Source organism: Dryobates pubescens, chromosome 5 (genome assembly GCF_014839835.1).
Source record: "Dryobates pubescens isolate bDryPub1 chromosome 5, bDryPub1.pri, whole genome shotgun sequence".
In the NCBI taxonomy this organism is placed as follows: domain Eukaryota; kingdom Metazoa; phylum Chordata; class Aves; order Piciformes; family Picidae; genus Dryobates; species Dryobates pubescens.
The window spans coordinates 12,764,262-13,047,336 of record NC_071616.1 but is presented as its reverse complement, the minus strand read 5'-3'; the positions used below and the strand labels follow the sequence as shown (position 1 = coordinate 13,047,336).

The 283,075-nt window shown below is 48.9% G+C and overlaps 7 protein-coding genes and 1 non-coding gene across 9 annotated transcripts; 4 read left to right on the top strand and 4 right to left on the bottom strand.

The window, feature by feature from the left end:
• The first annotated feature begins 43,225 nt into the window (after positions 1 to 43,225).
• On the top strand, positions 43,226 to 63,530 carry MIS18BP1 (MIS18 binding protein 1). The gene is made up of 16 exons (XM_054162156.1): positions 43,226 to 43,822; positions 44,858 to 44,998; positions 46,218 to 46,711; positions 49,184 to 49,260; positions 50,898 to 51,028; positions 52,651 to 52,741; positions 53,098 to 53,252; positions 54,906 to 55,072; positions 55,652 to 55,760; positions 56,784 to 57,624; positions 59,014 to 59,204; positions 60,169 to 60,311; positions 60,771 to 60,925; positions 61,503 to 61,584; positions 63,003 to 63,074; positions 63,372 to 63,530. The coding sequence occupies exons 1-16, from the start codon at positions 43,231 to 43,233 to the stop codon at positions 63,471 to 63,473; spliced, it is 3,543 nt and encodes a 1,180-aa protein (XP_054018131.1). The 5' UTR covers positions 43,226 to 43,230; the 3' UTR covers positions 63,474 to 63,530.
• Positions 63,531 to 65,472: 1,942 nt separating this feature from the next.
• On the bottom strand, positions 65,473 to 138,649 carry FANCM (FA complementation group M). The gene is made up of 23 exons (XM_054162155.1): positions 138,157 to 138,649; positions 136,752 to 136,924; positions 133,960 to 134,037; positions 132,078 to 132,236; positions 111,436 to 111,567; positions 110,146 to 110,278; positions 108,400 to 108,528; positions 107,910 to 108,011; positions 104,870 to 105,063; positions 103,459 to 103,665; positions 98,183 to 98,414; positions 92,529 to 92,686; positions 90,096 to 90,248; positions 76,735 to 78,646; positions 74,187 to 74,266; positions 74,015 to 74,083; positions 72,894 to 73,034; positions 71,987 to 72,143; positions 70,847 to 70,953; positions 69,124 to 69,681; positions 67,889 to 68,273; positions 66,717 to 67,008; positions 65,473 to 65,814 (listed from the first exon to the last, which is right to left on the bottom strand). The coding sequence occupies exons 1-23, from the start codon at positions 138,647 to 138,649 to the stop codon at positions 65,673 to 65,675; spliced, it is 6,186 nt and encodes a 2,061-aa protein (XP_054018130.1). The 3' UTR covers positions 65,473 to 65,672.
• On the top strand, positions 115,996 to 125,263 carry LOC104297279 (heme-binding protein 2). The gene is made up of 5 exons (XM_009897187.2): positions 115,996 to 116,221; positions 120,275 to 120,366; positions 121,817 to 121,958; positions 123,054 to 123,237; positions 124,061 to 125,263. The coding sequence occupies exons 1-5, from the start codon at positions 115,996 to 115,998 to the stop codon at positions 124,230 to 124,232; spliced, it is 816 nt and encodes a 271-aa protein (XP_009895489.2). The 3' UTR covers positions 124,233 to 125,263.
• Positions 138,650 to 138,868: 219 nt separating the features above from the next.
• Positions 138,869 to 144,303, top strand: FKBP3 (FKBP prolyl isomerase 3). Its single transcript, XM_054161624.1, has 7 exons — positions 138,869 to 139,026; positions 139,104 to 139,205; positions 139,298 to 139,405; positions 140,238 to 140,373; positions 141,027 to 141,094; positions 143,262 to 143,359; positions 144,066 to 144,303. Exons 1-7 carry the CDS (start codon positions 138,913 to 138,915, stop codon positions 144,118 to 144,120), a joined length of 681 nt encoding a protein of 226 aa, XP_054017599.1. The 5' UTR covers positions 138,869 to 138,912; the 3' UTR covers positions 144,121 to 144,303.
• A 469-nt stretch (positions 144,304 to 144,772) lies between these two features.
• On the bottom strand, positions 144,773 to 160,027 carry PRPF39 (pre-mRNA processing factor 39). Of its 2 annotated transcripts, XM_009897188.2 has the most exons (13): positions 159,675 to 160,027; positions 158,334 to 158,459; positions 157,532 to 157,650; positions 155,899 to 156,066; positions 155,155 to 155,320; positions 153,639 to 153,746; positions 150,589 to 150,753; positions 150,136 to 150,262; positions 149,772 to 150,040; positions 149,045 to 149,229; positions 148,221 to 148,295; positions 146,940 to 147,060; positions 144,773 to 145,497 (listed from the first exon to the last, which is right to left on the bottom strand). In XM_009897188.2, exons 1-13 carry the CDS (start codon positions 160,002 to 160,004, stop codon positions 145,447 to 145,449), a joined length of 2,010 nt encoding a protein of 669 aa, XP_009895490.2. In that variant the 5' UTR covers positions 160,005 to 160,027; the 3' UTR covers positions 144,773 to 145,446. The 2 variants fall into 2 exon arrangements, with proteins under 2 accessions (XP_009895490.2, XP_054017597.1); XM_054161622.1 differs by lacking the exon at positions 159,675 to 160,027 and having other exon boundaries at positions 157,778 to 158,452.
• Positions 149,597 to 149,678, bottom strand: LOC128897272 (small nucleolar RNA SNORD127). Its single transcript, XR_008462287.1, has one exon. It is a non-coding gene; the product is annotated as a small nucleolar RNA SNORD127 (small nucleolar RNA).
• Positions 160,028 to 164,285: 4,258 nt separating the features above from the next.
• On the bottom strand, positions 164,286 to 200,326 carry TOGARAM1 (TOG array regulator of axonemal microtubules 1). The gene is made up of 21 exons (XM_054161621.1): positions 198,823 to 200,326; positions 195,201 to 195,357; positions 193,523 to 193,651; positions 191,962 to 192,258; positions 190,732 to 190,997; positions 188,603 to 188,820; positions 185,498 to 185,592; positions 183,666 to 183,755; positions 183,087 to 183,256; positions 182,684 to 182,789; positions 181,579 to 181,713; positions 179,584 to 179,737; positions 178,313 to 178,418; positions 177,085 to 177,320; positions 173,447 to 173,605; positions 171,948 to 172,074; positions 171,587 to 171,702; positions 170,542 to 170,731; positions 169,440 to 169,659; positions 166,997 to 167,083; positions 164,286 to 164,820 (listed from the first exon to the last, which is right to left on the bottom strand). Exons 1-21 carry the CDS (start codon positions 200,275 to 200,277, stop codon positions 164,567 to 164,569), a joined length of 4,767 nt encoding a protein of 1,588 aa, XP_054017596.1. The 5' UTR covers positions 200,278 to 200,326; the 3' UTR covers positions 164,286 to 164,566.
• A 329-nt stretch (positions 200,327 to 200,655) lies between these two features.
• Positions 200,656 to 216,601, top strand: KLHL28 (kelch like family member 28). The gene is made up of 5 exons (XM_009897189.2): positions 200,656 to 200,727; positions 204,307 to 205,205; positions 208,510 to 208,953; positions 212,461 to 212,669; positions 213,872 to 216,601. Exons 2-5 carry the CDS (start codon positions 204,307 to 204,309, stop codon positions 214,033 to 214,035), a joined length of 1,716 nt encoding a protein of 571 aa, XP_009895491.1. The 5' UTR covers positions 200,656 to 200,727; the 3' UTR covers positions 214,036 to 216,601.
• The last annotated feature ends 66,474 nt before the right edge of the window (positions 216,602 to 283,075 follow it).

Sequence of the window (283,075 nt, the reverse complement as noted above, 5' to 3'; positions counted from 1 at the left end):
CCTCTACTCAGCCACAATCCTTCTAATCTCCTTTCCTCCCAAGCCCCAAAGCTGATTATTTAGTTACAAGACATTGGAAGCCCCACACAAGAAAGGCAAGAAAGAAAATCCCAGACTCATGGAGGCAGCTCTGGCCAGTAGCTTCCACCTTCAGCACCCAGTTCCACAGCTTAACTTTTACCTTCCACTGGGAATTTGCAGACCATGTCTTCTACAAGGGCTTTCATGAGGTTTTCTACAGCTATTTGTTAGATGGTAGCTTGGACTCAATGATCTCAAAGGTCTTTTCCAACTTGGTTAATTCAATTCAACTCAACTCAATTCAATTCAATTCAATTCAACTCTATTCTATTGAATTCCATTCCATTCTATTCTATTCTATAACCCAGCCACTGTTGGTGGAACAAAACCACAAGTGAAGCACATCCAGAAGAAGAAGCCAGCCCAACTGAGAACAGAAAGAAAGAGAGACAGAAAGAGGTTTTAAAACCAAGCTTCTTCTACAGCATGGAAACACAATTAATAAAATCAACTCTGAGATGGACTGGTGGTGAAGAGAGACAACTCACTGTGTCAGTGAGGTCAGGGAAATAAATCTGCTGGTTGTGCTTGTGGCTGGAATTGTGTGAAGGTCAGGGCCCTTGCTGCAAGAGCAGCTGTGACACTGAAACACTTGAAGCACACACCAATATTTGCTTTAATTCATCAGCACTGGGCCATCAAATGCTTTTGGGTGATGGACTCAGCTGAGCTGTGACTGCCAAAGGACATTCATAGAGCCAACCACTAGCACCAAGGTCCAGAAGTAACACAGGGTTTGGAAACATATTCAGAACCACAGAATCATTTTGGTTGGAAAAGACTTTGAAGATCGTGAAGCCCAACCATTAACCCAACACTGCCAGGTCACCACAAGAACAAGGTAACACAAGATACTTAGCACAACATCTCCACTGCTGTTCCTCATGCTTCTCTTTCATGGGTGAAAGAGAAGCCACAAGAGGAAGGAGGACTTTGTAGCATCGATTTTAGGGTGCTCCACCGGCACTTTTACATCCCTTTGAGGGTTTTACACACCAAACAGGGCAAGGCAGCTCCAGGGTGTCACGGCAAGGGGGTTGGTGCAGGTTCAAGAATGGCATAAGACCATTTTAGGTACCTTCAGTCTTTCGAGGTTTGAATTCAATCAAAGCTGGGACATTGGAATAAAGGTTTAGGAATAAATTCTTCCCCATGAGGGTGTTGAGGCACTGGAAAAGATTGCTCAGAGAGGTTGTGGAGGCTCCAAGCTTGGAAGTGTGGAAGGCCAGGCTGGATGGGACCTTAAGCAAGCTGGTCTGCTGGAAGGTAGCCCTGCCTTCAGCAGAAGAATTGGAACTAGACGATCTTTAGGGTTGTTTCTAACTCCAATCATTCTGTGACTCTGTGATTTGACTTCTGATAAAAGACATGCACCACTTACCTGTTCAACTGTGAAGAATGAGGAAGGTGACTCCTTGGTGTTCCGTTACAGACCAGCTTCAAACCACCAACAGCAAAATGACTCTTCCTTGGGGTGTGATCACTGCAGCAGCACTTGGGAAGCATTAACAGATTCAGAACACAGCTCCTACAGTCTCCTGTGTCACTGAAACTCGGAAGCAGCCCTGTGAAGCAATCTGAGTCACTCATTGCCACCTCCCTCCTCAAACTGATATGTCATTGGAAGAAAACGCGGGCCCCATAGGTCAGAAATGGGAAGACAAGGGTGGTTGTATCAGCCTCCACCATGCTCTTGTGCTGAGCAGTGATTGAGTGGAGAGGACAGAAGCAGCAGGTGTGACAGCTAGCATCAAGCTCTGAGCTAGCATCAAGCTCTTGCAGCTTAAGGTGGGCAGCTGTAAACCAGATGGACCACATTCTCACCACCACATGGTAGCACTCATAGAGCACTTGGAGATTCTTTGGTCCCAGCCCTATTTGGGAGGGTTGTTTTTACCTGGAGGATAATCAGAGAAGGCTGATCTTGTTTTTCACCTTAACAACGGTAGGTAGAGTGTCCACCTTTCACTGGTCTACCCATTTCTTTTGCAGGGTCAGGAATTTTGTGCAGACCTGTAGGACCATACTCAAAGACATACTGAGCACACACATTGTGCAACCTGTGTGTTCTCAGGAGCTCTTAGCAGAAGGGACAAACCAGGGTTGTAGAGCTGTTGTGAAATGCAAGATTTCAAATGTACTGCTCAGTCAAAAGTAAAGCTATGGTCTGAGAGGAGACTTCATACTGGGGTTTGACTATTGGGGATTCGAATGGTAAAAGTGACCAAAGACACTTACTGATCCAAATTCATCTTGCTCCATCACAGAATCCAAACAGATGGGGTTGGAAGGATCCTCTGGAAATCATTAAGTCCAATCCCCCTGATAAAGCAGGGGCATCCACAACAGCTTGTCCAGGATCACAACGGCCATGGTGGGTTTGAATCTCTTGAGAGATTCCTCTCCTCTCTGTGCAGTCTCCTACAGGGCTTCAGCACCCTCACACCAAACAAGTTTCTCCTCACATTCAGATGGAACCTCCTGGGTACCACTTTGTACCTGTTGCCCTTTATCCTGTTGCTGGGCACCACTGACAAGAGTCTGGTCCCATCCTCTTGCTCCCTACCCTTTAGATCTTGCTGAGCATTGAGAAGAGACCCTTAATGGGAAGGTCGTGAGTTCAAGCCTGCAGTGGGCAGTAGTGTCTACTCTAGTCATGAGGTCTGTGGTGACAGGTTGGACTTGATGATCTTTGAGGTCGCTTCCAACCTTAGTGATACTGAATACTGATACAGAGGGATCAGAATACCACACAGATGTAATCCTGCCATCCTGCCAAATGCATGTAAGATGTGTGTCTGCTCTTCTCCAGGCTCAACAGTCCCAAGTCCTCCTCACAGAGATGCTCCAGGCCCCTCATTTTTCGAGCTTCTGGTGGAATCTCTCAGGTAGTTCCCTGTCTCTCTTGAGCTAGGGAGCCTAGCACTAGTCACAAAGTCCAAACCCTAGCCTGCAAGCATCAGTGATTTCCAGGAGCAATGTGCTGTAAGGAGAACCCAAACAGCTAGCAATGTTTAATTTATTAACCCTGCTTCCACTGGGAGCAGATATGAGACACATCATGATTTGATTCATTTTGTCTCTTCCTATCAGGCCACCACCATGTGGTGACAAATTCCAGGTAGTGTAAGAGGTGACACTAATGACTTGGCAGCCTGATGCTGCAATCTGTCCTGTCCTACAGCCTTCCCCAGTGGCTCAGCCCAGCCCAGCCCCAGCAGTGACCCAGAGACATCATCTCCTGTCAAAACCTCCTCAGAGCAAGGCTGGAGGTTTTACAGGAATGTTGTGTGGATCGATTCCCTCCAGCTACACAGCCTGCTCTGGTGGTTAATCTCTAAGTGGCCTTTGCCTACCCTCATGCATGGTTTCATAGGAAGGAGAAAGAAAAAGATGCACGCCAGCTAACTCCAGATGCATTCTGCTGCTGTGGGCACCAGAAGGGTTTCACAGAATCCCAGCATGGTGTGGGCTGGAAGGGGCCTCTGGAGATCATCCAGTCCAACCCCCCTGCAAAAGCAGGGGCACCCACAGAAGTTTTCTCAGGATGACAATGTCTAGGCTGCAGTGAGCTTGGTCTTCTACCTGGTCTTCTAGCTTTCACAACTGATTAGTCCTCCTGCAGGCATGCACCAGCCACTCTGCCATGGACATCAGCACAGAAGCATCCCCTGAAAAGATCAAGCAAGGTGAGAGATAGAGAATCACAGAATCATTTAGGTTGTAAAAGATCTTTCATTGAGTCCAACCATGAACTCAGCATGATCAGGCCACCACTAAACTATGTCCCTCAGCACCACACCTACACGGATTTGAAACCCTTCCAGGGATGGGGATTCTACCACTGCCATAGGTAGCCAGGGCCAGGCCTTGACAACCCTTTTAATGAAGAAATTGTTCCTCTTGTCCAACCTAAACCCTAACTGGTGCAACTTGAGGCCATTTCCCCTTGTCCTATCACTTGTTCCTTGGGAGAAGAGACCAGTCCCCACCTCATCCTGACCTTTGGTCACAACAACCCCATGCTGCACTACAGGCTGGGGTCAGAGTGGTTGGAGAGCAGCCAGGCAGAAAGGGACCTGGGGGTACTGGTTGATAGTAGGCTGAACATGAGTGACCAGTGTGCCCAGGTGGCCAAGAAGACCAGTGGCATCCTGGCCTGGATCAGGAACAGTGTGGCCAGCAGGTGCAGGGAGGTTATTCTGCCCCTGTACACTGCACTGCTTAGGTCACACCTTGAGTCCTGTGTCCAGTTCTGGGCCCCTCAGTTTAGGAAAGATGTTGACTTGCTGGAACGTGTCCAGAGAAGGGCAACAAAGCTGGGGAGGGGTTTGGAGCACAAGCCCTATGAGGAGAGGCTGAGGGAGCTGGGGTTGCTTAGCCTGCAGGAGAGGAGGCTCAGGGGAGACCTTACTGCTCTCTACAACTACCTGGAAGGAGGTTATAGCCAGGTGGGGGTTGGTCTCTTCTCCCAGGCAACCAGCACCAGAACAAGAGGACACAGTCTCAAGCTGTGCCAGGGGAGGTTTAGGCTGGATGTTAGGAAGAAGTTCTTCATAGAGAGAGTGATTGCCCATTGGAATGGGCTGTCCAGGGAGGTGGTGGAGTCACCATCACTGGAGGTGTTTAGGAAGAGACTGGATGGGGTGCTTGGTGCCATGGTTTAGTTGATCAGATGGTGTTGGATGATAGGTTGGACTTGATGATCTCAAAGGTCTCTTCCAAGCTGGTTAATTCTATTCTATTCTATTCTATTCTATTCTATTCTAGTCTCCTTTTAGGCCTTTTTTCAGCCTCCTTTATTCCAGACCAAACAACCCCAGTTCTCTCAGCTGCACCTCATCAGACCTCTTCTCCAGACCCTTCACCAGCTTCATTGCCCTTCTCTGGACACACTCCAACCCCTCAATGTCCTTCTTGGAGTGAGTGGCCTAAAACTAAACCCAGGATTTAAGATGCAGCCTCTCCATTGCAGAGCAGTGGGGACAATCTTCTATTTCAGCACATCTTGGCACCAGAGCAAAGCCATTGAGAGCAAGATGACACATTGCAAAAGGCAGAGTTGAAATTCCCCCTCCTATCTAAGCAGGATTTGCTGGAAAAAAAAAACAAAAAACAAAACATCTTCCAGCATTTTTTTCCCCTCTCCCATTTCTGGGTAGAAGCCACAATATAAATGTTTAATGAGAGCAGTAACTTCCCTGTGCCCCTCTTGCCACAGGAGATGTTTATTTGCTATGACAGAAACTCTGACATCATCTTCTAAAGGCAAATATTAGCAAGCCACCAATTATGTGAAGCTGCTAATGCCACCTCCTATGATCATCTCTCTTCACGCTCAAAGAGCCATTTTCTCTCTACAGCAATTAAATTCCAAGTGTTACAGGTTAGCATAAATATTCATAGATTCATTGAATGGTTTGGGTTGGAAGGGACCTTAAGGATCATCTAGTTCCAACCCCCCTGTCACAGGCAGGGATACCTTCTGCTATACCAGGCTGCTCAAGGCCTCATCCAACCTGGCCTTGAACACCTGCAGCATGGGGGCATCCACAACCTCCCTGGGCAACCTGTTCCAGTGTCTCACCACCCTCACTCTAAAGAATTTCTTCCTAGCCTCCAGTCTCCATCTCCCCTCTTCCAGCGTCAATTCATTCCCCCCTCATCCTATCACTACAAGCCCTTGTAAAAAGTCCCTCCCCAGCTCTCCTGTAATGTCTTCAGGTACTGGAAGGCTGCTATAAGATTTCCCTGGAGCCTTCTCTCCTCTGAACAGCCCCAGCTCTCTCAGCCTGTCCCCATAGCAGGGGTGCTCCAGCCCTCTGATCATCGTCATGGCCTCCTCTGAACCCACTGCAGCAGTTCCATGTCCTTCTTGTGTTTGGGGCACCAGAACTGGATGCAGTACTGCTGGTGGGGTCTCACTGGAACAGAGGGGCAGAATCACCTCCCTCAACCTGCTGGTCACACCACTTTTGATGCAGCCTAGGACACAGCTGCTTTCTGGACTGCCAAATGACCATTGACAGCTCATGTTGAGTTTTTCATCAATGCAGGCAACTTCAGAAGTTGTGAGAAGACTCACAAGTTAGCTAGCATCAGGATGTCACCCTGTAGACCCAGAAAACCCACTTTTTCTCCACAATTGGTCAGCAAACAAAATGAAATGTTGCAGAGCCAAGTGTCAGACAAAGATCAAGGCTTTCTGCCCAGACTATTCCAACTGGAAATTGAAGCTTTCTTTCCAAATCCAGTTTCACTGCTGAGCTCTACTAGTAACCAACCTTTTCTCAAGACCTCTCCTGTGAAGCTTTCCACTGTCACACGGATGTCATGAATAAAAGATGCTATAGAAACAGTCAAGTGACAGGCTGATTTGGAATCAGAGCACTCACACACCATTTTGCAGTGCTTGACCTCCAAATCCCATGTTGTACCACCAAATCACCTATTCAAGACACGAAACCTCAGCATTCCAGCATGGTGGGGGTTGGAAGGGACCTCTGGAGATCATCCAGTCCAATCCCACTGCTAAATCAGGGGCACCCACAGTCAACTTGCCCAGGATCAAAATATCCAAGAGGCTTTGGAATCTCTCCAGAGAAGGAGACTCCACACCAGCTGCCAAACAGAAAGGGACCTGGGGGTACTGATTGACAGCTGCCTAAACATGAGCCAGCAGTGTGCCCAGGTGGCCAAGAAGGCCAATGGCATCCTGGCCTGCATCAAGAATTATGTGGCCAGCAGGAGCAGGGAGGTCATTCTGTCCCTGTACTCTGCACTGGTTAGGCCACACCTTGAGTCCTGTGTCCAGTTCTGGGCCCCTCAGTTTAAGAAGGACATCAAGACACTTGAACATGTCCAGAGAAGGGCAATGAGGCTGGGAAGAGGCCTTGAGCACAAGCCCTATGAGGAGAGGCTGAGGGAGCTGGGGTTGTTTAGCCTGGAGAATGGAGGCTCAGGGGAGACCTCATTGCTCTCTACAACTACCTGAAGGGAGGTTGTAGCCAGGAAGGAGTTGGTCTCTTCTCTCTAGCAACCAGCACCAGAACAAGAGGACACAGTCTCAAGCTGCACCAGGGGAAGTTTAGGCTGGAAGTGAGGAGAAAGTTCTTCACAGAGAGAGTCATTCGCCATTGGAATGTGCTGCCCAGGGAGGTGGGGGAGTCACCATCACTGGAGGTGTTCAAGAGGGGATTGGACATGGCACTTGGTGCCATGGTTTAGTCATGAGGTCTGTGGTGACAGGTTGGACTTGATGATCTTTGAGGTCTCTTCCAACCTTGGTGATACTGTGATACATCTTTGGGCAGCCTGCTCCAGGGCCACAGCACCCTCACACCAAACAAGTTTCCTATTCAGACAGAACCTCCTGGCTTCCACTTTTTGCCTGCTGCCCCTTGTTCTGTGGCTTGGCACCACTGAAGTCTGGTCTTTCTTCAGGTAAGGCTGTGCCATATCATGTAGCATTTGTGGAGTGTTTTTTCTACTGTCCAGAAGACCACACTAAGGTGGTACCACAGGTTCTGGACCCTCTCCGAGCTCTGACAGCAGATTTCTCTGCTGCCTGGTTGGGATCCCATGAGTAGGGCTCTTACCTCTCTGTGGTCAGATTGGGAATGGAACTTCTGCATCATTTCCTTCAAGGTTTACATGTGCTGAAGGGGATCAGGGCTGCTGGGCCTGAGAAGTTAGTGAAGCCAGCCAGGTCACAGGACTGTTGCTTCAGAGAATGGATTAGAAGCTGAGCAGATCCCTTGGTTAGGTGCTTGTGAAGAGCCGATCCTGGATCTAAACCCAGATCTGTGTCCTTGCCTGGTGAGCACTGCTCCTGGTCTGGCCAGAGGCTCTGTGTAGCCACCCATAGCAAAAGGCCCAGGGACCCCTTGAGGTAGCATGGTGGGAGGGGGGGGTCCTTGCAGCCTGTAGTAGGTGGAAGGGTGGAGAGCTTGAAACTCTGAGCAACCACAAATCAGAGCAGTTTGCAGAAATAGGACACACATTTTTATAGAATACAGAATCCTTGTGGTTGGGACAGACCTTTAAGATCATTCAGTCCAACCATTAACCCAGCATTGCCTGGTTATCACTAAACCACGTCCTCTGCACCACGTCTCCATGACTTTGAAACCCTAAGTAGAGTTAGTTCTGGTCAGGACAAAGGATAATTAAGCCAGGCTCTTGTGGCCACTGCTTGTGATGACATAAGGAAGAAGATAACATCAGAAAGTAGATGACATCAGGAAGCAGATGAATTTCCAGTGCCTGTGCAGACGTCCTGAAGAGCTCTGCTGATAACAAATCTGGTTTCTCTTCTCCCTTTGCTCCTCCAGAAAAAATTATCTTGGAGCTAATCAGTGCCACAGGTGATATGGAAACCAGACAGAATTATCATCATAGAACTACAGAATAGTTTGCATTGGAAGGGACCTTAAAGATCATTGAGTTCCAACTGCCCTGCCATGGGCAGGGACACCTTCCACTAGACCAGGCTGCTCAAGGTTCTGTCCAACCTGGACTTGAACACCTCCAGGGCTGAGGCATCCACAACCTCCCTGGACAACCTGTTCCAGTGTCTCACCACCCTCACACTGAAGAACTTCTTCCTAATGTCCAATCTAAATCTCCCCTGCTCCAGTTTCAAACCACTGCCCCTCATCCTATCACTACAAGCTGTTGTAAAAAGTCCCATCCCAGCTCTCCTGCAGCTTCCTTCAGGTACTGGAAGGCTGCTATAAGATCTCCCCAGAGTCTTCTCTTTTCTAGGCTGGCTAAACCAAATTCCCACAGCCTGTCCTTATAGGAGAGGTTTTCCAGCCTTCTTTGTGGCCTCCTCTGGACCCTCTCCTGGTATCACAGTTTTAGGCTGATGCCTTGATTAAATCAGACTGCAATTTTCTCAGGTTCATTTTTGCACCATATCCTGCCTGTCTGACTTCCTCCTGGAGGCTGGAAGCCGGGAGAGGTACTGAAGAACTCGTGTTATCCAACACTTCTCTTGAAGGTCAGTAATAGGTTAGTGACTGCAAATAGGCTCTAATTTTCCCCTTCCAACCTTTTGATTGGCTTGACATTTAACAGGGTAGGAGGTAATTGGGAGGTTTATGATATTTCTGTTAAGCAGAAGATGAGAACATTTGAATACCTCAGGTAGAAAATGCATGAAAGGTGTGGAGAAGGAGACAGCAGCCTCTTTCCCTAGCTGAGATGAAGAGAAGCTCTAAATGATTGACAACACACCAGTCAACAAAGGAAGAAGTGAATCATAACCTATGAGGGTTGGTTTTTTTTTCTCTGGTTTGCTGTCAATCTCTTATTGCTTCTTCTCCTTTGAGGCTTGGGAAGAGATGATGGGATTTCTTACTACACCATCTGTCCACCTTCCACAGCACTTCTGTAACCCCAGGATTTTGTGTTGTTGTTTTGATCCCATACTTGAAAGAAATCTTCATCTGATGTCCTGAACCTCTGAATATCCATAAACTGATGAGTTTGAAAGAGACAATGGAGGGCTTCGATTTCATTATTTCTGCCTGCATGTTTCAATAGTTAACATTCAGTTCTAATTACACCTGGATGAGAAAATCTCTGAAGAACTGTCCTTGAGCTTCAATGAATAAAGGGGAGTTACTTGATCTATAAAGTGAAGAGGTCCTGGGTTGCTAAAGGGGAGTGAGCAAGTCACATCACTTTGACATGTTGACAGCACAGACCCCATGAATTGGGACGTGGGAAGTATCAAGGGGGAAGACACTTGTGACTGGCTGCCCAGAGAGGTTGTGGAGTCTCCTCTGGAGGCAATCCAAACCTCCCTGGACATCTTGATCCTGGACAAGTTGCTGTGGGTCACCTGCTTTAGCATGGGGCTTGGACTGGATGATCTCCAGAAGTCCCCTCCAACCCCCACCATGCTGGGATTCTGTGAAAAGATGATGAAAGTCAAGAAAGTGCCATATGCAGGTGAACCTCATGCGAACAATGAGGTGGTGACCTACTCCCAGAAGATGCTTCAACTTAGAACAGGCTATTTCAGAGGTCCGTCCCTCACAGCTACTCACCTCCTGGGGGATCAAACTTGGGCAGTTGTCTTCTCAAAGAAGCATGTCTTGTTTCAGAAAAAAACCAAGGCAGCCACATGAAGCCCTTGTCTTGGTCTACACACATTCTGAGGTGGGGATGGACATTATTCACCTGAAAGGGAAGTTCTGTGCTAACTCAAGGAGGGCTCCTGCAGCACCCAGAGCAGGATTGGAGCTCCATGCAGCATGAATTGTCCCCTGTCCTTGAGGACTACAGATGCTAGCAACCACAGAGACCATCATATAACTCTGTAACTTTATAGAAACTCCAGAGATTTTGTTTTCTTTGCTGTCTTGGTTCCTGTAATTTATGAATGTGGCACTGGATGTCCCCAAGAAGAGTGCCTGCCAAGTCCATTCCCTTTCTAAATGCAGGTCATAAATCATAGGCCAGGGGAACATCCCGAGCGCCGATGTCTGGAGGTTATGGCAGTGATGAGAGCTGTCAGGAAGAAAAATGGGTTTTCCTCCTCCAGTCCAAGAACAAGGGTCCAAACAGGCTGCAGCCACTACACAGTTGGGCTCCAGCTCCAAACAAACTGAATGCTTACAGAAGTGATCAACAGATAATGAAAGGATGGTTCAGTGGTTTATAGTTCAAGGTCTGACAGTAGTGGTAACAGGAAGGACCTTCATTAGAGCAGTTTCTGTTGTAAGCAGTTTAGCTTCTCAAGACCACAAGTCTGTTAATTAACCTCATCACAGGGAAGCACTTCTAAGATCAGGATAGATGGAGAGCAGCTAACATGGGCTGCACGTAGAGGATCCATCCGTCCTGTTCCATCATGTCACCCCTGGGCAGCCTACACCCATCCAGCAGGTCACTATCAGTGCAAGCATCTTCCAAAGGAGATGGACACCAGCCATCTGATTCCTTCCAAGGCAGATGAACATCAGCCATCTCACCTGAGCAGAGGCTCTCAGACAAGTGTGTTTAAGGCATCACTGGTGTGTTACTAAGAGCTGTCCACTGTGCATCAAGTAAGAAAGAGTGAGGAGGGCTACAAAGATGATGAGAGGCTTGGAACACCTCTATGAGGAGGAAAGGCTGAGAGACCTGGGGCTGTTGACCCTGCAGAAGAGCAGCCCCAGAGAGCATCTGATCAATGTTTAGCAAGAGCTAAAGGACCTGTGAGGGGCAAGAGAATGGGGCCAGACTCTCATCAGTGGTGTCCAGGGACAGGACAAGGGGAACAAACTGGAACCCAGGAGGTTCCATCTGAAGATGAGGAGAAACTTGTTTGGTGTGAGACTGTTGGAGCCAAGGAGCAGGCTGTCCAAAATGATTGCAGAGCCTCTTTCCCTGGAGAGATACCAGTCCCCCCTGGACACTGTGATCCTGGGCAAGCTGCTGTGGGTAGCACAGGGAGTCAGACTGGATGATCTCCAGAAGTGCCTTCCAACCACCACCATGCTGGGATTCTGGGATTATCCCAGTTTGATTTGTGTTTTCTAATGAAATGGCTGGGAATAAGCTGGATGAGTTTCTGTGATGGAAGACAGAGTAAGGAAGCACTTAGGAAAAAGGGAAAATTACAACACCAGGAAAAACCTGTTGTGGATGTGCATTAGCCATGAATTAATTTAGACTGGAAATGACAAAAAAAGCCTCCAGGTCTTGCAGAAGAGGACGAGCTCTGTGTTTCTGAACACTCTGTGGAGCCTGGGCATCACCCTGCTGGGAGGCAGAGGCCAACAAGCTCACATCCACAGCCCTGCTGTGGGACAGCAGAGATGCTGAAGCAAAGAATGAAAGCTTCTGTCATAAGCCTTAAGCTGTCCCACAGATTGAGGAACCTGGAAGAGTTTGGAAGGTGTCTTAATTGTCATGTCTTTGCACAATGTTATATGAATCCCATGCTGCAGGGTTTCTGTCTGCTGCCAAGAGGAGCCTGGGACATCTTTAGGAATAAATTCCTGGCTATTTTTTTTTTTTTCCATCTTCCAGTTTAGAAGGTGGACAGAACTTGAGGTAGGATGAAACACGTCTGCTCAGGACTAGGAAAGCTTCCATTACTAGAAGCCTGCTGTCTTGCTTAGTTGATCATCACCAGAGTTCACCAGGAGAGTTTCTGTTGGGTAAATACCCTCCTAGAAGAAAAAGCAGCCCATCTTCATGCCTGACTTTCATCAGTCTACTGTATCTGCAACAGGCTGGACACTGGAGCAGGTTTCCCAGGGAGGTTGTGGATGTCCCCTTCCTGGAGGTGTTCAAAGCCACGTTAGATTGAGGCCTTGAGTAACCTGCTGTAGTGGAAGGTGTCCCTGCCCACGGCAGTGGGGTTGGAGCTAGATGTTCTTTATGGTCCCTTCCAACCCAAACCATTCTATAAATCCATGAATCATCTCAAGATGTTGAACTCTCAAGAGCTAGAATTCCTGACTTGAGTTCTATGTAGCTATGTCCTGCACCAGGTTAGGACTGGTTGACTTTCAGCCATACATTAGCAGGCATCATAGAATCATAGAATGGTTTGTGTTGTAAGGGACTTTAAAGATTATCTACATTCAAGTCCCTGCCTCTAGACCAGGCTGCTCAAAGTCCTGTCCAGCCTGGCCTTGAACACCTCCAGGGATGGGATGTTTGTGCCAATGAGCTCAAGAGAGGTTCCTCACACTGCTGGTGGCTGAGCCACCAGTGACTGCAACACTTACAGACCTTCCTGTTCATTCTCTCTGTAGTCACAAAGCTAACCAGACACCTGCCAGGAGCATGCTCAGGAGTAGTCTCAGCTCCTGCTTCCAGGACAGAAGCCAGAGGACAAGAGCTTGAGGCATAGAACAGAGTATCACTGTCATTTAGACAACAGAAGCAACACCAGGATCTGTCTCCCAGTGGAGCTGGGTGCACAGATATATAACTGCAGCCTCAGATGGACTCAGCTCATTTCACCTGTACCCTTTCTACCCACTTCACACACCCAGAGTTCCTATCTGTCCTGTGCTGCAAGGCTTCAGACTGGAAACAGCAGGAAGGGCTGGGGAGAATCAGGGAATGGTTTGGGTGGGAAGGGACCTTTCAAGGTCATCCAGTTCAATGCCTCTGCACTCAGCAGGGACACCTGCTACTAGAACAGGTTGCTCAGAGCCCCAAACAGTCTGATCTGGAATGCTTCCAGGGATGGGGCATCTACCACTTCTCTGGGCAACCTGGTACAGGATCTCACCACCTTCAGCAGAAAAATAACTCTTCCTTAGATGTAGTCTGAATAAACAGAGCCAGAAGTATCTCTATTCCTTAGATGTAGTCTGAATAAACAGAGCCAGAAGTATCTCTATTCCTTCCCAGAAGGCCAGGTTCCTTCACAAAAGGCACAGACCAAGAAGTGAAGAGAGCTGGAGGACAAAGCAAGGAACAAAAGGTGAAGGAGAACCTGTTTGCTAGGAGAGGATAGAAAGTTCAGCATTTCTCCATCCACCTCTTGGAGTAGAAGGCAGAACCAAGGCAGAATCTCCACTGTGGAGCAGGCATCAACTGGTGATGCCTCCACTGGTGAGCAAATCCTTCCTGGTTCTGTGATCCAGGAGCACATGGTGACAGCCAGAAGAGCAGAAAGCAGATCCCTGTGCCCATGCTGAGACTGAGGTGGGGAAGAACAAGCTGCAGATATGCAAAACGCTCAGTGCCAAGGGGAGTTTAGGCTCAAGGTGAGGAGAAAGTTCTTCACAGAAAGAGTTGGGTGATAGGTCGGACTTGATGATCTCTGAGGTCTTTTCCAACCTTATTGATTCTATGATTCTATGACTCTATGAAAGAAGGAGCTGTGTGGTGACAGCAGGAGGGAAGGACAAGCCAGCATCACAACAGCTTGCTGAGGTGATGTACAAAACACAACTGCCAATTAAAGAGTTAAACCTACTTGCAGCACACGAGGAAGGGCTCCCAGCAATTTGGGCAGGCAGGCACAAGGTGCTCATGCAGGTGAAGGTATTCTGCAGCATGCAGATGACCAGGGCAGGCCAGGTCTCTGCAGTTTCTATGGCAATCCCTCACCTCCTCAGCCTGTTTCTTCCAGTACAAGCCCTGCAGGAATGTCCTGCATTCATTTTAATGCTTGGTTATTTTTTGGTAGCAAAACTGTCAGTAATGGAAAAATTCAAAACAGAGCAAAACCACAAAGAAATGCCTTCAAAACAGCAGCAGTGACAGCAGCTAGGGCTTCTGTCCACCCCTGGGAGCAGCTTCTGAGCGGACCTCTATGGCCCCAGCACTCCCACATGCAAGCCCAAGGGTGCCAAAGCTTATGTGCAGACTCGGGTTGTGTCAGCTAAGACAACTTCCCTATCCATGATGATAGCTGCTATCAGAGGACCACGAGTGCCACCTGCAGCACAGCTCTGAGCCACAGGCAGCATCCTCATGCCACCAACCCTGCCCTGATCTCTGGTGATCAGCTTCTAACCAGTCTGGGCTTGGAATGGGTAGGGGAATACACTTGTTCCTCTTCCCATCCTTCTTTCTTTTACAGTGACACAAAAATACAAACCCTGCATTAGCAGATCTGGGACATCCAGCAGTCCTGAAGGACCCAGTTTGGGTTAATTCAACCATTAGCCTAACCCCAGAAACAAGGAGAAAAGGATGCAGAGCCATGTGGATTTCCTTCGAGTGAGGAGATCTGATGCACCCCTCAAGCATCACAGTGATGCCTCAGTGAAGCTGGTCCACATGCTTTCCATAAACCCCTTTGTAACACTCAGCCATTGCAAGCCTCATTAGACCTATCTGCTGACAGCTTAAACTCAAACTTGTCTGTCCAGGCATGAGCTGGGTGGCTTCTGAGGAGCATCACTATGATGGAGGACCATGAAAACTCCCTTAGTGTATTTGTCAGGCTCATCCCTCCTGTCCAGACTATGCTGGCAGGTTGAATACAATCTGTGGATGAAGTTTTCAGAAGTGATGGGGGGGGGGGGAGGGCTAATCCCCATCGATTTGTTATGAAACAGGAAGCATCAGAAGAGCTTCCGTGGAGAAGTGGATTATTTCCCCAAATCTCTCCTGCCCTTCAGTTTAATCTTTTCCTGGAGAAAATGAATTAAAAGAATAAAAGACAAAATCATTCAGGATTTTTAGGTTTTTGTTTTGAAGGACTGCAAGATTTCAACTCATAAAGCTTTGAAACAGTTTCTGTCTTCACTTTTTCTGAGGTGAAGGTGGGGACTCATCACTGCATGGCTGGGCAGGAGAAGAGGGAAAGGGATTCAGCCCTGCAAGTCCTTCCAAGCTTGGCTTGGGCAGGTTCAAGAGAAGGTTTCATAAGGACAGAGCAGAACAAGCTGGAGAGAGAACTGGGAGCAAGCTCCTCAGTTAGGCGGCAGCGCTTTGGTCTCTCCTTACTGGGGAGGTCACACCTGGAACCCTGGGATCAGTTTTGTGGCACTCGCTCTGAGAAGGACATTTAGGGGCTGGAGCAGGTGCAGAGAAGGACAATGAAGCCGGAGAAGAGTCTGGAGAACAGGTCCAGTGAGGAGCAGATGAGGGACCTGGATTTACTTAGCCTACAGAAAAGGAGGCTGAAGGGGAAACTTTCTGACTCTCTACAACTCCCTGACAGGAGGTTGGAGCCAGGTGGAGGCTGGTCTGTTATCTCCAACAAACAAATGACAGGAAGAGGAGAAATGGCCTTAAGTTGCACCAGAGGAGGTTTAGGTTGAACAGGTTTCTCAAGCACTGAAACAGGCTGCCTAGGGAGGTGGTCAAGAAACGCGTGGACATGGCACTTTGGGATGCAGTATAATGGCCGTGGTGGTGCTATGCTGATGGCTGGACTTGATGATCTTGGAGGTTGTTTCCAACCATAACAATTCTATGATTCTTTGACCTTTTGTGCCTCAGTTTCCCCATTTGTCAGCACACTTGATGAGCCTGGCATCACATGTGTCAACCAACACTTAAAAATAACAATAGCATCAGCACAAACAAACCCTATTTCCACTAGAACAGGTTGCCCAGCTTGGTCATGGATGCCCCCTCCCTGAAGCTGTTCAAGGCCAAGCTGGATAGGCCCTTGAGCAACCTGGTCTAGTGGAAGGTGTCCCTGCTCATGGCAGTGGGGTTGGAACTAGATGATCTTTAAGGTCCCTTCCAAACCAAACCATTCTATGACTTTATGATTCTATGACAAATCCTTTTCCAACCTCCCAAGCAATATTTATCAGTTTGGTAAAATATTTAGTAATGACTAAGGTGAATAAAATCAATTTGTGACAATTGCTTACCTCCTGCCACTTTTGGAATTAAAACTTCTCTGTTCTGCTTTATTTTCAATCAAAGAATTGATCCTCCCAGGAATCAGAATGAGACCAGCTCACAAAATCCAGGGGCTAATTGAATAGTTAACCAAGTGTTCAATAAACTTCACCCCTTCCTATCATACTTGTTAAAACTGCTTAATTAGATTTTGCTCCTGGTATTAATGGAGACCATGTGGTTCCACTTCTCATTGAACTTTCTCTTCCTCTCCACACTAACCAAATAACGAAGAACTTTGCACATTTTCTCACATTTTTCACAACACAGGGCAGATTGTAACAGCTAAGGTTGTTAAGGATTTTTCACAGCATCCCAGCATGGTGGGGACTGGAAGGAACCTCTGTGAGATCACCCAGTCCCACACCCCTGCTAAAACAGGGTCAACCACAGCAGCTTGCCCAGGGTCACAATGTCCAGGTGGGCTTGGAATCTCTCCAGAGAAGGGACTCCACAACCTCTTTGGGCAGCCTGCTCCATGGCTCCAGTGCCTTCACATCATGGCTTGGATCAGCAAAGAAGTGGCAAGAGGGAGCAGATTGTCCCCCTGGACTGAGCACTGGTGAGGCTGTACCTCGAATCCTGGGCTCAGTTTTTTGCCTGTCACTCAAAGAAGGACATTGTGGGGCTGGAGTGGGTCTAGAAAAGGGCAACAAAGTTGATGAAGGGTCTGGAGAACAGGTCTGGTGAGAGGCAGCTGAGGGACCTGGGGTTGTTCAGCATGGAGAAGAGGAGTCTGTCAGGAGACCTTCTGGCTCTCTACAACTCCATGAAAGGAGGCTGGAGTGAGATGGAGGTTGGTTCTTCTCCCTAGTAACAAGTGACAGGATAAGAAGAAAGAGCATGAAGTTGCATGAGGGGAGGTTTAGGCGAGATCTGAAGAGCAACTTCTTTCCCAGAAGGGTTGTCAAGGCCTGGCCCAGGCTGCCCAGAGCAGTGGTGAAGTCCCCCATCCCTGGTAAGGTTTTACAGCTGTGACGGTGTGGTGCTGAGGGACATGGTTTAGTGGTGACCTGGCAGTGCTGGGTTCATGGTTGGACTCCATAATCACAGGATGTTAGGAGTTGAAAGGGAGCTCTTCGGGTCCAACCTCTGTGCCAGAGCAGGGCCATAGAATCTAGCATAGGTTGCACAGGACTGCATCCAGATGGGTCTTAGAAGTCTCCAGAGAAGGAGACTCCACAACCTCTCTGGGGAGCCTGCTCCAGGGCTCCATGACCATTACAGCAAAGAAGTTATTCCTCATGTTGAGGTGGAACCTCCTGTGCTGTAATTTACATCCACCGCCCCTTATCCTATCACAGGGCACAAGTGAGAAGAGGCTGCCCCTTCCCTCTCAATACCCAGCCCTCATTTATTTGGATGTATTTATTAGATCTTCTCTTGAAGGTGTATTCCAACCAAAATGATTCTATAATTTCTATGATCCACCTGTACATCCACATGCCTGTCACAGCCAGAGGTTCTGTGTCCTGCCCCAGGCTAGAGATAGGGTCTCAGCAAAGTCTTTCTCCTGCTTTCCTCCTGCTGCACTGACAGAGTCATTATCCGGGTCAAGAACTTCATGCAATGCTGGTTAATTAGCACTGCAGTGAGCCAGTGGAGACAAAGATTTTAAAGGGAGGGTGATGAATCATAAACGCAGCTCACCTTGAGAGAGTTATCTGCAGGCTTCACACAATCCCCCTCTACTCTGCCCTGCTGAGGCCAAAGCTGCAGTACTGGGCCCAGTGCTGGGATCCTCAGTTCAAGAGAGACAGGAATTGCTGGGGAGAGTCCAGTGGAGGCTGGGAAGATGCTGAGGGGCCTGGAGCATCTCTGTGAGGAGGAAAGGCTGAGAGACCTGGGGCTGTAGAGTCTGGAGAAGAGCAACCTGAGTGGGCATCTTCTCAATGCCCAGCAAGAGCTGAAGGAGAGATTCCAAACCCAGCTGGCCATTGTGATCCTTGGCAAGCTACTTTGGGTGCCCCTGCTTCAGCAAGGGAGCTTGGACTGGATAATCTCCAGAGGTCCCTTCCAACCCCCACCATGCTGGGATTCAGGGATAATGTGGAGGCCCATGGGTAGCTGTTCAGCTCTTCAAACACTGCTGCAAATGCCCTGACACTGAATCTGTCTGCAGCAGCACATTGAGGGAAACGTGCAGCAGGCAGCTCAAGGGATGCTCCTTTTGAGTGTTTTGTAGCCATCAGGAGGACTTTGTTTAAATTCTTCTTGCTATTGATGCCTGAAATTAGACACAATCCCCCAGGGGTTTGATATGTTTATTTGAAGCCTTTTTCTTCCATTTCTGGGAGATGGCAACTGAAGAATTAAGTGAACAATTTTGTAATCTGTTTAAACAGAGCAACAGATGCACAAAGAGAGGGCTGGGAAGTCCTCAGGTAGGCATTTTGGAAGATATCACAAGAAGATGTGAGGAAGCAGATCCTGCCAGCACTGGGAGCACCCATGCTTGCAGCCCTGAAGGGATTGTCACCTGCAGATGTGCAAAGCATCTCATGCTCCCTCCAAAGAATCTGAAGTCAAACTTGGTTTATAATCATAATTTGTTAGCACACTGGCTTCCTAAATACCCTGCCCTCCACAGGAGAACTGCAGGTCTGTGAAGTGTTTCCTAGAAACTCAGAAATGGTTGAAGAGGAAGAGCTTCAGAAGCCTGCCTTATCTTCAGTAAAAGCTCCAGACACTTCACTCATACAACTTGGATGCAAAGCAGGACTTTGAAGCTCACTGGAGACTTTGCTCAGGGAATAGACAGCAGAAAAATGAGTGAAGTCTGTTCTGAGATGAAATTCCCAGAGAGCTGCAGAGAAGTTTTTCCTTCATCCAGGACAGAGCTATCCTGCAAAACTCAGAGGTGTCAAGGGTCAGGGCAGGGCATGGCATGCCACCAGAGGAGTGCCAGAGGCTCTCCATGAAGCACTCTGCCTTTGCAAAGGGGCAAGAAAGGGAAGAAAGGAGAGAGACTGATGGGCTGGGAAAGAAGAACAATGCCATGGGATAGAGACATAAACCAAGAGCCAACCTAACCCATCATCAGTAGTCATTGATGGTGACAGCCTCACAGCCTGCTCCAAGGCGGGGTGCACTCTGCTCCTCTCTCTGCTTCTGTGCTTTCAGCCCTAACTCCAGCAGAACAGAGCAGCCCTGAGAATCACAGAATGGCTTCAGCTGAAAAAGACCTTTAAGACCATCAAGTCCAACCATTCTCTAACTCTGGCAAGGTTGGTGCTGAACCATGTCCCATATCCTTGCTTGTAGGGAAAGGGTGGCCACTGCCTGAGATTTTCTCTCGGAGAAATGTTCTACAGTACCTGCTCCAACACAACAAGCACTTACTCGAACATCAGAGTCCCAAGAGTTGAAATTCAAGCAGTTTTTATTTGAGCTCTTCCCTTGTTTGAGATTTGAATCTGTGAATCCTTGTGGACAAAACTCCATTTTCTATTCTTTTGGCTTGGGTAGGAAACCACATCAGCAGGTTCCTCCACAAGGGAGACACAACAAAGTGAACTGTGGCTATTTCTGTCTGACCTCAAGGAACATACAGCCAATATGAAGTTGTGAATTAACTCTCAAGTCTTGAAAACATTTCTTCTTGGATCATTCCCCAGCTTTTGCCTCAAGGAACAAAGTGCCCAGCAGAAAACCACAGAGCCCAGTGCACTATCCTGCCTTTCATGTTCCTTCAGCCTTCACAGAAAGTGATGTCCTGCAAGATTTATAGAAATCAGAAGATGGATTTCTTGCTGCTCATAAGCAGTAATGAACAGAGTCATCCCAACAAGGTTCTATGGTGTAACTGCACTGCCAAGGTGCTGCTGCACACACCTGAAGTGAATGTGGTTTTCCTCCCCCTCTACTCTGCTCTATGAGGCCACAGATGGAGTCCTGGGTCCAGTTCTGGGCTCCCCAGTTCAGGAAAGACAGGGAGAGAGTCCAGGGGGGGCTGCACAGATGCTGAGGGGCCTGGAGCATCTCTATGAGGAGGAAGGGCTGAGAGACCTGGGGCTGTTGCGCCTGGAGAAGAGCAGCCTAAGAGGGCATCTTCTCAATGCTAAGCAAGAGCTAAAAGACTTGTTGGGGTCAAGAGGAATGAGCCACTCTGTCAGTGGTGCCAAGAGGCAGGACAAGGAGCAACGGGTACAAACTGGAACCCAGTAGGTTCCATCAGAATGAGAGAAACTTTGCTGTGAGAGTGCTGGAGACCTGGAGCAGGATGCCCAGGGAGGCTGTGGATTTTCCTTCTGCAGAGACTTTCAGGACCCATAGAGATGTATTCCTATGAGACCTGCCCTAGGTGACCCTGCTCTTGCTGGCAGGTTGGACTAGATGATCTCCAAAGGGCCCTTCCAATCCCTACCATTCCATGATTCTGTGATTGTATGGATCTGCATGTTCACAGACTTTGCTGCTCAGTTAATGAACTGACTTTTAATGCTGAGAAAGGCTGGAAGAAGCTCTGCTTGATCCCATCAATGCTGCTTTATGCATGCTCTTAAAGACCCAGCAGAGATGAGGATGAGATCTTACTCTACTCAAATCTCCTGTGTCCCCTCCACATCTTGATGCTTTTGCTGTAAAACAAACCCAAAGCTTTTACATGCCCTTTAAAAATGGTCATGAAGTTCCTCTGGAAGCAGGTCAGCCTTGGCAAAGTTCTGAGGGCTTTCTAGGATTTGACTTTGCTGCTATTCATTTCAGAAGAGACTCAGTGGCATCTTCCTCCTCTTCTAGGGTCAAGCTAGGATAACATCCTATCACCATTGATAAATCACCCTGCATTAGGATGGCTCATCCCCTTCACACATAATGACTTGGTGACGTGGAGAAGCAGGGTATTAAAGCAGGGGGAAAGACAGCAAAGCAGAAGAAAGATTAAGTGCCTGCCAATTAATTTCTTTCTTTTTGTTTTTGTCTTTAAAGTGGTCATTTTTTAACTTCAGGTGAAGCAAAACCGGGGCTGAGTGACAGTTCTCTCCGATGATTAATTATTTATGTTGCCCTGCAAGCAGCAATCAAGAGAATCACAACAGAAATGAAATTTAGAGCTCAATTGATTGTGGAATAAAAAAAGAAACCTGCTTGTGAGTGTAGAGATGGTGCCACCCCCAGGCTGTGTCTCCCTGACTGTTGAGTAGCACAAGTAGCTGTTTCTTCTCCTGCCAGCACAGAGAGATGCCAGGTGGGACTGCCAAAGGTCAGGGTTGGGACAGCCACCAGAGGAGAGCCAGAGGCTCTCCATGAAGCCCTCTGCCTTCCCAAAGGGAAGGGAAAAGGGAGAATGGAGAGAATCTGATGGGTTGGGAAAGAAACTCAATCAGCTGAGATGGAAAGAAGAACAATCCCTGGGAATAGAGACACAAACACAAAACAAGAGCCAACCCCTGATGGCAATGATGGCATGACTGATGCTGGGGGCAGGCACCAGGCAAGTCCCAGACTGGACTCAGCAGCAGATGAAAACCAGATGGAACTGGATTCAGGAAAACAGGGATCAGCATGGAAGGCAGAAGTGACAGAGTCCTCCTGGGATAGTAGCCAGGGAAGAAGAGGCTTGGCCCTTAAGATCCCTCAGCTTGCTTCTGAAGATGCCACCCATGGGATGCAATCCCTTTTTGGGCAGTTGAGGGTCAGCTGTCCTGGCTGCTCCTCCCTGCCCGTGTCACCTCTGCCTTTCTGACTCCCAAGGCAGGGCACAATCTGTGGCAGTGCCCTTGGTGTGCAGAGGAGCAAGTCTCAAACACAGCCTTTCTGCAACCCAGCCCTTGGCAGCAGCTCTCCTCATTAGCTTCTACATGCTAGAAGCAGCCCCTAGGTGTGCAAACCTGCCCTGAACTTCAGAAAGGGCCTCACTGAGCAAAGACTGAGCTGAGAATCACAGAATCCTAGAACTGTGTTGGTTGGAAAAGCCCTCTGAGATCATCAAGTCCAACCATCAACCCAACACCACCATGGCCATCAAACCATGTCCCCAAATGCCATGTCCACACATTTCTTGAACACCTCCAGGGACAGTGACTCCACCACTTCCCTGGCAGTAGCCTCTTCCAATGCCTAACCAAAATTAGAGAAGTCACAGCACTGACCAGAACCATTTCTGCTCCAGATCAAACCAGGACACTCCCTTACATGCACTAAGCAGATCAATTGATCTACATTGGAGTTACTTCTTCATTATATTGAGTTTGTTTTGAGGATAACATCTACAGATACTGGTTCTGGAAGGACCCTAAGCTTATTCCAAGATGAGGATGTGATTACAAGATAAAGGATAATTAATATATTGTCTGGAAGGAAGTGAAATGGTACCTCCATCACAAGAATCAACCAGATGCCTTAAAGCAGTGTCATCTTAGGACAATGTGCCAAAGACATTCTATCCAGGATGGCAGCACGTTTCCTGTCTGACCTGATGAATGCATCTCCTGCTTCTAATCTGCAGGGAAACTGAAGTCTTCAGACTATCTGCACTGCCACAAATAAATCACACATTTGTTTTAATGACTCTGAAATTTCCCTCTGACAAATTCAGAAGGTATCAATCACCTCAGAAGTCCTGCAGGAAGATAAACAGTGGTGTCTTCACAATCATAACTCAGAAAGCAAACAAGGCATGGGTAGAAGCCCAAACACAGCATCATTCTGCCAAAGAGGGGAAGACTGAGAATGAGAAACCTTGTGTTGATTGTCTCCTGAGCAACTCAGGTTCAGACGGATGTTCAGGTGTGCAGCACGCACTCTGAGATATCTGCCCCCTCCTTTGAGGTGTTCAAGGGTAGGTTGGGTAACACCCTCAGCAACCTGGTCTGGTGAAGGTGCCCCTGCCCATGGCAGGTGATTGGAACTAGATGATGCTAAGTTTCCCTTCCAACCCAAAGCATTCTATGAAAGTCCCAGGGGAGGATTTCTAGGCAGCTCCCCTTTGTGCCAAAGCCTTCGCACTCTGGATCAAGGAGCAGAGCAACATGGGATGGATTGCACCACCTCATATCAGGGCCATCTTGCCAAGAACTCACTTCTCACCAACATGATGTGAAGGACTAACTCAGAAGGCATTTCTCTAACTCATCTCTTGGGAAATGAACCCCACGAAAGAGTGGCCATTCTGTCTTTATAAATCCACAAAAGGCAAATCTATCAAGAATTGCTAAGCACAAAGACACCACAGCTGTTTCAGAAGGTGCCTAAGCCATAACCATTACCATTATAAACTTCTCCTGTCAACCATAGAATCCTGAGATGGCTTGGGTTGAAAAGGACCTTAAAAATTATCTAGTTCCAACCCCCTGCCATGGGCATGGACACTTTCCACTAGATCAGGTTGCTCAAGTCCTCATCCAACCTGGCTTTGAACAGCACTGGGAAAGGAGCATCTAAACCTCCCTGGGCAACCTGTTCTGGTATCTCATCATCCTCACTGTCAAGAATGTCTTCCTAATCTCCAATCTAAATCTCCCCTTTGTCATTATACTCTTCCTCAAAGACCTTTTACCATTGTCCCTGGCCAGAGGTGGGATACTGGGCTGCCTGGACATTTGCCCTGGAGGTAAAGGCCAGCCCAGTGCTTGCCTGGACCTTGTGACAGCAGCTCTGAGGTGCTGGTAGTCCAGGGAATGGGAATGTCACACTGTCTGTCCCACACTGCAAAACCAGAGCTGTAAGTCTTGTTACATGGCTGGAAGATTAACAACCAATTGAAACATCTAATGACATTGCCATGGTCTGGTGATCCATACAAAAGCTGGTTTATGAACCAGTTAAGAGTCATCAAAAGCCATACTGATCATAAACCATGTCACTCTGGAGTATTAAAGTCTCACAGCACTTTAATCCCAGATAAATTTGGGGGTGCCACTCAGAAGTAGAATCCTTATCTCCTCCTGCAGGGCTGGGACATCATTTTAGTGTGATAGATGTGAAATGCTCTGTGCTTTCTTCTGATGACAGTGGGTTTGTGGCTAGACACATTGGTTCCTTCAGATGTTACTGAGAATTATGCAGGAAACATTTGGATTCACGTTCTGTCACTGAAAATATCCCCTGCCTACAAACGGCAAGCTTCATGTCAGGCTTTGAACCTCCACAGATATTGTCAGACACTTCCACGACTCAGGACTTGATCAGGATGGGGATAACTAAAGGTCAACAGCATCCTGGCTTGGATCAGCAACAGTGTGACCAGCAGGACACAGGCAGTGGTCATACAAATGTTCTTCAGTCACAACAACCCCATGAATGCTCCAGGCTTAGGGCAGAGTGGCTGGAAACTGCCAGGTGGAAAAGGACATGGGGGTGTTGGTCAACAGCAGCTGAAGATGAGACAGTGTGTGCCCAGATGGCCAAGAGCATCCTGGCTTGGATCAGTAATAGTGTGGCTGGTAGGACCACAGCAGGGATTGTCCCCCTGTACTGGGCACTGGTGAGGACATACCTTGAGTACTGGCTTCAATTTTGGACCCCTAACTCCAGGAAGGACATTGAGGGGCTGGAGTGTGTCCAGAGGAAGGCAATGAAGCTGGTGAAGAGTCTGGAGAATAGGTCTGGTGAAGAGCAGCTTAGGGAACTGGGGGTTGTTCAACCTGGAGAAGAGGAGGCTGAGGGGAGGTCTTCTGGGTCTCTACAGCTCCCTGAAGGGAGGTTTGAGCAAGATGGGGGTTGGTCTCTTTTCCCAAGGAACAAATGACAGGACAAGAGGAAGTGGCCCCAAGTTCCACCGGGGGAGGATTTAGGTTGGACATTAGGAAGAAGTTCTTTACTCTGAGGGTGTGAGACATTGGAATAGGTTGCCCAGGGAGGTTGTAGATGCCTAGGGAGGATGTGGAAGTGTTTAAGACCAGGCTGGATGAGGTCTTGAGCAGCTTGGTCTAGCAGGAGATATCCATGGCAGGAGGGTTGAATTAGATGATCATTGAGCTCCCTTCCAACTCAAGCCATTCTAAGATGATACCATGGTTACAGATAAACCCCCTGAACATGTTCTCCATTTCAGACACATGTTCTGGGGAGGAAAAGAAACTCCTCTGTATTTTAACAGCAAAACTTACCAAGAACTCCTGTTTTCAAGCAAGCTGCTGCTGGGCTGCTGAGCAGCATCAAAAAGACCTTCAAAGAGACTTTTTAGCAAATAGCCTGGCCTAGGAGAGCTAGAAGATTGGCCAACACTCAGGAATTGATGTCCTGGTTTGTTTAGGGGTAGGTAATAAATCAAAGTAGGTGCTTTGGCTGAAGATAAGGAGAGAGAGAAGGTGCTCCCTGCTCTACACCTTCATTATCTGTCTTCAGCTTCAAAGCAAAGAGCTGAAAGCTCCAAAAGGCACGCATAAAGCTACCCTGTAATCAGCAGAGTAATCATGAGATAGCTGTTGCATTGCTTTCTCCAGTGAGGACATCACACTGATGTGCACCAAGGGTTTAAGGTCCTTCCAAATGGTTCCTTAGCTCATCATTGCACAGAAACACAGTGTCTGCAAACAGAGAATCACAGAATGCACTGGGTTGGGAGGGACCTGTAGCAGTCATCTAATCCAAACCCCCAGCAGTAACCATGGACATCCTCAACCAGATCGGGTTGCTCAGACCCCGCCCTTAGGCCTGGCCTTAAATGTCTCCAGGGATGGGGCATCAACCACCTCCCTGGGCAACCTGTTCTGGTGTTCCACCACCTTCAGAGCAAATAACTTCTTCCTGATGTTCAACCTAAGTCTACCCTGCTCTAATTTCAAACCATTACCCCTCATCCTATCACTACAAGCCCTTGTACAAAGTCCCTCTCCAGCTCTCCTGGAGGCCCCTTTCAGGTACTGGGAGGGCACTAGGTCTCCTAGGAGCCTTGTCTTCTTCAGGCTGAACAATGTGCAGGTTATCCATAGGGGTCTCCTCTCCACAGGGGTCTCTGCAGACAAATCAGTCACCAGCAGAATGGTCCAAAACCAGTGCAGGGAGCAGAGCCGATAGAGAACCTTTCCCCACTGCTAATACCAGTACGGGATTTGATGGGAAAGGAAAGCAGCAGATAGTTGAGAGGCAGCAGTCAGCCTCTGGAGCCACTTAATTTGAAACTAATGAATAAGATCAGTAGGCAGACAGCATGACCACAACCTGTGCCTCAGGCACACTCTTGCTCTGCAGTATCTCCCCATCACCATACACAGGACCTGGTGTACTTGGCCACTGAAATAGTTCAATGTTCAGACAAAGGTGGATGGAGCTCTACAGCATTAGCTCCTACCTCGTAAGTAAAGCTCCTGCCAGAGCACCCAATAGCACCTCCCTGGAGGTGTTCAAGGCCAGGTTGGATGATACCTTGAGCAACCTGGTCCAGTAGCTGGTATCCCTGCCCATAGCAGGGGGTTGGAACTAGATGATCTTAAAGATCCTTTCCAACCCAAACCATTCCATGGTTCTATGACTCCATGACACCAAGAACGTAAGTACCAGTCACAGCAGAGCTCAAAGCTCAACATGAGGCAAGCATCACCTTGAGCTGCTTCTGGAGAGAACCAGTGAGCTGACAGAAGCAGCCAAGTGGAAAGCTGAAACCATCATTTCCCAAAGTAAAGAGCCTCAGGGACAATGTTTTGGCAGCTTCTGAGACTTGATTATTTGCCTTAACTGCACAGGATTAATGTTTTTCCAATCCCAAGAGACCCAAATCAGATCTCTGCACACATCCTGTAACTGAAAACTCTTTAACAAAGTCACTCCCAAAGGTGAAGAGGCTTTCACCTTAGCCAAGAAGGCCAATGGTCTCCTAGGGTTCATGAAGAAGACTGTGGCCAGCAGATCAAGAGAGGTTATCTCCGCCCTCTACTTTGTCCTACTGAGGCCATATCTGCAGCCCTAGGTCCAGTTCTGGGCTCCCCAGTGTAAGAGAGAAAAGGAACTACTGGAGAGAGGCCAGTGGAGGCTGGGAAGATGCTGAAAGTCCTGGAGCATCTCTGTGAGGAGGAAAGGCTGAAAGACCTGGGGCTTGTTGAGCCTGGAGAAGAGCAGCCCCAGAGGGGATCTTCTCAATGCTCAGCAAGAGCTAAAGGACCTGCAGGGGGTAAGAGATGGGGACAAACCCTAGTCAGTGATCACCAGTGACAGGAGAAGTGGCACCAGGCACAAACGGGAACTCAGGAGGTTCCATCTGAAGAGGAGGAGAAACTTGTTTGTTGTGAGTGTGCTGGAGCTCTGGAGCAGGCTGCCCAGAGAGGTTGTGGAGTCTCCTTCTCTGGAGATTCCAAACCCAGATGGCTACTGTGACCCTGGGCAAGCTGCTGCAAGTGTCTTTGCTTTAGCAGGGGTGTTGGGCTGGATGATCTCCAGAGGCCTCTTCCAGCCCCCACCTTGCTGGGATTCTGTGAAAAGGTACAAATAAGTAACAAGCTCAAGAGCTGTTTCCACAGAGCCAGGTTTGTGTTCAGCTCTGAGAACACAAACTCTATTGATCCATTTTCTGTTGAAATATAAATAAACAAAGATCAGAACCCAGTCCATGTCTAACTCAGCTGATGTGAGCTCCACTCTGACTTCCCACAACACAAATGAGCAAACTGCAGCTCTGCTGTACTTTTCCTGCCATAACCTCTCTCATAAGCCCACCTCAGGAGAGCACCACCAAGCCATATGCATTCTCTTCACATCAACCTCTCAAGGTCACTGCCTGCCAGAGCAACTCTTTTATGCAATTTCCTACCATTAAGTGCAGTTGGAACAAGTCAGCCTTGGTAGTTTATTTATAGATCCTGTAGATGCTCACTTCTGGCATCCTATTAACAAGGGCAGCGACGGGATGAATTTTTTATCCATGATGGACCTTGTGCTGCATAAAACACAGCACATTTCTACTGGAGCCTCTTCTCTTTTAACCTTTGACAAGTGATTAATGATTCAGCTACCAGTGTTTTACTGTTGCTTTGTATGGTTGCATCTATACTTAACCACCTCATGCTCAGGCGACATAGCAACTGCATGTCGTCTGGCAGAAGGAGCCCAAATGTTCAACATCCCCACATTAACCAGCAGCTGTGAAACGGCATCATTCACGTGAAGAACACATGCTCATGGGAAAAGTTGGATGAGGTGAAAAGACCAATGCTTCACTCCTTCCCTTCCCAGACTCTTCTCTTTCCCTGTTCATTCTGGCCACTGAAACACACCCCTGGGCTTCCCATCCCTGGTGACCCCTTGAGAACATCTGCTATTGACCACTAAAGGCAATGAAAATGTTTTTGATGATCCTTGCATGCCTGGACACCAGTCTCAATCATCAGGTGTTTGCCAGCTCTTCAGTAGAATGTTGGTAAGTTTTCTTTCCACCATTTGTTCTGCTGTTTGTCACAGATCCCAGAATCTCAGCACGGTGGGGGTTTGGAAGGGAGCTCTGGGGATCAACCAGTCCAATCCCCCTGCTAAAGCAGGGGCGCCCAAGGTAGCTTGTCAGGGATCACAATGGCCAACTGGTTTTGGAATCTCTCCAGAGAAGGAGACTCCACAGGGCTCCGGCACTCTTACACTGAACAAGTTTCTCCTCACATTCAGCTGGAACCTCCTGGGTACCAGTTTGTGCCTGTTGCACCTTGCCCTGTCACTGGGAACCACTGACAAGAATCTGACCCCATTCTTCTGCCTCCCACAAATCCTTCAGCTCTTGATGAGCATTGAGAAAATGCCCTCAGGGGCTGCTCTTCTCCAGGCTCAACAGCCCCAGGTCTCTCAGCCTTTCCTCCTCACACAGATGCTCCAGGCCCCTCAGCATCTTTGGAGCCTCCACTGGACTCTTTCCAGTAGTTCCCTGTCTCTCTTGAACCGGGGAGCCCAGAACTGGACCCAGTCCTCCAGATAGAGTCTCATAGTGGTAAAATGGAGGGGGAGCAAAATCTCTCTCGAACTGCTGGCTACACTGCATGCACCCCAGGAGACCACCCTGATGAGACTCAGCAAAGGGTTAACATTTGTTTTGCAAAAGGTTGATATTTGGTAACCAAGGTTTAACTTTTGTCTTGTTGGTGGAGAATAGGTGTTGTATCAGCATCTTATGATGTCTCCAAAGGCTGATGTGAGACTGATTGTGAAACAGAGCAGAATCTGACTTGCGGTCCTGATTCCCTGCAGCTCTATGAGTCAACGAAACCTCACTTCAGTTGCAAACCCCAGGCAAAGTCTGAGACAGCAGAGAGGAAGTGCAGTTGTTAATCTCATCTCTGGATTCCATCAGCCAGTGGCATTTTAAACTTCACACACTTTCATCTCTGATTTGTGTTGTTCTGACTTTCTGGTTTGCTTTAAGCAGAAGTCAATCCCTAGATCTTGCAATAGACACAACCTAATAGCATTCATCACTCTCCACTCCTGCTTAGAACCTACCAAAACATAGAGATGGGTGTTGGTCTCTGCTTTGAAGGACAAGTGATAAGACGAGAGGCAATAGCCTCAAGTTGCACGTTTGGCAGGGGGGACGTTTAGGTTAGACATGACAAACAATTTCTTCCCCAAAAGGGTTGTCAAGGCCTGGCCCAGGCTGCCCAGGGCAGTGATGTAGTCCCCATCCCTGGAGGGGTTTCAAAGCCATGTAGACGTGGTGCTGAGTGACATGGTTTAGTGATGACCTGGCAGTACTGGACTAATGGTTGAATTTCATGCACTCCACGAGACCCTTGGCCCTCTTGGCTACGAGGGCACATTGTTGGCTCATGGGAAACTCCTTGTCCACCAGGACTCCAAGGTCTAATAGAACAAAGCATGCACCACAAAGTTGCAGTGTTTGGAATTGTTCAGAGCTCTGAAGGAAGGGAGCTGCTTGGCAAATTTACCTGATAACCCCTGAGGAAAGAGATCTTACAAGAGATCATAGTAGTAAAACAGAGGTAGGACCTGTCAGCATCTGTAGCAATCAAAGGAGAGCTCATGCCTTAATTTCACCAGAAGGGATGACTCTGAGGAACTGAAAGGGCACCACCAGGCATGTTTGAAGCATCTCTGAAAATGAAGGTCTTCTCTTTATTGCAAAAGACACCTCTGAAGAACAAAACCACTTCCAAAAGATTAGATCATTCATCACTTCCTAAAATAGCAACCTTCAGCTCTGAGGCATCTAAAAGACTGCAGCTTCAGGATCTCTTTTTAGACCTTTTGCTAATTCTCCCCAAAGAAGTCAGGGAATAATTCACTCACTTTCCACACTCCCAATGTGCTGCAGAGCATTATGGGTTTGAAGTTCAACAAGGTCCAGTGCCAGGTTCTGCACTTGGGTCACAACAACCCCATCAGCACTCCAGGCTTGGGGCAAAGTGGATGGAAACTGCCCAGCAGAGAAACACCTGGAGGCACTAATGCCCTGCCCTGAACCAACAACAGTGTGGCCAGCAGGAGTAGGGAAGTCATTGTCCCCTGTCCTGGGCACTGGTAAGGCCACAGCTTGAATCCTGGGTTCAGTTTTGGACCCCTCACTTCCAGAAGGATATTGAGGGGCTTGAGAAGGTGCAGAGAAGGGCAATGAAGCTGGTGAGGGGTCTGGAGAATAGGTCTGGTGGAGAACAGCTGAGGGAACTGGGGTTATTTAGTCTGGAAAAGAGGCTAAGGGGAGTACTCCCTGAAAGGAGGTTGGAGTGAAACAGGGGTTGGTCTCTTCTCCCAAGCAGAAAGTGATAGAACAAGACGAAATGGCCTGAAATTGTGCCAAGGGAGGTTTAGGTTGGACATGAGGAATAATTTCTTCCCCAAAAGGGTTGCAAAGGCCTGGCTCAAGCTGCCAGGGCACTGGTGGAATCCGCATCCCTGGAGGGATTTCAAAGCCATGGAGATGTACTGAAGGACAGAGTCTAGTGGTGATTTGGTAGTACTGGGTTAATGGCTGGCCTGGATGATCAAAAGAATTCTGTGATTCTACACAGCCAGTGACACCAACTTAGAGTCACCAGAGCTCAGACCCTGCTGATAGTGCTTTCCTAAGTGAAGGCTATGGGCTAAGTGGGGAGAGGTAGGCAAAGGAAGGAGAAGACAGCCTCAAGAAAGAAATCTCACCAGGGAAGTCCCAGTTTGCCCAAATACATGGCTCTCTGTGCACAGTGTTTACCTCTAACCAAAGAAGGGAAGTTCTTCACCACCAGGAGCAAGCTGTCTAGAAGAGCAGCCTCTGACAGTCATGGTTAAATGTAACTTGGGTCTATCAAACATGAATGTTTGAAGGACCTGCCCAGTTTCACTCATCCTGCCCTAGGGAAGGATGTCACTGCCCAGCAGCAGCTCTGATTCTGAGATCTTCACATCCTCACTGCCCAGCAGTGAGCTCTTCTCATCTCCATGAGAAACCAGCACATGGAAACTAGTACATTGTCCAGGTGGAAAACACCACCAGCTCCAGCTGACCTGCTACATCCCTGCAGCCTGTGATGGGTGTCCCTGGGGGCATCAAGCTATACCTGGAATTGGTCATCTCATGGACACAATGAATCATAAAATGGCTTGGGCTGGAAGGGACCTTAAAGATCATCCATTTCTGACCTCTCTGCCATGGGCAGGGACACCTTCCACTAGACTATGTTGCTCAATTCCTCATCCAGCCTAGGCTTGAATACCTACTTCCAGGGATGAGGAATCCACAACTTTCCCTGGGGGACCTGTTCCAGCATCTCACCACCCTCACAGTGAAGAAGTTTTTCCTAAAGTCCAATCCTAAGCTACCTTGCACTGGTGTAAAACACTGCTACCAGTGACCACAGCTCTGGAGAAGAAATGAAGACATCCAAAAGGACAGGGGAGCAAGACGTACCTCGTAGCCATAGCAACCCACAGTGGACATCAATTTTCCTTCCTTCTGCATTAGAGCTTTTCTCCCATGCTACTGATTTTCCATCATACTGCATAAGCTGAAGGCCCCACTGATCTCCAGCCAGCTGAGATGTTAACCATCTTGGAAAATCATTTTATTAACAGCTTTTCTTCTTGTCAACTTGAAGGGGCTGCAGAGAGAAGGAAAAGGAAAAGATGCCATTGGTGTTCAGCATCACTAGACTGGTGTAACTATTTCTGTGTCGTAGAATGGCTTGGGCTGGTGGAGATCAAGTCCAACTGTTAACCAAGCACTCAGCAGCCCCAGGGCTCTCAGCCTTTCCTCTTCACAGAGATGCTCCAGGCCCCTCAGCATCTTTGTAGCCACCACTGGACCCTCTCCAGTAGTTCCCAGTCTCTCTTGAACAGGGGAGCCCAGAACTGGACCCAGGACTCCAGATGTGGCCTCACTAGGACAGAGCAGAGGGGGAAGAGAACCTCCCTCAACCTGCTGGCCACACTTCTTCATGTACCCTAGGAGACCATTGGCCTTCTTGGACAACAGGACACATTACTGGTGCATGGGGAACTTGTCCACCAGCATTCTCAAGTCAGTTGAGGGTCACTTGTCCTGGCTGCTCCCTGCAGCTACCAACTCTGCACAAGCTGTGGCAGCGCTCTTGGTCTGCAGGAGAGTAAGTCTCAGGCAGACCTTCTCTGCAGCACAACCCTTGGCAGGAACTCTCCCCACCAGCTTATCCCTGCTATGCAAACCTGCCCTGAACTTCAGAAAGTGCCTCACTGAGCAAACTGAGCTACAAACTCACAGCACTAACCAGAATAAATTCTTTTTTTTTTTACACAAACCTGGACAAATGTGGACAAACCCAACCCCTTTCACAGAATGTATTAGCTTGGGGAGCAGTGCCAATCCACATCTGTCATCAGGCCAAAAAGAGCTCTGCTGGATGAGAGATCTCTGCACCATGCTCACAGTGTGACCCAAACAGCCCCTGGAAGAACTTGGCTGATTTCATCCAGGAGAAAAACAAAACAAACCAAAGGCTGTAAGGGGACATTTTTCTTCAGTGTGTTCAGGGATGCAAACATCAGCAAGGGAAAAGGACTGGTAGAACTAAAAGGTAAAATGCTGCCACAATAGTAAAGGGTATAAAAGAGTCATAAATCATAGAACTGTTTGGGTCAGAAAAGACCTCTAAGATCATTGAGTCCAACCATCAATCTAACATCACCATGACCATTAAACCACACCCCCAAGTCCCATATCCATGTTTCTTGAACACCTTGAGGGATGGTAACTCCACCACCTCCCTGGGCAGCCTGTTTCAGTGCCTGATCACTCTTGCAGGAAAGAAATAATTCCATATGTTTGGCCAGAAGTTCCCCTGACACAACTTCAGGCCATTTTCTCTTGTTCTATCACCTGCTATCCAGATGGGACCTCTCTGATAGTAGCACTGATGTGAGCTAGATCTAGTTTGCACCTCTTGGCCAGCCACTTCAAAAAGCCCTTCTCATATCATTAGCCTCACAGGCCGACCAAACTGCATCATGAAGCAAGGGAGAGGGTTGTGCCTCCACCACCACTACTGAGTGGTCACCTCAGAGCCATCAGGATTATAAATCTTTTTCTCTTCAGCTCTGCAGATGACAGTAAAATGAGTGGGAGTGTTGATCTGCTGAAGATTAGAAAGGCTCTGCAAAGAGATCTGGACAGCCAGGATCCCTGGGCTGCAGTCAATGGCATGAGGTTCAACAAGGCCAAGTACTGTGTGCTGCACTTGGGTCACAACAACCCCATCAACATTCCAGGCTTGGGGCAAAGTGGATAGAAACTGCCCAGCAGAGAAACACCTGGGAGTGCTGGTCAACAGCAGCAGAAGATGAGACAGTATGTGCCCAGGTGGCTAAGAAGGGCACTAACACCCTGCCCTGAACCAACAATAGTGTGGGCAGCAGGAGCAGGGAAGTGACTGTGCCCTGATGGGGCATTGGTGAGGCCACATCTTGAATATTTGGTTTAGTTTTGGACCCCTCACTCCCAGAAGGTGCTAGAGCAAGTCCAGAGAAGGGCAACAAAGATGGTGAGGGGTCTAGAGAACAGGTCTGGTGAGGAGAAGCTGAGAGACCGGGGGTTGTTTAGCTTGGAGGGGAGATCCCCTGGCTCTCTACTACTCCCTGAAAGGAGTCACCATCACTGGACATGCTCAAGAAATGTGTGAACTTGGGGACATGGCCTAATGGCCACAGTGGTCTTAGGTTGAAGATTGGACTTTGGAGGTTGATCTTAGATGCCTTTTCCAACCCAAACAATTCTCTGATTCTGAGTCAACACCTGCTCGCTTACTGGCAGCCCCAGCACAGCACAAATTGTTCATCCACTCACCCAGCAAAGCCAGATTTATGCCACCACTCATAACTCAAGGGGTAATTGAGGAGGTTGAGGCCAGGAGGTTGGCTGCTTTTTTGTCTGCAGCCAGCTCGCTGCTCTTCTGCTACAGTTTTATGCTCCAGAGTTATCAACTGGAAAGGTTTCTCCACCGACTGCCACTTCCATGCCAAGCAAACTCAAACACTGATCAGCAATTTTATTCTGGAAAAGGCATGAAAGAACTAGAATTTAACAGAGGATCTGTTACATGGGAAAAAGGGAATCAGGAGAGACACCTTCTATGCCTGGCCTTGCTGTTAACCTGCTAGAAGACTCCAAGCATATTTTTCCACTGCTCCTCAGGGAGCTGACCATACCCCAAGAAGTGAATATTCAGGCCAAATCTTGACCTGGATGGTGGCAGAAAACACAGCATCAGCAGCAAGCTAAACAAAAGGGTTGTCAAAGCCTGGCCCAGGGTGGCCAGAGCAGTAGTTGAGTTGCCATCCCTGAAGGGGTTTCAAAACCATGTAGTGCTGAGGGACCAGCACTGCGCCAGGTTTAGCGGTGGACTTGGCAGCATTGGGTTCATGGTTGGACTTGGTGATCTTAAAGGTCTTTTCCAGCCTAAATGACTCTGTGATTCTATGAGATACAGCTAGGGAATGTAATTGATAGAGCACAAGGCTGTGCTGCCACTCAGGACCTGGATAGGCTGAAGAAATGGACTGAGAAGCAGCACATGGAGGTCAGTAAAGGGAAAAAGCTAAGTCCTGCAGCTGAGGAGGAGTAACTCCCTGAACCAGTACATGCTGGTGGCCAACGGGCTGGAGAGCACTTGGCAGAGAAGACCTCAGGGTCCTGGTGTACAAAAGCTTGAACATGAGCCAGTAGCATGGTAGACAGCCACCAGCCTCCTGGGCAGCATCTAGGGATGAAGGTAACTTATGAGTCCAGAGAAGACCCACAAAGATGAAGGGATGGGAGCATCTCTTGCACACAGCCTGGAGATCTCATCAGTTCCTAAAGGCAGTGTGTAAAGCAGACAGACCTATGTTCTTCTCAGTGACCCCCAGGGAGAGGACAAGAGACAACAGGCACAGATGTAAATACATGAGATGTCATCTAAACTTAAGAATAAAAAAAGCAAGGGTGATTGAACCCTGGAAGATGTTGCCTGGATAAACTTTGGAATGTCCACCCTCAGAGACAGGGAAAACCCATATGGACACAGCCCAGAGCAACCTGGACACTAAATAAGTGACAGAGACTATCTAGCAGCCCCTCTCCCTTACCAAAGTGACCCTGCTTTGAGCAGGCAGCATCTGCAGACATCCCTCCCACCTCAACCCCTCTGGGGTCTGCCCAGAGCATGGCTCTAATGCAGGCTAGAAGCTGCACCAGGCTGGATTGTCCCAGGAGCACACTGTAGCTCCTCAGCAAAGTTCCTCTTCCTGCATGCAAATGAAAAAGTGGGAAACATGGAAACCTCGAGTATGAACTGGACTTAAGAAAGCACTCTCAGGTTGCCCCAGGGGAGGTTTAGGTTGGACACAAGAAGAAACTTCTTCCCTGAAAGGGTTCTCAAAGACTTGAAAAGGCTGTCCAGGGAGCTGCTTGAACACCCCCACCCCCCCATCCCTGGAGGGGTTTCAAAGAGCCAGAGATGTGGTGCTGAGGGACATGGGAGCTCTCAAACCTGAAAGATGTCCATGCCCAGGCAAGTGCCTGAGCAAGACATCTGGCAAGCATCCAAGAGTCTGAGAAAGTGATGGGCTTAAAAAATGGCAACACCAATTCCTGACTGTTTGCAGTGCTCACCAAAGAGTAATCTGCAGGTAGCCAACATCCACTCTGCTAATGGCTTTGAAATCTGTGTTGTGTTAAGAAAAAGCATTAGCAGCCTGCAGGCTGCTAGACCACAATGTCTCCTAAGTGACAGGAATGGGAAGCAGCAGTGAAGGTGTCCCTCAGACCAGATGTGGCTCTCCCTCTGCTAACGCACAGTGCATACCTAATGCAGCGTCCACCAACAGGGGCTGGAGAACAGGTCCTGTGAGGAGCAGCTGAGGGACCTGGGTTTGGTCAGCCTAGAGAAAAGGAGGCTGAGGGGAGACCTGGTTCGCTACAGCTCCATGGAAAGAGTAGGAACACAGGACAAGAGGAAATGGCCTCAGGTTGCACCAGGGGAATTTAGGTTGGATATTAGAAGCTTCTTCACTGAAAGGAGTTCTCAAAGACTGAAACAGGCTGCCCAGGCAGGTGGTTGAATCCCCATCTAGGGAAGTGTTTCAAAGCTGAGGTGTGCTGCTGAGGAACATGGTTTAGCACCAGCCTTGGCAGAGGTAGAGAATGGTTGGACTGGATGATCTTAAAGCTCTTTTCTAACACTACTGCAATGGGGTATTTCAAAGCAACTGTTCAGACTTTACAGGCACTAGACTGGCCAAGCACTTTGCCTTTAAATTGGTTAAATTTGTTCAAATTGTTCAGCACATGCCTTTGGCTGAAGTCTCTCAGTTTCAGATGTCCCTAGTCTAACTCATGCCCTGTCCTACAGGAGTAACAAGAATAGAAAGGCTCTTCGGGACTGGTTCTGGGCAAGTAAACAAAGAGGCATCACTGCACGCCCCTCTTGGTGTGTTCTACACCCGAGTACCCACTAACAGCTACAGGCAGAGCAAGGGCACTGCCCTGTATGGGCCTCTGCCCTGACCCACAATGAGCCCTTTGTGTCCCTCTTAAAACACTGGCTTAAATGCTCCAGCTCAGGCACAGACCCAGATCACTCACTCAACCTAACCTGTATGATGGGGTCTGGATGTTTCTTCTCTTTGATTTGAGAAGGCTGGAAACCCTTTGGACCAGAGATTGACCGAGTGAGCTTTGTTTGTGATTTTGGACAAATCACTGACTACAGAAGAGCAGGAGAATCAAAGTGTTGTGTAGCTCAGCACCCTGCCTCTGGCACTGGCCTAAGCAGATGTGTTGAGGGGAAAAAAGACAAAAGCAGTATAAACACAGATGCCTCTGCCCAAAGCACTGCCCTAGTTTGCACGTTTTAGGTCAGGAATGTCTTCAAGCACCTAACCTCTGATGTATGTTACTTCTGAGGTGGTTTCCTGCCCATGAAATACTGCAAAATAACACTGCTAGGAAAGGACCATCACAGCAACATCCAGCCTGACTGTGAGCCACCAGAATTTGTAAACGGCTGTTATTTCTGCAGAACTGCCCACAAAATCCCAGGACAGGTTCTGACCTGTCCCACTACCTGAGAGAGGGATTCTGCCCCTCTGCTCCACTCTGCTGAGACCCCATCTGCACAGCTGAGGCCAGCTCTGGAGTCCTTAGCACAGCAGAGACATGGACTTGCTGGAGCAGAACCAGAGGAAGCCACACCAATGATGGGAGGGCTGGAAGCCCTCTGCTGTGAGTTCCGGTTTAAATAGTTGAGGTTGTTCACTCTGGAGAAGGCTCCAGGGAGACCCTTGGGTGGCCTTTCAGTCCTTAAAGGGACAATCAGAAAGCTGAGGACAGACTTCTGAGCAGGGTCTGTTGTGACAGGACAAGGGATGATAAAAGAGGGAGAAGGGAAAAATGTTTGACACTGAGGGTGTTGAGAGCCTGTCCCAAGTTGCCCAGAGAAGTGGTAGATGTCCTATCCCTGGAACCATTCTAGGTCAGATTGTTTGGGGCTCTGAGCAACCTGCTCTAGTTGGGGATGTCCCTGTTGACTGCAGGAGGGTAGACTGGATGACCTTCAGAGGTCCCTTCCCACCCAAATCAGTGTGGGATTCTATGACACTGTGAAGCCATCTCACTTGTCAGGGAAATAATGTCAAATTCTGTATCCAGGTGGTGCTGTTCCCTAACAACAGGGTTAATAAACCCACCTCTCCCACAGAAACCCCAGACATGTTTGCTGGAATCAATCAGCTGCAGTGACCACTTAAAGAGATACACAGCAACGAGAGGGAAGGCGACAGACACAAGCTAAAATAAACCCTCACCAACAAAGAGCAAAGCAGTCATAAATCAGCCACAACCAGAGCCAAACCCAGACAACTCTCAGATAACTTCAAATCCATTGTTGTGTCAGCTTTGAAAAGCAATTCCTTGGCTAATTCCATCAATGGTTTTGAAGCCTTGGCTCTATGAGGAGCTGAGAAAGGAAGCCTCTAGAAACTGAACAGAAAGCATTTCAGGTGGGAGATAGAGCACTCAGTTTTAACACCGAGGTGAGAGTCCTTGCAAGGACTTCCAACCTTGGTGATTCTGTGACTTAACAAGGTTTGCCATCACTGCAGGGAGGACATTATGAGGCTGGAGCAGGCTCAGGAAAAGGTAACAAAGGTAGTGAATAAGTCTGGTGAGGAGCAGCTGAGGGACCTGTTTTTTTTTTCAGTCTGGAGAAAAGGAAGTGGGTGGAAGACCCTCTGAAACAAGCATGGCATGTAAGACAACAAAATCCAGCCTGCAGAGCCTCCTCTCCTGCCTGAGGACCTGTGAATGAAGCTGTAAGCAGCAGTGGAGCATCCAGAAGAGGCACAGCTTTTTCAACTCAGGACAAGCTTAGCTGTATACCAGAGTACATGTTTCCAAGCCCTCCCTCATTCTTGTCTGGAAGAATCACAGAAAGGGGCACCGAATTGCTAAACATTGTCAGGGTTATAAATAACTTTGTAGCAGGAGGACTTCCAGGCAGAGCTGGGTGTGCTAGCCAGAAGCAGGCAAAGCACAGCAGGCAGCTCCTGCCATCTCGTGGACATGAGCTCCTCACCATGCTGCTGCAGCATCCCACATCACGCCAGCACTAACAGAATCCGGCGTTTTTCCTTACTCCGTGTTTCCCATCTGGAAATGCTTGTTGAGCCTTTACACCTGGATGCAGCATCCTGGCCTGGATCAGCAACGATGCGGCCTGCAGGACCAGGGTGGAAATTGCCTCCCTATACACAGCACTAGTGAGGCCGCACCATGAATAGTGGGTTCAGTTTTGTGACCCCACTCCAAGACTGACAGTGAAGGGCTGGAGCGTGTCCAGAGAATGGCAACTAAACTGGTAAAGGATCTGGAGAACAGGTCTGGTGAGGAGCAGCTGAGGGAACTGCGATTGTATAGTCTGGAAAAGAGGCGGCTGTGGGGAGACCTGCCTCTCTACAGCTCCCTGAAAGGAGGTTGGAGCCAGGTTGGTCTCTTCTCCCACAGAACGAGTGATAGGACAAGAGGAAGTGGCCTCAAGTTGCAACAAGCTACGGCCATCATGCCAAGCAGAACTAGAACCTGACACCACCGTGGAAATTGCTGTGTTACCAGTTAGACTCCATGGGTGGGCTTTCAAAGACTCAAACACTGATCTGATGAGTATTTAAGGAACTGTGATAGCAACAAGATGCCATGGGAGATACAGAATAAACTGTGAGCTGAACGGGGTGTTTTTTTTTCAGCGTTGTTTGGGTTTTGTTTGTTTCCTTTTAAGATTTGTTGTACCATTACAATGCAACACACATCATAACAAAGTGATAACGGGGAATGGGATACACCTGGCACCAGCCTGGGGCAGCTGTCCCGGCTGATTACAAACTGCTAACAGCCTCCATCCAAGTGAAACCAGGACACCACACCAGCTCTGTGGACAGCCAGCTGTATACAAACCACCGTCAGACATCCAGCAACTCATGTGAAATGCAAACACAGCCCGTATTTGCCATTCCTGTTTTGACTTTTTCATGCTTTTATTTCATATTCCCCACCTGTTCTCCCCACCAACCTTATGACAAACAGCCTCAGAAGGAACCGTGCATGAAGCCAAGGCCAGCAGCCGGAACCAGCTATTCTGGAGATCTCTTCTGTGACTGAACACCTCTGAAAGCCTTGCTCTTGGCTCCAAAGAGTCCATACACCACTGCATAACTGCAGCATTTGCCCAGCTCACTCACTCAGATTTTAACCAGAGAATCAATAAGGTTGGAAAATACCTCAAAGATCATCAAGTCCAACCTGTCACCCAACATCTCATGACTACTAAACCATGGCACCAAGTGCCATGTCCAATCCCCTCCTGAACACCTCCAGGGATGGTGACTCCACCACCTCCCTGGGCAGCCCACTCCAACAGCCAACAACCCTCCCTGTGAAGAACCCTCTCCTCACCTCGAACCCAAATGTAGCAGGGACTTCTTCCTTAACAGCTCATAAACACATGAAGCTTCTACCAAGGGGCTTCAAGACCACAGAACCTGTTCTCACAACATTCCTGTTCCACATAACCTGCTCTCACATACTTCTCCTTGAATTATTTTCTTTACAGCTCATGACCCACCTCCCCAAATACACACCTACCTTGGATTCCTCACACTGTGTACCTCCATTTTCCTCCTCCACACAGGAATTCCCAGAAATTTTGGGTTGCAGCAAGTACAAAATCACTGTGCAACATATAACCTGAGCCATGAATTAGCTCATGCGTTTCCTGTAAGAAGCCCCAAGACTTTAATTATATATATATATATAAAAATCCAACCTAAACACTAACCAGAAGCCAAAACCATCCAGTATAAGAATGTTTTTGCTCCTTTTTATTTACAGGCATTTGGTCAATTACAGGAAAAACTGAGGTCATTTCTTGGCTGAACCTCAGTTTCTAAGCCTAATTACTTGGGCTAATCTAACTATTGGGCACACCTGACTCCACAAGCTGTGCCTCTCATTAGCAGGCAGCTGCTTAAAGCAGCTCGTTTGTTACCTGCATTATGCAAGTAACTTCCCCCCTTTCCTGCCTCAAATAGGAAACTCTACCACTTAATCTTCTGTCCAAGAGACACAACAGCCTGCCTATGCTTTCAGAGCTCTAATTAAAACCCCTATTTAAGTCAGTGGTTATAAAAAAAGGAGTTATTTTTGTCTTTCTTATGTTACACAGAATCATAAAATCATTTTGGTTGGGAAAGACCTTAAGGACCATCCTGTCCAACCACTCTCTTAACCACCAAGGCTGATGCTAAACCATGTCCCACAGCACCACACCTCTGCCTTTCAAATGCTTCCAGGGATGGGGATTCAACCACCTCCTGGGGCAGCCTGTTCCACAGCTTGAGAACACTTTCAGTGAGGAAATTTCTGCTAATGTCCAACCTAAATGTCCCCTGGCACAATTTCAGGCCATTTCCTCTTGTCTTGTCACTTGTTTCTTGGGAGAAGAGACCAACCCCCTCCTGGCTCCAGCCTTCTCTCAGGGAGTTGCAGAGGTCTCCCCTCAGCCTCCTTTTCTCCAGGCTGACTCCCAGTTCCCTCAACTGCTTCATCGCCCTCTGGACAGTTACAGCTTGGGGTCACTCTGCAGGCCAGGTCCTACAGGCCACAAAGAGAGGCCTCAAACACAAGCCCTACGAGGAGAGGCTGAGGGAGCTGGGATTGTTTAGCCTGGAGAAGAGGAGGCTCAGGGAAGACCTTATTGCTCTCTACAACTACCTGAAGGGAGGTCGTAGCCAGGAGGGGGTTGGTCTCTTCTCCCAGGCAACCAGCACCAGAACAAGGGGACACAGTCTCAAGCTGTGCCAGGGGAAGTTTAGGCTGGAGGTGAGGAGAAAGTTCTTTGCCGTTGGAATGGGCTGCCCAGGGAGGTGGTGGAGTCACCATCCCTGGAGGTGTTCAAGAGGGGATTGGATGTGGCACTTGGTGCCATGGTTTAGTAGTCATGAGGTCTTGGGTGACAGGTTAGACTTGATGAGCTCTCTTTTCCAACCTTATTGATTCTATGATTCTACCTTCCTTTTCCCTGCCGTGTCCGTACCTGAAAGGCAGTAGCACGGCGCAGAGGCAGGTCTCTGGCTGCGCTGCGCTCGCTCCCAGCTTCCCCCTCCTCTGAGAGCCTGCAGCGCTCTATCCATCCCTGTGCCCTATTCCCAGCCCAGAGTGCTGTTCCACGCTCGTTTAATGGGGTTAACGGGTGCAAAACGTTTGCTACCGAGCTCTCCCTTCCTTCACCAACAACTCAACCCAACTGGAGGCTCCCCTACAGAAACAAAATCGCCGTTGCTCTGAGGACAGCGCTCGCTGCTAGGCAGACCAGCCCCTCGCTGGCGCCGCTTCAGCCACTAACGGTCGCCAGCGCGAGGATAGAGCCACAGGCCAGTGAACCACCGCTCAGAGGAGAGAGGGGTGCCGCAGGAGAACATGCCCCTTCCACCTCCCTAAAAAAGGCTCCACCATTTCCGGTTTGCGCTCGTTCCCCTTTCTCGCCCTGAATGGCGCCGTCCAAGATGGCAGTGATGTCACAGGTTCTCTCCACCAATGGGAGCGCGGCGGCTGCGCTCAAATCATTCTGACTGCGATGGCGGGCTCGGTGACTGCGCGCGCGGAGGTTGGTACCGTAGCCCTCTGAGGGGAAGGACCGAGCGGAACCGAACGCTGTCGGGGACCGGCTCGGCCCTCACCGGGGCGGGGCGATACCGCCGGTGAGAGGCCTGACTGGGCCGACACGACACCGCTGTGAGGGGTCGAGCTGTGGGGAGACCGCCGTGTAAAGCCGGGCGGGGCCGAGCCCAGCCCAGCCCGCCATGAGGGGCCTAACCAGGCTGGGGCGGGAATATTGTGAAGGGCCAGGTAGAGCCGAGGACAGGTCACCGAGAGAGGCTGAACCGCGTCTGGTAGAGACTGGTACCATGAGGGGCCGAGCCGCGGCCGATCTGTGCGCAGACACGATCGTGACGCCCGCCCGCCGGCCGGGAGAGCTGCCCTTCCGCTCGGTGCCCTTCAGCTGCATCCCCGAGGGGACGCTGACCCCGCTGAAGGAACTCCTGAGGTCTCACGGTACCGCCAGGATCTGTCCAGCTAGCGGGAGAGAGCCGGCGGGCCCTGCGGGAAGCCGCCCCGGAGGGCCGGAGCCTGACACTGCTCTCCAGTCCACGGCGCTGGCAGGGAGCACGACCTGCAAGGAACTGCTAGATGTCAGCAAGGTCCTGGACAGACTGCTCCCCAGCCCGCAGCGCTGCCTAAAGCGACGGGCGAGTGAGCGACCTGCCAGCGACAGCCATCTCAAAGTCTTCCAGCGGATGAAAACCAAGGCCTCGCAGAAGCAGCAGGACCCCGGGCAGCCGACGAGCGAGGAACCACCGAGGAGCTGCAGCACGGACTTTATCCTGACCCCCAACCCAAAACCGGGGGAGCAGGGAAGAAGGCTTGAGAAAACAGTCATAGCAGAAGATCAGGAGAGAGGAGCCAAGGGGCCTGCTGAGTGTGTCCAGCCAACAGAAGGTTTGTTCATGGCTTCTCTAAAACAGACGTTTTGCCCTAGACTTTGAGCTTGATGTGGCTTTTGCTTGTGGCTCTTCCTGGCTCTAAGAAAAGCAGAGCAAGGTGTCTATACTGGTACCAGTACTACCTTTCCCTGTATGGTTAGGAGTTTTTCATAGAATGGTTTGGAAGGGATCTTTAAAGGACTCCAACCCCTCTTCAGTCAGCAGGGACATCTGCAACTGAATCAGGTTGCTCAGAGCCCCAGTGTGACCTGGAATGGTTCCAGGGATGGGGCATCTCCCATGTCTCTGGGCAAACTGGGGCAGGATCTCCTTACCCTCAGTGTCAAACACTTCTTTATGATCTTTTAAAATAATTTGTTCTGAAGTCACTCTACATATACAAAGGAGTACTGGAGGCAAAGAAGGGAGTTGCTGTCTCTTGTCTTTGTCATCGTCAGTGCTGGGTCCAGCTCTGGAGCCCTGTACACAGCAGTGACATGGACCTGTTGGAACAGGACCAGAGGTGGCCACAGTAATGACAGGAGGGCTGGAAGCCTTCTGCTGTGAGGACAGACTGAAAGAGTTGGAGTTGTTCAGCCTGGAGAAGAGAAGGCTCCAGCGAGACCTTCAAGGTGCTGATCAGAAAGCTGGGGACAGACTTTTGAGCAGGGGCTGTTGCAACAGGACAAGGGGTGATAGTTTGAGACCGGAGAGAAGGGGGAAATGTTTGACAGTGAGGGTGGTGAGATCCTGTTCCAGATTGCCCAGAGAGATGGGAGATGCCCCATCTCTGAACCCATTGTTTGGGGCTCTGACCAACCTGCTGTAGTTGTAGGTGTCCCTGCTGACTGCAGGGGGGTTGAAGTGGATGACCTTTATATGTTGCTTCTAACCCAAACCTGACACACACCTGGGGGTGTTTCTCAGGTGCAGCTGAGGCTACAGACCACCTAACCCGTGATGAAAAGAGAAAGCTCTTGTTGCTCACCCATCTTGGCAAAGAAAACATTGTTCTTCCCCAAATTCCAAGATTATTTGTGTTCTTTTCCAGGTTTAAATGGCTCTCTGTTTCCTGATAAGCGACCCATGAGAGCTCTAGCCAAAGGCCCTCTTGTCTCAGAGTCCCCTCAGAAGTTCTTCCTGCGTGTCAAGAAAAAATTGCAGCAGCAGCAGCAAAAAGGTACCTCTTGGTGTTGCTCCTAAGAATACCTCCAAAGCTTCCTTGGCCTCAGGATGTCTGTTTTGCTTGTGAACTCTTTGGAGATCATTATTCTCTTTCTCTGCATGCAGTGAAAATCTGCAGATCTGCCTTTTCAAACCTGGAGGTGGCCTTTAGAGTTGGTTTAAACATGGTGTAGGGGTGTGGGCTGCTGACCTCGAAGCTTGAGGTTGTCAGTCTGTTAGAGTGCATTCTAACAATGAAAGTCACCTTTCTCCAGGCATCCTGATTCCTTCTCTAGAGAGATTCTAAAGCCCCCTGGCCATTGTCTTCCTGGGCAAGCTGCTGTGGGTGCATTAGCAGGGGGGTTGGACTGGATGATCTCCAGAGGACCCTTCCAACCTCCACCCTGTTGGCATTCTGATGTGGTTGAGTCCTCTGTGTAACACCTCACCATTTCAATGTGAAACTTAGTGGGAAAATCCTTAACCTCACTTGCTGAATGTTTTTGTTCCTTGGCTTTTAATACATAAAAAGAAAATGTTTGCTTCTGCAATATCATCTATCTTTGGTTTTTCTTCTCCCTCTATTCTTTCTTGATGGTGACCCCATGTGAGCTTCTGTCCTGTAGTCTACATTTGGAAATGCAGATGAAGAACACAGAATCATAGAACTGTTGTTGTTGGAAAAGCACTTTAAGATCATGCAGTCCAACCGTTCTCTACCTCTGCCAAGGCTGGTGCTAAACCGTGTTCCTCAGCAGCACACCTCAGCTTTGCAACACCTCCATGGATGGGGATTCAGCCACTGCCCTGGCCAGCCTGTTCCAGTCTTTGACAACCCTTTCAGTGAAGAAATTGTTCCTCATGTCCATTCTAGAGTTCCCCTGGGGCAAGCTGAGGCCATTTCTTCTCATCCTGTCAGTTGGTCTCTTCTCCCAGTGAACAACCCCACCTGGCTCCAACCACCTTTCAGGGAGCTGTAGCAAACCAGGTCTCCCCTCAGCCTCCTTTTCTGCAGGCTGAACAACCTCAGGTCCCTCAGCTGCTCCTCACCATTCCTGTTCTCCAGGTCCTTCACTACCAGCTTCATTGCTGCGTTTTGGAAATGCTGCAGTACCTCAATGTCTTTCTTTTAGTGAAGGCCATCATGATGCATTCCAGAGTCTTGGGAGGTAATTTTCTGGATGTAATCCTTGTTACTTCTCAAAATCACTCATCTCTTTCTTATTCCTTTTATTTTTCTTGGGCAGATCCTTCAAACCCAATCAAGCAGAACCTTCCTCCTTCCACCCTTACAGAAAAGTCATCAGTGCAGACTGTGCTGGCTGAGGAGCTGAGGAATGACCCTGCAGAGAGCGTGGCCACCAATATGGATGATCACGATACGTTTGTTGTGGAACCCATCGATGCTGATGGTGAATCCTCTGATGACACAGATGTTGTTTCTGGCAATATAATCTCTTCTCCTTTCAAAAATGGGGATCAGTTGGGAGAAAAGTGGCAAAACAGAGAAGCCAAGCAAACTGAACTTCATCAAGACAGAAGACAGTTGCAGCCAAATAACAAGGAGCCTGCTCAAGAAGTAGACAAGATCTCAGAGGCAAATGCCAGAAAGTGCTTTTGTAGTATCATGCTGGCTTCTCCCAATGTCCACATTCCCAGGAAGCAAAAGAAGAGAGAAGAGTTTAATGTCCCATCAAATAAACCTCCTACAGATCAAGCTGCTGGCAGAGCAGAGAAAGAGGTGGGAGAACTTAATTCTTCAGGGCAGCTGCTGCATTCCTGTGGGCTGGTTTCAGATCATTCTGGAGAGTTAGTTAATTTTTTCTTGTCAAGAACAATGAGCACTGGGAGGAGAATGAACTGGGATTTTAGATCTTGCTGGTAAACATCTGGAGAAGAGCAGCCTGAGAGGGGATCTTCTCAATCTTCAGCAAGAGCTAAAGGACCTGTTGGGGGAAAGAGGATGGGGCCAGAGTCTTGTCAGTGTCTCCCAGTGACATGACAAGGGACAATGGGCACAAAATGGTACCCAGGAGGGTATAAAGATGGGGAGAAACTTACTTGGTGTGAGGGTGCTGAACCTCTGGAGCAGGCTGCCCAGAGAGGTGGTAGAGACTCCAGGATGTTGTGATCCTGGGCAAGCTGCTGTGGGTGCCCCTGCTTTAGCAGGAGGGTTGGACTGGATGATGTCCAGTGTTCCCTTCCAACTCCCACCATCCTGGGATTCTGGAATTTTGAAACCTGCTGCATTACTCAGTGATTCCCCTCATAAGCTGCCATGTTTCAGTTACCTTTGTTCCCTGGCAAAATCCATGGGTTTGCAGTCCTCTTTTAGTTCAGCAAGTTGTTTCACAGAAACCTTCAGGTTGGAAAAGACCCTCAGGATCACCAAGTCCAACCCATACCCTCTCCCTACGAGGAGAGGCTGAGGGAGCTGGGGTTGCTTAGCCTGGAGAAGAGGAGACTCAGGGGTGACCTTATTACTCTCTACAACTACCTGAAGGGAGGTTGTAGACAGACGGATGTTGGTCTCTTCTCCCAGGCAAGCAGTACCAGAACAAGAGGACACAGTCTCAGGCTGCGCCAGGGGAGGGTCAGGCTGGATGTTAGAAAAAAGTTCTATACAGAAAGAGTGATTGCACATTGGAATGGGCTGCCTGGGGAGGTGGTGGAGTCACCATCACTGGAGGTTTTTAGGAGGAGACTTGACGGGGTGCTTGGTGCCGTGGGTTAGTTGTTTGGGCGGTGTTGGATTGGTTGATGGGTTGGATGCGATGATCTTGAAGGTCTCTTCCAACCTGGTTTATTCTATGTATTCTATTCTATGTATAGCCATACTGTACAAAGTTCACCCCTAAACCATATTACCTAGCACCACAGGCAAATGACCTTTAAACACATCCAGGTTGGTGACTCAACCACCTCCCTGGGCAGCACTGACCAGTGCCTGACCACTCTTTCCCTGAAAAAATGTTTCCTAATGTCCAGTCTAAATCTACCCACTCACAGCTTGAGGCCTTTTCCTCTTGTTCTATCACTAATTACCTGGGAGAAGAGACCAGCACCAGCCTCTCTACAATGTCCTTTCAGCTAGTTGAAGACAGTAATGAGGTCTCTCCTCAGCCTTCTCTTTTTTTAAACCTTCAGCCCCAGCTCCTTCAGTTGCTCTTCATAAGATTTCTTCTTCAGGCCCTTTACCAGCTTCATTGCCCTCCTCTGCATTCAGTCCATTCTCCCTCACACTTAAGTACATTTGATGTTAAAAAGTTGGCCCAGATAGCTCTTGGTGTTAAAGACTTGTGCCTGAACAGAAGGTGCTGGAAGAGATCATAGAATGGTGGGGGTTGGAAGGGACCTCCAGAGATCATCCAGTCCAACTAGTTTTCCCAGGATCAAAATACCCATGTGGCTTTAGAATCTCTCCAGAGATGGAGGCTTCACAGTCTTTCTGGCCGGCCTGCTCCAGGGTTCCAGCACCTTCACAACCAAGCAAGTTTCTTCTCCTGTTCAGATGGAACCTCCTGTGTTCCAGTTTGTGCCTGTTGCTCCTTGTCCTGCCCCACTGAAAAGAGCCTGGCCTCCTCTTCCTGACACCCACCTTTCAGATATTTGTAAACATTGATCAGATCCCCTCTCAGGCTGCTCTTCTCCATGCTCAACAGCCTCAGGTCTCTCAGGTTTTCCTCCTCACAGAGATGCTCCAGGCCGCTCAGCATCTTCCCAGCCTTCACTGGACCCTGTCCAGCAGTTCCCTGTCTCTCTTCAACTGGGAAGCCCAGAACTGGACCCAGAGCTCCAGATGTGGCCTCACTAGGGCTGAATAGAGGGGAGGAGAACCTCCCTTGATACTCTTTCTTTATGCTGCACAGAGTACATTCCTGGTCACTAGAGATCTGAGCAGGCGCTGGCTACAGGTGTCAGGTACCTTTCCTTTTGTGAGGAGCTTTTTAGATGTGCTTGAGTTCCAAGACAATACCTCTGTTTTAGATCTCAAAGCCAACATCAAATGTCTCAAAATGTGTCTAATTCCTGGCAGTTTTGTGCTTTAGAGTCCAGCTTGAAGATGCTTCAGCACGGATGTGTGGAATGGTTAGTTTTAGTTTTCTCTGATGCCTAAACACCTTGAGTTGCACAGGAATTCATGTCCATCTTCCTCACACCTTTCATACCTTCAGTCTCAGCTAAAAATTAATTGTTTTTTCCCTTTGAGCAGAAAAATATCTGCCTCACCAGCTGGAGAATTAAAGTGATGGATGGCAACTCTGCAATCTTTCTGGAGGGAAAACGCAAGTAAGGAGAAGTTTTCTGATTTCAGTGGGGTGAGAAAGATGTTGGTGGGATTTCAGTTTCTGAGATGGAAAGGCTATGCCATCTTCATCTGCAGTTTTGAGTCATGTCTTCTGGGAACATCTGGGTAACTTCTGGAAGCAGCTTCTCATACTTCTGCTGCTGATTTTGCCTCCCCAGCTGAGGACAGGTCCCTTGGCTGCATCCCTACCCTTGAGACACTGCTTGCAGCTCTTGCCATGCTTTCTAAAGGTCTCTGTCTCCAGGCTTAGCCCACTGAGTCTGTCTGCTCCAAAGCCTGTAGCACAGCACAGCTGGGGCATGTGGGGATGAGGCTGAGGCTTGAGGAGAAGAAGGACCCATGTTAGCCCATGGCTTAGGTTGCCCATGACTTAGGCTGAGCTGCACCTTCAAGGAAGGTATTCTTGGTAAGTACAAAGTGATGTTAGAGTTTAAACTTCTCAAGAAAGAGGTGAATTCCTTCAGCTGTGCAGGAGCTGGAGTTTCTACACACAGGAGAGTACCAGTTAAAGAGCGTGAGTTCCAGCCCTGAGCTGACGAAAGAGGAATAGACACACGTTTGTCTAGTAGATCCCTGACAGTTGTGCCACGATGGACTTTCTACATCATTTCTGGTTTGTGGCAGCTTGAAGTGCAGACTGTCCTCAGCCATATCTTCCTGCCATAGTATCTGAGGTGGCACCATTACTCCTACAGCTACGTGGTGAACCATGGCAGCATCTGATCCACCTGAAAACTGACTCTGAGGGGCTCTTGGTGATGTTTATGGTCAGGTCATGTTCACATAGCTGCAAGATCAAGAAAACAAGGGTCAGATTTAACTTGCAGTGAAGTGGTTTGAGGAGCCTGTGGGAAGTAGACCCTTGGAGAGGAGTAATCATAGGATGTTAGGGGTTGTAAGGGACCTTTGAAGATCATCAAGTCCAACCCTCCTGCCAGAGCAGGGCCGTAGAATCTAGCACAGGTTGCACAGGAACACATCCAGATGGGTCTTGAAAGGCTCCAGAGAAGGAGACTCCACAGTCCCTCTGGGGAGCCTGTTCCAGTGCTCTGTGACCCTCACAGTGAAGAAGTTCCTCCTCATTTTGAAGTGGAACCTCCTGTGCTGTAGTTGATATCCATTGCCCCTTGTCCTATCACAGGGTGCAACTGAGCAGAGCCTGTTCCCTCCCTCTTGACACTCAGCCCTCAGATATTTATAAACATTTATTAAATCCCCTCTCAGTCTTCTCCAGACTAAAAAGCCCCAGGGCTCTCAGCCCCTCCTCATAGGGCAGTGCTCCAGTCCCTTAATCATCCTGGTAGCTCTCCACTGGACTCTATCCAGCAGCTCCTTGTCCCTCTTGAACTGGAGAGTCCAAAACTGGACGCAGTATTCCAGGCAAAGTCTCACCAGGGCAGACTAGAGGGGAAGGAGAACCTCCCTTGATCTGCTGGACACACTCCTAATCTACTCTTCCTGTAGTTAGTAACCACCTAACGTAGTTACTTGTCTAGTGGACACCTCTCAACTAAGAGAAGCCCCCACCGCCTCTGGCCACCTTTCGGGGAATACCAACATTCCAGTTTTACCTTCCTTTTCTGAAACCAGTGTGTTGTTTCTCTTCATGCTCTCTCAGGGACAGGAAAGATCAGCTTTGGCACAGTAACGCCGTGACGGAACGCATCACCTCCAACCAAGTGAGAACCTCTTCCGGCAGTGTCTACTTGCTGCAGGGAAGGATTGATGTGGCCTCCATGAGAAAAGAAGGTAAGAAGGTTCTTAATGCAACATCAAACACCTGAGGAGTGTGGCCAGCAGGTCGAGGGAGGTTCTCCTCTGCTTCTGTTCTGCCCTTCTGAGGCCAAAGCTGTAGTACTGGGCCCAGTGCTGGGATCCTCAGCTCAAGAGAGACAGGAAACTACAGGAAAGAGTCCAGTGGAGCCTCCAAAGATGCTGAGGGGCCTGGACCATCTCTGTGAGGAGGAAAGGCTGAGAGACCAGGGGCTGTTGAGCCTAGAAGAGCAGCCACAAAGGGGATATTCTCAATGTTCAGCAAGAGCTAAAGGACTTGTTAGGGGCAGAGGATGGGGCCAGACTCTTCTCAGTGGCAGGACAAGGGGCAATGGGAACAAACTGGAACCCAGGAGGTTCCACCTGGACAGGAGGAGCAATGTGTTTGTTGTGAGGGTGCTGGAGCCCTGGAGCAGGCTGCCCAGAGAGGTTGTGAAGTCTCCCTCTCTGGAGAGATTCCAAACCCACCTGGACATTGTGATCCTGGGCAAGCTGCTGTGGGTGCCCCTGCTTTAGCAGGGAGGTTAGACTGGATGATCCTAGAGTTCCCTTCCAACCCCACCATGCTGGGATTCTGGGATGTTCAAGCTGTTTAAATGCTAGTGAGTATGAAGCTGACCCCTTGAACAGAATCACTTGCCAAGCCAGCCAAACCATATTCTTCAGTTTTCACACTGAGAAATAAGTTTTTAATCCTGTATCAGCACATACTCTCATGTGGGGGTTGGACTAGATGGTCTTCAAAGATCCCTTCTAAACTAAACTGTGATGTCATTGTGTGATCTATGGAAATAATGAGGTTGGAAGAGACTTTGATATCATCAACTCCAACTGTCTGCTTAGAGCTTACAATCCCACCACTACTGCTACAACAGTACCTAACAGTAACTCGTAACCACACCTGCTCCCCTGCCACCACAGGCATCATTTTCCTCTTCTCAAGACTGAATTTCCCCATTTCATGTGCATTCTGTAGCTCTTCTCTTGTGCTTTCTGGCCAGCATTTTCTATCCACAGTACCATCAGACTGCAGCTATCCTCACCAGTATGCATAATTTTCTCCAAAGTTGGAATGGTTGGAACTAGATGATCTTTAAGGTCCCTTCCAACCCAGACCATTCTATGGATCTATGAAGTTTAGGAATCTCCTTGAGAGCCCACATCATGATGGGATTCATTTTATTCCTCATTTTCCATTTAAACCCACTGAGGTTCTTCCTTATTATACTTGCTCTCTTTTAGGAACACCTCCCTCAACCTTCTGGCTTCACTCTTCTTCATGCACCCCAGGAGACCATTTGCCTTCTTGGCCACAAGAGCCCTTTGCTGGCTCATGGGGACCTTGATGTCCACCAGCACTCCCAGGACCTTGTCTGTGGAGCTGCTTCCCAGCAGGTCACCCTTAGCCTCTACTGGTGCAGGGGGTTGTTGCTCCCCAGGGGCAGGACTGGTCCTTTAGGGTGGGGAAAGTTGTCTGTCTGTAGTGTTTCAAGATGTGGTGGGCTTCAAAGATACTCAGCACCCCACCCTGCTTCAGGCTGTGATTTCTGCCCTGTGTTGAGAAGTGTTGATGTTAACCCCACTGCTGTTCCCAACAGGCTTTCCCTACCAATTCATCAAAAGATTCAGGTTTGGCTTTTCCACGAATTGGAAGAAATATGTTGAGGAGTTCCTTGAGGAAAGGAGGAGGTAACTGCTCTGGAGATTGTTTCATTGCAACATCTTGTAATTACTGATTAAGATTTTGCTGTTTAAATATGTTAGAGAAGTAGAAAAGATTGTAGATGTCTGCATACAGAGAATGTTCCAGGTCCTTACTGCTCAGTTCTTCAGGAGGATCTCTTAAGCTTTCTCCACTGTACTGGTTTGGTTTTATTCCTCTCTTTATCTAGCATGATAGTGACCATACACAAGGGGCTTTGATTTGGTGTTTCATGTGGTGTCTGTGTGGGTTCAGCTGCACTATGCTGGTGACCTTTGGCCAAGGTGAGAAGAAGGCCTTGAGCTTACCTTGGGTTTTTTGCTGTTAAAATCTACATTGTTAGGAAAGAACAAAAGCAAACCACTGATGAGAATGAAGATGCTGACCCATTGACCATGGACATGCTGAACACTGGAGCAGGCACAGCAAGCAATGGAGAAAGACCTGATCTCAGAAACACCGTTTATGAAGTACTGCCAAAGGTTGATGAGAACACTTGTGAGTATTTAATTATCCTGTCCTTCAGAAAAGAAGAAAAAGTGGCTTTTTTCCTTCTGTTGGTCTTAGTTTGAACTCACATCAAGTCCTTGAGCAGCTTGATGGCATCTTAATGGTTTTCACACAGGGAAGGCAGCTGGGGCTGGAGAGAAGTGATTGTGGGACAATTCATTACCAAAGGAATTGGTTGCTCCTGGATTTGTTAGGAAGGAGTAGAGATACAGAACTACTGGAGAGAGTCCAGGGGAGGCTCTAAAGATGCTGAAAGTCCTGGAGCATCTCTGTGAGGAGGAAAAGCTGAGAGACCTGGGGCTGTTGAGCCTGGAGAAGAGCAGTCATGCAGGGGATCTGATCAATGCTCAGCAAGAGCTAAAGGGCCTGTAGGGGGGCAAGCTGATGGGGCCAGGCTCTTGTCAGCGGTGCCCAGTGACAGGACAAGGGGCAACAGACACAAACTGGAACCCAGGAGGTTCCACTTGAAGATGAGGAGAAACTTGTTTGGTGTGAGGGTGCTGGAGCCCTGGAGCAGGCTGGAGAGAGGTTGTGGAGTCTCCTCTGGAGAGATGCCAAACCCAGTCATTGTGATCCTGGGCAAATTGCTGCGGGTGCTTCTGCCTTAGCAGGGAGGTTGGACTGGATGATCTCCAGAGGTCTCTTCCAACCTCCCACCATACTGTATTACTCTATGAGAACTTTTGGCTTTAACTTTGAATTTTTAATATCTTATTGTAAATTCCAAACTTCATTATACTGTTAGATAAAGGTTTGATCAGATTCCTCCCTCCAGAGAGGTGTTCAAGGCCAGGCTGGATGAAGCCTTGAGCACCTGGTCTAGTGGGAGGTGTTCCTGCCTATGGCAGGGAGGATGGAACTCGATGATCTTTAAGGTCCCTTCCAACTTAAACTATTCCATGATTACTTCCCAATGTGACAAAAGCTGTTTGGTTTTGGTTTTTTTCCCCTCTCATTTCATAGAATCAGTCAGGGTTGGAAGGGACCACAAGGGTCATCTAGTTCCAACCCCCCTGCTATGGGCAGGGACACCCCACACTAGATCAGGCTGGCCAGAGCCTCATCCAGCCTGGTCTTAAACACCTCCAGGGATGGGGCCTCAACCACCTCCCTGGACAACCCATTCCAGGGCTTCACCACTCTCATGGGGAAGAACTTCCTCCTCACCTCCAGCCTGAATCTCCCCACCTCCAGCTTCGTTCCATTCCCCCTAGTCCTATCCCTACCTGATATCCTGAGAAGTCCCTCCCCAGCCTTCTTGTAGCCCCCTTCAGATACTGGAAGGCCACAATTAGGTCACCTCTGAGCCTTCTCTTCTCCAGATTGAACAGCTCATTTGTTAAAGGCTTTCCACTGTGACAACTTCTCTTCCTTATTCTATTGCCCTGTCTGACTCTTACTGTGCTTAGAAGTTTATATATCCTGTAAAAAGCTGTAAACTGTAGAACCTTTGGGTCATACTAAGGTGTGGGCTTTCATTTCTAACTGATTGCTTTTCAAAGAAGAAAATCAAACTTGGTGGCGTGGTCTACATTTTCCACATGGTCAGTGAAAAGGAGCTGCTTGGTGAAGTCTGCCCAGGGGAATTTTCACTACAGCATTTTGGACTATTTGGGTTTTGTTTGTTTTCTTTCCTCACAGATAAAACCCCAAAACAGAGTCGGGTAGGGAGTGACTCAGAGAAGGTTTACACCCGTAGCGGTCGTCTTGTGAAGCCACCCCTCAGCTTCTGGTGTGGGCAAAGGCAGTTTGTGGATAGGGATCTGAATGTTACCTTAGAAGAAGGTGGAACAGATTATCTGAGCCTGGTAAGGGTCTTCTGCTTATGGCTGCTTCAGTCTGTCATAAATCTACTTAAATTCAAAGGGAGCCTGGCTCTGTTGCTTCAGCTTTAGGCATGTGTATGGCTGCTCCTTGAAAGGAGGTTAGAACCAGGTGGGGGTTGGTCTCTTTTTCCCAAGGAACAAGGGAAAGGACAAGATGAAATGGCCTCACGTTGCAGCAGGGGAGGTTTAAAGTTGGACATAAGAAGAAAATACATCATTGAAAGGTTTCTCAAAGATTGGCCCAGGCTACCCAGGGAAGTGGCTGAATCCCTATCCCTGGAAGTGTTTCAAAGCTGCAGAGATAAGATGCTGAGGGAGATGGTTTAGCACCAGCCTGGGTAGTTAAGAGAATGGTTGGACTTGATGGTCTTAAAGGTCTTTTCCAACCCAAACCATTCTGTGATTCCATAACCACCTGTGCTCATCACAGGGTGTTTAGCAGGCACTGATGACAGTGTGACTCAGAATCTTTGTCCTGCATGTTTGGCTTTTTCAGGGCTGCTGTCCTTAGGTCTGGTGTCTAATCCCTATTGGTTGAGCTGAAATTGTTTTGTTTTGAAGCTGTCAAGTACTGAAAAATCTCAAAGAAAGACCAGTTCTGTCTCTAAGGAGAGAAAACGAAAGGAAGTCACGAAGGCATTGGAAGAAACACCCAAAATCCAAAGTAAAGGTAAAAAAAACAGTTGTGGGTTTGGTTTTCTTTCCTTTTCTTTCAGAAATACTGATCAGAATCAGTGGCCTTACGAGGTGTGTGCTGAAACAGTATGGTGATCTTTTAATGGTTGATTGGTTTGTTTTCTATAAGAGTAGCATTAACTCCATGTGGACAGCTCCAAATGTAAACTCTGTGTAAATGCCATTTTCACATGCATAAAGGGAACACTTTCTTTCTGGACATTGGAATGGAAAGGATTGTGGGTTTTGTGAGGTTTCTCCTCCTGTCACTTTGGCCACAAAGATGTTGCATGTCACTGGAGAGAGGCTGAAAAAGGGTGGAGTTCAGCACTCTAGTGAGCTGCAGTCTGGCTTTGCTTCCCAAGATGTAGGAATTAAATGCAGTGTGCTCTTGTGGCCAAGGAGGCCAGTGGTCTCCTGGGGGGTGTGAAGAAGAGTGTGGCCAGCAGATCAAGGGAGTATTCCCTCCCCCTCTACTTTGTCCCGGTGAGGTCACATCTAGAGTCCTGAGTTCAGGGCTCAAGAGAGACAGGAAGCTACTGGAGAGAGTCTAGTGGAGGCACCAGAGCTGCTGATGGGCCTAGAACATTTCTGTCAGCAGCCTGAGAGGGGATCTTCTCAATGCTCAGCAGGAGCATTGGGAACCTGTGGGTGTGCCAGAGGATGGGGCCAGACTCCTGTCAGTGGTGTTCAGGGACAGGCAAGGGGCAATGGGCACAAACTGGAACCCAGGAGGTTCCACCTGAACAGGAGGAGAAACTTGTTTGGTGTGAGGGTTCTGGAGCCCTGGAGCAGGCTGCCCAGAGGGTTGAACTGGATGATCTCCAGAGGTCCCTTCCAACCCCTACCCTGCTTGGAGTCTCTAAATGCTTATGTAGGAAAAGTGTTTTAATACTTTTTACTTGTAATGCAAAGTGGGGAATATCAGAGCTCTGACAACAACATAAAATATGCAGCAAAAGATTCTCTGTGATGTTGCACTCCACGATGTGACGTTCTCCAACATAAACTCTTTCAGGGAAGAGCAATGACACAGGAGCGAGTTCCAGGGGAGATCTCAAGCCCACTGGGAGCAAGAAGGCCAGGCGCTTCGTTTCAGATGAGGAGGAGAGCGAGCAGGCAGGTTTTGCCACGAGAAGCAAAGCACAGCTTTCTGCTAGGCTGAACTCCTCCAGTGCTGAAGCACTCAGCAGACAGAACAGCCGAGCCCCACAAGTGAGGAAGGAGAAGAGAGAAGCAGGCCGGGGACAGCAGACTGTCCATCAGCACAGGTACAAGTCCTGCTTGAGGTCCAGCAAACGGCTTCAAGACCAACGGTTAAGAGCTGTATCATCAAGTACAGGTGAGGAAGAAGAATCTAGTGAAGATGGCACCCTGTCTGTCAAAAGAAAGAATGAACCTGTGTTCAATAAAAAGACTCCAACCTTTGAACTCTCCTCTTACTGTAGAGGTTCATGGGATGACAATAAGAAGGTACATAGTGAGCAGAGGACAGTGAAGCAGTCTGCTGCCTCCCATCACATGGTGTTGAGGCAAAGTGAGCCTGGATCCACTGATGGTGGTGATTCTCTTGGAGAAAAACCACCTTCTGATGAGTCCTCTTTCCTCCTGCCGGAGAAGGAAACAAGGGGAAGAAGGTTCAACCATCTGAGCTGTTTGGAGTCTGACACGGAGCCTGAAACTGGCACAGAAGAGCTTCAGGTGAAAGGGAAGAACTCAAAAGTTCCTAATAAAAGAAAAGCTTCTCAAGTTTCTAACCCTGCCAAGTCTTCAGCAGCCAAAGCAAGAGAACAGGAGAGGGAAAAGGTGCAGAGGGCAGCCGATGAGTGGTCTGAAAAGGAGCTACAGAAGCTTCACAGGCAAGTGGCTGTTCTGTCACAGGGCAGGGTTTCCCTCACCTGGGGAGGCAGAATATTCTCAGGGCTTAGGTTTCCCAGATTCAGGCACTGATGCTATTTTGAAGGAATCCTTTATGTTTAAACTCCCTCTTAAAGAATTCATGTTAACAAAGTAAAAATTGGTGAAACAAAGGAGATACTTGGGAGTTAGCTGAAGTAATTGCAGGCCACAGCTGCCACCATTCTATGCAGCTATGAAAGACAGTGACACCTCAAGCAACTTCTTTGTGGATGTACTATTCTATCACTATTCTAGTGATAAACATCCTCTGAGTAAACTACAAAACCACAAGCAGGTCAGGATAGGGTGAACTGCTCCTCTTTAGGGTACAAGTGTTGCTCTTCATGACTTAGAGGGGCAGAGGCAGCATTTTCTCTCCCTTGATGGAATAAACACAATGTGCTTACAGCTTTGAGTGCATTAAAGGGGAGATCTGCAAGATGGTTTATTAGTGCATTAATTACTTAATACTTAAAAGATTTAATATATTAAGTAATAAAATGAGCATGTTTGGGTTTGTTTCTCTTAGATTAGAAGCCTGAAAAGACATGAGGTGATCCTGCTTTAGCAGTGAGTTGGATTAAGTGGCCTTTAGAGTCCCTTCCAACCCAAACCATTTTACGAATCTCCAGAGATCCGTTCCAACCTCCATCACGCTGGGACTGGGTGAGCTCATGTCTCAGGGGTGAGGGGACCTGCTGCAGATGAATTTATCTTGTATCTGGATATGGACAAGGTATCAGAGACAATCGTAGAATGGTTTGGGTTGGAGGGGACCTTCAAGATCATCTTGTTCTAACCACCATGGGCAGGGACACCTTCCAGGTTGTTAAAGGCCTCATCCAACCTGGCCTCAAACACCTCTGGTGGGGGGCATCCAGAACCTTCCTGGACAACCTGTTCCCAATGTCTTCACCACTTTCACTGTAATGAATTTCCTCCTAATGTGCAGTCTAAATTTGCCCTTTTCCAGCTTATCTATCCTCTTTGAGCTTATCTCAGATTGTTCCAGCTGGAACAAGATCCTCTACAACCAAGGCATAGTGTTCTTCCCAGGACAGCCAGCAGGTTTCTGGGAGTTTGACCCAGCAAGGTTCTCCAGCATGACATATCATAGAGAAATTCCTTGCAGTGAGGGTGGTGAGACACTGGAATAGGTGGCCCGGGGAGATTGTGGATGGCCCCCTCCCTGGATGTGTTCAAGGCAATGAGGCCTTTAGCAGCCTGGTGTAGCAGAAGATGTTGCTGCCTGTGGCAAGGGGTTGGAACTAAATGATCTTTAAGGTCCCTTCCAAACCAAACCATTCTGTGATTCTATGGCACGAGCTGTGGCTTTGTTCTCTTGGCAGGGCTGTGGCATCCTTTCCCAAGCACAGAAGTGGCTTCTGGCTGGAGGTGGCCATGGCGGTGGGCTCGCGCTCGGCTGAGGAATGCCATCATAAGTACACGGAAGAGCAAGAGGCAAAAGGTTCCAAGCCCCACACCAACAAGAGCAACACTTCAGCAAAACCAGCAGAGAAGGGTACTGAGACCTTGCTCTGGGGGTGTTGCAGACTTCAAACCATTTCTGGTTCAGGATTTGTTGGGCAGTGAGAGATGGGGACAAAAACACGTGTTGTGGGAGGGTCAGGGTTTGGTGGAGCATCTCATGAAGGACTAAAGTACAAGAGGAAAAAGAATGTTTTTAGAGTTCTCTAGTTTGGGGCACGATGTGGAAGATTTAACCTGGCCTTACCAACTGAGGGCAAATAGTCACAGACTGGATTGGGTTAGGTTGGGAAGAAATTTAAAGGTTATCTAGGCAGTCATCAGGGACAACTGCAACTAGAAAAGGTTGCTCAGACCCCCGAACAAGCTGACCTCCAATGGTTCCAGGGATGAGGCATCTACCACTTCCCTGGTTTATATCCAGCCTGACTTGGACACTTGAAAAATAGCTGTGACCTATGGAACCATCATATACCAGCTGCTGTCTGGCACCTGCAGTGGCTGTGTGAAGTCTGCAGGAAGCTTCTGATGAATATGGGGACAGACTTCTGAGCAGAATCTGGTGTGACAGGAAGAAAAGGGTTGATGATCTGAACTAAGAGAGGGAGATGCAGACAGAAGAGAAGGGAGAAATGTTTGACACTAAGGGTGGTGAGAGCCTGGCCCAGGACATCCAGAGAGGTGGAAGTTGCCCCATCTCTGAAGCCATTGCAGGTCAGGTCGTTTGGGGCTCTGAGCAACCTGCTCCAGTTGCAGATGTCCCTGCTGACTGCAGGGGAGTTGGACTGGGAGACCTTTAATGTCCCTTCCAACCCAAACCAGTTTGATTCTGGAATAAGATGTAGCAGAGAGGTTTTATTTCAAGCCATCAGTTGTCTCAGAACTCAGAGGATCACAAGGAAGCTGTGAGAGATTCTCAAGGAGGAGGGACTGGGCTCTGTCAGTGGCATTGGGTAGTTGGTGAGTTGTCAAACCATGTCCCTGCTGCCTTAGAACAAGGGATGTTTTGATTCCTGTAGACAAGAAGGAGCCAGTCATAAGTGCCAAAGTGGGAACCTTCAAGAGGAAGCAGCAGATGAGGGACTTCCTGGACCATTTGCCAAAGGACAACCATGATGACATTTTCACTGCCACACCCTTTCAGAACAGAAGAGTAAAGGTAAATCTGAACCTTTCCAGTCTTCCTCTCTTCAAAGTGAACAGACCAGAAGTTCACTGAGTAACCCTCCTGTCCCCCTCCTGTGTATAGCCCTGCTCAGGTCCTTCTCCTGATCACTGATGGCCGACTTTGACCCTGTAGCTTTAATCAGAAATTCTTTTGGGGCTGTGTAGTAGGCCAGAAAATGTTTGCCATCCATGGAAGGAGCAGCAAGAGCAAGATTGAAGCATCGCTTAGCTGCTGTGTGGAGACCTTCCTACATATGTGCTGTGCGTCTGCCTAAGGGACATGGTGGAGTCAAGGCAGGGAATGGAGTGAGGTCTACACAGAGAGTCTGGGTCTCCTCCACATGGGGACAAGGGATACAGCAGTGGTTCACAAGAGTCTGTTTCCCACTGCCAGACCCATGAGAAGTCTCAGGAGCTGTGTTAAGAGGGTGGGTCTGATCTGCCTTTGCAGTTGCCAACGCTGTGTGAAACCCAAGATGATTACGAGGAGGAGGAGGTCTTTGCACTTAGGGACAACCCCATCACACCTTCCTCAGCCATCTTCCCTATGGTGAAAACCCCACAGTGTGAGCACATCAGCCCTGGCATGCTGGCACCCATCAACAGGTAGGAATTCATTCCAGTGTCCTCTGCTCACCTTTTCCTTTGGATTTTCTGCAAGGTTGTCTTTTGTGTTCTAAGCAGCATCACTTCTGGAACTGGGACACCAGGTCACTTCCATATTTAGTGTGCAGTCCTGGAGGGACTTGTTTAGGAAAAGCCCTTTCCTTTGGCAGTGTGAGCAATCAACTGACCAGAGGCCACAAAACCAGCGTCCATCTCCTGTCCAGTGTCCTCCTCCTCTTGGAGAAGGTAGTGGTTTGAGCTTCAGCCTCAGCAAAGCTTCCTCTGCTGCTTTTGAGTCTAACCTCCTAGCTCAGTTTCTTCAACTTAATTGAAACTGGAATGGAAACATTTTATCTGAAGGACAAGAAATGAGCTTCCTCTGAGAAATGGTGGGGCTTTGCCTGGTAACCATGTCCTCTGATTAACCCCTCCCACAGTTGCTGTCCCCTTGAGGTGACCAGCAGATGCTTTTGATGGCCATGCCCAGGGCCTTCCCACCTTAGAGTTCTCTAGTGCCTCTACCTGTGTGCAGCAGGCAGCAGGGTGGTGACACTAAGGTGCTGGGTTTCCTCTACAGGAAGAACTATGACAGGCATGTCTTCAGGATGCAGAAGCAGACACAGAGCAGCAGGGGCACCTGGGACAACATCAAGAAGTCGGTAATGCTGCATCCCCTCAGTGCTGCCCAGATCCACCTCGATCAGCCCAACCTCTGCTGCTTAGGCAGAGGAATCCTGGGACTGCAGACCAGGAACCACCCCCTATGTCCTCCCAGCCTGATGGGTTTTGGGTCTACACTTGGGCAACAAAGGGTCTGGAGAACAGGTCTGGTATTGGGCATAAGGAACAACTTATTCATGGAAAGGTTTGTCAAGGCCTGACCACAGAGGCAGTGGAGGAGTCCCCATCCATGGGAGGGTTTCAAAACTGTAGAACCATGCAATTATGATTCACTGGGTTGGAAGGGACCTTTAAAGATCATCTAGTCCAAACACCTGCAGTCAGCAGGGACATCTCCAACCAGATCAGGTTGCTCAGTGTCCCATTGAATGTCCTCAGGGATGGGGCCTCTTCCCACCTCCCTGGAGCACATTCAAGTGCTCCACCACCCTCACAGTGAAGAACTTCTTCCTAATGTCCAATCTAAACCTACCCTGCTCTAGTTTCAAACCACTGTCCCTTGTCCAAGTGCTGCCAGACCTTGGAAACAGCCCCTGCCCAGCTTTCTTGAGAGGTCCCATTCAGATACTGAAAAGTCATGGAGATGTGGTGCTGAGGGACATGCTGTACTGGTGACCTGGCAGTGCTGGGTTAAAGGTTGGACTCAATGGGCTTAAAGATCTCTCCCAACCAAAACAGTTCTGTGTTTTTTCTGCCCCTGGGTTCTCAGCTTTTCATGGAAAAAGCCAGAAGACTCAGCCCCTGGGAATGCATCTCTAAATGTAGGGACTCTGTAATACCAGGTAAAAATGACCTGTTCCTCTCTACAGAAGAACATAGCAGGAACTTCATGTCTCTGAAGGTCACAAAATTCTGAAGCATCTGCCAACCCAGGAGAAACCCGGTGCTTGTAATCCTGATGATAAATAGCTCTTCTCTAATTAGAACCTCCTCTAAGAAACCAGAATCACAGAGTCACTTAGGTTTGGAGAGACCTCTAAGATCATCCAGTCCAACCCTTAACCCAGCACTGCCAGGTCACCACTAAACCATGTCCCTCAGCACCACACCTACACAACTTTGGAAACTCTTCAGAGATGGACATTCCACCACTGCTCTGGGCAGCCTGGGCCAGGCCTTGACAACCCTTCTGGGGAAGAAATTGTTCCTCCTGTCCAACCTCAGCCTCTCCTCCAACTTGAGGCCATTTCCTCTTGCCCTATTGCTTGTTGCTCTAACACAAGTACAGGCTTTTTTGGGCAACTTGAGGCTATTTCATCTTGCCCACTAAAGTTTTTGTGGCAATGCAGCACAGGGCCTGGGCAGGTCCAGTACAGGACCCAGCCTATCCCAGTTTCCCTAGCTGTTCTGTGCTGGTGCAGGTGTCTAAGAAGACCCTCTCTGTCCTCTCCCTCAGGCTGCAGCAGGTCTGGACACGCCAACTTCATGTAGAACTAAGTTCAGCTATACTCAAAGTAAGTTCTCTTTGGCACTCCTCATTCATTTTAGCTTCCTTCACTTCCTTTTATAGCCTCATAGAATGGTTTGGGTTGGAAGGGACCTTGAAGTTCATCTCGTTCCAACCCTCCTGCCATAGGTAGGGACATCTCCCACTAGACCAGGTGGCTTGAGGCCTGGTTGAACCTTGCCTTGAATATCACCATGGAGGTGTTGGATGTTGGAGGTCTGCAGGCTGTTTCTCCTGAGCCTCTTGGCTTTTTGCACCTCCTGTAGGTGCTTTCCAAACCCACCACACACTAATAACCCCCCCCCCCCCCTTTTTCTCCTTGCAGAGGTGGCCCCAAGTGCTGACGTGGAGAACCTCTTTGTGATAGAGGCAGCAGCCTCCTCAGAGGAGGAGCAGGGTGATGACTACTTTTCTTTTTGAACTCTGTGGATTTTAGTAGCTCAACACTTCGGCACCTTTCTTCTGCAGCCAAGGGGTTGGGGGAGGTTGTGGACCTCCTGGCCTGTGCTGATGTTATGTGTTTTAACACCACTCAGCGTGCTGCCTCTCCTGCCACCTCTGCCCCTTTCTGTTAGTACCGAGTGGCACTTCCTTGCCCAGCTTCCTCCTTCCTCTTTCTCTCTTTCTCCTGAGGGATGGAGAAGTGAACAATGACAGCAAGTACAGAACAAGTTTGGCTTCAATTTCAGCTAAAAGCTGTCCTGGAGTTATGGCTATAAAATAAATAGGTAATGGTATAGCCTCTGCTGAAGGGCTCTGTTCTTACATTAAGGAAAGGTGGGGGGGGGGGAAAGGCTGCTTTTGGGGCCCCTGTGCTCTTTGCAGGGGAGAAAGTGTGCACAAGCTCTCCATCCCACCTCTCTCTTCTCAGCTGGGCCTGCAACTTTTCTGTCCTCCTTTTTTTCAATAAAGATAAATCCCAGAATCCCAGCATGGTGTAGGGGTTGGAAGGGACCCCTGGAGCTCATCCAGTCCAATCTCCCTCCTAACGGAGGGGAACCCACAGCAGCTTGCCCAGGATCACAATGGCCAAGTGGGTTTGGAATCTTTCCAGATAACACTCCACAGCCTCTCTGGGCAGCCTGCTCCAGGGCTCCTGCACACTCACACCAAACAAATTTCTCCTTGTCTTCAGATGGAACCTCCTGCACTCCAAGTTTTGCCCCTTGTTCTGCCCCTTGGCACCACTGACAAGGGTCTGGCCCGCTGCTCTTGTTCACCATGCTTCAGCTCTTGCTGAGCAGTGAGAAGATCCCCTGTGTGAGTACTCTTCTTTAGGCTAAGCAGTCCCAGGTCTCTTGGCCTTTCCTCCTACCAGAGATGCTGCAGGCCCCTCAGTATCTTTGTAGCCTCCCCTGGCCTCTCCAGTAGTTCCCTGTCTCTCTTGAATGGGAGAGCCCAGAAGTAGACCCAGGACTCCAGATGTGGCCTCACTGGGCCTGAATAAAGGAGGAGAACCTGGCTTGACCTGCTGGACACACTCTTTGTGTACCCCAGGAGACCATTGGCCTTTTTTGCCATGAGGGCACATTGCTGGCTCCTGGGGAACTTCCTGTCCACCAGCACATCCAGGTCTTTCACAGAGCTGCTGTCCAGCAGGTCACCCTTCACTTGTACTGGTGCAGGGGTTGTTCTTCCCCAGGGGCAGGACCCTACATTAGCCCTTATCTAACTTCATGAGGTTCTTCTCCCCCAGCCCTCCAGCTTGGCCAGGTCACATTGAATGCCAGAGCCTGATAGGTGTCAGCCACTCCTCCCAGTCTGATATCAGCAAACTGGCTGAAGGTTCACCTTGTCCCTCAAGTTGTTGAAGATGTTGAATGTCTGCCACCAGCCTGGTGCTGGTCCATGGTGGTCCCTCACTCAGGCCTCACTGAAGCAATTTCTCTCTGCTCCTTGCCCTCCCTTCTTCAGTAACATGCTCCAGGAAGGGATGGAATCAAAACCTCACAGAGTGTTTTGGGCTGGAGGGGGCCTTTGCAGGTCATCTCCTCAAACCCCTGATAGGACAATAAGGAATCCACACGGAGTGTTCTGTCAGACAACCACAGTGTGGCAGCAGCCGGCTGTGTGCTGAGGTCTCTGGGAGCAGGAGAGGGGGGAGGGCTTCTCACAAGGGATGGCTTCTCTGATGCCACCGAAGATCAAGAGAAGTTCATTGCCCTGGGCCCATACATCTCCACTGCACAGCTGGCCAACCCCTCAGTGCTATGGTCAGGAAAAAGGAGCAGGAACTGTGGGTACCCATCTTGGAGTAGCTGGCAAGTGACTAGGCTGGTTCTGTCCCCTCCTTTCTGGCTCCACCAAAACTCTTCAGCCGTAATTCTCCTTTTTAAGGGAATTTTGGGACGATCCTTCCCAGGAAACATCTGTCTGCCCAGAGAGTACACATGGTCAGCTCTGTAGTGACATGGGTCTGTGGGACACAGCAGCCACGACTGGGACCCTGCTGGGGTCAGAGCCATCCTTTGGGTGTGAGCTGGATGCAGCACCTCCAACCCCTGGTATTTCCACAAGGATTTATTTACAATATTTTACAGTGACCCACAACTCCATAAAGTGCAGTTAAAAGAAATCAGCTTTGGTGGGGGGAGAGTCCCTAAGCCCCCGTTCACCTCCTCAGCTCTTGGTGTTGCTTCTCCCCTTGGCACTGAGGTCGTCAGGCAGCATCTGCAGGTCAAAGCCGTAGTGGAGGTAGCGGAAGATCTCCTCTGCCTTCTGTGCACTGACCTGGGCACCAGCAGCAATCTCTGAGGGGGAGCTGTAAGAGACCACAGCAGGGGGACACCTCAGGGCATAACACCAACAAAAGAAGGCAAGTGTCCAATGCAAAGAGAGCAAGAGGAATACCAGGAGCTACTGCTGGTCACCTCTTGCCAGGTTCCTGAGGGCTGTGAGCACACCAGCCTAAGCAGGAGAGCTGCAGATGAAATGGAAAACCATGGAAGGGGAGAGGGAAAGGTGAGGCACAAAGGGAGGTGGTGGTGGAAATAGGGCCATGTCATGGCCTGGGTCTGCTCACGTTGGAGAGACTGAGAAATGCATGAAGAGCAGGAGTGATAAGGAGACAGGAAAGCTTCTGAGGAGCTCTGGGAGTAACTGGAGCAGGCCCGGAGAAGGGCAACCAAGCTGCTGAAGCACCCAGGGAAAAGGTGTGGTGAGGAGCAGCTGCAGGAACTGGGGTTGTTCAGCCAGGAGAAAAGGAGGCTGAGGAGAGACCTCATTGCTCTCTACAACTTTCTGAAAGAAGGCTGGAGCCAAGTGGGGATTGGTCTCCTCTCCCAGGGAACAAGTGATGGGACACGAGGAAATGGCCTCAGATTGCACCAGGGGAGGTTTAGGTTGGACATGAGCAACAATTTCTTCCCCAAAATGGTTGTCATGGCCTAGTCCAGGCTGCCCACAGCAGTGGCAGAGTCCCCATCCCTGGAAGGGTTTCAAAGCCATGGAAAGTGGTGCTGAGGGACATGGTTAGTGGTGAACTTGGCAATGGTGGACTTAATGGTCTTAAGGGTCTCTTCCAAACAAAACAACCCTGTGGTTCTAACAGCAAGGCAGAGAGAAGATCTCCCTAAGCAACTCCCCTGGCAGAAAGTCCTGGATGAGACAGAAGATCCAAAGCAGTCAGGCCTCAAAGCACCTTCTGGACACCTTTGCTGTTACCTGTTGGTCAGCTCCTTGATGGAGCTGAAGCAATGGCACATGTTGAGAGCAGCTGGGTAGCTGAGGTTGGGAATGGTCAAGTAGAAGTTGAGCATTTCCCTCTTGTGACCCTCCACCTCTGTTGGCACACGAATGGCAGCATTCTTCCTCTGTTCCACCAAAGCCAGGTCCTTCAGCAGAGCAGCACTTTCCTCTTGGCAAGAGCTGAAGAGAATTCGGACCCCAGCCTGGACCAAGGCTGCAAGGACCCCATCATAGTACTGTGTCCTCTGGAAGATGCGAGATGTTTCTCCTGCAGAGTGAAAACAAGAGATATGAGTGAGATCCAAGTGAGAAAGCACATCCAGCAGGAATCACTGCTGTCCAGGTGGTAACAAACATGGGCAAGGCACTTTAGGACACGGTTTTGATGGCCAGAGAAAGGCAACCATGCTGCTGAAGTGCCTGGAGAAAAGGTGTGGTGAGGAGTAGCTGTGGGAACTGGGGTTGTTCAGCCAGGAGAAAAGGAGGCTGGGTTGAAGGTTGGACTTGATGATCTTAGAAGTCTTCTCCAACCAAAACAATTCCATGATTCTATGAAAACAGCTCAAAGATCCCCTGCTTTGAGAGTCACAGACTTGCTTGAGTTGGAAGAGACCTTAAAGCCCATCCAGTCAAACCCCCCTGCAGTCACCAGGGACATCTGCAACTGGTTGCTCAGAGCCCCAAACAGCCTGGCCTTCAACACTTGTAGAACCATGAATGGATTTGTTTCATCCACAGGAGCTAAAAAGATGATGAGGGAAACATATGAAGGAGACAGGAGGGGTCAGAGGTGCTATGGGAGAGGTTGAGGAATTGAGTTGAGGAATATCAGTGGGAGAGAGGGTTGGGAGGAATACTTAAAGGCTGTACAACAGGAGACACCAAGCTACCAGAGGTTAGAATGTACTTGGATGCTGGCAAACAAGAAAGCAGCAGTGCTCAGGAAAGGGCCTAATGAGCAAAAAGGGAACAAAGTGGACACAAAGTGACCAATTCTGTCCTTGTTTCCATAGCTGGGCCATTACATTTGTGTCACCAAAGCAAAGCTGTGCCCACAAGATGGTTTTCCATCTATTTTCTGTCCTGTACCACACACCAAAGCAGTGTGCCCAGTGTGTCCCCATGTGCCCCCAGCTGGGAACACCTACCTGCTTTAGCCCTGTCCTTCTCCACAATCATACAGACCCTCTCAAAGGTGTTTTGCAGGCACTGGATCCTCTGGGTGACCTTGTTCCTGTTGGCTGGGCTCAGCAGCTCAGACAGAAACCTCCTCTCCACGGCCAGGCGGTTGCTGACCACATAATCACTGCTGCCCAGTGAGCAAATCTGCACCTTCATGCCATGCAGGGCCTTCAAGGAGGAGATCACCTCAGCTCCAGAGGAGATCTCCCTGCTGTCTGCCAGAATGCAGAGGGAAGGGGGCTTCTCCAGAGGAGCAGGTGGAAATGGAACTGGAGCTGCAGAGGTCTTTGTGGAAGAAGAGGGAGGTGGAACTGAAGGGTTTCTGCAGGCACTCTTCAAGGAACTTCCCACCTGTGGTAAAAATCAGGGTTTCTGAGAGATCACAGAAGGATGAGGCTGAACAATGTGCCAAGAAAATCAATACTGGCTTTTAACTGATGATGATTCCAAGGTTCCACCTTGGGTTTCACTCCAGTTAATAAAATCTTAAACAAACCCAAGGTATTTAGACTGGGGATTAGGAAGGATTAGTGAGGGTGGTGAGACACTGGAACAGGTTGCCCAGGGAGGTCTTGAATGCCCCCTCCCTGGAGGTATTCAAGGCCAGGTTGGATGAGGCCTTGAGCAACCTGGTCTAGAAGGTGTCCCTGCCCATGGCAGAGGGGTTGGAACTATACAATCTCTAATCAGGGTCCCTTCTAACCCAACCCACCCTGTGATTTTATGAATCAGTGGACACTGTGCTGTTTGAAATAGATTCACATTCCTCCAGAGCAGCAGACTCAGGACAGTTTCTCCTCTCCAAGACACTCTCCAATTTACACTGTGAGTGAAAAAAGCTCTACATCAAAGAAAAGGGAGACAATGTAAAGCAGAATGGACCCGCCAAAGGTTGTCACCTTTTGCTACTGTGCTCCTGATAGCCCCCAAAACAACAACACTAGGACAGGTCCCCATGGGTCAGATCATCTAGCCAAATGTGAGGTGAGAGGATCACAGAATGGTTTAGGTTGGAAGAGACCCTGAAGATCATCTAGTTCCACCCCCACTACCATAGGCAGGGACATCTTCCACTAGATCAGGATGCTCCAGATCCCATCCAATTTGGGTTTCAACACATTCAGGCTTGAAGCATCCACAGCTTCACATCATCTAGGAAAGAGTGAAGTGAGAATAAATATTGTACTGAGTTGACACCAACCTCAGAGGGAGCCTGGAGATCCTCCTTCCCCAGCTCAGGGACAGCTGGTGGAGAGCATGTCCTCCTGCCATGATGCTCTGGGTGAAAATCCAGCATTTCAGATACTGAAGCCTTCAACCCAAGAAGTAACTCATTCTTGTCCTTCACAGACTGCTGAGCAACAGTATCCCCAGCAGTTCCTTCATGCTGCACAGAGGAGGCCGAAGGCAATGCCTTGGGTGGCTTGTTTTTCTGTTCTGCCCTCAAACAGTCTGGCCTCACAGGCTTCTCACTGCTGCTAACGGCTTCATCCCCACTGGAGTCACTGAGGACAATAATCCGGGATGGTTTCTTCTTCTGCAGTGGGACAGAGCAGGTCTCCTCCACCCTGGCCTGGTTTAGCCTCCTCCTGCGGCGGGTCAGGTACTGTTTCCTCCCACCACTGAAGGCCTCATTGTGTAGGAGATCAAAATTCACACTCACTTCTTCCTCACTAGATTCATTTTTGGGGCAAGGCTCCTCTTCCTCCTCTCCCACACAGAAGCTGTCTTCTGCATAAGCCTGGTCTTGCTCAGGAATCTGTGGAGGAAACACCAAACCTGGTAAGTGTTGAAGCCCTGTGACGATCCTGCTCCTCCCCATACGTGCACTTTGCTGATCAAACCCATCCCATGCACCAACCTGTGCAATGTCTGAAGTAAAATGGAAGCTCAAACTTGGCTGCTTCTGCAGAACCTCAGGCGAAGCAACCACAAAACTGACATTGTGAGCTGAGGCTGTGGACATTGAGCCATAGATTCATAAAATGGTGTAGCTTGGAAAGGACCTAAAGATCATCTAGCTCCAACTCCCCTGCCATGGGCACAGACACCTTCCACTAGGCAAAACTGCTCAAGGCCCATGACTTCTTGTGACCTGCTGGCAAATGATCAGTAAGCACAACTGCAAGTTTGCTGTGTCTTAAAAAAACCCCAGTGCTTTGTCCTTGACATTAAATCTAGGGCTCTGCATTCACAGAATGCCAGCATGGTGAGGTTGGAAAGGATCTCTGGAGATCAACCAGTCCAACCCCCCTGCTAAAGCAGAGGCACCTACAGCAGCTTGCCCAGGATCACAATAGCCAGGTGGCTTTGAGATCTCTCCAGAGAAGGAGACCCCACAACCCCTCTGGGCAGCCTGCTCCAGGGCTCCAGCACCCTCACACCAAACAAGTTTCTCCTCATCTTCAAGTGGAACCTCCTGAGTTCCAGTTTGTGTCTGTTGCCCCTTGTCCTGTCACTGGGCACCACTGACAAGAGCCTGGCCCCATCAGCTTGCCCCCCTACAGACCTTTTAGCTCTTGCTGAACACTGAGAAGACGCCCTCTGGGACTGCTTTTCTCCAGGCTCAACTTCCCCAGGTCTCTCAGTCTTTCCTTCTGACAGAGACACTCCAGGCCCCTCAGCAGCTTTGTAGTCTCTGCTGGACTCTAGTCAGGGGTCAATCCCCAGTGACAGTGGACAGCAAGATGCACCCAGCCAAAGAGCTGAGGAGCAGTCAGAAGCACCGTTAGATAGCTGCCCTGTCATCTCCTAGATGTTTCAGGAACTAAATTTCTAACTGTTGGAGCAAATGTGATCTCTCAGCACTGATGCTTGCCCAGCGGCAAGAGCATGGCTGCAACCGGACTTCAGAGCAGGATTAAAACCTAAGCATGGTGAGAGGCCAGTGGAATTTCACCAGGAGAAGTCCTCTCCCTCCATACCTGTGAGAAAACGGCCATGCTGTCGAATGCACGATGGACCATTTTGTAACTGCTGCCCAGAGCTGGGCTGCGGACGGACTTCAGGTAAACTCCTTTCATCTCACACTCTGAAAGCAAGCAGGAAGAGAAAGGGAAGAGCTGTTGGGAAGGATTCATGTTTTCATTGATTACTCTTCTCCTTATCCAGCCATTCCTAACAGGAGATTGGAGCCAGGTGGGGTTGGGCTCTTCTCCCAAGGAACAAGACAAGAGGAAATGGCCTCAAGTTGCCCCAGGGGAGGTTTAGGTTGGACAGGAAGAACAACTTCTTCCCCTTGAGGGTTGTCATGGCCTGGCCCATGCTGCTTAGGGCAGTGGTGGAATCCATCTCTGGAGGGGTTTCAAAGCCATGGAAGTGTGGTGCTGAGGGACATGGTTTAATGGTGACCAGGCAGTTGGGCTCAATGACCTTGGAGGTCTCTTCCAACCACAGCTATTCTGTGATTCCATGAAGCTGTTCATTGCCATTTTCCAAAGCACTTTTTTTTGCCAAATTTGTGTGGATTTTCCCCAGTCCCACAAGGCCTTCTGCACCATGAACATAAGGCAGACAGACCAATGTTCTTGCTCTGCTGTCTTTCTTTAGAAAGCTCCTGCTGACTGAAGCAAAAATGGTCCAGAAAGATCACAGAATCAGCCAGGTTGGGGGAGACCTCCAAGATCATCAAAACAGTCCAACCAATCACCCAACCCTAGCTAATCAACTAGACCATGGCACCAAGTGCCTCATCCAGGCTCTTCTTAAACACCTCCAGGGATGTTGACCCCACCACCTCCCTAGGCAGCCCATTCCAATGGGCGATCACTCTTTCTGTGAAGAACTTCCTTCTAAGATCAAGCCTAAACTTCCCCTTGCACAGCTTGAGACTGTGTCCTCTTGTTCTGGTGCTGGTTGCCTGGGAGAAGAGACCAACCCCCACATAGCAACACCCTTCATCAGCTGGTGTCTGACCTAGCACAGCAAATGTGAACTGAGACTGTTGGACTTGATGTTCTTGGAGGACTTTTCCAGCCTTAATGATTCTCCATTAGCTGATCAAAAGGCCATGCTCAAACACAACATCCCTTAGTGTCTAACCAGACCCAAACCTCCTCACTCACCATTCAACACTTGTGTGACCTCTGCTTCATCATTCAGGAACTGAGCAAGGGAAGAGCTCAGCTCGCTCTCTATATCCTCATTCTCATCAGATGAGACAACCTCTGCATCTTGCTGGGACAGCTCAGCTTCTTCATCTAGAAACTGTCTTGCTTCATGCTAAAGGAGAAAAACAAAGAATTAAATTGTAGTTAGGAGCTGGCTGCTAATCAATTAACATTACACATGCCCAGGTCTGGGCTCCCCAGTTTAAGAGAGACAGAGCCTGCCAAAGGTTGATCTAACACTGAGAGACCTGGGGCTGTTGAGCCTGGAGAAGAGCAGCCTGACAGGGCATCTTCTCAGTCTCAGCAAGAGCTAAAGGACCTGTGGAGGGCAAGAGGATAGGGCCAGACTCTTGTGAGTTGTGCTCAGAGACAGGACAAGGGGCCATGGGCACAAACTGAAACCCAGGAGGTTCCATCTGAAGAGGAGGAGAAAGTTGTTTGGTGTGAGGGTGCTGGAGCCCTGGAGCAGGCTGCCCAGAGAGGTTGTGGAGTCTCCTGGTGAGATTCCAAACCTAGCTGGCCATTGTGATCCTGGACAATCTGCCCTGGGTGCCCCTGTGTGTTAGACTGGGTGACCCCCAGAGGTCCCTTCCAACCCACCACACTGAGATCCTGGGATTTTGTGAGAATGCACATCATTAGGGAGATGAGGCATCTGACATGAACTGTAGTCATGGACACATCTCAGATACATGCTCCAGGCCCCTCAGCATCTTTGTAGCCTCCACTGGAGTCTCTCCCTGCCTCTTCTGGATTAGGGAGTCAGTTACAAAGCAGAGCAGTTATCAACATTACCACTTCAATGCAAGCTGCTCCAGATGTGACATTCAAGGTGTGAAGAAAGCCACCTGACATCACATACCCTGTGTGAAAAATTGCTCTTGACCTTCTGCCTTTTGGTACTTCTCAGCTGGTTTTTGTTAGCAGCTGCTGAGCTGGTGTCTGTGATCCTCCTGGTGCTCTGCTGAAAATCCATGCTGCTGTCATCACTGGACATGTCAGACTAGAGGAACATTTCACAAACACAGTCAGCCAGGCAGTTCCCAGTTTTTCTTGAACTGGGGAGCCCAGAACCCAACCCAGGACTCTGGATATGACCTGAGCAGGGCAAAGCAGAGAGGGAGAACCTTCCTCCATCTGCTGGCCACACTCTTACTAATGCAGCCTTCTTCATACACCTTAGGCCACATGGCAGAAGATATTTGACATTGGAACAGGCTGCCCAACGAGGTGGTGGAGTCACCATCCCTGGAGGTGTTGAAGAAACCTGTAGTCACAGCACTTAGGGATGTGGTTTAATGGCCATGGTGGTGCTGGGTTGATGGTTGAACTTAGAATCATAGAATCAATAAGGTTGGAATTGACCTTAAAGATCATCAAGTCCAACCTGTCACCACAGACCTCATGACTAAACCATGGCACCAGTGCAGAGTACAGGGGCACAATGACCTCCCTGCTCCTGCTGGCCACACTATTCTTGATGCAGGCCAGGATACCATTGGCCTTCTTGGCCACCTGGGCATACTGCTGGCTCATGTTCACACTGCTGTCAGTCATCACCCCCAGGTCCTCTCTGCCTGGCTGCTCTCCAGCCACTCTGACCCCAGCCTGTAGCTCTGCATGGGGTTGTTGTGGCCAAAGTGCAGCACCCAGCACTTGGATTTGTTGAATGCCATCATGTTGGACTCTGCCCATCTGTCCAACCTGTCAAGGTCCCTCTGCAGAGCCCTTCTGCCCTCTAACAGATCAACATCTCCTCCCAGCTTGGTGTCATCTGCAAATTTACTGATGACTGACTCAATCCCCTCATCCAGATCATCAATAAAGATATTGAAGAGGAATAAAGATGACCTTAGAGGTCTTTTCCAACCCAAACAACACTGTGACTATATTTTCAATAAGAAGAGTCCTGCAGACCAGAGGAAGAGGTTGGAGTTCAAATATCCACTCCCCAATGAGCTGGTTTCCCTCTGTCCCACTCACCACGTTCAGAGGGCGCTGGCGTTTCCTGGTGGTGCGGACGGGTGACTCGGCATCGGAGTCGTTCCGAACCTGTGGAAACAGAAAGAATTGCAGGGAGGGCTTTTTCCCCTCTGCTCTTTCACTCATCGCTTTGCTTCTCTGGTCTTTGTTTGTCTCTTTTTCCAAGACTCACATCAGGAGACTTCAAAACATTCTTCTTTCTCCTGTTTTTTCTCTGGAAAACGATCTCTTCTTCGCTCTCACTGCTGGGTCCTGCCGAAAACATAAGAGTCAACAAGGCTGCGAAGGAGATGTCCTTGTTCCCAGCACAATGCTGCTGGAGCTCAGCAATCAAAACCTGTCTCTCTCAGCAAAGGACCCACAAAGGAGATGAATTATTGACCTGTGCAGCAAATATTGTTCCTTTTACCCTTCTTACTCAAAATAAATCATCTCCAGCTGAGATGGACAATACATCTTCCTCACCTGGAGAGGTGCTGAGAGGAAGTGATTATCCCAGGAGGCAGAGCCACAAAAAATGGGAGGTGAAGAATGACACCAGGGTAAGAAGCCCTTAAAAGTTGAGTAAGAGAAGTGTTCTGTGACACACATCACTTTGGGTGCACTGTAACAAAACCAGAGCTCACTAAAAAGTCTTCTTTCTAATTCCTTTTCATGGAATCGTGGAACCATCATGGTTGGAAAAGGCCTCCAAGATTATCAAGTCCAACCATTAACCACTGCCAGGTCACCACTAAACCATGTCCCTCAGCACCACATCTCCATGCCTTTGAAACCTCTCCAGGGATATGGATTCCACCACTGCCCTGGGCAGCCTGGGCCAAGCTTTGGCAACCCTTTTGAGGAAGAAATTGTTGCTCATGCCCAACCTAAACCTCCCCTGAAATGTTGAGGCCATTTCCTCTTGCCCTATTGCTTGTTGGTTCCATACAAGTACAGCCATATTTGGGGGTGCTGTTGTTTGGTTCTGGGGGTTTTGTTGTTTGGTTGGTTGTTTTTTGCTTGATTGGCTGTTTTGGGTTTTTCCTTGTTGTTTGTTTGGGGGTTTTTTTGTTTGTTTTGTTGTTTTTCATTGAGTGCATTGGGTTGGAAGGGACCCTCAAAGGTCATCTTGTCCAACTCCCCAGCAGAAAGCAGGGAGACTTCCAATTAGATCAGGTTGCCAAGGGCCACATCAAGTCTGACCTTGTTTGGCTCTTTGGGGTTTTTTTTTGGATTTGTTGTTTGTTTTTTTTTTTTAATCTTACTTGATATAGAATAGAATAGAATAGAATAGAATAGAATAGAATAGAATAGAATAGAATAGAATAGAATAGAATAGAATAGAATAGAATAGAATAGAATAGAATTAACCAGGTTGGAAGAGACCTTCGAGATCATCATGTCCAACCTATCATCCGACACCACCTAATCAACTAAACCATACAACCAAGCATCCTGTCAAGCCTCGCCCTGAACACCCCCAGCGACGGTGACCCCACCACCTCCTCAGGCAGCCCATTCCAGTGGGCAATCACTCTCTCTGTGTAAAACTTCCTCCTAACCTCCAGCCTAAACCTCCCCTGACGCAGCCTGAGACTGTGTCCTCTTGTTCTGGTACTGGTTGCCTGGGAGAAGAGACCAACCTCCGCCTCACTACAACCCCCCTTCAGGTAGTTGTAGAGAGCAACAAGGTCACCCCTGAGTCTCCTCCAGGCTAAGCAACCCCAGCTCCCTCAATCTCTCCTCATAGGGCTTGTGCTCCAAGCCCCTCACCAACCTTGTTGCCCTTTTCTGGACACGCTGCAGCAAGTCAACATCCTTCCTAAACTGAGGGGCCCAGAACTGGACACAGTACTCGAGGTGCGGCCTAACCAGTGCAGTGTACAGGGGCAGAATGACCTCCCTGCTCCTGCTGGCCACACTGTTCCTGATGCAGGCCAGGATGCCACTATTCTTCTTCATTAACCAGAGGGCAGGGTTTGAATTCAGCAAACCAAAATATCCCTTTGAAGGTGTAACGACACAGGAAGAAAGGTGATGTTCAACAATCAGTCATCTTCAGAAAGTATGAAGGCTATCAGACAAAGGCAAAGAGAAAGGAGGAAAAAAAAAGCCTGTTTTAGGCACCCAAAAGGAGGTGGTTAATGCTTTGATTCACTGCTTAGGGCAGTGAGAAGCAAGAAAAACTCAGAGTTCAGTGGAAACTCCAAAGATTGATTAGGGGTCTGGTCTCTCTGAGGAGGAAAGGCTAAGAGACCTGGGGCTGCTTGGCCTGGAGAAGAGCAGCCTGAGAAGGGATCTGATCAATGCTCAGTAATAGGTAAAGGACCTGTGGGGGACCAGAGGATGGGGCCAGACTCCTGTCAGTGGTGTTCAGGCACAGGCAAGGGGCAGTGAGCACAAACTGGAACCCAGGACGTTTCATCTGAACAGGAGGAGAAGCTTGTTTGGTGTGAGGGCGCTGGAGCTCTGGAGCAGGCTGCCCAGAGAGGCTGTGGAATCTCTCTGAAGAAATTCCAAACCCACCTGGCCATTGTGATCTTGGGCAACCTGCTATGGGTGCCCCTGCTTTAGCAGGGGGGTTTGGACTGGATGATCTCCAGAGGTCCTTTTCAACCCCCACGACTCTAGGACACTGTGATTCATCCTTCCTAAGTAAGCCATATAACCAAAGGATACAAAATTCTCTGGATTCTATTTATTTACACATGAACTGACTGCACCACTGCCATCCCTACCTGAAGCAGGAAACACACATGAGGGATGAAGGTTGATGTCTTCCAGGCTTTCAGTTCTTCCTAAAGGAGACTCAAGCCTATCTGTGGCTGAACTCCCACAGTCCTGCCTGTGTGGGCTTTTATTTACTTCTGCAAAAGTCACCTCTGCAATCTCCTTGGCACTAGAGAAGATATTCCTGGGAGTCTTTTTGATAGCCTTTCCACGTGTTGGCGTAGAAAGTGCCAAAGCTAAAGCTTCAGGTGATCCTCTGCCCTTTCTTCTGCCTCCTGACTCCAAGAAAGGCACTGCAGTGGTGGCATCCTCAGCCCCTTCTCTGTCCTCCATGTCCCTTCCCTGGAACAGCAATGGTGTGGAGATGTGTCTCCTCTCAAGACTTCTGCAATCCCATTTTGGTGATGTTTCAAGCCTGGAGCTATCCTCCAGCAATTTGGTTTCGGAGTTAACATCTCCATGACTCCCTGGGGCACTGGTTGACTTTCTGGTGTTACTGCTGTTTTCCTCAAGGATGTCATCCTCACATTCTTCAATGGAAAATCCCAGTTCAAAGTTGACAGAAAAGAGCTCCTGAGAGCAATCATGAAGATCATCATTGTCCAGAAGCTGCTTGGTCACACTGGTATCCCCTGACACCTCCATGGGGGTGGGTTTACTGCTGGTTGGTTGCCCCTTGCAGGTTTTGTCAGCATTCAGGCAGCCCACCTCTGAAGGAAGCCACTCAGACTCTTCCTCTGCCTCTGGCCTGCTGATCAAGCAGGGTTCATGGGAAGGTGTGAAACGCTTCTTGCTTGTAGAATAACTTTGGTTGTTTGTGTCAGGAATATGGTCATCTTCAAATAAATGGACACTCCTCTCCTCATCCATCATCACTTCTTGCTTATTAAATTCCAGAGCTTCATCCTCTTGGACAAAACTCTTCTTTGAAGGCTTATTTTTTGGAGTGTGATTTGCAGCTTTCCTTTGGGTTTCAGGGAATTCCTCATTGTCAAGCAGACCCTCAAAGCTGTCATCCCAAGGATGCTCCTCTTCAGCTCTACCAGCAGCAGCCTCAGGAGATGACAGAGGTTCTGGCAAACAGGCATGGACAGAAGCACACGATTCACTTGTGACTCTCAGCTCAGGATGCTCAAAGAGCAGCAGTGAAGCATCAGCTTCTGAAGCCACAGGCAAGACTTTGTCCTGCAGCCTGTCTGAAGAGCTACCACAAATCGCTCTTTGGAGGGGCCGTGGCGTTTCTTCATTGCTCAGTGTGCTTTCAAAGGCATCAAGGTGATTCAGGGAGGGAGGAGATTGTGCTAAAAGCCTTTTCACAAGAGAAAATGTGTTCTTTAGCCCAGAAGGCTCCTCAGATGGCCTCACAAGAGCAAAGGAATCCAGGTATGACTCAGGAAGATAAAATAAGTTAGAGGGCAGCGGTGACTTGTCACCTGTGAAGCTACCATAACCTGAATCTGTGTGGGGTGTCCCCAGTGACCTACAAGCTTTACCCACAGCTGTGCATCCCTTCATTGCCTCACTTGCATGAATTTCAAGACTTTCACTGTCATCACAAAGGTCAAAAGACTCATTCAAGTCAAAAGTCACCTCTAGTTCCTCATCCACTTGCCTGCCCTGGTCAGTGCTTTCAACAGGAAGAAGCTGTCTTGCTGAGGTATTGGTGTCTGAGTGCAACACAGGCATGTCCCCAGTTAACCCTGAAGTTCTTCTGAGAGCCTTTGTTACTTTGAATGTGGCAAAGAGTTCATTCCCATCATCATTTCTATCAGGGAACAATGGTTTTCCTCTTGATCCAGATGAGCATGCTTTCTGATCCATCATGGAGCTGGTGGTGGAAAGGTGGCTTTTTCTCCTTCTAACATGAACATCTTCAATCTGCAAGTGAGGCTGGATCTCCAGGTCATAGCTGCAGTCTCCCTGGTGACAAACACAGGACAGGATTTACTGCAAATATGTACAGGAGGACTTGGCTAGAGGAGATCTACAGTAAAAGGTTCTCACACTGCTAAGGGTGGTCAGAGGGGAGAGAAACAACAAGGGGGAGAGAAACAACAAGGGGGAGAGAAACAACAAGGGGGAGAGAAACAACAAGGGGGAGAGAAACAACAAGGGGGAGAGAAACAACAAGGGGGAGAGAAACAACAAGGGGGAGAGAAACAACAAGGGGGAGAGAAACAACAAGGGGGAGAGAAACAACAAGGGGGAGAGAAACAACAAGGGGGAGAGAAACAACAAGGGGGAGAGAAACAACAAGGGGGAGAGAAACAACAAGGGGGAGAGAAACAACAAGGGGGAGAGAAACAACAAGGGGGAGAGAAACAACAAGGGGGAGAGAAACAACAAGGGGGAGAGAAACAACAAGGGGGAGAGAAACAACAAGGGGGAGAGAAACAACAAGGGGGAGAGAAACAACAAGGGGGAGAGAAACAACAAGGGGGAGAGAAACAACAAGGGGGAGAGAAACAACAAGGGGGAGAAAAAGGGGGAGAAAACAACAAGGGGGAGAGAAACAACAAGGGGGAGAGAAACAACAAGGGGGAGAGAAACAACAAGGGGGAGAGAAACAACAAGGGGGAGAGAAACAACAAGGGGGAGAGAAACAAGGGGGAGAGAAACAAGGGGGAGAGAAACAAGGGGGAGAGAAACAAGGGGGAGAGAGCAATATGGTGCTGAGGAACATGGTTTAGCACCAGCCTTGGCAGAGTTAGAGAATGGTTGGACTTGACCTTAAAGGTCTTTTCTAACCCAAATGATGCTGTGGTTCTAAGGAGATCCCCAGACTGCAGAGGCTGATCTGTAAGATGTGGTGATACCAAACTAGTGAAGACAATGAAAGGGTTAAAGGATGGGTTTGACATGTGTAGGTTCTAAGTAATTACTTTCCCTCAAGCTCAATCAAAACACAACATCAAGATACAGAGAGGTTTGCAATAAATCAAAAGGGAGAAACAAACAAGCACCACTACACCCCAGGTCCAATTAACTCCCCACATGTCACCTGAGGAGATGACACACTTGGCTGACAAGCTAATGGTGTCGATAAGGATCTGTTTGAATTTGTCCAGGTAATGACTGAGCCTTGCATAATGTTTCAGCTGAAGGACCCAAGCATTTGAAGAACACAACTCACATTAAACAGAGTAAAAGTGGATTAGCTTCCAAACCCCTAAACCTCAGTGAAACAGGAGGAGGTGATACTCTGCCCATCCAATGCCATGTAAGAGATGCAGAGAAGATCACTCTTGGCCCTGTCTTGCTCTGCATTATTTAACTAACCCAAAACTAATCAAAATGGCAGGAAAAGATGAGGGGTGAGTAGGTCAAAGGATCATTTAAATTACAACTGCATCAGAGGTAGAGCAGACAACAGCAACTCCTTCTGGTTTTCATATGACCAAGTCCCCATCTCTGGAGGGGTTTCAAAGCCATGGAGATGTGGTGCTGAGGGATATGGTTTAGTGGTGACCTGGCAGTGCTGGGTTCACGGTTGGACTCAAAGATCTTAAAAGGTTTCTTCCAACCTTTGTGATTCTATGGTTCAGTGCTTGTCACCTTCCCTGCTTTCAGATAGGGTTCCAAAACCTCTTTATTAAACAAACAAGCAAAAAAATAGCAACCCAGGGACCTTTTGTTGGTGTTTTTGCATGGAAAACAGGATAGAGCACAGAAAACAGGAGGAGTAAGGAGCTGGTACACTGCAGAACTTCATTAGGTTGCTGCCAGTCATAGAATCATGCAATGCTAGGGGCTGGAAGCCACTTTCAGATAGCAATGATTATGCTCTAACTTGGGAAAATAATGAAGGAGAAAAAAAAGCCAGGTTAGGAGGAGTGCTGAGTGCCAGGACAAGAAGCCAGAGGACAAATTTAGCATCTAGGACAAACTTTAGTAACCCAATTTCAGGCTTATGTGGTGTTATATAACTGTTCTGCTTCAACTAGACACATTCCAAACACTTGCTCCCAAACAAAATGCTTCTCCCAGTGACTCCAGCTCCTGCTGATGGAGTGAAGGGGACAGAGTTGGAATTTGTATCTCATTTTTTCTTTTTAAGCCTAAATGTTTACAATTGGTAGAATCTTAAGTGAGCTGCTCAGCTCTTTTCTAACCCAGAAGGCTCCACTGTGTAGCAGCGATGCAGTAAATAGGTCATGGAGGAGTAGGAAGGAAGAGATTCCTGTTTGTTATTGCACTAAATTAATCACCCTGATTGATTCCTTTTGGAAAGCAAAAGGGTTTTAACATAGAAAAATCAAGAAGTAAGGTAACAAAGTTTCTTCACTATATAACTATGCACAAAACAGGCTCCCTTCCCAGTTTCTAGCATTTCAGCCGAAGTGCCCACTGCCCCCGTCAGAATTAACCTCTCTCCTCCTGACTTGCTTTGGATGGGCATTTTCTAATGAGCTTCAGGCAGCTGCCCAAAGCCTGCTGATTTTGCTATTGAAAAATAAAAAGCTCCAGTCTATAAACAGATTGTGGGGCTTTAACCCCAGCCACCAACTGGGCACCACACAAGCAGGACGCACACAACAACCAGCACTTCTCCTCTCCGCAGCTTGGTTGGAACAGAGGTGAAAGCAGCAGCTGCAGAGCATGAGGACTGCAGTGAGTCTTTTCTGACACAAACTAGAAGGTGTTTTCAAAACTGGCCTGAAGGGGAGAAACACTTCTGGATTGTGAGCTTCCATAAGTAGGTAGAGCAGATATCCAAGCTCCATGTTCTAATCTATCCAAATGACAACTGGTTACAAGCTCTTCCTTGTAAGTGACCACTTAGTGCCTTAATCCTGCAGGGAAAACCCTTCTGTTTGCCTTCACACATGATCCTCACCATTCTCAAGTGGATCCCTCCACCTGGCCAGGATAGCAAGTTGAGGGACAGGAACCTCATGAAGTTCAACCAGGGCAAGTGTAGGGATGTGCACCTGGGGAGGAACAACCCCCTGCATCAGTACAGGTGGGGCAGAGGCCTGTGGGGAAGCAGCTCCCTGGACAAGGACCTGGGAATGCTGGTACTCAATGAGTTCCCCATGAGCCATCAATCTGCCCTTGTGGCCAAGAAGTACCAATGGTCTCCTGGGGTGCACAAAGAATAATGTGGACAGAAGGATGAGGGAGGTTCTCATTTTCCTCTATTCTGCCCTGGTAAGACTGCATCTGGAGGACTGAGTCCAATGTTGGGCTCCCCAGTTCAGGAGAGACAGGGAACTACGGGAGAGGGTACAGCAAAGGGCTACAAAGATTCTGATGGGCCTGGAACTGTTTAGCCTGGAGAAGAGCAGCCCCAGAGGGCATCTTCTCAAGGCTCAACAAGAGCTAAGGATCTGTGGGGGTCAAGAGGATGGAGCCAGACTCTCACCAGTAGTGCTCAGGGACAGGACATGGTGCAGTGGGCACAAGATCGAACCCAGGAGGTTCCTTCTGAAGATATGGAAAAAATTCCTTGGTCTAATGGTGCTGGAGCCCTGGAGCAGGCTGCCCAGAGAAGTTGTGGAGTCTCCTTCTCTGGAGAGATTCCAAAGCCACCTGGACATTGTGATCCTGGGCAAGCTGCTGTGGGTAGCCCTGCTTTAGCAGGGGGGTTGCACTAGACAATCTCCAGAGGTCCCTTCCAACCTGCACTGCACTGGGATTGTGGGGGTAGAAAAAACATGTCTGGCTGGTATGGCTGAACCTGTGGCACAAGAGCTGCAGGAAGCTTTCCTGCAGCACTGTCCAGGAACCCTTCAACAAAAGAGATACACCAGCTCAGATTAACACAGCTAAGCCCTTCCAGGTGTCACACAGTCTTCTTGTCCTTTGCACATGGCTACCATGCCAAAAATCACTTTTACTTCTCTGTTCTCACTGTGAGCACAGCAAACCAGAAAGCACCTGCACTCCAGGGCCTGATCAATCTCAACCAGCTCTCAATTAGCCTTCAGACTCAAATCACTTGGCAACAAGATCAGAAGAATCAATGTGGCACAAAGCAACTGCTTAATTGGAGAAATGACATTTTGGTGTCTCAGGCTCTCCCTAGCAGCCTTACCCTCTAAGAACAGCAAAACCATCCTTCCACCTCCATGCTAGCAAGCATGGTACTGTTCCAGGGTTCTCCTGGAATAAAGTAGGAGCTGGGCCACCAGCTTTCTTTTGAGAACCCCAAGGCCTTCAACATTTCTTGTCTGCTGTTTCAGCCAGATTCAGTGCCCCACAGCTCCAGCCAGAAGCTCCACAATTGCTTTAGTCTACCTGTCATCAATATGCATCATTTGATGGCTTATTTGTTGCTTACTGGAGAACTCTCCAGAGTCATGGAGTGGTTTGTGTTGGAAAGGTATCTTAAAGATCATCTAGTTCCAACCTCTCTGCAGTGAGCACTGACATCTTCAACTAGATGAGGTTGCTCAGAGCCCTGTGCAAGCCAGCCTTGAACACCTGCCACATCTCAGAGCAGAATTGTAACCACAGACAACCTACTAGGTCTAAATGAGGGTCTACATCATGAGGTCACCTCATCATCTTTGTAGCCTTCCCTGCACTCTCTCCAGTAGTTCCCTATCCCTCTTGAACTGGAGAACCCAGAACTGGACCCAGGATTCCATATGTGTCCTCACCATGGCAGAGTAGAGGGGGAGGAGAACCTCCCTTGCCCTGCTGGACACACTCTGGAGAGCATTAGCCTCTGTGGCCACAAGGGCATATTGCTGGCTTGTGAGGGACTTGTTCACCAGCACTTCTAGACAGCTCTCTGTGGAGCTTCTTCCCAGCAGGTCACCCCTCCCCTGTACTGGTGCAGGCTGTTATTCCTCCCCAGGTGCAGGACCCTATACTTGTCCTTGTTGAACTTCATGAGGTTTTTCATCCACCCAACTCTCCAAACTGGCCAAAGCTTGCTGAATGTCTTTTGAGTTTTCTTTTGTCTTTCTATAGAGAAAAGACCTAATCTGAGTGGAACTCCACACTGCCAACTCTGAGGCGGGAAATGGACACCCATAGTCCATCCACAGCCTGCCCAAAATTCATCATCCTCCCACAGAAGACTTTTTAAAAGTCATAAAGATTTCCTAACTCCTAGGAAAAAAAGTGCAGCTTAGTATTTCCTGTTCCTTATCCACAGCAATTTGGCCAAATATCATCTCACTAAAAAATGATTACTCTGCCCTGACCTTGTACCCAAACAGCAGAGTTTAATGCTTAAAAGCTCTTCAATTATTTTGCAGGAGGCCAAGTTGATTTGTTACCATGTTACACACACATTAAAAAATCCCTCTTTGGAGCCAGCAGAAAATCCAATCCCATCTGCCTGCTTCTGGTTGCTGTAGTAATAAAGCCAGCCAGGCATTAAAGGCTTTTGTGCCCTGGATGTGCCTGTGGCAGGCTCACAGCTGGCATTTCTCCTACCTTTTGGGTTTCTTTTGGTTGTGCCAACTTCTTGTCTAAGAGCAAACACATGCAAGACAGTTCTGTCTTCCCCTCAAACATTTTCATCTCCTCTACCTAACAGCATCTAAGCCTTTTCCTGGACTTTGAAAAAACCTATTATGCAAACTAACCATTCTAGGAGTCTATGAATCATGGAAAAATGGAATTCTTGTAATCATGGAAGGAGAACAAGAATTCACACCAGTGAATTCCTGAGCTTTCCTCTTGAACAGCAAAGCAAACACCCACTAAGGACACACAAATACTTCCGGAGCTGCCTCCTCTGCAGTTGTTACTCATCTCTGAAGAAAATTCTTCCCAAGAAATCATAGAATGGTTTGGCTTGGATTTGGACAGAGGTAGTTCCAACAGAACCTTCCAGATCATTTCAGATGAATGCTGAGGCCAGAGTTCATGTGGACCACATGGGAGAAGGGAAATGCTGAACCAAGGGCATAAAGAAGCTGTGGGACTTCAGCTCTGGAGATCCTGAAGACTTGACTTGCCAAGGACTCAGCCATCTGATTTACACAGGTTCTGAACTGGACCAGAGATCCACAGGGTCAGACTGGTCTGCTCTCTGGTAGCAGTGATGACCTTCAAAGCAGCATTCACTAGCAGAAATGGCTTAGAGCTAACATGACACACTCAAAGGGTGCTCTAATGTACTGTGTAGCGGTGCCCAAATTTCACTCAATGCTCTGACCACGAGGACTCGACCTGGAGAAGACTGAATTAGGACAAGCTTGGTAGGAACAGCAAACCCAAACCACCTCTCAACATTGACTCATGGAATATGGCTCTCTTCCAAAACACAGGGGGATGAGATTTTGCTGGGGTTGTGTCCCTGGTAAGCAGGGACAGCCACGGTGCAGGGACTGCTCCAAGAGGGCTCCACTACAAAGACACCAACATTCCTTCCTTTGGGTGGACTCCTCCAGTGGCAGCACAGCCTGTCCTGGGAACACTATCAGTGCCTTGCAGAGGAATGGAATAGAATAGAATGGAACAGAATAGAATGGAATAGAATAGAATTAACCAGGTTGGAAGAGACCTTTGAGATCATCAAGTCCAACCTATCATCCAACACCATCTAATCAACTAAACCATGGCTCCAAGCACCCCATTAAGTCTCTTCCTAAACACCTCCAGTGATGGTGACTCCACCACCTCCCTGGGCAGCCCATTCCAATGGGCAATCACTCTCTATGAAGAACTTCTTCCTAACATCCAGCCTAAACCTCCCCTGGTGCGGCTTGAGACTGTGTCCTCTTGTTCTGGTGATGGTTGCCTGGGAGAAGAGACCAGCTCTCACCTGGCTACAACCTCCCTTCAGGTAGTCTCTCCTGAGTCTCCTCTTCTTCAGGCTAAGCAACCCCAGCTCCCTCAGCCTCTCCTCACAGGGCTGTGCTCCAAACCCCTCCCCAGCTTTGTTGCTCTTCTCTGGACACGTTCCAGCAAGTCAACATCCTTTCTAAACTGAGGGGCCCAGAACTGGACACAGGACTCAAGGTGTGGCCTAACCAGTGCTGAGTCCAGGGACAGAATGACCTCCCTGCTCCTGCTGGCCACACTGTTCCTGATCCAGGCCACGATGCCATTGGCTCTCTTGGCCTCCTGGGCACACTGCTGGCTCATGTTCAGCCTACCATCAACCAGTACCCCCAGGTCCTCTCTGCCTGGCTGCTCTCCAGCCACTCTGACCCCAGCCTGTAGCACTGCATGGGGTTGCTGTGGCCAATGTGCAGAACCTGGCACTAGGAGTCAAGGATGACTTTAGGAAAGAATATAAAATCCTGAAGAGGAAAGGCTGAAAGACCTTGAGTGTAGAGTAGAGCAGGCACACAGGGGATCTTCTCAATGCTCAGCAACAGCTAAAGGACCTGTGGGGGGCAAGAGGATAGGGCCAAACTCTTGTCAGTGGTGTCCAGGGACAGGACAAGGGGAAATGAACACAAATGGGAAGCCAGCAGGTTCCATCTGAACAAGACAAGAAACTTATTGGGTGTGAGGGTGCTGGAGCCCTGGAGCAGCTGCTCAGAGAGGCTGTGGAGTCTCCTTCGCTAGAGAGACTCCAAAGCCACCTGGCCACTGTGATCCTGGGCAAGCTGCTGTGGGAGCTTTAGCAGAGGGATTGGACTGGATGATCTCCAGAGGTCCCTTCCAACCCCTACCACACTGGGATTCTGGGCTTTGTGTCTATTAAAAACCAAAGAGGACAGAAAGTTGCAGGCCCAGCTGAGAAGACAGAATGCTTGTGCACACTTTCTCCTCTGCCAAGAGTCCAGCTCACAGGTGACCCAAAATCACCTTCTTTTTTATTTACATTAAGGAAATGTAAAAATTGAAATTTTCAGCAAAGAACTGAAAAAGCAATTCCAGAATTGCAGTTTGGCTGCACCAGTAGGGACACTTCTCAGGGGATTAAGATCTCAAGAGACCAAAAACAACAGCTGGAGATTAAAATCTGGGTGTCACTGCTGGTTCCAGACCTGCACTGCCAATCTTGTCAGACACAGCCAGAGCTCCTGCCCACGCTTTGTTTTTCCCTAGAAGACTTCAAAAGGGTGGAGTGATTTGTCATGGTGTCACCACTCACACTCTGTGTAGTCATTAGAAGGTGTTTGCAGCATGCCAGTGACATCTCATTGTGATTTCTCCTTCAGCTGATGAGAAAGTTCAGTGTCTCCACCTACGACTAGTTAAGACAGAACAGAGAAAGCTGGCTGGAAACCAATCCAGATAATACCTGAAACTGGGAGCTAGGAGGCAGCTGAAGGAGATAACACACAGGCCTAGTCCTTTGTGACTGCAAGACCCTTACCTATAATGTGCAACCTCTGCTGAAACCCCACCCACAGCACTGGGGCCACCTCTGGAGTCCTCAGCACAGGACAGAAATGGACCTCTTGGTCCAGCAGGGCCAGAGGAGGCCACATCAGTGATGGGAGGGCTGGAAGCTCTCTGCTGTGAGGCCAGGCTGAGAGAGTTGGGGTTATTCAGCCTGCAGAAAAGAAGACTCCAGGGAGACCTTCTGGTGGTCTTTTCAGTGCTTAAAGGGGCAATCAGAAAGCTGGGGACAGACTTCTGAGCAGGGCCTGTTGTGACAGGAAGACAAAAGATGATGGTTTGAACTAAAAGAGGGAGATTCAGACTGGAGAGAAGGGAGAAGTGTTTGACACTGAGGGTGGCGAGAGCCTGCCCTAGGTTGCTCAGAGAGGTGGTAGATGCCTATTCCTGAGACCATTGCAGGTCAGGCTGTGTGGGGCTCTGAGCAACCTGCTCTAGCTGAAGATGTCCCTAATGACTGCAATGGGGGTTGGAGTGGACATCTTTAAAGGTCCCTTCCCCTCAAACCAGTCTGGAATTCAATGATTAAGCAGACACTGAGCTGTTAAATTATTAGTGGTGAGAACGAGTTGAGTTGGGTTGTCCCACTGTCCAGAGGGAAGGAGGCAGGCCTGCTTCTCTGAAGACTCTGTGAAACTTGGCTCTTCTGCCTTACTCATATTTTTTGGAACCAGTTTTGACAGATTCTGAGGAAGAAGACTGAGGGCTTGCTGATGAGTAATAAATTTGCTATGCAATGATTTTAAGGCTGCCAATTGTTCATAGATTCATGGAATGGTTTGGGTTGGAAGGGACTGTGAAGATCTAATTCCAACCCTCTGGCACTGGCAGGGACACCTTCCTTCTACCCCTTTGAAGGCTCTTGGGAACCACACTTCTGGTATCAGTACACCTTCAAAAAATGAGACTAAGTCAGTCACACACAAATACTTCAAGTGCCTGAAGTGGGGGTGGTAAATCCACAGTTAGAAGAGCAATTTTCATTTTTTAACCACTCACAAAATCCCAGACTGCTCTGGGTAGGGACCTCTCAAGCTCATCTAGTCCAACCCCCCTGCAGTCAGCAGAGACATCTGCAACTAGAGCAAGTTGCTCAGAGCCCCAAACAACCTGACCTGGAATGGTTCCAGGGAAGAGAGACCTCCCAATTCCCTGAGCAACCTGGGCCAGGGTCAAGCCTGACCTTGAATGTCTCCAGAGTCATTCCTTTGCCTCTTGAATTGCTTCTGCTCTCTGTACCTGAACTCTCCCCAAGACCTCTCTCTCTGGCACGTGTTCCTGACCCTAGTCTGGGAACACATGCTCTGAAAGAAGTCAAGGACAGCATTGTTCTGTGGTGGAGAAGCTTAGCTTAGCTCTGAAGGTCTCTTTACAACTCTGCATTAATACCACTTCCCCATCATGAAGTACAACTACAATGTCTCCTTTCTCTTCCTTGGTAAGTCTCCTTACTCAGGAAGCTCTGGCAGCTTAGTGACAGGATTCTCATGACCTGGAAAAGTTCAGGACTCCAAAAAGCAATACATGGAACAAAGAAGAGCTAGGCTCTAAAAACAGAGTGGTGGACAACTGAAGTCTTCAGGTACTGTCAAGAGAGACACTGCTGCACACAGTTTCATGTGGGTGACTTTCATCTGCTATCCCCAACTGCTGGCAACCAAACCCCTCACCACCCAATGGCCTTGATTCATCTTTGTTTGGCTGCTTTCCCTTTATCCTTTAATTCTCAAGGGCAATTAGGTTTTTAACTAAAGCTTCTGCACAAAACAAACAAAAGGCCTCAAACCCAAACCACTTTAACAGCAGCAATCCATCCCTGCAACGTTTCTATGGGTTGTGTTTGAGAGCACATGTGATACACATCATCTACAGTGCCTTTCACACCCTGGAATGGTTCTGGTGGCACTGCTGGGGGCTTGAAATGAACAGTTCTTTTACTTTACAGGATCCCAGCATGGTGGAGTCGGAAGGGACCTCTGGAGATCATCCAGTCCAACACCCTTGCTAAAGCAGGGGCACCCATTGCAGGTTGCCCAGGATCACAATGGCCAGGTGGGTTTGGAATTTCTCCAGAGAAGGAGACTCCACAACCTCTCTGGGCAGCCTGCTCCAGGGCTCCAGCATCTTCATACCAAACAAGTTTCTCCTCATCTTCAGATGGAACCTCCTGGGTTCTAGTGTGTGCCCACTGCCCCTTGTCCTGTCACTGGGCACAATTGCAAGAGTCTGGCCTCATCTTCTCACCCCCACCTCCCAGGTCCTTGAGCTCTTGGCTGAGCATTGAGAAGATGCCCTCTGGGGCTGCTCTTCTCTAGGTGCCACAGCCCCAGGGCTCTCAGCTTTTCATCCTCACAGAAATGCTACAGGCCCCTCAACATTTTTTGAGCTTCCACTGGACTCTCTCCAGTAGTTTCCTGTCTCTCCTGAACTGAGGAGCCCAGAATTGGACCCAGGACTCCAGATGTGGCCTCACTAGAGCTGAGTAGAGAGGGAGGGGAACCTTCCTTGATCTGCTGGCCACACTCCATGCATCCCAGGAGACTGTTGGCCTTCTTGGCCACTTGAGCACACTGCTGCCTCATGGGGAACTTCTTTCCCACCAGCACTCCCAGGACCTTCTCCTTGGCATTGCTTCCCTGCAGGTCACCCCTCACCTGTACTGGTGCAGGGGGTTGTTTCTCTCCAGGGGCAGGACCCTACAGTTACCTTGGTTGAACTTCATGAGGTTCACCACTGCCCAACTCTCCACCTGTCCAGGCTTCCCTCAGTGACACCACTCCTCCCAGTCTGATATCATCACAAAATGGCTGAGGGCCCACAGTGTCCCTTCATCCAGGTTGTTGATTAAGATGTTGAACAAGAGTGGACCTAGTCCTGATCCCTGAGGACCACCATGTGCTCCAAGCCTCCAACTGAATTCTCACACTGGAGAATCAGTGTCACAGAACGGTTTGGGTTGGAAGGGGTGGCCCAACCCTAACCCCCACTGCCATGAGCAGGGATGCCTCCCACCAGACTACATTGTTCAAGGTCTCATCCAACCTAGCTTTGAACATTTGAATTACAACTCCTGCAGTCCTCCAGGCAGGCAGATGGCATCACTCACCTGTTCATGTCTCAGCAGCTCTATCATCTCCATAATGCTGATGAAATGGTAGCAGCGATCCGAGTGATCCACCATGGACGTAGGGAAGGGACGACTCTGCCAAATACTCCACTCAGACAAAGAAAGTTCCTGACAAGCCTCCTCTTGGTGCTTCTGCAGCTTGAAATGAAGATGGACAAAGAGATTTTACTGTAGGAAGTGGTTAGCAAAAGTGATGTCCACTTGTCTGAAATTCTTGACAGGGAAGATGGTGAGACACTGGAGCGGGTTGCCCAGGGTGGTCATAGATGCCCCCTGCCTGGAATGTTCAAGGCCAGGCTGGATGGGGCCTTGAGCAACCTGGTCTAGTGTGTCCCTGTCTTCAAGGTCTCTTCCAACCCAAACCATTCTATGAATCTATGAATGGTTTGTGTTGGAAGGCACCTTTCAAGGTCATCCAGTCCAACACCCCTGCAGTCAGAAGGGATATCTGCAACGACAGCAGGTTGCAGAGTCCCATAACACCTGATGCTGAATGTCACCTTGGATGGGGCATCCACGGCCTCCCTGGGCAACCTGTGCCTCACTAACCCTCACAGTGAAGAGCTTCTTCCTAATGTCCAGCCTAACTCTAACCTGCTCTAGTTTCAAACCACTACCCCTTGTCCCAGTTCTACAAGCCCTTGGACACAGCCTCTCCCCAGCTTTCTCCTTCATGCTTTGTGATATCACAGCCTTCCATGCAAGACAGATTGGGTTAAGTGGTGGTCAGATGACACAATAGCTTCCAAGTGTTTTTCTGAATCAGAAAAAAAGGCTTCTCCAAGTTAAGTTTTTCTTTCAGCAACATGTTTTATAGCTACAGAACCAAGGGAAAGAACAAGGACGAATACAACAGCCTTGTGAATTTATTACAAACAGCGACAGATGCTCATGGACACTGAGAGGCTCTCGGAATGCACCTCCCGGGGCAGCCTGATCCAGGGCTTGACAACCCTCTCTGTGAGGAAGCTGTTCCTCATGTCCAACCTGAATCGACCTTGGCACAACTTGAGGCCGTTTCCTCTAGTCATTTAGAATACAATAGAATAGACCAGGTTGGAAGAGACCTTCAAGGTCATTGTGCCCAACATATCAACCAGCACCACCTAATCAACTAAACCAAGGCACCAAGCACCCCATCCAGTCTCCCCCTAAACACCTCCAATGATGGTGACTCCACCACCTCCCCAGGCAGCCCATTCCAATAGGCAATCACTCTCTCTGTGTAGAATTTCTTCCTAACCTCCAGCCTAGACTTCCCCTGGCGCAGCTTGAGACTGTGTCCTCTTGTTCTGGTGCTGGTTGCCTGGGAGACGAGATCAACCCCCAGCTGGCTACAACCTCCCTTCAGATAGTTGTAGAGAGCAGTAAGGTCTCCCCTGAGCCTCCTCTTCTCCAGGCTAAGCAACCCCAGCTCCCTCAGCCTCTCCTCATAGGGCTTGTGCTCCAAACCCCTCCCCAGCTTTGTTGCCCTTCTCTGGACTCGTTCCAGCAAGTCAACATCCTTCCTAAACTGAGGGGCCCAGAACTGGACACAGGACTCGAGGTGTGGCCTAACCAGTGCAGTGTACAGGGGCAGAATGACCTCCCTGCTCCTGCTGGCCACACTGTTCCTGATACAGGCCAGAATGCCATTGGCCCTCTTGGCCTCTGGGCACACTGCTGGCTCATGTTCAGTCTACCATCTACCAGCACCCCAGGTCCCTCTCTGCCTGGCTGCTCTCCAGCCACTCTGACCCCAGCCTGTAGCACTGCATGGGGTTGCTGTGGACAATGTGCAGAACCTGGCACTTGGATGTGTTAAATCTCATGCTGTTGGATTCTGCCCATCTGTCTAGCCTGTCAAGGTCCCTCTGCAAAGCCACTCTACCCTCCAGCAGATCAACTCCTGCCCCCAGCTTGGTGGTCCTCCCACTTGCTCCTTCAGTGAGGAGGTCAACCCCTACTTGGCTCCAACCTCGCTTCAGGGGCTTGTAGAGAGAAATGAGGTCTCCCCTCAGCTACCTTCTCTCCAGGCTGAACACTGCCAGTTCCCTCAACTGCTCCTCACCAGACCTGTTGTCCAGACCCTTTACCATCTTTGTTTCCCTTCTCTGGACCTGCTCCAGCAGCTCAGTGTCCTTCTTGGAGTGAGGGGCTTGAAACTGAACCCAGAATTCAAGGTGTGGCCTCACCAGTATCCTGCCATGGTCCTGCTGGCCACACCATGGCTGATCCTTGCCAGGACACTGTTGGCTTTGTGGCCAACTTGGTACACTCCCAGCTCATGTCCAGCCAACCATCAATCAACATCCCCAGATCCCTTTTCCTCCAGCATCTCTCCAGCCACCCTGCCCCAAGTTTTCTTAGTTAACTTTGTCCCTCAGGGTCTCACTCAGGTCCAAGAGAACATTGCAGTTAGGTCAAACTCACTGGCATTTCTTCCAGGTTTTCTAAGGTCTCAAACCGACTTTGAGGCAGCACTGGTTCCTTCACTCCATCATCTTCCTTAATTCTGTACACTCTGTCCCACATTTCAAATTCCTCAGGTGACAGAGACCATTTCTCATGATGATGTGATTGTTTCTGGCCTGGGTAGGGAAAAAGAGCAGGAAACTGTTATCTGCTTGTGGAAAAGAGATGAAGAAAACTTTTTGTGGTACCAGCCAAGAGAAAAAATACCTTCTGTTTGTCACAAGCAAAGCCACAAAGCTCTCAGAACCAAGCCCCAAGCCAGGGGTGTGTTGTAACTATGGATACATCTATTACCTGATGGTTTGGGGGAAGGCATCATACAAACAAATACACAGACAGATACAAACAGGGATGTGGACATCAACCTATAGACAGCAACTACCTGTAGAGCCTACCTGAAGACACCAACATCTTCATCAACAACCTGGATGAAGGGACACTGTGGGCCCTCAGCCATTGTGCTGATGATATCAAACTGAGAGGAATGGCTGAGACCCAATCAGGCTGTGCTGCCATTCAGTGAGACCTGGCCAAGCTGAAGATTTGGGTGGAGGGAACCTTACCAAGTTCAACCAGGGTAAGTGGAAGGTCCTGCACCTGTGGAGGGACAACCCCCTGCACCATTACAGCTGAGGGGTGACCTGCTGGGAAGCAGCTCCACAGAGAAGCACCTGGAAGTGTTGGTGGACAAGTAGTTCCCCACGAGCCAGCAATGCATCCTTCATAGTCAAGAAGGCAAATGGTCTCCTGGGGTGCATGAAGAAGAGTGAAGCCAGAAGGTTGAGGGAGGATCTTCTCTCTCTCTTCTCTGTCCTAGTCAGGCCACATCTGGAGTACTAGGTCCAGTTCTGGCTCCCCAGCTCAAGAGAGAGCTACTGGAGGGAGTCCAGTGGAGGTTCTAAAGATGCTGAGGGGCCAGGAGCATCTAATTTCTGAGGAAAGACTGAGACAGCTGGGTCACAGCAGAGGGGCAGGAGAACCTCCCTCATCCTGCTGCACTCTTCTTGATGCACCCCAGGAGACCACTGTCCTTCTTGGCCACAAGAGCACATTGCTGGCTCATGGGGCACTTGTTGTCCATCAGGACTCCCAGGTCCTCTTCCCCAGAGCTGAACAATTATCAAAGCAAACCTCACAGCCCTTCCTGCTCTAAGAAAGTTAACTGTTAGTTCTCCTCTAACAATTAATATCCAGCCACACACAGGACAGAAGATGTCAATCTTGGATCAGCATGGAATTTTGGCAGCACTGGTTGGACAAGGCCAGAGTCTTCAGCTGTGACCAAAATTTGCTCAGTCCAAAGTTACATCTGCCCCACTTCAGACTTCTCTTCAAAACCAAGGAGCAAAAATGCCTCCTACCAAGGCAGTAGAATGAATGTTCCAACAGCAAGGTGGTAGACAGGAAAAAGTGGGAACCAGTAAAAATCTCATTAGACAAAGAGATCTGGTTTGGGTTCCCTCTTGCTCTTGGAGGTGATTACCCAGCCAGTACATCAGAACTTCCCCACACAGCTCAGGAGATGTAATGTTGCCATCCAGATATGTCCAAGGAACCAGCAACAACAGATGACTTCATCTGTCTGTGATACAGCTCCAAAGGACACCTTCTTTTGACAAAGACCAAGGGATCCAGTGATACCATCTGGCCAAGTAACAGATGGTGCAACATTCAACAGGCACAGAGGCTCCAGCAGCTGGCAAAATTCAGGAACAGATACTTCCCAAAGCTCTGAGCTTTCTGCTTCTGAGCAGAGCAAGTATCTTAGCTATCAGGAAGATGGACTGAACATGAATAAAGCACCACAGAGCTCCCTGAGAGAGGGGAAGGAGAAGAATCTGCTTGGCTGGCAGAGATGATGAGCAATATAGGTTAATGTCTAAAGTACCAGTTGCTCAGCTGCCTCCCTCACCAGAAACAATAATTTAACCTTAGAGTGTGGGGAAAGGTCTGGCCATCTGACCCATACACATGGGGATTTCTGGCTGAAGGAGGAGAGCAGCAGCTGAACTCTGCTTTCAAACTCACCTCATTGCAACTACACTATCACCTAGAAAGGTTGGACCAGATGATCTTTGGAGTCCCTTCCAACCTGGCCTTCTGCGATTCTATGAAAAAGAGCTCAGATGGAAGAATTACCTTAAAGCAAACTACTCTGAAAGTTATCACTTCCACAAGATAACCTTTTTTTTAACTCTCTCCATTGCTGTTTAACTCAGATGAATCCCAGAATCCCAGCATGGTGGAGTTGGAAGGAACCTCTGGAGATCAGCAAGTCCAACCCACCTGCCAAAGCAGAGGCACCCACAGCAGCTTGCCCACAATCACAATGGCCAGGTGGCTTTGGAATCTCTCCACAACCTCTCTGGGCAGCCTGCTCCAGGGCTCCAGCACCCTCACACCAAACAAGTTTCTCCTCCTCTTCAGGTGGAACCTCATGGGTTTCAGTTTGACTGTTGCCCCTTGTCCTGTCTCTGAGGACAGTCTGGCCCTATCCTCTTGCCCTCCACAGGTCCTTTAAGTCTTGCTGAACACTGAGAAGATGCCCTCTGAAGTTGCTCTTCTCCAGGCTCAACAGCTCCTGGTCTCTCAGCCTTTCCTCCTCACAGAGATGCTCCAGGCCCCTCAGCATCTTTTGAGGTTCCATTGGACTCTCTCCAGAAATTCCCTGTCTCTCTTGAACAGGACAGCCCAGAACTGGACCCAGTCCTCCAGCTGAGGCCTCAGCAAGGACACACAACCATAAGCTGTGTCAGGACTGATGTGTTACATCAAATGAACCCTAACTAAAATGTAAACAGGGAGCTCAGACAAATGACTGCTGCCAGCACAGTACAATGCCAGACTTACGGACTAGCAAAACCAATCCCAAAACATCCACTTCACATTTTCAGTGTTTAATTCAACTAAGAGATGAAGTCAGAGAATTCCAGTGAGACACAGGTACCAGGGAGATTGTGGATGCCCCCTCCCTGGAAGTGTTTAAGACCAGGCTGGTTGAGGCTTTCAGCAACCTGGTCTGGTGGGAAGTGCCCCTGCCCATGGCAGGGGGGTTTGGAACTAGATGATTTTGATGGTTCTTTCCAAACCAAACCAATCACTGCTTCTATGAATTTATCAGCCATCCAAAGCCTTGCCATGGTTATATTGTAAGGTGAGGGCAACTTAAGGTCTGCAGACTAGAGAAAGAATTGGTGTATTTTACAAAAAGGCAGTAAAGGAATGAAGATAAAAACAGCAATCGAAAGAATGATGTGAAAGCACAGCTCCAGATCACTCCAAAATGACACAGCCTGGAAATGGGGGAGCAAAGGAATTGTGAAGAGCCAGCAGAATTAAGAAAAGAAGGTTTCAGCCAGACAAATGCAATGCAAAAAGCAAAACAAAAGAATTATTGATAGATAAAGGACATTCAGCTACCAAGAACAACATTGAATGCCCCTGAGCTATTTTTTGCCCTGCCTGCTGTGGTTTCATACCTCTCCCAGCACTGGCAGATTGGCAGAGAACTTGTAAAGATCAAAGGTTGGAGATGATTATGCAGATCTTTCAGTGCTTTCACCTATTCAATTGCCTCATGGGATGGTGATTCTCCTTTTCCAAAGCAAAACCAGATGAGCATAAAACCCATGAGCTGCCTCTAAACACGGACTCATAGAATTGTTTTGGCTGGAAAAGACCTCTAAGGTCAAGTCCAACCTTCAACCCACCGCCACCATGGTCGTTAAACCACGCTGTGAAGTGCCACAGTGGTCAGGTGCCATCTGTGCAGAGATTCTTGCTCTGAGCCCAAGCCATTTTAAGCACAAAGCTCCTCTTTCTTTAACCTTTTGTGATTTTACTGCACTTATTAAGCTGCTGCTCAACGTCAGCAACTCATTAAAACCAAAACAAAATGAGAGAGAAAAGAGAATCTCAGCTGAGAAGAAACAACACAAGAGGAGTGCTGAGTAAGGAGATTTCTGCTCTTGTGGCTGAACAACACACTATGTTATGGGCCAGGTCAAGAATGTGTCTTTCTGGAGCAGACAGTCAGAAGAACTTTATGACAGAGAGTTGCATTGGATGAAGAGTGTGAAATTAACAGAAATGGAATCAAACTGACAGGATGAGGAGTGATGGCTTCAAACTGGAGGAAACTCAATTGAGATGAGACATTACAAAGGAATTCTTCCCAATGAAGAGAAACTGGAACAGGGTGCCCAGGGAGGCTGTGGATGTCCCTTCCCTGGAATTGTTCAAGGGTCAGGCTGGATGGGGCCTTCAGCACCCTGGTCTAGCATGAGGTGTCCCTGCCCATGGCAGGGGGTTGGAACTAGATAATCTTTAAGGTCCCTTTCAACCCAAACCAGTCTATGATTCCATGAAATATAGAACAGGAAATGGCTAATTCCAAGTAGAAAAGAAGAATGCTTGAAATTACTGGGATACTTCTGCTAATGATGCCTCCATGTCTATGCATATCTATTCTCCCGTGGCCAAACCTGAAGAACAGAGGGACCTCAAGAAGAAATGCAAAGAGAGCATAAAGAAGTATCATTCACTGCTGCTGGCTTTCATGTTTTCCCATGTGGAAGAGGCATTGAAATGAGGGGGAAAAAGAGGAAGGAAAGGAAAGGAGAAAGAAGTGGGGCAAAGAAGAAAGGGGAGGAAGGTGCAGAAAATGCAGTAATTTCTCTTCTATTTGAGATTCAGCTTGAATATCACAGCCAGGAACAGCCGCTGGCTTTGTACAGTGCTGAAGGCGACTGAACACAAAGGTGGTGCTCAATAACCTGCACTCATCTAAGTTGTTTTCAAGACAGGCCATCAGCACTGCTCACCTTCAGCAGCAGCAGACCTCCATGCACCCTGTGTGCTTCAACTGGGGCAGCTGCTAACCTATTTCACACAAAAGGCACCTTGCAATTATAGCCTCTGAAGTGCCAGTCCCTCAGCAGGAGATGTTCAGCACATTATCTTCTTCAAGCACTCAACAGCCTCTCTATTCTATTTTCTAGGACAGGCTTCCAAACATTCGCAAATGATTATTTTAATTCCATGCATTTGCTCTCTTTGTTCTCTTGCAAGTTGTCTCTGTTTACCTCATCCTTGCTTTTCTTCACTGGTTGCCATCTGGGCTGTTAACAAATCCCAGACTGAAGGGAGAGGAGGGAAGGAAGAAAGAAGGGAGAGGAGGGAAGGAAGAAAGAAGGGAGAGGAGGGAAGGAAGAAAGAAGGGAGAGGAGGGAAGGAAGAAAGAAGGGAGAGGAGGGAAGGAAGAAAGAAGGGAGAGGAGGGAAGGAAGAAAGAAGGGAGAGGAGGGAAGGAAGAAAGAAGGGAGAGGAGGGAAGGAAGAAAGAAGGGAGACGAGAAAAAGAAGCTCTATAGAGACAGATGAAGCAAATGTTTGTTTGAAGCATGGGTATTTAAGGACAGAGCTATGATCTGAGGATGTTAAAGATGAGGAAAGAAAGCAGCAGGCAGTGTCACAGCCCAAAGGCTGCAGCTGATGGAGATGACATTCAGGTAGCCCCCAAACTCATGTGAGTGCACTGCTTTGATGGGACTCAACACCATAACATGAGATAGCAGCTTAGGCAGTGCTTAGAGCAACATCATAATCCTCTTACCAGTGACACAGGAAAAGAGAGATTTGTGCTGGAGGGAGCTGGATCTTTTCTCTTTGGAAAGCATTCTGGAGCTGCTGGGTTCATGTTTTTCAGCAGTGATAAACATTTTGTGCAGCTTTGGATTTATGCCCTCTGGAATCATCCGTGGACTGTGCTGGTAGAAGTGAAGCATTTTGTTTCCTGAAATAGCTTTGTGGATGCTCCTCTTGTTCACCTGGCTTTGGTTGTATGTCTGCAAAGAAGAGAAATCAGATGTTGGGGGGTTGTTTTTTCACAGGACTTCATCAAAACAACACTTGAGGGTCTGAGTGGCTTCTCATTATTTTATGTTCTGTCATCAAGATGGTTTTTGTTTAGTTTAGTTGGTGGGGGTTTTGGTTCATTTTCCACAATGCTTTTCTACAAACAAAACTAAACCAAAATGTGATGCAAGGCCCACAGCCCCATCCATATTCCCTCTTCTGAGAATATCATCAGTGAGGTATACCTTACCTAGGGATCAACACAACCTGTTGAGGAGCCTGGAGCATCTCTGTGAGGAGGAAAAGCTGAGAGACCTGGGGCTGTTCAGCTTGGAGAAGAGCAGCCTGAGTGGGGATCTGACCAATGCTCATCAAGAGCTAAAAGACCTGTGGAGGGCAAGAGGATGGGGCCAGACTCTCTTGTCAGTGGTGCCCAGGGACAGGACAAGGGCACAAACTGGAACCCAGGAGGTTCCATCTGAAGAGAAGGAGAAACTTGTTTGGTGTGAGGCTGCTGGAGTCCTGGAGCAGGCTGCCCAGAGAGGTTGTGGAGTCTTTTTCTCTGGAGAGATTCCAAAGCCACCTGGCCATTGTGATCCTGGGCAACCTGCTCTGGGTGCCCCTGCTTTAGCAGGAGGCTTGGACTGGATGATCTCCAGAGCCCCTTCCCAACCCATGAGCTCAGGGACAGCTGCTTATTCTTGAACTGTAAGTTCATTATGCCAGAATGCAGAGAAGAGAAAGCAACAGAAGGACACAGATGAATACAGGGAAGCAGCAAGTTAGATTAGATATGTGATGATGAACAACAGAAAGCACAGCTACTAAATTATTTGTGCTTTCTTTTGCAAAGAGCTTCCATCTGAAAATACCTAAGTGAAGTTATGTTTGAATTAGCATGGGTTTGTGTGCAGGTAAAACATCCACAGGAAATGGAATGAGGATGAAGGGAAGGGAGGAAGACAAAGAGAAGAGGAGAAGAAAGGGGGAGGGCAAGGGGAAAAGGAAGGGGGAGGGCAAGGGGAAAAGGAAGGGGGAGGGCAAGGGGAAAAGGAAGGGGGAGGGCAAGGGGAGCCCAGTAAAAGGGGAGGTTAGGAAAAGGGAATTAGCCAACAGCAGTGATTGTTCTCTAAGCTGCAAACACCCCAGATGACAAACTCAAGTACAGCTTTGTGCACTCTCTAACCAGATTAGAAGTGGGCACAGCACCTGAGAGGCGGCACAGCCCTTGCCTGGGGCAGTTTGCAGTCTGCAATAGATACCAGGGTGATGTAAATTAGATTACAGCAGCAACAAAGAAAGGAGGTCAAGGGAAAAAATAAGGCCCAAGATTATTAGTGAATGCCATCCACGCTCCAAGTCCTTTTAATTATACTGCAGTTGGATTGCACAACTGAGAAACCAAGACAAAGATGGAGGGACTAAGGGAAGAAACTGGTGCCCCCTTCAAAGCTGCCCCCTCCTCAAGTAGCTCTTTTTCTAATAGAGGTCTGTGAGTCTGTGGGACAGATCATCCACAGAGACTGTGCTCTGTGTCTTGACAGCATGGCAGCCATCACCTTTGGAGAGAGATGGCCTTTGAAAGGCAGGATTAGAGAGAAGGGCACAAGAAGATGTTCTCTGAAGGAAATTGGAAGAGGTTAACAGCTCAAAGTGCCCCACAGATATCCCAAGAAATATCTTTTTAATTCCACCACAGGCCCAAAACCAAAAGCCTTTTTATGGGAAATAATTTGTATTACCAAGAGAGTTGTTAATCAGCTACTACAGAGACTGTGCCCTGCTCCTGTTTCCCAGAGGCTCAGCTGGCCTGAGAGGAGATGGAGGTTTTCAAGGCCAGGTTGGATGAGGCCTTGAGCAGCCTGGTCTAATGGAAGGTGTCTCTGCCCACAGCAGGGGGGTTGGAACTAGATGATCTTTATGGTCCCTTCAAACTGAAACCATTCTATGAATCTACAAGCTGAAGAGGCTCTGGGCAGCCTGTGCCCTTCCCATTGAGTTGGTTGAACTCCCCAGCCCACAGCTCCCCTACCAACACTTGTGGTTGGATTAGATGATCTCCAAAGGTCCCTTCCAAACCATTCCATGATTTTATGATCATTCTATGAGCAGTAAGCAGCTAGAGCTGAGCTAATTGTGACCTTCCAGTATCTGAAGGGGGCCTACAGGAAGGCTGGGGAGGGACTTCTCAGGATCTTAGGTAGTGATAGGACTAGGGGCACTGGAATGAAGCTGGAGGTAGGCAGATTCAGGCTGGATGTGAGGAGGAAGTTCTTCACCATGAGAGTGATGAAGCCCTGGAATGGGTTGTCCAGGGAGGTGGTTGAGGCCCCATCCCTGGAGGCGTTTAAGACCAGGCTGGATGAGGCTCTGGCCAGGCTGATCTAGTGTGGGGTGTCCCTGCCTGTGGCAGGGGGGTTGGAACTAGATGATCCTTCTGGTCCCTTCCAACCCTGACTGATACTATGATACTATGATCCCTTCTCCTGGCTCACAAATTCCTGCCAAACATCAAACTTTCCAGACCTCCATTTACCATTTCCTCCCCCCCCAGTAAAATGTCTTCTCAAAAGCTTTAGAATCAACTTGGACTGGTTTGATTTAAAAGAAAACCAACAATCAACCAACCAAATTTGCAGTCATTAATATGAGAGCATTAATTACTCAGCTTTGAGTTCTGTGATGGGGAAGACTCTGACATTAAGGACATTAGAAGGAAGTTCTTCCCAGTGAGGTTAATGAAACACAGGAACAGGTTGCTGAGAGATGTGCTGGAGGCCCCCTCCTCAGAGACAATCAAGGTCAGGCTTGATGGGGCTCTGAGCAACCTGATGTGGCTGGAGATGTCCCTGTTCACTGCAGGTGGGTTGGACTACATGAGCTCTAAAAGTCCCTTCCAGCCCAATGCATTCTGTGATTAACATTTTTTAGTCTCCATAAGCAGCATGAGAAAATATTTACAACTAGAACTGACTTCTAGCATTTCTAACTCTCAGCCCTTCACAGTAGCTTTTCCCACCCCAGGCAGGATTCTTTGGACTCTCATTCAGATCCCTGCTCCATAAAAATTTAGACCAGAGGCACAACAGTAATTTATTGATCAAGATAAATAGGAGGCAGACTCTGAAATCTTGGGTTTACAAACAACTCACAGAAATCTCAGGCTTCTCTCTCATGAAACCTGGTCCAGCTCAGAACCAACCTCACAAACACAGCTGCATGGTTTAGCACCAGGCTTGGCAGAGTTAGAGAATGGTTGGACTTAAAAGGGCTTTTCCAGCCAAAACGATCCTGTGATTTCCCCAAGTCTAAGTAATCTAACTCAGCAAAACAAAATCAATTTTCAGCCAGAACAGTGATGTGCCCCCTAAAAATGCCTCTCATTCAAAGAGGGGCTGCAGGATGAAACTGCACTGTGATGTCAGCCGGGACTGCCTCGCCTCCTCCCATCAAACTCCTGCCCTGCCAGATTCCTTGGATCAGCCTTTGGAATGGAGCTGCTGTGGGATGAAGTTGGGCATTTCAGTGCTTAAAGGGACTGAGAAGAGAGATAGAGACAGGCTTTTGAGCAGGGTTTGTCGTGACAGGACAAGAGGTAATGGTTTGAACTACAGGAGGGAGACTGAGACTGGAAAGAAGGGAGAAATGTTTGACACTGAGGGTGGTGAGACCCTGGCCCAGGCTGCCCAGAGAGGGGGGAGATGCCCATGCCTGGAACCATCCTAGGCTAGGTCACTTGTGGCTCTGGGCAACCTGCTCTAGTCACAGATGTCCCTGGGTGGACAACATGAGCTCTGTAGCCCCCTTCCAAACCACTCCATAATTCTATGCTCACTCTGAGCAGTAAGCAGGTACAGCTGAAGATCAGATCTCCTGGCTTACAGCTCAGGCTTTAGTTTTCCACTAGTAGATGAGTTTCCCAAGGGGCAGCCTGCACTCAGAGACGATTAATTATGCTCTCAGTTGAGTGCTGAGGTTCATGAATTTAGCAAAAGTAGATTTCCCCTTAAGCTGATCTCGTCAGGCCTCACACGCAAGCCAGCTACCACTAAGCACCGCTCTGAGCGCAGTGTCGTCAGCAGCTCAGAGCCAGAGGAGCTTCCAGCTCTCCTGCTCTCAGACACCCATCGCTGCTCTCCTCCACACCTTGCTCCTGGGAAAAATATTCTCCCAGGCCCTGTGCCTCATGTATCAAGGCAGTGTTATCAAGACAAAGGGCTGGGAGCTCTTCACATTGGGAAGGCACAGCTATTGTCAGATTATTGTCTGCTCCTCTCCTGTAGAGAATCCTAGAATGATTTCGGTTGGAAGGGACCTTAAAGATCACCTAGTTCCAACCATGGGCAGGGACATCTCCTACTAGAGTGGCCTTCTCAATGACCTGTCCAATTTGGCTTTGAACATCTCCAGGCTTGGAGCCTCCACAGTTTCTCTGGGAAATCTATTCCAGTGCCTCACCACACTCATAGGGAGGAATCCTAGAATGAATTGGGTTGGAAAAGACCTTTAAAGGACATCTTGTCCAAAGCCCCTGCAGTCAGCAGAGACATTTGCAAATAGAATAGAATAGAATAAACCAGGTTGGAAGAGACTTAGAGAAGACTGCTCAGAGCCCCATCAACCCCAAATGTCCCCAGAGACGGGGCCTCTACCACCTCCCTGGGCAACACATTCAAGTGTTCCACCACCCTCACAGCAAAGAACTTCTTCCTAATGTCCAACCTAAATCTACCCTGCTCTAGTTTCAAACTGTTGTCCCTTGTTCTACTGCTGCAAGCCCTTGTAGCAGTCCCTCCCCAGCTTTCTTGTAGCCCACTTCAGCTACTGGAAAGCCACCAGAAGCCTGAAGGCCACCTGGAGCCTTCTCTTTTCCAGGCTGAACAACCCCAACTCACAGCAGAGGTGCTGCAGGGATAGTTCAGACACAGTCAGGTATTCACGACTGCTCTGGTTTTAACTGCAGAGCACCTGGGTTGAAGGAACAGCCCAAGAAGGCCATTTTGCTTCCCCAGGCAGAAGCAGCCCCAGACTCACTCGTTCCTCGCGCCCCTCAGCCAGGATGACGACGATCCTGCCCTGCCGCCTGCGCCCCGTCCGCCCCATCCTCTGCACCAGGCGAATTGGGCTCTTCTGGGCATCAAAGCAGATGATGAGATCAACTTCTCCAATGTCTAAGCCTTCTTCTCCAACACAGGTAGAGACCAGGGTGTTATATCCACCCTCCCGGAAGCGTTTTACCACCTGAATAAACGATTAAAGGCAGAGTGAGCAGGGGAGCCAGCAGGCTCCTCAGACACACGGGGCAGCTTTCGAGACAGAACATGAGGAAATCCATGTATCTGGCCAGCCTGGATCCAGGGGCTGAGGACAATGGGGTGAGGCTGAACAAGGCCAATTACTGGGTCCTGCATTTGGGTCACAACCACCCCATGAATGCTCCAGGCTTGAGGCAGAGTAGATGGAAACTGCCCAGCAGAAAAGGACCTGGGGGTGTTGGTTACAGCACCTGAATGTGAACCAGTGTGTGCCCAGGTGGCAAAGGCCACAAGCATTCTGGCTTGGATCAGCAACACTGTGGCCAGCAGCAGTAGGGAAGTGATTGGCCCTCTGTACTGGGCACTGGGGAAGCCACAGTATTGGCTTCAGTTTAGGGCCCATTACTCCAAGATGGATATTGAGAGGCTAGAGCAGGTCTAGAGAAGTGCAATGAAGCTGGTGAGGGGTCTGGAGAACAGGTCTGGTGAGGAGCAGCTGAGGGAATTGGGGTTGGTCATCCTGGAGAAGATAAGGCTGAGAGAAGACCTTCTGACTCTTTACAATTCCCTGAAAGGAGGTTGGAGCCAGGTGGGGGTCAGTTTCTTCTCCCTGCTATCAGGTGATAGAATGAGAGGAAACAGCCTGAAATTGTACCAGGGTAGTTTTAGGTTGGACACAGGGAAGAATTCCTTCCCTGCAAGAGTGGCCAGGCATTGGAACAGGCTGCCCAGGGAGTTGGTGGAGTCACCATCTGTGGAGCTGTTCACAGAACATATGGACATGGTGGTGCTGGGTTGATGGTTGGACTTGATGATCTTTGAGGGCTGTTCCAACCCAAACAATTCTATGATTCTTTGATATTAAAAATACAAAATTTAATCTCTATGAATTTGTCAACTATTACCTCATGATCAAACACCACATCACTGGAGAGATTCCAAACCCAGCTGGACATTGTGATCCTGGGCAAGCTGCTGTGGGTGACCCTGCTTTAGCAGGGGGGGTTGGACTAGATGATCCCCAGCGGTCCCTTCTAACCCCCACCTTGCTGAGATGCTGTGAAAGCAACTGACCTGCAAGAGTTTACTGAAAACACTTCAAAGTTCAGTCACTGCCTCTCAGCTCTCCTGTGGTTATTTTCACAACTGATGCCCATCACCACTCCTCCCTAAGCCACATCTTTCTTTACCTCAAGTTGCTCCTTCTGTGTGAAGCCTTTTGTGCTCTTCCCTGTGGAGTGGCCCACAAACGTCATCACTCTGACGACGGGGCTGAGTCTGGAGAGCATTTCTGCAATCTCTTGTACACTGTCTCGAAAGGATGAGAAGATCATCACCCTGGTATCCACAGCAACCACAGACGTGCTTTCTGTCCTCACCTGATCTGATGTGAAAGAGCCAAGAAACATTTTTATTACCAACTGAGTACTTACTAATAAAACATAAGGAGAAGTCCACCCTGCAAGGTTCGCGCTCATAGATCTCATCTCATTTAATGGGATCACACTCTTGTCAATGGTGCCCAATGAGAGGACAAGGGGCACTGGGCACAAACTGGAACCCAGAAGGTTCCATGAGGAAGAAGTTCTTGAGGGTTCAGAGCCCTTGAGCAGGCTGCCCAGGGAGGGTGTGGAGTCTCTTCTCTGAAGACCCACTTGGACCTTGTGATCCTAGGCAAGCTGCTTTGGGTGACCCAAACTAGATCACAGAATCATTTCAGTCAGAACAGACCTTTAAGATCATCCAGTCCAACCATCCTCTAACTCTACCAAGGCTGATGTTAAACAATGGCCCTCAGCACCACATCTCTGCATCTTTTAAACACCTTCAGAGATGGTGATTCAGCCACCTCCCTGGCCAGCCCGTTCCAGTCTTTGAGAACCCTTTCAGTGAAGAAGCTTCTTCTAATGTCCAACCTAATCCTCCCCTGGGGCAATCTGAGACCATTTCCTCTTGTCCTGTCACTTGTTGCATGGACAAAGAAACCAAGCACCTGGCTCCAACCTCTTTTCAGGGAGTTGTAGAGAGCCAGAATGTCTCCCCTCAACCTCCTTTTCCCCAGGGTGAACAACCCCAATTCCCTCAGGCAAGAGGTCCTTTCTAACTCCTACCATGCTGGGATTCTGTGTAAGAGAAACTTGCAAAGCAGGGGCAATAGCTACGCAGTCAGGAAGCTCAGACCTAACCTGATTGATCAGCTGGTTAGAAATGGTTCAGAGTTTGCCTAGACAACTTAGCACAAGTCCTCAGACAATGGAGAAGAGCTGGTATTGCTCCTGAGGTAGCTTATGACTTAGGTTAGTCATCCTCTGTCTCAAATGTAGGGCTTTTTGAGGACAATGCTTTGCAGAAGCACTTGCTTGAACTTTAGATTGATCATCTAGTTCAGCTAGGCATGAACACAGCAAATGATGACTCAGAGTAGTTCAATACTGCAGAACTCAACAAAACAAAGTTCTGGAGGTTTGTTGGCTTCTGCTTGCTTTTATCCCCTAGAGATCCCTCTTGCATGAGACCTTGACACTAGCTGAACATATTCTCCACTGCTCACAGAATGGGTTAGGTTTTTATTTCAGAGCCTTCTGATGGAGCTCAGAATCTTAATAATTACTCAAGGTTTTATTGACAGATTCATGGCAAATCCTTATCTGGAGGAGGAATAAATCAGGACAAGGGTGTGTGCAGAGTCCAACCCCAAAATTCAGCATGTAGCTGCTTGTCCAGGTCTGAGTTTGAAGTCTACCTGCAAGAAAGAGGGATTAAGGATGGAAATACAGGTTCTGGGCTATGACTGGAAAGGTCCCATCACAGATGCTGTGTCACAGTGAATAATAATCAAATAAAGAAATTCATAGTGTCTTAATATTCCTGCCTACTGCTTGGTGTGATTGGGTTGGAGATACAAAGCTAGATCACAAGATGAGGACCAGGAAAGTAAGGTCCTCTTTCTGTAAGTAAAGATCAGCTTGGTGACCACCTAAGGAATTTGAACACACAGAAGTGGTGAAGGTGGTGGAAGAGGTTGCCCAGGGAGGCTGTCAATATTCCCTCCCTGGAGGTTGTCAAGGCCAAGTTAGATGGGGCCTTGAACAACCTGGTCTAGTGCAAAATGTCCCTGCCCATGGCAGCAGGGGGTTGGAATTAGATATCTCCAAGGTCCCTTCCAGCCCAAACCATTCTATGAATCTCTGAAGTCTACAGAACCTGTCCCTTCCAGCCCAAACCATTCTGTGAATCTCTGAAGTCTACAGAACCTGATGAGATGCATCCCAGAGTCCTGAAGGAAGTGGCTGCTGGAGTCACCAGGTCACTCTTTGTGATGTTTGAAACTCCTGGCAGACAGGGAAAATCTCTGGTGACTGAAAGAAGGGAAACACTGCACCCAGTTTCAAACAAGGTAGAGAAAGAAGGATCTGGGGAAGATCATGGAACAGATTCTCCTAGGCTGAGATAATTGGAGTTGTTCAGCCTGGAGAAGAGAAGGCTCCAGGGAGACCTTCTGGTGACCTTTCAGTTCTTCAGGTGGTGAGCAGAAAGCTCAGGATAGACTTTTGAGCAGGGCCTGTTGTGACAGGACAAGGGGTGATGGTTTGAATTTAAAGAGGGAGATTCAGATTGGAAAGAAGGGAGAAATGTTTGACATTGAGGACGGTGAGAGATAGGTGGTAGATTCCTCATCCCTGGAACCATACCAAGTCATGTTGTTTGTGTCTCTGAGGAACCTGCTCCAGTTGCAGATGTCCCTTCTGACTGCAGGAGTGTTGGACTGGATGAGCTTTTAAGGTCCCTTCCCACCCAAACCAGTCTGTGATAACCTCAGGAGATACAAGCTGGTGCTTACTACATCAATAATGATAACCTACAGAATGTTTTTTGCTTAAAGAGAAATGATGGTTTAGTTCTTCTAAAGAAGACCTTTCCATACAGAAGATGCACAGGCACACATGGAGGCTGCCCAGGGAGGGCATGGATTCCCCCTCACTGGAGGTGTTCCAGGTCAGGTTGGATGAGCTCTTGAACAATCTGGTCTAGTGCAAGGTATCCTTGCTCGTGGCAGGAGGGGTTGGAACTAGACAATCTTTAAGGTCCCTTCCAAACCAAATCATTTTATGAACCTATGAACAATAAAATAAAGACTTGAAGAGACTTGCAAATAATTCAGCTGAGTATTTCTTTTCATCCACAGGTTCAGCTGTTGAGACATTTTATCTCTCAGTTCTTGCTACTTACCAGAACATCTCTTGTTCCAGGATTTGAAGTGCTCTATTACAATTTCTTCCAATTTCCTTAATTTGGGATGGCTGTAGATAAATCCCTTTTTATTGTCAAACACTGAAAAGAAAATGAAGAGGTAAGGAAACCTACAACAAGGAAGAATATTTAGGGAATTGCCTTTCCTCCCTTTATAGTTCTGAGTCAAGACACACGAATTCCTGGCCCTAGTTCTAACTGCAGTCACCTCAACACAGTAACTAATTATTTGAAGTGGAAGAAAAAAAAAAACAATCAGGTTTTGAAGAAGTGGTGTTACTTTTGTTACAGCCACACTGTAAGAGACATCTACACTGTGGCTGTAATAGTTAGTTTGCAATCTTTTGATTAGAATTTCTACAGTCATTGTTCCTTTGACATCAAATTAACAACATCAAACACAGGAAACTTGAAGGCAGCTAAAGCCACTGAGAGAAGGTAGATACACAAAGAAGAAAGAAATACTGACCTGTTTTACCCCTGTGAACCCTTTCATCCCCTGAAGGCAGAGATGTGTCTGCAAACATGTCTGTGAGCTGCTGATAGAGCTTCATGAAGTCCTCGCTCCGACCAAGCTCATTCTTCGTACGGGTTAAACCTTTGCGAGAAGTTGAAATGCTTCAGTATTTCATCTCTGGAGTAAAAATCCTTCCCACTATCCAAACAGAAGCTTTTTTTAGTTTGTGACAGGACAAGGGGTGATGGTTTGAACTTAAAGAGGGAGATTTGACCATGAGGGTGGTGAGAGCCTGGCCCAGAGAGGTAGGAGATGCCTCACCCCCTTAGCGCTAGCTGAGCATTGATCAGATCCCCTCTAAGGCTGCTCTTCTCCAAGCTCAGCAGCCCCAGGGCTCTCAGCCTTTCCTCCTCACAGAGATGCTCCAGGCCCCTCAGCATCTTTGGAACCCCCATTGGACTCTTTCCAGTAGTTCCCCATCTTTCTTGAACTGTGGAGTCCAGAACCAGACCCAGTCCTCCAGCTGTGGCATCACCAGGCCACAGTAGAGGGGTAGGAGAACCTCCCTTGATCTGCTGGCCATAAGTCTTCTTCATGCACCCCAGGAGACCATTTGCCTTCTGGGCCACAAGGGTACATTGCTGGCTCCTGGGGAACTTGCTGTCTACAGTATCACAGTATCACCAAGGTTGGAAGAGACCTCAAAGATCATCAGGTCCAACCTGTCACCACAGACCTCATGACTAGACCATGGCACCAAGTGCCACGTCCAGTCCCCTCTTGAACACCTCCAGGGATGGTGACTCCACCACCTCCCTGGGCAGCACATTCCGCTGGCTAACAGCTCTCTCAGTGAAGAACTTTCTCCTCACCTCCAGCCTAAACTTCCCCTGGCACAGCTTGAGACTGTGTCCTCTTGCTCTGGTGCTTGTGGCTTGAGAGAAGAGACCAACTCCCAGCACTAGTAGGTCCTTCTCCCCAGAGCTCATTTCCAACAGGTCACTGCCTAACTGGTGCTTTTGAGAATGTGAGAACAAAGAAAAGCAACATGAACTTTCTGGTTTGTTTACTGCATGGAAGATATTGCACAGCTGGAATAGGAATACTAATGTGATGAGTCTAAACCTGTCATCTACTGGCAAAGAGCCCTAAAACTGTTGCATACATCAGCTTCAAACTCAAGAACACATCAGTTTGTCTGTAGGGGAAGGAACTGCTCTACAATTTCTCAGTCTAAATTGCTTAATGTTTATGATGATAGGATGAGAGGAAGTGGCCTCAAGTTACACCAAGAGAGGTTTAGGTTGAACATTAGAAGAAAATTCTTCACTGAAAGGGTTCTCAAAGACTGGAGCAGGCTGCCCAGGGAGGTGGTTGACTCCCCGTCCCTGGAGGGGTTTTGAAGAGGCAGAGATGCGGTGTTGAGGGACACGCTTTAGCACCATCCTTGGTAGACAGAGAATGGCTGGGCTGGATGATCTTAAAGGTCTTTTTCAACCCAAACCATTCCAGCACCTGTCTCTCCAGAGATATTAATGCCATTTACTCTAAGCTCTCCATGCATCTTAATCTTCTGAGAGCTGCTGCTGCACAACCACACTTGCTGTCCTAAATGCTTTAACATGATGGAAACACATTTCTCGTAGGGATGAAGAGGAAGAAAACATCATTTTTGTGCAGAACAAGCCATGCAGATGAGGAAAATGAAACAAGGTGTGGTGGAGACAGAAAGGAAAGGTGTTTCTGAAGGCATCTCACCTTTGGATCCGTCCATAATTCCACAGAGGTAGATAAACAATGACCGCAGTCCCATCTGCAGCAGCAGCTCGTAACCATGATACAAACTGATACACAGTGCAAAATCTCCCTCAATCACACCTTGGTGTATTCCCTGGGAAAACAGAATAGGCTCAGCTGGGCAGGAAGTCCAGCAGGAGTCACAATGCAACTCTTCTGACTGACACTGGAGAAGCTGAGCCAAAGCACAAACTAAGGTCTAGCAATGCAGTCTGGAATCAAGTTCATTCACAGAATGGTTTGGGTCGGAAGAGACCTTAAAAATCACCTAGTTCCAAAACCCTGTCATGGTCAGGGACACCTCCCATAAGACCAGGTTGCTCAAGGTCCCACCTGGCCTTGAACACCAACAGGGTGGGGACATCCACAGCCTCCCTGGGCAACTTGTTCCAGTGTCTCACTATTCTCACTGTAAAGAAGCTTCACTGGAGGGAATTTTTTTCACAAGGACAATCAGCCACTGGAGTAATTTCCCATGGGAAGTGGTGCAGTTCCCAGCGTTGGACACCTTGAAGATTCAGCTGGACAGAGTGCTGAACCATCTGTACTCTTCCCAAGAATGCTTGGGCCAGATGATCTTTGAGGTCCCTTCCAACCCAAGATGCTGTGACTTATTTTTTTTCCCCCACTTCCAAAAGGATCTCCAAACACCTGGATTATCTTCCAAGATCAGCTCATTACTTTCTGATGCAGCAAGATTCAACATCTGGCAGCTGAGCCATCCATCATGTGGCAAAACAGGAGATTTTTGGCACACTGAACCAGGCTACAAAATTAAAGCCAGAAATGTTGGCTTATCTTCTGTGAACTCTGTTTCCCAATGTTCTTTTAGAAGGTACACAGAGTTGTTTTCCTCTCAGTTTTTAGGTAATATTCTTTAAGGTTATGAAATGTGAAGAGTGAATGACAATTGACAGAGAAAGAGGAGCAGGCAAGGAGTTCTGAGGTGGAAAGTGTAAACTTGGCAGCCAGTAACTACAAGCTAAGTCCTCAAAACAACTTGAATCTGCAAAAGGGAGCCTGGAAAATCCCTTTCCAAAGATAAGGCTTTGTTAAGCTTAAGATGAAGTGAAGGCTTCATCTTTGCCTTAACTTTCTTATATTAGCATCAAAAATTGTAGAACAAGAAGGCTGAGTTTATTCCAGGGCTAAAAAGGGAACATTAGAAAGGAAGTCTCTCTTAAAATGAGTCAGGAAAATGTGCATGCTATGTGGGATTGTTGTTTGTCCACTCTGAAATGAAGGATTTACCAGGTTTTGAGAGGAAGGGTTCTTCCTGTACTGATCTCGGGCTAGAATGATCTGGTACTTTGTCAGGCTGGGAACATCTCGTCTTGCTAGAACTCCTATTTTAATGAGGCGTCCGGCGAAGCCCTCCAGCACCTACAAACCAAACACAAAATGTACAAGACAAGTCAAGGGCTTGCAATGCAGCTTTTTGAAGCGGTTTCCTCTTCAAAACATAAGCAGCTCCTTTATTTTATTGCAAATGTATCATTTTTCACATCAAACTGTATTGATTTCTCAGTAATTTGTGGCTGTACTGAAGGACAACCTGGTGCTCGGCCTCACCGTGAGGTTCTCTGCCATAGTGAGGCCACATCTGGAGTCCTGGGTGCAGTGCTGGGCCCCCCAGTTCAAGAGAGACAGGAAACTACTGGAGAGAATCCTGGAGAAGAGCTGCCTGAGAAGGGATCTTCTCAATGCTCAGCAAGAGCTAAAGGGTAGTGAACAAGAGGATGGGGCCAGATTTTTGTGTGCAGTGTCCAGGGACATGAAAAGGGGTGATGGGCACAAACTGGAACCCAGAAGGTTCTATCTGAACAGGAGGAGAAACTTGTTTGTTGTGAGGGTGCTGGAGCTCTGGAGCAGGCTGCCCAGAGAGGTTGTGGAGTCTCCTTCTCTGGAGAAATTCCAAACCCATCTGGAGGTTGTGACCCTGGAGAAGCTGCTGTGGGTGTCCCTGCTTCAGCAGAGGGGTTAAACTGGATGATCTCCAGGGGTCCCTTCCAACCTGCACCACGCTGGAATTCTGGGATTTCAGACTTGGGACAATTTGTATTCATCTTTGAGAAGCCAAAACAACCACAGGTAATTTCTGACAGTTTAGAAAGCTGTGTGGAAGGTGAGGAAACATAAGCAGAGAGCTACATGTGCCTAGGCTCTGGGCCCAGCACTGCACTGTGCCCCATTTCCTTGGGAAGCCAAAAGAAAATTTGTTTTTCTCTATCACATGTACCTGCTTTCCACATGGGCAAAACAAGGGAACTGACCTGCACTAATTCATCTTAATCCTGTTTTTCCTTGTTTTGCAGCCTTAGGTGGTCAGGGTTTTTTTCTTCCACAGACTTAGTTTTGCATGAGCGCTAAACTCTGCCATAATTGCAGTAAGCAGATTTGCTCCACAAAAAATTACTGAGAATCTGTTGGCCCACTTGGCTGGTGGCACCAAGACCACCTCAGGTCACAACAGCAAGCTCCTCCAAAGGCAGTCTTGACTTGCTTTGACAGTAGCTCCCAATTCTACTCATAACTGTGTGGTGTCACCCAGGCTTTCCAGCCACTTTCAGAGGAGTTCAGATGAACTGATGCGAGAAGGCTACAGCAGAACAAATCATCGTAGAATCACAGAATGGTTTGGGGTGGAAGGGACATTCAGGATCATGTAGTTCAAAGCCTCCATGACACGGGCAGGGACACCTCACCACTAGACCAGGTTGGTCAAGGCCTCATCCAGCCAGGTCTTTACATAGAATACATAGAATAAACCAGGTTGGAAGAGACCTTCAAGATCATCGCGTCCAACCCATCAACCAATCCAACACCGCCCAAACAACTAACCCACGGCACCAAGCACCCCATCAAGTCTTCTCCTGAAGACTTTACTTCCAGCAACGAGAAATTTCCATGACACGGACTTCGAGGTCTCATCTGTTGACCTAGTTTGTCAAAGGTAAGAGAATTGTGTTGTCCCTGCTCGCTCAGTGTACACCCCTGCCTGATTTAATCAATCTTCTGCAAAACAAACCAAGAAAGACTATTATGGGAGACAGCAGGAACCAGTCAGCTGGAGCTTCAGAGCTAATAAGGAACAGTAAACATAACCTACTTAGATACAGACCCAAGCACTGCTCAGGGTGATCACATTTATCTTCCCCCCATACCTTGATTTTTAATTAAAAGATAAAGCTGCTGGAAGGGCTGCTCAACCTTTCCAAAACATGCAAGTGTTGTGTTACCTGTTTACAAACTAGAGAATTAATTTAACATAATTGCTTACTAGGACACTCAGAGCTTTCTCTTCCTGCCTAAGCTGAGCTCCAAAGACTGACAGCTTTGTCATAGAATCAGACTTGTTTTGTTGGAAGGACCTTTAAGATCATCAAGACCAACCACTACTTAACATTGCCAAGTCCACCACTAAACCATGTCTCTCACCACCCCTCAAGGAATGGGGACTCCACCACTGCCCTGGGCTTCACAACCCTCAAGGGGAATAAATTGTTCCTCACGTCCAACCTAAATCTCCCCTGGTGCAATCTGAGGCCACATCCTCCTGACTTATTCGTTGAGAAAAGAGACTCACTCCCACCTGGCTCCAACCTCCTTTCAGGGAGTTGTAGAGAGCTAGGAGGACTCCCCTCAGTCACTTTCTCTGGGCTGAACAGCTGCTCCTCACTGGACCTGTTCTCCAGATCCTTCAGCAACTTCACTGCCCTTCTCTGGACCTGCTCCAGCACCTCAATGCCCTTCTTGGAGCGAGGGGCCCAAACCCAAACACAGCAATCCTCTAAACAGAAATCTTTTCATTTCATACAATCACAGACTTGTTTCAGTTGGAAGAGACCTTTAAGACCACTGAGTCTTACCTTTGAAAAGCTACTCTCCATTCTCATAACTAAGTCTTGAACAGAAGAGTTGGGACTGTTCTATGCGAGAATGTGCCAGAATTACTCATGCAGGATAGGAAGAGGAAGATCCTCTACACATTGTCTCCTAAAGTCAGTTACTCAATTACTGAAGCATGAGGCGGGGGTGAGGACATTTGACCCTACAGTAAGAGAAATTTTCATGTAGTATGACTTGAATTTTAAGTAGTAAATAAACACAATCCCCAAACACTGGATTTTGGTGAGCTAAGAATAAAGGCTGTTTCAGATTGCTCTGAATCTGGAACAGCTTGCCCAGAGAAGTTGTGGATGCCTCATCCCTGGAAGTGTTTAAAAGCAGGCCAGATGAGGCTTTGAGCAACCTAGATGATCTTTAAGGTCCTGTTCAACCCAGTCCATCCTGGGAGTCTGCAAATAAAATTTCAAACCCCTTTTTAGTATGCACAAACCATTTTAATAAGGTATTGATCAGAACTGATTTTAGAAGGTGTACATAGGGTGAAGGTGACAGAAATCCAACCATACACCCCAGTGTAGTCATTGGAGTGTTACTAATAAAGGACTAAGAGGAATCATAGAACTGTTGAGGTTGGAAGAGACCTTTGAGATGACCACATCTAAACACTCACCTAGAGCTCACAATCCCACCACTGCTGCTAAGCCACTGCCACTACAGCATGTCCCTCAGCACCACACCCACATGTCTTTTAAATCCCTCCAGGGACAGTGACTCCATCACCTCCCTGGGCAGTCTGATCCAGGGCTTGACAACACTTTCAGTGAAATTTTTTTTCCCAATATCCAACCTCAACCTCCCCTGGCACAACTTGAGGCCATTTCCTCTTGTCCTGTTGCTTGTTGCATGTGAAAAGAGACCAACCCCCAGGTGGCTCCATATGTGTTTGAGGCAGCTGTAGAAGTTGATGAGGTCTCCCCTCAGTCTCCTCTTCTCCAGTCTAAACAACCAGAGGTCCCTCAGCTGCTCCTCTTGTGTTCAAAATAAAGAGATGAAATGGAAAAAGATGAGAGACTCATAAAATGATGGATCAGCTAGGAAAGCATGAGTTCAAAATGAGAAGACACAAACCCCAAACTTCTTGAAGATCTCTAATGCTTGGAACCTTGTACAGCACATGAGCTGGCATGTGCACCTTTAAGAGGAGGCTGAGGGGAGACCTGCTGGCTCTCTACAGCTCCCTGAAAGGAGGTTGGAGCCAGGTGGGGCCTGGCTGCTTCTTCCAGGTAACAAGTGACAAAGTGACAGGAAATACCTTCAGCTTGCACCACTGGACATTTAGGCTGGACTTCAGGAAAAAACTTCTTCCCTGCAAGAGTGGTCAGACATTAGCACAGGCTAGCCAGGGAGGTGGCAAGTCACCATCCCTGGAAGAGTTCAAGAAATGTGTGGACATGGTGCTTTGGGACATGGTTTAATGGCCATTGTAGTGTTGAGTTGATGGTTGGTCTCAATGATATTGGAGGTCTCTTCCAGATGAAACAATTCTGTGACTCTGTGGTCTAAGAGTTGTGTACAGGGAGATGTTAGGCTCTGGCTGGATGCAACGATGTTATGGTCTTTCCCAAGCAAGTGGTCTAGGATTCTGTGAGGATAAATAGCAAGCCTGGGGGCAGAGGACACTTGTTGGAGCTACGGACCAGCCAGCCCACGAGCAGACACCACTTGTTGAAGCTCAGTTCAGCTCAGCTCATCTCTGTGCAGCTCATCTGAGCTGTATCAGCCCTACCCGGTGCCGACAGCTCAGTCAGGCACTGCCACACCTCCCTGCTCTCCGTCCCTCCCTCCTGGCCGGGCAGAGGCGGGGACCAGCCCCCTTCGCCTTCAAATCCCCGGGCAGGGCAGAGCCGGGTGAGCCCTTCATAAGGCAGAGGGAGCCGGCAGGGCCGGGCACAGCTCGGCAGGATGGAGACGGGCACGGGCGGGTGCCGCATGAGCGGGGCGGAGCCGGCGGCCATGATCACGCTGGAGGAGCTGGGCGGGCTGGCGGAGGAGAGCCCGGACTCCGCGTACCACAGCAACGGCAGCAGCCTGGAAGAGGAAGCCGAACGCATGGAGGATGAGGAGCAGGAGCGGCTGCTGAGCTACTGGCAGAACGTGGGCAGAGGGCACCAGGTGGACGTGCCCCGGGGTAAGGAGCGGGACGGGGCGGGCAGCGCTCAGGGCAGGGCTAAGCCGCTTTCCGCCCACGGCAGCCCGCTGGGATCGGGAGGATTACGCAGGGAGGCAGTTCCGAGCTTACCGGCACCTTCCCGGGGACTCCTGACCTTCAGCGCCACCGTGTCCCTTCTGGTGCTGCCCAGGTGGTAACTCGTGAGGGTTGCAGGGGGCACTGGGGTGGTGCTGGCAGGAGCCTGCGGTGCTACTCGCAAGCCATCCCTTCTCTAGAGAGCCCCGAGAGCCTGCCCGGGGGTCTGGCACCCGGAACATCCCCCGCAGGGGCTGCGGGGCAGAACGGCTCTCATCTGCCTCCTCGGCTTCCCCTTGGCCAGGCCAGCCGCAGGGTCCCACCAGCCAGCAGCGGTGAGGTTGGCTCAGGTACACCTGGTGCCTGCAGGAGCTGTGTGGTGATAGAGCAATGAACAGCCTCTGGACACTGCTGATACAAAAAGCCTGAGGTAAAGCTCTGCACAGGGTGATTCTAAAGCTTGTAGACAAGCAGCTGAGTAGCAGTGGCTTGACCTGTTTATACTGGTGGTTAAATCCTGATTAAATATTAAACTGACTGCCTGCAAAAGCAGCCTCCTTCAGAGTATCTCCTGTAGCTACCCAAAAGTTTGGCTCTTTAGAGAAGACACATAAAAGAGAGTACACCCTGCTTTCCAACCATGCCTAGACATCCCCATCTCATCTCCTCTGTGTTTTAACAATGAAAATTAACACCCCCTTCGGGTACTAAGAAAGGCAAGGTCCCTCTGAACAGAGTTCTCACCTGGCCTTGTCCTCCCTGTCCCCTTAGAAAGGGTCTTTGGCTGCCCTGTGCCAGCAGTGCCATCCTGTAATTTCAGTGCATCAGATCTAACAGCTTCAGGTTCCACGGGGGTGTACACAGGGGGAAGTGAGGCAGGAGAAGAGAAAGGGAGGTAGGAGAGAGAAGGGCCCAGTTTAACATACACAATAGTGAGGCATGAACATATTCCTCAGGAGTAGCTTAATGGAGCAGAAGACAAGATTCCTTCCCACAAAATGCTCAGGTATTCTGACCCCACTGAAACCCCTCTGACGAGGCAGGACATCAAGTCGAGGAAACTATTCCAAAAGAGCATTTTAGCACGTTTTAGTTACTCCATCATGAAAGGTTGACTTTGTAACACCAAGCAAAGGGTCCAAAACCCTAAAAAGTGTTTTTTCCCCTTCAGGGGGCTCTATGCCAGGAGCAAACTGCATCTCAGCTGTTACAGCCTAAGAGCAGCCCATGTGAGCTTGTATGGTCCATCCAAAGTTCAACATATCCAGTCCCCTTGAGCCTCAACACAGAGAGGTAGAAGGAACAGAGATGGCTTCCTGGGAGGAAGAACCCTTCCTGTAACAGGGAGCAGACCACATCTCTTGTCCAGTGTGCTCCATCCAACAGGCTGCTGTCACTGAAGCCATGATGAGAGAAAACAAGACCTTTACTTGGTCCAGATTAACTGTCAGCCTGGTAACTGCAGACAGAGAGCCCCTGAGATATGAACAACAGGACTTGTGTGCCCTGTAGCCTAGTGGTCTGCAAGAGAATGTTCCACAAGCAAGCTCAGGAAAGCTGCTAGCTTGCTAAAGCATAAGGTTGTCTAAGACAGTGTGCACAGCAGCATGATCTGAGCTCAAGTATCCTGGCTCCAGGTGAAGCTTTAGCTCTTGAATTACAGGGGGATTTCCATCAACTCCCATGTACCTCCCTTGCTGGAAGCAGCACCAGGCTTTGCTGGTACTGAGGCTGCTGGACAGCCAAAGCCACTGGGATCACATGGGCAAGGACCACAGAGCCTCTGTCACTGGGTCATCCCCTAGGTGCAGTCTCATGCTGAAGCCCACAGCTGCCCAGCACTAAAACTTCCTTCCAAAATGGTGCTTGTAGACACCTTGAGAGCTGCTGCTTCTTGGATCTCTCCAAAGGACACATCTAGTGGTTCTACTCAGCATGAAGACTTGGGGTAGAGCATCAAAGACTATTTTCTCTCCTTTAGAATAACAAAGCTCTGTGTGCATGCACTTACGGCCATAGCTGAGGAGTGCATCCCACTGGAGCAGCACTCCCAGCAGGTCTGGTCAGGCACAGATCAAGGATCAATTTAAATACTGCTCAGCCCTGAGCAAGTCTTGTCACGTGTCCCTTATTTACACAAACCCTCTTGTAAAGCTTTGTCTCTTCCATAACACCTACTCATACTAGCAACTCTAATCACTATTTTGACGTTTAATTAAATCAAGACTTCCCCTAGCTACAGTGCTACAGCTCCCAGAGAGGATTCCCAGATCCTGGAGATTGGAAGAGACCTCTGGAGATCATGCAGCACAGTGCCCCTGCCACAGCAGGGTCACCCACAGCAGCCTGCCCAGGATCACAATGTCCAGCTGGGTTTGGAATCTCTCCAGAGAAGGAGACTCCACAATCCTCTTCGGGCAGCCTGCTTCAGGGCTCCAGCCCCCTCACATCAAACAAGTTTCTCCTCATCTTTGGATGGAGTTCCTGTTTATGCCCATTGCCCCTTGTCCTATTACTGGGCACCACTGACAAGAGTCTGGCCCCATCCTTTTGCCCCCCACAAATCCTTTAGCTCTTGCTGATCATTGAGAAGATGCCCTCTGAGGCTGGTCTTCTCCAGGTTAAGCCACCACAGGTCTCTCAGCCTTTCCTCCTTACAGAGATGCTCCAGGCCCCTCAGCATCTTCCCAGCCTCCACTGGACTCTCTCCAGTGGTTTCCTATCTCTCTTGAACTGGAGAACCCAGAAGTGGACCCAGAACTCCAGATGTGGGTAGGGTAGAGCAGAGGGGGAGGAGAACTTCCCTTGACCTACTGGCCATGCTGTTCTTACCTCATCCTGCCTTGTGCTGTCACACCACTATTCAGGCCGGTAAGCCTGGACTGAGAGGTGGAACTCAGCTAATTCACTTGCTTTTGGGGGGGAAGTGATTTTAAGAGTTGTCCAGGTTAAAAGATTTACAATTCAAAATTTATATATTATAAACACATACTATAAAACAAACCAAATGTGCCTGACAGGCAGGCATTCACACACTGAAGAATAAACCTCCTTAAAAGGCATTAATTAATTGTAATTCCAACCCTGTGCATTAAGATGGAAGAAAGGCGTGGGGGGGTGAACAACCAAACAAAAAACCCAACAAACAAAAACCACCAGAAAACCACCACCCACATTTATCAAAGGAATCTAAAACCAGTAAACTTTTATAGAGTCCTGGAATGTTTCCAAGTTCTTGAATACTCCATGGAAAATTCACTGCTGAAGCCTTTTATTTCCCTCTCAGCCTCTAAAGAAATCTATTTTAATGGCAGTTATCACTTAGATTTTACATGCTTCCCAAGGATGTCTTTTCAAACCCATTTAAAATGCAGCCCAGAGCAGCTTTCTCCTCTTCATTAGAAGGATCTCCACCATGCTAAATAGCCTTAAATCTAAAGCTACTGGATGCCAGGAGATGGAGGTTTGATTCTCAGCTCAGCTCCAGATTTACTCAGTGACCTCGGCCAAGTTAATTCTCCTGCATCTTAATTCCCTGAAGCATGGATAATACTTCTCCTCCCACCCCCCATCCTGCATTTTCCACTCAAGATCCTGAGTCACTTAAAACATTCCAGAGGAAGACTTCTTTCAGCTGAAGCTTCAGCCCTTGCCATGCTTGTCTGATAAATATCACGAGGTAGCATCCAGCCTTTCAAACACAGCCCATGACAGTTCACTTGCTCATCCTCTCTCAAAGCCCTCCATCACTTCAGCTTTGGAAGCCAAGGGGTAAACTCTCCTGGAATAGAGTTTTTCCATCCCTAAGACCAACCTCATATCCAAAAGTTCTGAGCCTCTCCCTTAAGGGTCAACTTTTAAGCAGAACTTCTTTATGAATTGAAGGTGGAATTAAAGTGAAGGCAACCACAGCTGCAAAGGCACCCAATCCAACCATATTTAAATGGCCAATCTGAATGTCATGCTTATTTCTCCAGCCTGTGTTCTTTGTTGCAGACATGGCAGAGCCCATCCAGCAGCTGACTAGGAACAACAGTCCCCAGGAGAGACAGACCATCCCCTTCACTCTGATCCAGCGCAAAGAAAAGGTACTGCCTCCCATCCCTGTCGGGTTCTTGGGACCCACACCTAGCTTCCCAAAACAGCTTTCACTGGGAAAACATTTTCATCCTTCAGGATTTTTAATATCAGAATCATAGAGTTGTTTTGGTTGGAAAAGTCCTCTAAGATCATTGAGTCCAACCATCAACATAAAATCGTGGAATTACTATGGTTGGAAGAGACCTTTAAGATCATGGAGTCCAACCATGAACCCAGCACAGCCAGGTCACCACTGAACCATGTCTCTCAGCACCACATCTCCACGGCTTTGAAACCCCTCCAGGGATGGGGACTCCACCACTGCCCTGGGCAGCCTGGGCCAAGCCTTAACCCTTTTGGGGAAGAAACTGCTCCTCACATCCAACCTAAACCTTTCCTCCTGTCATAGAATCAACAAGGTTGTAATCACACACAGTATCACAGAATCACCAAGGTTGGAAGAGACCTCAAAGATCATGGAGTCCAACCTGTCACCACAGACCTCATGACTACTAGACCACGGCACCAAGTGCCACATCCAATCCCCTCTTGAACACCTCCAGGGATGGTGACTCCACCTCCTCCCTGGGCAGCCCATTCCAATGGCAAACAACTCTCTCTGTGAAGAACTTTCTCCTCACCTCAAGCCTAAACTTCCCCTGGTGCAGCTTGAGACTGTGTCCTCTTATTCTGGTGCTGGTTGCCTGGGAGAAGAACTACCCTTCAGGTAGTTGTAGACAGCAATAAAGTCTCCCCTGAGCCTCCTCTTCTCCAGGCTAAACAATCTCAGCTCCCTCAGCCTTTCCCTCTCACTTGTTCCTTTGGAGAAGAGACCAACCCCCACCTGGCTCCAGTCTCCTTTCAGGGAGTTGTAGAGCATCAGAAGGTCTCTCTTCAGGCTCAACTACCCCAGTTCCCTCAGCTGCTCCTCATTAGACCTGTTCTCTAGACCCTTCACCACCTTTTTTGCCCTTCTTTGTTCTTCTGGTTGTCCACCTGAAGTAGTTGATATCTTTATGCTAAAAGTAAAGCACCAAAATAGCACAGAATGCTTTGGGTTGGAAGGGGCCTTAAAGTCCACCCAGTTCCAGTCCCCCTGCCATGGGTAGGGGCACTTCCTGCTACACCATCTTGCTCAAGGCCCCATCCAACCTGGCTTCGAACAATTCTAGGGTTGAAGTCACCACATCTTCTCTGGGCAATCTGTTCCAGTGTTTCACCACCTTCATGGAGGAGAATTTCTCCCTAGTGTCTAAGCTCAGTTCAGCTTTTTCCAGTTTGGAGCCATCACCCCTTGTCCTGTCATTCCACACCTTTGTCAGAATTGCCTCTCCAGCTCTCCTAGAGTCCCTCTTCAAATCCTGGAAAGCTGTTCTAAGCTATTTGATAGTTTGACTTTCCTGGTTGCCTGTGTTTTCAGGCAGTTGAACTCCAAAGTCATTCTCCCCCTGTTTGCAGCTGGGAGATCTGCTGTACGAGAAGCGGCAGTACGGGAAAGCCAAGTGGGCTTGCATAAAGATGAAGGAGAAGCAGTATGAGCAGAGTATCTGCCTAGGCTTCATGAAGCTCATGAGGTACATTTGTGAGCAGAACTCCTCAGGTAAGTGGTGCCACCATTCTACAGTCTAATCAAAGTGTTAAATTTAATCATTAGCTCTTCCTTTTAGTAGCTCCCTCTCTGTAGGGACATGTTCCTGTAGTGCAGCCCTTCCAGCAGTGCCCTTCTGGCTCCAGCCTCATTTCAGGGAGTTGTAGAGAGCAAGGAGATCTCCCCTCAACCTCCTTTTCTCCAAATGAAACAACCCCAGGTCCCTCAGCAGCTTGTCACAAGACTTGTTCTCCAGACCCTTTACCAGCTTCATTGGCCTTTTCTAGACCTGCTTTAGCCCCTTAGTGTCCTCCTTGGAGTGAGAGGTCCAAAACTGAGCCTAGTACTCAAGGTGAGGCCTCACCAGTGCTCAGTACAGACAGTCCCTGCCCTGGTCCTGCTTTCCACACTATTACTGATTCAGGCCAGGATGCTGGTGGTCTTCACACTGGCTCATCAGCCTTCTGTCAACCATCACCCCCTGGTCCTTCCCCACCAGGCAGTTTCCAGCCACTAAGTACCACTGACACAAAGTCAGCTTACAAAATAAACACAAACCTCTTGAGAGAGGGAAAGAGGTGAAGGCAAACTCAAACTCCTTGCCCTACATGAAGACAGCACAGCTCACCAAATACCCTCTATTTTGGAGACACATCCACATCTATTCCCATGTGCAGGTTTTAGAGTGAGAGATATAGAGTCATAGAATTGTTTGGGTTAGAAAAGCCCTCTAAGCTCACTAAGAGCAACCATCAACCCAATACCACCACAGCCATTAAACCATGTCCCAGAGTGCCATGACCACATCTTTCTTGAACACCTCCAGGAAAGTGGCTCCAGCACCTCCTTGGGCAGCCTGTTCCAACCACTCTTTCAGGAAAGAAAGGTTTCCTTATGTCCAATCTAAACCTCTCCTGGCACAACTGCAAGCCATTTTCTCTCATTCCAGCACCTGATACCAGGGAGAAGACCAAACCCCACCTCACTCCAGCCTCCTTTCGGGGAGTTTTAAAGAGCAGTGAGGTCTCCCCATAGCTTAATCTCCTCTGAAAGGCATAACAAAATGCTGCTTGTAGTTGGATACACAAGTTCCATGTGTCTCCTCAGGCCTGTACTTGGGAATCACCATCCCCATTGTGACCATCGTGCACACAAATGAGTCTCAGTCAGAGATGACACAGTCAGTGACAGTAGCCTACTACCTACCTGAAGTGCTGCAGGATGAGCCACCTCATCCTTTTGACTCAGACATCATCATTGAAGAATGGCCTTCTACCATTGTTTATAGCAGGTAAGAAACTCTTTAGTTGTGTTGAGGGACAAACGGTGAGAAGATGGATTCTTCCATTTGGGTATGCTGCAGCTTCTAAGCCATGCTCTAAAGGTTTAAAGGATGTGAAGGTCTAAATGGTTTCATCTGAAGAGAAGAACTTGATTTTGACTACTTCTTAGAATGGTTTGGGTTGGAAGAGACCTCAAAGATCTAGTTCCAACATCTGGCCATGGGCAGGTATACCTCCTACTAGAATAGGCTGCTTAAGGCCCCAGCCAGCCTGGCCTTTTAACACCTCCAGGGCATCTATGACATCCCTGGACCTGTTTTATCAAAGTGGGATATTCAGGACATAATGGTACCAATCTACCTGCTACAGTGATGCACCCATGAATCATAGAACTGTTGAGGATGGAAGAGACCTTTGAGGTTGTCCAAGTCTACCCTCTTGCCTAGAGGTCACAATCCCACCACAAGGTCTAATACCACCTGAAAACAGACTGTATGGTTGGGAACAAGGCAAACATCAGTGGAAACACCGACGAAACCTGGTAGCTGTTTGAGATCAGTCACAATCATAGCATCCTAGAGAGGTTTGGGTTGGAAGGGACCTTAAAGATCATCTAGTTCCAACCCCTCTGCCATGTGCAGGGACATCTCCCAGCAGACCAGGTTGCTCAAGGCCCCATCCAACCTGGTCTTGAATACCTCCAGGCTTGGAGCCTCCAGAGCTTCTCTGGACAACCTGTTGCAGTGAATCAGGTTAGAGTTTAGAGTAATTTAGAAGCAAGTACTTGTAGGGTCTATTAAAAAGAATTTGATATGAAGTTGGTTGTTGCAGGAGCTTCAGAGGCATCACCAATGAAGACTCTATCATGAGAGAAATAAACCTGCTGGCAGCCATCCTGGAGAGCCCCGAGCTGTGTCTGCAGGACACGTTCATCATCGCAGGGTACACGAACCCAGCCGCCGCCAACCGACACAACGAGATCTGGTTCCTGCAGAGACCATGACCTCCTGCTCCTGCTGCTTGGCAGCCACACCAACCAGCTCTGCTTTGCTGGCACTCTCACAGGTGAATCACATGAGTCTACATGTCCAACCCTCCAAGATGTTAGCAGTGTGGCTCTGAGCCAGGAGGTGGCTCCAAGTTAAGTGTCTCACAGAGGTAACAGCTCACCCATACAGGTTCCTACGGTGACTTTGACAGGTTGTACAGAGTTTGTATGGAGATTTTTAGCACTTTAGGGCTTAGGTCGCATTTTGGTTTGTTTTTACAAGATAAGGGAGACAGAAACCTCTCTCCTCATCCACTTCTTAGCATCTCTAGACTGCTTGGAGCTGGGCGAAGTGGTAGGGGTGATCCTGCAGCCTCTGGCCTGACCTGTTCCGGGCACCCAGTGCTGCCCCAGGGACAGAAAGACCCGGTTGGGGCATTCAGTAGGACACAGACATTGAAACCACCTCACACATGCAGGCTAGGCTTTAAAAAATGAATAGTCAGGTCTTCATTTGTGAGGAGAACTACCAGATTTAGTCCACTGGGATTAACCCAAGGAGCAAGAGCAGGCCAGTGCTGACTGCTTTTAATGCCCATCTGTGGAGCAGAGATTCTTCATGCTTACCTCAAAAAGCATTCAACCAAAGTTCTTCTCACCTGCTTGCTTGGTCTCTTCTCGTGAGCAGTCCTAATACCCATTGAAATGTTGATAGCAGAAGACACAGGTCACCTTAACCACACTGACAGCAATCCCATCACTAAACTGGGCATTCCTAAGCAGAAAGTGGCTGCTCTCAACCATTCAGCTTTCTGAACTTTCTTCTCACAGCTTTGCCAGATGTCAAAAGCTGCAGCTGAAGTAATTTGTTAGGACTTTTTAGACCCTTCTGGTAGTACCACACTATTAATGTCATGATACAAATCTTTCACTGAAACAGAGAAAAAGAAACACAACAAATCAGCTAGAAGTGACCTGAGCCGGCCACTCAAGGCCTACCACAGTTGTGTTTTGAGCATCTCCAGGGATGAGGAGCCCATAACCCCTCTGGGTTGCCTTCTAGTATTTGACCACCCTCACTGTGAGAATTTTTCTTCCCCAGTTTGTTTCTTTTACCCTCCAGATACGTAAGTACACAACTGCCAGTCTAGGAGGCCATGACTGAAAGAGAAGCCCCCTGAGAAGGTCTGAAAACAGCCCATGCTTGGCTGTTCACCAGTTCAGGAGCACCTACTGCACTTCACAAGTGGGGTAGCACACAGGTTTGCTCTCAAAAATCCCTTCCCAAAGGTCCTTCTCACAGATATGACAGGAAAAATTAATGGAAGAAAATGTATTTTTATATAAAGCTTCCTTAAGTAGATCACCAGCATCATTTATTAATCAATCACAGGGTCTAGGCTTTAAATAGACTTGTAGAATGGTTTGGGTTGGAAGAGATCTTTAAAGGTCATCTGGTTCCAACCCCAAAATAAACACAAAACTAGAACTTGTGTTGTTCAGATACAAACCAGCAACCACAGGCAGCTGTCTGCTAGGTTACAGTAAAGCTAACTGGCCAACAAAGTGGATTTGTGGAACACCTCTGGCCAAGTAAACACGCAGGTCTCCTGAACTTAAAACCTAGTTGCACGAGGCTCCCTGCTCACAAAACTGACTTGATGCTCAATCTCTTGCCGAGCAGCACAGAGGGCACCAGCTGGTCCCGCTGAGCAGAACCAAGGTGCCCTCTGGTGGTTGCTGCCTGCAGGGATTCCAGGAAAGACATCAAGGGGAAGGAGGAAGGAAAAGACATAGAGAAAAGTTTGTGGGGAGGCAAAAAACCCCACAGTCCTCACGTTCTTCTTCTGAATCACACACAACCAAAGAATCACAGCATGGTAGGGGTTGGAAGGGGCCCCTGGAGATCATCAAATCCAACTCCCTTGCCAAGGCAGGGTCACCTAGAGAAGGTCACACAAAAAACACATCTGGGGGGGTTTTGAATGTCTTCAGAGATGGAGACTCCACCACCTCTCTGGGCAGCCTGTCCCAGTGCTCTGTCACCCACAAAATAAGTAAGTTCCTCCTCATGTTTAGATGGAACTTCCTATGTTCCAGTTTGTTCCCCCTGCCCTCTCATTGGGCACCACTGGTCCTGTCCTCCTGACACCCACCCTTTAACTATTGATCAGCACTGATGAGATTCCCCCCACCCCAGTCTGCTCTTTTTCAATCTAGAGAGCCTCAGTTCTTTCAATCTTCCCTCATGAGATGTTCTGGTCCACTCTATGATTCTATCCTGAGCTGGTCAGATACTCTGAGATGGTTCAGCACAGACAGCTTAACTGGTTGTTAAGCTGGGAGCCAGGAATCTCAGAGACTGTGGGTTGGGGGCTCTTGTTCCAACCAGGAGACCATCAAGCCTGGTCTGTGCCAGGCAACAGCACAGTGGCCGTATCTAGGAACCACTTTGATGAGCCAAGCTAAATACACATCAAAGTATTTAATAGAGGAAGTAATGAATGCACCTACTCATGTCTGATGTTGCTCTCTTTGGTCAAGATACAGGATCACAGGCAGAAGGGAAAAATAATCAATATGTTGAGTTACTTCCTGTCTGGTTTGTATTTATCTTGCTTGCTTTATTTACTGGCTGGAAATACCAGCCAGTAGTAAAGTGAAAGTTAATAAATGCACAGAAAATAACACAATAAAGGTTTGAAAATACAAAGTTGAAGAACCAGGGAAGCATCAAATAATAGGTTTGGGTTTGTCCTCAATCCCCCTGAAGGGTTTTTTAAGCACAAACAGAACCACAGAATGCATCACGTTGGAAGGGACCCTCAAGAGTCAGCTTGTGCTACCCTCCTGCAGTGAGCAGGGACATCTCCAACTAGATCAGATTGCTCAGGGTCCTATCCAGCTTGACCTTGAATGTCTCCAGAGATGGGGCTTCCACCAGAATTAGTGACCAGGGAGGGTAGAAGGTTGGGTAGAAGTTTGGACTTGATGATCTTAGAGGTCTTTTTACAAACCTTAATGATTCAATGATTCTATCTCTGGGGAGCCTGTTCCACTATTTCACTACCCTCATCATGAACTTCCTCCTGATGTCCAGTTGTCACCCTTGATAAGGTCTTGAGGCAAATTAAAGATGTTCCTGCAGTCTGATTGCTTTTGCTAGTCAGAGAAAACACTTAAGGCTTGGGCAACCACAAAAGTCCAGCAGTTCTTGAAGCAGTTAAATCCCCACACCACAAAGTCCCACTTTGTACATACTCCATGTTCTAAACCTCTGCTACATCTGATGTCTCCTTCTGTGACCCAGCTACTTGTGGGTATGTTAGAGAACCATCCTCATTATTGAAGTACAACAGTCAGGTCTTTATCTGAGTGTGCTGATAACTGCAGCAGTGTGTTTGGTGTTGTTTCATGTCAAACCATGACTTCCAGGCTAGTATTTATTTTGACTTCTGGTAGATGGCTTCTGCTGCTGAGAACCAAGAGTTTGAAGATACACTTTGTGGCTATGGATCATTGTATCAGCTTTTGTAAGTGGCCCTCAAAGCCTGGGCTTGAAGAATTGTGGCTTGGCACTGACACACAATAAAGTTTATTCACAGATTCATAGAACAGTTTGGGTTGGGAAGGACCTTAAAGATCATCTAGTTCCAACCCCTTGCCATGAGCAGGGATACCTCCCACTGGAGCAGGTTGCTTAAGGCCTCATCCAGCCTGGCCTTGAACACCTGCAGGGAGGGGGCATCCACAATCTCCCTGGGCAACCCCTTCCATAATCTCACCACCCCTCACCATTACTCAAGTTAGAGCAGGGAATGCCAAGGAAACATCAAAATTGCTCAAGGATGTCATCTCAGCAAGCTTGAAAGCATCACCTCAAGCATGCCTACCTTCTGTTCTTAGAGCAGGTATTTTGTTATCCAACTCTGGCTCATTAAGCCACTAACTCATGGATTTTCATTTTCTGAAGTAATTCCCACCATCCAAACAAGACAATAAATCAGAATTCACTCCTATTTCACAGATTCCCAGCATGGTGGGGGGTTGGAAGGGACCTCTGGAGATCATCCAGTCCAACCCCACTGCTACAGCAGGGGCACCCACAGCAGCTTGCCCACAGGATCACAATGTCCAGGTGGGTCTGGAATCTCTCCAAAGGAGAGCTTTCTGGGCAGCCTGCTGCAGGGCTCTGCACCCTCAGTTTGTGGAAGATGGAAGGCTGCAGGCTCAGCAGATGAGTGCTGTCCTGCATACTGTGTATCTTTCAAATCAGCATTAGTGCCTACAAAGTTGATTCCAGCTATTGTGATACTCAGGGCCTTGCTTATTGAAGACAGACATGTCCTGTGGCCTGCACCGTGCTGTTTGACACGGTCCCTCACTGTCCCCTGAGTGTTGTCTTGTTCAGTGGTGCTGTCTGTCAGAATTAAAGAGATTGTTTTATTGTGCAGAGTGCCCTGGCCTCTCCATTCTCTCATGGACACACAGCTCCTGGGCAAACAGCAGGACACACAGGTTGCTGTTCTGATCTTGCACAAGCCACTGGAAGTGGGAAATGGGACTGTAAGATCCCCAAACTTAAATCTAAGATCTGTAAGATGCCCAAAAGAACTCTGAGATCCCCCAAACTTAAACAGTTTTCACAGAATGCATCAGGTTGGAAGGGACCCTCAAAAGTCATCCAGTCTGACCCCCCCCACAATCAGGGCAGGGGACAACATCTGCAACTACTGCAGGTTGCTCTGAGCCATAAACAGCCTGACCTGCAATGGTTCCAGGGATGAGACATTTCCCACCTCTGCAGGCAACCTGGGACAGGCTCTCACCACCCTCTATGTCAAACATTTCTCCCTTCTCCCCAGTCTCTCCTTTTACTTCAAAGCATCACCCCTTGTCCTGTCACAACAGGTCCTGCTCAGAAGTCTGTCCTCAGCTTTCTGATTGGTTCTATAAGCACCAAAATGCCACCAAAACATCTCCCTGGAGCCTTCTGTTCTCCAGGCTCAAGAACCCCAACTCTATCAGCCTGGTCTCACAGCATTGCTTTGGCCTCCTCCAGCCCTACTCCAACAGAGTCATGGGTGTCTCCTGTGCTCAGGACATCTCCAACTAGATCAGGTTGCTCAGGGCTCCATCATGTTTGACCTTGAATGTCTCCAGGGATGGGGCCTCAACCACATCTCTGGGCAACCTGTTCCAGAGTCTCACCACCCTCACTGTGAAGAACTTCCTCCTAACATTCAACCTAAATCCACCCTGCTCCAGTTTCAAACCATTGCCCCTTGATCTGTGTGCTGCAGCCAGCAGGTCTGCCAGTAACCTCCCTGCTCCCCACTGCAAGAGCCATCTGCAGTCCCATTTTTGTACAGCATCCAGCCTGGTCTCCCACAGGTCCCACAGCAGCACAGGCTGGGACAGGACTGCTATCAGAACCAAGCTGTAGAGATACAGCACTTGGAGTGATGGACTTATTCTGCATTTGCTCCTAAATCCTGATGCCATTCAGAGCACACCTCACAACTGATTCTTTTGGCAAGGGACAAGGATAAGGAAACACACAGGATAGGAACTTGTTTGATAGCACAAAAGGAAATGGCCTTAAGTTGCCCCAGAGTATATTTAGATTGGGCATGAGGAACAATTTCCTCCCCTTGAAGATTGTCAAGGCCTAGCCCAGGCTGCCCAGGGCAGTGACAGAGTCACCATCCCCAAAGAGCTTTCTAAGTCATGGAGATGTAGTGGTGAGGGACCTGTCAGTGCTGGGTTAATGGTTGGACTTGATGATCTTAAGATATCATCAGCCTAAATGATTCTCTGATGCATGGTTGCAGTCACACCCTGATCTCAAAATGCTGAACAGCCAAAACATAGAATCAGGGTAAAAGGTATAGCTGAACAACTGGGCACTCTGCAGAAGCTGAGGGGCAGGAGCCAATATTGAAAGTGTTGAGGTCTCCAAGAGCAAGGCTTGGTTTGCCCATCAGTACTGAAACAGGCTGGGCACCATCCTTCCAATTGTATTCTCAAGTCAAGCAGCAGCAATACAAATGCAAATAACAGTTCAAAGACAGGAAGTAGAAACCACTGAAGCCACAAGACCACGGAGTCAAGGTTGGTCTAGCCTCCTTGATTACACCAGATCAGCCAACCCTGTGTGATTGTTTCAGCTTAAACCTCAGATGAAGTCCCTGCAGTCAACACAAGCATTCAGACACCTGTAGTGATGCCAAACTATCTTAGAGTTCTTACCAGCTGCTCAGTGCAACCTCCTCATTTAAATACATTTGATTCACACAATGGTTTAGGTCAGAAGGGACCTTAAAAATCATCTAGTTCCAGCCCTTCTGCCATAGGCAGGGACACCTTCCACTAGAACAGGTGACTCAAGGCCTCAATTCATGAACAAACAAGGTAGTCTTGCAATGGTCTTCACAAACTGCCCCCAGTTCATCAAAATGAAACCAAAACTGCACTCTAATCATGACAGCCTGATAGTAATGAATCCAAATTTAGGTCTTTATCTAAAAGGGAACATTTTTAACTGTTCAAAGTGGTACCTTCTGCAATACCATTTGTCTACTAGGAGCTTACTGAAAGGACACTGAGCATTAAGTCATCACTGACTGGACAACAGCTCTGGCCACTGCTAACCTGTTCTACATTTGGATCACAAAATGCCAGGTTGGAAGGGACCTCAAGGACCCTCTGGCCCAACCTTTCTAGGTGACAGTGTAGCTGAAATGAGATTGGACATCATCTACTGGTTAAAAAGGGAAGAATAATGCTCTCAAGAGAAAAAAAATTCAAAACAAAGCCACAAAACCCAAACAAAACAAATACACACAACAACAACTAATCAAGGCTAAGTAAGCACACAGAGAATATTCCTAACCAGAGAGCATATTTCAGTCAGTAATCCTTATGAGGCTGGCAATAACCTGGACAACACAAGCATGGCCATTCCCAACACCTTAAAACCACTACATTCAAGGAAGCTGGCGCCCTCAGCTCAGGTCTCCTGTTATTTTGAAGGATTCCAGAAAGAGAACGAGATAAATGATTCAGTAGTTAAGTTTTGCAGCAGAGCTTTTGAAGTCATTGCAAAGTAACAGGTATCGCTGCTGTGCTGTGGTTGAAACCATGATTTTGTTTTTCCCCTTCTGCCTTATACTCTAAGGCCAAGTTAATCACACAGGAAATTGCTCCCTTGATAATCATAGAATTGTAGGGACCTCAAGGATCATCTAGTTCCAACCCCTCTGCCATAGGCAGGGACACCTCACACTACATCAGGCTGCTCAGAGCCACATCCAGCCTGGCCTTAAATCTCCAGGGATGAGGCTTCTACCACCTCTCTGGGCAACCTGCTCCAGTGTCTCACCACCCTTATGGAGAAGACTTCTTCCTAACATCCAATCCAATACAGAAGCCTCTAACCTTCTTTGATCAGAGAGAAAATCCACATGCTGTGTATTTTAAACCAATAGGTCTTTTTCCACTGGACAAAGCTATGTGTGGCTAGCAGCTCCCTCCCCTGTGGGCACAAGCTTTAAGTCTAGTTCAGTTTGGTTTTCAAACTCTAAATCAAGACAATAGTTCATAGATTCATAGAATGGGTTGGAAGGGATCTTCAGGATCACCTAGTCCCAACCCCTCTTGCCATGGGCAGGGACTCCTTCCACTAGACCAGGTTGCTCAAGGCCCCATCCAACCTGGCCTTTTAACACCTCCAGGGAGGGGGACATCCACAACCTCTGCTGACAACCTGTTCCAGTGTCTCACCACTGGAGATGTTAAAGCAGGAGCGGAGATTCTATCTCTAGTGCCACTGGAGAACAAAGGAATGCCCCAGCTCACCCGGATGTAAGCATTCTGGATGTCTACCACATCTTCACCCAGAGGAACGACAATCTTTTCCACTCGTCTCTGGTGAGAGTAAGGCTGAATTTCTGGGGAGTCTTCGGCACAGCTCTCGATCTGTGCAATCAGTAAGTTGGAAATGACTTGCTGCACAGCCTGTTTTGAGAAGGCACACACAAAAACATCATTATTTGCTTGTTAACGCTCCAAAACTGTAAGTTAGCATCACAAAGACATAGTGATTTCCTTGAGTGCAACTGAAAGGACAAGGTCCCTACTACCTAGAGATGAAAAACAAGACTCTGCACTTCAGGACCTCAAGCAGGACAAAGAACCAGCTCTAAGTTCATGAATACAAAAAGCAAGCAACTGGCCTGCAGGGACAGAGCTCTTCCTGTGGCTTTACCTGTGCCATGAATTACAGAATCATTGTGGGTGGAAGAGTCCCCCAAGATCATCCAGGCAAAGCATTAACCCAGCAATGCAAGATCACCACTAAACCATGTCCCGTCGCCACCACATCTCCACAGCTTTGAAAGCCCCCAGGGATGGGGACTCCACCATCGCCCTGGGCAGCCTGGCCCAGCCTGTGACAACTCTCAAGAGGAAGAAATGTTTCCTTGTGTCCAACCTAAATCTCCCCTGGGACAACTTGAGGCCATTTCCTCTTGTCCAGTCACTCATTCCTTGGGAGACAAGACCAAGCCCCACCTGGCTCCAACCTCCCTTCAAGGGAGTCATAGAGAGCCAAGAGGTTCCCTCTCAACCTCCTTTTCCCCAGACTAAACTCCAGTTCCCTCAGCTGCTCCTCATAAGACCTGTTCTCCATACCCTTCACCAGCTTCATTGCCCTTCTCTGGACACAGAATTACATAATGAGAAGCAAACTGGAGCCAGGTTTGGCTGTCCTTAGCCTGAATACCTCAGCTTTTTGTTTACCCATCATGCTACCAGGCTGCCCAGGGAGATGATGGAGTGACTACCCTGCAGGACATGGTTTAATGGCTATTGTGGAGTTAGGTTGACAGCTGGACTTGATCTTAGAGGTTTTTGCCAATCAAAACAATTTTATGACTCTATGACTGTACTGAGGTTGGGCTACATGACCTTTAAAGGTCGCTTTCAACCTACAGCATTCCAGGATTCTCTATTCTTCTTGGTTCAAGTGTTCTCAAAACCCAGAAGGGATTATTTGCTTTCCAAAAAAAGCCAGAAAATGAGAAGTCCAGAGCACAGTGAAGACAAGCCCTTAGCAACCAACAGACTGTAAGGAGATTCAGGTTTTATGTGGGAGTCTAACAGACTTCAGTCCTCTCCCAGTGGAATTAGAATAGAATTAACCAGGTTGGAAAAGAACTTTGAGATCATCCAGTCCAACCTATCATCCAACACTAACTAATCAACTAAGCCACGGCACCAAGCACCCCATCCAGTCTCTTCCTTAACACTTCCAGTGATGGTGACTCCACCACCTCCCTGGGCAGCACATTCCAATGGCCACTCACTCTTTCTGTGAAGAACTTCCTAACATCCAGCCTAAATCTCCCCTGGAGAGGCTTGAGACTGTGTCCTCTTGTTCTGGTGCTGGTCACCTGGGAGAAGAGACCAACCCCCACCCAGCTACAACCTCCCTTCAGGTAGTTGTAGAGAGCAATGAGGTCTCCCCTGAGCTTCCTCTTCTCCAGGCTAAGCAACCCCAGCTCCCTCAGCCTCTCCTCATAGGGCTTGTGCTCCAAACCCCTCCCCAGCTTTGTTGCCCTTCTCTGGACACGTTCCAGCAACTCAACATCTTTCTTGACTTGAGGAGCCCAGAACTGGAATTAAACATAGCTTACACTGAATCTTTATGATTCCAGCCATGCAGGAAGATGTGACTCACCTTTGTGTCACTGCCTGGAGTGGCACTCAGGGCCAGGATCCTAAATTGGTTGGTGTGTTTGCTTAGCTCACGAACGACCTAAACAGAGCAAAGTTTCCATCAGTATCCTGAAAGGAGTTGATTTGTTTATACAAACTGTGTCATAACCAGCAAACAGAAAAAGCTTCACAAAATAGTCTACAAGAACCACCTCTAACTTCAAAGAGTAAGTTGGAAATGCTCCATTTTAACTGCTTTATCCACCCCATCTTGATTAGATTATCCCAGTCCCATTCAGCAGAACCACCCTGGTGAATGACAGGGTGATTTTTCACTTGGTTTAACAAATAAATAACAGCAAACTAACTCAAAGAAGCTGCCCAAAAGTAAGTTTGAAGAATCCACTCTAAGCAGTAGACCATGGAAACTGAGTCCCATTAAACCACAGAATGGTTTGGGTTGGAAAGGACCTTTAAAGGTCATCTACTGCAAGATTCCTGCTACGGGCAGGGATGCCTCTCAACTAGACATGGTTGCTCAAGGCCTCATCCAACCTGGCCTTGAACAGGGATGGGGCATCTACAACCTCTCTGGGCAAGTTGTTCCCATTACATCTGAGCAGAGACAACCAGCACCATCAATGGAAGGACCTTAGAGGTCTCTTCCAACCCAAACAATTCTATGATCCAAACCAGCATTCAGTTGAGTCTCACTGGGAAATGCTCCATCAGCAACTGAGAAAAGGCTGAATATTCCCCAGACTTCCTATGTTCTCCTTCTACAACTCCAATACCAAAATTAGCACAAGAGTTGCTGAACAATCAGGCAGCAAAGATATTGCTTTCCTACTCCACTTTCTCACTGAGCCAGTGCCACTGAAAAAGTGATCAACCACCATGAGCTGCACAGCATTATGAGTACCAGAAAAGCTACAGAGAAGTGAACAGAGGCTGAAGGGGAATTCATAGAATCAGAACTCTTTGGGTTGGAAAAGCCCTCCAAGATCATCAAGCCCAACCATCAACAAAACACCACCATGGCCACTAAACCATGTCCCCAAGTACCATGTCCTCATGTTTCTTGAGCACCTCATGGGATGGTGACTCCACCACCTCCAAGGGCAACCCATGTTCAGTTTGTACAAATAGTTCTACTGAAAATGATGGGAAGGTAAAGCTGAAACAGACCAAAGCCTGCCAGTGTCACAGCTCCAAGGCTGACAAGGGCTGAGGGAAGAGAATGTTTTGCTGCTGTAGCTGAGAAAATATAGTTCTAGCTCACAGAGTGAGTCACATAAAAGCAGATTAAAAAAATTATTAAATCATTGTTATACAGCATTTTGAACTAAAACAACCTAGAACAAGCTCTAAAATGCACCTTCTTGCCTCTGAAGAAGCCTTAAAAGCACCTAGAACCAAGTCCTTATCCATTCAGTTTCTCCATTACCTAAACCTAACTTTCTCTCAGGGCACCTATTGCACAACAGCTCCTTGCTAATCAAGGAAGAAAACTATTCCACAAAGACATCTTGAATTCATTTTGCTAAAATAAAGGCCACATTTTTTCCCCCTGAAACAACAAAAGGGAAAAACAAGCCCCAAACCAACACCTTGTCTCATTTAAAAGTTACTCTAACAGACCACAAACATACAGACTAGTTTGTGTTGAAAGGGACCTTCGAGATTATCTGGATCCATTCCTCCTGCCATGGGCAGGGACACCTCCCACTAGGCCAGTGTTAAAATTAAACTATCAAGGTGCAGAAACTAAAAGTGGGGGGAAACCCCACACCAGAGTACAGTTACAAACACAAACACAGCTGAAAGAAGAGAAATAGGATAGCAGCTTCTGTTATCAACTTGCCTCAGTCAAAACAAACCCCTTTTGGACACTAAAATAAAGTTCCCACCATGCCTTATTGAGTTTTAATAGAGGTTTTAATTAAAACCAAGGCACTGAAGATGCAAGGGAGACTAACTAAAAAACTTCGGCAGAGTGGCTCGAGGACTGCTTGGTGGAGAAGGACCTGGGGGTGTTAACTGATGGTCAGCTGAACATGAGCCAGCAGTGTGCCCAGGTGGCCAAGGCAGCCAACAGCATCCTGGCCTGAAGCAACAACAGTGTGGGTAGTAGGACCAAGTGCCCTGGTATTAGGCATTGGTGAGGCCACATCTTGAGTCCTCTGTTCAGCTTTGGGCCCCTCGCTCCAAGAAGGACATTGAGGTGCTGGAGCAGATCCAGAGAAGGGGAATAAAGCAGATGAAGGGTCTCATGAGAAGCAGCTGAGGTAACTGGGCTTTTCCAGCCTAGAGAAAAGAAGGCTAAGGGGAGACCTTCAGACTGTCTACAACTCCCTAAAGGGAGGCTGGAGCCAGGTAATGATTGGTCTCTTCCCACATGCAAGAAGTGAGAGGAGAAGAAGAAACAGCCTCAAGCTGTGTCAGTGGAGGCTCAGGTTGGATACATGGAAAAGTTTCTTCACAGAAGGAGCTGTAAAACCCTGGAACAGGCTGCCCAGGAAGGTGGCAGAGACCCTGCTGTCCCTGGAGATGTTTCAAACTAAGTGGCTAAGCAGTAGTGTTGTGATTGTGAGCTCTAGGTAAGCAGTTGGACCTGATGATTTCAAAGGCCTCTTCCCACCTCAACAGTTCAATGGTTCTGATTCTATGAGTGATCTTTCAAAGCAAAGTAAGGACCTAAAGGACAATCTCTCTAGAGAAATAATGACAGTAACACTTTATGAAGGAATTATACAACAACTACCCCCAAATCTCTCACAACTGCGAGCCAGGAGCAAGGTGACTGCGCGTTACCTGACAGTAGGCGTGATTTCCAAGGGCTTTGTGGGCTTCATCAACAACCAAGCACTTAATCTCCACAGCAGGACAGGTCCCACGAGAAAGATCATTCACCATAATTTGAGGAGTAAGGAAAAAGACTCTCTTGGCAGTCCAGAGGTCCCGCCGATTGAGGGCTTGGGTTCCACCTGGAAATTAAAGACATAACATCAGCAAAGCATTCTGCTGAGAACAAGCAGCAGAAGGCAGGCAGACAGGCTGGAGAGCTGGGCAAAGCAAAAACTCATGAGGTTCAACAAGAATAAGTGTGGAGTCCTGCCCCTCAGTAGGAGCAACTTCCTGCACCAGTAGAGATGAAGGGCTGCCCAGCTGGAAAGCAGCTCCATGAAGAAGAGTCCTGGTGAGAGTAATAGAATAGACCAAACCAGGTTGGAAGAGACCTTCAAGATCCAACCTATTATCCAACACCACCTAATGAACTAAACCATGCAACCAAGCACCCTAACAAGTCTCCTCCTAAACACCTCCAGTGATGGTGACTCCACTCCCTCCCTGGGCAGCCCATTCCAATAGGCAATCACTCTCTCTGTGTAGAATTTCTTCCTAGCCTCCAGCCTAAACCTCCCCTGGCGCAGCTTGAGACTGCGTCTTCTTGTTCTGTTTGCCTGGGAGAAGACCCCCAGGCCTCCACCTGTCCACAACCTCCCTTCAGGTAGTTGTAGAAAGCAATAAGGTCTCCCCTGAGCCTCCTCTTTTCCAGGCTAAGTAACCCTAACTCCCTCAGCTTCTCCTCATTGGGCTTGTGTTCCAAGCCCCTCACTAACAGAGATGTGCCATTGTGGCCAAGATGGGAAATGGTCTCCTGGGGTGAAGAGTATGTCCAGCAGGTCAAGGGAGATTCTCCTCCACATGTACTGTGCCCTAGAGTGGCTGCATCTGGAGTCCTGGGCCCAGTTCAAGAGAGGCAGGCAACTACTGGAGAGGGTGCAACGGAGGCCACCAGGACGATGAAGGGCCTGGAACATCTGTCTGATGAGAAAAGGCTGAGAGACCTGGGGGTGTTTAACCTGGAGATAAAAAGACTGAGAGGAGATCTTGCTAATGTTTACAAGTGTCTGAAGGGTGCGTGTCAGGAAGGGGCCAGGCTCTTTTCAACGGCGTCCAGTGACAAGCGGCAACGGAAACAAACCGGAACGTAGGCAGCTCCACCTTCACCGTGAGGCTGCTAGAGCCCTGGAGCAGGCTGCCCAGAGAGGTTGTGGAGTCTCCTTCTCTGGAGAGATTCCAAAGCCAGCTGGCCATTGTCGGTGGCCCTGTTTTAGCAGAGGCGTTGGACTAACTGAACTCCAATTGCGTTTTCCGCCTTGCCTGCTCCGAGGTGCCCCCCGCGCACCCCCGCCCGGCCCCGGCGCCACCCTACCTGTCATCTCAGCCATGTGCCCGCCCGGGATGCCCATCACGCTGGCGCAGGCCTCCATCTGCTGAGCTACCAGCGGCTTGGTAGGAGCGAGGAAAAGCACCTTCCCGGAGGGGAACCAGCGATAGAAGTTGTACATGACCACAGCGGCCACGAAGGTTTTCCCCAGGCCGGTGGGCAGGCAGACCAGCGTGTTGGCCAGCAGAGCGGCGTGGGCCATGCGCAGCTGGTAGGCTCGCAGCGGGTAGTTGGTGGGGTAGATCCAAATGGAGCCCGCCGCCGCGCAGAAACCCGCCGCGGGGCTCGGGCCCGCCGCCGGGCTCGGGTCCGCCGCCGCCGCGGCTTCCACCAACAGCAGGTCATCGTCTATCTCCTCCTCCTCCTTTTCCTCCTCCGCCGCCGACTTCTCTTCGGCTTTCTTCCTGCCCTTCTCCGCTGCCTTCCTACCCACCGTCCACCACGCCTGAGGCAAAGTGCGCTGCCGCCCGCCGCTCATCCTCCCTCAAGGAGCCGCCATGTCGCGCAGCTCCCTCACACTCGCAAACTGCTCGCAAACTACTCGCCCCCGAGCGCGGACTCCTCCATCTTCTCGCCGTTTCGTCGCTTAAAAACCCCGCGGCCGCCGGCGGCGGGGAGCGGGCGGGGAGGGGCGGGGGGCGGTGCCCGCTCCCCGCCGCCGGCGGCCGCGGGATCGACGGGAAAGTTGGGCGGTACTGGCAGGAGGAGGTGGCGGCGGCGGCGGCAGCTGCAGGCGGGAAAATGGCGGCGGCCACGGCGGGTCCGGCGCAGCCCTGGAGTGCTGAGGAACTGAGGAGTGAAGCGCTGCCCAAGAAGGATATCATTAAATTCCTTCAGGAGCACGCAGCCCAGGCGGTAAGGCCGGGAAAGGTGATTGACGCGTACAAAGGTTTTCTCTCCCCCTTCTCCTCCTTACTGGCTTGTCTCTGCAGTTTCTGGCCGAGCACAAGCTTCTGGGGCAGGTGAAGAATGTGGCTAAGACGGCGAATAAGGAGCAGCTGATCGCGGCCTACACGCAGCTCTTCCACACGCAGGTGAGGGGCTGCGGGGCTGGAGGGTTTGGGGCAGGGAGGTTGGGGGACAGGGGGTGGTTGTTGATGGCTGCAGCTTCTCTTTTTCTCCTCAGAGGTTCAAGGGCACAGACGGTGCAGAGAAGGCAGCGGAGAAGGCAAAGCCTGTGAAGGCAGAGGAGGCCAAGGGCAAAGCTGCAAAGCCCGAGGAGGCAGTGGATGAGGTTGGTGGTGTGGTGTTTGAGCCATCGTGTGGGGCAGCCAAATCAAAGTGGTCTCAAAAACCTGTTTAGAGTAATTAATCTGGTGTTTGCATCATGCCTTGTTATTATACAGCTTCTGTAACTTGAGCTGGTGTTGGGCATCTGTCTCAAAGCTGTGCTTTAGGGTGAGCACTGTGCCCCATATTGCCCAAATATTACAGCCCTGCAGGAGCATGTAGAATCACAGAATTGTTTGAGTTGGAAGAGACATCAAAGATCATCAAATTCAATCATTGCCCCAGCACGTCTATGGCCATTAAACCGCATCCCAAAGCTCTATGTCCACATGTTTCTTGAACACCTCCAGGGATGGTGACTCCACCACCGCCCTGGGCAGCCTGTTCCAATGTCTGACCACTCTTGCAGGAAAGAAATTCTGTGAGTAGCCAACCCAAACCTCCCCTGGCACAAGTTCAGGCCACTTCCTCTGCTTTGATTACCTGATACTGGGGAGAAAAGACCACCCCCCCTCCTGGCTCAAACCTTTCAGGGAGCTGTAGAGAACCAGAATATCTCCCCTCAGTCTCCTTTTCTCCAGGCTGAGTAATCCCACTTCCCTCAGCTGCTCACCAGACCAGTTGCCCAGACCCTTCACTAGCTTTGTTGTGGACTGGCTCCAGGCCCTCAATGTCCTCCTTGAAGTGAGGGGCCCAAAACCATGCCATTTATTAACTCTGAATGTGTCCATTCACTACGCCAAACCAAGTGGTTGTTTGATCTTGAAGGTCACTGGTGTGAGACTGGTTAATGCTGCAATCATCTCTCCATTTTTTTTTTTTTCCCATGAACCCAGGGGCCACCAAAGTACACAAAATCCATTTTAAAGAAGGGTGATAAAACCAACTTCCCAAAGAAAGGAGACACTGTCCATTGCTGGTATACAGGAAAGCTACAGGATGGAACAGTCTTTGATACCAACGTTCAGACAAGTAAGACCCTATCTAATACTGCCTGGCTTTTGTTACAAGTGCACGTACAGGAAATTAACTGGACTCATCAAACAAAATTCTGGGAGATGTGTGTGGCAGGAGTCCAGGCAAACTGCTTCTGGAGCTGACTTAGAGGTGTCTCTGCAGCCTGGTTTCTCCAGGAGAGAATGCACAGCAGTATTTTAAGGCTGCCTGGTGTCAAGTGACAAATGCTGCGTCTTGCCAGACCTCAATGTTTGGCATTCTCCAGGCTGGAGAGAATGTGAAATGCAGGGATTTAATCGGGGCTGAAACTGAAAACAGGAAAGATGATTCCTGCTTGGGGAACTTCCCTTATCTCTAGAACTCAAGCACCAACAGTTAGTTTCTCTCAAAAGACAAATTTTGGTGTACTTCTGTAATAAGGCCTTAAAGACAGAGACGCTGGAATGAAAGGGATTGGAAGAAGCTTGGTGTAGTGTATCCCCTGTGGAGATGAATATTTTTAGTGCACAGCACTAAGTTTTCCCCTAAAAAAAATCTGAGAGTGGGCTAAAAATAATACGCTAAGAACAGATATTTATGCAAGGCACGATCAGAATAGCAACTGTAGGCAGCAGCACGGGGTGTACTGGTGGGACGCTAAAGCAAACGGACGTGAAACTGTCTTCCAGGTGCAAAGAAGAAGAAAGCAGCCAAACCTTTAAGTTTCAAAGTTGGCGTAGGAAAAGTCATCAGAGGGGTAAGTAACTCATTAACAACTCCCTCAGAATGCCCAAAGTTTCCATTCTGCAGGACTTCTGACTGATGGGGAGCAAATTTCGAGCTGCTGCTCTTGGGTACAGAGTTGGAAGCGTCTGCAGGATGTATTTGTTTCTCAGAGATGCACTCACCCATCTGCAGTGGCATTCCCCTCCTGAAATAGTGGGTGAAGAGGAGTGGAACAACGCCGTGTTCCTCAGGAGGAGCTCAGTCTCTTGTGCCTGTCTGTCTAGTGCTTGGCACAGCAGGAGGGTTATCAGGTTGCTGGGGCTCCATCAATCACTGGGTACATTCAGTGTGCTTTAGTCTGTCAGAAGGTTGTTTTCGCTCAGCATCTTGCCATTTGCCTCCTACATAGAACTGGTTTGGTTGAAGAGACCTCCCAGATCGTTGAGTCCAACTGGCAGCCTAAGACCATAGTTCAGTTCAACCATTAACTCAGACCTGGATGCTGAAACTCCAAATGTTAGCTGCTCTGGTGCACTGAAATGAGTTGCAGTTGGATGCTGTAACACGAATCACAGAATCACTAAGGTTGGAAGAGACCTCAAAGATCATTGAGTCCAACCTGTCACCACAGACCCCATGACTAAACCATGGCACCAAGTGCCATGTCCAATCCCCTCTTGAACACCTCCAGGGATGGGGACTCCACCACCTCCCTGGGCAAACGTGCTGGAGCATATCAGGAGAAGGGCAACGAAGCTGGTGAAGGGCCTGAAGAACAGGTCCGGTCAAGAGCAGATGAGGGAAATGGTGTTTAGTCTGGAAAAGAGGAGGCTGAGGGGAGACCTCGTTGCTCTCTACAACTCCCTGAAAGGAGGTTGGAGCCATGTGGGGGGTTTGGTCTCTTCTCCCCAGTATCAGGTGACAGAACAAGAGGAAATAGCCTGAAGTTGCACCAGGGGAGGTTTAGGGTGGATATGAAGAACAATTCCTTTCCTACAAGAGTGGCCAGGCATTGGAATAGGCTGCCCAGGGAGGTGTTCAAGAAGTGAGTGGACATGGCACTCTGGGACATGGTTTAATGGTCATAGTGGTGTTGGCTTGAAGGTTGGACTCGATGTTCTTTGAGGGCTCTTGCAACCCAGACAATTCCGTGATTCCTCTGCTCCCTCCAGCACTAAGTGTTTCAGCAGAGCTGGTGAGAGCTGTATGAGGGGGATGTTTGGCCAAAGAAGAAACAAGTGTGCTTCACATCCTTCTGCTAGAGTGGAAATCACAGACACTGGTGTGAACTTGGTATGTCTGCGAGATACCAACATAGGTGCACAGCACGTGAGGTGCTGAACTTCTGTCTTGCTGCTGCTGAGCCTGTGGTGAAGGTGGTGGCTGTGTGCATGAGGTAAGAGTGCAAGGAGGAACTTGTCTGGTGTGAGGCTGCTGGAGCCCTGGATGAGGCTGCCCAGGATGGTTGTGGAGTCTCCTTCTCTGAAGAGATTCCAAACCTAGCTGGACAATTGTGATCCTGGGCAAGCTGCTGTGGATGATGCAGCTTTAGCAGGGGGGTTGGACCGGATGATCTCCAGAGGTCCCTTCCAACCCCACCATGCTGTGTTTGGGTGATCTTCTGATCACTTGACTTAAAAAACAACCCAAACCCATTCCAGCCTCATCTGTGCTTCTGCTACTGTTGGCAAGAAGGCCTTTATATGTGACGGGATCAGAGCTGGGGACAGTGTCCCTGGGCACACGGTCAGCTCTGCAGAGGCAGCAGTGGGTTCCTTCAGCCTGTTAGCTGCCAGGGTTGTGTGAGTGCCAGCTATCTCCTTTGAGCAGCTGGCTTTGGTGAAATTGGTAGGGTGCTGAGCCCCATAGCAGCTTTGGGCAGGGCCAGGGACCAGACCTGAAACAGAATCAGTGGTGGAGCACTCCTGCAGAGCTCTTTGGGACTGAGGCACTGTGAAGACACACAAACAGGTTGCCCTAGGAGGTAGTGTATGCCCCGTCCTGGGAGGTGTTCAAGGCCAGGTTGGATGAGGCCTGGAGGAACCTGGTCTAGCAAGAGCTGTCCCTGCCTATGGCAGGGGGTTTGCAACCAGGTAATCTTGATAGTCTCTTTCAACCCAAACCGTTCTGTGATTGTATGAATCTGACTGTTGTGTTCTGCTGTGGTTGGTTTGAGTTGGGGCTGATTTGTTTTTCAGTGGGATGAAGCCCTCCTCACGATGAGTAAAGGAGAGAAGGCTCAGCTGGAGATTGAACCTGAGTGGGCATACGGCAAGAAGGGGCAGCCTGATGCCAAGTATCCTTCTGCAACTTCTTACTCGACTAGCTTGGACATGCTTGGTGGAATCAAGTGTTCTATGGCCAGGGATATGATGGTGGGAGCATTTGTCACTCACAGCAGGCTTAGAATACTAACAACTGCAGAGAGAACTCATGGAGAGAAGAACATCCTATTCTCCATCTGCTTCTTCCCACAGCAGTAGTGGGGAATACTATCAGGTGTAGTGGAGGTGGGAGGGAAGTTTTGCTCCAGATGTAGAGGCAGAAGGCTGAAATACAGAACTGAGTGATCCTGCAGCATCAAGCAGCCATGTTTCTTTTATCAGAGGAAAGGATCATTCTCACTGAAATCCTATCTCATGGTCATTTCAGTGGCTCTCCGGCCATTCCTTTTCCCTCTGCAGGGCAGCAGGACAGTCTGACCTCCTCCCAGAGGAAGGTCAAAATGGAGACAACTCAGCTGCTTTAGAGGGATGGGAACAATGAGAACCACAGGTTAGGCTGGGTTGGAAGGGATCATCTCACTCCACCCCCCTGCCATGTGGGACATGGGAACCCATGACAGCTGGTGGCAGACAGCAGCCAAGATGTTGATGTGGTCAGTGAAGTGGAAACCCAGCACAGGGGCCCAGAACAGCTGGTAACTCAACTCCCAGTCAGCACTGCCTTGGCTCTGGTAGGATCTGTGCTTGATGTTAACATTCCTTAATGTACGTCCACAGGATTCCGCCCAATGCAAAGCTTTTCTTTGAGGTAGAACTGGTGGATATTGAGTGAAATCACCTTTCCTCTGCTGCTGGGGAATCCATTTTAGGATCAAGAAAGCTCCTGACAATGCAGTTCTGCTCTTGTAACTCCAGGAAATAGTTACAACTGTGGCCTTGTCCCCAAACCCGGTCTGTTTGCCCTCCTCCCAACTGCTGTACAGTGACACCACTAAAGAAACTTAGTTTGTATGTGCATGCGAGTTTCTCTCTTGTGTCTCTGCTCACCATCAAACTGCCTTCTCTTACTGTGGGGGACAGCTTGGATAGAGCCCCAGGGCACTGCTGCAAGAAGCAGATCCATGTGGAATGGCCATGGCTGCTACTGTCCCTTGGTGTTGACTGAGAAGCAGGTACTGTGAGCCCTAGCTCCTGTCTTCTCTGGAAGATAGCTATTTTTATTTGAAATAGCAGAAAGGGGAAGAAATTACTTAGACTCTGGGAAGTGCTTCATTTAGATAAAGAAAACTCACTGCATCTCTCCTGTAAAGGTGTTTTATGGAAATGCCAGGTTCTAGAAGCAAACTACAGACATGTCCCAACCCTTCCCAAGGTGTCCACATGCCCTAGTCGCTCCAGTTCGAACTGAGGCCCCCCCCCCCCCATACCCCCTTAGTGCTGGTTGGAGAGAGGTAACCCAAGAAAACTCAGAGGACTATTGCATTCCTTGCTTTTATTACAAAAAATGGGAATGATCACTTTGATCAAAATGAAAAAAACCCAACACAAATGTTTGCTCACACACTGTGTACATGAGAAACTCTAGATACAAAACTCACCCCGGACACCACTTGTGCTTTATAAAAGAACATCATTTTTTGCACAGCCTCTTCCTCTCTGATCTCATGGAGAAAAAGTAGCTGGCAGAGGTTGCCTTCAAAGGTGAGGAGATTCCATGGTGACAACAAAAAGCAGGTTGGGATTTGGAGTGGGACACAGAGGACGTCTCACTGTAGCGCAGGTCGTGGTGCTGTCCCAACCTCCTTGTGTCCTGCAGCAGTTCAAGGAGACACCAAAGCCCTACAGCTTCACCAACTCGATCTATGGAATCATGACAGGACTGAACTCCTCAGCTCTCTCCATCCATTAGCGCAGGGAATTAACAAAACCAATGGGTTGATGGTCAGCTAGAGTCGGACAGATACCACTGAGCAGTTACTGCACACATACCCTGTGAACATCAGCTCCTTTCACATGCAGAAGACCAAAAAGCAGCTATGACAGCAGTCCTTTCACAGCCCCCACTTAGAAAAATAGAGATTTTTATTTTATTATTATTATTATTTTTATTCCATCTTGGTTGAAACTGCAGCACGGTGAGCTCCAGCTGCTCCTGGGATCAAGTTGGGTGGTAATACTGTCCGTAATTCCAGGCATTCTGGTAGTTGTACTGGAAGGCAACAACACATGGCAAGGTTACCGACTGCCTGTGCTCCAAAGGACACCCCATTATGACTGGCACTGAGAGGATTTCAACCTCTTGTGACTGGAATCACAGAATCCCAACATGGTGGGGTTGGAAGGGACCTCTGGAGATCATCCAGTCCAAGGCCCCTGCTAAAGCAGGGGCACCCACAGCAGCTTGTCCAGGATCACAATGGCCAGGTGGGTCTGGAAGCTCTCCAGAGTAGGAGATTCTGCCACCTTTCCAGGCAGCCTGCTCCAGGGCTCCAGCACCCTCACACTGAAGAAGCTTCTCATCTTCAGATGGAAGCTATTGGGTTTCAGTTTGTGACCTCTACTCCTTGTCCTGTCACTGGGCACCAATGAAAAGAGTCTGGCCCCATCCTCTTGCCCTGTGTAGCACAGGACCGAGATCTCCATCAACACCAAGTCTGCTATTCCCTATGGCTGTGTTTCACAGCTTGGAGCAGCTGTCCTGGCAGTGTCCCCATGCTTGGTGAGATACCTTTCACCACCTGGCTCTGCAAAGAATACTTGATGGGGGCAGTTCTAAACCACTGTGATACGCTATCACTTAGTGTGCCATCTGCAAACGCTTCCCTCATGAGCTTGGCAGGCTCCTCTCAGTCTAAACAAGTTTCCATTAACTCCTTCATCAAACATCTCAGTTGGACCTGTCATGCCTCACAACTCAGGAGAAGCAGAAGTCCATGCCTGCACTACCAACCCTTCCCATCTTAACCTCCTATAGGAAGACAGGCTTGAAGCTCTGATTTTCCAGCCTGCCCCTTGGACAAGGCAGGACACCAAATGGCCAGTCAGGCCAAATGCAAGCAGAGCATATCCTGGAGGCTGCTGGAGCTACAGGCAAGAAGAAGAAACCAAGACTTGACTAAGTCAGAGTGACTAAGTCAGAGTGCTTTATGCCACTCCAGAGGATGAAGTGAAGTGCCATGGAAGAATAGTCACAAAACCAAGCTGTGGCAGACTCATCTTGAGCAAGATGTCACAGAAACTACTAGCCCAAGAAAGTGACTATCACATGGTAAACTGACATCTTGAGGTGGGTCACCTGGCCAAATGTTTCAGCACACACAGGTCCACTGCCCTTCACCAGCAATGTCACAATCTCAACTGTCACACTTCCCTTAATGTAAACATCTAAACACCAAACCACACATCTGAACAAGCTGCTCTAGGTGACGATGCCCCTGGCTCACTGCACAGTTGGACTAAATGAGCTTTAAAGGTCCCTTCCAACCCAAACCAGTCTGTGATTCCATGATGTTGGTCCACAGAGAGCCATGCATAGAGGCCAGAGAGGAATGCACAAAACCAGGAGCTCTATCTTGACTCCAGGCTTTCCTCTCCAGCTGACACTGGGCCATCGATACAGCCACAATGTCCAGGAGGACCCCCCACACCCACCTGGTACCAGGCGTTGTAGTTGTAGGCTGCCTGGTTGACTTGCATGTCTCCATCCATCATCTGTGCTGATGCCAGAGCTGGGTCATCTGTCAGCATTTTCTTCTCATCTGGCTCCTCTGACCTGTGAAGTTAAACAGCTACTTGTGAATGAGTCAGAGGTTAGGTTCTGGGCTGATCTGTGCATGGGGAAGGATGCAACGGCTAAGAGGAAGGACTACTTTAATATTCATTGGCCTGTCCCAGTAGGGCAGAATAATTTCATTTAGAGGACAGTAAACTGTGCTTCAAGAAGCAGCAGCAACAAAGCTGGTGAAGAGTCTGGAGAACTGGACTGGTGAGGAGCAGCTGAGGGAACTGGGGTTGTTCAGCCTGAAGAATAGGAGTCTGAGGGGAGACTTCATTGCTCTCTACAATTCCCTAAAAGGAGGCTGGAGCCAGGTGGGGGCTGGTCCTCTAGTGTCAAGTGACAAAACAAGAGGAAACGCCCTGAAATTGTGTCAGGGGAGGTTTAGGTTGGATGAGAAGAAAAATATCTTCCCTGCAAGAGTGGTCAGGCATTGGAACAGGCTGCCCAGGGAGGTGGTGGAGTCACCATCCCTGGAGGTTTCAGGAAATGTGTGGCCATGGAACTCTGGGACACGGTTGGTTCAGTGGTTGGACTCGATGATCTTAGAGGGCTTTTCCTACCCAAACAATTCTATGATTCTGTGCTCTGGTGTTCAAATCCTTCTGGTGCTCAAACTGAGACAGCAAAAGCCATGTTTGTGCTGAAAGCATATTTACTTTCTAGAATCATAGAACTGTTTTGGTTGGAAAAGACCTCTAAGATCATAGAGTCCAACCACTGACCTAACATCAAGTGATCAGAAACCAGGGATTTTAGTCTTGCACCAATAGCCATAAAGCTGAAAAATATCTGTATTTATGTGAAAAACTATAAATCCAGAGTGAAACTTTAGTAAATATTCACACATTGAAGGAAAAACAACTCTCTAAGACTGTTATCAGAAGTATTTTAAGCATTTCATAGATTTGTAGAATCACAGAGTGTTTGGGGTTGGAAAGGACCTTCAAGATCACCTAGTTTTAACCTCCCTGCCTTGGGCAGGGACAACCTCCAGTAGACCAGGTTGCTCAAGGCCTCATCCAGCCTGGCCTGGAACACCTCCAGGGAGGAGGCATTTCCAAGTTCTCTCAGCTATAGCTCAGTGCCTGTCCCAGCCACCCCACACTGCTCCATCAATCCATCTGGGTTCACACCCCAGAAGAATTCCTCCCTACCCGTTCTCTGCTCGCCTTTTCAATGAGTCCTGCTCCTTCAGAAGCGCTTGATGTTCATCATATGCATCCAGAAGCCTAAGGAAGACAACAGAGAAAGCTGGTCTCACATCAACATTTTAAACACGGGAGCAACCACATTAAAATGTTCCACAGGTACACAGAATCCCCAGATCCCAGCATGGTGGGGCTGGAAGACCATCCAGTCCAACCTCAACGCTAAAGCAGGGTCACCCACAGCAGCTTGCCAAGATCACAGTGTCCAGCTGGGTTTGGAAATTCTCCAGAGAAGGAGACTCCATAACCTCTCTGCGCAGCCTGCTCCAGGGATCAGGCACCCAAACCCCATTCTAAACCAAGCTCAGTGATCATCCACCTGATGACACATGTAGGGAGAATAGGTCAATCCCCACCTGGCTCCAACCTTCTTCCAGGGAGTTGTAGAGAGCAATGAGGTCTCTGCTCAGACTCCCTCCAGACTAAACAATCCCAGTTCCCTCAGCTGCTCCTCACCAGACCTATTCTCCAGACCCTTCACCAGCTTTCTTGGCCTTCTCTGGACATGCTCCAGCCTCTCAATGTCCTTGGAGTGAGGGGCCCGAAACTGAAACCAATACACTCAAGGTGTACAGGGGGATAATCACTCTCCTGGTCCTGCTACCCACACTATCACTATCTAAACCCAGGAATTGGGTTGAGAAAATCACCCACCACCAAAGAGCTGATGGTGTGAAAGGCACCATTTAATGGATGCTGCTAAGCCTACCGCTTCTCCCAGCACTCTCACAGTAACCCTAACTTGGCTGCTGCACAGGTTCCCCTCTTACTTGTTTACATCAGAACCAAAATCTTCCAGGAATTCCACTTTTCGCTGTGAAAAGGTAATCCTCATTTTAATGGAGAGCTCTCCGTTGACAGCTTTATCAAAGCAGCTCAAGATGTTCTCCTCGTTTTGCTTGAGGTCACCACTGTACTCCATTTCCAGCAAGTTGAGATACAGCTTCGTGTTTTCCTGTGCAAAAGATGCATTAGAAGCTGTGCCCTGGCCATGTTAGGTATGCAGTAGTCAATGTATCTCTACCACAAGCACACCACAACATTCACACCATGAACTGTATGCTAAAATAGTCAACAAAAGGGGTTTTAGTCACATTGGTCATCTCTGACCTGGCTTGACACATAGAAATGACCTAACGGTGCAAAAAGACACATCACGCTTTCCTAGCACTGAGCTAAGAGCATTTAGAGTGCCCAACACCTACAAACTCTACAAGCCCACAGGTTTTGTTCACTCTTGAGATGAGCACACATCTGGAAGAGTGAGATTCTCCAAGAAAAGAAAAAGGAAGGTATAGAGCAAGAGCTGCAAGCTACAAGTAGGGCAACCTCAGTTTAGAGGGACTGGTGTCTCCATGCAGTAATGAACCATTACAGCTACAACTCCTGTCATCATTGTTGCCCTACTTGGAAAGAAATGCTTCAGAGAGAGAGAGAGAGAAGACTGGTGATCTTTGGGGGTTGGGTTGTTAAGGACAGCAAGGAGGGAACACATACTTTGTCCATGTCTATGGCTTCTGACAGCACTTTTCTTGCCTTTGGAAGGTTTTTCTGTACTTTGAAGAGGTGCCGAGCTAATTTGATGGCATAAAAGGAGGACTCAGTGAGGGACTTGGCGTTCCTCATAGCCTCTTCCAGCAGGTGCTCAGCTTCTTCCATGTTGCCGTGCCTGCGCTCCAAGCTGACTCTGCGCAGGCGGATCATGGCCAGCCCTAGAATACACTCCTCAAAGGTCTTCAAGATCCTCCTGGCTTCATCAATGTTGCCTGAAACACCGGTTGAGAGGCTTTAGGATAGGAGACACCCAACAGCCTGTTGACCACCAGAATCCCTCCCAGCAGAACCCCGGGGTTGCTCTTACCCTGCTGCTCCTCAAAGGCTGCCCACAGCATGTGAACCATGGGTTTCTTAGGCAGGTGTATTGTGCAAGCCCTGCTGTAGACATGCCTCACTCCTTCAATACTATGATTCTCCATGTATTTGGCATACTATGGTTGAAAACAGAGCAGAGATGGGAGAGTTTAAAGCTTGTATTTGCCTTTCCAAACATGCCAGAGTGATAAAATTCTTTTGTTTTAAACCCATTCAGCACCTTTATGGAACCACTAGACTAGTTTCTGTAAGGAAGGACGTAGAGAGGCAACGAAGTTGGCATATGCAGCAGTCAAATCTGGTTGCAAGCAGACCATCTCCTAATGCAACAGATATAGTTATATATGAACAACGTTCCACAAAGAGTACAAAAGGTTAGTCACTAGGTCAAGGTATTGCCAGCGGCAAGGAGATGATGGGTGGCAAACCACTTCTCCCTTACCTTAATCCAGAAGTCCTCATAGAGGGCACATGAAATAACACATCTCTCAAAGAGGACCACGACTCGCTCATGAGTGCCATTCTCTATCTCAAACTCTAAGTACTCTTTCCAGTTTTTCAGCTGAATTTTCTCCAGAGGTTTGACATGAAAGTAAGGCCTCTTGATCTGCAAGAGTCAAGGAACACCACTTCAATCAGTGGGACTGTGGGACCACAACGATCACAGATTGCATTGGGTTGGAAGAGACCCTCAAAGGTCATCTTGTCCAACCCCCCTGCAGTCAGCAGGGGCATCTGCAACTAGATTGGGCTGCCCAGAGCCCAGTCAAGTCTGATCTTGAGTGTCTCCATAGATGGAGCCTCTACTGCATTACTGGGCAACCTGTTTCAGTGTCTCACCACCCTCATTGTGAAGAACTTCCTCCTAATGTCCAAACTTCCTCTTTATGTCCAAGGACATTATCCAGCCAGATCTACTGGGGTTACCCAAGTGCTGATCAAGAGATGCTGATGGTATTATTCTAGGCTAGGCACTTCTTGCTCTAGAAAGCTCTTGGAGTGCAAGTGGTTACAGAAGATGAGCAAGAACTCGGTGATGCTGATCCCTTTAAAACCTGTGGTCACAATGTAACAGCAACATTATCATGGAATCATAGAGGTTGGTGAAGATCTCAAAGATTATCCAGTCAAAACATTAGCCCAGCACTGACAGGTCACCACTAAACCATGTCCCTCAGCACCACATCTACATGGCTTTTAAACCCTTCCAGGGATGGGGACTCCACCACTGCACTGGGAAGCCTGGACCAGACCTTGGCAACCCTTTTGGGGAAAAAATTGTTCCTCATGTGCAAACTAAACCTCCCCTGGTGTAATCTGAGGCCATTTCCTCTTGTCCTATCACTTGTTCCTTGGGAGAGGAGACCAATCCCCACCTGGCTTCAACCTTCTTTCAAAGAGTTGTAGAGCCAAACATCTCCCCTCGGCTTCCTTTTCTCCCAGCTGAAGAACCCCAAAGATGAACACCAATGAATGCATTCCACATAGAGAGCTGAAGTACTTACTGTACTAGCACTGCTTTGACCTACAGGCAGCAGAGCATCCTTCCAGAGATCTTGCTTTTCCTCTCTCCATCTTTACCTTTACCTGATCATTTCTTTCCTGTACTGCAATTCCATCTCAGGGACATCCACACAACACATCAAGAACTCACAATAATTAAGAAGTTAAAGTTCAATCCTTTACACCCACCTGAAATGTAAAGCAAATCACCCCCTCCACGCTCCTCACTGAACCCTACTATGGAACCCAAGGCTCTTTTAGCCACTTCACTGCTACACTGTTCCTGCTACAATAAACTCATAGGATCATTTTGGATGGAAAAGACCTTTAAGATCATCAAGTCCAACCACTGTCTAACCCAAATGAGTCTGGTGCTAAACTATGTTCCTTAAGCAAACAGGTCTAAATGGTCTCCATCACTCATCTGACCTCTGTTATCAATCTACCTCATTTCTATCCATTCCAAGACAAAACGTGTACTTCACACACCTCATAGGCCTACCATGTTGGTATCTGCAGAACAGATCACAGAATGCATTGGGTTGGAAGGGATACTCAGAGGTCATCTTGTCCAGCTCCCCTCCACTGAGCAGGGACACCTCCAACTAGATCAGGCTGCCAAGGGCTACCATCAAGCTCGACCTTGAATGTGTCCAGGGATGGGGTCTAAATCACGTCTTGACAAAACAGAGTATTTCAAACAGGTTTTCCAGAGATGTATTGATTCTGGCCCGGAACAAGAGGACACCCTGTTTCTTACGCATTTTCTCCAGTATGTCCACAGTTCTACCATTCTCCTAAGTAATCATTTGTAGCTTCATGAGCCAAGAAGACCTTCACTCACATCCTCATTTTCCACAAGACTCCAGTGTATTTGAGCCTCCCCTACTGTAGGGACGTGCCTTGTGTGCTCTGCTTCTTTGTGATGTATGGGGCTGGTCACGGTGGAACAGAAAGAGGAACCCACCTGAGTTCTAAAGTCAATGTGAGCTGGAGTGGTTACATGCAGTGTGCTGGAGTTCACAGAATGGGTTTGGTTGGAAGGGACCTTAAAGATTCCAAACACCCTGCCATGGGCAGGGACACCTCCCACTAGACCATGTTGCTCAAGGCCTTGTCTCATCTGGCCTACAACATGTCAGGGAGGGGGCATCTACAACCTCCCTGGACAACTTGTTCCAATGAGCAACCATGGTGTTCCAGAAGCAGCCACAGTAGCAACCCTCTGAACCAAAGAAGTATCTGCTGCAGACTGATGGCCAAGACCTCTCCCAACTGGAAGATGCTCCTGCTCCAGCCAACATCCTGCTCCCTACAGCCTCGCTGCCCTACTCAAGGTTCTCCAAAGTTCTTCTGGCCTATAAGGTGTCTGGCCTAGTGCAATAAGCAACAGGACAGGGGACATGAGGAGCCCCTGCAAATGTCTCCCAGCCAAATGGTCAGGCTAATTTATGACTTAATGGTTTGTAGACAGGAGCTGCAGGTTTGATGGATACTGTTGGCAAACTCAAGTGAACTGTGTCCCGGTTTCAGAGTGAGAACCCATTCTCCTTTCAGGACAGGATTAGCTCTGCAGCCAGAGATGATCTCAGGTTTTGGAGCGTGATGGTTAAACATAAACCCACCCAAATTCCATTCTCCCTTCAGGACAGGCAGCCAGAACCTCCTCCACCGCATTGCCCTGCAGCACCTCAGCCACAAGGCAGTCCTGACACACAAACCTCATGACCATGTGTTTAAAGACCACTTATCACCAGCACCCCATCTCACCTCTCCCTGGGCACTCCTCAACCACATTTCAATGATCAGATGGCAGAGCTGCCCTTACAAGTTGGCTTTTCAGAAGAAACACAGCAGAGTGTGAAAGCCCATCTTTGCTGAAAGCCCCACAGCAGCTCCAATCACAGGGTTTGTCACCCAATTCCTAACTCCAGGGTTTATGTTCAAAGCTCTTGCACCTCCTGCCTTACATAGAAGATCCAGACTTACCGCTTCCTCAAAGGTCCACCTCTTACTGACTTCGTGTTCGTTGTGGTTAAACATCTCCTGGTGAATCTCAATGATTCTGTGCCTCATGTTCTCTATCTCAGTGACCAGCTAAAACACAAGTTCGAAGATGTGACACAGGCAGACACCACATCACCTTTGTAAATGCATTTTAGGGTGACAGTCATGTGCATGAACCCGAAGTACCAGAGATGTTGCCTTGAAGAGGCAGGGGAAGGGGTAGGACACTGTCCACATGGTGCCCTTACCTTCAGCACAATCCAACTAAACTGATTTTCTATCTCAAGTTTTGCTTTATGCAGAAGGTAATTGAGACTAAAGATGGATTTTCACCCAAGTCAAACATGGTTTCAATCAACAGTTCCTCTGGATGGCCCCATTTCCACATGCCTGTGAAGGTTGTGAACCTCCACAGACCACTACTGAAGAACAATTTCCTTGGATCACAGCTGCTCACAGAATCATTTTGGTTGGAAGAGACATAATTTAAGACTGAGTCCAACCATCCTCTGACTCCACCAAGGCTGGTGCTAAACCACACCCCTCAGCACCACATCTCTGTGTCTTTACAACATCTCCAACGATGGGGATTCAATAACCTCCCTGGGCAGCCTGTTCCAGTGTATGAGAACCTGAACTTTCAGTGAAGAAGTTGCTTCTACTATCCAACCTAAACCTCCCCTGGAGAAACTTGAGGCTATTTCCTCCTGTCCTGTCCCTCATTTCTTGATGGAAGAGACCAGCCCCCACCTGGCTCCAACCTCCTTTCACGGATTTGTAGAAAGCCAGGTCTCCCCTCAGCTTCCTCTTCTCCAGGCTGAACAACCCCAGTTCCTTCAGCTGCACCTCACCTGACCTGTTCTCCAGGCCCTTCATCAGCTTTGTTGCCCTTCTCTGGACCTTCTCCAGCACTTCAATGTCCTTCTTGGTCTGAGGCCCCAAAACTGAACCCAGGACTCAAGGTGTGTCCTCTCCAGTGCCCAGCACAAGGGCCCAATCATTTCCCTGACCCTGCTGGCCACACCACTGCTGATCCAAGCCAGGATGCTGGTGGCCTTCTCGGCCACCTGGGCACACTGCTGGCTCATCTTCAGCCACTGTCAGCCAGCACCCCCAGATCTTTCTCTGCTCCACAGCTTTCTAGTCACTCTGCCCCGGGCCTGGAGCATTCATGTGGTTGGTGTGACCTAAGCGCAGGACCCAGCACTTGGCCTTGTTGAACCTCATCCCATCAATGCTGCCTGGCCAGGCACCTCTGTACTCATTTCCTAATATGGTATAATTACTGTTAACCCCTAAAGCTTTCCACACCACTTCCATCATTTTTTAACTCCATGTCTTTACTACCTCTGAGAAGGTGTCTCCCATGGACAAGCTGACACACAGGAGAACCAGAGGAACAACTCAGCTGCATAGACACCAAACTGTCTGCATCTAAACTCATCCCTCAGGCACAGAGCAAGGCAGGAACATCCCCAAGCACCCCCAGGCTGCCTACCTTGGCAGGGTCAGTGATGTCTTCAGTCCCAGAGGGCAGGTCATCTCCTGGCTGCGCCTCCTCCCCAGTGTGGCCATTGACTGAGGCAAGCTCCCTGCGCAGCTGGACAAACTGCTCCGTGGTCAGGAAGTCCCGAGGCAGGTTGTTCTGGATGTGTTCCTTAAACCTGGGAGCAGGCAGAAACAATGCAACACAACCTTGATGTGTCATGTGGCAACACACTGCCCACCCAGAGCTGAACAATCAGTCCCAGAGGGGCTCTGAGGTGATTTATCGATTGGAGTGGTACTGAGAATGCAGCTTCTGCCAACACACACACAAAATGCAGCTTCTGCCAGCTGCCAAGCTCCAAAACCTTCTTGTTTCAAAGAGAAATAAAAGAGTGATGCACTCCAGTGGTTCACCACTGAAGATGACAGACCACTCGTCATCAAAAACTGATGCCAAAGGACAAGAGCAGCTTTAGAGGAAGATACTTTATGTCCAAACAAAAAGGTCTGTAGAAGTTATACAGAAGGCTGATTAACCAAGGGTTCTGGTTAAGGAGCCTTGGAGGAGGCTGCCCAGAGAGGTTGTGGAATCTCCTTCTCTGAACAGACTCCAGACCCAGCTGGCCATTGTGATCCTGGGCAAGCTGTTGTGGGTGATACTGCTTCAACAAGGAGGGTTGGACTGGACGATCTCCAGAGGTCCCTTCCCACCACCATGTACTAGGATTGGGTGAAATCACTGGTTTCTCTTTACCTCTGGAAGTGATGACTGTAGAGCTGCGTCGGGATGCCAAGGATGCGGTCATAGATGGAGGTCACCTCCCTCAGGTTGCCCTGCTCATTCTCCCAGTTGATGTACATCTCCCAGAGCCGGTCAGAACGGAAATCTGTCCCCGCAGCCAGCACTGCATGCTCGTAGGCTCTGAAAGGGAAACCATTGCACAGCTGTTCCTGGGTGAAGTGGGAGCACAAGGAAGCTGTGGCTCCCATTTGAAGATCGGGTGATCAAACAATAAGTAGATGTGGCTTGTCTAGTGGTCACAGAGGTGTTGGTTAAAAGCTGTGACTCAACGATCTTAGAAGTCTTTACCACCCTTAATGATGCCACAATTATGAGCAACCTCATCTACTTGCAGCCACACTTGTGTTCAAGATTGAAGTTGTTCAAAGTATTCTCTAGGTGTCTGCAGAAAGATCTGCACGAGTTCACAAAGCTCAGACTCACCTTCTCCTCTACCACTGCCACAACTGAATAAAGGCAACAGGAAAAGCCACTTGCAGGTATGCAAGACATGAGGAAAACACCCAATCTTTACCACCCTGTCAGATTCCAAACCCATTATTTAGCAGTTTAGCACAGCCATACATCAATCACGTTGCCCGGAGCTAACTTACAGTTCAATAACGGTTTGCATCAACCTTTGGTCCAACTGCTCACTAAAAGCAGGACCACTGCCAGCCAAAGAGGAGGTCAGAATCATGTTGGCCACACCCTGAACATCTCCAAGGAATTAAATCCCTGTATCTAAATTCCAAGGAATTAAACTCCCCAGATTCTCTGGGGAACTTGCTGCAGCACTGCACAAAGTAGTTCTTAACATCCAGTTTGAAGCTCTCAAGACACAACATTTGGCCCCTGTAGGACATTGTGAGGCCACACCTCAGGTACTGGGTTCAGTTTTGGGTCTCTCACTCCCAGACATTGAGAGGGACTAGAGCAGGTACAGACAAGGGCAAGGAAGCTGGTGAAGTGCCTGGAGAACAGGTCTTATGGAGCAGCTGAGGGAACTGGGGTTGTTTAATCTGGAAAACAAAAGGCTGAGGAGAGACCTCATAGCTCTCTACAACTCCCTGAAAGGAGGCTGGAAGTTAGCTGGAGGTTGATCTCTTCTCCCTGCTATCAGGTGATAGAGGAAATGGCCTGAAATTGCCTCAGGTGAGGTTTAGGTTGGACATCAGGAAAAATTTCTGTCCTGCAAGAGTGGTCAGGCATTGGAACAGGCTGCAAAGTGAGACGGTAGTCACCACCCTCGGAAGTGTTCAATAAACACATGGACAAGGCACTTTTGGACATGATTTAATGGCCATGGTGGTACTGGGATCCAAGAGGGCTTTTTCAACCCAAATAATTCCATGATTCTATGATCGTGTTACCTACCTTTTCTCACGGTATTTAGCTCCACCATCTCCCTGAAGGAGCTGCAGGCTGCTATCAACTCATCCCTTCAACACATGAATCTCTTTAGGATATAGCTTAGTGGTCATGGTATTTGGGTTGATGTTTGGACTCTATGACCTTGGATGTCTTTTCCAACCTTAATGACCACAGTAGTAGATATTTAAGGGTACACGCAGACCTCGTCTGTCACCGCCTGCTCTCAACTCACCCTCGGATGGTGCTGTTGGTTTCAGGATCAGAAGGGTCCAAGGTCTCCTTGAGGAAGTTTATATAATGGATCCAGAGATCAACGCTAAGAGGAATGGCCTGCAGCCCTCTGCGATAAACCTATGAAGAGAAGAGGAGCTGTAGCTGACAGAGGTGATGGTGTCCCAGTAGAGAGGCAACACTGTGTTATCCGCTGAACCTCAGACATACTAATTACTGGAATTTTGTTTAAATAATCTACCATTACCATTTGGGTGGAGGTTGGATAGAACATGGCAATGTTCTGATCTCCACGTGCAGAGTCTTGATCTTCAAAGCGCAGCGGTCCCTGCATTCTGACCAGGTTGTGTGGGCAGGCTTTGGGGTACAGACCATAGGGCACAGACCCATTAGAGCATCATTGACAGCGTCTGACCAAAAATGCAATAGAGATGGAGCAATTGTGACCAGCAAAAAAATAGAAAAGAATAATAATAATAATAAAAAAAAAAGAATAAAAAAACCAACTCTAGAGTTGTGAAAAATGAGGAACAAAGGGAAGTGAGAGAAAAGCCCTGCCCTACTTGTTAAGCTGCAGTGTAATTTACAGAGGGCTTGCACTGCAAAGCTTGACAAACTGTAGAGGTTTAACGCACCTGCCAACAAAGAGAAAAAACATTAGCTACAGATGCCACAGGGGTGACACGTGCACACCAAACTCCTACCAACCTGGCAGGCACTGGCAGCCAAATGACTTGTGGGAGCTTAGTCATTTTTTGGCCAACAGGAGCAATGGCAAGAGCTGTGCCCAGCTACCTACGTACCTCATCAGACTGCTTGACGTTCTCGTGGCGCTTCTCAAGGTCCGCGTACTTCTTCCAGTAGCCATAGCAGTATGGGTAATGGGTGAAGAACCTGTCGAAGGCCTTCCTGGCAGCTGGCAGGTGGTTCTGCAGGAAAGAGACAAGAGCAATGGATCCTCTCCTCCAAAACAACTCCAGGTTAGCTTAACCTCTACCATTGCTTCCAGATTGTCTTAAAAGCGATCCCTGGTGGTCAGTAACCTCTTCCAATGACTGAAAACCAATTATTTCTACTTGGCCATCTCTGATGGCTTCAAAACAATCATTTTTGCTTGGTCATCTTTGATGACTTCAGAAAAAAAACATTTGTATTTGGTCATTTCTGAGAACTTCAAAGCAATCATTTCTATTCTGTGATCACTGCCGATGACATTTTTCAAGGGCAACTGGCCATGCTGGAAAGTTAGGCACAGGAGAACCTCATCAAATTCAACAAGAGCAAACAGAGTCCTGCAGCTGAGGAGGAATAAGCCCCTGCACCAGTACAGGTGAGGAATGGCTTGCTCAAAAGCAGCTCCACAGAGAAGGACCAGGGAGTGTGGTGGGCAACAAGCTCCCCAGGAGCCAGCAATGTGCCCTTGTGGCCAAGAAGGCAAATGGTCTCCTAGGAGATGTGAAGAAGAGTGTGGCCAGCAGGTCAAGGGAGGTTCTCCTCCACCTCCACTCTGACACATCTGGAGTCCTGGGCCCAATTCTGGGCTCCCCAGTTCAAGAGAGACAGGGAATTACTGGAAAGAGTACAGTGGAGACTGCAAAGATGCTGAGGGGCCTGGAGCATCTCTGTGAAGAGGAAAGGCTGAGAGACACGGGCTGTTGAGCCTGGAGAAGAGCAGCCCAAGAGGGGATCTTCTCAATGCTCAGCAAGAGCCAAAGGACCTGTGGGCAGCAAGAAGATGAGGCCAGACTCCTGTCAGTGGTGTTCAGTGACAGAACAAGAAACAACAGGCACAAACTGGAACCCAGGAGGTCCACCTGAGAAACTTGTTTGGTATGAGGGTGCTAGAGCCCTAGAGCAGGCTGCCCAGAGAGGCTGTTGATTCTCTCTCTCTGAAGAGATTCCAAACCCAGCAGGACATTATGATCCTGGGAAAGCTGCTGTGGGTGCTCCTGCTTTAGCAGTGGGGGTGGACTGGCTGATCACCAGAGGTCTCTTCCAATCCCCACCACGCTGGGGTGCTAAGTGACTGTATTAAAACAGCACCCACAAAAGCTCAATGCACTGTACTGGATTTGTCCTTAGTATACCCTTGATTTGTGTTCATTCTTTCAGGGAAGATAAGGAGAAAGGGGGAAGGCACTGACCTCCTGCTCTACATACTGCAGCAGATACACCCATCCTGTGAAGTCCTGGGGATTGTCCTCCACCACTTTCCAGAACTTGTCGAAGTCTGGAGGGAAGTTAGCCTCGATATCTGACGTTTGCAAGCTTTCGATGTTGGGGATCTCACTCTCCTGTGTGTTCTCTTCATTCAGGTCCGGGGAACTATCAGGGGACTGCTCCATCTCAGTCACACTCATGATCTCTGTACTAAAGTCCATCTGATGCTCTTCTGTTGACGTTTCAGCCCCATTTTCTGTGCTGTCATTGCTAACTGTTGGCTTCTCCTCCTCTGCATTGTCCGAGTTCTCCATGGCTGAGGTTCCTGCTCCACAAGATCCTGTGGAAACAAAAACATTCAGCACTCAGTGACGACTCAAGTGGAACATGGGCGTGAAATGTCAGCTAAGAGTCATGGATGCTTCAGGCATCTCTGTATTTCACCACACACCTTCGCTTTGGTCTACTAGGTTGGACTAGATGATCATGAAGGTCTCTTCCCACCAAAGTTATTCTGTGATTCTTCACCTACCAGCCTTATCTACAATTAAAGATGTTAACAGTAGCTGTATTTTTTAGTATCTGCACACACAAATCATTGTGGTTTTTTCAAAAAACATCCCAGGGCACTACTGAGGCATAAAAGTGACTCAAGACTTCTACTATGACTCTAGTGTAAGTTTATTCCAGACAATTCTGTTCAGATTTATCCAACTCTCCTACTTACTACAAACTGGCAACTGGATTTATCCAACTCTCCTCCTTACTACAAACTGGCAACTTCTCTGTAAGGCAAATACCTGTTGAAATGAACCCTCCGTGCCTTAAGTGATGCCTCTGCCGAGAACTACTCCCAGCACCAGACTCATCTCACATTAATGATGCCTCCAAAAACACAATCAGCATCAGAGGACCACATAAAATGTCCACCTGACATGCAGTGGTTCTCTCACACACACAGCTCATGTGTGGTATGCTTCCTGCTGCCCTTCAGGACAGACTCCATCTTCCTCACACTCTTTATTCTGATCTTCCTGGAATGCTACTGCCCAGCCCTGCCCTGGTCCCAAAGCCTACTCCAGCCTAGCGTGGCTGCCTGCTGCTCTGCCAAGCAGCACCTGGCCTCAAGGGATCTCCACCTTCACCACCCAATGCCTTGGAGTAAGGCGGTCCACTGAGCCTTCTTACAGTCAAACCAGGTCCTAATGACTAACGGATTCTAGGCAATGGAGCACCCTGGTGCTGTTAGCTGTGTCGCAGACTGGTTTGGGTGGGAAAGGACCTTTCAAGAACATCTAACACCCCTGCAGACAGCAGGGACATCTACAAATACAGCAGATTGCTCAGAGACCCAACCAACCTGACCTGCAATGGTTCTAGGGATGGGGTATCTATCAGCTCTGCAGGCAACCTAGGACATGTTCTCACCACGCTCAGGGTCTAAAATTTCTCCCTTCTCTCCAATCTGAATCTCTCCCTCTTTTAGTTCAAACCATTACCCCTTGTTCTGTCACAAGCCCAAAAGTCTGTCCCCAGCTTTCTCCTCAGTCCCTTTAAGCACTAAAAGGCTACCAAAAGGTCTCCCTGGAGCTTTCTCTTCTCCAGACTGCACAGCCCCAGTGCTCTCAGTGCTGGTAAGCGACAGAATGGATTGCTCTCACTTCTACAAATGCACTGACAGAGAAGAACAAAATTCGTCAGACAGAAGAAATAGTCCCTATCTTATTTGCAGCAGCCTCAAAATATGAGCTAACAGCTCACGTTTAGCCTGGGAGCTCACCGGGACACATAACCTGGGCATACAGCTAGAAACTCCACGTTTTGCCCTGCAAAGCTGTCTCAACAACTGCTTTTTGGAAGGGCTGGTTTCTCTTCTCTGTCACATGCATCTGCTGGCAGCCCTAAAAACACAATTTCTTCTCTTAAACAGTTCATGACTTTCTAATTTTGCATAGCAACTAGTCACAAAAATTAAGTGTTTATGACATTTAGAAGCCACTAGAACATGCTGTGAGCACACAGTGCACTACAGCACTTCTGTTCTACCAGCAGGAGAGGACACCTGTGCAAGGGGAGCAGTTTATTTCCTTCATGAGTAGCTCTGGCCCACACAGTGAGCTACTCCAGAAAGGCTGCATACAAAGCGGGCTTCTTTAGTTAGTGTTGGAGATACCAACAACCACTAGACCATGTCCCAGAGTGCCACATCTACTCAGTTTTTGAACACCTTCAGAGATGGTGACTCCACCACCTCCCTGGGCAACCTGTTCCATTGCCTGATCAATCCTGCAGGAAAGAAATTGTTACTCATACCTAACATAAACCTTCCTTGGCACAATTTCAGGCCATTTCATCTCACTCTATCACCTGACAATAGGGAGATGAAACCAACACCCACCTGGCTCCAACCTCCTTTCAGGAAGTTGGAAGTCCGTTTCTCCAGGCTGAACAACCCCAGTTCCCTCAGCTGCTCCTCACCAGATCTGTTCTCCAGCTTTGTTGCCCTTCTCTGGACCTGCTCTAGCCCCTCAATATCCTTTTGGGTTGAGGGAGCCAAAACTGAACCCAGGTGTGGCCTCAAAAGTGAGCATTTAACACAACCAAGCATGTAATAGAGTAACTCAATTCCAGGAGTTTTAGACCACTCAGGCTAAATAACTGATTAAATCTATCAGATAACTACATGCACTAAGTTTTCAGTAATTTGCCCACAAGCATTACTTAAGCCCATTCCTATTAAAGCCTCAGCACAGACAAGGCTGGTGTTAAGAAACATGAAATAACCAATGGAAAATATCGAGGTAAAAGCAGAAACAGGCAGCACCACGTAATTCCACACCCCCTCTCACACCCTTCCAAGGCTCTTCACAGCCCTGATAAGCAGCCGGTTGAACATTTCTGGGCCAGACCTGACTGCAGGGCGTTACCAGCATGTCCCTTCCATTGCTTCGGCCCCAAGATTAAGGTTTAGTAACCAAAATATTGAATCATAGAACTGTTGAGGTTGGAAAAGACCTTTGAGATCATCAAAATGGCTCAGGTAGTGCCACCAAACCATGTCCCTCAGCACCCCATCCACGTGTCTCTTAAACACCTCCAGTTATGGTGACTCCCAACACCCCCCTGGACAGTCTGTTCCTGTGCCCGAGAAACCGCCTTGTAAAGTGTTCCTCAGGAGCAATCTAAACCTCCCTGAGGCAGCTTGAGGCCATTTCCTCTTATCGTGTCACTTGTTGCACATGAGAAAAGCACAAGCCCCACCCGGCTCCAACCTCCATTGAGAGAGTCACAGAGAGCAACGAGGTCTTCCTCCAGCCTCCTTTTCTCCAGGCTGAACAGCCCCAGGTCCCTCAGCCGCTCCCCACAGGGCCTGTTCTCCAGACCCTTCACCAGCTTCCTTGCTCTTCTCTGGACACGCTCCAGCACCTCGCTGTCCTCATTGGAGTGAAGGGCCCAAAACTGAACCCAGGACCCGATGCGTGGCCGCACCAGTGCGCAGTACACCGGAACAACATAGCAACGATGCGATAAAACGTGAAGCCCTCAAAGGCTGTGAGCCGGCCGACTGCCCCTTCCGAGACTTAGCGGCGCTTACAGCACATAAACCGGAAACGCACCCCCTTTCCCTCACTGCGGAGTTAATCACAGTCGTTATTTAACACACCCGAGCCTCACGGGCAGGACAGGCTAACCGCTGGCCACCTGAAGCGCGGCCGGAGGCAGGGGCCCGAACGTGGCGGCAGGCTGCGAGCCCCACGCCGGCCACCTTTCTCGGCAGAACGCGGCCAAGCAAGCCCTACTCCCGCCTCAGGGGGGCCTGCCGCTCCCCTCCGCCCCCCGAGCCCCCGCAGTCCTTACCCGCAGCCGGCACCTCCGCTGGGCCGGTGACCGCCAGCCTGCCGCGCTGCCGCCGGGCCCCGAGAACCGCGCACGGCGCCTGCGCACAGCCCCTCGCGCCTGCGCCCCGGCGGCGCCGCGCAGGCGCCCTGCGCCCTGCCCCGCTTCCCGCCAAATGGCGGCCGCGCGCCTCCCCTGCCGCGCGGCGCTGCGGAAATCGGGCCCCGGGCTGTCGGCGGAGCCGGGGACAGGCGGAGGGGGGGGCGGGAGCGAGGGGGAGAGCGGGAGGCGGAGAGAGGGGAAGGGAAGGAGGCGAAAAGGGGAAAGGGAAAAGGAACGGGAAAGGAAAGGGATAACAGAAAAGGAAGGGGATTAACGGATAACGGACAGGGGAAAGAAAAATGTGGAAAAAGAAAAGGAGAGGGAAGAGAAAAGGGAGAAAGTAAAGAAAATGGGGAAAGGTGGGGAAAGGGAGAAAGAGAAGGGGAAAACAGAAGAGGGGAAGAGAAGAGGAAAGGAAGGGGCAGGCTGGGGTTCCTTTTTTCCCGATGCTGTGCATTCCCAGGCAGAGGAGCAGCCCCAGCCCCTAAACCAACTTGCCCAGGCTTTAACAGCTGCCACAGCAAAGCTCATCCTGCACACCTGGCTAAAACCCCAGCAGATTTCTCACAAAAGCCACACACTCCCTTCTTGTACAGGGTAATTGGCAGCATGAAGTTTAAAGAAGTCAATACATGACTATGATGAGAAGGTGTCTTTATTCATCAGCAATCAGAGGGTTCTGTACTCCATCTTCTCCAGTGACCAGCAGGAATAACTCGGGAGGGACTTGTCCTCTGTCACCAGGCACACTGGTGAGGGTGGCAGTGAGGGGAGTGAGCCTCAGCACAGCTCAGGCTCTCCCAACACCAACCCTGCTGCTGCATGAACAACACCCAACACTGTGAATCAGCACCATGGGGATGGTCCTGTCTCCATGTAAACAGTTCGTTGTCTATGTGTCCTGTGATTGAGTTTCACACACAGAGAGGTCCTTATTTTAGGTAGTTATCTCCAAGAATTCTTCTAAACTCTTCCTGATGTGCGGTGGCTGAGTTGCAGCTTGAGTGAGCAGACTTGGACCCATCTGTGCAAAAAGTGCTTTAGATAATTTTGCTGTGGCTGTCCGGATGTTCCCCCCGGCTCCAGGCAAAGAGCCACTGTTGGTCATGTTCCCCAGAAGGTGCCAAAGGACAACCAGAACTTTCTGCTCCACAGCATAAGGCTTTCGTGGGTATAACTCCGTAACGAGGTCTGCAAGGAAGGCAACAGGTCATCAAACAGTGTTTGGAGATGGTTTAAAAAACAATTCAGAGGTGAAACCCTGCTTTGAGAGGCTTTGAAAAGCAGTCAATGTCAAATCAGAATGGTTTTGGGTTGAAAGGGACCTTAAAGATCATCCAGTTCCAACCCTCTGCCATGGGCAGGGACACCTTCCATTATACCAGGTTGCTCAAGGCCCCATCCAACCTGGACTTGAAGACTTTTCCAGGGAGGGGCCATCCACAACATCCTTGGACTACCTGTTCTAGTGTCTCCATCCTCGCTCTTTCTTCCTAATCTCTAGGCTAAACCTCCCCTCTTCCAGCTCATAGCCATTGTCCCTCATTCTATCACCACAAGCCCTTGTAAAAAGCCCCTCCCCAGCTCTCCTATAGCCCCCCCTTCATGTACCAGAAGGCTGCTCTAAGGTCTCTCTGCAGCCTTTTCCAGACTCAACAGCCCCAGCTCTCTCAGCCTGTCCACACAGGGGAGTGTTCCAGCCCTCTGATCGTCTTTGTGGCCTCCTCAGCACCCTCTCCACCAGTTCCAAGTCCTACTTGTTCTGAGGACACCAGAAATGGACACAGTGCTGCAGGAAGGGTCTCAGGAGAACAGAGCAGAGAGGCAGAATCACCTCCCTCATCCTGCTGGTCACACTGCTTTCCATGCAGCTCATATGGCTTGCTTCATAGCTGCAAGTGACCATTGCTGGCTCATGTTGAGTTTTTCCATCAACTGACACCCCCAAGTCCTTCTCAAGACTGCTCTCAAGCTACTCCTCACCCAGCCTGTATTTGTGCTTGAGACTGCCCCAATCCAGGTGTAGGACCTTGCACTTAGCCTTGTTGAACTTCATAAGGCTAGCTTTGGTCCACCTCTCTAGCTTGTCCAAGTCCCTCTTGACATCCCTGCAAACATCCCTTTTATCCTCTCTTAGTTTAGAGAGCAGCACAGGTACTGCAGATAATTAAAATCTTCTATAAAAATAAGACAGGGAAAGGAAACTGAAGGGGCTTTTTGAGGTACTTTTTAGTCAGGATTATCATAGGGGCGTTCTGTTTCTCACAGTGCACTGTGTAACAACTGATGTGATTTCCCCTCCAGTTCTGAAAGACACAGTAGATATTTTAAGAACACAGTAACCTTATGCAATCACAGAATGGCATCAGCTGGAAGAGACCTCTAAGATCATCAAGTCCAACCATCAACACAACACCACCATGGCCATGGTGCCATGTCCCAGAGTGCCATGTCCACGGGTTTCTTAATCACCTCCAGGGATGGTGACTCCACCACCTCCCTGGGCAGCCTGTTCCAATGCCTGACCACTCTTGCAGGAAAGAAATTGTTCCTAACATCCAACCTAAACTTCCCCTGGCACAATTTCAGGCCATTTCCTCTCCTTCTATCACTTGATAGCAGGGAGAAGAGACCAACCCCGACCTGGCACAACCTTCCTTTCAGACAGTTGTAGAAAGCAATGAGGAGTTGTAGAGAGCCTCATCTTCGGACTAAACAACCCCAGTTCCCTCAGCTGCTCCTCACCAGACCTGCTCTCCAGACCCTTCACCAGCTTTGCTGTCCTTCTCTAGACCTGCTCCATCACCTTAATGTCTTTCTCGGAGGGGCCCAAGACTGAACCCAGGATTTGAGGTGTGGCCTCACAAGAGCCTCACAAACTGCTCCAGAAAGTCCCACGAAGAGATGAATGGTCTATAATCTGGTGACTAACACATGCAGGAAGCATAAACTTAGGGATCCCTATTTCAAGAACACAGTGTCCATCATGCTTTTTACGTTCCCTTTTATAGCTGCTACACACAAAACTGCTCTCAAAGCATGCCAAAAGTATGTCAGTGTGGTTAAAACAGATTTCCCTTAAAGTCTTGGACATTTTCATGTTTACAAGATGGGAATTCAGCATTTCTGGGGTATTCATACAGTAATGGGGAGGCAGAAGAATAAATACTAATAATACAGGGTTTTTTTTCGGCAGCAGTAGCTTCAATTTGCATTAGAAGAGGGTGAAATTTGACGGCAGCTGCGTCCTTCATGCCCACAACCCCCTGTGTCAGAACAAAAGATAAACAGCCATCACCATCCTGAGATTAATTTGCCTAATTAAGGCAATGAGACAAACAAACATGGCTTTAAAACATGGCTTTACCAGCGAGCTTTTCTGTCATGTCTTGCTTGGCTTTTCCATTCAGGAACTGGGCTTTTGTGCAGAAGGGCTGGAGGAGCAAATAGTTGTCTAGAAGTAAAGAACAAAACAAGGAGAAATTAAAGGTTAAGTAGGGTAATTAAGCAGTCTGGAAATAAACACAGCATGGGCAAATGGAGATAGGAACCTGAGTTATGATGCATTAACTTCAAGAAAATGTAGTGATGTGTTTCAAGGCATAAAAGCATTAAAATAAATAAAATAAAATAAAGACTTAAGAAGCCCTAATTCCTAGAATCTGGTAGGACACTGCTAGGATGCACACTGGATTTCTCTTAACTGGTCAACACTGCTGACTGTAATGAGTCCAAACCAAGATTCTCTCTCTTCATTACCTTCCTGCATGAATTTGGAGCTTCAATTCACCACATCAATAATCCTCAGTACAGCTACCATGGGTTCCTTAATTCCATCCTCAGCAATGGGATGGGAAAAGCTAAGTATTTATGCCTAGAAACTTGGACCTGCGCTTCCTCAGCTTTGTCCAGCCTGAGGGTCTCTTGGCCCTGCAAAGGCCACGCCTTGAGTACGAGGTTCAGTTTTGGGCCACTCACTACAGGAGGGACATTGAGGGGGACTAGAACAGGTCCAGAGAAGGGCAACAAGGCTGGTGAAGTGTCTGGAGAACACATCTGGTGAGGAGCAGCTGAGGGAACTGAGATTGTTCAGCTGGGAGAAGAGAAAGCTGAGGAGAGACCTAATTGGTCTCTACAGCTCCGTAACAGGGGGTTTGAGCCAGATGGAGGCTGGTCTCTTCCACCCAGAAAGAGGGACAGGACAAGAGGAAATGGCCTCAAATTGCACCAGGGCAGGTTTAGGTTTGATATCAGAAGAAACATCTTCACTGAAAGGGTTCTCAAGCCCTGGAACAAACTGCCCAGTGAGGTGTGGTTGAATCCCCGTCCTGGAGGTGTTTCAAAGATGCAGAGCTGTGGTGTTGAAGGACATGCTTTAGCACCAGTCTGGTTTGAATTAGAGAATGCCTGGGCTGGATGAAGCTAAAGGGCTCTTCCAGCCCAAGCAATTGTCTGATTCCATTGTAGGACACACCATATTTATTTCCTGAAAACACCACAATTCCGCTCCAAAACTACAACACATAAAGAAGGAAACTAGTAGTGGCATGCATAAACCAGCAACAATCTATTTCTTTGACCTGTTTAAGTGATTCTGCAGTGTGAGAACCTTCGGCAACAGGATGACTGAGGTGGGAAAGGACCTCTGGAGATCATCTGGCCAAACCTCCCTGCTCCATCAGGGTCACTGTGGGCAGTTGCCCAAGGCCATGTCAAAACAGCTTTTGAGTATCTCCCAAGTATGGAGACTCCACAGCTGCTCTGGGCAACCTGTGTCAAGGGTCAGTCACCCTCAATGTGAAAACCACCTGCTAAGGAAAAATAACAAGGCCATCTACATGTTCAGGACCAGTCTAACCAGTTCGGATTCTTTACTGGACTGGCCAAATATTACAATGACTTCTTAAGAAGTGTGAGAATAAACACTGAGGAGTGGTAACCCACTGCACCAGTACAGGTGAGGAGTGACCTGCTGGAAAGCAGCTCCATAGAGAAGAAACTGGGAGTGCTGGTGGATGACAAGGTCTCCATGAGCAAGCAATGTGCATGTGGCCCAGAAGGCCAATGGTGTCCTGAGGTGCATGGAGAAGAGTGTTGCCAGCAGGTCAAGGAAGCTATTCCTCTGACGCTACTCTGCCCTAGCGAGGACACAGATGGAATTCTGGGTGCAGTTCTGGGCTTCCTAGTTCAAGAGAGACAGGAACCTACTGGAGAGAGTCCAGTGGAGATTCCCAAGGTGCTGAGGGGCCTGGAACATCTCCGTGAAAAGGAAAGGCTAGGAAGCCTGGGGCTGTTGAGCCTGGAGAGCAGCCCCAGAGGGCATCTTCTCAATGCTCAGTAAGAGCTAAAGGACCTGTGGGGGGCAAGAGGAAGGGGCCAGACACCTGTCAGTGGTGCCTAGAAACAGGACAAGGGACAATGGGCACAAACTGGATGCCAGGAGTTTCCAAGATGAGGAGAAACTTGTTTGGTGTGAGGGTGCTGGAGCCCTGGAGCAGGCTGCCCAAAGAGGTTGCGGAGTCTCCTTCTCTGGACAGATTCCAAATCCAGCTGGACATTGTGATCCTGGGCAAGCTGCTGTGGGTGCCCCTGCTTTAGCTGGGGCGGGGTGGGGGGGGTGGGGAGGTTGGACTGGGTGATCTCTAGAGGTCCCTTCCCATCCCGACCATGCTGGAATTCTGTAAACCCAATGATCTGTTACATAGTGCAATAGCTGGATGGCAACTGTTGGAAAGAATAACTCTTTAAATGTAGAATTCAATTAACGTAATTAAATCTCTCTCAAATGAAGAGAGAGCAAAATCACTTACCTACATGCTGACACAGAGCCTGAATAACATTAGTGGCAGCTGCATAAATCCCTGGATTTTTGGAGTTCAGGTTGTTGTCCACCATGGCAGGAATTAACATGTTGATCACAGGAGACAAATTGTCTTTCAGCAGGGGAATTATCTTGTGCATGGTCTCCAAAGCCACCTGATTTACTTTGCTGTTGGAGTCATGCAAGCGAGACTTGAACGCATCGAAGATCTGGAAAGGTATCCAAGAAGCATTCAGCTGAGGATATTGTGTTCCCTGCTTTATGGTTGCACTTTAATTGTCTATCTTGGCAAAAGACAGCTCTGCTGAGATTATTTTTTAGCAAGCAAAGCATCATTTGCTATTTTTTCTACTCTGCATTATTAACTGCACCTCGCCTGAGTTTGATTCTTGGACAATAGAATTGGGATAAAGAAGCCATCTGCAACTTCTAGTATGGCCAATGTTTTCTGCAACCAAGGGCACAGAGCTCTGCTTAGAGAAAAAAAGAATGCTTTAAGGTGCTCAAAAAATTGGTCAGGCACTGGAACAGGCTGCCCAGTGAGATGGAGGAGTTACCATCCCTGGAGGTGTTCAAGAAATGTGTGGGCACAGCACTTTGGGACATGATTTAACGGGCATGGTGGTCTTAGGTTTGAAGTTGATGACCTTGGAGGTCTCTTCCAACCAAAACAATTCTTTCATTCTATAGAAACACTAGAGTCATAGGTTTCACAGTGTCTTCACCAAGTGGGGATTTCACTGAGTGAAAACACTGTCAAGTTTCATAGCAGTACATTACAGCTCCACAGCAAAGACCTGCACTGCTAGAAGACAATCTTGTTTTTCCTTTCATTCTATCTGCATTTAGCTTACAACTCTTGGAGCTCTGCATCCTGTTTTTCTCCTCTCCTATGAGAGAGGATGATTACCTTGAGCTTTATCACAACAAAGATCCTTCCTCACCTTCTTCCAGACTCACAAACCAGGCAGAAGGTGCACACCTGCCCTATTCCCCAACTTTTTCCCTTATTGAAAGAAGGAGCCAAGATTTCATCAGAACATGTTATGCCATAGCTTGGAAGACCTTTGAAACACAGTGTTCTCAGTTACCTTCACGATGTTGGCAAGGACAAAGCCCTGATTGTTCTCTGTATCTGATAAGAGTTGCTTAATGCCACTGATTCGCTCGCGGAAGTCTCGGGCATTCAATAAGCCAATCAGGTCTTTGAGATACTCTTCGTTTTCCAGGGCGTTACGAGGAGCCGCTTTTCTGGTGACTTCACGGCCCTCTGCAGCCTCTCTGATGGGAAAGGAAAAGCTACTCAGCAAACACAAACAAGCTGGAACAGGAGTCTGTTATCTCAGACCACGTAAGTGTAAACATCTCTTTCCGTGCAACTCCACTCCCTGGAGGTGTTCAAAACCAGATTAGATAGGGCCTTGGGCAACCTGGTGTAGTGGGAGGTGTCCCTGCCCACGGCAGAGGGTTGGAACTAGATGGTCTTTAAGGTCCCTTCCAGCACAAACCATTGTATGAACCTATGAATAAACAGAAAACCTTCTGGGGAAGGACTTTCACTTTACACATGGTGACTTAAATAAACATGGTGTTTTGGACTGGAGATTAGGAAGAAATCCTTCACGGTGATGGTGGTGAGACACTGGAACAGGTTGCCCAGGGAGATCATGGATGGCCCCCTCCCTGGAGGTGTTCAAGGCCAGCTTGGATAGGGCCTTGAGCAACCTGGTTTAGTGGAAGGTGTCCCTAACCATGGTGGGGGGTGGGAACTAGATGATCTTTAAGGCCCCTTCCAGCCCAAACCACTCTATGGTCCTATGTTTTTTCCACAGAATGGCTGTATCTTGAGCTGACAGTGACAGGAATTTACTGTGAATTCCAAGTGCTCCAGGTTCCAAGTGTGTATGTTCACAAGCAGCCAATAAATTAACTTAAAAATACATGAAGCCATTCTTATTGGTACCAATTCCCCCCTTCAGAAGAGTTCATCTAAGGACATGTCAAGTTCTTCCTTGTCCTTCAGATCTGTCTGATGTTCACAACCCTGTTTGGAGTGCTTCCATACTCTCCTCTTGTGGCGAGGCCCTTAACCTAAAGGTGAAGCTCCTAACCAAGTAAACCACTGAGGATCATTACCTGTCAGTGACGTTGAGAGCATCTCTGGAAGTAGATGACCTTGAATGTCCAACACCACTCGTCTGGGAACGTCTTCCCCTTGCTGAGGGTGTATCCAATGGCATCTCCCCTAGACCCTGCAGAAAAGGGCAAGCAGGAATGAATAGGGGACGTGGTAAAAGCCAGGCTGGTAGCCATGGAAGTGTGGCAGCAGATTCCATTTCATCTGGCACATCTGCCAGGAGTGAAGGTATGCACAGAGCAGCTGTCCTGCTGCAGTCGCTTGATGACTTGCTCTGAACATTCGTTCACTGTCAACACCTGACACACACTAAGACACCTTTACATCTCTCAGGGGTTCAAGGAGGGCCTGGCCACCTACCTTCTCACGCAGGCTGCTAACAGAGTCCTTAATGTAAGGCAGGTCCTTGCTCAGCACGTACTTCTCAAGGGCTTTCTCAAACTCAGGGTGATCCATCATGTTGAAGAGCATCTTTCGACCATAGTACCTGCAGGGCAGCAGATGGTGACAGGCACCGGTCAACATGGCTTTGCTCTGTAACTGGTGGGAGTTACAGCTTTGTAACTCCAAACCAGAAGAGCAGGAGATTGCTCTCTGTGAGGGTAACCAGGCACCCTCTTCAGCCTCCTACAAAGATGTTCTGCCCCCAGATCACTGCATAGTCAACAAGAAGAGGATATTAATGCCAGCAATTTTGTGTCTCAGCTGGTTTTAAACAGGATGCTCCAGCCTGGCCACACAGTCAGTGTGGCTACCAGAGCCAGCACTCCATGGCCTGCATCTTGTCTATGCTCAACAAACATCCTCAGATGATGTCCTCTGAGCCCTTCTTCCTGCAGCCAGGTTGAGCACTCATAGAATCACAGAATCACTTTGATCAGAAAACAACAACCTGGTCTAGTGAAAGATGTTCCTGCCCATGGCAGAGGGGGTTGGAACTAAATGATCTTTAAGGTCCCTTCCAACCTGAACCATTCAATGAATCTAAGAATATTTATGCTAACCTGTAACACTTGGAATTCAATTGCTGTAGAGAGAAAATGGCTCTTTGAGCGTGAAGAGAGCTGATCATAGGAGGTGGCATTAGCACCTTCATATAATTGGTGGCTTGCTAATATTTGCCAACCCTTAACTCAGCACCTACCAGGTCACCACTAAATCATGTAACTCAGCAACACATCTCCACAGCTTTGAAATCCCTCCAGAAATGGGGACTCCATCACTGCCCTGGGCAGCCTGGGCCAGGCCTTGACAACACTCAAAAGGGAAAATTGTTCCTCTTGTCCGACCTAAGTCTCCCTGCTATAGCTTGAGGCCATTTGTTCTTGTCCTATTGCTTGTTCCTTGGGAGAAGACACCACTCCCCACCTGGCTCCAACCTCCTTTCAGATAGCTGCAAAGAGAAAAAAATCCCCCCTCAGCCTCCTTTTCTGCAGACTGAACGAGCACAGTTCCCTCAGCTGCTCCTCACCAGACCGGTTCTCCAGACCCTTCACCAGCTAACACCTAGGTGGCCTCTGCCTTAACAGCCCTGGCAGTGCTTGGCTAATGGTTGGACTCATGGTTTGTGCTAGAAGGGACCTTAAAGATCATCTAGTTCCAACCCACTGCCATAGGCAGGGACACTTGCACTAAACCAGGTTGCTCAAGGTCCCATCCAACCTGGCTTTGAACACTTTTCCAGTGACAGGGCATCCACAACCTCTCTGGGCACCCTGTTGCAGTGTCTTACACGTCTTCTCCAGCTAAGAGGACTCTAGGATTCTATCCCCTGTCTGAGCAGAGTAGCACACACAAAGCAGTGTAGAAGTTTCAACCACCTTGGAACGTGCTTTTCTGACCCACAACCATTCACTGACCTGGTTTGTTGTGAACTATCCTGTGCAAACCGGGCCGTGGCAGGCAAAATCCGATCAGCCACAGCTTTGGCTCCAGACAGGATCCGCTCTGCTCCCATGCGCTCCACAATGTCGGAGAGGTGCTGGGCTGTGCATCTCCTCACTGCTGAATGCAGGTGGCTACAGAAAACACAGCTGCTGAGTGACATCTCACCCCCAGGAGCTCAACAGCAGCATTCATGTGCTCTACCAAACATGGCATACAAGCTTCATCTCTAGCATAAGCTATAGATACTGCACTGCTTGTTCTGGCTCTTCAGAGAAGAGCTCAGAGCAAAGATAAATCAATAATTTCCATCTTAAACATAATTTCCATCTGAATAATCATTTCCATTTGATAACTAGTTCACATTATTTGACCAATGACTCCCATTATTGGATCAATAACTGCAATTATTGGATCAATCACTCCTATTTGATTGAATTTCAGTCCAGTCACTTAACATCCCAAACTACAACACACATGAACATAAAGGAAATGACATTTCTTCTGGCCTGAAGTCAGTTTCAATCCTAGCTGCACCTTTTGGGATCAATAAACTTTGTGAGTCTCTACTCTCTTTAGAATTTCCTTACTGATTTTTTTTTCCTTAAAATAACATCAAAGCTTTTAGGAAGCACAATGCTGTATTTTATTCCCATCAGCTACACAAAACCCAATCCTCTACGCTCAGGAACACATCCTGGGTATTTGGTGTCAATCTAAAGTGAAGCAAAGCAGTACTCTAGTGACTCCTAAAGAGAAGTGAAGCAGGAGTGACTCTTAGAAACCTTGCAGAAATCTACTTTTCTGTAAAACAGGGGCCATTAAACATCTAAAATAAGAGAAAAGCTGGAATCAGCTCTCCAACTCCTTTTACATGTGGACATGGCAGTTTGGGACACGGTTTGATAGCCATCCATGGTGGTGTTGGGTTGATGGTTGGGCTTTTCCTTCTGTGATTCTAATTCCATGATTGCATGAAATCCTGCTGTACCTGCTGATCCCATGTGTCATCAGAATACAGAACTACACAAATTCAGACTTCTCCAGTTTTAATCTCTGGATTAAAAATATCCTGCCCTGAGGCCAGCTTCACTGCACAGTAAATGAGACAGTTGGGCGGCTCCTGGAACCATATGGGTGACTCCCCTTGGATGACCATGCTCCCATTCCACCAGAATTTCCCTTTTCCCTGGTTCCACAGCTTGCCACAAGCCTTGTTGGAAGTGGAATCTATCCTGCCAACTAACTGGGTCTATTCAAACTGCAAAATTCAGATTGCATTGGGTTGGAAGGGACTCTCAAAGGTCACCTTGTCCAACCCAAGACTGCAAAACCTCTCTGCCAGCATGGTAGCTCCCATTCAGTGCTATCTCCTGAGCTTTGACTCCCACTCAGTGCCAGTCACCCATCTTGGGAGTCTGGAAATGCTGACAAACTAAGTCCTGCAGCAGGAACTGATGGGAAAATACACATTGCAAGGCCTAAAGTCCTTGCTGTGCAAGCAAATAACCCCCTGAACCCCACAAATGCCTGCAGCTCAGGCAGAACGGCTAGAAATCTCTTTGTGTGCACATAGAATAAACCAGAATTCAGGCAGAGAAACCCCGTGCCTTGAACATTTCTGAAATGGAATCACTTTCAGATCTAGTCCTGGAAGCATTAAGCATCTAAACACACAGCTGAGGTTACAGCAACAGTCCAGGATCTTTAGAGCAGCATCTCACAGAGGCAAACAGTAATGGTTTTCATTATTTGTGAAGCCAAAGCCAACTTTGCAGCTGATGCAGCATCAGTATGCCTGCATGTATCTACTCAGGGTGGCAAGCATGAATGCTTATGATCACAGGAGGCTTGAAATGAGCAGCAAGGGGGTCACCTTTATTGGCAAAACCATGGCTTACAGTGAATGTAACCATCTAAAGTTGCTTCAATAACTTCAATTCAGAGAAGATCTCCTGTGTGTCAAATTCAATGATCTTAAAGGTTTTTTCCAACCTTAATGATTCTAAACAGAACCTTCCCACTCTGTACTAAAAACACACATCCTTTTTCTCCCAAATTTCCACTTGTAAATGTAACTCTCAGATACAGACAACACATCCCCATCTTGCTCTATGGCTGACGTGGCTAGAGATTCCTGAAGCCAACGCTAGAAAAGCTGTAACTCACGGTGACTTTTAGGCCATCTGCTGATTAAAAGCAATACAGTACTCCATGATTCAAACACTGCTGTGACTGCAGTCTTAGCTGGACAGAAATCAATCACTGTTTCAAGTCCTGTATCCAGATTCATATTATTTGGATGCTTTGAGTCTGGAAATGTATCCAAGCTCACAAACTGGAGGGAGTCAGATCTTTGTAGGTCTAGAAAACTCACCAGCACAGGCCAGTGTCTTTGGATGTGCCACATAAAACGAGGAGAGCAGATGTAGCCGGTTATGAACATGAGCATTGCTTGGCCAAGGGTTTCAGATGTAGCCAGCTATGATCATAAGCATTGCTTGGGCAAGGGTTTCTGAAGGTGGGAGTACTCAAGCAGACTACTACATGGCTTCTTAATTAAAGCAACGTGCAAAATGACTGTGGGCTGCTCTACAATTCACAAAGCAACTCTGTGCAGGCATGATTCATCAATAATTTAGACCACAAAGCCACTATCTGCCTTTCAGTTTAAAGTTCAGGTAATTGCAGATGGTTTTCAGGAAACAGAGTCAATATATTCTACATCCATCAGCTTTGCAGGAAACAAACCATTTTACATCAAGGCTAACTTATGATTTGCAGCTGTGCAGAAAGTCTGAGGACTGATATATTTATCCTGAAATACTTAATGGGAGAGGCTCCAAGAAATGTAGCTCATTAAATGTCATCAGAGGGATGGCAGAGAGAGGTAAGAGATTAAGTAGGTAGATACATCTAACATACTGAAATGCCTAATGGTTAATTAATCATTCCTGTGACAGTAAAGGATGTAAAAGAATAACATGATTAAGCGAGAGAGAGGAACTTCTACTACAGACTGAGGCGAGCTACAAGGCAGAATCAAACCATGCAGCCAGAAATGGAAGTTGTCAGCTTTGAGAGACTCGAGAAAACAACAGCCACCACCACAGAAAAAGGAATTAAACTGCAGGTAAAAAGCAAATTAACCAGCCAAGCCTGGAGAAGAAGAGGGAACCAACCAAGAGAGCTGCAGCCAGAGAATTGTTAAGTTATAAATCACCTCTCTAAATAAAAAGCAGTGCTAAAAACTGAAAGGCAGAGGGAATGGGAAATAAGGACACTGTGAGCTTCTTTAGGCAAAGCAAAAGAGCAGATCCCTGAGGACAGGACACTAACAGCAAGCAAAACAACTGAAGCTTTACAAAACGATCAGAAAAGCTCCAAAATCAGCAGGCCACCATTTGCACTGCGCACGGAAAGGAAGATGAAGGGAGCTGCATTTTACTTTTATACCTCAAAACACTGCCCTGGGGAGAAGCTTTGCAGAGCTTCACTTGCTGTATTGTCAACTTTGTCTGTTCTGATTGTGTAAAAAACCCCCAAACAAATGACTCTGATAAATAAACTCTAGTCACAAGTTATTGCTTTACAAAGTCTTTGTCAGAATTACCTTTGCCCTCCATTTATAAGAGAACAAAGTGCACGTGCTGGAGTCACATTATTAACCATAGCCTTCAGTGCTTTGTCTACCTCTTCCCTTATAAATGTGTTGGATTCGCCAGCTTTGTGCAAAAGGACTTTTACTGTATTATCTAGTTCTTGATCCATGCTCTTTTTCAGGTGGGTGAACAAATCCCCTAAACAGACCACAGCAGCTCGAGAAACACCTGAGCGTAAATTCTTGACCTGCACACAGGAAAAACCCAGACAAACAATGAAGAATGTTTAGAAAAATAGACTTTAAAAAAAAAAAAAATCAGCACAGCTTAAACTTTCCCCTCTGCAATCTTTAAGCAACATTAAAAGCACCCGAGAAGTAAGTTTCTAACTTGATTCGCAGTCTGAGAGAATTAAATTACAGACACCTCAATAACAGGATAAAGATACAAGCTGAACATTGTCAGTCTCGTAAGAAATCAGATCAAGGGTTGCTGCCTGAAGCTCCTGAGCTGCTTTGCTGAACAACAAACTCATCCTTTTGGGACTCCCCAGCAGAGGAAAACTAACCAGAGGTGACCAGCAGGTCGATGGAGGTTCTCCTCCATCTCTACTCTGCCCTAGTGAGGCCACATCTAAAGGACTGGGTCCAGTTCTGGGCTCCCAGGTCAAGAGGGACAGGCAACTACAAGAGAGCCCAGTGGAGGGTGGGAAGATGCTGAGGGGCCTAGAGCCACTCTGTGAAGAGGAAAGGATGAGAGACATGGGGCTGTTAGACCTGGAGAAGTGCAGCCTGAGAGGGGATCTTCTCACTGCTCAGCAAGAGCTAAAGGACCTGTGGTGGGGCAAGAGGATGGAGCTAGCCTCTTTTCAGTGGTGCCCAGGGACCGGACAAGGGGCAATGGGCACAAACTGTAAGCCAGGAGTTTCCATATGAAAACAAAGAGAAACTTGTTTGGTGTGAGGGTGCTGGAGCCCTGGAGCAGGCTGCCCAGAGAGGTTGTGGAGTCTCTTTCTCTGGAGAGATTCCAACCCCTACCCCAGAAATCCTGATTCTTGGCAAGCTGCTGTGGGTGCCCCTGCTTTGACAGGCATTTGGAATGGATGATCCTCAGAGGTCCCTACCAAACCCCACCATGCTGGGATTCTGGGATACCATTTCACTTCAGTGTCTGTAAGAGCTATAAAATACAGACACATATAGGCAGAGAAACAGAAATATGCTGATAGGAAAATTTAACCTCTTGAGCGACAGCCAAACTTGTTTCATGCAGCTTTGCAGTCAGGATAGTTGCATGGTAGGCAGACAAACATCTGACAAAGTTGAGACCTTCAATTTTCTTCTCCCTGTGTTAAACAAACAAACAAAAGATAATTTGCATATTTACATTAAAATATTAAACTACAAAATTCTAAGGAACAGAACAGCCTTCACATCCCTTTTGGGGAAGAAATTGTTCGTGTCCAACCTAAACTTCCCCTGGGGCAATGAGGCTGCTTCCTCTCATCCTCACTTTTTCCTTGGGAGAATAGACAAACCCCCACCTGCCTCCAACCTCCTTTCAGAGAGCTGTAGAGAGACAGGTCTCCCCTCAGCCTCCTTTTCTCAAAGTTGAACAAAGCCAGCTCCCTCAGCTGCTCCTCACTAGCAGGAGCTGGTGTTCTCCAGACCCTTCACCAGCTTCATTGCCTTTCTCAGGACACCTGAATGTCCTTCTTAGAGCGAGGGGCCCAAAACTGAACACTCAAAGTCAGTCTTTCTCCTGATGTGACTATTTCAGCACAGCAGACCTCAACTCTCTTCTGCAGTCCTGCCCAGTTTGCACTTTCCCTCTCAAAGCTGAAAAGGCAGCAGCAGTGTAACCCCATTTCACCAGAGCACAGCAAAGCCTTCTATTCCATGAAAGATGTCAAGAAGGTATTGGTGAGACTCTCCCCAAAGCAGAGCTTGTACTGAGACATCTCTACAGTTACCTGAAATGAGGTTGCAGTGAGGCTGGTGTTGATGTCTTCCCCCAATTAACCAATTAACTAATGAAAAGAGGACATGGCCTCACATTGCACCAGGGGAGGTTTGGGTTGAATACTAGGAACAGCTTCTTTCCTACAGGCATTGGAACAGGCTGCCCAGGGAGGTGATGGAGTCACCATCCCTGGAAGTATTCAAGAAATGTGTGGAAATGGCACTTTTGGGACATGATCTACCAGTCATTGAGGTACTGGGTTGATGGTTGGACTTGATGATCTTAGAGGGCTTTTCCAACCTGAATGATTCTATGATCACTAAAGTCTCTGAGAAAGATGATTAGAGACACCTCTAAGTCTCTGAAAGCTCAGCTCTTAAGCCTCAACTTACAAGAACTTTGCACTGAAAAAACTGTTTTGCTCCTCTATCATGTGCAACCCTTCTCACCATTTTTGATGTCCTCTCCATTCCGTTGGTTTTAAGCAAGTTATCAAAATAAGCACCTTCTACATCACATTCAGGTTGTAAATGGATGTTTACACCTACCAGTCCTCATCAGCTAAAAGCATCAAGGCTTCTGTCAGTGCAGCTTCTGGTTTTAGAAAAGGCTGAAGCTCTGATGGGTCCATCACTTCTGGGCTGTGAGTGACTGATAGGGCCTGGTCTTTATAGCGTCCTTGTGTCCCAGGAGATGTTTCATCTGCAAAGACATCAAGCAGGAGAAATAATCAGCATGATCTGATGAAACTAATTCACCCCAAGAAAGGGAATAAAAGAAGTTTGAGGTGTATACTGCTGCTACTAAGGGTTGTCAAAGTGAGAACTGCATTCTTATTTTCACCCTCAGGGTAATGAGAGCCTGTCCCAGGATGTCCAGAGAGGTGGCAGATGCCCCATCGCTGGAATATCCAGATCGGGTTGTTTGGGCCTCTGAGCAACATGCTGTAGTTGCAGATGTCCCTGCTGACTGCAGGGGAGTTGGACTGGAAGACAGTTAGAGGTTCCTTCCCACCCAAACCAGTCTGGAATCCTATGAGCCTTGATTGCTCAGCATGTAATTCACATCAATAAACTGTTTTCCAAATAACCAATCCTGATGCCAGTCAGAGCATACCTCCTAACTGAGCCTTTTGGCAAGGGTTGCTTAGCCTGGAGAAGAGGAAGCTCAGGGGAGACCTCATTGTTGTCTACAACTACCTGAAGGGAGGCTGCAGCCAGGTGGGGCTTGGTCTCTTCTCCCAGGCAACCAGCACCAGAACAAGAGGGCACAGTCTCAAGCTGTGCCAGGGGAGGTTTAGGCTGGAGGTTAGGAAGTTCTTCATAGAAAGAGTGATTTGCCATTGGAATGGGCTGCCCAGGCAGGTAGTGGAGTCACCATCCCTGGAGGTGTTTAGGAAGAGACTGGATGAGGTGCTTGGTGCCATGGTTTAGTTGATTAGATAGTGTTGGATGATAGGTTGGACACGATGATCTCGAAGGTCTCCTCCAACCCAGTTTATTCTATTCTATTCTACTGAGACATGGAGGACAGGAACATATTTGACAGGACAAGAGGAAAAAGCCTCAAGTTGGACCTGAGGAGGTTTGGGTTGAAGTAGTTTGATGTCAAAACAGTGGAAGCACAATGGAACCACAAAATGCTGTGGTAAGACACACTAAAATAAAAAGCAGGGAGCCATTTCAGAAGCTCTGAAGACCTTTGACCACCATCAGACAGAAGAGATTGAATTTGCTGTCAAGATGAGAGGAAATGGCCTCAAGTTGTTTAGGTTGGGCATGATGAACAATTTCTTCCCCTTGAGTAATGTCAAGGCCTCACCCAGGCTGCCTAGGGCAGTGGTGGAATCCTCATCCATAGAGTGGCTCCAAAACTGTGAAAATGTAGTACTGAGGTACATGGTCTAGTGGGGACTTGGCAGTGCTGGGTTAATGGTTGGACTGGATGACCTTAACAGTACCTTCCAACCTTAATGATTCTGTGATTAATTAATCATTTTGGTACAATGAGGAATGAGGCAACAAAAAAACCTCTCACAGATTCATATTCACAGAATGGTTTGGATTGGAAGGGACCTTAAAGATCATCCAGTTGCAACCTCCTGCTATGTAATTTGAAGTTGATTTATTGGCTGCTTGTGAACATAAACACTTGGAATTCACAGCAGATCCCTGTCACCATCAGCTCAAGATACTGCCATTCTGTGGAAAAAAAGAGAGTCATGGAGAGGTTTGGGTTGGAAGGGACTCTGAAGATCATCAAGTTCCAAGCCCTCTGCCATAGGCAGGGACACCTCCCATTAGGCCAGGTTGCTCAAGGCTTCATCTAACCTGGCCTTGAACACCTCAAACATCTTCCTAACATTATAGATGAGAAGTATTTCAAGGGACTAATGAAGAAGTCAATCTCCTTTCCCCACTGCCCCCAAAGCAGTCACCTTCCAGAACACCTCAGGATTATCCATTGTACAAATAAACCCCATTAAACCTGGCTGTGTTTTGGCACTGTCTCACTCCACATATCCAAACATTCTGACAGCTTACCACAATCTAGCAAGGCTGAACATTTGTTCCTCTTCAAACTGGATGTTCTCTTTAATGAGGGATTGAAGGCCACATTTTCTGATGTCAAACACACGCTTCTTGACAGCGTTAATGTGTCCCCATGGAGATTTAACTCTAGAAAACAGAATGAAATGTCCAAGCAACAACAAATAAGAAATAATCCTTTGTATCCTAGTAAGAGGAAATTTCCTGCCCTAACTTGTCCTTTGGAAAACTTCTTAACAGCCTTCCAAAGATTTCCCATAGGCACTTTACTCTCTCTGTTACAGTGGTCATGGAGGTGCTGGGTAGAGGGTTGGACATGATCTTAGAGGTCTTTTGCAACTAATGTTTATATCATTTGGTTTAGAAGACTGACAACAAATGACTGAAGAGTAAACTGCAGGTTAAACAAATTCTGATAATACCTGAAGTCATGTTCAGCAGTCATGGCATGTGGTAATGACCATGGAATTCATAGTATCAGTGAGGGTTGAAAGGGACCACAAGGATCACAAGTTCCAACCCCCCTGCCATGGGCAGGGACACCCCACACTAGATCAGGCTGGCCAGAGCCTCATCCAGCCTGGTCTTCTACACCTCCAGGGACAGCACCCCAACCACCTTCCTGGACAATCCATTCCAGGGCTTTGCCACTCTCATGGTGAAGAACTTCCTCCTCACCTCCAGCCTGAATCTCCCCACCTCCAGCTTCATTCCATCCCCCCTAGTCCTATCGCTACCTGTAATTGTAATTTCCATTTCAGCAGCACTGACAGGGTCCTGTTCACCTAAACACTACTCCTCAGTGCTGCTGTTCTCAGAACCTTCATAGCCTCCACTGGACTCTCTCCAGTAGTTCCCTGCCTCTCTTGAGCTGGGGAGCCCAGAATTGGACCCAGGACTTCAGATGTGGCCTAACCAGGGCAGAGTAGAGGGGAGAGAAGAACCTCCCTTGACCTGCTGGCCACACTCTTCTCCATGTGCCCCAGAATTCCATTAGCCTTGGCCATGAGGACATAGTGCTGCCTCATGGTGACCCTGTTGACCACCAGCACTCTTAGGTCCTTCTCCAGAGCTGCTTTCCAGCCAATCAACCTCTAACCTTCAAGGTCTTTGACTTCCTGATGTTCTCTATGATTGTGTTCTTTTTCTTCCTTTTTCCTCCGCCTCATCTTTTCCTGGGCCGATTTTGACATCACAACTTTTGCCTGCAAAACAGTCATGCTCCATGACAACAGGCGAAGGCATTTTAGTACACAAATCACTCAACAGTTACCCAGTTTGCAGAACCCCAGAATCCCAGCATGGTGGGGATTGGAAGAGACCTCTGCTGATCATCCTAATCCACCCCTGTGCTGCTGAAGCAGGAGCACCCACAGCAGCTTGCCCAGGATCACAACGGCCAGCTGGGTTTTGGAAGTCTCCACAGTAGGAGACTCCACAACATCTCTTTCTTTATATTGTCATATAGATAAGATCAGGAAGTGAGGCAGAAAAGTTCTCACCTCTTTTCCATTTTCAGTGAGAAAATGGGAAGCACTCTTCTGCTGGATGCTTCTCCCCCAGATCCCTGCTGATGGCTCAGTCTTCTCCTTCACAGCTTGGTCATCTCCATTCACTACACATGCTATGGACTGGCTGTGTGCTGGTAGGGAAGGAGGGCTCCCAAAAACACCTGGAAGGCAGATCACATTGTGTCTTCACCAAAGCAACCATTCTATTCAGCAGAACGTAGTTGATTACACTATTACTGCAAATTTCCACCCAAAAGTGCTCTTACTTTGCTCTGCTGAGTAGGAAGAACACAGCTACCTGTGTGCACACTGGACTAGAAACAAGACCTAACCTTCATCCTTCTGACTTGAGACGTTCTATGATCCTTTGCTGCCATTCTTGGTTGTTGGAAGGGACCAGCAGATCCCATAACTGCAGAATTTTCAACCATAGCTTGGATTATTCCTGTCTGAACTGGAGATTGTTCCATCCAAAAAGTTTCTACTTTTCCCACTCCAGATTTGAAGGGACATTTCCCTTCACTTTAATACCCTGATGAGATAGAAGAGAGAATCTGGGGTTTGCAATACCTTTACCAACAATTACAACTGCATCTTCAGACAGGACAGCTGGTGAAATGAAATCCAGATTGTTCCTCTGAGGAAATCCAGATGTTGGCTCTGCAAGGCCTTAAAAAAGAACCAAATGACACAATGTAAATAATGAACTTCACCTTTTGGAACACGATTTGTTCTTCTACAATGTCATCATATACTGAGAGCTGTACTTACGAGACCTGCAAAGACTGGAGAGCTAGGAAGAGGGAAACCTCATGAGGTTCAACAAGGGCAAGGGTAGAGTCCTGCACCTGGGGAGGAACAACCCCCTGTACCAGTACGGTGAGAGGAGACCTGCTGCAAAGCAGCTCCAATGAGAAGGACCTGTGAGTGTTGGTGGAAAAGAAGTTCCCCTTGAGCCACCAACATGCCCTTGTGGGCAAGAAGGCAAATGGTTTGCTAGGGGGCACGAAGAAGAGTGTGGCCAGCAGGTCAAGGGAAGTTCTCTCCCTCCACTCAGCCCTGGTGAGGACAGAGATGGAGTCCTGGGTCCAGTTCTGGGCTCCTCAGCTTAAGAGAGACAGGGAACAACTGGAGAGAGTCCAGTGAAGGCTGCAGAGATGCTGAGGGGCCTGGAGCATCTCTGTGAGGAGGAAAGGCTGAGAGACTTGGGGCTGTTGAGCCGGGAGAAGAGCAGAAGAGATTGTCTCCTTCCCTGAGGAGTTTCCAAAGCCACCTGGACATTATGGTTCTGGACAGGCTGCTGTGGGTGCTCCAACCACCAGCACGCTAGGATTCTGTGATGAGCCAAACTCAGTCAGCAATAGCAGCAAAGGACTTCTCCCTACCCATGAGCTGCACAGGTATTGCACTGAGCTCATGAGTCACAGCCTGTCAGCTCTCACAGGGGGTCTGATGCTGAACATTCAGGTCAATTAAGTGGCTCAGTGACCAAGTGCTGCTCATTGTTTCACAGGAAAGGTCAGCTTCTCACTGCAGGTCTTTTCCTATCAGGCATGGGTAATCATTAACCACAGCACATATTACAAAACAGCCCCAGGTCTCTCAGCCTTTCCTTCTCACAGAGATGCTCCAGGCCCCTCAGCATCTCTGGAGCCTCTACTGGACTCTCCCCCGCAGTTCCCTGTTTCTCTTGAACTGGGAAGTCCAGCACTGGATCCAGGACTCAAGCTGTGGCCTCACAAAGTCAAAGCTAAGGGGAAGTTTGCAATTACCTGTGCTTCCCTGGAAGCATGAAACACAAGAGAATCACTTGACTGCAATTTCCTACCAGGCAAATAGCTGCTTGAAACATTTCATCCTTTCCTTCTCTTGCCCAGCTGGTGTCCAAAGAATCAGGTGACTTTTTATGTCTCTTCCAACCCAAACCATTCTATGAAAATGATGATTTCCCAGTTAGAATCACAGAATTGCTTCAGCTGGAAAAGACCTTTGAGATTGAGTCCAGCCGTTCTCTAAACCTGCCCAGGCCAGTGCTAAACCATGTTCCTCAGCACCACATCTCTGCCTCCTTGAAACACTTCCAGAGATGGGAATTCAACCACCTCCCTGGGGTGTCTGTTCCAATCCTTGAGAACCCTTTCAGTGAAGGATTTTCTCCTAATGTGCAACCTCAGCCTCACCTAGTGTAACCTGAAGGCATGTCGTGTCATGCTGTGACTTGTTCCCTGGGAGAAGACACCAACATTAACGCATTTTACCCTGCCACAGAAAGGCAGAATCCTTGGAGCTCCTTCTCACCTGCAGTCCCATAGTATTATCCAAATTTCACCAAGGGACTCATCAAGTGACCATTCTGTTAGACCAGTGAAGCAAGAAATGAATTGAAAAGCAGAGTGTCCTACCTGTGCTGGAGTTACGTTCTGCCACATCTCTGCTTCTTGCTGAAGGCACTCTTGCAGGCTGTGATTTGCTGCCAAGAAGAGGAAAGGTGTCTGACCTGTGAAAGTAGACACCAAATGTTTAGAGGTCCAACTCTACCCACCAGCCAGAGCCCAGCTAAATCACACCTTGCAGCAAAGGCAACAGATCTCAGCTTCTCCTCCCTAATAGAATAGAATTAACCAGGTTGGAAAAGACCTTTGAGATCATCGAGTCCAACCTACCAGCCAACACCATCTAATCAACTAAACCATGGCACCAAGCACCCCATGCAGTCTCTTCCTAAACACCTCCAGTGATGGTGACTCCACCACCTCCCTGGGCAGCCCATTCCAATGGGCAATCACTCTTTCTGTGAAGAACTTCTTCCTGACACCCAGCCTAAACCTCCCCTGGTGCAATGTAGGCGGTGGACAAATATCTCCAGTGTACTTCCACCAATGTTCACACCGGGTAGAAGAAACAAATTAATTCAGTAGATCTTGCTGCCTGGGGAGGTGGTGCAGTCACCACCTCCACTACTCTGGAGGTGTCTAATAAAGCAGCAGATGTGGCAGGCTGGACACGTTTTAGTGGTCACGGTGGTGTTGGGTAGAAGGTTGGACTTGATGGTCTTGGAGATCTTTTTAAAGCTTAATTATCCAAAGATTCTATGAAACTCTTTGACAAGGAAGTCCATGATTAAGAACAGCACAGAGAACTCTCAAGAGTAAGCTTTATGCTGGACTAAATATAGCATACATTTCAACAGCCATGTTTGGTCAGGGATGGATGATACTGGTGGCCACATCCACTAACCTACTTCCAGCACTGAGCTGTACTCAGTCTCTTAACACAGATATTCACCAGGAGAATGCTGGTATCTGCAAGACAATCTTGATACTTCATTTTCAAACTGCTCCATTCAAACTGAGGGATCTGCAGTTGTTCAGCCTAGAGAAAAAGAGGCTGAGGGGAGACCTTTTGGTTCCCTAAAGGGAGGTTGGAGTCATGTGGGGTTTGGTCTCTTAGGCCAAGGAACAAATGACAGGACAAGAGGAAACAGTCGCATCAGAGGAGTCTTAGGCTGGACATGAGGAACAGCTTCTTCCCCAAAAGGGTTCACATGCCCTGGGACAGGCTGCCCAGGGAGGTGGTTGAATCCCCATCCCTGGAGGTGTTTCAAAAAGGCAGAGATGTGGTGTTGAGGAACATGGCTTAGCACAAGACTTGGTAGAGTTAGAGAATGGTTGGATTCGATGATCTTAAAGGTCTTCTCCAAACGAAACCTTTCTGTGATTCTCTGTGTATCACAGAGAACAGACCCAGAGCCCTGCGCTCTTGCCTGAAGAACACTGCACATAGATGCTTACAGTCTTCGCATTTTTGGTATTCTAGCAATGGCCATGGTGGTGTTGGGTTGATAGTTGGACTCAATGATCTCAGAGGTCTCTTCCAACCCAAGCAATTCTTTGGTTCTATGCTTTTAATGTGCTATTTTATGGATTACTTTGGAAGCTGTGATTCAGCTTGTAGGGAAGTCACCTGTCTAGAAATTAATTCTCAGGCTGCAGGACTCTGGAACCTGAATCATTCCAGCTCCCTTTCTGTGCCCATTCCTTCATTACATTCCAGGCTATAATAAGAAAACTTTCTCCTCCCTGTTAATTCTTTCTGCTTCTGACTCATGTTCAGGCTCTGGTACACAGACCTTCTCTGGCAAGTTAAAGTCTTCATCAAATATTTACTACCACTGGTAGCACTGCACTGCCCTCTGTTCCCATGGCTGCAGCAGGGAACCGCTCCAAAGTAAAGCCAGAAGAAAGCAGGATCAGAGAATCACACAACTGTTTGGGTTTGAAGAGACCTTTGAGATTATCAAGTCCAACCATTGGCCCAGAACTGCCAGGTCACCACTAAATCATGTCCCTCATCACAACATCTCCACACCCCTCCAGGGACAGGGACTTCACTATTGCCCTGGGTAGCCTGAACCAGGCCTTGAAAACCTTTTTGGGGAAGAAATTGTTGCTCATGTCCAACCTAATCCTCCCTTGGTGGAACCTGAGACTATTTCATTTTGTCCTGTCCCTTGTTCTCAGGAGAAGGGACTGACCCTCACTTGGCTTCAACCTCCCTTCAGAGAGTTGTAGAGAGCAGTGAGGTCTCCTCTCAGCCTCCTTTTCTCCAGGCTGAAGAACCTTAGTTCCCTCAGCTGCTCCTCACCAGACCTGTTCTCCAGACCCCTCACCAGCTTCACTGCCCTTCTCTGGACCTCCTTCAGCCCCTCTTGGAGTAAGGGCCCCAAAACAGAGCCTGGGACTCAAGGTGTGGCCTCACCAGTACTGAGCACAGAGAGACAATCCCTGCCCCAGTCCTGATGGCCACACTATTGTTGATCCAGGCCCAAATGCTGGTGGCCTTCTTAGCCATGTGGGCACACACTGGCTCACCTTCAGCTGCTTTTAACCAGCACCCCCTGGTCCTTTTCTGCTGGGCAGTTTCCAGCCACTCTACCCCAAGGCTGGAGCATTCATGGGGTTGTTGTGATGCAAGTGCAATACCCAGGACCTGGCCTTGTTGAACCTCATCCCATTGATCTAGTCTAGACAGTTAACTCTGTAGATCCCTCCCTACCCTCCAACAGATCAATACTGACACCAAATTTAGTGTCATCTGCAAACTCACTGAGGATGCCTCAATCCCTTCATCCAGATCACTGATAAAGATGTTAAACAGAACTGGCTCCAGCACTGAGTCCTGGGGAACACCACTAGTGACCAGCAACCAGCTGGATTTAACTCCATTCCCTACCACGCTTTGGGCCCAGCCATCAGCCAGTTTTTCACCCAGGGAATCATCCACTCATGAGCAGCCAGAAGCAGCCAGTTTCTGCAGGAGGATGTTGTAGATGACAGTGTCAAAGGCTTTACTCAAGTTAAGGCAAACACATCCACAGCCTTTCCCTCATCCACTAAGGGAGTCACCTTGATGTGGAAGACAGCAAAACCTATCACAGGTCTATAACAATGAACTAACAGCAGCAGAGACGGTGAGAATTTCAGAGTTAAGACACAGGTTGCACTCACATTCTTCTCCTTCTCTGGGGGATGGTGGACACAGGAGAAGTCAGAGACTCCTGGCTGTAGACTCCACTCTCGCTGCAGGAGGAAGCCTGGGATGGGGAGCCCGCAGAGAGGTCAAGGGTGAGGGCAGAATCAGGGCTCTCCAGCAGCAAGATGTTGCTGCTCAGCTTGGCCCTTTTCTTGGCTGCACTGTTGCGGAGAGACCGAAGGGAGTTCTGCATCTGAAGGGGGTTGGAGACAAAAGAGAGGCTTTAGCAACACCTCAGAGAAAAGTATTGTAAGGCACAGAAAGCATGTTGGAGAATTCAGTGCTCACACCTCTGCTGGGCAACCTGACTGACCATTTCACTTGATTATACCCTCTGCTCTGCCCTGGTGAGGCTACGGTTGGAGTCCTGGGTCCAATTCTGGACTCCCCACTTCAAGAGAGACAGGAAACTCAGGGATAGAGTCCAGTAGAGGCTACAAAGATGCTGAAGGGCCTGGAGCATCTCTGTGAGGAACAAAGGCTGAGAGCCCTGGGGCTGTTGAGCCTGGAGAAGAGCAGCCTGAGAGGGGATCCAATCAGTGCTCAGCAAGAGCTAAAGGACCTGCAGGGGACAAGAAGATGGGGCCAGGCACCTGTCAGTAGTGCCCAGAGACAGGACAAGGGGCATAAACTGGTTCCACCTCAACATGAGGAGAAACCTCCTTGGTGTGAGGGTGCCAGAGCCCTGGAGCAGGCTTCCCAGAGAGGTTGTGGAGTCTCCTTCTCTGGAGGGATTCCACACCCACCTGGGCAAGCTGATGTGGATAATCCTGCTTTAGCAGCCTCCTCTTTTCCAAGCTGAACCACTCCAGGTCTCCCAGCTGCTCCTCACCAAACCTGTTCTCCAGATTCTTCACCACCTTTGTTGCCCTTCTTCAGACCTGCTCAATATCCTCTTGGAATGAGAAACCCAAACCTAAACCAAGTATTTGTGATGTGGCTTCACCAGTGGTGAGACAGGAGGATGATCACTCCATGGCCACACTAAATAACCCATCAGGCCTCTGCAGTATTTTTCTGGGCCCCAGACTGGAACAGCTCTTTCCCATCTCGCCAATATCAGAGTCACCTCAGGGATGGAGTGAGTGAGAGGGTCCTTTGGCATGTCCTGGGCACAGGGATTGGCAGAAGCTGTCCCCTGTGCACAGGAGGACCTCAGACAACGCCAGCGGCTGAGAAACAGCCCTGTGGGCTCTACAGCTTCGCTGGCTGCAAAGGGTTCGATGGGCCAGCAGAGGGAGACAAGAGAACAAATCTGTTCCAAGAGCCCCAGGACTCTCAGAATCAAAATCTCTCAGGCAGAGATTTTTCCAGATATTAAATATTATAGACATTGAATACTGTAATAGTTGAGTAGGACACTCGAAACACTGGCCACTGAATACACACAAGTGGCCCAGGGAGTGAGGGAACTCCTGGAATGAGTCAAATGAAGCCTCATCAAGGAGGTGATTTTTTATTTTTGGCCTTTTGCTGTAACTAAACCCAAAGCATTCACTTAAATCTGGCACACAACTGAAAATTAAACCAAGAGAATGACAACAGAAGAAGTTGTATAAAGGCATCAGCTGTGCCTTGGTGCACCCTGCCTGGAGGTGGTCAAGGCCAGGTTGGATGAGGCCTTGAGCAACCTGGTCTAGTGGAAGGTGTCCCTGCCCACGGCAGAGGGGTCAGAAGTAGTTGATAAGGCCCTTTCCAAACCAAAGCATTCTACGATTCTATGAATCTAAAATAACTGCAACTTCAGTTGGTCAAGAAACCCATGGACATGGCACTTTGAGACATGGTTTAATGGCCATGGTGGCGTTGGGTTGATGGTTGGTCTCCATGATCTGAGAGATCTTTTCCAACTGAAACAATTCTGTAAGTCTTTGACTTTGCCTCTGAGAAAAGGAAGGGAAATGAAGCTGCCTGGGCCACACCACGTCATTCAACACTGAAGTTACTGCTTTGCTTAGCTTCTATTAGACACCCAACAGTATCTTGCTGAAAACCTGCTCTACTGATGACAGTATATAATTCAGAGACGGTATTTTCTGGCTCCTTGAGCCTACCTTACAAAATATCAACACTTAGAAGTGTGTTACATCATATCTGAACCAACCTCTTCTTGGTCTACTTCCTCATCGTCAACATTCAGCTCGGAGAGATCAGTTGCAAGCTTCCCGTCTGTGTCACTCAGACAGGTGTCCTCAGGCTCTTGGTTTCTCCACCTCCAAACATTCAGCTCCAGCTTGTCTGGCAGGGGGCTGGCGAGGCGGGGAATGGGGGGCACAGGTCTGCTCCCGTTCAGGCCCCGGCAGGAGGGTGGGCGTCTCACCAGGGTGGGCTTGAGCTGCAGAGGAGAAAGGTTCTCCTGCGAATCCAGCCCTGAAGAGGACACAAGCAGATGTCAGCCTTTTATTTACTGTTATAAATACAGAATCCTAGCATGGATTGAGTTGGAAGGGACCTTAAAGACCATCTAGTTCCAACCCCCCTGCCATGGGCAGGGGCATCTCCTACTAGACCAGGTCACTCAAGGCCTCACCCAGCTTGGCTTTGAACACTTCCAGGCTTGAAGCCTCCACAGCTTCTCTGGGCAAACTATTGCAACACCTTACCTCCCTCATGGGGAAGAACTACTTTCTAATGTGTCATCTAAACATAGCTTCTTCCAATAATAGATTTCTGTGCAAGTATTAAAAAGAAATCAGATTATTTGTTTAAACAATGGCAAATAAACCTAAAACTATTTCAAGTTAACCACAAATCCGGGGTTCAGCTTTGGGCCCTTCACTCCAAGAAGGACATTATGAGCCTGGAGCATACCCAGTGAAGGGCAACAAAGCTGGGAAAAGGTCTGTTGAGGAGTAGCTGAAGGGACTGGGGTTGTTCAGCCTGGAGAAAAGAAGGCTGAGGAGAGACCTTCTGTCTCTCTACAGCTCCCTGAAATAAGGTTGGAGCTAGGTGAGGGTTGGTCTCTTCTCCTAAAAACCAAGTGACAGGACAAGAGGAAATGGCCTCAAGTTGCATCAGGGGAGGTTTAGGCTGGACATGAGAACCAATTTCTTCCCCTTAAGGGTTGTCAAGCCTGGCCCAGGCTCCGCATCCCTAGAGGGGTTTTCAAAGCTGTGAAGATGCGGTGCTGAGGGACATGGCTTTGTGGTGAGCCAGCAGTGCTGGGTTAAGGGTTGGACTTGATGATTTAAAGGTGTCTTCCAACCAAAACAATTCCATGATTCTAACTGCAATTGGGACACTGCATAATTCCCTGTTCTCCTGCCACGGCAGGTTGTCTGATCAGTGCTGGTTGCCACTCAGCCACTCTTCATCCTGTTGATTCCATTCCTACCTGTACTGTCTCCTGGCTTTGGACTGAGCAGCTGCTTCTTTGAACTTGGCTTGGGCAGTCCTTCAAAGCTTTTAAGAGGCCAGGAGTTTGAGAAGCTCATGGTATTATCTTGTGATGTCTTTGGAGAGTCACCTGGAGAGGAGAGGTGCTTGGGGCTGTTCCTGGGTGATGACAGAGGGTAAGAGGGCAGGATGAAGGTACCCTGGCTTGTATTAGGACCTTGTAAGGTCATCGTGTGCTGTGCTTGGTTGCAAAAACTTCTCTGAGTCTTGCTGGAAAAATTTAGGCTGGTACAACCTGAGTGAAGAAGAAAGGAGCACTGTTGGTGATTAATTTCAGTGACTTTCTTACAACAACAATTATAATGAAACAGTTGTAATGAAAGCATTAACAGACAGCTAGCCAGAAATTGGAGGTCATCATTTTCACTCAAGGAAACACCTCAGCTAATTTCATTCTGCAAACTGTGTTGTCCCTCAAAACATTAGAAGCACATTGAGAACACGTGGTTCTGCTGCTCACTGCTCCAGATTCCAAGCCTGCACAGCACACAACACACTCTCAAAACCCAGTGACACAGGAGTGGAAATAAAGCACAAATGTTGCAAATTCTACCTCCTTCAAAAAATAAAGCAAATAAAATCCACAGCTTATTATTTTGCAGCAATCCAAATGGAATGATCAGTGTAGATTTGAGCATTGTATCAAATTTTGGGCCTCTCACTCCGAGGAGGGCATTGAGGTGCTGGAGTGTGTCCAGAGAATGGCAATGAAGCTGGTGAAGAGTCTGGAGAACAAGTCTGGTGAGGAGCAGCTGAGAGAACTGGGGTTGTTCAGCCTGGAGAAAAGGAGGCTGAGGGGATACATCATTGCTCTCTACCACTCCCTGGAAGGAAGTTGGAGCCAAGTGGAGGTTGGTCTCTTCTCCCTACTAACAAGCAGTAAGACAAGAGGAACATGGCTTCAAGGTGCCCTAAAGGAGCACCCCAAGATTGGACACTAGAAGAAACCTCTTCAATTAAAAGGTTTCTCAAGGACTTGAACAGGCTCCCCAGAGGGATGATTGAATCCCAGTCCTTGGAGGGGTTTCAAAGAGGGAGAGGTGTGGTGCTGAGGGACATGGTTTAGCACCAGACTAGGTAAAGACAGAATGGTTGGACTCAATGATCTTGATGGTCTTTTCCAACCTAAACAATTATGTGATTCTATAATTTGGAGCTAGACTGTGCCCCATGAAAGGCAGATGCTCTCCTCTTTTAACCCTCCACATGAAAAGGAGAAGTTTTATGAAGTGTAGATCTGACATCTTTATGGAATCACAGATTACACTGGATTGGAAGGGACTCTTGAAGGACATCCTGTTCAGCAGGTACGTCTGCAAGTAGATCAGGTTGGTTTTAATACCATTTACTACAAATCAAAGCAAGGTCTGGAGAATTAAAAGCTTTACATACACCCAAACTGTCTCCGCAGCACACCCAGGTCTCCTCCATTCAGCCCAGACATGAGACCTCTCCAGAGTAGCACACCCTGAGATAGCACCCAGCTGGAACCAACCTACCTTTGTCTTGCTGACAGTTATTTAATCCTAAAAACTGCAAATCTGAGTCCACACTACCACTCTTGCCACGTGTGTGTCCAAGAGTTCCACACTTCCCTGAAATTTGGGGCTGATGGGAGCCAGCAGCACCTTGCAAAAGAAAAACAGGACAAAGTAATGGATAAATAGATCACACATGGCATTCAGTAAAAACCAGACAATGATATTTAAGAGTAGATTAGCTCTTTGTCTAAGTACCAGCGCAAAGCAGAACTACTTGTAAGAGTTTCCAAGCAACCTCCGAATGCTGCTCACAGACACAAACTAGGAAAGTGGCTGGTCCCTCCTCCAGGGCACTTTGTCCAGCTGAGGAGAAGAATAATCCCAGCAGGATCCTTTCTTGAAATACATGCCAGAAAAGGGAAAAAACCACACCCTAAAATCCCAAAAGGCAGCAAGTTTCTTTAGACTGATGTTGCCCAGTGTAACAGTGAGTACTCTTGGCACACCACACATCAGAGCTCCTCAAGGAAAGGTGGGGGCTTAACCCACTGCCAAGAAAAGAGAAGTCAGGTCTGGACTTGCCCGGTCTTTTCACAAGCCTTTTGGCAACTCAAATCCAGCTAGCCGAGTCCACACAGAGCATGAATTAAGTGGGGCACTACAGCTACAAACTCCTTCAGGCCTGCTTTTCACAAACAGGGCATTTTTCACTCTCTCAAACCATCTCTAGAGCTCACTCTTCCTCCAGCTTTCCACCCGAGCTGCTTACGCAAAGCCAGACAAGCACGCACGCAAATTCAGAGCAGATATGCAGGGGTCTGCTCTCCTGACCAGCATACCAGAGATAAACAGGACCTCCCTCACATCCTGGCTGGTTTATGGTTTGGTATTTCATGCCCTGCTGCCACCACTACCAGCTAACTCCTGACAACAGAAATTTTATAGCAGCTCTAGACAGCTATTCCTGCTCAAAGTCAGTAAAATTCTCTCTCTCCTATTGATTCACTGCTTTGACTGAAATCCCAGTCACAAGTTCTGTTTCACAATTCCTGTTGTACATTAGAGAGTGAAAGAACATTGCCCAGATTACTTTCTTCAGGAATAGTGTAGCCAGGAGACCAAGGAGGGCTCTCCTCCCCTTCTACTCTGCCCTAGTCAAGCCACATCTGGAGTCCTGGCCATTGGGCAAGCTGCTGTGGGTGAGACCCTGCTTTAGCAGGAGGGTTGGACAGGATAAGCTCCAGGGTCCCTTCTAACCCCCAAAATGTTGTGGTTTTTTCCCCCCCCCCCAATTCTCCAAAAGCAGCAGGAAGTTCTGTAACTCAGAGATACCCACAGGCCTTTTCTTCAATACATCTGTTCTGTAATTGTTCACATAACCACACTTCTTTTTTCCTTTGTTTTGGTCTTGTCTGCAAAAAAAAAAAGGCTGATTTCTATATCTCTTGCAGTGAAAATCTGTCCACTGGAAAAGTGGAGACTAAGCTTGGAGCTGCCAGGAGTAGGAAGAGGGCTACTGCTGCTTGCTTCAGCCATAGCAAAAGCCCTGTGCCTAGCACTCCATTCCTCAGAATAATTGCAAATAAATAACCAAGAAATGATAAATCTTGCTAATGAAGCTACCAATTTAAGCTCAGGTTCTTCTAAAGCTCTTTTTCAAACAGCAGGTCAAAACCTTCAGTGTGTGAATACTCACCAGCACAAAGAGAGGACTGCTCAGAGTTTAAATCTAGACTGCTTTGCAATAAATTCCTTGAAGTTCTTTTTCGACTGAAAAATAGTTCATCAGTGACTGAAGCTGCTTCAGAGTGCCTTAGCTTGGGAGAATGCAGAAAATCATTGGATGCAGAGAACTGTAGGGAAAAGGAAAATAAAGAAACACTGATGTGTGTGAAAAGGGTGAACAACCCTTTTCTGTACAAGGGGCAGAATCACCCACATAGCTTTGCCATCTAGACCCTCAAATCTTGGGTTCAGTTTTGGGACCCTCAACCAAAGAAGGACATGGAGGTGTAGGAGCACATCCAGAGAAGGGTTGGTGATGGGTCTGGAGAGGAGCAGCTGAGGGACTTGGGGTTGTCCAGCTTGCAGAAAAGGAGGCTAAGGGGAGACCTCATTGCTCTCTACAACTCCCCAAGGCTGGAGCCAGGTGGAGGTTGTTATACTTTCCAAAGGAACAAAGGACAGGACAAGAGGAAGGTCCCAAGGTACCCCAGGGGAGGTTTATGTCGGACTCTAGAAGAGCCTTCCTTACTGAAAGGGTTCTCAAAGGCTGGAATGGGATGCCTAGAGAGGTGGTTGAATCCCCATCCCTGGAGGTGTTTCAGTGAGCCAGAGATGTGGTACTGAGGGACTTAGCACCAGCCCTGGTAGAGTTCAAGAATGTTTTTAAAATCTTTGTAACATTTACTTCATCACATCATATCTAAAAAATGGGATGGTTAATAGATTGTTAAAGTTAATAACTTGTTTATGGTTATGGACTAGAGCTAAAAACATTTCATTTTCAAAACCAACTTCAGGTCCCTTCCAAGAAAAGAAGATTTGGAAGATGCCAGCAAGACACACACAGAAGCCAAGAGAAATTCAATCTCCAGTTCTTACCAGTGAGAATCCTCCTGAAAATCACCTTCACAACTCCAACTCTTAAACTACAGATCTCCAATTCTCTCCTTCTAAGACTGTCCCTCCTTAAAAATGAGTAAAATAACCCACAGATGGTTCCTCTGCTGTAGTGAATGGCTGCAGTGAAGCAGCCATTTCTCTCTTATTTCCAGCCAGTGCTTTAAAGTCCCCACCAGTCCCCAAAGGGACACCCCTGCACCGAGAGCCAAGGTACACAGCCACGTAGGCTGAGGCTGCTGGAGAAAACAGCATCACTGCTCCTGGGAAGGGTTTTGTGGCCAAGAAAAACCACAAAAAATGTGGCCTTTGCCTACAAAAAACCATGTTCCAGTTTGCTTTTACAGGTTTCACAAACTCCAGGTTCAGCAGGCATGGCTGAAACCATCCACATGAGTTAAAGTCTCAGCTGCAGCATTTTAAGCAAATCCACCAAAAGGCTCAAAAGCTCAAAAGTTTACATAAATCCTTCCTTCCTGAAAGCCAGGATTGGACTTTTTAATTGGTCTTCAGGTATCAGACTCTCATTCAAGATATTTCTGCAGAAAAAAGTTAAAGCAGAGAAGAAAAACTTAAGGAGCCTTGATACAAAAGGGACCAACAGCCACAAACCTGAGCATGGGAAGTTCCATCTAAACATCAGGAGGATCTTCTTCACTTGGAGGGTGGTAGAGCACTTTTGGTTATCACAGAATGGGTTGGAAGGGACCTTAAAGATTTCAGTTCCAACCCCCTGCCATGGGAAATCTTCAACTAGAACAGTAGAACTTCCTTACTTTTGAGGGTAGCAGAGCACTGGAGCACTTTTGGTTATCACAGGATGGTTTGGGTTGGAAGGAACCTTAAAGATCATCTAGTTCCAACCCTCCTGCCATGGGACATCTTCAACTACAGGAGGTTGCTCCATGTTGCCATGTAGTGAGACCACCTTTCTGAGTGAGATCATCTACAGATAGGTAAGAAACCAAATCAATTTCAAAAGACTTCAGAAGTTACAGAACTGTTTTATCAACAACCCAACTTCACATCACTGTGTTTAACCAAACCCCTGCGGGCAACGTGCTTTATCTACACTGTATTTTAAGCACACATTAACTTACATCTGGTTTACTTCCCACCTTATCTGATCAGCAAAGTCTAGACATGCCCTTGGACAATCCCTGTGTGACACAACCATAAAAACACTGGCTTAAAAAAAAAATGGGGGAGGAGGAACCCCCCCCAAACAACAAACCAACAACTGAATCCCAGCTTTAAACATTAAGCTCCTGTCATGCATACTTTCAGCTACAGAATGACTCCAGAAGTTAATTTTTAAGCAAATTCATTCCAAAGGAATGTCTGAATTAATCATTAATTTCTTACACTGACATGGACCAGCCAACTACCCAAATTTTATGCATGGAATAGTTAAGAGGAGATACAGAGATAGCTTGCTTGCTTTTTACACCATCTCTCTTCCCCCCCTCAACTTCAGCTCCTAAGTGTCCCAGTGAAAAGAATCACAGAATCATTTAGGTTGAAAAAGACCTTTCAAATCCTCAGGTCCAACCACTCTCTAACTCCACCCAGTCTGGTGCCAAAACACATCCCTCAGCACCACATCCACATGGCTTTCAAACAACTGCAGGGATGAGAATTCAACCACCTCCCTGGGCAGCCCTGTTCCAGGGTCTGAGAACACCTTCAGTGAAGACATTTCTTCTAATGTTCAATCTAGACCTCCCCTGGTGCAACATGAGGACATTTCCTCTTGTCCTGTCCCTTGTTCTCTGAGAGACAAACCCCCACCTGGCTTCAATGTGCCTTCAGAGAGCCATAGAGAGCAGTGAAATCTCCCCTCAGCCTCCTTTTCTCCAAGCTGAACAACCTCAGCTCTCTCAGCTGCTGCTCATCACACCTGTTCTCCAGACTCTTCACCAGCTTTACTGCCCTTCTCTGGGCCTGCTCCAGCCCCTCACTGTCCTTCCTGGAGTGAGGGGCCCAAAACTGAACCCAGCATTTGAGGGGTGGCCTCACAATGAACAGTAAAGGAGGACAATTGATGCTCTACTCCTGCTGGCCACACTATTACTGATCCAGACCAGGATCAGCCACCCGAGCACACTGCTGGCTTATCTTCAGCCACTCATGATCAACATCCCCCAGTCCTTTTCTGCTGGGAGGCTTTCAGCCACTTTGCCCCAAGCCTGGTGTGTGCATGAGGTTGTTGGGACACAAGTGCAGGACCCAGCACTTACTGAACCTCATAAAAGGCTCAGAGAGTCCAGATGACAAAACCCCCAAACCTAACCACCAAAAAAAAAAAAACCACAAGAAAAAAAATTATCAAAACAAGAAGAGATAAATGTATTTGTTTTTCAGAAGTGCTAAGTTGCCTGGCTCCTGCTGCTTTTAAATCTGACAGAAGGAGCTCTCAGATTTGCCTTCCCAGATCCACGCAGGTAGAGAGATCGCTGCACACAAAGTATCAGCAGCATCAGCCACACCTCATAAATACCCATCACTCAACAAGCCTTCGACAGCTTTCACTTCTCCCCTTGGAACACAGAATCCTTAAGGGTGGAAAAGACATTCAAGATCATTGAGTCCACCATTTAGCCATTTCCCCAAGCTCCACATCTACATGGCTTTTAAACACCTCCACGGATGACATGCCTCAGAAGAAAGGAGCCCCATGAAATGGGAGTACCTACCTGCTCCACACCCTTTGTGCAAGAAACCTTGACTCCCAGGCCACCTTCCCCGTCTTCAACGTGCTCGTTTTCCCAAGGCAGTTTGGCTTTCCCTTTACCTGCACTCAAGACTCTCCTTGGACTTACTCCTTGGTCACTATAAGCTCCATGTGGGCTGGAGCTCTGCAGTCCATCATCCCTGGGGTGATACCCACAGTAACTGTGGGCACTCTGAGTCCGGCTGCCCATTAGCAGCCAATCTGTATCTGCCCCAGGGGGCAAACAGGACCCCCTGTTATGGCCAGATGACGGCAAGGACACAGCATACTCTACAAAGCCTTGGTCCACCAGCTTCGGCAAGGTCTTCCTGGCCAGCCTGGCCTGCACTGCGTGCATCACCCCATCCCCATTGTCCTCAAGCTCCACAGCATCCACAGCCTTGAAGAGAAGGCTGGTTTTGCCTGGGCCCATGGAAGAGGCCAGCACAGCAAACGCTTCCAAGGCAGCGTGACGGACCCTGCGCTTGTTGTCCACCAGTGCTGGAGCCAACCCAAACGCCAGCTTGCCCAAGTCCAGCTCCTCACTTGGGTAGGTGAGGAGGGCAACAATGCAGATGTTGACTACCTCCTCACGGACTTTGGAGTTCTTGTGCTGCAGGTACTCCTGCTTCAGCAGCAAGCTCAGAACCTGCTGAGGACCTGCTGCCTTCATCAGCTGCAGGAGCAGGTGGTTGTACTCCTGCCTGATGGCCACCTTGTTGTCCCCCAGAACTTTAGCAGCAGCTGACACCAGCGGTGCTAGGAAGGCCTGGACCTGGTCACCCAGATGCAGGGCCACCAGATGGATCACCTCCAACGCCCCCAGCACCACCTTGAAGTTTGAATCATCGAGGAGGGTGTACAGAAAGCTGATGAGCCCCAGGAGACTGGGGGCAGGAGTGGAGATCACTGCAGACTGGCTGGCACCTCCAACGACCCTCTTCAGCTCCTCCACGGCTTGTGTCCGGTTCTTGTAGTCCTCCTGGTCCAGCAGGCGAGCGTGCAGCTCCGGCGGCAACAGCCCGAACTTCAAGCCGCTGCTGCCAGGCTGGGCGAGGGGCGGTGATACCGCGTCCTCACCGACCACCCGGCCCTCCAGCTGCCTCTGCGGGCTGGTGGGTGGCAACGGCTCGGTACCGAGCTCCTCCTCCTCCCGCTGCCCTATGGGACAGGCAAGGCTAAGGGAGAGCTCACCCAGACCACAGCGGGAGGCGGGCGGAGGCGTGGGGACACGCAGGGAAACGGCGACAGGAGAACGATAGGGGCGGCCGGGCCCGCGGCGCTTCCCACGTAGAGGCCCCCAAGGCAGCTCTACAGTAATATCAGCCTCACCCACCATCCTCCCAGGGCTGAGGCACGGTGGGAGCCGGCTCAGCCCACGCTCAGTGCCTGCCGGCTCCTCCATGGCAGGCGGCCGCAGAGCGAGGGCGGCGGCCATGGGGCCCCGGCAACGCCGAGCACCACAACACCGCCGTCGCCAAGGACCGCCGCGCACCGTGCCTGCGCGGGACCTACCACTACAACGAGGACAGGGGAAAGAACGGCTGGAGCACGCCTCACTACTCTTCTCTTCTCACATAAAACACTGCCCAGCACCATACCTCTCGAGTTCTACAACACAGAAATGAGAGACGAGAGCTGACGGTAGCAGGGCTGATACAGCCAAAAGAAACTTGCCCCCCACCGTGGTGTGAAGTAATGGTACGGCGCGCCCCAGGGCATTGTGGGTGCGCGGCGCTGATTGGGTAGAGGGCGCGGGGTGGTGGTGTTCGGAAGTGACGTAAGGCGGTGCCCGGTGCCGCTGAAGGAGTGAGTCGAGTCGAGTCGAGTGAGGTGGTGGTACCGCGGGCCGGGCCTCGCCGCGGCCTGCGCCCACCCCCTCTATTAGGTGAGCCTGGTCCTGCCGCAGTAAGTTGTCCTCAGAGAGCCTTCTAGAGCCTTGAGACTCTGTCCTGGGCCGCTTCGGTGTTGGTAGTTTGTCCTAGCCTTTCGAGCAGTCCAGCGCGGAGTATGGAGTGCAGGAGGGAGGGAGGAGGGAGCGGTGTGGGGCTGTGGGGTATGAGCGGGCTCAAGTGTCCTGGAAGGTGGTTGTCAGTCCTGGGGAACACTGTGGTAAGTTGACCAGTGGTGGAAAGGTGTCCGCTTCCTTCTGGTAGTCGCGGAGCTGCTGGTGAGGTGGCAGTCGGTGGGTATCCCCGTCCTGCTGGCTTCGCGCTCACTGCCTGGCTGGCAGAGGGACGCGTTACAAGGGTTTCTGAAGCGTACACCCGTGAGCAGGGCTCTGTGTTTCTTTCCCCTCACTCCTCTGTCTCTTGAAATGGGCTGGGACCGAAGCTTAACCGCTCGGGTTACACGCAAAGGACGTGCAGATCTTAAAATGTTATAAACAGAGCAGTCTGCAGATGAGCTGCAAAACTCTTGCAAGTGCAGGTTATTTTATGCTCTAGTTGGTGTTTGTTTTTTTTTTTTTTTGTGCAGAAGATGGCTTTTGTGATGATGTTAAGAAGCAAAATAGCATGGTACTAGCCTTGGATGCTGCTGAGGTTTGATGTTCTTCAGTGAGCTGTAAAACGAGAAAAGTCCCTCCCTGGCTCCAGCCACTTTGTAGTCTAAATGAGGAACTGGCGAGCACTTAAATACTACCTTGGAATAGAAAAGTGCCTGCAGCTCTTCCTGCTGTTTTCACTTAAATGCTGTGCACTGCATTACTTCCTGGGTATCTATGTGTAGCATGGGCTGTGGAAGAGAGAACACGTTCACTAGGCAAGCTTGGGTGTTTACTGTTGTGGTTAACCTTCTAATTTGCAATTATTCTTTCCCTTGCTGCTTAAGATAAGTTTTAATACAGGCAGAAAAGGATCTGAGAGCCCAGAGCTTGAGGGCAACCATTTGTGTTTGTGCTGTGAGCACAGGTGGTTGGACTCGCAGATGTTCTTCAGGGCCAGTTAAGGTTCCAGCTTCTCATTTCCTGCTCTGCAACATGAAAATGAAGAAAGAAAAAACAATAAAAAGGCAAATCTTTGCATGTGTGGGTGAGCATTGTGTGTGAGATACAACAATGGGCACTGCTACCAAGCTGGAACACAAAGGTTTAGTTTTTTCTCTGTGAATTGACTTAAATGTAGTTTTTTGTAACCATTCTTACAAGTGTTGCACCTGGTGATTTCTGTGTCTATGTGCAATCAAATTCTGAGTTGACCACAAATGCAGAAGGAAAGGAAATGTTTTAGATGCTGAGCAGCTCTTCTCTTTTTATTTTTGTAGCACAGATTAAGTAGGAAGCAGAAAATTGTTGTTGCGTTCTAAATATTACTGTATAAAATCTTTTGCAGGTAGATCTCAGTCCCCTCCTTTTAGATAAGTTTTTGTTTTCTGTGCAGGGCTTTAATGGGAGAGGGATGAACTGATTGATTTTGTAATGGGTAAGAGACTTTTTTCTACCTCTAGGTCTCAACCTCCACTCCTGTCGCTGCTATTATCTTCTGTGTCTAAATGTGGGCAACTCATTTTCTTCTTTCAGAAGCAGCACTCTCGGTAGGCTCACTGAAAAGGAGATGTCAGTTAAGAAGTTCTGCCTTTTTACACCCCCCCTTAGCAATAAGACAAAAGAAGTGAAGTCTTGGAAGTTTGTGTAATCACTTAGCAAATTTAAAATTAAACCAGCTTTTCATCTGAGGAGCTGGGTGGTTGCAGTGTTCTCTGTAGAACAATGGCTGCGTTTCCTCGTGGTCCGGGATCCTGACACATCTGTACCCTCCACCCGCTCACTGCCATGAATAGAGAACTGAAGAAGCTGCTCCAGCAGGTAGTGGTGGGCAGCAGCCTTGGAATTTTAATGATACTGAAATTAGAGCAGGTGCCTTCAAGTGCTTTCTGGTGTCATGAAGCAAGCTAAAACTTTCTGGAACAATCCCAGAAAGGTTTGAGTGGGAAGGGACTTTTCAAGGCCCTCCAGTCCAACTCCCCTGCAGTCAGCAGGGACATCTGCAATTAGAGCAGATTTCTCAGAGCCCTAAACAACCTGACTATCAAGGGTTCCAGGGATGGGGGTTAAAACTAGCTGGGCCCAAAGGGTGGTGAGCAATGGAGTTAAGTACAGTTGGTGGCTGGTCACAAGTGATATGACCAGCCTGGAGAAGAGGAGGCTCAGGGGAGACCTTATTGCTCTCTACAACTACCTGAAAGGAGGTTGTAGCCAGGTGGGGGTTGGTCTCTTCTCCCAGGCAACCAGCACCAGAACAAGAGGGCACAGTCTCAAGCTGCACCAGGGGAAGTTTAGGCTGGATGTTAGGAAGAAGTTCTTCACAGAAAGAGTGATTGGCCATTGGAATGGGCTGCCCGGGGAGGTGGTGGAGTCACCATCACTGGAGGTGTTTAGGAAGAGACTGGATGGGGTACTTGGTGCCATGGTTTAGTTGATTAGATGGTGTTGGATGATAGTTTGGACTCGATTTTGAAGGTCTTTTCCAACCTGGTTAATTCTATTCTAAATCCAAGTTCTGAGTCCAGCACTTGGGTCACAACAGCCTCATGAATGCTCCAGAATTAGGGCAGAGTGTCTGGAAGCTGCCTGGTGGAAAAAGGACATGGGGGTGTTGATCAACAGCTAGTAGAAGATGAGCCAGTATGTGCCCAGGTGGCCAAGAAGGGCCACCTGGGCAGCATTTGGGCCAGGATCAGCAATAGTGTGGCTGGCAGAAGCAGGACAGGGATGTCCTCCTGTGCTGGGCACTGGTGAGGCCACACCTTGAGTACAGAATACAGTTTTGGGCCACTCACTCAAAGGAGGATGTTGAAAGGTACAGAGGAGGACAATGAAACTCCTGAGGGGTCTGGTGAGGAGCAGCTGAGGTAAATGGGGCTATTCAGCCTGGAGAAAAGGAGGCTGAGGGGAGACCTTCTGGCTCTCTACAGCTCCCTGAAAGGAGGTTGGAGACAGGTGGGGGTGGTACAGGTGGGCTGCCTTGTATCAGGTGATATAAGGAGAGGAAATGGCCTGAAGTTGCACCAAGGGAGGTTTAGGTTGGACAGGAGGAACAATTTCTTTCCTGCAAGAGTGGTCAGGCATTGGAACAGGCTGCCCAGGGAGGTGGTGGAGTCGCCATCCCTGGAGGTGTTCAAGAAACCTGTGGACACGGCACTTGGGGACTATTTTTTTTAATGGCCATGATGGTGTTGGGCTGATGGCTGGACTTGATGATCTTAGAGGGCTCTTCCAATTAAACCAGTTTCATTATCGTGTAATTAATACAGCACAGACTGTTAATTGCAATTTCATTGTCCTGGGTTTAATTTGCATGGAAAACCAGCAGGTGAGGGTTACAAAATTGGGTTGGAGAGCAGTAAGTCTGAAGAGAAAAGCAAAAGTGAGCTTTGCCTGCTCTGGGTGCTGTGTCTGAGCACCGTGAGTAATGAAGCTGCTGACGTAGAGCCTTGAGTAACGCGTTGAATGTTCCCTCTGCTGCAGATGGACCAGTCATCTCCAACCTACATGCTTGCCAACCTAACCCACTTGCACTCCGAGCAGCTCCTGCAAGGCTTGAACCTGCTGCGCCAGCACCGCGAGCTCTGTGACATCATCCTGCGGGTCGGCGATGTCAAGATCCAGGCCCACAAGGTGGTGCTGGCCAGCATCAGCCCCTACTTCAAAGCCATGTTCACCGGCAACCTCTCCGAGAAGGAGAACTCCGAGGTGGAGTTCCAGTGCATCGACGAGGCGGCCTTGCAGGCCATCGTGGAGTATGCCTACACGGGGACCGTCTTTATCTCCCAGGACACTGTAGAGTCGCTTCTGCCAGCCGCAAACCTCCTGCAGATCAAGCTGGTGGTGAAGGAATGTTGTGACTTTCTGGAAAGCCAGCTCGATCCCGGCAACTGCATCGGGATTTCGCGTTTCGCCGAGACCTACGGCTGCCACGACCTCTACCTGGCTGCCAACAAGTACATCTGTCAGAACTTTGAGGAGGTCTGTCAGACAGAAGAGTTTTTTGAGCTCACCCATTCTGAGTTGGATGAAATTGTCTCCAACGACTGCTTGAACGTGGTGACGGAGGAGACCGTGTTCTACGCGCTGGAGTCCTGGATCAAATACGACGTGCAGGAGAGGCAGAAGTACCTGGCCCAGCTGCTGCACTGTGTCCGCCTGCCCCTGCTCAGCGTCAAGTTCCTCACCAGGCTGTATGAAGCAAACCATCTCATTCGTGATGACCACACTTGCAAACACCTCCTGAATGAGGCCCTCAAGTACCACTTCATGCCTGAGCACAGACTCTCCCACCAGACCATGCTGATGACGCGGCCTCGCTGCGCTCCCAAAGTTCTCTGTGCCGTGGGAGGAAAAGCAGGGCTCTTCGCGTGCTTGGAAAGGTGAGGGCTGGGGAGGTGCTGGCAGCACTGGAGAGGTGGGATCTTCTTCTCTGGGAGAGTGACAGAGCCCTGGAGAAGGTTACCCAGAGAGGTCACGGAGTCTTTCTCTGCAGAGATACCAAACTCAGCTGGGCATTGCGATCCTGGGCAAGCTGCTGAGGGTGCCCCTGCTTTAGCAGGGGGGTTGGACTGGGTGATCTCCAGAGGTTCCTTCCAACCCCCACCATGCTGGCATCCTGTGGTTTATTACAACATTGCATTAACATTTCCAGAAGTGGGAGTTAAACCACTGGAGGATCTGCATGTCCATGAGTGCTTGCATGCAGTGCTTTTGATATCAGTGCACCCTTACCAGCTGAGTTGGTATTCTCATGTTACATAAACTGGTTCTGCAGCTGAATCCTGGGATAATGTTTTACTGAAGAGATTTTTGTTTCTGTGACAGTTCTTGGCTGCAGGTAAAAACCTGCCTTGTCTCATTTCAAGTTAACTTTCCTGATAACAGGGAGTGATAGATGTTGGGATTGGGAATTGTTTGGTTTCTAGATTTAGAAATCTAGCAAGCCACAAGTTATTCAGACAAATAACTCCCCAGTAGGATTAAAACTAGGAAGCAGGAAAGCTTAACTCCACTCTTCTCCTTCTCACTTACACTTGCTAGAAGGCTCTTTTTCACTTTTTCCCTGCTTCACAGTAACAGAATTACTCAGATTTATTTTTTTTGGTGCTACTATTTTGTGACTGGGCTGCTGCCCAAGAGCCAGTCTGCTGTGGCATAGACCCACAGAATTGTTTGGGTTGGAAAATCCCTCTAAGATAACAAAGTCCAACCACCAACCCACCACCACCATGGTATTGAACCATGTCCCCATATTTCTGGAATACCTCCAGGAACAGTGACTACTCCACCTCCATAGGCAGCCTGTTACAATGCCTGATCACTCTTGCAAGAAAGAAATTGTTTCTAATGTGCAACCTGAACCTCCCTTGGCACAGTTTCAGGCCATTTGCGCTCAGTTTATCACCTGATACTAGGGAGAAGAGACCAAACCCCTCGTGACTCCAACCTCCTTTCAGGGAGTTGTAGAGAGCCAGGTCTCCCCTCAGCCTCCTTGTCTTCATGACCCCAGGTCCCTCAGCTGCTCCTCACCAGACCTGTTCTGACCCTTCACCAGCGTAATTGCCCTTCTGTAGACCTGCTCCAGCAGCAAAATGTCCTTCTTCGACTGAGGGTCCCAAAACTAAACCCAGGACTCAAAGTGCAGCCTCAGCAGTACAGGGGAACAATCACTGCCCTGGTGTGATCCAAGCCAGGATGCTGGTGGCCTTTTTGGCCACCTGGGCACACACTGGCTCTTTTTCAGCTGCTGTTAGCCCACACCCCCAAGTGCTTTTCTGCTGGACAGCTTCCAGCTACCCTGCCCCATGCCTGCTTCTGGGTTCTTAGCCAGTGGCTACTAACTCTCCATGAGCTTCATTTTCTTGTTTCTTTGATCAGCTCCTGTTCCCTGTGTGCTGGGCACTTTGAAATCAGGTCAGTAATTAACTAAACCCTGTCAGGTGGGTTGACCAGAGTCTAAATTTGATGAGCTAAAACCACCATACTGTGCACTGAGCAGAAGTAAAAGCAAACACAAATAAGCAAGGTTTGGAAAACAGATTCAAATTAGGTAGTGCCACTTCAACATTCCATTGAAATTATACACTGTGTAAAATACAGACTTAAAAACCTACAAATTATACTTTCTAAATGTATGTTTTACATATATAGAGACACAGGCTCTCCAGTTCCCCTTGTCTCTCACCAACTTAAGGCTGGTCTGACTGGGTTTGACTTCACTTTACCCTTCATAGCCCTTTTGATTTCTTACCTCAGTCACACCCCACTTCCAGATGGTGCTGGGGCATCACCACTGTCTTGTCTTCCCTTCCCTCAATGCTCTCCTGCCTGGCTTCTGCTTTCAAATGAAAGGAACAAGAATAGGACAAGAGGAAATGGCCTCAAGTTGCACCAGGGGAGCTTTAGAATAGAATGAACCAGGTTGGAAAAGACCTTTGAGATCAACCTATCACCCACCACCATCTAATCAACTAAACCATGCAACCAAGCACCCCATCCAGTCTCCTCCTAAACACTTCCAGTGATGGTGACTCCACCACCTCCCTGGGCAGCCCATTCCAATGGCCAATCACTCTTTCTGTGAAGAACCTCTTCCTAACATCCAGCCTAAACCTCCCCTGGCACAGCTTGAGACTGTGTCCTCTTGTTCTGTTGGTAGTAAGTTGACCTTCAGGAACAACTTCTTCCCCTTGAAGGTTGTGAAGGTCTGGCCCTGGCTGCCCAGTGCAGGGGTGGAGTCCCAATCTGAGGAGGGTTTTCAAAGCTGTGGAGGTACCATGCTGAGGGACATGGTTTGGTGGTGACCTGGCAGTGCTTGGTTAAAGGTTGGACTCAGTCCTAAAGGTCTCTTCCGACCAAAATAATTCTGTGTGTCTGTGATTTCAACTCTTGGCCTTGATGCTGTGGCTTTGCATCATGCTGTAGTCTGTGAAACTGTGGGGTTGTAGCTCTTTAGAACAGTCAGCAGCATTTTCACTGTAGCTTCTGTTTGGGCTGTTGGAAGAACCAGATTGGATGTATGAAATAGTCACAGAATGGCTTGAGGTGGAAGGGACCTCAATGATCCTCTAGTTCCAGTGCCCCTGCCATAGGCAGGAATACCTCCCACTAGGCCAGGTTGATCAAGGGCTTGTCCAGCCTGGTCTTGAACACTTCCAGGAAGGGGACTTTCACAACCTTCCTGGGCAGCCTGTTTCAGTGTCTCACCACCCTCACAGTGAAGAACTTCTTTCTAATGTCTGACCTAGATCTCGCCTGCTGTAGTTTTGAGCCATTCCCTCTCATGCTGCCACTACAAGCCCTTGTAAAAAGTCCCTCCCCAGCTCTCCTGTAGCCCCTGCAGGTACTATAAGGCTGCTCTGAGCTTTCCTTGGAGCCTTCTCTAGGCTGAACAGCCCCAACTCTTGCAGTCTGTCCCCACAGCAGGGGTGCTGCAGCCCTCTGATCATCTTTGTGGCCTCCTGGACCTTCTCCAACAGCTCCATGTCCTCCTTGTGTTGATGGCACCATAGCCCAGGAAGAATCTCATGAGGACAGAATCACCTCCCTTGACCTGCTGGCTACATATCTTTTGCTGCAGCCCAGGAGGTGGTTGGCTTTTTAAACTGTGTTCTTTGACGCTCAGAGGCAGATTGCTCCAGGAGGTCAGCTCTGCTCTCATAATGTTTGTTTTCTCTCTTCCAGTGTGGAAATGTACTTTCCCCAGAACGACTCCTGGATAGGCCTGGCTCCTCTCAGCATCCCTCGCTACGAGTTTGGGATCTGTGTCCTTGACCAGAAGCTCTATGTGGTGGGAGGGATTGCAACCCATGTGTGCCAAGGCATCAGCTACCGCAAGCATGAGAACTCAGTGGAGTGCTGGGACCCTGACACCAACACTTGGACCTCCCTGGAGAGGATGGTGGAGAGCCGGAGCACGCTGGGAGTGGTGGTTCTGGCAGGAGAGCTCTATGCCTTGGGCGGCTATGACGGGCAGTCCTACCTGAGAACTGTGGAGAAATACATCCCCAAAGTGAAGGAGTGGCAGGTGGTGGCTCCCATGAACAAAACCAGAAGTTGCTTTGCTGCAGCTGTCTTGGATGGGATGATCTATGCCATTGGTGGCTATGGTCCTGCCCACATGAACAGGTATTGGTGTGGGGAGCCTGGAGTCGTGAGCAAGAGATCAGCAAAACTCCATCTGAGGCTCCTGTTGGGAAGCCAATTAAAAAGTAATCTTAGATTGGTAGTCTACTGTGGGGCTTGTGACTCCTTGTTCTGCAGTGTCACTCTGACAACTCAGCTGAGCCAGCCTGTGGCCAAGAAGGCCACCAGCATCCTGGCTGGATCAGTGACAGCATGGTCAGCAGGACAAGAGCAGGGATCGTCCCTGTGCCCCCTGCTGCTGAGGCCCCACCTTGAACACTGGATTCAATTTGGGGCCACTCACTCCAAGAAAGACACATGCTGGAGTGTGTGTGGATGAGGGCAAAGAAGCTGATGAAGGGTCTGGAGAACAGGTCTGGTGAGGAGCAACTGAGGGACATGGGGTTGTTTAGGCTGGAGAAAAGGAGGCTGAAAGGAGACCTCACTGCTCTGCTGCTCCCTGAAGGGAGGTTGGAGCAAGTTGTGTTGGCCTCTTCTCCTGAAGACCAAGCGATAGGACAAGAGGAAACAGCCTCAAGTTGTTCCAGGGGAGGTTTAAGTTGGACATTAGAAGAAACTTCTTGCCTTGAAAATGTTCTGAAAGCCTGGAACAGGCTCCCTAGGGAGGTGGTTAAATCCCCATCCATGGAGGTCTTTCAGAGCCACAGAGATGTGGTGCTGAGGGATGTGGTTTAGGATCAGACCTGGTAGAGTTAGACAGTCACTGGATTTGATGATCTTACAGATCTTCTCCAGCCAAAGCAATTCAGTTATTATAACTGCCTCCACAACTTCTCTGGGCAACCTTTTCCAGTTTCACCACCCTCAGGGGGAAGAATTTCTTCCTAATATCTAATCTAAACATAGCCTCTTCCAATTTGAAGCTATTACACCTCATCCTGTTACTTCTCAAGTGTCTTCATGTGTTCCAGCTTACAGCTGGTGTGTTTGGGTTGGTTTTAATCCTTAAGAAGGATTAAATGGTTGGACACAGTCTCAAACTGTGCCAGGGGAAGTTCAGGCTTGAGGTGAGGAAAAAGTTCAGAGAGAGTTGTTAGCCATTGGAATGTGCTGCCTGGGGGGTGGTGGAGTCACTGTCCCTGGAGGTGTTCAAAAAGGGATTGGATGTGGCACTTGGTGCCATGGTTTAGTAGTCACAAGGTGTTGGGTGATAGGTTGGACTTGATGATCTTTGAGGTCTTTTCCAACCTTACTGATTCTATGACTTGATCACAGAATCACAGAAAACATTGGTTGGAAGAGGCCTCAAAGATCTTCCAGTCCAACCCTCAACCCAGTTTAGGGTCAATCCTAAACCATGTGCCTAAACACCAGGTCCACACACTGCTTAAATGCCTCCAGGGATGGTGACTCCGCCACTGCCCTGAGCAGACCATGCCAATGCTTGATAACCCTCTCTGTGAAGAAGTATTTTGTAGCATCCAGCCTGAACCTGCCCTGGTGCAGCTTGAAACCATTTCCTCTGGTCCTGATGATCTTGGAGGCCTTTTCCAACAAAGCTATGATTGTGTGTCATTAGCTTTAATGTTTCAAACTGTAGTTTTGAATTGCCAGGCTGTTTCATGTGCTGAATCCACACACAACTGTGGTACGTACCTCAGAGGGAATCCTGATCTAGTCTTGATGCTACTTTTTATTGAAAGCTGAGGATGGTGGCTCCTTCCCTGGTGCTGGGTAGAAGTAGTCTTGCTTCACACCATATCACAAGGAGGTGGTCTGCTACCAGCATGCTATTTAAATGATAGAATCATAGCATTCTTTTGGTTGAACAAGACCTCTAGTCAAGTCCAACCTTCAGCCAACACCACCATGGCCATTAAACCATGTCCCCAGGTGCCATGTCCACACATGCCTTGAACACCTCCAGGCACAGTGACTCCACCACCTCCTGGGCAGCCTGTTCCAATGCCTGACCACCCTGCAGGAAAGAAATTGTTCCTAATATCCAACCTAAACCTCCCCTGGTGCAATTTCAGGCTGTTTCCTCTTGTTCTATAACCTGATACTATGGAGAAGAGACCAACCCCCACCTGGCTCCAACTTCCTTTTCTCCAGGATGAACCACCCCAGTTCCTTCAGCTGCTCCTCACCAGACCTCCAGGTCCTTCCATTGTCCCACATCCCTGTGGATGGGTGGGGAGACACTCAGTGATGCAAAGAAATCATCAATATTCCCTTTTCTTTGTTAAAATTAGGGAACAAGCCAGCTGTCATTCCCTTCAGGAAGCAGATTAATGAGCTGCAAACTCAAAGAGCTGGGTAAGGAATGAAGACCTTGCTCAGAGGCAGGGCTGCATTGAGTGTTTAACAGTGCAGCATGAACAGCATTCCTCTAGTCATTAATTGCCCTTAATTTTCTACTTGATACATTTGATGAAGCAGAGGATTAGTTCCCAATTAGCAAAGTACAGCCAAGGAGCTTGCACTGGGAAAATGCAAATGATTTTTTAATTACTGAAGCAAACCTAGCAATGACTTAAACAGTTTGCTTGCCATGGCTATATGAAACTTCATCTGGTGTTTCTCTAGCTGATTATGTTTTAATTAATGAGCTGAAATAATAAACAAACCATCTCTACAGTCCCTTCCAACCCAACTGTACTATGATTCACAGATGACACTGGGTTGAAAGGGACTCTAAAAGGTCATCTTGTCCAACCCCCCTGCAGTCAGCAGGAACACCTCCAACTAGATCAGGCTGCTCAGGGCCACATCAGGTCTTACCTTGAATGTCTCCAGGGATGGGACCTCAATCACAGCAAGTCAAGAGAGCTTCTCACCCTCTGCCCTACTGAGATCACTTCTGGAATCTGGGATCCAGTTCCAAGTTCCCCAGTTCAAGAGAGACAGGGTACTACTGGAGAGAGTCCAGTGGAGGCTGCAATGAAAAGTGACCTTTTTATTTTTGACTCAGGATAACTGAGCTGTGCTGTTGTCCTGTGTGGTCAGTCTTACCTCTGTGCCAAGCTGTGACTAACTTCAGTGACAGCTTAAAGTAGAGCAGGGTACCTCTGGGCTGCTCTCTTCACTGCAGCCATGTTGCCCAGACCATAAGAAGTGGATGATAATGAAGTCCTCTTGCCAGAAGTTGTAGAATCGGAGTTTGGTTGGAAAATACCTTCAAGATCATGGAGTCCAACCATCAACCCAAAACCACTATGGTTATGCCCAAAACTTGAATGCTCAGTGTTCACCCAGGCCTTTAACAGGTCGACTTGGTAACTTCCTTGCAGGAAATCCAACTTCTTGTTTGGTGTCAGGGTGCTGGAGCCCTGGAGCAGGCTGCCCAGAGTGGACTCTCCTTCTCCAGAGGGATTCCAAACCCAGCTGGACATAGTGATCCTGGGCAAGTCCTGTGGGTGACCCTGTTTGAGCAGGGGGGTTGGACTGGGTGATCTCCAGAGGTCCCTTCCAACCCCCACAGTGCTGATACTGGGTGAAGTTCCAGTGTCACTGGGGGCCTCACCAGTAGTTTGTTTGCCTTCACAGCATGGAGCGCTATGACCCCAGCAAGAACTCCTGGGAGCCGGTGGCTTCGATGGCCGACAAGCGAATAAACTTTGGTGTCGGTGTCATGCTGGGCTTCATCTTTGTAGTAGGTGGACACAATGGTGTGTCTCACTTGTCCAGCATCGAGAGATATGACCCTCATCAGAACCAATGGACTGTGTGTCGACCCATGAAGGAGCCCAGAACAGGTAGGGAGGTGGGAAGATCTCCACAGGTCGCTCTGGCGTCTTCTCCAGATACAAACTGCTCTTCAGTGTGCTAAAAGCCACGGCAGAGCTGCAGCTCTGCTGTCTGCAGAGCACAGAGCTTCATCTAGGCGTGTGACCATCAATCACCTCTGGCACAGAATGACTGTTGCTGCATTTTTATCTGCAGTCCAGTTTAAGTTTGTGCTGCAGCAAACATGAACATTTGTCGTCTCCTTCTGCTGATTTGAGTGAGGTGCAGCGTTTCTGTGCTTGCTGTTCTATTGTGTTGTATTTGATTATATTGCCATAGAATGGTTTGGGTTGGAAGGCACCTTAAAGACCATCTAGTTCCAATCCCCCTGCTATGGGTAGGGACACCTCCCACTAGACCAGGTTGCTCAAGGCCTCATCCAGCCTGGCCTTGAACATCTCCAGGGAGGGATTTCAGTGTCTCACCACCCTCACTGTAAACAACTGGACTTTGACATTGATTTGACATCTCAGTTGGAGGCTTGGGAGTTCATTCTGTCTTCTGTCTCCCTTTCAAGGAGTATAGAGACAGAAAGAGTGTTGTCATAGCAAAGGGTGTTGAAACAGTTGGAAAAGGGATGTAGGACCTGAATGGAGGAGAACCACCTATTTTCTTTAAAAATAGCCCAAAAGTCTTATAAGGAGCATCTGAGAGAACTGGCCTCATTTAGTCTGGAGAAGATGAGGCTGAGGGAGATCTGGCTTTGTACAACTCCCTGAAAGGAGATTGTATCAAGGTGGGGATTGGTCTCTTCTCTGTAGTATCAGGTGATAGAACAAGAGGAAATGGCTTGAAACCACCAGGGAAAGTTTAGGTTGGATGTTAGGAACAATTTCTTTCCTGCAAGAGCAGTCCGGCCTTGGAACAGGCTGCCCAGGGAGGTGGTGGAGTCACCATCCCTGGAGGGGTTCAAGAAACCTGTGGACATGGCAATTTGGGCCATGGAACCATGGCCACGGTGGCACTGGGTTGATGGTCAGACTCCATGGTCTTAGTGGTCTTTTCCAACCCAAGGAATTCTGTGGTTCTATGGGAAAAGGAGAGGCTGAGAGGACTTGTCTGTTGAGCCTTCAGGTAGAGAAGTGGTGCTTCTAATTAGGAGCAAAGCTATTACTAATTTCCACAGTCAGTGATGATGGAATCAGTTTTATATCCTTTTTTTCCCCTCCAGGTGTTGGTGCAGCTGTCATTGACAACTACCTGTATGTGGTTGGAGGCCATTCAGGCTCATCCTACCTGAACACTGTCCAGAAGTATGACCCCATCTCAGACACCTGGCTGGACTCTGCTGGGATGATGTACTGTCGATGCAACTTTGGCTTGACTGCACTTTGATGGCAAGCAGGGCTTTGGTGGACCTGACACAAAGGTGGAGCTTAAGTCTGCTTGGAAATAAATCCTGCTGGTGGAGCCCACGAGCTGCGTTTTGTGAAGCTGGAGGAACGTGGTGAAGTTGGGGCTGAAATGAAGAAGAATTTGGTTTCTTCAGGGATGGAGGGAATGGAAAGCTTATTCCCAGCTGGGTTTAGGTAGCATCCTGTTAAAGGGGGAGGTGAACTTGAGAGAGTACTGGGATAATATCTAACCCCTTCACCTTCTAGAGGTCTTCTCTCTTCCTCCTGCCTCCTCCGAACCGTGAAGTTTCCCATGCTTGGGGCGCATGGATGCGTGGTGTGACTGGAGAGCTTGCTGAGACTTGGCTGGTTGTGTCTTGATGTGTAGAAGACACCAGTGCTTCATCATTTTGTGTTATTTTTTTAATGAACAGTAACTAAAGGGCTGCCTTGTTTCTGTCTCTCAAGGCTTGTAAATAATAAACACCATGGCTTGTTGCCTGCACGCTCTCCTTTGGTACCTGCTCGCTGGTCGGAGGGCTGGGATGATAATTAGTAACTATTTAAATTGATTTACAAGGCAAATTTGTTGCCTCTTCATGAATTTTCCTTTTTTATTTGGTGAGGAGAAGTCACATTTCGAACACCCTTGGTGTTTCCTGTGTGGTGGAGTCACCATTTCAGGAGGTGTTCAAGAAACGTGGGCATGGCACTTCGGGACATGGTCTTGTGGCCATGGTCGTCTTAGGTTGATGGTTGGACTCAAATGATCTTAGAGATCTTTTCCAACCCCTAGGATTCTTTTGGTGGATGAGTGCTAAATGACTTCATCTTCCTCCTGCGCTGTGGGTTGTCAGTTGTAACACAGGACAAAATGACATCAGGAGGCACCACAGCAGCATAAAATTGACACTCCAGGGAAAAAATCCATCCCAACCCTCTCCCAACCCTGCTTGTGTCCATACTCCTTTCTTCAGAGAATGAATTGTTTCATTAGCATGTTCAGGTCTCCAAATGGTGCTACATGTAGGACTTGATGGGAAGGCTGGTACAGGTTTTGGTGCAGTTTGCATAGAGCATGATTTGGTTGTCCCAGTTCTCTGCTTGATACACCCGTGCCTGTGGAAGCTGTTAAGAACAACAGGGTGTGCTGAGCTCCAGAGCTGTGACATCATTTTCTGTTCCAGAATATCTATGTTCTTTTGTTCATCTTTTCACAAAGACATAAATAGGGAGAGAATGGTGAGATCCCTTCCTGGCTTCTTCAGCCTTGAAGCTGCAGTGGCTGCCAAGTGTGGAGCAGAGTCACTCATCCCCAGTGTGAAACAGAGTAGAGGATTCTGCTTCCTGCCAGTAACCAGAATCTCAAGAGAGAGCTCTGGGGTAATCCTGAAATTAGTGACTGTCTGGGCAGATAAATTTATTTATCATCTTTAAAAGAGATGAGTGAATAGATACAAGTTGTAGCTGATTCAGGATGGTTTGATTTGGCTTTTAACTAGGAATCACCATCAGCTTGGATTTCTTTTTTGATGTCTACATCTGTTTCCAGGTACTGAAGAACCTTTCTGCCTCCAGAGTTGGTTTTCCCTTAAGATGTTAAATTGCTGATTGGTTCTCCATGTTTGACCATGTTCAATCCCTGTTTCTTTCCCCTTGTTAAATCCCTTTGTGTTTCCCCTCATGTTGACATGTTAAATCCCTGGGGGTTTCCCCTGTTTTTACATGTTAAATTCCTTGGTTTTCACCCCCATAGAATATTCTTTTTGAAGGTGCAATAACAGATGAAATAGTTGCTCTAAAAGCCATTTCTTCACAAGGATGCTGAGCAGAGGGATTGGGCTGTACCTGGTTTATTCCAACCAGGCAAGCAGTGGGCTTCTGTCTTCTTCCATATGCTGATTCTGAACAGGCCAGGAAATGAGGCTGTTTTACCAGCAAACATTATTCCTGGAGAAATATTTGCACAGATGGTAAAATCCTGCCCTTACTCTTCACATCTGGTAGAATGAAGCAGGACTTTCAAAGCAAAGCAAATGAATGTCAGCCTTTTCCCTGGAGTTTGGCCCACTCTGGAACCCAGTTTGATAGCAATAAGCCTAATTTAAGGATTTCAGTAACTCTTTGGTAGGACATGAGCAGCTCTGTGTGTGTGTGGCCTGTTTGTGTGTGGCGAGGAGAAGGATGGGGAGCAGGTTAGTGTTGCAGGATTGAGGGAGGTGTTTCAGCTTGTTGCCTTCAAACACACTGGCTCACATGTGCTGCTTGGCTTTTCAGTTTTTCACAGGTTGCTCATCATGTTTGCCAACAGACACCAGAGATAAAGGCACTTGACAGAGAAAGAGTGAGGAAAAAATGCCCAGCAATTCCTTACTGAAGAGGAGTTGATGCTTTCTGTTGGCTGGAACCATATGCTTCATAAGAATGGTTTGGGTTGGAAGGAACCTTAAAGATCATCTAGTTGTTATATTCATAGAATAGTTTGGGTTGTAAGGGACCTTAAAGACCATCCAGTCCCAAACACCCTGCCCCATGCAGGGATGTCTCTTACTAGTCCAGGTCACTCAAAGCACATCTTGTCCAAGGATGCTTCCAGGCTTGGAGCCTCCACAATTTCTCTGGGCACCCTGTTCCAGTGTATCACCACCCTTTTGGTGAAAAATTTCCTCTAAATGTCCAATCTTAATCCAGTTTCTTCTAATTTGAAGCCATTACACCTTATCCTGTCACTCCATGCCTTTGTCAAAAGTCCCTCCCCAGCTCTCCTGTAGCCCACTTCATCTGCTGGAACACTGCTCTAAGGTCTCTCTGGAGCCTTCTCCAGGCTGAACAACCCTAGCTCTCTCATCTTGTCCTCATAGGGGAGGGACTCCAGCCCTCTGATCATCTTTGTGGCCTCCTCTGGACCCACTCCAACAGTTCTATGTCCTTCTTGTGTTGGGGGCTCCAGAGCTGGACCCAACACTGGGGGTGGGGTCTCAGCAGAATTGGAGAAACAGTTTGGTGTGCACCATCTCTTTGAGAGTTTATCCACATCAGGATTCTACAGGTGAAGATGTTCCTATACACCCCCTGATTGAATACATTAGGAAACACCCTTTTCAATTGGTACAGAGTGGTGCAAGGTACAGAAATCATTTTGACTTAACCAAAACAAACAACCTGGAGGTTGCTGGTCGTTAGTGTTGACTGGAGCAGGGTTTGATGAGCTTTAAAGGTCCCTTCCAACCCAAAATATTCTTTCACTTATGGAAAGCAAAAGCACTACAAATTGCCAAGTGTTTTACGCTTTCTTTTTTCCTTTTTCAACCTGGGCTGTGGCAAATTAGCTCAGAGATTGACCCCATATTGTGTGATAAATCTAAGGTAGCCTCATGAAACACCTCTGTGTCTGAAGAATGGCTAAATGCCTCCTTGAAACATACTGCTGTTGTTAGGTGAGCTCTTCAGCTGGAGATGGATCAACCTTGGGATTGTGGCACTGAAAATCACCTGAAATCTTCATGTTCTGTTCTGGGTGCTTGTTCTCCTTACCAAGTGCTTGGTTCTGGCAAGATCAGACACAACAATCCCTTTGGATCTGTATTTGGAGGTGGATGCTCTCATTGCAATGTCTATCTGGTGGTTGGAAAAGCAAATTAAGGACCTTCAACTAAGATGTCACCCCACTCCAAATTATCATCCAGTTCTGCTTGGTACTCACTCAAAATGATCTGCAAAGCACTTTAGAAATGAGTATCAGTTTCTATGCAGACAGCTCCTCAATTTCTGCTTTTGTTTTTAGTTCTATCACTCATCTGTGAGCTTCTCAATGGTCTCTCCTCCCAGGAATGTTTTCCCTTCAGGATCCAGCTGGGATTTATAGAATGCTTTGGATTGGAAGGAACCTTTAAAGGTCATCTAGTCCACCCTCATCAACTTTCTGACCTTGCAGTCCACACTGTATGTCTTTTAATCTCACCAGAGGCCTGAGTCTCCTTAAAATTTTTTAGCACCTCAACCTAATACCCAAGCAGATTATAGGCACACAAATGCTGAGGAGCTACCTAGTTCCTCCTCAGTGCTGGACTGCAGCCTTTAATTACAGCACCAGAACAAGAGGACACAGACTCAAGCTGCACCAGGGGAAGTTTAGGCTGGAGGTGAGGAGAAAGTTCTTCACAGAGAGAGCTGTTAGCCATTGGAATGTGCTGCCCAGGGAGGTGGTGGAGTCACCATCCCTGGAGGGGTTCAAGAGGGGATTGGATGTGACACTTGGTGCCATGGTCTAGTAGTCATGAGGTCTGTGGTGACAGGTTGGACTTGATGATCTTTGAGGTCTCTTCCAACCTTGGTGATACTGTGATACAGCTGTTAATAGTCAGCTGGATGAAGCAAGTGATGCCCCTTGGTTTCAAGGTGTTTGCTGCACAGTGCTTCTGCATACCATTTGATGGGGTCTTCTCCTAGAAATGCTTTTCCTTCAGGAAATCCATCTAGGAATTGATGCTCTCTGATGGTTTCTTCTCCTAGGAAAGGCTTTTCCAGGTCTCTAGAAATGCTTTTCCTTCAGGCAACCCAGCTGGAGTTTCTAGAAGGGTGAAGTGTCCAGTAGGTGTTAGTTAACTTCCTGGGAGACAATGTGCGCTTCTGTCCATTTGCCATCTGTAAGTCCCCATCCACCCTCTGAAACAATGCAAAACGGCCAAACTTGCCTTAAATTCTTGATCTTTACCTAACAAAGCAAAGAACTGGATGATAATTCCAATTTGTTTTTGCCTTATGAGCTGTGCTGTCTCTTCAACCCCAGGAGAACCTGTCGTTTCGAGCAGGATTTTGTACAGACGACACCGAATCGTACTCGGGCTCGACCAGGGTGCTTTGCTTGGGTGCATACCATGATTTCCTTTGTGTCCCTGGAGTGGTTTTTATGTGTGTGTCTTTTCTAGCAGCAACCTTCTGGGTCTGTCATTGTTTACAGAAGTGGCATTTTTTGGTTGTTGTTGTTCCCCCCCTCCCCAAGGAAAATAACCCTCTCCTGCATTCTGGGTCTTGTGTTCTCAAGGTGTTTGCTCTCGTGATGATGCTCTGTAGGTATTGTTGTACCTATTTCATTGAATGTGAACCAGTTTAGTAAATAAACCCTGGGAAAAAAAACAAACCACTAACAACTGATTTTTGGACATTTGTGTTGGGCAGTGACTGTAAATAAGCTGCAGCTTGAGTCTCGAACACAGGAATACCTCTGGGAATCGTTACTCCAAAGCAGTTATACCTCAACCTTGCAAAGCAGCAGATCTGGAGCAGGAGTCATCTTCCTCTTCTTGAGGAGGGATGAGCTGGTTGGAAGACCCTCACACCAATAACTGTGTTACTGGTTTATCCCAGTGGTATTAGAAGCTCCTGTGAAGAGGATTTTAATATGGCTTGCTCTTTCCTATCTGTAGCTATAACTATCCCAGAATCCCCAAATGGTTGGGGTTGGAAGAGACCTCTGGAGATCATCCAGTCCAACCCCCCTGCTAAAGCAGGGGCACCCACAGCAGCTTGTCCAGGATCACAATGTCCAGGTGGGTTTGGAATCTCTTCAGAGAGGGAGATTCTGCCACCTTTCTGGGCAGCCTGCTCCAGGGCTCCATCACCCTCACACCAAACAAGTTTCTGTTCAGATGGAGCCTCCTGGATTCCAGTTTGTGCCTGTTACCCCTTGTCCCTGGGTAGCACTGACAAGAGTCTGGCCCCATCTTCCTGTCCCCCCCGCCCCCAGGTCCTTTAGCTCTTGCTGAGCATTGAGAAAATGCCCTCTGAGGCTGCTGTTCTGCAGGCTCAACAGTCTCGGGTCTTTCAGCCTTTCCTCCTCACAGAGATGCTTCAGGCCCCTCACCATCATTACAGCCTACACTGGAAACTCCCCAGTAGTTCACTGTCTCTCTCGAATTGGGGAGCCCAGAACTGGACCCAGGACTCCAGATGCAGCCTCCCTGGGGCAAAGTAGAAGTGACCTGCTGGCCACACTCTTCATGCACCCTCCTTAGCTATAAGAACGCTTTGTTGGTTCCTGGGGAACTTGTTCCTCACAGGTACTCCCAGGTTTGCTCTGTGAAGCTGCTTCCCAGCAGGTCCCCCCTCACCTGCATCAGTGCAGGGGTTTGTTCCTCCCCAGGTGCAGGAATCTACAGTGGCCTTGGTTGAATTTCATGAGGTTCCTCTCCCCCGACTCTCCAGCCTGGTCAGGTCTTACTGAATGGCTGAACAGCCTGATGGGGTCTCAGCCATTCCTCCCTGTTTGATATCATCAGCAAACTGGCTGAGCCTTTATTCAGGTCCCTGATGAAGATGTTGAACAAGACTGGACCTAGTCATAACCCCTGTGGAACACCACAAGTTCCAGGCCTCCACTTAGGCTCTGCATTGCTGATCACAACCCTCTCAGCTCTGTCCTCTACCCAGTCCTCAGCCCACCAGTCTCACTGATAAGTCAGTGGCACTTGTTGGAACACAAACCCACCTGTTCCTGCTTCTCTTAGCAGAAAAGCATGCTCTGGAGAGCTTCTACAGACACTTCTTTCCTGCTGAGGGCCAGCATCTCTGAGTGCCTTCAGAAACATGGGCTTTTCAAGCCAGAGAGGCTTGCAGGTAAGTCATTCCTGTTTGCTATTAGACAACACCTCACAGCTGCACTTTGGGTGGTGGCTTCACCGTGGGTGGTTCCAGGCTTGGGGCAGAGTGGCTGAAAGTTTCCCTGCAGAAAAGGACCTGAAGGTGTTGGTGACAGTGACTGAAGAAGAGCCAGCAGTGTGCCCAGGTAGCCACCAGGATCAGCAATATTGTGGCCAGCAGGACCAGGGCAGGGATTGCTCTCCTTTGCTCAGTACTGTGGAGGCCATACTGGGTTTAGTTTTGGGCAACTCACTCCAAGAAGGGCATTGAGGTGTTGGAACAGGTCCAGAGAAGAGCAACGAAGCTGGTGAAGTGTCTGGAGAACAGGTCTGGTGAGGAGCAGCTGAGGGAAGTGAGGGTGTTTAGTGTGGAGAAAAGACTGAGGGGAGACCTTCTGGCTCTTCACAACTCCCTGAAAGGAGGCTGGAGCGAGGTGGGATTGCTCTCCTCTCTGAAGGAACAAGTATTAGGGCAAGAGGAAATGGCCTCAAGTTACCCCATGGGAGGTTTAGGTTGGACATGTGGAACAATTTCTTCCCCAAAAGGGTTGTCAAAGCTTGGCTCAGGCTGCCTGAGGCAGTAGTGGAGTCCCCATCCCTGGAGGGGTTTCAAATCCATGGAGATGTGGTGCTGAGGGGCATGGTTTAATGGTGACCTTCAGTGCTGGGTTAATGGTTGGACTTGATGACTTTAAGGATCTTTTCCAATGTTAATCACTCTCTATTTCAAAACCCAGTTGACAGGCAGGGCAGGAGAGGAATTTTTCCAATTGATTTCAGCAGTTTCCCAGTTTTCCTACAACAGGCTGTCAGAGCACACCAGCACCTCATACAGCATTTGATGTGACCCAGCAGCAGGCAGCTCCCGTTGTCCTCCTCTTCACTGAATCACAGAATGGTTTTGGTTGGAAGGGACCTTAAAGATCATCTAGTTCAAATCACCTGCCATGGGCAGGGACAGCTTCCACTAGGCCAGGTTGTTCAAGGTCTTCTTTTGAGCTTACCACCTAGACCTTAATTGTAGGCCTGGCCAGAAACAACCACCAAAGGAAGATCATTTAGGGGGGGGTTAGGTGTCTAATATTAACCAGAAATGGCAAAAATAGCAAAATCTGCTTTATTTGCTTCCTGGGGCTCTCTTGCCATGCTGCTGTGGCTGCTGGCCTCTTCCCCTCCCAGTGTATGAAGCAGTTTATGATCAAATATCTTCTTTTTCTTCACCCAGCTATTGCTCTAATTTAGTATTAATGCACTTCCAGAAGCTGCAGCAGATGCAGGGATCAGAGCACTTTGATTTTAAAGCTGCGCATAAAAGCAATTATTGCCCTGTAAAATGAGACATATCTGGTCATTTAGAGGCTTTTTATCATCCTGAACATTCTCAGAATTAAAAACTGCCACCACCAAGGCTTAATGAGCCTGCAAAGTAATTCTTAATAGCTGGAGAACTTTGCAGCTGCACAGGCTGAAGCCCTCATGCCTGGATGGTTCCCACCGCTTCTGAAATACCTTTGGATCCGAAGGGAAAGATTTGGGATTCTGTTGGAGTCTTCACCTCCTGTGTGAGCTGGAAGCACACCTTTGTCTTCTTTGTCTAATGGAAGTTGTCCCTGCCCATGGCTATGGGGTTGGAACTAGATGATCCTGGAGGTCTGATCAGAGGGCTGGAGCACCTCTCCTATGAGGACAGACTGAAGGAGTTGGGGCTGTTCAGTCTGGAGAAGAGAAGGCTCTGAGGTGACCTTATTGTGGCCTTCCAGTATCTGAAGGGGGCCTACAGGAAGGCTGGGGAGGGACTTCTTGGGATATCAAGTAGTGATAGGACTAGGGGGAATGGAATGAAGCTGGAGGTGGGGAGATTCAGGCTGGATGTGAGGAGGAAGTTCTTCCCCATGAGAGTGGTGAAGCCCTGGAATGGGTTGTCCAGGGAGGTGGTTGAGGCTCCATCCCTGGAGGTGTTTAAGTCCAGGCTGGATGAGGCTCTGGCCAGCCTGATCTAGTGTGGGGTGTCCCTGCCCATGGCAGGGGGGTTGGAACTAGATGATCCTTGTGGTCCCTTCCAACCCTGACTGATTCTGAGATTCTGTCCCTTCCAACCAAACCATTCTGTGATTTCATGGATGGGTGAAGGTGTTTCTGACCTACCTATCAGCCATCAGGGACATGGTTTAGTGGTGGACTTGGTAGTGTTAGGTTAAGGGTTGGTCTGTACTCAGCACTGGTGAGGTCAGGGTGTTTGGGGCTCTGACCAACCTCCTCTAGTTGCAAATGTCCTGGCTGACTGCAGGGCAGTTGGCCTGAATGATCAACAGAGGTCCCTTCCAGCTGGGATTCTGCATGAAGGGTGCTGCAAGATCTCATCCCAGGGCTGTTGCTGCATTAGAGGTACTGCAAAGGGTTGGTGACACCAGGCTGAGGATGTGTGGAGCCCAGCAGGCTCAGGGATGTGTTCTGGGGCCAAGGAGGAGGGAGTCCAGCTCCTCCATACCTAGGTGAAGGAAACTTGGCAGAGCCTCATGCTGTCCCCCTGCCTTGATAACATTTTTGTGCTGATTCAGGATCACCTTGGTTTGAGGTCCAGGAGAGCTCCTTTATCTTTAAGCTGGCTCCTGAACCCTGGAATGGGAGATGATGTTGGTTTGGGGGTGTGGAGCAGCTTGGTGCTGAGGTGAGGTGTCAGAGGTGATGCACGTTTCTTCCTTGTCAGTTTTAATTCATCCAAGGTCAGACCAAATGGTCCTTGGGGTCCCTTCCAACCTGGCATTCTGTGATTCTGTGTTTAGAAAGAGCAGAGAAGAGGTGAGTGGTTCCTCCAGGAAGAGACTTTCTCAGGCTCTTTTCAAGAACGTTCAAAGCCTCTTTGATTTTCCTTCCCTCCCCTTTCTATCGTTGTGTGCTGAGCGGTGGTGAGGAGAACGCTGCAGTGGAGCCGGGTGGGCGCTGGGTGTCGCTGTTGATTCAGGCAGGGGATCACAGCTCCCACGGGCGTCCCCGGCGTCCCGTTGCTGCAGCGAGCAGAGACCCAAAGGGTGTCCCTGTCACCCCTGTCTCAGGCTGTGGGCTTCTCCTGGGCTGCAGGGCTGAGACCTGCGCCCATTTCATCCCCCATTGCAGCCACCCTGCTGCAGGACACCTCCAACCACCTCCATTCAACCACCTTTAAGGAAGAAGTGTTTGGTACTGGGGGTGGTGAGACCCTGGCTCAGGTTTGCCAAAGAGGTGGGAGGTGTCTCATCCTTGCAACCATTCCAGGTCAGGTTGTTTGGGGCTCTGAGCAACCTGCTCTAGTTGCAGATGTCTCTGCTGACTGCAAGGGGGTTGGACTGGATGACCTTGAAAGGTCCCTTTCCACCCAAACAAATCTGAGATGCTGAACTGACCTGGGTCGCAGTGTGGAGAGCAGGGAGAGTCCCCTGTGAGGACACCAAGGTGTGTCTCCTGTCCTCAGATCATAGCTGGCCAGCCTGGAAAGCATTATGGGATGGTGCATGGCACCTTCTTCCACAAATGTGCTGAAGTTACAACTGGATCCTTAGCCACTGGCAGGACCTGTGGCCACCAACTCCAGTTGCATCAGTGTCTTAATCAGGAGAACTCAGGCTTGCAGGTGAGGTTTGGGACCTTTCCAGGTCATCCAGTCCAACCCCCCTGCAGTCAGCAGGGACATCTGCAAATAGAGCAGGTTGCTCAGAGCCCTGAGCAACCTGACCTGCATTGGCTCCAGGGATGGGACATCTCCCAGCTCTCTGGGCAACCTGGGACAGGCTCTCACCACCCTCAGTGTCAAACATTTTTTCCCTTCTCTGCATTCTGAATCTCCCGTTTTCAGCTCAAAGCATCACCCCTTCTCCTGTCACAACAGGCCCTGCTCACATGCCTGTCCCTGCCTTACTTCTCAGCCCCAATACTGAAAGACCTCCAAGAAGGTCTCCTGGAGCCAGCAGTTCCTGGTGCCTGTGGAAAGCCTGAGGTGGTGAAGCTTTGCAGGGAATTCAAAGGAGGGGATGACTGGGGAAGAGCCACCTGGGCATTGCCATTCTCCTGGCCTCCTCTCCAACTGCCACCATTAGCATTCGCAGTGCTCCTCACAGCTGTCACCACAGCCTGTCTGCTGCTCTATTCCCACTGCTAAAGCCTTCCTGTCCCACTACCCCACTGGAATGCTAATGTCCCACCACAGCATGTGATCCAGACCATCAACAGCAGGAAAAGTGCTTTGGATACTGCAGTGATCCATGGCAATGAGAGAAACTCCTCCAGAGAGTCACCCGCTGCTACCTTCTCCATCCTGCCCTCATGGTGGTCTCATTCAGTGAGAGCTGCCCAGGCTGGAGAGCTGGGGGAGAGGAACCTCATGAAATTCAACTAAGGCAGCAGTAGGGTCCCACCCCTGGGGAGGAGCAACTCCCTGCACCAGTATAGGCAAGGGGTGACCTGGGAAGCAGCTCTGTGGAGAGCTGGGCATGCTGCTGCACTAACTGACCACAGGCTCCAAGCCACTACAGAACTCTAAGCCACAGCAGGGCTCAAGGCAGCACAGGGACCACCCTGCTCCCCTGCCAACCCTCTTCTTCCCCTTCCCACTTTGCCAACAAGGAGGACCCAGACCTGGTCCTGTGGGTCAGGAAGCATTCAACCTGCTGAACTTCCTCTCTCCAGGGACCTCACCACTATCTCCTCTCACTTCCTTCATGTTTTCTCAGTGAGCTTGGCGAGAACTTCAAAGCACACACAAAACTTCTGTTTGGTCCCAGCCTGAGCTGGATCAGTTTAATCTGGGTAACTGCAAAACCTGTGGGTTATTCTGGGTAAGTTCATCCAAAGTCATCCTCTCTAGCTCTCCACACTCATCTGCACCAGTGAGTGGAAGACTTTGTCATTTAGGGCAATTCAGGATGTAAAGCAAACAGCAAGGCAGGAAGAAACTGGAGAGGGATGTTTTGTGTGCACCAGCACACCTCCAGAGATGAACTGAGTTCAGCACCACAGGGGGATGAGAGAGAAGCTGGAGTGTGGTATGGAGGAGACTCTCGGACTCATGGAATTGTTTGGGCTGGAAGAGACCTTTTAAGATAATCCAGTTCAGCCACTAACCCAGCACTGCCAGATCAGCACTGAACTGTGTCCCTCAGCACCACATCTACATGGCTTTGAAACCCCTCCAGGGATGGGGACTCCACCACTGCCCTGGACCAGGCCTTGACAGTCCTCAATGGGAAGAAATTGTTCCTCAAGTCCAGCCTAAACCTTCCCTGGAGAAACCTGTTCTCTTCTCCTGTTGCTTGTTCCTTGGAAGAAGAGACCAACCCCCACCTGGCTGCAACCTCCTTTCAGGGAGTTGTAGAGAGCCAGCAGGTCTTCCCTCAGCCTCTTTATCTCCAGGATGAACAACCCCAGGTCCCTCAGCACCTTCTCGCCAGATCTGTCCTCCAGACCTTTCATCACCTCCATTGCCCTTCTCTGGACATGCTCCAGTCCTTCAATGTCCTTCTTGGAGTGAGGGCCCCAAAACTGAACCCAGGATTCGAGATGTGGCCTCATCAGTGCCCTGGACGTGTTAAAGAAACATGTGGACATGGCACTCAAGGAGATGGAACCACGGCCATGGTGGTGTTGGGTTGGTGATAGGACTTGATGATATTAGAGGTCTTTTCCAATTCTATGATCTATAAGTCTTTGAAGGCAAAGGTGTTGGGGGAGTTTAGTGTGGAGGAGCCTGTGGGAATCCCAGGAGGTGTCCAGGTGTCTGGCTTATGGTCTCTTTCTCCCTTCTGAGGGTTTCTTTCTTCCCAGAGACATCCTGTTTTATCTGCATCCAGGTTATTGCAGGAGAAGGCCTGGCTGAGCTGGGTTAACTGGGAATGACAGCCTCTATCACCCAGTGTCATCCTGTATTTCCCAGAGGAAGAAGGGAAACGGAGAGAAAATGGGAGGAAAATCACTTTTGTGCTCCCTGGAGATGCTCTAGGATGAGCTGGGAGATGTGAGCAGTGTGGGAGATGTGGAGCCAGTGCCAACAAATCTCTGAGAAGCCTACTTTGGGGATGAGGTGGCACTGCTGTGTAGGAATTAATGAAATCATGGAATTGTTGTGATTGGAAGGGATCTTTAAGATCATCCAGTCCAGCAATTAACCCAGCACTGCCAGGTCATCAGCAAGCCATGTCCCTCAGCACCACATCTCTATAGCTTTGAAACCCCTCCACAGCTGGTGACTCCACCACTTCCCTGGGCAGCCTGGGCCAGGGCTTGATAGCCCTCAAAAGGAAGAAATTGTTCCTTGTGTACAGCCTAAACCTCCCTTTTCACGCTGCAAAAGCCCAGGAGGGGCCTCACAGGCCTCAGATGGGGGACAGGAAGACTTCCTGTGGCTTGTGCTGATCTTGGGGCAGCATTAGGACCAGTAGAGTTAGGAAGTGCATGGAGTCAGGGGGGGAAAAAAAACAACACTGAGAGGAGATGGAGGGATGAGGCTGATGACCCCCATGTTTTGGTGAGTGATTGCCCACCTGGGAGCAACCAACCAGGGCTCTGTGTGATGCTGGAGCAGCTTTGGGACTGGGGGCACTGCCCTGGGACATAGAATCAAAGAATCCTGCTGGGAAACTGGGGTGTTGAGATGCTGGAATGGTGGGATAATGAAGATGCTGGGATGTTGGGACACTGGGATGGTGGAATGCTGAGTTACTGGCATGCAGGGCTATTGGGATACTGAGGTACTGGGACGGTGGGAGGAGGGAGTGAGGAAGCCAACCACATCCCCTTGCTTGGGGTTCACTCAGCAGTTCCTTGGCACCAGCCAGGCTGGGTGGAGGTGGGCAGACAGTGGGGGTTTGGCAGCAGGGGGCAAAGCTGCTGATGCCTGTGGCAGGCTGGAGTTCAGCCAGCAGGTGCCTACGGAGGACCCTCCCCACCCCCTCACTGGGCTGTTTCCTTGCTGATGAGACTGTCACGGGTTTAAGGACAAAGGGATTGTGAGCTCCAGAGGGATCTGAGCTGTATCCCGACGACATTTGCCATGCTAATCTCCTGGAAATGGATTAATTACAAACGCCAGCTCTGTAGGCTTAGCTCGCTGTCAGGAGGTCACCGCTAGAGGATAAAAGCTGGAGAGCTTGGGTGGAATGGTAATGACAGCAACAGGGTGCCTCAGAGCCACACAGCAGCCAGGGACCAGCTACACCAGAGCAGGACAGGGCAGGAGTTAGCAGGGGCCTTTAGAGGGGAGATTTAGACTGGAGATTAGGAACAAACTCTTTACTGTGAGGATGGTGAGACACTGGAAGAGGTTGCCCAGGGAGATCGTGAATGTCCCCCTCCCTGGAGGCGGTCAAGGCCAGGTTGCGTGGGGCCTTGAGCAACCTTGTCTAGTGGAAGGTGTCCCTGCCCATGGCAAGGGGGTTGGAACTAGATGATCTTTATGGTCCTTTCCAACCCAAACCATTCCATAAGTCTATGAGTTATAGCTCCTTTAGAAAGTTTGGAGCAGCTCAGGGAAGGTGGAGCATGGGGTGAGACCCCCATGCATGCTACAGCAACACAGGGAGGATTTCAGTTGGCCAGGCTGAAGAGTTGGGTGGAGAGGAACCTCCCGAAGTTCAGCCAGGCAAGTGTAGGGTCCTGCACCTGCACCCTTACAGGTGAGGGATGACCTTCTGGAAAGCAGCTCCAAGGCAAAAGACCTGAGAGCCTGGGCATCATGGAGCTGGGGAGGTTCCGGAGCTGTAAGGAGCAGAGCTGAGGAAGTGTTTACTGTCAGGTGTTGGCATTGGTGCTTGCATTGTGGGACATCAATGAAACACTTTCTTTGATTCCTGGTGCTTGTGTCATTAAAAACAGGTCATAGGGATGCAGGAAGTTGCCTCTGATGGTGGTGAGCTATCTGTGTGGCCTTCTGCTGAGATACTGACTGAGGTGACACTCAAGTTTCCCTTTGGAAATTAAGCCACGGGATAGGTAAAGTCTCCCATCGTCTGTCTCACTTGCGGCTTCTAGGTGTTAAAGATGAGGAGCAGGCTGCTGGATTGCCCAGCAGATGGCAGCAAAGTTCTTTTGCAGCCCATCAACACTATGCATTCCCCAGCTGCAGAGCTGCTTCATGCCTTGGAAAGATCCCTCCCAAATGCTCTTCCTGCACATCTGTCCAGAAAGGGAAAAGGTGCCTCTGGTTGGTTGCACCCAGACCCAGCCGTGTCCTGGGCTGCAGCTGGAGGGAGTGGATTCTACCCCTCTGCTGTGCTCTGCTGAGACAGCAGCTGGAGCCAGCTCTGGATTCTTCAGCACAGCAGAGACATGGACCTGTTAGAGCGGGGCCAGAGGAGGCCACAGCAGTGCTGGGAGGGCTGGAAGCCCTCTGCTGTGAGGGCAGGCTGAGAGAGCTGGAGTTGTTCAGCCTGGAGAAGAAAAGGCTCCAGAGAGACCCTCTGGTGGCCTTTCAGTGCTTCAAGGGGCCTCCAAGAAAGATGGAGACTGACTTTCAAGCAGGGCCTGGGGGGATGGTTTGAACTAAAAGAGAGAGATTTAAAGTGGAGAGAAGGGAGAGACGTTTGACACGGAGGGTGGTGAGAGCCTGTCCCAGACTGCTCAGAGAGGTGGTAGATGTCCCATCCCTGGCACCATTCCAGGTCAGGTTGTTTGGGGCTCTGAGCAGCCTGCTCTAGTTGCAGATGTCCCTGCCGACTGCAGGGGGGTTGGACTAGACGACCTTGAAAGGTCCCTTTTCATTCAAACCAGTCTGATTCTAACATTCTCCGAATTCCTGGCGTCCCTCACGCCCAACCACAGCACATTTGCATTGGAACAGCCCAGCCCTGGCAGGTATTTTCTGCAGCAGCAGCAGCTCTCTGCGATGAAAAGGCTTTTTCAGCAGCACCTGACCCTCCTGCTTTTGTAGATAGTGCACGGTGAGTGTTTGTGATTTGATCTCATGGAGTTTGCAGGGAGTGACACAGGGCAGGGACAACAGCAGCGGGGATTAGAATTTGCAACAGTGTGCTCAGCCAAAAATCAGCAGCAAACTCAGCGTCTCATGTTTCTAATGGGAAGGACCCTATGGAGGGCTTTTCTCATGCAGACTGCAGAATCCCAGCGTTGTGGGGTTGGAAGGGATCTCTGAAGATCATCCAGTCCAACCCTCTAGCTAAATTGGGGTCACCCACAGCAGCTTGTCTGGGATCATAATGTCCAAGTGGCTTTGGAATCTCTCTGGAGAAGGAGACTCCACAGCCTCTCCGGGCAGCCTGCTCCAGGGCTCCAGCACCCTCACACCTCCTTAGCTTCAGATGGAACCTCCTGGCTTCCAGTTTGTGCCCATTGCCCCTTGTCCTGCCACTGGGCACTACTGAGAAGGGTCTGGTGCCATCCTCTTGCCCACCACAGGTCCTTTAGTTCTTGCTGAGCATTGCTGAGATCCCCTCTGGGGCTGCTCTTCTCCAGTCTCAACAGCCCCTGCTTTTCCTCCTCACAGAGATGCTCCAGGACTTAGCCTTGTTGAACCTCATCCTATTGGCCTCAGATTATTGATCTAGCCTGTCCCCAGATCCCTCTGTAGAGCCTGTGTGAAGATCTGCATAGCCATTGGAATGTGCTGCCCGGGGAGGTGGTGGAGTCACCATCATTGGAGGTGTTTAGGAGGAGACTGGATGGGGTGCTTGGTGCCATGGTTTAGTTGATTAGGTGGTGTTGGATGATAGGTTGGACTTGGTGATCTTGAAGGTCTCTTCCAACCTGGTTTATTCTATCCTATGGCCTCAGATGAGCAGATAGTTCCACTTGTTCTCAGGATGGGCTTCTTAAATGTCCCAAAGGGGCTGGTCTGCTAGCCTGTGAGGCGGCATGTTCCTTCTCCCAGCACTTCACATCCTACCACAGGAGCAGAGTTTCATAGATTCATGGAATGGTTTTGGTTGGAAGGGACCTTAAAGGTCACTCAGATCCAAACACCCTGCCATGGGAAGGGACACCTTCCACTAGACCAGGTTGCTCAAGGCCTCGTCTAACCTGGCCTGGAACGTCTCCAGGGAGGGGGCATCCACAGTTTCCCTGGACAACCTATTCCAGTTTCTCACCACCCTTACTGTAAAGAATTCCTCATGTGCAGTCTAAATCTCCTCTCTGTGTCCAGTTCTGGGCCCCTCAATTTAAGAAGGACATTGAGACTCTTGACCGTGTCCAGAGAAGGGCAACGAGGCTGGGGAGAGGCCTCGAGCACAAGCCCTATGAGGAGAGGCTGAGGGAGCTGGGGTTGTTTAGCCTGGAGAAGAGGAGGCTCAGGGGAGACCTTATTGCTGTCTACAACTACCTGAAGGGTAGTGGTAGCCAGGTGGGGGTTGGTCTCTTCTCCCAGGCAAGCAGCACCAGAACAAGAGGACACAGTTTCAAGCTGTGCCAGGGGAAGCTTAGGCTGGAGGTGAGGAGAAAGTTCTTCACAGAGAGCGTTGGTAGCCATTGGAATGTGCTGCCCAGGGAGGTGGTGGAGTCCCCGTCCCTGGAGGTGTTCAAGAGGGGATTGGATGTGGCACTTGGTGCCATGGTCTAGTAGTCATGTGGTCTGCAGTGACAGGTTGGACTTGATGATCTTTGAGGTCCTTTCCAACCTTGTTGATTCTATGATTCTTCCAGCTTCAATCTATTCCTCCTTGTCCCATCACTACAAACCCTGGTACAAAGTCCCTCCCCAGCTCTCCCGTAGCCCCCTTCAGGTACTGGAAGGCTGCTATAAGGTCTCCCTGGAGCCTTCTCTTCTCTGGGGTGAACAGCTCCAACATCTGCCCCTTGTGTCTGCCTTGGAAGCAAGGACGGGCTGAGAGCTCATCCCGAGCAGAACTCACCCCACCACGTGCTGCATGTGAGGTGTCAGGAGAGACAAGGAGATTGACTTGCTGTGGAATGAGAATTTGATCACAAACAAATTGGCTTCTCCGTTGCCGTTGAGCAGGAGCCAGGCTGACAAGATCATGAATATTAATAACCTTGGATGTCTCTGCCATGTGATTACAAACCCATGGTTGTGATTCATTTCTCCTGGTGTAATTTGACACCCCCTTAGCAGACACGATGTTAAGAGTTGTCAGTTTCAGAGGCAAGGTTTGGGTGGAGAACCTCCAAAGTCCTTCAGACGTCCATCAGGCCAAATGTCCCAGGTCAAAACCAGTCTTTCAGCTGCCCCCCAAATGTCACTGTTGGATAGGAGTGTCAATAAGCCAGTGGGGCTGCAACCACCTACCTCCACCTTTGTATCTGAGTGACTGGGACATTCCTCCACCTTCCACTGCTGGGAGCAAGCCAGAAGAACCCTGAGAAGGGAAGAAAATGGACAACCTCCTGTCAGAGAAATTGGTGGGATGAGAGTTGGGGGTGTCCCTGGGACTTTGGAGATCATGCTCATCAGAGGATCAGTAGAATCATGGAATCACAGACTGGTTTGTGTTAGAAAGGACCTTTAAAAGCCATCTGGTCCAACACCCCCTACAGTGATCATCTTCAACTAGAGCAGGTTGCTCAGAGCCCCAGACAACCTGCAATGGTGCCAGAGATGGGGCATCTCCCAGCTCTCTGGGCAACCTGGGCCAGGCTCTCACCACCCTCAGTGTAAATGTTTTTTTTGGTTTTTTTCCTTATACCTAAGCTAAATCTCCTTTCTTTTAGATTACAACTGTTACAGATGATGGAGGAGGATGCAGCACCCAGAGGTCCCAGCAGCTTCCATGACGTAAGGTCTCACCATGGCTTGTACAATGGAACGTTGATGCACGTGCACCATGGAAGCTGTAGCACGTAAGCATTCTGCAGACCCTCTAGCACCACTCCACAACCCCACAACTCCCCATCCCTCTGCCATCAGGTGGAGAACAGCCATGGGAAGATGCTGTTGTGACTTACACAACTCCAACCACATTTGTTTCCCGAACTGAGGAATGGTGGAGTTACCATCCTTGGAGGTGTTCAAGCAACATGTGCACATGGCCCTTTGGGGGCATGGTTTAATGGCCATGGTGGTGTTGGGTTGATGGTTGGTTGGACTCAATGATCTTAGAGGGCTTTCTGAAGTGAAATAATTCAATGAAATCTCAGCCTGGCCATCAAACTGAAGAGGCATTTTTGAGGTGTTTTCCTCTTTTCCTGACGGTTTCCTGCAGGCCAGAGAGGAGTGGTGACTCTGATTACTTGTTGCATCATTAATATTTGATGGCTTGGCATCATAAAATATTTAAACTCCAAGATATTGATTATTTTTTTTTCCCCCACCACTTTAATACAGCTGCAGCACAAGTGGGATTAGCGAGGTCTCATCTGCAGTCCTTTAATTAAATCCATAAACCACACTTTGGGAAAGAACCTTCTGCAGGAAACCTCATGTGAAATCAATGCTGCAGAACAGGCAAAGTATTTGGGTGAACAGAAGGTTCTGAAGGACCTGGGTGATTGGGGTTTTGACTTTAAGTGTGTCCCCAAGCCTGCTGGTGGGGATTCCTCCCTCCTGTGGAACCCCAGTTGGTATTTTCATGAAGTCATAGAACTGCCATGGTTGGAAATGACCTCCAAGATCATCAAGTCCAACCTTCTACCCAGTGCCTCTGTGACCACCAGACCATGATCCAGACACAGTGTTTACTGGTTTGTTAGGTTGGTTTGTTTGTTTTTCCTGCACAATATTACTAAGAGAAGATCAAAATGTTCTTTGTGATTATATGTTAGAGTCATGGAATCCCAGGCTGGTTTGAATTGGGAAGGACCTTTCAAGGTCATTTAGTCCACCTGCCCTGCAGGCAGCAGGGACATCTGCAACTAGAGCAGGTGACTCACAGCCCCAAACAGCCTGAGCTGCAATAGTGCCAGGGATGTGGCATCTACCTCCTCTCTGCCCAACCTGGGACAGGCTCTCACCATCCTCAGTGTCAAACGTTTCTCCCTTCTCTCCAGTCTGAATCTCCCTCCTTCAGTTCAAACCATCACCCCTTGTCCTGTCACAAGAGGCCCTGCTCAAATGTCTGTCCCCACCTTTCTGATCAGCCCCTTGAAGCACTGGAACATCATGAGAAGGCCTCTCTGGAGCCTTTTCTTCAACAGGCTCAACAACCCCAAGTCTCTCAGCCTGGCTTCACAGCAGAGGGCTTCCAGCCCTGCCATCATTGCTGTGGCCTCCTCTGGCCCTGTTCCAGCAGGTCCATTTCTTTCCTGTACTGAGGACTCACTGAGGTGGTGTTTCACTAGTATACAGCATGTGCCCAGCCACAGCCTGTGCTTAGACAAGTGTCTCAATCATGGTCTGAGATTTGGTTTGAGAATATACAAAGTTTCCTCTAAAAAAAGAACCCCAAATCCCACCAGGAATAAGAACAAGAGCAGCAACTGTACAAAATCAGGTTTTCAACCTTGCCATGGCCAAGAGCATCTCCTGGTTTAATGGGATCATTTATAGTCTGAAGGCAGAAGCCTCCTGTAATTTGATTTGCATGAAGCAAGTCAGAAATAAATTTTATGAAGGTGGAGAACTCTGAAATGTCAAACACAAATGAATTGCCTCAGAGAAAGGGTGGTCTGGGACTTATGACCAGCAGCTGCATCTCCCTATGGTTGGTCCAGAAGGTCGTTTCAAGGCAGGATTAATCAGTGGGGCTGAGCAGTGTGAGTGCACAGATGGTGCTGAAGAACACCACAGCTCCTCTGCTGTCATCTTCTACATCCAGGTGATTGAAGCCAAGATATATGCTTCTTCCCTGGAGGTGTTCAAAGCCAGCTTAGAATGGGGACTTGAGCAACCTGGTTTAGTGGAAGGTTGGAACTAGATGATCTTGAAGGTCCCTTCCAACACAAACCATTCTATAAATCCATGAAAGGCAGTTTAATATATGGTAGAAAGTCAGTTTGAAGCTAAATCAGTATGAAGCAAACTGGAAAGAGTTGAGGTTGTTCAGCCTGGAGAAGAGAAGGCTCCAGGGAGACTTTCTGGTGGCTTTTCAGTTCTTAAAGGGGACAGTGAGAGAGGTGGGGACAGACTTTTGAGCAGGGCCTCTTGTGAGAGGACAAGGGGTGATGGTTAGGTTACACCTTGAGTCCTGTGTCCAGCTCTGGGCCCTTCAGTTTAGGAAAGATGTTGGGTTGCTGGAACATGTCCAGAGAAGGGCAACAAAGTTGGGGAGGGGTTTGGAGCACAAGCCCTATGAGGAGAGGCTGAGGGAGCTGGGGTTGCTTAGCCTGGAGAAGAGGAGGCTCAGGGGAGACTTTCTTGCTGTCTACAACTACCTGAAGGGAGGTTGTAGCCAGGAGGGGGTTGGTCTCTTCTCCCAGGCAACCAGCACCAGAACAAGAGGATGCAGTCTCAAGCTGTTCCAGGGGAGGTTCAGACTGGATGTTAGGAAGAAATTCTACACAGAGAGAGTGATTGCCCATTGGAATGGGCTGCCCAGGGAGGTGGTGGAGTCACCATCATTGGAAGTGTTTAGGAGGAGATTTGATGGGGTGCTTGGTTGCATGGTTTAGTTGATTAGGTGGTATTGGATGATAGATTGGACTCAATAATCTTGAAGGTCTCTTCCAACCTGGTCTGGTCTAGTCTATATGAGAGACACTGAGACTGGAGAGAAGAGAGAAATGTTTAACGCTGAGGGTGGTGAGAGCCTGTCCCAGGTTGCCCAGAGAGGTGGGATATGCCCCATCCCTGGAACCACTGCAGGAAACTGCTGTAGTTGGAGATGTCCCTGCTGATTGCAGGAGGGTTGGACTGGATGAGCTTCCCACCCAAACCAGTCTGAGATTCCACGACTCCAGATGTTCCACATGCAGTCCAGCTGTTGACATTCCTTTTTCGTGCCACCAGGACAAACACATTCCAACCCCTTTACCACAACTAAGCTGTAAATGAAGTGCAGCAGGGAGGACAAGCAGGCTCTAAGGAACATTTTTATATCCTGAATGTTTATTCCTTCAGGTCCTGTCAATGCCAACTGTTGCTGAAGCTCTGCACTGCCTTTTGGAGGTGACGTTGGGCAGGTTCTCCTTGCCACAGCCGGGCTCTGTGCAAAGGCCTTCTGAAATATCCCTTCTGAAAGCAAGATGATTACATTTTCTGGCAGCAGTGGCCACGATGCTCAGAAACGCATGAAATGAATGAAAATTGCTGGTGCTTTGTTATCAGGGCTGGGTTGCCAGGGAGGGGGAAGATGGGGGGGGGGGGGGGGGGAGGGGGGAGGCAGAGAGAGAGAGGGAAAAAAAAAGATTCCTGAAAATTAAAATACTTTTTCAGCATGTTTGATAAATATCAGCATGTGTGAAGAGGTGTTTGAGCAGGCAGGAGGAAGATTTCAATTAAAGAGAAGTGGAAAGCTCCATCCAAAGGGTGTCTGCAGAGAGGGGAGGCTGCTGCTGGTGGTGGGACAGATGTTACAGCATCACAGCAGAACTAAGGTCGGAAGAGACCCCAAGGATCATCAAGTCCAACCTGTCTTGACGGTTCTCACGACTAGACCATGGCACCAAGTGCCACGTCCAATCTCCTCCTGAACACCTCCAGGGACGGTGACTCCACCACCTCCCTGGGCAGCACATTCCAATGTTGAGTGATGGTGGGTCCCCATGGCTGTGGTGTTGCCATGAGTGTCCCACAATGCATGGAGAAACCAGAAATCTCCTCTGTGATACTCTGGCCTGGGCTATGTCCCAGGTTGGACTCCACCAGACCTAATTCTGGTCAGTGCTGGGACATGATTTAGTGGCCATGGTGGTCTCAGGTTGGTGTTATAGGTCTTTCCCAACCCAGACGGTTCTATGCTTCCCCCTTCTCAGTTCAGTCTCTGCTCCCTGAGACACTTTCTGAAGGTCAGGACAGGTTTACGCAGCAAAGAGAAGCAGATGTATCAAGTTCCTGACAAGGGCTGGGCTGCAGAAAGGCTCTGCCTGAGACTTGCTCCTCTGCACACCAAGGGCACTGCCCCAGCTTGTGCCCCACCTTGGGGGCCAGGAAGGTAGAGGTGGCAGCTGTCAGGAGAAGTGGCCAGGACAGGTGACCCTCAACTGTCTAACAGGGGCTTGCATCCCATGGATGGCATCTTCAGAAGCAAGCTGAGAAATCCCCAGAGTCAATCCTCTTCTTGCCTAGCAAGTGTCTCAGGAGGACTCTGTCCCTTCTATTTCCATCCTGATCCCTGTGTTCCTGAATCCAGTTCCAGAATCCACCTGCTGAATCTGGTTCCCATCTGCTGCTGAGTCCAGTCCAGGACTTGCATCAGTGGTTCATTGCCGCTGGGGCTTGGGTGCTTGGGTTGGCTCTTGGTTTGTGTCTCCATTCCATGGGATTGTTCTTTCCATCCCAGCTCATTGAGTTTCTTTCCCAGCCCATCAGTTTCTCTCCCTTTTTCTCCTTCTCTTCCCTTTGGGCAGGCAGAGACATTCCCAGAGAGCCTCTGGCATTCCTCTGGTGGCCAGCCCAGCCTTGACAGGCTCCTCTAACCTAAACATTTTAAATGTGAATATCTACTTTTTATTCATCTCCATCAAAGAGTGGGATGCTTGTACCCCACTTTCCATATGGGATCCTGAACTCTGGTATCTAGGGCCGTGAGGCAGTGTGGAGCATGTGGAAGAACATGGTTGTTTCTTCTGGAAAGACCTTCCCTGGTCCATGCTGTGAAAATGGGAATCTTCTGAATCTTCTCAATGCTCAGTCCAGTGAAAAGGACAAGGGGCAACATGCACAAGCTGTTCCATCTGTAGAAGAGGAGAAACTTGCTTGGTGTGAGGGTGCTGGAGCCCTGGAGCAGGCTGCCCAGAGAGGTTGTGGAGTCTCTTCTGGAGAGATTGATTGCAAAGCTACCTGGCCATTGTGATCCTGGGCAGGCTGCTGTGGGTGCCCCTGCTTTAGCATGGGGGGTTAACCTGGCTGTTCTGCAGAGCTCCCTTCCAGTCCCCACTGTGCTGAGATTGTGGGAGTGGTGAAGCAGCCCTGATGTCACTGAGAGCAGACTTGTTTTGTGGGGAGGTGCTGATGGACCTCTCTGGTTTCCCACTGTTCTCCAGGCAGTTGCTAATGGGCCCCAGTTTATTTGTTAGGACTGTGGGAGTGTGCAGCATTCATTGACGACTGCTATAAAAGATGTAAGGGAAATGGAGATGAGGAGGGAGAAGTGTCTTGGTGTCAGATGCAAATCTTGGGTCTTGGAGTGCCCTGATCTTGCTTTCCCTTCTGAAGGAAAATGATGGTGCAATGTCCTCTGTTGCCCATCCTGCCTTCAATGAGTTGAAATGTCCTCCTCCTTCCTGTTTCTCCATGGGCAGCTTCACTTTAAAGCACAGTGAAATAACATTTGCCTTCTCCTTTTTTCTGTCCTCAGCTCCAAAATGGGAGCTGTGCAGGAATGGACCAAGCCTGGGACCATGCCAAGCCCAGTGGCTTCACTGCTCATAATACCTCAAGGGCTGATTTAATTTCTGCTTCACCTTGACTCAGGGATCTGCTTTTCTTTGCCTTCCCTTGAGTACTGCTCAGCCTGTGGAGATTCTAATAGACCTGGAAGGAGTGTTGACACCCATCAGGCTGTGCTACCATTTGGAGAGACCTGGCCAGGCTGGAGAGCTTGGTGGAGAACCTCATGGACTTCATCCAGGGTAAGTGTAGGGTCCTGCACCCGGGAAGGAACAATCCCCTGCACCAGTACAGGTGGGGAGCTGAGCTTCTGGAAAGCAGTTCTGTGGAGAAGGGTCTGGGAGTGCTGGTGGTCAACAAATTGTCCATTAGCCATCAGTATGCCTTCATGGGCAAGAAAGCAAATGGTCTCCTGGAATGTATGGAGAAGAGTGTGGCCAGCAGGTTCTCCTGCCCCTCTGCTCTGCCCTGGTGAGGTCACAGATGGAAGACTGTGTCCAGATCTGGGCTATTCAGTTGAAGAGAGTCAAGAAACTACAGGAGAGAGTTCAGTGAAGACTCCAAAGATGCTGAGTGGCCTGGAGTATCTCTGTGAGGAGGAAAGGCTGAGAGACCTAGGGATGTTGAGCCTGGAGAAGAGCAGCCCCAGAGGGGATCTTCTCAAGGTTCAGCAAGAGCTAAAGGACCTGTGGGGGGAATGAGGATGAAGCCAAACTATTGTTAGTGGTCCTCCAGTGACAGGGCAAGGGGGAATAGGCACAAAGATGATCTCCAGACATCCCTTCCCACCCCCACCATGCTGAGATTTTGGGATGCTGTAACAAGCTCTTGTTCTCATTTGTAGCTTGGCAGCAGCAGGGGAATTGATGGAAATAGGTCAGATATCAGAGGCAGAGCTCTGCTGAGAAGCAAAATTGTTAAGGTCACAGCAATTTTTGCTGCTTCCTCACTGTGTCATCCTGACCTGCTTTGCCTTGCAGTTACTGATGTGGGAATCCTGCCCTGCTTGGTGTCCTGCATGTTGGGGGGACAGAAGTGGTGTCTGTCAAGGGTCTGTATTGTGACCAGTGCTGTTCAATCTCTTCATCAGTGCTATAGACAATTGGATTGAGGGCACCCTCAGCAAGTGTGCAGATGATACCAACCTGAGTGGTGTGGTTGATAAGACTGAAGGATGGGATCCATCCAAATGGACCTGGACAGGCTGGAGAGGTGAGCTGAGGAGAACCTCATGAGGTTCAATAAGGCAAAATGCAAGGACCTGCACCTGTGTTGGGGCAATGCTCCATATCAATGCAGACTGGGAGATGGTGAGATTGTGAGCATACCTGCAGAAAAGGATTTGGGGGTGCTGGTGCATGAGAAGCTGGACATGAGCCAGCAATGGGCACTTGCAGCCCAGAAGGCCAGTGGCTTCCTGGGCTGCATCAATAGAAGCATTGCCAGCAGATGGAGAGAGGAGATTCTGCCACTCAGCTCAGCTCTGGTGAGACCTCACCTGGAGGACTGTATCCAGCTACGAGGTCCCCAACACAAGGATATGAACATGCTGGAGAGTGTCCAGAGGAGGGCCACAGAGGTGGTCAGAGGGATGGAGAACCTTTCCTATGGGGACAGGTTAAGAGATTTGTGGTTGTTCAGCCTGGAGAAGGCTCTGGGGAGACCTCATAGGTACATTTCAATATCTGAAGGTGACCTACAGGAAGGCTGGGGAGAGATTATTTAGAAGGGCTTGTAGTGATGGAATGAAGGGCAATGGTTTGAAACTGGATTTAGGTTAGACATTAGGAGGAAGCTCTTCACAATGAGGCTGGTAAAATGCTGAGAGGCTGCCCAGAGCTGTGGTTGAGGTCCCATCCCTGGAGACATTCAAGATCACGCTGGATGTGGCTCTGGACAGCCTGAACTAGATGGAGATGTTCCTGCTGACTGCAGGGTGTGGGACCTTAGAGGGTCCAATTCAACCCAGTCTAACCTGTGAATCTGTAACCTGTGAATCTCCATCCTCCCTCATCAGGAAAAAAAAAGGTTTATTTCCCCTGAAGTGATTTGTCTTTGAAGTAGAGCATGTAAGTAACAAGTTCTGATAATCTTCAGGTTGCTTCTTCCTTCTAGTGAGACACTTGAGCATTTGGGTTGAAATCTAGCCTTACAAAGTTCCCCTGACATGGTGAATTTTTTTGCATAGCTAATAAATCCTGTCCTCTTCCACTGGAAAGTGGGCATTTTCATGGCATGCTTCCCTTCTCATTACTGCAGACATCTTCAGGTTAATTTGGCATGGGACACATCAACCTTGGCTTTTGGAGGCAAGGTTAGAGGCTGCAAAGCATGAAAATGAGTTAGCCTAAACAACTTGTGGGGTTTGCTTTGGTCATTTGCTACTCAACTTGGTGCAGGCTGGGAAAGAACAAAGGAACAGGAGTTAGATGTTATATGGTTTGGCAGGAAATTCTTAAATGAGATGCAGGTCTTGCTCTCCAGTGGGAACTACATTTTCGTTACCAAAGACAGAGCAGTTTGACCCACAGGGTCAAGCTGGAGCTAAGATGCAAATATCTTACTGCACAGGAGAGAGACAGAATAGTTTTGCTTGGAAAAGACCTGCAAGATCATCCAGACAAGCCATTAGCTCAGCACTGCCAGGACACCATGTCCTTCAGCACCACATCTCCACAGCTCTGAAACCCCTCCAGGGATGAGGACTCCACTACTGTCTTGGGCAGCCTGTTCCAGGCCTTGACAAGCCTCAAGGGGAAGAAACTGTTCCTCATTTCCAACCTAAACCTCCTGCTGGGGTGCCTTGGGGCCATTCTTGTCATATTGCTTGTTCCTGTATGGGGGCAAGAGGATGGGAACAGGATCTTGTCAGTGGTGCCCTGCAACAGGACAAGAGGGAAGGGGCACAACCTGGAAGCCAGGAGGTTCCATCTCAAGAGGAGGAGAAACTAGTTTGGTGTGAGGGTGCTGGAGCCCTGGAGCAGGCTGCCCAGAGATGTTGCTGAGTCTCCTTCTCTGGACAGATTCCTAAGCCACCTGGCCATTGTGATCCTGGGCAAGCTGCTGTGGTTTCTCCTGCCTGAGCAGTGTGGTTGGGCTGGATGATCTCCAGGGGTCCCTTCCTACTGCTAACATGCTGAGATTCTGTGATTAATGCAATACAGCCTTTTTTTAACTAAGCCTAGCTGCACTTTTTGCTCCACCTAATCAGTGTTTAGGTATTGGAACAGGCTGCCCAGGGAGGTGGTGGAGTCATCATCCCTGGAAGTGTTCAAGAAATGTCTGGATATGGCAGTTTGGGACCTGGTTTAATGGCCACGGTGGTGTTGGGTTGATGGTTGGACTTAATGATCTTGGAGGTCTTTTCCAACCCAAACAATTCTATCATTTTATGATTCTAAGTACCACCCAAACCCTGTCTTCCAAAACTTACCATAGAATCATTGAACCATAGAATGGTCTGGGTTGGAAGGGACCTCCAAGGGTCATCTAGTCCAACCCCCTCTGCGGTAAGCAGGGGCATCCTCAGGCAGATGAGTTTGCTCAGAGCCTCGTCAAGCCTCACCTTGAATACCTCCAGCAATGTGGCCTCAACTATGTCCCTGGGCAACCTGTTCCAGTGTTCCACTGCCCTCATGGTAAAGAATCTGTTCCTACCATTCAATTTAAATGTAGTCTTCTCTAGTTTGAAGCCATTGCTCCTCCTCCTATCACTACAGGCCTTTGTAAACAGTCTCTCTGCATCCTTCTTGTAGGCCCCCTCCAGTTACTGGAATGTCATTATTAGGTCTTCCCAAAGCCTTCTCTTCTCCAGGCTGAACTTACAGACTTGGGATATCAAGTAGTGATAGGACTAGGGGGAATGGAATGAAGCTGGAGGTGGGGAGATTCAGGCTGGACATGAGGAGGAAGTTCTTCCCCATGAGAGTGGTGAAGCCCTGGAATGGGTTGTCCAGGGAGGTGGTTGAGGCCCCATCCCTGGAGGTGTTTAAGCCCAGGCTGGATGAGGCTCTGGCCAGGATGATCTAGTGTGAGGTGTCCCTGCCCACGGCAGGGAGGTTGGAACTAGATGATCCTTGTGGTCCCTTCCAACCCTGACTGATTCTATGATTAATTAGATCAAGGGTTGGACATGACAATTTTCAAGGGATTTCCTTGCCCCCCTTCCCCGCCCTTACTGATTCTCTGCTTCTGTGCTTCTAGGATTTATATTTCTGGATCCTAGCTTGCACAAGATGTCTGCAAGTGAGCAAAATCCCCTGGAAAATGGTTTTCCCCTTTCCCCCATCACTAATCACCACGCTTGGTGGAACGTGTTGTCAAATAGCAGATGGCTTATTACTCTAGAAATAACTGATCAACATATGTTTACTTTCTACAGAAAGACCACGTTTGAAATCTTCAAGAGTGTTTTCCTGCCTGGAGAAGGAAAGACTCTTTTCAAAAGGATCATCTCCCAGTGGGCACAATTAGCAGATCCAAATATCCAGGTGGAAATCAAAGCTGTGCGGCTCTACCTGGTTTCCACTCCTTTGAGCTGTGTGAGCCTCTTTGTTAGAGAATTTCCTTCTCTGCTGAACAGGCCTTTTGGGCTAGGAACATTCCCCATTTGTGATGTTGTTTGTGGACCATCTGCTCCTGAAAATTCAGGCGCTCTGCTGGCACAGGAGGACTTAAACTCCAAATAGAGATGGTCAGGTGGAGGTAAAGCTGGTGTCCCCAGGGTTGGATACACAAGGATTGTGCAGGTTCCAAGAGACCATTTGATCCTGTTTCATCACCATCCCTGGAGGTGTTCAAGAGGGGATTGGTGGCACTTGGTGCCATGGTTTAGTCATGGGGTCTGTGGTGACAGGTTGGACTCCATGATCTTTGAGGTCTCTTCCAACCTTGGTGATTCTGTGTGTGTGTGTATGGGGCTGATCAGAAAGCTGGAGACAGACTTTGCAGCAGGGCCTCTTGTGACAGGACAAGGGGTGATGGTTTGAACTGAAGGAGGGAGATTCAGACTGGAGAGAAGGGAGAAATGTTTGACACTGAGGATGGTGAGAGCCTGTCCCAGGTTGGGCAGAGAGGAGGTAGATGCCACATCCCTGGCACCATTGCAGCTCAGGTTGTTTGGGTCTGTGAGTCACCTGCTCTCTCCAGGGAGACCTTCTGATGTTGTTCCAGTGCTTGAAGGGGCTGATCAGAAAGCTGAAGACAGACTTTGGAGCAAGGCCTGCTGTATCAGGACAAGGAGTAATAGTTGGGACTTAAAGAGGGAGATCAGACTGGAGAGAAGAAAGAAATGTTTAGCATTGAGGCTGGTAAGAGCCTGTCCCAGTTTGGCCAAAGAGGTAGGAGATGCCCCATCCCTGTAACCATTGCAGGTCAGGTTGTGTGGGGCTCTGAGTAACCTGCTGTAGTTGCAGATGTCCCTGATGACTGCAGGAGGGTTGGACTGGATGACCTTAAAAGGTCCCTTCCAACCTAAATCATCCTATGAGAAGTGCCATGGAGGCGGCATCCAAAACTTCCCTGGGCAACCTGTTCAGTGTCTCACCACGCCCACTGTAAAGGATTTCTCCTGCTGCTGCATTTCTCCCGTAGCCCTCCTCAAGCTAGTGACACAGTGCAATTCAGCCAGACTTGGAAGACAACATGGGAACTTCATTCTGCTGTAGCCTTCTTGTTTAGCTCTTGGTTCTCAGACTATTCCAGAGGAGTTTTCCTTGAGTTGCACTTCCAGATGTGGCAACACCTGGTTTCTGGGAAAAACACTGGAAGCTCAAGCAGGGCTTCATCAGAATCAGGTATTTTTTCATAGAATCATAGAGTTCTTTGGGTTGGAAAAGACTTCTAAGATCATCCAATTCAGCTGCTGACCTAACACCACCATGGCCATTAAACCATAGAATTGCTTTGGTTGGAAAAGGCCTCTAAGATCATTGAGTCCAACCATCAACCCAACACCACCATGGCCATTAAACCATGTCCCAAAGTGCCATAGCTACATGTTTCTTGAACACCTCCAGGGATGGTGACTCCGCCACCTCCCTGGGCAGCCTGCTCCAATGTCTGACTCCTCTTACAGTAAGGAAATTTTCCCATATGCCCAAGCTAAACAATTAATGGTCCCCTGCATTTTTTCTTGCATGAGAAGACTATGAGGACTCCAGCATTCCACACCTGGTTGGAATTTCAAGGCAGATGAATCATGCTTCATATCCATCCCTGGATTTGTTTTTCCTGAGTTTGGGTTTTGGAAGCTGCTTTTAATTCACTTTCTGCAGCAGTCTGTGGGGGAGTGAATTCCACACTGTAATTATGCATGAGGTGATTAACACCCCCTCAAGCTTTATTTTTGGCTTCATGCCTGATAATTTCACACGGTAACCTCTAACCCTCGTGATGAACAATTGTTCTGGCTTGTTGAAGCTCCTGAACTCCAGAGCTTGTCTCCCTCTTCCCTCACATCTCATCCTCAGAGCATCTATTTTCCAGGTTGAGCAAAGCTGGTCTGTTTGGCCACCCACTAAGAAACCATGTGCTCTGGTTGAACATCTTAGGTGTCCTAGAAACGTGTGGGCATTCCACTTTGGGACATGGTTTAATGGCATTGGTGGTGTTAGACTGATGGTTGCACTTGATAATCTTAGAAGTCTTTTCCAACCCAAACAATTCTATGATCTCCAAAGTACATTACAGCCTTCTCCCTCCTTTCTGCTGCACCAGACCATGGACTAGGGGCTTGTGCTTTTCCCATGGACATTACTTTGTTTGATCACATTGCTGTGCATTGCTTTGTTCATGAACTTCACGGAATCCCAGCATCCCAGAATCCCAGGGTTGGAAGGGACCTCTGGTGATCATCCAGTCTAACTCCCCTGCTCAAGCATGGGCACCCACAGCAGCTTGCCCAGGATCACAATGTTCAGGCGTCTGTGGGGTCTTTCCACAGGAGATTCCACAACCTTTCTGGGCAGCCTGCTCCAGGGCTCCAGCACCCTTACACCAAGTGTTTCTCCTCCTGTTCAGATAGAACCACCAGTTTGTTCCCATTGCCCCTTGTCCTGTTGCTGGGCACAACTGAGAAGAGTCTGTCCCCATCCTCTTGCCCCCCACAGGTCCTTTAGCTCTTGCTGAGCATAGAGAAGATGCTGTCTGGGGCTCCTCTTCTCCAGGCTCAACAGCCCCATGTCCCTCAGCCTTTCCTCATCACAGAGATGCTCCATGCTCCTCAGCATCTTTGGAGCCTGAACAAAGATGCCATGACAGGAAAAGCCTTTTCATGGAACATAGCCATCATGGTGAGGCTTTCCTATGGTATCCCAGCTGTCAATGGAGCCCCCAGTGCTACCTGCTCCAGGATGATCAGTTGTTAACCCATTGTAGGTTCTTTTCTCTAAAGCTCCTGATGAAAACTGTCTTCAATGCCCAACATGCTGTGCTGACTCACCCACTTTCATGCACAGTGACATTGGCTTCATCAAAGGGTTGCAAGCAGCCCTTTAAGATACAACATTTTTGGTCTTCAGGTGAGCTGGAGAGGGACTTTTGGAGAAATGGGGTGAGGGGTAGTGGCTTCAAACTGGAAAAAGCTGGACTTATATGAGACATTAGGAAGAATTCTTTCCCTGTGAACGTGGTGAGGCACTGGAACAGGTTGTTGTGGTGGGTTAATGCCCTTTTCTGAAAACAAAAAAGACAAAGCAGGGTGGAGGACTTGCAGGTACTTTACCCTCCCTGCAGGGCGTTTTCCCCTGGGAAGCCGAGTCTGTTCCACTCCCCCCTCCCTGCCCAGCTAGGGTATAAAAAGCAGGACATCATAGCTGTTGGCTCTCCTTTTGACTCCTGCCTCTGCTGGATGACAGCTACTGCAGCTGCCCTCCTGCTCCTCTGCCACGTGGTGGGGCCTGATCCTTCTCCCTCCTGCCTCCGCGCCTCCTCAGAGAAAGACTGGTCTTGTATTCTCTTTTTTGTCCCACTTCCATCCATCCTTGTTCCTTGCCCTTGTGAACCTTTTCTGTTGTTGCTGTGTATATATATATATAGTTTTAAAGACAACTCTTTACCTCTCTACTTCCAAGCTGACTCCAAATTATTGTTTGGTGGATTTGTTCTTTCCTTTTTTCCCCTCTCTGTTGGGAGGGAGGATGGGGCAGTGGGGGAGAGATTCTTAGCCTTGTCTCCATCTGAGCTCTTAACTCTCAGTTAAGGCTCAAACCACCCCAATTGTCCAGAGAAGTTGTGGAGGCTCCAAGGCTGGCAGTGTTGAAAGCCAGGTTGGATGGGTGCCTTGAGTGACCTGGTCTAGCGGAAGGTGTCTCTGCCCATGACAGGGGGGTTGGAACTAGATGATTCTCTGACTTTCCTGCACCCTAGCAATATGAAGCTTTTCATGCAATTCTTTTTATTTAACAGTTTGTTCCATAGTTTCCCTACCTTCTTCGTTTCCCACCAATCTTCCCACCGTCCCCCAGTAATTTTTGGCTCGCATTCCCTATTGCAGTGATGACATTTTGTAACTCAGATTAATTACTCCTAATGAGATATGTCTTTTGAGCTTTGGGCTGCTTTCTTTGCCCTGATCTCCATCAGAGGATGGAGAACTTGCTCCTATTTAAATCCCAGCTGGACCCACGTTGGGGATTTCTAATTGAAGTGCCTCAGGCTCTGATTTTCTTGACTTCAGTGAGGTTAGAACTAGGTCAGGAGGTGTTTTCTCAAGCTGCTTCAGGCTAAAAAGCAGTTAGCTCCTTTCTGACCACCTTTTTTTCCCCACACAGAACTTCACAAACACACCCCAGAGCTCACTGGTTTTCCTCCCGCTCTATGCTTGTAATTGGATTCTCAAATTCAGCTGCAGCAGTTTATAGAGAAGACAGAGATTTCTATTTTCACCATTTTTCTCCCCAATTTCCATCCTTCACATCCCAGAGCCTGCGAGTTCTGGTTGAGGGACACAAGCAGAATGAGCAAACAGGTGACAGCTTGCTGAGCTGAGATGTTAGCTCGTGGAGGAAGGCAGTGATTCCACAGAATCATTGAGGTTGGAAAAGACCTTTAAGGTCAAGTGTTGGAGGTGTGGAGAAAGCTGCCCTCAGCCAGAGAGCTCTTTACACGCCCATCTTCCAAATTAACCTTCTGCAAACTCCCAAACCCCACAAGCTACTTGGAGGCACATTATGTTAAATGTCTATGAGGAGCCTGCAGGTTTGGGATTGACCAAAGCATTGATGCTCTGAATCTGCTGATGTGGAAGGAGGATGAGATTTGGGTCAGGCTCTCACACTGGCCAACTTGGTGCTTCGTACATTGAGGCAACATCAAGGCAAAACCCCACATAGATCTTGAGCATTATGAGAATAATGGACATTGGATGTCACCAGAGCTTTACTCAGTCCTAGAATCATAGAATTGTCTTGGTTGGAAGTGACCTTCAAATCATCCAGGCTATGGGACTTCACCAGAACTTTGTCTAGTTCTAGAATCATGGAATTGTCTTGATTGGAAAAGACCTTCAAGATCATCCTGGCTGTGGTGATGCAATAAAAAATTGACCCTGATGCAGGTGGAGAATCTAAAGCAAAGTTAGGGCTACCCAGCAACCTGTCGACGGGCTCAGGACACAGCTTGCTGTGCTGAGCTGTGTGCTGCTTCTACTGCCTGCACACATCTTTATCCTCTGCCTTGTGTTTTGCATTTCAGAAGCAGTCCTCTGGGGACAGGGATCAGCTCCTTGTTTGACATTTGTTGGAAATGAGTTTGTGTTTGCTGAGCACTAAATCTCTGTTCCTCAGCTGGGGAATTCTGAAGACAGCTTCTGCAGGGAAACACTGCCCTGAGAGTCTGGCCTGGATCAGCAACAGTGTGGCCAGCAGGAGCAAGGCAGCGATTGTTCCGCTGGACTGGGCATTGGTGAGGCCACACCTAGAGGACTGGATTCAGTTTTGGGCCCCTCATTCCAAGAAGGACATTGAGGAGAAGGACTAGGACAGGGATTGTTTGGCTGTGGTGAGGCTGCATCTTGCATCCCGTGTTCAGTTTGGGGCCCTTAACTTCAAGAAGGACACTGAGGGGCTGGAGCAGGTCCAGAGAAGGGCAGCAAAGCTGGTGAAGGGTCTAGAGAAAGGTCTGGTGAGGAGCATCTGAGGGAACTGGGGGTGTTCAGCCAGGAGAAAAGGAGGCTGAGGGGAGACCTTCTGGCTTTCCACAACTCCCTGAAAGGAGGATGGAGCCAGATGGGAGTTAGTCTCTTCTCCCAAGGAATGAGCAACTGGACAATAGGTCAAGTTGCACAAGGGGAGGTTTAGGTTGGGCATGAGAAGAAATTTCTTCACTGAAAGGGTTCTCAAAGACTGGAACAGGCTGCCCAGGGAGGTGGTTTGAAACACCTCCAGAGAAGGGGATTCAAACTGTGGATATGCAGTACTGAGGGACATGGTTTAGTGGTGACCTGGCAGTGCTGGGTTAATGGTTGGACTGGATGATCTTGAAGGTCTTCTCCAACCCAAACATTCTATGATTCCATCTATACTTGGCCAACTGGCAGTAACCATGGAGCCTGGGAGCCCTCATGAAGGAATTCTATCTTCTACACTCACAATTTCTATTTTAGGGTTGTTTTTATTGCCAGTTACTTTCATCTCACGCTACAAGTTTCTAACATTTTGTCTTTTGGAGACCTTGAGAACATCAAATGGACTTGCACATGAAAGCAGGATGCAGATTTCCAGCACCAACTGCACTTTTATGCTGAATCCTTCACTTCAAGAAAAAAAAAAAAAAGCAACAGCTTAGTGCTGCTGTAAATTTCCTTTAAAAGCCATAGAAAAACATAAAAAATCCCAGTTCAGGCAAGGGAACCAAGAGCACTGTGTAGCCCTTCAGAAAGAAAACCATATCAGAGGGTGTGAAATTAAGTCAAAAGGCTGCAAAATGATCATGAAATTGGCTTGAAGTTGTGGGATCAAAAAAAAACCCCACCCAAACCAAACCCAATTGTAACTCCTGGGATTTCCTCTCTTCTTCCTGGAATCAAGGCTTTTGGGGTTGGTGCTTAAAGCTTGGTGCTGCAAGCAGAGCGTTTGCTTTAGATGGAGAGCAACATTTGAAGAGCAGTGTTGCATGGTCAGAAGCTCAGAGCATCTTGCAAGCTGTTGTGGGTGTTCCTGCTCTAGCAGGGCAGGTGGACTGCATCATCTCCAGAGGTGCCTTCCAACCTCACCGTGCTGGGGTTCTGGAATTCTGTAAAACCAGTGATCTGTTGCATGAGGTAATGATTAGATGGAAACTGGTGGCAAGGGTTCCTCGCGTCCAACCTAAACCTCCCCTGCTGCAATCTGAGGCCATTTCCTCTTGTCCTCTTTCTTGTTCCTGGTTTGGAGACAAGAGGCTGGGGCCAGACTCTTGTCATTGTTGCCCAGCGACAGGACAAGGGGCAATGGGCACAGCTGGAAGAGGAGGAGAAAGTTGTTTGGTGTGAGGGTGCTGGGGCTCTGGAGCAGGCTGCCCAGAGAGGTTGAGGAGTCTCCTTCTGGAGAGGTTCCAAACCCCCCTGAACATTGTGATCCCGGGCAAGCTGCTGTGGGTGCCCCTGCTTTAGCAGCACGGGATGATCTCCAGAGGCCCCTTCCAACCCCACCATGCTGGGGTTCTGGGATTTAGCAATGAGATTACAGTAGGTGAAGGCACACAGACTTATCCAAGGAGAAGATGTGTGGCAACACACAGAAAATGATGCTGTAGTGGCTGTTGTCTGGACACCCATAGTGTTTGCTGGAACTGCTAGCAGGAGGAAAAGACCTTTGGAGGGTTACTCACTTTCCAAGGTAAGTTTTACAAAGAACATGGGCAAAAGGGGAAAAAAAAGAAACCAAAGAAACCCAAGAAATGCTATTGCAAGGGTCTCCCAAATTACAGCAGGGTCTCAATTTCATGAGCTTGGAGGTGGAAGGGGTTGGAATGAGAAATGGAACATTGGCCCAAGTTGTCCAGAGAGATGGTAGATGTCCCATCCCTGGAACCACTGCAGGTCAGGTTGTTCAGGGCTCTGAGCAACCTGCTCTAGTTGCAGATGTCCCTGCTGAATGCAGGAGGGTTAAACTAGATGACCTTAAAAGGTTCTTTTTCATTCAAACTGGTCTGATTCTAGGATTCCCAAACCAGTCTGTGACCTGTGACTCCATGAGCCTAAGAACTGAGGAGCTAGTGCTTTAGGAAAGAAACTGGGACAGACAGCAGATGGGTGATGGACAAGGAAGGAAGGGGACCTTCTGTAAGTCTAGCTATTTGGTTTCTCTTCTGGTTTTAGTGAGAGTTGTGGGAGCCAGGCTTTGCTTTCAACTGCATCAGCATATCCTACCTTTGCTGAGCTTCCCCCTGTCCCCTTCCCTCTGTACCGCACTCTGCAAACCTATCCCAGAGGAGAAGGTGCTGGAGCCTGGTCTGGAAGGCAGACATAGCCCAGCAGAATGAGAGTTCAAGGCATGTTTTGGTTTAACTGGAGGTCGCTGCCAGATTTAGAAGACCTTTTCTTTCAGTGTTGGACATACACAGAGGGACAGTTGCTCTCCTGAACTTTCCATCCTCTGAGCAAAGCACAAGAGTACGGAACGTGTCCTTGACCCCACTCATGGGGACATGGGTGGAAAAATAAAAAGAAAGAGAGGTTGAAGGACAAGTGGGGCCATTTCAGGAGAGGAGAAGCCAGCACCAACTGGACATTGGTGAAGCTTCTCCAGCAGAAACCCATGGTGGTGCAGTGGGCATGCTGAGGTGCAAACCCAACCTTCACCACAGAGGAATCCCAGAGAAGGAGGGTGGAACAGAGGACTTTGACTTGCAAAGAGAGGTAGTGAGATGACTCCAGGGACTACACCGGGCTGCTGGACATGTTTTTATTGCTCTTGCTGGTCTACTTAGGTTTCTTCCCTTGGGCACCCTGCAGCTCCATCTCTGCTGTTACTTTTGGTCTTCATTCTTCTTCCCAGGATGGCTTCAGTACCCTTTGGCCTCGCACCATCTCTACCAGCTCCTCTTCTCCATCACCTGTGCATCACCTCTCCATAAGTCATGGCAAGGAAGCTGACCTTTGAAGTCCTGGCACATCTACCTCTGAGAGTTGAGTCTGAGGCTCACCAGGTGCCTCTTTGCTGCTGCAGCACCCTGCTTCTCTTGACTCCTGCACTGGGCCACGCAGTTTGTGCAGGGCAGAGGCACTGGTCTGTTGGCTTTTGTTCCTCAGCAGCTTGCCTGTTCTTCTCCTGATCCAGAGCTCTTCCTCTACAGAGACAACACTGTGTGTCTGCTGTGCCTCGTGGACCACATCTACAGCCACAGCCACACTCAGCAGACCTCTGGAGTTGGGGGAGGCAGCTGGGAGCCCTGAGGTGGCTTCTCCACTTCTGTCTCCCCCACCGGTATGCTGAGACTCCTGTCTGGCCACTTGCAGCATTTTTGCATCTGTCCCACCTTGCTCCTTAGGGGTGGTGGCAGCCCTTTCCCGTTGGGATGGCTGGCTGGCAGGGTGCTGAGATGTTTCATGGCTCCTCTGAACCACAGTGCCACTTGGGCCTTCACCACATGTGATCAGGACTTTTCCTCTTCTGCTCATCCCACCCTGCAGAGACAGGAGGTTGTGGGTCCCTTTTGGTCCACTCATCCCAGACAAGGAGCCCTGGAGCATCTGCAGGGTGAGTTCTTCTGCTCTTGCCTTATCTTTCTTCTTCTGAGGCTGAGCTGTTTGCTCCTCCACCACAACCTCTACGCTCTGGAGGTTGTCACACTCTAGCTCCAGCACCAGCATCAGTTTGCTGTCAGGGGGCAATGTGCAGCCCTTGCTTTGCTTGCCAGGCTGCCCTGATCCTTTTTCTCCAGGCTGGAGAAGCTGCAGCTCCTGTCCAGGTACCTTCTCACTGCCACGTCGTGACTCTTGCCCTGGCATCTGCTGGGTGCTGTGCCGTGACTCCTGCCTTGGTATTGTCTCACTGCCACACTGTGACTCCCACCCTGGCATCTCCTGGATGCTGTGCCATGATTCCTGCCCTAGTACCTTCTCGCTGCCACGCCATGACTCCCGCCCTGATATCTGCTGGATGCTGTGCCGTGACTGCTGCCCTGGTACCTTCTCACTGCCACGACGTGACTGCTGCCCTGATATCTGCTGGATGCTGTGCCGTGACTGCTGCCCTGATACTGTCTCACTGCCACGCCGTGACTGCCGCCCTGGTACCTTCTCACTGCCACGACGCGACTGCTGCCCTGGCATCTGCTGGATGCTGTGCCATGACTCCTGCCCTGGTGCCGTCTCACTGCCATGCCGTGACTGCCGCCCTGGTGATGTCTCACTGCCACGCCGTGACTGCCGCCCTGGTGATGTCTCACTGCCACGCCGTGACTGCCGCCCTGGTGATGTCTCACTGCCACGCCGTGACTGCCGCCCTGGTGATGTCTCACTGCCACGCCGTGACTGCCGCCCTGGTACCTTCTCACTGCCACGCCGTGATTGCCGCCCTGGTGATGTCTCACTGCCACGCCGTGACTGCCGCCCTGGTGATGTCTCACTGCCACGCCGTGACTGCCGCCCTGGTGATGTCTCACTGCCACGCCGTGACTGCCGCCCTGGTGATGTCTCACTGCCACGCCGTGACTGCCGCCCTGGTGATGTCTCACTGCCACGCCGTGACTGGTGTCTTTGTTCCTTGTCACTGCCCTGCCATGACTCCTGTGCTGCTACCAGCTGGCTGCCACACTGTGATTCTTGCCGTGATGGCCACTTGGTTGCCTCAGGACCCACCTCTGAGCTGTCTCTCTCCACCTCGCTGCACAATCTGTTTGCTATATTAATGCTGCTCACAAAGTTTTGAGCTGGGCACTGCAGGATTTCTGCCAGAGCCTTCTTGACCCGAATCATGCTCGTCTGCTGGCTCCTGTTGGTGACCTCTCTTTTTGTCCTCCTGCTGATCCAGATTGTCCCCTCCTCAGAGCTGTAGGCCACTCTCTGTGCTATCTCTGCTCTTGCCACGGAGTCTATGCTGAGCGGTGACTCGGGCCGTGGTGGCTGCCAGCCACTCTGCCATTCCTCAGCCCCCAAGCAGCTGCCTGGCCCCAGGGACTGCCAGCTGTACCCACTGGGGACCTGATGGAGATTGACCACACTGGGGGATGGCAAGAGTGCTTCACGTGGAGAACCCTGCACCTGCAAGCACCTGTAGCGTTGGTCCAACCCCAAAAGCCCTTCCCAGCGTTTCTGCCTTGGAGAAAGACTCATGTTGCTGCCAGCCCGCTCAGCCACGTCATTCATCATTCCACATTCACCCTCCTGGGCCTCTTGGGTCTCTGGTTCTTGGATGTCACTTGCTGATTCAGGTTCTATCAGACTCTGGCGGCTGCTCTGGTGCTCCTGTCCCCATGCCTTGGTGCAGCTCTGTGACACCTGCCCCATGGCTGCAGCCGTTTCAGGTGCTGGTGTGGGACAGGATGGTGGTGGTCTGGGGCAGGGTGGTGGTGGTGGTCTGGTATAGGAGGTTTCCTCTGTCCACCTCTGCTCTCCAGGAGCTCCCGCCACTGTGATGTCACCAACCGGCCCCACTGTTGCCTGGTTGCTTCCCATCTCCAGCCTCACTGCTAACCTCAGACTGTGCCCCCATAACCACCCAATCTTTTTCCCTCATTCTGCTCCACAACTGCTCCTAGTCTGTTCCCCTCCACCACCCCATAACTGCCCCTGGTCTATCCCCATCTGCCATCCCACAGCTGCCCCCAGTCTGCTCCCCAGCCTGTCATCTCCACCCCACAGCCTGACCTTAGCTGGATGCCCACACTGCCCTCCACATCCTATACCCTCCTGCATCCCCTTCACCCTTGTCCTCTACCCCTTTGCCCTTGCACCCCCTTTCCCCTTGTCATGTACCCCCTGCCCATGCATCCTCTTGTCCTTTACTCCCCTGACCATTCATCTCCTTGTCGTGTACACATCTTCCCATGCACGCTTTGTCCTGTACCCTCCTGCGCAACTAATCACCACCCCTGCTGTCTCCAGCCTTCCCCTGTAGTCCTCCCTGCAAGCTGCTCCCTGCTCCCATCCACGCTTTATTCCCAAGCCTTCCATTAGCAACCTGGCTATATCTGCCCCTCCCACCTCCCCCCTTCTTGTTTAATTACAAAACATTTTCAGGTTTCAGAACCTTTAGCTTGTCTCTTGCCTTGCTGTTTTTTTCTCAGGGATCCAAGTCTGCTGCTTTAGGGCATTTCGGCAGAGATTGCTTCTCACAACCTGCAGGGGAACTGGGATTCCTCAACCAGCGCTGCTCCTTTCCAACCCCATCTCGGTCATGCACAATTAAGTAGGAAAAAAATAATCTGAAGAGCCCCCACAGGTGAACCCTGGGCTTCATCTCTGCTGCATGCAACAGCTGAAAATCCCCTCCTGATTTGCTCTGCCACGGGAAAATATTACTGCTTGTGCAGAATATAACAGCAGAAAAATGGAATAATTGGGATGAAAAAAAGTCCAGAGGCAGATTTCCACCCAGCTCTGAGCACAGCCACAACCACATGGCTGGTGCATAATCAAACATTTTATTCATTCCAAATCAAGATGTCTGTGGAGAGCTGTGATGCAACCACTGCTAAAAATAAAAAAGGGAGGGGGGGAGAAGGATTTTTTAAGTAAATTAACAATGTAAACCCATGAAATTACTGGAGAGAATAAAGCCCAGGGAAGGAAATCAAAGATGAAGGTGGAAAAGTAAAATATCTATGCATATCCTTCCAATATTCATAGATTCATAGAATGGTTTGGGTGGGAAGGTGTCTTGAAGATCATCCAGTTACAATATGGACCCAGCTGGAACCTGGAAATATCTACTGGGCACCGCTGAGAAGAGTCTGGCCAGAGAAGACTCCACAGAGAAGACTCTGGGCAGCCTGCTCCAGGGCTCCAGCACCCTCACACCACAGCTTTTCCTTATCTTCAGATAGAAATTCCTGGGCTCCAGTTTGTGCCTTTTGCCTCTTGTCCCGTCGCTGGGCACCACTGACAAGAGTCTGGCTCCATCCTCTTGCCCTCTACAGGACCCTGAGCTTTTGCTCTGCATTGAGAAGATGTCCTCTGGGGCTGCTCTTCTCCAAGCTCAACAGCCCCAGGTCTCTCAGCCTTTCCTCTTCACAGAGATGTTCCAGGCCCCCCAGCAGCTTTGGATCTTTCACTGGGCTCTTTCCAGTTGTTCCCTGTCTCTCTTGAACTGGTGAGCCCAAAATCTGGACACAATCTGTGTCCAGCTGTGGCCTCCCTAGGGCAGAGCAGAGGAGGAGGAGACCCTCCCTTGACATGCTGGCCACACTCTTCTTCATGCAGCCCAGGAGACCATTGGCCTTCTTGGCCCCAAGAGCACATTGCTGGCTTATGGGAAACTTGTCGTCCCCCAGCATTCCCAGATCCTTCTCCCCAGAGCTGCTTCCTAGCAGGTCACCCCTCAGCTGTACTAGTCCAGAGGGTTGTTCAGCCCTGGTTGAACTTCATGAGGTTTCTCTCCCCCAATTCTTCAGCCTGTCCAGGTCTCACTGAATGGCAGCACAGCCTGAAGGGGTCTCAGCCACTCCTCTCAGTTTGATATGATCAGCAAACAGGCTGAGGGACCACTCTATCCTGCTTTACTGTGGTCCCTAAGTGAATTAAATTGGAGGACACTTCTGCTTTAGGTCATGAGTGTAACCCTTCAGGAAGGGGCAGAAGCATACAGGAAACATCATGAGAAAATGGGACAAGAAAGAACTGAGGAGTGAAATCTCCTTCCTTCAGGTCTGCAGTGTGGAGCTGGTGTGTATGTTGGAGAGGGGATAGAGCAGGACTGGGACATGGAGATGGTGGGAATGGTTGGAAGCAGGCACAATGCTGTGGCTTAGGGGTAGTGTCACATTTAGGTGCCCCCGAAGAGGGACAACCAAAAGGAGAGTTGTTGAGTCCATGGGTCCTGTGTTTGTATGTGTGAATTCCAGAATCCCAGCATGGTGAGGGTTAGCAGTGACCTCTGGAGATCATCCAGTCCAACCCTCCTGCTAAAGCAGGGGTACCCACTGCAAGTTGCCCAGCATCACGATGGCCATATGGCTTTGGGATGTCTCCAGAGAAAGAGACTCCACATTTTGTGACTTTAATTCCTAGGGTGCCAAGGAGGTAAGGAAGGTAAACACCTGGTCTGCTGCTTTGATTTCAATTTAAAGATAGGAATTCAACACTCTTCAGGTGGGACAAATATTTGCCTGTGTCTCTTACCTTCCCAGGATGTTGAAAGGGATGGGACCGCTCAATCCAATGTTTCTTTGGAACAACTTCAAGTGAAACCTCCTCAGGTTTGTAGGAAAATAACAAACAATTTGGTTTGCAGAGCAAGTTTTTTTGAGCTGTTTGTGGTAATTGGCACATGGAGATGTCACAGAAAGGCACCCAATTTAGCTGGCTCCTGAAATGTTCTGCTGCGAGCTGATTGGAAGCAGGGTGCCGTGGTACCTTCATTAGCTACCTTTGAACGCTCCTGGGTGGAAGCAAGAAAGCAATCAGTGTGTGTGTGTGTGTGTGTGCTGGGAGCAGGGGAAGGGAGGGGGTTGTTTTCTTTGCAGAATATCTCAGTAGCTCAGAAGTGATGATGGGAAACAGAGAATCCAGAATCCCAGCATGGTGGTTGTAAGGGACCTCTGGAGATCATCCGGTCCCAACCTCCTGCTAAAGCAGGGAAACCCACAGCAGCTTGCCCAGGATCACAATGGCCAGGTGGGTCTGGAATCTCCCCAGAGAAGGAGACTCCACAACCTCTCTGGGCAGCCTGCTCCAGGGCTCCAGCACCCTCACACCAAACAAGTTTCTCCTCATGATCTTCAGATGGAACCTCCTGGGTTCCAGCTTCTGCCTGTTGCCCCTTGTCCTGTCTCTGGGCACCACTGACAAGAATCTGGCCCCATCCTTTTGGCCCTTACAGGTCCTTTAGCTCTTGGTGAGCATAGAGAAGATGCTGTCTGGGGCTGCTCTTCTCCAGGTTCAACAGCCCCAGGTCACTCAGCCTTTCCTTCCCACAGTGATGCTCCAGGCCGCTCTTCATCTTTGGAGCCTCCACTGGCCTCTCTAGTACTTCTCTGTGTCTCGTGAATGGAAGGAACCCAGAACTGAACCCAGTATGTCCATGGCATTCATTTCTTGTCCACCTTGATGTTTGGGGAAGCTCAGCCCAGGGCTTCTCCTGATGGAGGGGGTGCTTTGACACAGTATGAGTCATAGGATCATTGGATTGGAAAAGCCCTCTAAGATCACTGAGTCCAACCATCAACCCAACATCACCAAGCTCCATGTCCACACAATTCATGAGCACCTCCAGGGACTCCACCAGCTCCCTGGGCAGCCTGTTCCAATTCCTGACCTCCCTTGCAGGTTAGAAATTGTTCCTCTTATCCAACCTAAACCTCCCCTGGCACAACTTCAGGCCATTTATCAGCCTTGTATCCCAGACCCAAGGGATAATACGTCTGACCCACAAGCATGTTCCTGCCTTGTCTTTCTCCAGGGTTGTGCAGCTCCTCTGGTGCTGCTCTTCCTACTTGCCTTGGTGGACTCCAAGAGATGACTTGCTGCCAGTGAGGACCAATGCCTGGCAGCCTGGAGCAACAGCCTAGTCAAGGACAAAGCAGGACTTGCTGCAGGACCTAGGAAGAAGGGCTGCCCCTAAACTGTAAAATTTTAAGCCCAGACATTTGTGGCTCTCCTTCCATGAAGCAATTCAGCTACTTACTGATGTCTCACTAACAATCCTCTGTTTGAAGTTGGCTTTTCCAACCTGTTCAGGAGTTCCCAGTCCCACCAGTGGTACTACTGGCCAGGCAATGCTCAGCAAACAGCCTTGCACACCTCTTTCAGCTCCGTTTCCTGCACTGTGGGGTGTCCTGGTTTGGCTGGGATGGAATACTAGACTAGCCACATTCTGAAGGCTATTACAAGTTTCCAGTAAGCCAGGAGATTGAATCGAGATGAGCCAAACCCAGGAGAGATGCTCCAAGTTGGCTCCAGGTGTAATCCATCTGATTGTCACCATGCTTAGTATAAAGGAGATAGTTTGCTGAGGATGGGGTTCCTGCTTCTCATCTTTGGAGGGTGTTCCTCATTGTCCTGCTCCTGAGGAGAACTGGTGTCCTATTTGTTGTGACCACCATCTGTTTATGGGGGTGAGTATCAACTTCCATACTTGAGATTGACTTTACCATTAATTCTGCTGTTTGACCCGTGGCTCTCCCCTCCTTTTCCTGATCCCCCTTCTCTGCTAGAAAGGGGCTGGGGGCATGATCAGGTCTGCCTCTTGATTCAGGAAGGGTTGGAGAATTAAAACTGTTTCTTCCAAACTCTTCTGTCCCAGCTGTCAAGCAGGCAGCAGATAACCCAAAGTCTCACTGCCACTGTCAGCATGACAAAGGAGATCTTTCCACAGGGATAAAATGTTCTTCAGCAGTTCTGCTGGAGTATCAGGCACAAGCAGGCTGCTGGATGCACAGCAGGAGTGCTTTGGGAGGTAATTTTATTCCTGAAGAAAGGACTGGTTGTGGTTTCTGCTGTGAGTGGCTCTGAGCTTCTCAAAGATAATGAGCTGTTATGTAACATGGTGTATTAGCTGCCTATCAAAGGGTTTGGCCAAGTAAGGATTGGCATGTCCCTGTGCTGTCTTGGTGGAACTACTGTAACAGAAGTTTGTGGAGCGTTATGTGTTGTCTTCTGCCCTTGAAGTTGAGTTGCTTTTCACCTCCATGCACACTGCACCCTGCCCAAGGTGGGATATCCCTCTACTTCTGCTGGAGGAGCTGGTTCAGAAGCTTGAGGGCACCAGCAAGGTGCATGGCTAGATGGAGAGGGTACAGCTCTGAAGAGACAGTTCAGGTATGTCAAGGGTCAGGGCTGAGTCAGCCACCAGAGGATTGCCAGAGGCTCTCCATGAAGCCTTCTGCCTGCCCAAAGGGAAGAGAAAGGGGACGAGGGAGAAAGACTGATGGGGTGGGAAATAAACTCAACCAGGTGGGATGGAAAGAACCTCTGGAACTCCTCTGGTCAAGGGCCAGGGCTGGGCTGGCCACAAGGGAAGCAGAGGGCTCTTGGAGTTCTGGAGAAGCTGGTTGTTTGCAGGAGCACTTCTTCCTTCTCTACCTCATCAGTTGCTCTCCATAAACCCTTCTCACTCAGGTAGCACTTCCATGCTTGTAATTAACTCCAAGTCCATAATTTCCATGTGTGGGCAGATGATCTGCTGCTCAGCTCAGCCAGAGCTAAAAATAGAGCTGCAGAGACGTCCCAAGCCAGCGCCCCGGCTCCGGTAGAGGAAATGTTTAATTAACAGGATTTGACTGCATCGCTTCTGGCTTCCTCCAGCCTGGCTTTCATGAATGACACTAAAAACCACGCTCTACTTTTGTCATCTTTGTCATAAACCTTGCATTAGATCTTTGGGGTTTTTGTAGGGAAGACAATATTGGTGACTTTTTTCCTTAGTTAATGGCTTCTGGAGAAGTTTTTTTCTTGCTTGCTAGAAAAGAGAGAGCTGACTTTTTCTTCTGAGGCATTTGCTGTGTAAATCCAAAGCTCTAATGAAGCCTCACTTTAGCTTCAACAGTCACCCTGTGGGCACTACTGAGGCTTTCTCACCAGCTGGGCTAGAAACACTACTTCCCATTTCTTCTTGGTGTGGACATTGACTTTGAGCAGTGTTGGCTCACACACCAAGAAATCCTTCAGACCAAGCCCATCAGTTTTCTAAAGCAGGGATGGCCATCAATCTAAGACCACCATGGCCATTAAACCATGTCCCACAGTGTAATGTCCAGACTTTTCTTGAACTTTTGGATGTGAGCAGAGTAAAATGAGGAGGAGAAAGCTGCAGTTTGGTTGTGTTTGGATGAAACTGAGAATCATAGAAGCAGTTTGGCTGGAAAAGATTTAAGATCATCAAGTCCAGCAATTCACCCAGCACTGCCAGGTCGCCACCAAACCATGTCCCTCAGCGCCACATCTGCATGGCTCTGTAAACCATCCAGGGATATAGAAGAGAATAGAATAGAATTAACCAGGTTGGAAAAGACCTTTGAGATCATGGAGTCCAACCTATCACCCAACACCATCTAATCAACTAAACCATGGCACCAAGCACCCCATCCAGTCTCTTCTTAAATATAGACTCCACTATGGCCCTGGTCAGTCTGGGCCAGTCTTTGACAACCCTTCTGGGGAAGAAATTGTTTTTCATCCCCAACCTAAACCTCCCCTGGTTCAAGGCCATTTCCTCTTGTTCCATTTGTTCCTTTGAAGAAGAGACCAACCCCCACCTGACTCCAACCTCCTTTCAGGGAGTTGTAGAGAACTGGAAGGTCTCTCCTTAGCCTCCTTTTTCTCAAGGTTGAACAATCGCAGTTCCCTCAGCTGCTCTTCACCAGGTCTGTTCTCCTGGCCCTTCACCACTTCAATACCCTTCTCTGGATCTGCACCAACACCTCCCTATGTGAACCTTTTGAAGTCTGCTCACTTCCATGCTCTCTTTCTTCCATGAATAGAAGTTCTAGTCCAGCTTATAGCTGAAAGACAATGACTTACTAATTGTAAGTGCACCCCTCAAAGGCTGAGCCCACTAGAGGTGGTCTTTCTCTGGCAGTGATTTCAGCTTGGCATGCTGATGGTGTGGGTTTGTGGCACTGCTCAAACATCAGTTTTTGGAGAGGCAAGAATGGATCTGCTGCCCGTTCTTCAGGCTGCAGAATTCAATTCTGAGCATTGCTCTGTAATCAGATCTCCTTTTTTTTTATTGCATTTGGGTTTATTTTATTGTATTTTATGAGAGCAGTTGGTGCAGCTGGAAAAAATAGTGAATGGCATCAGTGAAGGAGGTAACTTCATTCTGTAGCCTGCCTCTCTTGTGCAATAAAAATGCTGATGTGCTCTGCTTTCTGTAGGGTTTTGACCTCAAATGGAGATCAGCTGCTGTGGGGACTTCATCTCCATGCACAGCAATCAATATCTTCTCTTTCTTTAGCTGCACCATTTCTGGCTCTGTTAAGGGCAGTGAAACCTGCTGTGAGCACATAATCTTTCTTCTAATGGTTGTTATCTGGAGTCCTGGGTCCAGTTCAGGGCTCCCCATTTCAAGAGAGACAGGGAACTGATGGAGAGATTCCAGTGGAGGCTACAAAGATGCTGAGGGGCCTGCAGCCATTCTGTGAGGATGAAAAGCTGAGAGACCTGGACCTGCTGAGCCCAGGGAAGAGCAGGGATGTTCTCAAGGCTCAGCAAGAGCTGAAGGACCTCTGTGGGACAAGAGGATGGGGCCAGACTCTTGTCAGTGGTGCCCAGTGACAGGACAAGGGGCAGTGGGCAGGAACTGGAAGCCAGAAGGTTCCATCTGAAGAAGAGGAGAAACTTGTTTGGTGAGAGTGCTGGAGCCCTGGAGCAGGCTGCCCAGAGATGTGGAGTCTCCTTCTCTGGAGAGATTTCAAAGCCACCTGGACATTGTCATCCTGGGCAAGTTGCTGTGGGTTGCTCTGCTTGATCAGGGGGTTGGACTGGATGATCTCCAGAGGTCCCTTCCAACCCCTAGCACACTGGGATTCTGATTCTGCAGGGGCTAAGCAAAAAAATTCAGAAGACATCTCCAGCTCATTAAATTCTACTGTGAAAGCTAGACCTGGTTTTAAATCCCAGTCCTGGTGTCCTGTCCTTAGTGCCAACTTTGCTATGTGGCAATTTCCATCTCCAAAGCCATTAACCTACAAGAACACTTTTCTTTCTCTAGGCATCCTCATGAGGGTATAACTTTTATTGTGGGCAAATTGAAGTGCTTCATCAAGGCTGAGGAGGACCTGTGCCAGCCCAGCTGGCTGCTCCTCAGCCTTCCAGGGATGTCTCAGCTGGTGGCAGAATGATCCATGTGCTTTCAGTGCCTGAAGTAGCTGCTGATGTGGTTTCAGGGTCAGTAGGACACATGGCTACTGGCCAAGTTGCTGGTGGCTGCAAACCTTTAAGAAATTGGTCCTGGTCTTTAGGTGAGCAGGTAAGGGTGTGGGAGAGTTGAAAACCCAGCTTTTGGGTGAGTTTCTGGTTGTTTTGTAGCAGTGTCAGTGGGGGTTGCCCACCCTCTCTGCTCTCTCCACAAGCATCAATGAGCTGAAAGGAGACAAACCGGTCTCTGTATATCTCCAGATGGTATTTCCCAGTCTGGAGATGAGATGTGTGTGTGAACTGATGTTTCATTGTCTTGCTGAGGACATCAGCAGCTGGGCTTCCAACAGTAATCCAGTGCTGTCCATCCTTGGGACTTTTCCAGGTGGTGAAAGCCTACTGGAGACCTTGTGGCCATGAGCTCATGGTGAGCAGTGGCACTGAGGTCCTGAGCAGATACAACTGGGTTGCATCCCAGGGTCTTCATATCATCTTCCTGAGGGGATGATGGAAGTGGCTTGCTGTGAACACACTGGGGATGGATCAGAGAAGCTCCAGGGCAGGCATGTGAGAAAAACAGATTTGCTGGGCAAAGCTATGACATGAAGAAATCTTCTCAATGATGAGGCTGCAGCAGCTCCTGTGCTTGGTGGCACTTTGGCTATGCAGGTGTTGATGAATAAGGATTTTTTCCCCCCCCCCATTATTTGATATTGCTCTATTTGGAAGTCCTAGCACGCTGTGTTTTGATGCTTGGCAGGTAGTGCAAGGCATGTTACAGATGTATTTTGTGATAGGGTTGATTCCTGGGAGCAAAAAAAGCCATTAATCCATCTTTGCTAGGAGGGGGCTGAGATATGTCCTCCTTTCTCTGTACAGAAGATACCAATCTCTATTTCTTTGGCCTCCTTCCAACTGCTTTGAATCCCTGAGGTATAAAAAAAAATACCTATTTTGTTCTTGTCCTCCTTGTGCAGCACTTCCTGAAGCACTTTCAGAGATTCATAGAGTGGTTTGGGTTGGATGGGACCCTAAAGATCATCGAGTGCCACCCCCTCTGCCGTGAGCAGGAACACTTTCCACTAGAGCAGGTTGCTAAAGGTCACATCCAGCCTGGCTTTGAACAGTTCCAGGGAGGAAGCATCCAAACCTCCTTGGGCAACCTGTTCCAGTGTCTCACCTTAAGAGATTTCTTGAAGTAGCACACCAGTGATGTTTGGTAAGACACCATCTCCCATAGGACTGACCATACCATAGTGGTGTAACATAGATAGCTTTCTGGGGTCAGCAAAGTCCCCATTCTGTCTGAAATCCAGGGGGTTCTACCAGGATGATCTTTGGGGGTCCCATCCAACCCAAACCATTCTATGATTCTAAGATGGGTTGGTGTCTGAGGACAGGCTGTCTAGAAGTGACAGCCAGGGTGGTTACCACACAAAACATGAGCTGGCCCATCAGCCTTAGGCTGTATTTTTGGCTTATAGCAGTAATTAGATGTCTGAACGAGTTGTCTGGTGATTAGAGGATGAACTTGGCACTGGGTGCCCTGCCTTCACTTCTGGCTGTCCTGTGAGGCTCTGTCTGAATATGAACTGAAGAGCTGATCCCTGTCAGCCTCCTGGGGTTAGGGAAGGTAATTAACATCTTCATGCTCTTTTTAAGCTCTTCAGATGAAGGCTGGTGGAAGAAAGGAGTCAGCTGCTTGCTCCTCTGATTTCTATTTAATTTTTTTTCCCTTTGAGATCCCCTCAATGTTCTTGCCAGGACAGTGACCTTTGATATTTGGAGAAATTACCTGGTAAGCCTCACCAGGGCAGAGCAGATGTGGAGAAGAGCCTCTTTTGTCCTGCTGGCCACGCTCTTCTTAATGCAATCCTGCCAACAGGACTTGGCTGCAGAGGAGCAACATGGGCTGGTGCTTACCAGGTAATTTCTCCAAATATCAAAGCCCAGAGGGGATCTCAAAGCTCAGAAAGAGCTGAAGGACCTGGAGGGCGGGGGGCAAGAGGATGGGGTCAGACTTTGTTAGTGGAGCCCAGTGACAGGACAAAGGGGCAAAGGGCACAAGCTGGAAGTCAGGAGGTTCCAGCAGGAGGTGAGGAGAAACTGGACACTGTGATCCTGGGCAAGCTGCTATTGGTGCCGCTTCTTTAGCAGGGGCGCTGGGCTGGATGATATCCAGAGGCCCCTGTCAATCCCACCTGGGTTTCAGGGATTTTGTGATTCTCAGGGCTCTGTTTTTCTCATTTAGGAAGTGTCTCTACCCACTCCCTACGAAGCCATTTGTGTTGTGATGGGAATTTATTTTCAACATAATTCTGCATATTTACTGTGAATGAGATAAAAATGAGTTTTGAGGAGCTGGATAAACGATGTCGATCTCTCCTGCTTGCCATTTCTTTTTCAATTACAGGTAATGAATTCCTTCTTCTACAGCAAAGAAAATGACACAGCGAGGAGCAAACCCCCGGGGCTCCGTGCTGAGAATCGCTCGGCACCGCAGCACCCACAGGCAGAGCAGCGTCCGGGCTGTTGGCTTCACCTTCTGGGCCTGGGAGAACCTCAGGAGGTTCAGCAAGGCCAAGTGCAAGGTCCTGCACCTGCGCTGGGCTAATCATAGAATCAGTCAGGGTTGGGAGGGACCACAAGGATCATCTAGTTCCAACCCCCCTGCCATGGGCAGGGACACCCCACACTAGATCAGCCTGGCCAGAGCCTCAGCCAGCCTGGGCTTAAACACCTCCAGGGATGGGGCCCCAACCACCTCCCTGGACATCCCATTCCAGGGCTTCACCACTCTCATGGTGAAGAACTTCCTCCTCGTGTCCAGCCTGAATCTCCCCACCTCCAGCTTCATTCCTTTCCCCCTAGTCCTATCACTACCTGAGATCCTGAGAAGTCCCTCCCCAGCCTTCTTGTAGCCCCCTTCAGTTACTGGAAGGCCACAATTAGGTCACCTGGGAGCCTTCTCTTCTCATAGAATACATACAATAAACCAGGTTGGAAGAGACCTTCAAGATCATCATGTCCAACCCATCAACCAATCCAACACCACCTAAACAACTAACCCACGGCACCAAGCACCCCATCAAGTCTTCTCCTGAAAACCTCCAATGACAGCGACTCCACCACCTCCCCAGGCAGCCCATTCCAATGGGCAATCACTCTCTCTGTATAGAACTTCTTCCTAACATCCAACCTAAACCTCCCCTGGTGCAGCTTGAGACTGTGTCCTCTTGTTCTGGTACTGGCTGCCTGGGAGAAGAGACCAACCTCTGCCTGTCTACAACCTCCCTTCAGGTAGTTGTAGAGAGTAATAAGGTCTCCCCTGAGTCTCCTCTTCTCCAGGCTAAGCAACCCCAGCTCCCTCAGCCTCTCCTCGTAGGGCTTGTGTTCCAAACCCCTCACCAACTTTGTTGCCCTTCTCTGGACTCTCTCTCTTCTCTCCAGACTGAACAGCCCCAACTCTTTCAGTCTGTCCTCATAGAGAGGTGCTCCAGCCCTCTGATCATCCTTGTGGCCCTTCTCTGGACACCTTCCAGCACCTCCATATCCCTCTTGTAATATGGGCTCCAGAATCCTTGGTATCAATCTAGGCCAGGGATGAAGGGCTGGTAAGCAACCCTGTGGAGAAGGACTCGGGAGTGTTGGTGGGTGAAAAGCTGGAGATGAGCTGGCACTGTGTGCTCCCAGCCCCAGCCATGTCCTGGGCTTGATCCTCAGCAGTGTGGGCAGCAGGTGGAGGGAGGGGATTCTGCCCCTCTGCTGAGATTGCACCTCCAGTGCTGGGGCCAGCTCTGGAGTCCTCAGCACAGGAGAGACGTCGAGCTGTTGGAGTGTGGGCAGAGGAGGTCACAACAATGGTGGGAGGGCTGGAAGCCTCCTGCTGTGAGGCCAGGCTGAGGCAGTTGGAGTTGCTGAGCTTGGAGAATGTTCCATGGAGACCTTTCAGTGCTGCAAGGGGTTGGTCAGAAAGCTGGGGACAGACTTTTAGCAGAGCCTGTTGTGACAGGACAAGGGGTGATGGTCTGAACTAAAAGAGTCTGAGACTGGAGAGAAGAGAGACATGTTTGACCCTGAGGGTGCTGAGACCCCAACCCAGGATGCCCAGAGAGGTGGTAGATGTCCCACCCCTGGAACCATTCTAGGTCAGGTGGCTTGGGGCTCTGAGCAATCTTCTGTAGTTGCAGATGTTCCTGCTGACTGCAGGGGTGTGTGTGTCAGAGTGCATGACGTTGAAAGGTCCTTTACCCCCCACACCATTTGGTGATTCTATGAGTTTATCTTCTGTGTCCAATTTTTGGGTGGTGAAATATTTGCAGCTCCTTCTGCAGCTCAGAGGAAGGGAACCCAGCTCCTGTGCAGCTAAGTCTGAAGGCTTTTTAAGCCCGAGCCAAGCTGTAGCTGCAGGAGCCCAGTAAACACCAGTGGATTGCCTTCTCTGACCCACCACTCACCAGCTCCTTTTATCTCCTCAGGCTCATGCCTCTTGGATCAAGAAGACAATTTGCTTTACAAGGATTTAGGAGGCCTGATAAGCCAGCAGTCATCTCCAGTTTGGGATCAGTGGGCTACAAGGGGAGCAGAAAGAAGAGTTTTGGTGTTTTTTTCATTCCACTGGCAGCTGAGCCTGGGCACGTTTTCTGTTCCTTGGCTTATCCCATCGGACGTGGGGAAGCTTCTGAGTGAAAAAAGGTGAGTCCAGACATGAAAGAAAGCCTAAAAAGAGAGAAAATCTCCCTCTTACCCCTTCTCAAATTCCTAAGACATCATCTCAAAGCAATTCCTTGTCCTTCTCGCTGTGATAGGAGGCTACCTGCCACCCCGGGTCCCTCTCAGTTCCAGGCTGTGTCAGAGAAGCAAATAGTTTCCTAATTTGAAGATGAAAAACCCAACAGCCCAGGCAAGAGCACTTCCAGGCTGAAAATCTTGCTTCCTATTCACTGTGTCACAGCGCCGAACACCTCCCACTTCTTTTTAGCTGTGACAGCAGAAATGATCTCAATAGTACTTTGTCTCCCTTGGAGTTAATATTCCAGCCCTGGAGCTGCTCTGCAGCAGCCAACTGTCAGGTGTAATGCATCCCTGGCGGATAAAACCCATCCCAGCCGGGAACACCCTGCAGCAGCCTGCAGCTGCCTCTCTGAGGCTGGGATATTCCCAGTCACCACATCTGATTCACGTTGCTTCTTCAACTACTTTATACAAACTGGACTAGAGCAGGACACTTATTGATGCTGGGTCTTTTGGGGAGTGCTAGAATGATAGAATCATAGAATTGCTTTGGTTGGAAACCCCCTCCAAGATCAAGTCCAACCATCAGCCCAACACAACCATGGCCACTAAACCATGTCCCCTAGGGCTATGTCCACGGATTTCTTGAACACCTGCAGGATGGTGACCCCACCACCTCCCTGGGCAGCCTGTTCCAATGCCTGACCACTCTTGCAGGAAGGAAATTGTTCCTAATATCCAACATAAGCCTCCTCTGATTGTTTGGGATTGGGTTTTTTGAGGTTCCACATATGTGAAATACAAACTCCATCCCTGACAATGTTTCAAGCTGGGTTGGATGGGGTTTTGAGCATCCTGGTCCAGTGGAAGGTGTCCCTGTCTATGGCAAGGGGATTGAAACTAGATGATCATCACAGAATGGTTTGGGTTGGAAGGGATGATGCAGAGCCATCGGTTCCTATTTTCTACTCGCGCTGTGGTTTTGGTGGGATAAGGTCTGGATGCAGCATCTGGACCCTGGGGAGCATTCCTGTGTGTCCTTGCTCCAGAGCAAGGGCAGCTTGCTCACAGGTGCCATCTTAAAAGAAAAGGATGAGGGGAGACATTCTTGCTCTCCACAACTGCACTCTGCTACTGAGTCCAGCCTGGGACTTGTCCAGTACCTGTCTCTCTGTTCCATTCCAGCTGGCTGAGTTTCTTTCCCACTCCATCAGCCTCTCTCCTTTCTTCCCTCTCTCTTCCCTTTGGGTAGGTAGAGGGCTTCGTGGAGAGCCTCTGGCACTCCTCTGGTGGTTAGACCAGCCCTGAACTGTGACACAAACCCAAAGCCATGCTACCTGCTTTGACGTGCTGGGGTCAGCTGTTCTGGGAGCTCCAGGACAAACAAACCATGAGGGACCCCTCCCTAGAGAATGTTCAAGGACAGGTTGGATGAGGCATTAAGCAACCTGGTTTGGTGGAAGGTGCCCCTGCCCATGGCAGGGGGGCTGGAACTAGATGATTTTAAATATCCCTTCCAACTCAAACCATTCTGTGACTCTATGGGCATTTAAAACCATGTACTAGGCAGGTAAGAATTTGTGACATGAAGCATCTCCTGTTGAGGGAGCAGACAAAAGTGATTAAGACAGAGATGTCTTTTTTGTTCTAATGCTCCCTCTTCTCCAGGTGAGTTAATAGAAGCTTTTTCTAGCAACCAAAGTAAAACTTCAACTTCTTGTGGCATCTTTCATTTAACTTTGTTGTGGGAGAGCCAGCCCAGCACCAAAGCAAGCACTGCATGATGCCTTCTCCTCTGATTCCTGTTTTCACCCTGAGAATGAAGCAAAGTGGAGATGAATCTTCATTTTATGAGAATTTCGGGAGGTATTCTCCAGCTTATCTCTGCCATGAGCTAATTTGAGGCTGGATGGTTGCCATGGAGATCTGGCTAAGAAGGCAGAGCGTCCATGCTCACCCAGACACTGGTGGGGAGAAGAGTGTGCATGAGGGGTGCAGGGCTTCCCCATCTTCTGCTCATTGTGGATTTGCATGTGCCTTGGGGTTATAAAGGTTGGGTCATTCTCACCTTCTTCAGCTACATCACCTTGCTCAGATGTCTCTCTGAACAAGATGACCTTTGAAGGTCGCTTCCAACCCAAATGAATTCTGTGATCCCAGAGAGCACCTCATGAGTGTCCTGCCTGGTTTCCAGGTGGGAATTTTTTGAGTCAGAGCATCTTCAGCACCATCTCAGCTGCTTCACTTCCAAGACTCAGCTTGACAGGGTGCTGGGTCATCTCATTGCAACTTTACTGTCATCTAGAAAGGTTGGACCAGATGATCCTCGTGTTTCCTTCCAACCTGGCGTTCTGTGATGCTGCCTGGCCGAGACCGAGCACCTCATGCAACAAGTCTGAGAGCAGCACATCTGCCTTGCTTTGACTTGGTGGCCCTTCCATAGATCACCTCACCTGGGGGGTATTTGCCCCTGATCAGTCCAGATTTTCTTCATTTGGTGAACCTTGGAGTAGTGGTGTCTTCTAAAGCTCTGCTTTGGATGCTTTCCATTCATGGAACCAGATGTAACTGCAGCTGTTATATTAATGGAGGTCAAGTTGTGCCTCAGATGGCACCTGGCTGAGGAAGTGTCTCTGAGTAGCAGAGCATGGTCAGCTGGCAGAAAATGAGGATCACATAATACTCTTCTTGGAAGAGACCATTAAGATCATCCACTCCAATCATTTACCCAGCCCAGCCAGGTTACCACCAAGCCATATCCTTCAGCACCACATCTCCACAGCTTTGAAACCCCTCCAGGGATGGGGACTCCACCACTGCCCTGGGAAGGCTGGGCCAGGTCTTGAAAACCTTTTTGGAGAAGAAATTGTTCCTCATGTCCGACTGAAACCTCCCCTGGTGCAATTTGAGGCTGTTTCCTCTCATCCTGTCACTCGTTCCTTGGGAGACATGACTGACCCCCATCCTTGATCTCTCCACCAGCCAAGCCACTGAGATTTAATTACCTGCAATTATCACAGCAGCTTTCTACAGAACCAAGGGGTTCTCCTGATAAGCACATTGCTATTGATAGTTTGTGTTCATTACATTGTGTTTCAGCTCCAAGCAGACCAGGAAAGGTTTTAATGCTCATCTTGGAGAAGCACAGAGGTAATACCAGGGACTTGCTGACTCAGTTAATTTCTGCTCCTTGCTGGTTTAATCCAGCTCTCAGATAAATGATGGAAGATCTTTGAGATATCTCCTGTCCTTTCTAATTGATATGCCACTCAGATAGCTCCTGGCTCCACTTAATAAGCACCAGAACCAACTTGCCTTCCATGGAGCTGAGTAATTTGTGCAATGAACACCATCAATCTTCTCTGGCTTCCAAACTTGTTTGGAGGTGCTTGGCTGCAGCTTTGATCTCGGTAGACTGAGACCAGCACAAACACTGTCCCATTTATGCATCTGCAACACCAGAGCCTGGCTGGGGTGGAGGTTTGATTCATCCAGACAGGGCTTGCAATCAGGTTCTGAAGCAGGTCTACATAAGGGCAATGAAGCTGGGGAAGGGTCTGAAGATCAGGTCTGGTAAGAAGCAGCTCAGGGAAATGGGGCTGTTTACTCTGGGGAAGAGAAGGCTGAAGGGAGACTTTCTGGCTCCCTACAACTCCCTGAAAGGAGGTTGGACCCAGCTGGGGGGTTGGTCTTTTCTCCCAAGAAACAAGTGGTAGGATGTGAGGAAATGGCCTCAAGTTGCACCAGGGGATGTTTAGGTTGGACATGAGGAACAATTTCTTCCCCCAAAAGGGTTGTCAAGGTCTGGCCCAGGCTGCCCAGAGCAGTGGTAGAGTCCCCATCTCTGGAGGGGTTTCAAAGCTGTGTAGATGTGGTGCTGAGGGACATGGTTTAGTGGTGACCTGGCAGTGCTGGGTTAATGGCTGGACTGGATGATCTTAAAGGTCTCTTCCAACCAAAATGTCTTTAATTCTATGATCCCAGTCTCTGTGGGCCCTGTTGCAGTATTGCCCACTCTTGTCACCCCAGTGCCGCTGTGTCTCCCAGCCGCACTCGCCAGATCCTGTCTGAATTCTGCTGCAAAGCACCTTGCCTGAATTTGGAGCCAGGAAGGTGGCTGAAGGCTGCACAGAAAGTGTTGCTGCTCTTTTTGGCAGTTGGAACCCACTTAAGCATCATCAAGAAGAATGAGCAGCATGACCTGTGGCGGGTCCACTGCCTAGATGGGGAGTGGCTGCCGGAGTCCAACCTATCACCCACACCATCTAATTAACTAAACCATGGCACCAAGCACCCCATCCAGTCTCTTCTTAAACACCTCCAGGATGGTGACTCCACCACCTCCCTGGGCAGCCCATTCCAATGGCCAATCACTCTTTCTGTGAAGAATTTCTTCCTAATATCCAGCCTAAACCTCCCCTGGAGCAGCTTGAGACTGTGTCCTCTTGTTCTGTCACAGGTTGCCTGGGAGAAGAGACCAACCCCCACCTGGCTACAACCTCCCTTCAGGTAGTTGTAGAGAGCAATAAGGTCTCCCCTGAGCCTTCTCTTCTCCAGGCTAAGCAACCCCAGCTCCCTCAGCCTCTCCTCGTAGGGCTTGTGCTCCAGGCCCCTCCCCAGCTTTGTTGTCCTTCTCTGGACATTCTAGCAACTCAACATCTTTCCTAAACTGAAGGGCCCAGATTCCTGCCATCACCAGAAGCTCATAGAGAACATCTTTGCAGCTTCTTTACAGTTTGCTGCTGGTTTATTCAGCTGTAACCTGTCTTCTAATTCTTTTTTCCTGGAAGTGAGAGTCTGGACCAGGATTGTCTCAGTGGCAGGAGTCATTCAGCAGTGTTAAGAGTGTCTCTGAGCATGCTGATGTTTATTGTCCACCTCCAAAGCCCTCCACCACCCCAAACTCAGTCCTTGGGTGTTCTTTACTATGGGGGTAGTGAGAAACTGGAAGAGGTTGCTCACAGAATTTGTGGACACCTCGTCCCTGAATATGTTCAAGGTCAGACTGGATGGTGCCTTGAGCAGCCTGATCTAATGGAAGGTGTCCCTGCTTGTTGCTGGGGGGTTGGAACTAAATGATCTTTAAGGTTCCTTCCAGCCCAGGCCACTCTGTGATTCTGATTCTAGACTGTGGCATGATCACAGCATGGCACTGGTGGCACAGGTGGAGGAGTGAGATGTAGAGGTGAGATATAAGCCTGATGATGGCTTTTCCTTCACAGAGTGTCTCTAATGTGAAGCTGCTTTGACTTCCTGGGATGGGTCCTCCTGCTGTACTTCCTCCTGGGAGAAGGCTTTGGGGTCAGAGCTCAGCACAGCATCTGTCCCTGCCAGCCTGCATAGAATGGTTTGGGTTGCAAGGGACTTTTGAAGGTCATCTACTTCAATCCTCCCCTGCAGTCAGCAGAGATGTTTGCAAATAGAGCAGGTTTCTCAGAGCCCCAGACAACCTGACCTGCAGTAGTTCTAGGGATGGAGCATCTCCCACCTCTCTGGGCAGCCTGGGACAGTACCTCATCACCCTTAGTCCTTTCCAACTGTTTCTACAAATCTTTGCTTCTTCCAGCTGGCCATTTTTGCCTCACTTGAGAGCACCAGGAGATTACAGAATGTCCTTTCCTCTTCAGGGTTTTTCAATTAACATTTCTATTATCGAGCTTAATTAGCAGATCTCTGCCTTCCATCTGCTTTTCGCTGTCGCAGCCTGCTGAAGACACGTCGGTACCATGCTATGCATCCCACCACGAAGAATAAGAGATGAAGATGGCTGTGCTCAGGTGGCATGGCTTGGGCTGGAAGGTCAGGCCTTGGAGTCAAGATGCAGCCCCTCCTGTTAGCTCGTGCTTTACTTCTGGGTTAAAACTGTGTCGTTTTGGATGTGCAGGTCAGAGAAACTGCATGTGGTGTGAGAAAGAAGTTCTGAGAGTGGTGAGATACAGGAACAGGTTGCCCAGGGAAGCTGTGAATGCCCCCTCCCTTGAACATTCCCTAGAAGTGTTCAAGACCTGGCTGGATGTGGCCTTGAGCTACTTGGTCTAGTGGAAGGTGGTGGGGGTTAGAACTGGAGGATCTTTAAGGTCCCTTCCAGTCCAAATCTTTCCGTGATTCTACTGAACCAACCAAGTGCTGGCAGGAGAGGTGCTTGGTTGTCCTCCTGAGTCCTTCTCTACTCTGCCTCCACTGCAGCTATGCAGAAATCCCACCAGGTTTTGCTAGCCATGTCCATGGATGGCATTTACATCACCAGATCTGCTGCAGCCACACAGAAGCGGACGGAGCAACTGATGTGCGTTGACCTTTTCAGTCTCCCAGGAGAGACAGAAGTTGCCAGCTTGACTTCTTTGAGCCAAGCAGTTTCTGACAGGTGAGTGGAGGTATCAGCACCCCTTTCACCTCCCATCAGTGGTGACAGGTTGTGCACTCCCCAAGGCATCATTCCTCTGTTTCTGGTACCTTAGATGATCTTTAAGGTCCCTTCCAACCAAAACCATTTTATGGTTCTGGCCAGCCAACAACAGAGACTTTGCTCACCACACCACAGGCGTGTTCCAGCTTTGTTCTCTGTGAGTTCTGTTGCAGTATTGCCCCCCACTGTCAAACCTTCACCTCTGGTGGTCAGAGCTGGCAAAGTGAAGCGCCAGAGGTCCTCCATGAACCCTTCTGCCTTCCCAAAGGGAGGAGAGAGGTTGATGGGGCAGGAAAGAAACTCAGCCAGCTGGAATGGAAAGAACAACAATTCCATGGAACAGAGAGACTGAAACACAAACCAAAAGCAAACCCAAGCCCTGATGGCAACGATGATGGGGGGGGCAGGCACTGGGCAAGCCCCAGACTGGATGCAGCAGTGGATGGGAACCTGTTCATGAGCTGGATTCTGGAACTGGGTCCAGGAACACAGGGATCTTGGCTCCTCACAGATGGTGCTACTGTGTCATTTCCACCTGAGGAAAGTTGTTTTGAGGCCAAGCAGTGTGAAGCACAGAGCAGCTTCCCTATCTCCAAGAGCAGGTAAAGGATCTCCAGACTAACATCATGTTTTACTTGCCAGCTAAAGGATGGGACCAGACTCTTGTCAATGTTGCCCAGGGACAGGACAAGGGGCAAAGGGCACAAACTGGAAGCCAGGAGGTTCCATCTGAAGAGGAGGAGAAACCTGTTTGGTGTGAGGATGATGGAGCCCTGCTCAAGCTCAGCAGGAAACATAGGTAACACAATCCCTATCAACACATTTCATAGCATCATAGAATGCTTTGGGTTGGAAGGGACATTAACAATCATCTAGTTCCACAAACCTGCCCCATCCCCTCCAGGCAGGGACACCTTCCATTAGACCAGGTTGCTCAAGGCCCCATCTATCCTGGCCCCAGGGAAGGGGCATCCACAACCTGCCTGGCCAACCTGTTTCAGCGTCTCACTACCCTCACTCTAAAGGGTTTCTTCCTTATATCTCCTTATATCTTCCTTATATCTCCCTTCTTCCAGCTTGAAGCCTTGCCCCTCATCCCAGCACTTACAAGCCCTTGTAAAAAGTCCTTCCCCTGCTCTACTGTAGGCCCTTCAGGTACTTGAAGGATGCTCTGAGGTATCCCTGGAGCCTTCTCTTCTCCCGGCTGAAGAGCTCCAACTCTCTCAGCCTGTCCCCACAGGGGAGGTGCTTCAGCCCTCTGATCATCTTTGTGCCCTCCTCTAGAAATGCTACAACAGTTCCATGTCCTTCTTGTATATCTTGAATCTATAGAATAGAATAGGCCAGGTTGGAAGAGCACCAGGACTGGATGCAAGATTCCAGGTGGGCTCTCACCCAGGCAGAGCAGAGGAGAATCTCCTCCCTCATCCTCCTGGTCGCGCTTCTTTCGATGCTCCACCAAACTGATTAATTGCTGGACACAAGATGGATTTTTATCCTTTTCAGGGGGGAAAAAAAGAGCAACCCAACCCTCCAGAGTGAAAGCTGTGCTTGGTTTGTGATTGGTATTCATAAGATCAAAGCAATATTTGGTATATTTAAGCAGCATTAATTCAAAAGAACGTTGCCAGCAGCCTCTGCTCCCTCCATTTAGATGATTATTTTAAGTTAGTTTAAGGAGCATTAAGCATTCTACTTTTTGACATTCCTTCCCTCTTGGAGTATTTCTCATTGTGATACTTCTCTGATTTCATGGTCCACAGACAGGATAATCAAATAATGATAGCAAACAGAAATGGCTCAGGAGGCAAAACACCAAAGTGAGTGGTTGGATGGCAAGCTTAAACAAGAGAAATGAAGTAAAAATGGATAAGATAACTCTGTGAGCTCACAAAGGTACCTCACCATGGGCCTGCAGGGTCTGGAGGGGGTGGGGAGCCTGGAGACCCGTGGAAGTGTCCACATTTATCACCCTCCCATGGGCAAATACGAATGAAATCAGTAGAAGAGATTTTTATCATCCCAAGGATAAATAAGAGCACAAAAAAATGTTGTAGCAATAATAGCAAGTCGATAACAGCTCAGAACGGAGCAGGCAGGTGATTTATTTACCTGGCAGCTGGCTGATCAATAGCAGATAATGGGAGAGTATTTAGCTAAGCAGGAGGAGAACTCTGCCCTAGTCAGGCCGCATCAGGAGTCCTGGCTCCAGTGCTGGGATCCCCAGTCCCAGAGAGACAGGCAACTACTGGAGAGAGTACAGCAAAGGGCTCCAAAGATGCTGAGGGGTCTGAAGCATCTCTGTGAGGAGGAGAGACTGAGGGACCTGGACCTGTTTAGCCTGGAGAGGAGCAGCCCCAGAGGGGATCTTCTCAATGTTCAACAAGAGCTAGAAGACCTGTGGGGGGCAAGAGGATGGGGACAGACTCTTCTCAGTGCTGCCTAGTGACAGGAAAATGGGCATGGGGCACAAACTGCAACCCAGGGGGTTCCATCTGAGGCTCATGAGGAGAAACTTATTTGATGTGAGGGTGCTGGAGCCCTGGAGCAGGCTGCCCAGAGAGGTTGTGGAGTCTCCTTCTCTGGGGAGATTCCAGACCCACCTGGCCATTGTGATCCTTGGCAAGCTGCTGCGGATTTCCCCTGCTTCAGCAAGGGGGTTGGTCTGGATGACCTCCAGAGATCCTTTGCAACCTCCACCATGCTGGGATTCTGGGATTGGTGTGGATTTTTGACCTGCCCTAAACTCTTGCAAGCTACCTTACTCTCAATTACAATGTTTAAAGGAGTTACCGTGGCAGGCTGGAGGTGTGCTATTGATGAAGAAACCAAGCTCTCAGCTAGCCTTTGGAGAGGGACAAACAGAGAAACTCAGAGGGCTTGTTAGTAACGTTCTGTGGTAGGAAGAACTCAGTGGGCTGGGTGTGGATTAAATCCCAATTTGTTTGATTCCACAAAGCAGAAAGCTCTGTAGAAACGCTTCTGAAGGTAGGAAATGCAAATCCACCTCAGAAGGAGATTAAGGGTAAGTCTGCAAGAAGTGACAGAAAGAACCAGCCATCAAATCCATCAGCTCTCAGGTGAGAGAAGGTGGAGCAGAGAAACTTATTTGATGTGAAGGTGCTGGAACCTTGGAGCAGGCTGTCCAGAGAGGTTGTGGAGTCATCTTCTCTGGTGATTTTCAAGCCCCATCTGGATGCATTCTTGTGTGACCTGTGCTAGAGTCTATGGTCCTGCTCTGGCAGTGGGGTGGGACTTGAAGATCATTGGAGGTCCCTTCCAAGCCCTAACATGCTGTGATCCTGTGTGATGAGTCTCAAGGCAGGCTCCGCTGTGGGTGAGAGGCAATGGCTATGAGCTGGAAGAGGGCAGATTTAGGCTGGACATCAGGAAGAAATTCTTTACAGTGAGGGTGGTGAGATGCTGGAAGGGTTGGCCAGGAGGTTGTGGATGCCCACTCCCTGGAAGTGGTCAAGACCACCTTGGATGGGACAGTCTGGTCTAGTGGAATGTGTCTCTGCCCACGCTGGGACAATTGAACTAGATGATCTTTGAGGTCCCTTCCAGCCCAAACCTTTCTATGATTCCATGACCAAGGAGATGTCCTAAAGGAGTGAAGAACACCAGGGTGGTTAGTGGAAGTCATGGACTGGAGGGAGTTACTGGTGGGTTTTCTGAAAGACAAGAGGGGACCAGTTTGATTTAATCAGAAACATATAGAGGAAATGTGGTGGTAATGATGAACTGGGAAACGTCCTTCTACCAGAGGAAGAGTTGGATGATCTTCAGCAATGGGATAGCAGAAATTAGCTAAAACATGAAAATCTTGAGCAGCAGTAACAAGAAGTGCTAAGAAATGTGGCTTTAAATGATGTAATTTTAACCCATGGCTTTAAAATAGAGACACTTCTAACTAGACAGTTACTTGCTCCTTCTCTTGAGCTTTTCCTCCAGCTTCCTACTGGGAAAATGACAGCTAAAGGCTTGATGTTCTCCTGATGCAGTCCATTTATCTTTATTCTCCTTATTTCCTCAGGTAGGTGGCCAGTAGCTTTCCAAATATAGGTAATATTTTATTCTTCTGATTTCTTGAGGCTTCTGAGGTTTCTATTTTCACTGGAAATTAGAGCTTTGCCTATTAGTCTCCAATGATCTTTGTCAGCCCTGGCCAGTCCCATCTGCTCTTCTGTCCTGAAGACCCCATGGACAAATGGGCACAGACATGATGGCCCCAGCTTTATAACTCTGAAGGAAGCAGAGAAAATCCCAGGCTGGTTCAGGAGGGAAGGGACCTTTCAAGGTCCAACCACCCTCCAGACAGCAGGGACATCTACAACTAGAGCAGGTTGCTCAGAGCCCCAAACAACCTGACCTGGGGTGGTTCCAGGGCTGGGGCAACTACCACCTCTCTGGGCAACCTGGGCCAGGCTCTCACCACTGTCAGGGTCAAACATTTCTTCCTTCTCATGAGTCTGAATCTGCCTCTTTAGTTCAAACCAACACCCTCTGCCCTGACACGACATGCTCTGCTCAAACGCCTGTCCCCAGCTCGCTTACAGCCCACTTCAAGCACTGAAAGGCCACCAGGTCTCTCTGCACTGGATGCTGAGGAGTGCAGACCCTCACTCAGGGCTTGGCAGAGTGAAGCAGAGCTGGTGAGTGGTTTTGGCACTGCAGCTGGGACTGACCTCCACGTGCTCCGTGGTGTTCTTCCTTGTGTAAGGGCACCACGATTTGAGACTTTGGATTTGCCTTCATAGGTTCCTTTCTTCATTTCAGGCTGCCCTTCTGCTTTGGGTTTGGTTGGGTTTAGACCAGCAATAGGGTGTCTTTTGGAGGGGGTCAGACTTCCTGTGTTCAGAGTGCTGGACATCTTGACCATGTCTATATGCACTTGGATGGAAGGAGCAGGGTGGTTAGTTCATGGTTGCTTTTCTCCCAGCCTAGCTTTGTCCATCTTTCCTGCCACTAGAACTTCTCTGGCTTGGTACCAAGTGGCCATTTCTGGCCAGGCTCAGGCTGGTTGCCTTGTTCAGATGATGCTAAGGTCTTCTCAGGAAGGTGCTGGTGGGGGCTACAGAGGGTTGTGAGTAGGGCTTGGGTACTGCTGATGCCCAGACTAAGGTTCTGAGGTCTCCCACACCCATTGATGCTGGGGATGATGAGTTCCCATTTTGTCTTGATGGATCTTCATGTGTACCAAACATACATCAGGTGCCTCCTACTTCTTCCACCCAGGAAAAATTCATTGACCTGAGCTGGTGAACAGCCAGCTTCTACTTCTCTAGGAACCAGGACTGATCTTGACTAAACTAGATCAGATTTGGAGTTTTCTCTGCTCACTACAGTGAAGCTAGATAAGATCACCTTTGAGGGTCCTTCCCAACCTGATGCATTCTGTGATCTCAGTGTGTAACCTCCAGAATTCATCTTTCCAAGGAAAAATTGGGATATGCTCCTCTCTGGCCCTGGATCTTCTAAGGAGGGTGGTTATTTCTGCTCTCTGTGTGGATACAAAAACCCAGCATGTCTACCTTGGCAGCCTCAAATGCATCAGGAAACAGGAAACAGGTTGAATAATAGCATCCTAAGGGCAGTGGTCAACAGCTCCATGTCCAGAAGGAGATGGATTACAAGTGGTGTCCTCCAGGGATCCGTGTTGGGACCAGTGCTGTTCAGTATCTTCATCAATGCTATAGACAGTGAGATTGAGAGCACCCTCAGCAGCTTTGCAGATGACACTAAGCTGAGTAGTGTGATTGAGAAGACTGAAGGATGGGGATCCATCCAGAGGGACCTGGACAGGCTGGAGGGGTGAGCTGAGGAGAATCTCATGAGGTCCAATAAGGCAAAGTGCAAGGTCCTACACCTAATTTAGGGCAACTCTTGATATCAATGCAGGCTGGGAGATGATGAGATCAATATCAGCCCTGCAGAAAAGGATTTGGGGGTGCTGGTGGATACATCAAAAGAATCATTGCCAGCAGATGGGGAGAGGAGATTCTGCCACTCAGCTCAGCTCTGGTGAGACCTCACAGGGAGTACTGTATCCAGCTATGGGGTCCCCAACACAAGAAGGATATGGATGTGCTGGAGAGTGTACAGAGGAGGTCCATAAAGGTGATCAGAGGGCTGGAGAAGCTTCCCCATGGGAAGGTTTGGAGTTGTTCAGCCTGGAGAAGAGAAGGCTCTGGGGTAGACCTTAAAGCTGCATTTCAATATCTGAAGGGGACCTACAGGAAGGCTGGGGAGGGGCTGTGTAGAAGGGCTTGTGGTGACACAATGAGGGTTGGACATTAGAAGAAAGATCTTTACAGTGGGGATGATAAAATACTGGGCCAGGTTGCCCAGAGATGTGGTGGAGGCCCCACCTCTGGAGGCATTCAAGCTCAAATTTGATGTGGTCCTGGGCAGCCTGCTCTAGCTGGAGGTGTCCCTGCTGACTGCAGGGAGGCTGGACAAGATGACCTTTGAGAGTCCCTTCCAACACAATGCGTTCTGCGAATCTCTCTCTTTTTGCCTTGACAGCATCAAAAGCAGCTGGGAAATGCTGGGATGATTTAACACTGCAAGGGAAAGCTATGATGAAAGAAATCTGATCTCTGAGCAAGGAGCGACTGCTGCTCCTGAAACAATCAGGAATGCAAAGCAGAGTCCCCAAAGTGAAAAGCCTGAAAGGATAACGCTGCCTGCCTGAGAGATTTCATGGGGATTGGAAAGTAGGTCTGGGCTTTGTTGATATGACAATATCAATCAATCTAATTAGATCTTGCTTTTTCTTTTTCTTTTTTTTCTTTTTTTTTGTTTCTTTTTTTCTTTTCTTTTGCATAATCACATCAAATTTGCATTAAAAGTATCAGCAGCCCAGGAGACAGCAGCAAACCCAACCCCCCCCCCCCCCCCCCCCAACAAGCCAAGAAAAACCTCCCCCTAAAAAATCCCAGACCCCCCCCCAAGGGCTGAGTGAAAAATCAGAACCTTTTAAATTATAGCTAGGGGTTTGTTTTTTTTTATAAGGCTGCATCTGTTGTGATGGCAAAAAAACCCCAACCCCACCACCAACCCCGGAGAGCTGCAAAACCTGAGTGCCTGGGGTCTGGATCTGAAAGGAGGAGGAACATCAAGTGCCTTTTAAGAAGGAGAACAGGAAGACAACTCCTGAAAACTTAAAAAAAGCTGCTCTGTGGAAGGACCCAGCAGAACATTTTCTGGCAGCCAAAGTGAATAGTAAAACACAGTGAATTTAATTCAGATGCAGAGCACCAGGGTTCAAATTCATTAAGGAAAGTTGAGGAGGAGGAGGAGGATTCTTGGGTGGCAGTGGAGGCTGCAAAGATGCTGAGGGGCCTGGAGCATCTCTGTAAGGATGAGAGGCTGAGAGACTTCTCAGTGCTCAGCACTGAGCTAAAGGTTCTGTGGAGGGCAAGAGGATGGGGTCAGACACTTTTTATCAGTGCCCAGTGACAGGACAAGGGGCACTGTCCACAAGCTGAAACCCAGGAGGTTCCATCTGAAGACGAAGAGAAACTTGTATGGTGTGAGGGTGAGTGTGCTGGAGCCCTGGAGCAGGCAGCTTGGAGAGGTTCTGGAATCTCCATCTCTGGAGAGATTCCAAAGTGTAGCGGGTTGAAGTTTCCCCCCCTGCATTAACTTTGCCAGACCAACTCAGAAGCAAACCACCACACAAAGCCAGCTGGACACTGTGATCGTAGACAAGCTGCTGTGGGTGCCCCTGCTTTTATCAGAAGGGTTGGACTGGATGATGTTGAGTTGCTGGAATGTGTCCAGAGAAGGGCAACAAAGCTGGTGAGGGGTCTGGAGCACAAGCCCTATGAGGAGAGGCTAAGGGAGCTGGGGTTGCTTAGCCTAGAGAAGAGGAGGCTCAGGGGAGACCTTCTTGCTCTCTACAACTACCTGAAGGGAGTCTGTAGCCAGGTGGGGGTTGGTCTCTACTCCCAGGCATCCAGCACCAGAACAAGAGGACACAGTCTCGAGCTGCACCAGGGGAAGTTTAGGCTGGATGTCAGGAAGAAATTCTTCACAGAAAGAGTGATTGGCCATTGGAATGTGCTGCCCAGGGAGGTGGTGGAGTCGCCATCACTGGAGGTGTTTAGGAAGAGACTGGATGAGGCACTTGGTGCCTTGGTTTAGTTAATTAGATGGTGTTGGGTGATAGGTTGGACTCAATGATCTCAAAGGTCTTTTCCAACCTGGTTAATTCTGTGCTCTGTATCTCCAGAGATGCCTTCCAACCCATAAATTGATGGGATTGTGCTAAAAGGACAGGAAGAGGTTAATTCTGATCAAGGTGTCAGAGTTGTCTGATGTTACTGAATTCTTTGCAGCCCAGCTTTCTAGCAGAGTCTCCAAGAAACTCTGCAATAGTGACTTCTATCAAGAGAAAATGTTCGTTTGTTTTCCTCAATCGTGTCTGTCTTTGGTGCGTGACCCAGATTTTGATTAATGAAGTGAATAATGGATTTTTCCTCCTAGCTGGAAGGTACAAGAGCTATTTTTGTTTGCCTCTTGAATCCTGGAAGTGGGTTAGCCTGGAGGTGGATGTATGGACTCCAAACCACCCAGATGATGATACAAGGAGGCTGTGGTTTAGGGAGCTGAAGCGTTTGCATCTTTGCACTATTTTTGGTCTGCAGGAGTGTCTCGGTCCGGAGAGGGAAAGAGACTCAGCTCTTTGAATATTCCCATGTTGTGAAATTAGAGGCACAAACCAGGCCAAAATATCAACAGCTAGACTATTTATTGCACAAATTAAGTGGATGGATCAGAAGGGGAGAGAGAGAAAATAGTGAGAGAGAAGAGGAAAGGAATTATAGTACCACACCCCTCACCCCCCCACCAAGACAGTTTGAGTCTGTGGAGGAAAGGTGCTGCAGCTATGGATGTAGAGGAGATGTTGGGTCTGTAGAGGAAGGGAGCTGAGGCTTTGGCTGTCGAAGAGATGTGGTCCTCTGAGCAGCCTCTTCAGTTCCATGAGTTGCAGCAGGCGGAACTTAGGACACGGAGAGAGGGTTCCTCTTGCTCTGCTTCTTCCAGGCTCCATGGTGATGTCTCTGTCTCTGTTTTTGCTTCTCAGTGGCATTGTCCAGGTCTTTTCCTCCTGTGTTTTCCTTCAGAGAAAGGCCCAGAGAAGGGCAACAAAGTTGGTGAGGGGTTTAGAACGCGAGCCCTGTGAGGAGAGACTGAGGGAGCTGGGGTTGCTTAGCCTGGAGAAGAGGAGACTTAGGGGAGACCTTATTGCTCTCTACAACTACCTGAAGGGAGGTTGTAGACAGGCAGAGGTTGGTCTCTTCTCCCAGGCAGCCAGTACCAGAACAAGAGGACACCGTCTCAAGCTGCACCAGGGGAGGTTTAGGCTGGAGGTTAGGAAGTTCTACACAGAGAGAGTGATTTGCCATTGGAATGTGCTGCCCAGGGAGGTGGTGGAGTCACCATCACTGGAGGTGTTCAGGAGGAGACTTGATAGGGTGCTTGGTTGCATGGTTTAGTTGATTAGGTGGTGTTGGATGATGGGTTGGACGCGAAGATCTTGAAGGTCTCTTCCAACCTGGTTGATTCCATTCTATTCCATTCTATCCTACCCTATCCTACCCTATCCTATCTGTGTTTTCCTTCTCCTGTGTTTTTCTTCTCCTGAGCCAGTACTTGCTCAGGTCTTTTATACAGTTTTCAGTCCTTAGGTATGTGTCCAAGTACTGTTCCCCAGGAAATCTTCCTGTGTATTCCTTTGTGTTTGGACAGGAGTCTGGAGGAAGGGAGGGTCCTCTGCCTCCTCCTTCTCCATTTACCTGCCTACACACCCAAGACACATCAGGGGCCACAGGTGGTGAATCCATTGTTTCACCATCCTCCCTTTCAGGGGGGGTACCTGATGGGTGGGGATGATCTTGTCTTCTGCATATTCCCGAAGGTATGGATAGCAGTGGCCTCAGCCCGTTGTTGTCAGGC

Excerpts from the sequence above, each read along its gene's own strand:
- TOGARAM1 (XM_054161621.1), bottom strand. The coding sequence starts at position 200,277 with ATGGCCGCCGCCCTCGCTCTGCGGCCGCCTGCCATGGAGGAGCCGGCA. Across the intron at positions 183,257-183,665 it reads AGTTGTAATTGTTGGTAAAG|GTGTTTTTGGGAGCCCTCCT; the intron begins GTATTGCAAACC and ends TCTGCCTTCCAG. Across the intron at positions 179,738-181,578 it reads TTCAGCCTTGCTAGATTGTG|ATGAAACATCTCCTGGGACA; the intron begins GTAAGCTGTCAG and ends ATGTCTTTGCAG.
- LOC104297279 (XM_009897187.2), top strand. The coding sequence starts at position 115,996 with ATGGAGACGGGCACGGGCGGGTGCCGCATGAGCGGGGCGGAGCCGGCG. Across the intron at positions 120,367-121,816 it reads TGATCCAGCGCAAAGAAAAG|CTGGGAGATCTGCTGTACGA; the intron begins GTACTGCCTCCC and ends CCCTGTTTGCAG. Across the intron at positions 123,238-124,060 it reads TCTACCATTGTTTATAGCAG|GAGCTTCAGAGGCATCACCA; the intron begins GTAAGAAACTCT and ends TGGTTGTTGCAG.
- FKBP3 (XM_054161624.1), top strand. The coding sequence starts at position 138,913 with ATGGCGGCGGCCACGGCGGGTCCGGCGCAGCCCTGGAGTGCTGAGGAA. Across the intron at positions 139,206-139,297 it reads CGCAGCTCTTCCACACGCAG|AGGTTCAAGGGCACAGACGG; the intron begins GTGAGGGGCTGC and ends TTTTCTCCTCAG. Across the intron at positions 141,095-143,261 it reads TAGGAAAAGTCATCAGAGGG|TGGGATGAAGCCCTCCTCAC; the intron begins GTAAGTAACTCA and ends TTTGTTTTTCAG.
- FANCM (XM_054162155.1), bottom strand. The coding sequence starts at position 138,649 with ATGAGCGGCGGGCGGCAGCGCACTTTGCCTCAGGCGTGGTGGACGGTG. Across the intron at positions 98,415-103,458 it reads CTGAGGGGCGCGAGGAACGA|ACATACAACCAAAGCCAGGT; the intron begins GTGAGTCTGGGG and ends TCTTCTTTGCAG. Across the intron at positions 72,144-72,893 it reads AGAGCAATTTTTCACACAGG|CATGAAGCAAGACAGTTTCT; the intron begins GTATGTGATGTC and ends TTTCTCCTTTAG.
- KLHL28 (XM_009897189.2), top strand. The coding sequence starts at position 204,307 with ATGGACCAGTCATCTCCAACCTACATGCTTGCCAACCTAACCCACTTG. Across the intron at positions 205,206-208,509 it reads CTCTTCGCGTGCTTGGAAAG|TGTGGAAATGTACTTTCCCC; the intron begins GTGAGGGCTGGG and ends TCTCTCTTCCAG. Across the intron at positions 212,670-213,871 it reads CATGAAGGAGCCCAGAACAG|GTGTTGGTGCAGCTGTCATT; the intron begins GTAGGGAGGTGG and ends TTTCCCCTCCAG.
- MIS18BP1 (XM_054162156.1), top strand. The coding sequence starts at position 43,231 with ATGAGGGGCCGAGCCGCGGCCGATCTGTGCGCAGACACGATCGTGACG. Across the intron at positions 55,761-56,783 it reads ACCCAAAATCCAAAGTAAAG|GGAAGAGCAATGACACAGGA; the intron begins GTAAAAAAAACA and ends AAACTCTTTCAG. Across the intron at positions 61,585-63,002 it reads GGGACAACATCAAGAAGTCG|GCTGCAGCAGGTCTGGACAC; the intron begins GTAATGCTGCAT and ends CCTCTCCCTCAG.
- PRPF39 (XM_009897188.2), bottom strand. The coding sequence starts at position 160,004 with ATGGAGAACTCGGACAATGCAGAGGAGGAGAAGCCAACAGTTAGCAAT. Across the intron at positions 158,460-159,674 it reads TGCAGTATGTAGAGCAGGAG|AACCACCTGCCAGCTGCCAG; the intron begins GTCAGTGCCTTC and ends TCTTTCCTGCAG. Across the intron at positions 145,498-146,939 it reads ACTACAACGCCTGGTACCAG|TACAACTACCAGAATGCCTG; the intron begins GTGGGTGTGGGG and ends GTTGCCTTCCAG.